The 288,358-nt window shown below is 38.1% G+C and overlaps 1 protein-coding gene across 1 annotated transcript; it reads right to left on the reverse strand.

Moving 5' to 3' along the window:
• Nucleotides 1-28,335: 28,335 nt before the first annotated feature.
• Nucleotides 28,336-224,441, reverse strand: RORB (RAR related orphan receptor B). Its single transcript, XM_025423306.3, has 10 exons — nt 223,727-224,441; nt 87,522-87,607; nt 82,732-82,873; nt 74,900-75,301; nt 57,659-57,780; nt 56,092-56,224; nt 52,515-52,622; nt 50,873-50,983; nt 47,359-47,471; nt 28,336-35,118 (listed from the first exon to the last, which is right to left on the reverse strand). Exons 1-10 carry the CDS (start codon nt 223,731-223,733, stop codon nt 34,963-34,965), a joined length of 1,380 nt encoding a protein of 459 aa, XP_025279091.1. The 5' UTR covers nt 223,734-224,441; the 3' UTR covers nt 28,336-34,962.
• Nucleotides 224,442-288,358: the final 63,917 nt, after the last annotated feature.

Below are 288,358 nucleotides of genomic sequence, written 5' to 3' on the forward strand. Positions count from 1 at the left end.
CTTTCATTTAAGCCACCCAGTCTGTTACTTTGTTGTTATGGCAGCCCTAGAGAACTGTTATGATGTGTTGCCGTATTTTGGAATTCCCTACTTACTTTTGAAATTTTGTAGATAGGGGCTTGGGGATCAGAGACGCTGGTATCAACAAAGAAGAGGAGGAGGAGAAATGATTGTGGGATGCATGCATCTGCTGGGGGTGAGGATAGAGTACCACGGGTGGTGGTAGGACTAGTGAATTGCTTTATTGAGAGAGTAGAGGATGGTGTGTTCTGAAAGATCACATGAATGTTGCAGATGAAAACAAGCATGGGCTGAGCTTCATGAGATTGGATATTTGCTTACTGTTAAAGGGCTTCTGGGGATATCTTAGGGGATAGGGTGGGAATAGAGGTGCAATCCCTAGTTTTATACTACTGTTCAGTACACATCCTATTCAAGAAATATTTATGGAGGCTTACCATGTCTTATCCCTTACACTAAGGTTAGACTTATTAGATAAGACCCATTTCTGTCCTCAAAGGTCAAATAAGGACCATTGTCCTCCAGGACAAATAAGGAATTCACAGTATGCTGATCATCATTGCCCAGCAGTAATAACAATTAGAATGGTAACTTTTTAATGTTATTATTATAGGCAACATGTATTGAGCACTCATTATGTGTTAGGCATTGTACTAAATGTACATTACACGTCATTTCATTTATCTGAACACCAATCTGATGGCTATGCTCATTATAAAGATTTGGAAATGCTGGTTAAAAGTTAAGTAACTTGATTAAATCAGTACCCAAGAGGGACCTAGGAGTTAAAGCTAGATCAAATCAGTAACATAGAAAGCTAGGTAATACGAGCCAGCACATTTAGTATGCTTTAAAACTGTAAAAACACTTATGAAGGAAATTAAAGATGACACAAAGAAATGGAAAAACATTCCATACTCATGGATTGGAAGAACTAATATTGTTAAAATGTCTATACTACACAAAGCAATCTACACATTTAATGCAGTCCCTATCAAAAACACCAGCATTTTTCACAGCGCTCTGGAACACACAATCCTAAAATTTGTACGGAACCACAAAAGACCCTAAATAGCCAAAGCAGTCTTAAAAAAGGAAAGCAGAGCGGAACATCACAATTCCAGACTTCAAATTTTATTACAAAGCTGTAGTGATCAAGATAGTATGGTACTGGCATGAAAACAGACACATAGGGCATTGGAACAGAATAGAAAACCCAGAAATGGACCCATAACTAAATGGTCAACTAGTCTTCAACAAAGCAGGAAAGAATATCCAATGGGAAAAAGATAGTCTCTTCACCAAATCGTGTTGGGAAAACTGGACAGCCACTTACAGAGTGAAAATGGACTACTTTCTCACACCATACACAAAATAAATTCAAAATGGGTGAAAGACCTAAACATGAGACAGGAAACCAACAAAATCCTAGAGGAAAACACAGGCAGCAATGTCTTTGACCTCAGCCATAGCTAATTATTACTAGATATATACAAATGTCTAACCAACACATGAAAAGATGTTCAACATTACTCATCAGGGAAATACAAATCAAAGCTACAACGAGATAGCATCTCATACTTATCAGAATGGCTAAAATTAACAACACAGGAAACAATAGATATTGATAAAGATGGGGAACAAGGGGAACCAACCCTCTTACACTGTTGGTGGAAATGCAAACTGGTGCAGCTACTCTGGTGAATAGTATGGAAGTCCTCAGAAAGTTAAAAATAGAAGTACCATATGAACCAGCATGGCACTACTAGGAATTTACCTAAAGGATACAAAAACACAGATTCATTTTTTACAGATTTTATCCATTTATTCATGAGAGACACAGAATACAGGCAGAGAGAGAAGCAGGCTCCATGCAGGGAACCTGATGTGGGACTCAATCCCAGGACCTCGGGATCATGCCCTGAGCCAAAGACAGACGCTTCACTGCTGAGCCACCCAGGCATTAAAATAAAACTGATTTGAAGGAGTACATGTGCCCTGATGTTTATAGCAACATTATTGACAATAGCCAAACTATGGAATGAGCCCAAATGTCCATCAATTGATGAATGGATAAAGATGTGATATATATAACTACATATATAACTGTATATATAACTATGTTTATAAATATATATATGTAATGGAATATTACGCATCCATAACAAACAAAATCTTGCCATTTACAGCAACATGGACAGCACTGGATAGCATTATGTTAAGTGAAATAAGCCAGAGAAAGACAAATACTATTTGATTTAATTCATATGTGGAATTTAAGAAACAAAACAATTGAACATAGTGGGGGGGGGGAGAGAATCTTAACAAAAGAATAAACTGAAGGTTATTGGAGGGGAGATGGGTGAGGAGAATGGGTTAAATGGGTGATGGGTATTAAGGAGGGCATTTGTAGTGATGAGCACTAGGTGTTGTATATAAGTGATGAATCACTAAATTCTATACCTGAGATTTAAAAGAAAAAGAAGGAGAAGGAGAAGAAAGAGAAAAGAAGAAGAAGAAGAAGAAGAAGAAGAAGAAGAAGAAGAAGAAGAAGAAGAAGAAGAAAGAGAAGGAGAAGAAGAAGAAGAAGTTGTTGTTCTAGAGCATGCATTCTGGAACAGATTGAATTGCAGATTTGAAAGTCAGGGCCTAATTTAGGTCATCAGATGAGAAAATCCAAACTGGCATCTGTGGAATGTTACCTTGTGTCCTCTGCATCTGTCAATATCAAGGAAATCTTTCCTGCACCTCAATGGCCACTTATAGACTGTGTAAGTCCATGGTAAAGCCATCCCCTTTTGACATCACACAAGGTAAGTGCAAGATGATGAGTGGGTTCTCTTGAGTCCAGCATTGTGTATGCCAGTGAAATTTTCTGCCTCTACTGTACTATTATTTATTTATTTATTTATTTATTTATTTATTTATTTATTTATTGTTTTCCTAGACAATTAGTTTTTTTGGTCAATACAACAACTATTGGATAACATCTAGTGACATTCCAGTTTATCAAATATAGTGAAAAGTAGAATCTATGCAAACTACAAAAACTTAATCAGCCTGACCATCACACTGTGTCCCTGAAGGACTTGGCAGATGAATTATCATCAGAGTGTTGCTTGAAGTGCATGGAGTCAGAACAAAGAGAGTTAGATAAATCAAGTACTTAATGGTTCTGGGCTAAGACATTCTGTTTCATCCCATCTTCTCCAGAGGGATGGGCCTGCTGGTGGGAGTGGAATACCAAAGCCTACAAAACTCCAGACTAATTCCAAAGGATGCAACAGAATTTCAGTTGATTCTCATTATGTTACATCTTTTTTACACTATATTGACTGCAAATGTGGACCAAGAAACATTAATTTTACAAGTGAGATACCAATTTTTTCAGAAATGTAGAATTAGAAAATGTGAGAACTACAAAGACAGATGAAAGTAACGAGAGCCAAAGAGATTATGCTTCACTCAAAGTTAATATAACTATTGTCAGAGGAGGGACTAGAACTCAGACCTTCTGAAGTTACCATCATTTATATTAATAGTGATCGAATTTGTGTTAAGGCAAATGATGTTCTGTTGTATTAAAACCTTTCTCTGTCTTCTTGGGAAATATTCAGATATTTCTGTGACTAAGTTCTGAACTTGGAAATCTTTATATGGCTGTCATTAAGATGAGTCAAATGAGATTTAATTGTTTATGCTTCTCAATAAGATTACTACATTAGATAGGTGACTTCAGAATTCTAGTTGCAGGGATCCCTGGGTGGCGCAGCGGTTTGGCGCCTGCCTTTGGCCTAGGGCGCGATCCTGGAGACCCGGGATCGAATCCCACATCGGGCTCCCAGTGCGTGGAGCCTGCTTCTCCCTCTGCCTGTGTCTCTGCCTCTCTCTCTCTCTCTCTGTGACTATCATAAATAAATAAATAAAAAAATAAAAAAAAAGAATTCTAGTTGCAAACTGATACTGCAAATTAATGATTTTAACAATTCTTTAATTTTATGTGTGTATGTGTGCTTGTATAAGTGGAAAGTAGCTATTTGAATACCAGGCTTGGGTAACCATTGAAGATATGTAGTGAAAAGATTGTATAAGACCTGGATTTCAATGAATCTGTCAAATATTCATTTATTGAGGATGATTTATTTCCTATTACCATAAAAAGTCTCTTAGACCTGCGGTATGCCTTGAGTTTTCCTAGGATGGGTTAATGGGAATGGTAGAAAATTCTCTAGACTTTGGAGCTAGTGGACTTAGGTTTGAATTAAATCTTTACCACTAAAAAATTTGTGATCTTGGGCAACTTGTTAAACCTCTCTGAACCCATTTTATCATCTGAATATGGCAGGATAATCTGATAATATACTGACCTGTGTTTCTTCTTGCTATTTTCTGTCCCAAGAAGGTAAGTGGATGCACTTGCCTCAAGGCATGGCTTACTACAGAAGTTGCAAAGCCCCAACATGACAACCTCTCACTAAGATTTCTGGAAAATTGATAGGGGCTAGAATGCAGAGTTGATGAGGCAGAGGAAGTCTACCCTAGGAAAAAGAAGAGGGATTCATTCCTGTAGATAGGAAAGATGGCAGTGTTTTCAGTGAGGGGTTTAGGGCTTGTGAAAGGGCTAGTTCACGGATATCAGGAGGACTAAGAACTATGGCCTGAGAAGTCACAGGGAGCATTACATGTCCATGCTAGTCATGGATCAAATGGAACCTCTTGCCTCTCAATGAATCATGTAGGCTGCGATCAGGGGCCTGATGTCCTGAAGGTTAGAAGGCCTTCCCTGTTTTCCAACAAATTACCTTTGTTTTTACTTGTTTTATAATTGGAAAGTATGACTGAGATTGACTCTTATCATTTTACAGAGAGGAAACTTCTTTCTAGATTTAGAAAAATAAAGAAAGGTGCCATTTCTTGTACCTGAGCATTATAGAGAACATTATCTCTGCAACCTAATCTCTACCAAGCAGGATAATTTTGAGAATTAGAAATAACGTACATAGAGCACTTAGGGCAGTGTCTGGCACAAAATAGACTTATTGAGAAATTATTAATAATCATTATTTGAGACATTTTTATTTCATCATCAAGACAGCATCCAACTCAAGATTGGTGGAGCTAGAGCTTCTTTCTCTCTTTTAAAAAATAGACTTTATTTTTTTAGAACAATTTTTGGTTCACAGAAAAGTTGAAAAAAAGGTACAGAGATTTCCAGTATACTCCTTACCCCAACATATGCATAGTCTCCCCCATCTGCTTCTCTTTTCAAACAGAAGACTAATATGATAGTTCATAGGATTGATCCTAGAATGCCAAAACTAAGAGAGTCCTATATTAGGGAAAACTAGGCAATAACAGTAAACACCAAAATGTGGTGACTTAACACAATAGACATTTATTTCTTTCTTACTTAATATTCCAGGGCCCAGGCTGACAGTGATTCTTCCATTTTTAACAGATGGATCCCATGATTGCCCTTGTTGCATATCCACAGCCCTGGGTCCAGAAGGGGTTCCAAAAGGGTTCCATGGAGGAGACACATGGGAGGTTTTATGGGCCATCCTTAGAAGTGAAACATCCTTTTTTTCATAACACTGGCTACAACTAAATCACAAGGTCATGCCTACTTGCAAAAAGGCAAGTGCAGTCTAGCAATATATCTAAGAAAAAGAGAAATAGGAATGTGATGAATAGCTAGAAATCTCTACCAAATTAGGAATTATCTAGTCTGATCTAATTCCTCATTTGAGTGAGTGTGGCTCTGAAAGTGGAGTGTTTTTTGGTAAGGCTTTGGAGAGGATTTTTTTTTTCTTACTTTCTTCAGAAATCTTTAATAAGTTCTCCTTATTTAGGACAGGACACATTTTTGACTAACTCTCCATATCTTGCACCAGCCATCTTCAAAATATCATCATATATATTCCCTATTGCTTTCCCATAATTCATTTATAATGGCAAAAACTATTGGATACAAGGAGTAAAATCTACTTAGAATGAGAGTAGGCTTTACTGAGCACTATTAATTTGGTGACAACTATAAAATATGTCCATTGTAACTTTCCTTCCGCTGCTTGAACCCCACCCATTTTCCGCCTTATCATCCCTTTAAGCAACATCATGTGAAATCAAACATATCTTGCCCTCATTTCTAAATTGCATACAATCAGCTAGCAGGCATAGAAGCAGTGAGGTAAGAGTAGAAATTTACATAAGAAGCCTATTAATATACTATACAAATGAGGGTCCTGTGGAGAATGTTAATTCATTTCTTACACTGAATGGCCATGATCACTGTAAATTTTCATCACGGCAAGAGCTAAGATGGAGGTGGAAAACTTGGATGTACATAAGAGATGGGAATTGACTACATTTTATGAAGAGAGTTATCACGTACCTTTTCCACAAAGTAGAAGACCTGAAAGGGTGCTTTGACTTTAAAGCTTACATGCCAGGGATCCCTGGGTGGCGCAGCGGTTTAGCGCCTGCCTTTGGCCCAGGGTGTGATCCTGGAGACCCGGGATTGAATCCCACGTCGGGCTCCCGGTGCATGGAGCCTGCTTCTCCCTCTGCCTGTGTCTCTGCCTCTCTCTTTATCTCTGTGACTATCATAAAAAAAAATATATATATATATATGTTTAAAATATATATATATATATGTTTTAAAAAAAAGCTTACATGCCGAAAAAAATTAAAAATAAAAAAAAAATAAAGCTTAGGTGCCTAAGCTTGAAAATAATTTTCAAGAGTCATCTTGGATCATTTCTTGAAGGGCAGTGGGTGGGGAATTGAAACATTTAAATAAAATATTTCAATTTATCATTTTTTAAAAGGAAAGCCATTTCTAGAGTAATTTTGTGAAAATTTATTGTCTCTTTTTTAAGCTGCCCAAGGACCATGGATGATAGAGCGCATGTAGACTAGACTAGATGTGATCTTTTTGTAACCCCCGCCCCCAGTGGCTCCTCAATTACTTTATTGGTTGAGTCGTTAATTCATTGATTTAACTAAGATTCATTAAGTGTCTAGCATTTGCCAGCCACTATGCCAAGATCACCAAGGTGGGTGCTCACAGGTCCATGGTAAGACAGAAGTGTTTAGAAACCTTCCTGTACCACAAGTCACAATTGAGACATTTGCAAAATGCTCTTGGGAGTCAAGTGAAGGAAGGGCTCCCTCCATCGAGAAGGAAGCGAAAGCTTCACAGAGAATGATAAGAATTTACCTGGAGAAGGGAATGGTAGCCAGCAGAGATGGTTGGGGACCGATGAGTCCATGGGTGGTTATTCCTAGAGCACATTATGGAATAAGATGGAAGGTGGCAAGACAAAAATGTGAGAAGAGTGGGGGAAATTTGTTAAAAGCCTTTCATGTAATTATAAGGAATTAAGTTTTACCACGCAGGCTGGAGAAATAAGGAACTGCTCTCAACACAGTCGATACTGGGTTAATGAATTAAGTAACCAACCACTGAGTATAAACTGCTTGGCCTTAGTAGTACAACACTGAGAATAATGTAGACTCTGCCCATAAGCAACTTTCAGTTTGGTGAGCAGTTACAACCAATAGAGATGGCTCTAGGGGTTTTTTGGGAAGGGCTTTAACTGTTCACACCATCAACTCCTTCCAAATTCACTTCATATCACCATTATACATGGCTGATGGAAGTTTTCCTAATCTTATGTCAAATCCATTTTTTGGAAAATACTGCTATTCTATTGATCTACAACATAAAACCTGTATAAAAACAATGTCCTCAATGGACAAGCAAGAAAAGATCCCTAGTCTGCTCTTTCAATCAGATTGTTCCCTCTCTGTAGCTGCCCCGTACAGGAAGTCTGGAGCAGCCAACAAGGACAGGTTTTACTGTATACAAGGTACTCTACTAGGTGTGTTCTAGAGGGACACAAAGACCCAAATCAGTTGTTACAGCACAGGGCAGAGAGAGCGAGCAGGTACACGCAAGAGCGTGGCATGGGGAGACTTCCTGGAGGGGCCCAAACTTGTCCTGAGTCCTAGGGAATGAGAAGACTGGGGAAGAGCATGTTCAACAGAGGGCATGCCAGGGAGCAGGAACATCAGTGTTTTGGACCAATTGCTGTGGTTTTTTTTGGGGTGGAGAGATTGGAGGTTGAGGGTGGGAGAATGACGCAGTCACCTTGACAAATGAAAGGTTTCGAAGAAAGTGTCCAGACTCATTTGATCAAGATCTGTTCCTTGACAACTATACAATAATTTAAGTGAGATATGCAAGGACGGGGGAAGGAAGCCCACTCTTATTGACTCAGCATCACTGTCCCATTAATTCATTCCCTTGCTCCAAGAAATCTCATAAGACAAACATCAGGGCGACTGGGTGGTGCACTCAGTTGAGTGTTGGACTCGGTTTTGGCTCAGGTAGTAATTTCATGGTCAGAAGATGGGTCCCCAAGTCTAGCTCTAAATTCAGCCCAGAGTCTGCTTGAGATTCTCTCTCCCTCTCCTGCCCCTCCTGCTCCTGCGTTCTCTCTCTCCCAAATAAATAAATAAATCTTTAAAAGCAAAAAAACTCAAAAACAATGAATATCATGGCCCCAGCATAAACTGCCAAAGATTTCTTGGCCATAGTCTGCTTTGCAAGATTGTTGGCATGTCTTTCCTGACCTGTGTGTCTGGGTCTGAGAAGTTGGGTGTTGCATGTTTGAGCCTGGTTGGTATTCCTCAGACTAAGAGGAACAACTGGTTTAGTAAGAGACTGATTTCATTGTACCTCCTAACTTGGGGACTCAGGAGAAGCTTCCTGAGAAAAACATAAAAACCTGTAGATACCTGTGATTTTAAACAATAGAAACTGGCTTTGCCCCATTCCATTTTTAGAGAAAGCATGTAAACTGAGGATTAAAACCTCTGGCAGGGAAGTAACATTGCACTTAACCAGATGGGGTTTCTTAAAATGCCAGGGACCATGGGTCCTCTTCATTGAGGCCATCAGCTACACATACTCTAGGAGGAGTGGGAGGCCTCTCCTGATACATGCTCTGGTCACAGTCTGGTTTAAGCTTTCTCTACCAAGGCAAGACAAGACCAGGAGTTTCCCAAAAGGAATAAAAAGAGATGCAGGGAACTGTTCTTAGCTTTAGCATAAACTTTCCAAACTGTAGCCATTTCAAAATGCCCTAATCTGGCACTGCTTTCCAGTAGTTTCTCTTTTCCTACCAGTATAAACTGACTTTTTCTCCTAGTATAGACTGATTGACTATATCAAACACCTTGTGCCTGGGCCTTGTGTCTCTTGTGCTGCCCCCGTTGAAAGCAGTTCTTATGTCAAGAGTAAAATTTTAAGTTGTGTATCTCTGACATACCTTTGACTTCTGCAGAGGAAGTATTTCATTAGATTTTGGAGAATTAGCCGAAAACTCCACTGGCCTCTGGGCAAGGGAGGATTCTACTGCTCAGGTGTCCCCTTCACAGACAGACACATGCCCTCTGGGAAGGCTACTTTGACCCTCTTTTCTGGAAGGAAAGGGGCCAGATAAATCAACAATACCAACAGCTCTGGTCCCTCTCTTCTGACACAGAGAACACCCCAGCCTTCTCATCTTATTTTTGGCCTCACTGAGGTACGGTTACATCCCGCACATCCAGCCCGATCAAGACACTCACCCCAGCCTCCATAACTGAATCTTCCAGCCCCAGCAAGGACTTGAACTCGTGGTCCCAAGAGCAGGATGGATTAGCGCTCAGGGCTCCCACGCTGACTCTATCAAAGCTTTCCTCCGCACATCTCCATTATGTGAACAGCTCTGTTAACCAAACCTATTATCTTTCCCCCTTGGTTTCAAGTTGAGAAAGGGAAAGCAACTTCTTTAATGGCCCACAGATTGATGATTAACATTTTACATGTCCCTGCTGCTAAGTAAAAGAACTGCTTTGTGGACAGTGAAAATGCCTAGGAGAAGGAAGCGGGAGTCAGCTTGGTTTATTAAGTTGTGCTGCTTCATTAATCACAATCTTTTTTTATGGCAGTACTTAAAGGCCCATCCATTGTACTTCTCGGGAATGGGGTAGATCAAAAACAAGTGCTTTTAGTGCACCTTTGACATCTGGCATAGCAGCCGGCTATCTGCGATATTGCTCTCCAGCAGTGTGGGGAGCTGCATTTACTGTGACCGTGCTGGCCCTTCTGATTTAAGCTACTGCAGAGGGCAATGAATTACCTTAAAGGAGCTCCGCTGCCGAACTCCCAAGTTTTATGCCGGACCCCTGCCAGCTTCCCCACTTTATGAGTATGAACAATCAGACAATTGAACTGATTTGACTTTGCCACTCCCGGAGTTTCATTGCCGCGAACCTGGGGATGTTATGATGGCAATGCCACGCTAAGTGCTGCTCTGACTAGCAGCAGCGCCCGCTGCCCGTTCAAGTAGGGCACCCATTCTTGTTAGCTGAAAAACTCTTCTGATTTGCAGCAAGGGGGAAAATAGATCCCATGCAATCAGATTAATTCAACTCTGAATGTTATTTTCATTTAACACTGTGGAGCTAGGCAGTGTCCCAATTTTTTTTTTTTTAATGGTAAACTCATTAAAAGGCAGGGTTCTTTAGCAAGGAGTCTTGTAGCACTGGTGCGGAAGGCACCTGCCAAGTCCTGATGCAGATTTGCACACACACACAGAAATTTACGTACATAACACATATACACCTACCTACTCCACAGGCTGGCTTAGGCTTAATATTGTCAATAAAGGGCATCTGGTCTAGTCATAATCTGAAAAGGGGTAATTTACAGTGTTTGAAACTGATGTCAGTACATACTCATTCTGGTTCTTTATGTAAACTGAAGACATGTGCTAAGGTTTAGTTATTGTACACCTTCTGCATCAGAGAATGTATTTACTTTCAAGGTTTATTACATGTAAATTTCTATTATCTTTTGAAAGTAGTGTTATTGTATATGAAAGAACAATCTAATGTTCGTTGTAGGAAAAATTCAAGCAGTGCAGCAAAGAACCCGAAAAGGACGTGCAAGTCACCCACTATCTTACCACCTACAGATTCCGATTATTAAAACTTTATCCAGATTTCTCTGCCAATGTACACTGATTGATTGCTTCATTCATTCATTTTGCAACCCATCTTTCCCTAAACCCACACTCCCTACCTCCTCACAGATGCATATTTAAGGCACTCAGTTGACTTCCCAATGGCCTATCTTAATCTCCCACATTGTTACCAGATTGACTTACCAATATGAAAATCTGGCAATATTATTAATGTCATTCTTCTAGCCCAGCAGAGGGGTTCTACTGCACTTATAATAATGTCCAAACTCAATGTGGCACGTGAGTCCCCTTTACCTCTCTGGATGCAGGTCACAGCCTTGTACTTCCTCCTTCTTGCCTTTGTTATGTTGTCCCTTCTGCCTGGAGTCTTCTTTCTCCATCTTCTCTTTGATGGCTAAGTCTTAGCCTGTAAAAATCCCAATATTTATTTATTGATATATAGTCAAATATAGAAATCTTAAGCATACAGACTAGTGAATTTTGATAAATTATTTATATAACCATCATCTAGATCAATAATAGAGGATAATGCCATTATCTCAGAAAATTTTTTTCATGTGTCATTCCAGTCAATTCCCAGCCCCTACCTTGGTACTGATTTTTATTACTATAGATCATTTTTTCCTGGATCTTGAACTTTTTATAAATGGAATCACAAGGTATATACCCTTTTGTGTCTGACTTGTTCTGCTTAACATGTTTTTGGGATTTTTCTCACGTGACTGTATGTATAAGGACTTTGTTTCTGTTTTGCTTTGGTTTTTTGTTTTTTTGTTAGACTTGAATATTTATGTAGTAGTATCTCATAGTTTTAATTTGTACTTTCCTGCTATCTAGCAATATTGAGTATCTTTTCCTATGCATACTGGCTTGTTCCTCCTTTAAACCAATGTTTTACAAACTACAGGTTTAGTCCAATGGTAAGTCATGAAATCAATTTAGTTGATTGTAAGCCACATTTAAAAGAAAAAAAGAAAGAGATAAGGCAAATTATCATAGAATGCATCAGAGAGATTCATACATGGTAAGGTTATGCATTGTTTTGTGAAAATTTTTCAGTTTTTGGGAAGAGAGTGTGTGTGTGTGTGTGTGTATGTGTCCTGATAGCAATTACATTTGTGAAAAGAATTTAAAATGGCTTAAAAGCAATGAATTAAATTTAAATTAATGGAGATACTCATTGGGCACAGTGAAGGATGGAGAATGAATTGGGGTGATGAGCAAGCAGGAAACAAGTATCATAACTTTTTTTTTTAAAGATTTAATTTATTTATTCATCACACACACACATACACACACACACACACACACACACACACACACAGAGAAAGAGAGAGAGAAGCACAGACACAGTCAGAGGGAAAAGCAGGCTCCATTCCATGCAGGGAACCTGACGTGGGACTCAATCCCAGGTCTCCAGGATCACACCCTGGGCTGAAGGCAGCGCTAAACCGCTGAGCCACCCGGGCTGCCCATATCATAACTTTTTAAGGAGGCTTTACCTGCTTCCCAAATAAGTTTGAATTAGATGCCTCATATCTGATTCTATTTAGCTAATGTTTTGTCATTATTGAATTTTGACTCATGATGGTGCTTATTTTTGTTTCTCTGAAATATCTACTTCCATTTTTCTTCTATTTCTTTTTTTAAGGTTTATTTTAATCACCTGGTGTTCAGTTGTTTATTTATTTAAATTCCAGTATAACTAACATGCAGTGTTAAATTAGTTTCAGGTGTACAATCGAGTGATTCAACAACTCTATACATTACTCAGTGCTCATCACAATAAGTGTACTCTTAACCTCCTTCGCCTATTTTACCCATCCCCCTTTGGGAACCATCAGTTTGTTCTCTATAGCTAAGAGTTTTTCTTTTTTTTTTTTTTTTTGTATTTTTAGGTTTATTTATTTTAGAGAGAGCATGAGTGGGAGAAGCAGAGGGAGAGGGAGAGAGAATCTGAGGCCGACTCCATGATGAGCATGCAGCCCAACTCAGGGCTTGATTGATCGATCCCATGATACTGAGATCACGAACTGAACTGAAACCAAGAATCAGATACTTTAACTGACTGTACCACCCAGGTGCTACAAGAGTCTGTGTTTTGGTTTGCCTCTCTCTCTCTGTCTCTCTCTCTCTTCCCCTTTGGCTGTTTGTTTTGTTTCTTAAATTCCACATATGAGTGAAATCCTTGGTATTTGTCTTTCTCTGACTGACTTATTTTGCTTAGTATAATACTCTCTAATGCCATCTATGTCATTACACATGGCAAGATTTTATTCTATTTTTTATGTCTGAATAATATTATATATATATATATGGCACATCTTTATCCTTTCATCAGTCAATGGACACTTGGGCTGCTTCCATATCTTGGTTATTGTAAATAATGCTTCTATAAACATTGGGATGCATGTATCCCTTTGAATTAGTGTTTGTGTATTCTTTGGGTAAATACCTAATAGTACAATTGCTAGATCCTAGGGTAGTTCTATTTTTAACTTTTTTAAGGAACTTCCATACTGTTTTCCAGAGTGGCTGTACCAGTTTGCATTCCCACCAACAGTGTAAGAGGGATCCCCTTTCTTCCCCCTTCTCACCAACACCTTTTGTTTCTTGTATTGTTGATTTTAGCCATCTTGACAGGTGTGAGATGATATCTCATTGTCGTTTTGATTTGCATTTCCCTGAGGATGAGTGATGATGAACATCTTTTCATGTGTCTGTTGGCCATCTGTGTGTCTTCTTTGGAAAAAATTGTCTATTCGTGTCTTCTCATTTTTAATTGGACTATTCATTTTTTGAATGTTGAGTTTTATAAGTTCTTGATAGATTTTGGATACTAACCCTTTATCAGATGTGTCATCTGTAAATATCTTCTCCCATTCTGAAGGTTGCTTTTTAGTTTTGTTGATTGTTTCCTTTACTGTGCAGATGCTTTTTATTTTGACAAAGTCCCAGTATGTTTTGAATCATAGCTAGACATTCTTTTAAATACTTTATGAGAGATTACATCAAAGCTTTTTAAAAAGAGAATTCTTTTTTTTTAATTTTTTTAAGTTTATTTATTTATTTAGGTAATCTCTACCCATAACATGGGACCTGAGCTCATGGCCTCAAGATCAAGAGTCACACACTGCTCTGACCGAGCCAGCCATCTTTGTTTTAAAGATGTGTTCTCCACTTTTTAATCTTCATTAATTTTCCCTGGGACTCTGCATTGTGTTCTGTACATTCAAATAATTGCATCATTTGAAACAAAAACTCTTTTTTTAGTGTTTAGCTTTGCAATAAGTGAAGTAAATATTCAGATTCATCAATTAACTTTCGTGATTATGTTTACAGGTTTATTAAAGGCAGTAAAGATGGGCAGCCCCGGGTGGCTCAGCGGTTTAGTGCCGCCTTCAGCCCAGGGTCTGATCCTGAAGTCTTGGGATCAAGTCCGATGTCAGGCTCCCCCCATGGAGCCTGCTTCTCTCTCTCCCTTGCCTCTGCCTCTCTCTCTCTCTCTCTCTGTGTGTGTCTCTCATGAATAAATACATAAAATCTTTTTTAAAAAAAGGCAGTAAGGTATAAGGTCTGCAAGTTTGAAACTCAAATCCAGAATGCTGAGGTTCAAATCCTGGTACCACTTCTTATTGACTGTATGATTTTGAGTAGCCTTTCTATGTTTCATCCTCCTCACTGGAAATGGGGAATAATAGTAGTAGCTACCTCATTGGTTTGCACAAAAAGGCTCATTGAATTATTATAAGCACCCGGGAGAGTGCCTAGCATATAGCAAGCGCTATTAGCTATTATTATTTTCTCTTTTTTTTGTGTTTGGCTCATCCTCTAGTGTTTTGGTAAATGTCTTTGAAAGTGACTTCTTCTTTATCCAGAAAAAGTATTTAATTATGATTATTCTGCAATCTTGCATATTTGAATATGATTTTTTTTTGCATCCTCACATAGGAGCAAGAAATTGATGGAGTAGGAATCTTGGATAATAATTTTTTCCCCCTGAAAGCTAGTAAATAGCGTTTTATTGTCTTCCAGTGTTTATTGTTGCAAAAGTCAATGCAATTTTTGTCCCTTGAAGGTGAACTGTTTTATCTTCTTGGATTAATTAATCAGTTCAATAAATATTTATTATGCTGTTTCTATGTATAAGATATGGTTATATGCTTTAGGTATACAACAGTGAACCAAACCTTTTGAAGCTGACAACCTCTTTGGGGTATGGGGCGGGAGGAAGACAATAACCCAATTACCCAGAGTTAGCTAAAATCCAAGGTCTGAGGGAACAGTTCCCACAAGACTGCTCTCACTTCTGACACCAATTATAAATTTAGGGTATTCACAAAACCACCTTCAGATTTGATAATTCACTAGAAGATCTCACAGAATTTTCTAAAAGCAATTGTACTTATGGATTCAGTTTGCTACAGGGGAAAAGATACAAATTAGAACCAACCAGAGGAAGAGACACATAGGGAAGATTCTTAGAGGGGTACAAACTTCTGGTTGTCCTCTCTTCATGGAGTCATGGTGGCATTACCTCCTCCTGACCACAATGGGTGACAGTTTGCAGAGAGTATTGGCAACCTAGGAGACTCACTTGAGCCTCTGGGATCCAGGGATTTTACTGGGCTCAATCACATATGCAGCTTGCCCTGTTGTCTTTTAGGCTCTAACCCTCCTGAGGTTGGGCTACTACCTTTAATCTTCTATCCCTCTAGATGTTGGAACAGATGCGGCATAGCCCAAAGTCCCCTGTGTAAATCACGTTTTTACACATTCCAGTGCCCCAAACCTCCAGACAACGACATTCTTATTATGACATTCCAGGGCCCTGCAGTTCACCTCCCTGTAGCGACGGGCAAAATCAAACCTTTTAGGTGAGGTTAATTCTTCATTGCACACTAATATGTATACAACAAATGCACCGAAGAATAATAAAGTATGGGAAGGGGGATAGAGAGGGACGTGAAGGTACTTCTTCCTGTAGATGCATTGGCAAGAGAGGCCTCTCTTGAAGTCTGTCTTAAGCTTTTTCCAGGGTCAACTCTTTGTTTTCTTTTCCTTTTTTTTTTTTAACTCTTTGTTTTCTTGATCAACTCTCCTTAATTTTGATTAATTTCTGCTTTTGTCTGCATTATTTCTTTCTCTTAACTTTGTGTGTTATTTTATTCTAATTTCTTGAGCTGAAAGCTTAGTTTTATTTCTTAAAACATATGAATATATATTCATATATATATATATATATATATATATATAATCCCATAAGTATTGGTATTTAGAGCTTAGATTACTTTTATTTCTAAATCATTTGTAATTTAAGTTTTGATTTCCTCTTTATCCAGGAATTACATAGAAGTTTATTTTTAAATTTCTAGGTTCGTTTTCTTTCTTTCTTTCTTTCTTTCTTTCTTTCTTTCTTTCTTTCTTTCTTCTTTCTTTTCTTTCTTTCTTCTTTCTTTCTTTCTTTCTTTCTTTCTTTCTTTCTTTCTTTCTTTCTTTCTTCTTCTTCTTTCTTGTAATGGTGTTGTCTATTTGTTGTTTAACTTCTAGTTCTTTCCATTGTGGGGTGTACTTTCATCTTTTTGGAATTTATTGAGAGTTTCTTTGTGACTCAATACATAGTCCATTTTTATGAATGTTCCATGTTTTTGAAAATAATATGCATTCTCTGTTTATTGGGTACAGAGTTAAATATTTATCTCTTAGATCAAAGTTGTTAACTGTGGTATTAAAATCTCTAAATTTTCTTGATAAAAATTGATCTAGGATCTGAGGTCTGTGTGATTTTTGTTCACTGTAGCTTTTTCAAGTTCTGCTGGGAACTCTAATAAATTTTGATGTATATATATTTCAAAACTACAGTGATAGGTACATTAAAAAATAGATGACTATTGAATCTTCTAGGTGGATTTGTAATTTTAAAAAAAGCTAACTAGTCCATACTATAATGTCCTTGAGGTCTGTTTTGTCTGACTACTATTTCTACATCCTTAGGTCATTTTTTGTTACCATTATTAGGGTATCTTTTAAAGTTTCTTTATTTGCAACATTCCTGTATCAATTTGTTTTAAAGCTCTCTTAAAAACACGATCTATTTAAATTTTTTACAAAAACCTGATTTGTGCCTCTACCTTTAGAAAGGTAAATTAACACATTTCTCATAAATTATTGCTACCATAAACTTTTCTGAGTCATTTTATTATGTTTTCTACATACTATGTTTTTTTTTTTTTTCTTCTACATACTATGTTTTTGTTGTTTCTTTTCTCATTCTTCATTTAGGAATGCTGTGTGATGAGTCTCTCTGCCTTATTGAGAAAGTTTGTAATTTTGTTCATATAAGTTCTGTAGTTTTACTGTCAATTTATTCACTGAATTTTATAGTATTTATTACTGTAGCAAATGAGACTTTTTTCACTTCATTTTTACTGATATAGTAATTTAAAATTTAGGTTTTTGCATATTTATCATCCATGAAGCTAATGAAATTATCTTTTTACTTTGAATAGATTTTTGAAAAGTAGTCTTTTGGCTTTTCTAGATATTGTGTAGACTATAAGAATGCTTTTTCATTTCACAGCTGAATTTTGCAAGTCCTGGCTACAAATATTGATGATCTTCTGTAACACCTGTTTTTCCCATAGTGGGCTTGTTTTGATGCTCAAGTGAAGAATATATGTTAAAAGCATTTTAGGATACGAAGAACTCTGCCATGGTTGGTCACTATTATTAGAGTGGATACTCAGTCAGTATGTGCTGATTCAATTTGATACCTATTTTGGCCACTTTTACCACATATTTCCTTTTTCAATTATCTGTGTCCTTTTCAAAAGGCATATGAAACCCTGTGCCCAGGGACACAGTAGATCATGGGAATTTTTATTTAGAAATGAATTACAATATAAAACTTTTAAAGTCAGACATTAGGGTCTTTTTTTCCCTTTTTTTCTGTTGATTCTGATAACACATCTGTGGATACATGCATCCCTGTGGTCATTTTGGTCAAACACAAAGCTGAGCAGATGCTTGCTTGAGCCCCAACCACCTGGCAGGCCTTTGTTATCTCGGCAAGAGTCTCCAGACTGGGAAATCTAAGGGACACATTTCATTGCAGCTGAAGGCAGGATTATGAGCTGATGATTTACTGTGAGACCAAAGCTTTACTGTAGGCACCATTTGGAATGGAAAGCACAGGGATTTGCATCCATCAGGCAAAAGGATCAGAAGCCAGGAGGTGAATTATGGACCAAAGCTGTTTCACCAGCTGGTGAGACTGCGATTCGGGTCCACACAGGTAGGGTTGTGCTCATTAACAAAGCGCAATCAGGCAAGCTGGCATCAACCTTGCCTATGAGGGCGAGGGTATTTGCCTAAAAGAACACTATCTTCCCGTGAGACAAATGGAGACTTGGAGAAAATATTCTCTGGCTTCTCCTGGGTTGAGTTCCATGAACCATTTCCCAACCAGAGAACTGGAGAGCCTCAGAAAGTCTTCTCTTGCTTCATGCTCATCAAGTGTATTCAGGTGTCAGAGCTGCTGGGACCCGTGTTGCTCCTTACAGAAAAAAATCATACATTAATGGGATGCCTGGGTGGCTCAGTCGGTTGAGCATCTGCCTTCAGCTCAGGTCATGATCCCAGGTTGCTGGGATCAAGCTCTGCATCAGGCTCCCTGCTCAGTGCAGAGACTGCTTCTTCCTCTCCCTCTGCCACTACCCCCAGTTCATGCTCTCTCTCTGGCTCTGCTGTCTCTGTCTCTCTCTCAAATAAATAGATAAATAAAATCTTAAAAAAATAATACATTATTATCAAATATTAAGATTAGTCATAAGATAATTTAATATGTAATTTTGTTTTAAATATTATTTCACCAGTGATTAAGTTCTACTCTAAACTTAAAATTGGCCAGAGCTTTCATTTTCCACGATCTAGCTTAAAGCACACCAATTCTACATCTCCATCTAATATCTAATTGAAGAAGTCTAAACATCTTCTAAAGATTTCTGTGAGTATCTGCATATCTAAATCCTCAAGGCTACATAGCATTTTGAGGTTGACATTATTAAAAATCAGAAGCCACATCAATGGGAGGTGTATGTCCCACATGGGGGTGTATGTCCCATGTGGTCCTTGAGCAACAAATAACCTGAAACCATACATTTACCATCCCTGCTTTATTTATTTTTTAAAATAAATGCCCTTTTAATTTTATTTATGTATTTATTTGACAGAGAGAGGGAGCACAAGTAGGTAGAGTAGCAGGCAGAGGAAGGGGAAGAAGCAGGCTCCCTGCTGAGCAGGGAGCGCGACCTGAGACTTGAACCCAGGACCTCGGGACCTGAGCCAAAGGCAGATGATAAATGGACTGAGTCACCCAGGTGCCCCACCATCCTTGCTTTAAAACTCCTTTGGGACATTCCGACACTGACAGTTTCTCATTGATCCTTTGGCCCATCAGTGCCCAAGCTTCAGGGTCTCGCTGACTCCTTTCTTGGTGTCTTTTTCCTCTTTCCTCATGTACTTCCTTTGCCTTGGGAACTCTGTATTCTCCAAAACTTGTAAATCCAAAACCCTCAATGAAACTGAGGGTTTTCTATTTACCAAAAACTGTCTCCCTGAGCAAGTAGTTGTGGTTATGAATAACAGATATTTTTTTTTGAATACACCAGCATAGAAGAGTGGCAACCAATCCCAATACTTAAAAAAAAAAAAGATTGATAAGAAAATAACAGATCGGGTATTTGATCCAACTTATGAGTGACCAGTTCTGTAAGGCACAGTCATAGAAACACTGAACTACAGAAGCTTCTCGGGTAGGCATTCCAGAGCCATTGTAGCAAGGCTACTTTGACTTCTCTCCACTGATCTTCTGTCATCGCTCCCCATGAACGCAATTGTTGAAGGAACCAGACAGGTTAGGAAAAGAGTAAAGAGCAGAACTAGAGAAAACATGTCTTATCTAAAAGCAACAGTTTTTCCAGCTGGGAATATGTGCACAATGTTGCTAGATCTTCTATTTTTTATAAAAGCATCTGGAGGGACACCTGGGTGGCTCAGCGGTTGAGCATCTGCCTTCGGCTCAGGGTGTGATCCCAGGGTTCTGGGGTCAAGTCCTGCATCGGGCTCCCCGCAGGGAGCCTCCCTCTGCCTCTCTCTTTGTGTCTCTCCTGAATATATAAATAAAATCTTAAAAAAAAAAAAGCATCTGGAGATTCCAATTTCGTACAGAATTAATGTAATTAAGTATAACACAGGCAAAACATGTCTGGGGGTTATTCAGAATGCAGCTCCAGTGCTCCATGTTCTAGATTTCTCGCTTTCTGTTGGCTCGGGCTTCTTCCCCAGCTGGAAATACTCCTTCTGATAAACATCTTGTCACCCTCAGGGCTCAGTTCAAATGGCCCTATTTCTCTAGATCTCCCCCATTTTCTCCTACAGCGATTCCCAAATAGATATAATGACTCCTTCTTTACAGTGATCAGAACCCTCTCTATAAATACTGCTTTTGAAATGTGTGGCTGCTCTTGCTCGCGGCTCTGCCTGCTTTGCCACACTATGAAAACCTCAAGGACAGGGACCAGGTTAACCATCCTTTTATCCTCGGATCTGCTATGATGCTTAGCCCAGAGCAAGCACTCACTCAGTGTTTGTTGGATGGCTGAGGGAAATGGACAGGACTCTGGGGGTGGGGCCTGAGCTCAGCTTTCTTTTGTGCTTACCTTTCAGATGGGGTTTTTTTTGGGGGGGGGTTGTTTATTTATTTTTTTATATATTTATTTAATTATTATTATTATTATTTTTTACATTTGCTCACAATGCCTTGCCTTTTGGCAGTTGTTATTCCTGACCTCCAGGGACACGCAGAAAAATAACTAATACAATCTCTGTGAAAAGCTAGCAGGGGAAAAACAATTTACTGGCCATTTTGAGCCAATATCTGGGCTCTTTCACTGAAGAGTTTATTTTTAAAAAGTATTTCACTGCACAGTCCATTGAGGGCAATTGGACAAGGCATTTGTTCTCGTAGGGTGAAGGAGAAGGCGGGCGTGAGTGAGGCAAAAGCGGGACGTGAGACAGAACTGTCTAGATGGCACCTGGGAGTCCTCTCTGAAACATGAATTAGAAAGCAATCTGACTGCTACCTTGAATTTGTCTGGAGACGAGATTTAAATTCTAAGAAGTAGATGAGTATTTCCCATAGCACGATGCCATTTAACCATCTGAGGGATAAGTCTCCACACATTCCTATAACATTACTTTTAGGAATTTAATTCTTAATCTTTTGGGGAAGAGGGCTATGGTGTTTTGGAAGAGAGAATTTAGAGTGAGAGAACTTAAATCCCCTACCCTCTCACGAACCTGGAATAATTAGTTTTAATTTTAAAGATCAATGATGATGAAGATTTTTTGGTTTTTAGATGGATGATGTAGAATTAAGACATACACCAAGGGATTTTTTTTTTCAGGGGCCTGTTATTTTAACACCTAAAATATTCTGACTTTTTCTTCCAAGACTAGAAACATCTTAGGATTCCATGGCTTTAAGCACAAAACAAACAAACAAAACAAGTTTTCACCGGTGTCATGTTTCTATCTTGTCTGGTGTATGCAGAGGGAGTTTCAAGGCTTCCTGAACAAGAATTCCCTGACCAACAATGTGGGTGAGAGGTTTGCAGAGGGAAAGCTCCTGTGGATTGAGGGTTGAGTTTAGAGTTACTATTTATTTTGGCAAAATCTTTCCTGACTTTGCCTCCCCTGCTTACCTATCCCCAACCCTTAGTAAAATGGCATTTTACCCAGGTTTGTTAGGAAACTTCAGGACTTTAGGTTTGTAAAGTGTGGTGATGATGGAGAGTATCGAGGACGAGGTTGTTAACACATTCTAGATGATACTAAGTAGTATCTGTATAGAACATAGCGCCCGTAAAACTTCCCTACTTGGCAGATCCCTTCTACTGCTACGTGGAGCTGTAAAGGGATTGTTAATTCCATTTTCTGCCTTCCTGGTTAAACATTTCTAGCTGGCTGTGAGAAACTATAAATTCTCAGTTCCTGTTTGAAAAGAGAGGTGGGGCCTTTGGTCTGTGGGAAAAGCTCACAGAAGGATGATTGGAAGGTTTGGGATTGGCTGGCCATGTTGGAATCTCTGAATTCCCACTCAATTCACTTACCTCTTAAATGCCTCTTATAGCATCCTTTAAACAACTTTCTCTCTTCCCTCTGCCCTGTTATTTTCTAAGGCTGCTTTGGCCTCTTTCCTTTGCCTTATGAACGAGTTGTGTGACGTGTGTATTGTTGGTTCATACAAATGTTCAAGAAAAACCTTTATTTTCTTGAGATCAAATTTGAGTGTCATCTCATTGGACAGGTGGAACTTACAAAATGTCAGTGGAATGCATGCTGTGTGAGAGGAAGGAACTTGTGTGCTTGTTCATTATTTTTTTCCCCTACTTTTCATGAGCTGAATTGTGTCCCTTAAAAAAAAGGACATGTTGGTGTCTTAACTCCTTATTCCTCAGAGTGTGATCTTATTTAGAGATAGGGAGTTTACAGCAGTAATCAAGTTAAAATGAGTTTATTAGGGTGGGCCCCAACCAATAGGATTTATAAAAGGGAGAAATTTGGACACAGATACACACACACAGGGAGCATGCCAGGTACAGATGAAGGCAGAGATCGGGATGCTATTTCTATCAGCGGAGGAGCATGAACGATTTCCACAAAACCCGAGAGGTTAGGTAAGAGGCACAGAACAGGTTCTTTTTCACAGCCCTTAGAGGGATCCAAGCCTGCCAACATGTTGATCATGGACTTCTAGCCCCCGGAACTATGAGACAATAAATTTCTGTCATTAAACCACCCAGTTTGTGGCACTTTATCACAGCAGCCCTAGCAAACTATTATTGTAATGATCCACACTCTGCCTGGCCAGTAGTAGGGTGCTTAATAAATCATGGTGCCCCCCCTCACTAGGGAGGTCTCTGTCCTGCCTAGAAATTGGGATAAAGTGTCTTTGTTCCAGTCAGCACAATCACTGCATATTTCTTCATGATCCAAACCTTGAAGATGAAAGATCTCTTCTTTGGTGCTCTAGGTGATAGAATGATCTTTGCTGGGACAGGCTCAGGAGCCTGGGACTCAGCTCTCTGCCTTGTAAAAATCCTTGGAGTAAGGAATTACCAAGAGCCTAAGGTGTGAGCCTGCCTGAACCAGAGGAAAAAAAATGTAAAATGTAAAAACACAGATGATTATCTCAAAAAATATCTTCCCATGAAAGAGAGAAATTGTTCTGTTCTTCACATATAAGACTTGAGATTGGGTGTTTTCCCCTGTGGGTCAATATGTACAAATCAATTTGTATTTACCCTTTTTTTTTATTGTGATGCTTTTACATGTGGGGTTGTGCTGACCCTGCAAAGACGAAAGACTCCTCACCCCCACCAGGGCTGACAGGTTCCCAGGATAGGAAATGATGCTCCTGAGTGGCCTCTTTGAAATGCATAGTGACCAATTCAGAGTCCCTGCCTCAACTGCTTCTCTAATTGGGCTCTCACACTCTGCTCACTGTCTCCCCACCTTAATCACCCCAGGCCTAGATACAGAGGAAGATTGGAGACAGTTCCTAAACCCCAGAGCCTGCTGAAATGATCCAAGTCCAATTATCCAGATCGGCCAATCCTAAACCTCTTTACCTTGTCTCATCAGTTCCTTGCCTTAGAAACCACGAGGAAAGCTCTTTCCTGGGTTTCTGCCTCCTGACCAAGCTGGTGCTTCCCCACGTGGTCTTATATGGCTTGAAACGGATGCCCCCTTCTCTTGGAAACTGTTGGCAGCAAACTCTTTTCAATGGTACTCATCTCCTGATCTGTTGGCCTCATGGTACCTGAATAATAACAAAACCTATGTTTTAAAACACAAGTATGTGTAAAAACCATGTTCTAAATGCATAGATGACTAATACCATTGATACAGATCGAATCCCTAAGTGCCCCTCATGTCATTGATCTGTTTTACTGGTTGTTCTGAAGAGGTTCTTCAAAATGAGCAGATTACGTTGTCAGAGATGTTTGAAATACTTGAGAATTTTTAGTATACGAAAAGGAAGACTGGGAGTCAGGAGTGAAAAGTGTATTTTTATTTAAGGTGTTGATATGACCAAGAGGTTTGGACACACACTTGTTCTGCTGAATTTCAATGAGTGGAACCAGCTATAATCAGGGGTAAAAAAAAAAGGAAGATTTTGTTTCAGTATTAAGAAATTAATAATTAATTACTTTTTTTTTAACCAGAATGGGCAATGGTGAGTGAATGATGAGTGATAATGAGTTCAAGAGTAGAGTTAGAGAAAAAAATGACCATCTGTAAGAGCATTTTTTATTTTTATTTTTTTTAGTTAGTGTGGTGGTTGTAATAAAATTTATCTTTTATAGTTATTTATGTCTTTGTCCTCTTGTATATCAACCGTTCTTGAACCATAAGAGCATAATCTTCATCTGTCATATTTCATGATTTGTGTACCTAGTGAACAATGCCTGGCATATTGTAGTAGAAGTAAATATTTGTTGAATAAATGTCTGTTACAGTACCTGATAGGAAATTAGAGACTTTCCTGGATTCTTTTCACATTTGTGTCAGGACTGCTGAGTGTTTCCAACCTGCTTTCTTTTCCCTGTGGGCACACAAGTGGACTACATCTCCCATAACTTTACTGTTATGTGGCACCACTGGATCAATTCTGATTGGTGGAATGTGGATAAGCCTACCTCATCCAAACCTACTATGTAATCTTGCATGTTCTCTCTTGCTTGCCTCATCTTCTGGCCACATGCAAATGTCCAGTGACTAAGGTGACATGTAAGATGGCATCTGGCTTACCATTTTGACTGCATGAGGAATTCATATGACAAGCATATAATGTCCCTCTCTTAAAAAGCAGTAGCTTCTCTAAATTTTCTTATTTGTCCAGTGAAATAGCACAAGAAATGATCAGTTCTCTGGATTCTCCTTCATCTTGACTGAGATTTTGTGACTTAATCAGACTGGATGAGGGGATTTGAGAGGGATATGCCAAATCCAGGCTTTTAGATCCAATTTGTTTTAACAAAATGGGCTCTCTGGTTTCTCTATTTTTTATTTCCTGCCTGGCTGAGTAGTTGTGAAAATCTAGGAAGTCATGTTCAACCTCTAACAGCCACTCAGGCTCCTTCTCTCATTGCTTTTGGTTAAATCTTTGGAGAAAAGAAGGGAAAGAGTTTTTCCAGTGCTTTTGCCAAGGGGCTGCTATTTCTCCTCCTGCTGCTTATGGTAAAAAACCAAAAACAACACCAAAAACATGTCTAAATCTGGTGTCTCTTCAAGAGGGTCATTTGTTCAAGGGTAAAACCAGTGAAACGACAGAAAATAGTTGGGAAGCTAAAATGACCAAAGGAGAATGGACCTCAATACATGTAGTTGACACATTATTGAGTACTTATACAAGCCATGCCCTGCTTCATGAACTTGAGAGATTTAAAGATCTGTGAGATACAGCTATAAAGAACTTTATAGCATCTTATTTTATAGTAATATTTATTCATCCAGTTAAACTTAGCAAGTTCAAGTTCAGAAAACAGTGAGAGAAAACTTGTATAGCATGATGGCTTGGCCATGGAAGACACCCCCGCCACCCCACCAAGATGGTGTGGTGGGATCTGCTTCACTTGTACCTCTTCTCTAACTGGGTCAAGAAGCCATTTGCCATGTGGAGTATGGGGCCAAATGGTGGCTACTCCCGCGAGATCTGAAATGTCTTGTGGACACCAGCTTGGTATGATTATGGGAACATGTTGCCAGTTCTTACTCTTAAATAGAGAAGAGGATCTAGGAATGGAGCAATGCTTTGTGCACAAAACTGGCTTCATTCATAATTTATGATAATGCTATCAAAGGTTAATAACTGGGGGACCCGGGTGGCTCAGTGGTTGAGCGTCTGCCTTTGGCTCAGATCATGATTCCAGGGTCCTGGAATCGAGTCCCACATTGGGCTCCCTGCAGGGAGCCTGCTTCTCCCTCTGCCTATGTCTCTGCCTCTCTGTGTCTCTCATGAATAAATAAATAAAATCTTTTTTGTAAAAAAAGGTTAATATCTGTCATCTTATATGGTCCAACCAGAGTTTAAAAGTAGTTTTGCCTTTTGTGTTTCAATGCTGCCTAGATCTAGATTTCTGAAAAAAAAAATTTGATAATTTTTCAATAACGAGTTTTGTGATCAATTGTTGGTGGCAATTGACACAAGCCTGGGATAGATGGAGATTGTGAATTGGCTGTCTCTGACCAGTTATTTGAAGACCTGATTAGAAACCATGGGGCACAAGTGGTGCCCCAACAGAAAGATGGGTGCAGTTCTATTTCTGTGTCCTCTCTTCAGGGCCACATGGGGTCTGGATGTCTGGAATAGAGACGTTGCTTGAAACATACTGCATGGGTTACCACTGGTTCCAAAAACTGAAGTCAAGAGGAACTTTATATAAGGCTCATCTTGTGTGGATCAATGCTTTTAGTTTTAAAATCTGTTAAATTTTGCTTTAAACAACTAGTGGAGCACTTCAGCTCTAGGACGCCAACCTGAAACAACCTCCAAGCACCTGGAAAATCACCAGCTTCTCTTAGAATTGCCTTTTTTTTTTTTAAGCATCTCTGTGAGTCTATGATTATCCTCAATTACTTTCTACTACATCTTCACATAGAACTCAGAGTATTTATATGTTGGTGAGCATTGATTTTTTTTTAAAAGATTTTATTTATTTATTCTCGAGAGAGAGAGAGAGAGAGAGGCAGAGACCCAGGTAGAGGGAGAAGCAGGCTCCATGCAAGGGGCCTGATATGGGACTTGATCCCAGGACTCCAGGATCAGGCCCTGAGCCGAAGGCAGGCCCTAAATTGCTGAACCACCCAGGGATCCCCGGTGGGCATTGATTTTGATGGTGGAGCAGCTTGGTGCTGTTTTGTTAAAAATAAAAATCAGATCTCGAGACTTAATCATCAATTATTTGTGATCTGAAAGTTTTCATCAGATGTAGGGATTGTCACATCTATTGCAAACCTGCTGCAACTTGTTCTAACAAAGTGGGAAGGAGCTGCTTACAGCTCCGCTAGCTGCTAGAGCCTCCTTTTACAAAAATTCTGGAAAAAGGAGAGCTGCTGTTCCTATTTTAATTGCAACTTGGTGAGTTATTTGGCTATAGTGAAGTGTGGGTCTTTTCTCAGTGAGCACTTCTAACTCAGGCTAGGTCCATGAGGATGCAAGAATTTCCAGAAAAAAAGTTATTCATTATTTCCTGGGAAAAGGGCAATTCTGTAAGGTAAGAGCCCAGGGGATAATGTTTTCAAAGGCAAATCTATCTCCTTCATCCCCTCCTTGTTCCCTGTTGGGGGAAAGAAAAGAATTAGGCAAGACTTTTTTCTTTTTCTTCTTTTAATTTTGTTCAGCATTAAAGGAGGGAACTTCATAAACATTGATTGTCATTTACAGAAAACATTCAGAAATCATGTGTGCATTATCTGGGAATGCTAACAGTATCAACTAATAATTTACAGGACATAAAATAAGGACAAAAATCTATTACATTCTAAAGTAATATAAAACTCTTTTTTTTTTAATTGTTAGGGAGTGCTGTTTTATTCTAGTATATTTATAATAATAATAAAAAAACAACTCAATGCTTACTTCCTAAATGACTCAGGCTGCAGTTTTACTCACATACACAGAAATGAGGGCTTATATATTAAACAAGGAGAGAGAGAGATCAGAAAATTGTAGATTTTAAAACTATATGTCACCGGGTTTATTTGCAGTTTGCCTTCGGCCTCTATAGGCCAATAATAATACAAGGTAATAATGTAATTAAGCTCCAGAAAAATCAATGGTGACTATAGGAGGCATTATGCTTTTTAAAAAAGTATAATTATTATGCGTCTTAGAGTGAATACTTTAATTTTACATGTGTTTGGCAATGCAGCCTTTGTGCATCGCCAGCAGTGGTGTGCATGCTGTATCAACTGCACCTCACAGCTGCCCCTTCAAGGTGTCATCTTGGTTGGAAGGTACAGTTAAGCCCCCCAACAGCCCTGGTTCCAACCGCTGGAGGACTTGGAGTGGTTCTTCACTTTACACGCGTAGGCTGGAGCTAACGTAAAAAGTAAATCTCTGAATGTTGGAAGTAGATGAAAATCATTTCTCTCAATCCTAAAAGCAGGGAAGCGTTGTCAGGGATTTAAAAAATATTGGAAAGTCTCATTTAAATCTAAATATCTTTTTTTATTATAAATCGATCATCATAAAATACTAGCCTTTAAAGTCATATCTGGGATGCAGGAAAAGCATCAGGTTCATCAGACTTGCTCCTGCCTGTGTTGTTACAGCTCGTGACACCTTCAATCTTCCTTTCTCTTGGTGTCTCCCAACCCTCCCTCAGGTTCTTGACAACATTTATTTGGTGAAGGTCAGTTATGGCTTCAGCGAATGAGTGATCTGACCTCAGGTTACTCATAAGAAATAAACGTGTACAAAAATATTTTGTTCATCGGAAAGCAGAGTTTGTGTTCCTTAAGCTAGTCCATGCAGAAAGGATTTGGACAAAGCCACACTTGCTACAAGGAAAGATGACTTAACTCAGGCAACCTTTTTTTTTTTTTTTTTTTAAGCTTTCTTTTCTCACATTGTCTAGTTCAGATAGCGTTTGCAGGTCTTAGGCCAATCTTCCATACAAATTCTTTGGAGCAGATTTAATTGACAGCCCTGTCCCTTTCTCAGCTGTATTACAAAAAGAAGCGTACACTTAACACCAATGACCCGTCAAGATGCTTAAACTGTTAACAACCAGTTTCTGAGAAGTACGTAACACGCACAACACGCAGAAAGGAAGCAAGTACATATTTGCTCTTTGTTGGTTTTTCCCCCTCTAAAAAAATTGTTACAAAGTCTTAAGCTTAAACAGAGACATAGAAAAATCAGTGTATCCACTGTCTCCAGTTATTTACAGCAAAAATTACAGAGACAGCATACATTGTATTAGACCTTCCACAAGCATATATTAAAAGTAATTACATTTGAAAAAATATTTTTATTTTTCCTCTACATTTCTACAATACATATGCAGTTTTCTGTGGGTGTAGTTTGCACTCGTGTGTGTGTGTGTGTGTGTGTGTGTGTGTTCCTTAGATGAAGCAGACAGTACTGTGCTTGGATGTGCGATCTGGAGCTTTTCAGACATACCTTATGTGTGTCTGTGTGTGGTCGCGATGGAGGCATGGAGATGCCCCCCTCCAGCCACCGCCAGAGGAGTCTGGTTTTAATAGAAGGATCGTGCCGCCCAGCTGGGGGTGGACACTCTGCGCCTCCCTCAACTGGGTCTATTCAATGCCGGTCACCTTGTGCTTTAGTTTTGGCCATGAGAACAATCACTGAGCTGCTTTTTCTGATCCACTGGAGGTCGTGCTTACAGTCATGCAGGAGGCAAAGATCACTATGGCCAATTCACTTCGGAGGATTTTCAGCAGCTTAGGCAAAAAGTGCACAAACACACAACCTCCATCTGCTGCATAGGAATCCCAGGTCCCGCACTTGAGAACGTGGAGGACTATGTGATCATGACTACGGAATAGGTTCTGCAGATACTGCTAAGGGAAAATCAAAACTTGTCACAGATATCGAAGCCACCACACATTTAAAGAGACGCATCAGGGACTCAAAAGTGTAAAAATTGTGTGTTTGGTGTTTAGAAAAAAAAAAGTGGCCAGAAAGCCAGCCACCTGGCTCTATGAGGCTAGGAATTTGGGCAAGACAAATAGAAGCGTCTCTTCTAAGCCATCGTTAAATTGAATCGCTTGCATTTTTAGACTGCTGGTTATTTTTCAACCCAACTCTTGCTATGTCCTCTGGCAGTGATGGTCAGGTAAGGAAAAGAAATGCAGGATCAGTGGGCAAGAGCTTGGCCCCCACCCGCGCCCCACTCTGACTCATGCGGAGTCCTGTCTGGCCACACTTGCTCCAGGAAACGGGCCCCTACATTCAACTCTGCCTGAAACCAGAGGTTGCAAACTGCAGACCCTCTTCTGCTCGGAGACGTGTTGGTTGGGTCGGCCCTGAGCTCTGAATCAACGGACATCACTTAAACTAGAGAGATGTTGTAAGATTCAGAAGCTTGAGCAAAACTTGTGCTTTAGTTCACTCTCGGAAGTCCCTTTACCCATGGGGCATTTCCTTGCCAGCTGGCCACTGGGCTGCTTTCCCTCATTTGCATCAACTCCCTGGCTCTTTAGGCTTTTCACTTTTTAGCTCCTGCTTTAAATGAACACGTACCTCTGGTCCTGAGCCCTGTGCCCTCCCCTGCCCTGCCCCCAGCTGCCCCTCCAAAGACAGGTTGGCAACTCCATCTAAAGACCCACATGGTTTCCTATACCAGGCTGCTGCTTTTATTAGCAGTTGGAAAGAAAAATATTAAATGCCACTTTATCTAAAGCAGATAGTGGACTTTTCGTCTTCTTTATACAGGGGACTTTGTGCAAAGTTTCACTACAGATGCATACTTTCAAGTTATTGCTGTGCTATTGAAAGGTGGCTCTGTCAGGACACAGGCATCCTTGCCTGAGTTTACTGCCAACTGTAGTGACTTCATGGGAAGCAAAAGTTTACAGAGAAAAAGAGAGTCAGAAATTCTTCTAATTTCCAATAGCAGTAGAATTTGTCCTTGCCTCTGTAATAAATGGAAACAACGTGCAACAAAACTGACATCATTTACATCTGACTGATGTTTTTTGGGGAAAAAAAAGGCTGGTTAAGTTTTAGGTTGTCCTTGGGACAGAAGAATTGCTTTTGCATTCAAGCCTGGTACACATGGGATTGTAGAGAGTGAGCGTGAGTTGACTAGCCATGTGCATGGCTTTCTACAAACAATTTAACTTGACTGCTGTGACGTTATGTGTCGAACAAGGCAGCTACGATAGGAAATGGACTATTGTCTCCCTGGCACCTCTTGCTAATGTCCAGAGTTCACTGTGATTTAAGGTGTCACAGATTCTGCCCAAGAAGTCAAATTATCCAAGAGACCACTAGATTCACTGTTTATACCTACACAGTGGTCCTTATTCCAGAGCGCTGAAGACTATATTCAAACAAGGCAAATCCAGAAAAGGTATGTTTGTAGAGTACATCTCTACCCTGGACTTTCAGGCTCTGGAGAAAAAAAAGAGCCACAAAATAAAGGATACAAAGATGACCCAGATCATGGACGGTAGTATGTGTGGCATCTTAAGCCAGATTTAGAATTCCTTCTTCTCCTATATTCCCTCCAAAATTTGCCTTCCCTTTTTATAGATCATAGAAACACTGGAATTTGAATTCACGCAGCTTTACCTAAGTTGTCAGATTCAGCTAACACCACTTAGATTTCTGTATTTTCCTTGTTCAGGACTTGTATAGGAAGCTTGGGTTTGCTCGGGAGACACATATTCCTATTAATAGGGCAGCTGGATTATTTGGCTCTTAGCAGCTTTTAGAAAATGAGACTAACTTGTCCTTATTCGTGTGCAACTTTCTAGCAGGTCCACACAGTTAACAACAGGAAGTTACTGCTTATTGTTCTGAAAGCCTTGTCAGAGAGGTTCTCTCATTGGCATATTTAATTTATGCCATTTACATTTTGTTGTCATTTTCCTGTTTTATTTTCCCTCCTTCTTGATGTACTTTTTTTTTTTTTTTTAAATGAAACATCCCTGAGTGGCTACAGTGCAACATCTGCATCAAGCAGTGATTGTCATTTACGAAGCATGAAGTGAAGAGTACAGATCATGGGTTCTTTCATCCAGTGCCTGAAGGTGTTGTGGATACTTGTGAGTCTTCGTAGGGAAGGGACAAAGATTGTGTGTGGTAAAGAAAGTTGTTCTCAACCAAATTTCAAAATACCTTGGGATGTAGTCACAGAAGATGTTCAAAAGGCAGCTTTTAAAGGCATTTGTTACCACTGAAAATATGACCTGGTTCTCTTTTCAGGGACAGATTTGGCAACTGGGGCGCAAAATGGAAATCTCTCTTCTCAACTGAAGCGGGCTGAGCATGTACTGGTTTTCCACTGTTTTGTTCTGGTTCAATCGCTAGCTGTTTCCTGTCCCCTCGCTTCAAAAGGTTCACGCCGTCCCAGTGAAATGCTTGCACTAGTGGAAACGACAAACAAATTCAAATCCAGTACCTCTTGAGGCAAATGCGGGGAACAATCCTTTTCCTACATCACCCATGGGACAAGGGAGGAAAAAATTCTCAGCCACTTCATCAATTGAGCCAATTTAAATCCTCTAAGGTAAATTGGAGGAAACGAATGATTCCCTTTGCAACGGAGCAGGAATTACAGGCCGACAATGGAAAACACTAGGCCAACGGAACAATGAAAACAAAGTTTGACATAAGTTCAAAGCTCAAAGGGAAACCCCAAGTAGACACATTAAGCATTGCCTATCACAAGCCAATCATAAAACATACATTGCATTTGGAAACGGCTTGGTTTAATTGAGCGCCTTCCATTACCCTGTTTTCCTAGCAATCAGTAAAGTAATCTTTCCATTAGAAGGAAATATGACTCTTGGAATTAATTCTTTATACAAAGAGCTAGCAGGAGTGACATTTACACCAGAAACAACCAAGTCCCTGCAGCAGCATAATATGCAGTCTGCAGCTGTCTTCTTAGACACCAAAGGTAATTTGGTTCAATGTAGTTAAATTAATTGAATATAACAGTAGTTGAGAAGGAGAGTCATTATTTTAAAGCCTTTTTGTTTTTCCCCACTGGCTTGGAATTCATCAATCATGAGGTGGGCAAAGGCCCTGCTTTCTAGAAAAAAAGACTATCACTAACGACTGATCATCAAGGAGGGGTTCTGTGGCCTCTCAGAGATGGCTCTCAAGACCATGTAACTTCAGGAGAGCATCAAAGATGAAAGGGAAATCAAAATTTCCCCTGATGGAAACTTCACGAAGCAGGTGTGCACACCTGCGTGTGTGTCTGTGTGTGTGTGTGTTTGCTAAGGAGGAAAGGGCAGCACCTCGTGAGCTGGTGGCTGGGCTGTGCCTACAGGAGATGGTGAATTCCACTGTCTTTTGCACAAAACTCAGCTCTAGCTTCCTTTTTAAAAGCTCTCGTCTGGGATCAGCTAAGATCAAAGGCATAGGGCCTCCAGACTGTAGGCAGAACAGGCTGCTTGGGGTTTATGCTTTCCCAGTACTCTGTTTGCTTGGAGAGCAGGGGGAGAGAGGAGACTTGTCCTAGGAAGTCAGAATTCAGTAAGCCTCACCTTGCCTCCTGCATTCTGTACTTTGTACAAGTTGCTTAAAAAAAAAAAAAAAAAAAAAAAAAAAAAAAAAAAGCCCAGGCTAGACGGATGATGCAGATGCAGTTTTAAACTGCATAGGAAATAGTTTTGGCTTTGAGGTGTATTAGTTCTACAGAATAACTCAGATGTGTTTTTGTTATCTGTGGAGTTCTGTGTTTACAGTACAGCATTTTGGAGTTGAGAGAAATTAGAGGCCCCACATTAGAAGGACATATAAAATCCTGCCTCCCCCTTTATTGCTGCTTTTTCTAACAAACTTAGCAAAGAAAATGCATATAAAGAACAACTTCTTTACTTTGTATGTGTTCTTTCTACCTCTCCTTTGCCAAAAACAAAATAAAACCCTAACAGCAACAACAACAACAACAAACAACAACAACAAACCAAGAAGCCCCTCCACAACCCAAACCAAACCAAAACAGGTTAGAGAGAACACATTTACATGAAATGGCATCCGGACCCTGGGTTCCGAGTTCCTCTGTGACTCTAATTTTATTAGAAAAAATTGCTGGTGGTCAGACCTATAGTCTGTATTTCTCTGCGGAGCACCAAAATCAGTTTCTTTCCCAGCCTGAAAGCCAAAAAAAAAAAAAAAAAGTATTTTGCCTGTCTAGGTGAAAAATAGGAAACAGTGATTGCTGGTTAAAAAAAAAAAAAAAAGTCCTGGACTTCAAATATTATCTGTGGCCTAATTCTTAAAACAGGAAAATGGCTCCAAATCCTTCCCCGCCCCCACCCCCCAATATTTACCATCCTGACAAGGCTTTGTTGTCACTGATAGAGATAGAGTTCTTATACAGAGGCCGTGCATTATATATACTCCTTTATAGACTTATCTCTGAATTGGTACCATCCTGCTGTACACGATAGTTGTAAAGTCTGGCTGGGAACACAAAATCCTGATTGTCTAACGTAAAGGTAACATATAACACAGAAGGGAAATAATATAAGAGAGCCTGACTGAACCTCCTTCGCTAGTGGGTATGGTATTTTAAGCCACAGTGCATGTGCAGGTATACGTAATAGTCATATATAATATTCTCAGATATTATATACTTATTACATACATGCACAGTGCTTTCCAAGACAGCTACAAATTTACACATGCATCAACTATCTAAAAACATAGAAATAGGTAAGCCTATCAAGTGGGATTTTCTTAAATTATATTTGAACAATTAACAGGAGAAAGTAATCATGTAAAGTACCGCTCTGTTCTCGTATATATCTACAATAAAATTCTATAAACAGTTGTCTCCCAAAACATACCCGAATAAAATAAAATTAAAAAAAAAGATAACACCCAGTGTCCTCTATTTGTATATTTATGGTCATTTCAAAAACAAACAAACAAATAAAAGAGCCCCACTCAGGTGCATATTTACATTCTTCAAACTGTAGCGGTGAAAAATAATTCTATTAAGTGCAGGACATTCCTAATGTTGCAGTAGACATTTTTTTTTTTCTTAAGTCTTCATGAACACATTGCTTTTGTCTTAACGGTGATGCCTTTCCCGACTAGGAGACAGTCCTCTGGTCGCCTTCATTTGCAGACGGTGGCACAGTCGGGATTAAAGAGTTCCTTGTATAATGGAGGAAAGAGTGTATTCACTATGTCTGGATGTGATTGTTTGAATACCTGCAGCTTCTCCCCATGCAAGTTGCAGACCGCCGTGATGGTGGGGATCTTGGCTATTAACTGCAGAGTGGGGAGAGACAGGAGGGAGTGGGGAGGGGGGGCACAGAGGGGGAAGGAAGCTCATTAGTGCTCTGTCTTCTGAATCCGTGTCCTTCCTGGCCTCGGATGAAGGAAAGTGGCTTTGGGAAAAAAAAGATGTTCAGAAAGAAAGGAAAGCTCACTTTGGGCTGCTTCTCCTTTCCGACAAAACAAAACAAAGCGCCCCTCCCACCCCGACCCCCCCATCCTCTAAAGGGAAAACAGAGAAAGCAAGCGAGCGGGGGCCAAGCTTCCTGATTCACTGCTCTTAAATAAAGTGTGTATGGGAGGTAGTCGAGTTTAATCGTTAGGAGTGGGTGCTTTGCACAGCCAGGCCGACTGACTCAGAATCCTGATCCCAAAATAGCCAGATGGCTGTATGGCCGTGATACATTCTGTCTCGGTTTTCCTGTTTGTAAAATGGGCCCACTCATACAGTTCCTACCTCTTGGGTTGTTGTGTGGACCGATGTAATTCACAGAATAGTGCTAAGAGTAGTGTAGGCATGGAACCCGATTGGGAGCTAATATTATCTATCATTTCCCACAGATTTTTATGATATGAACGTGAGATTTCCAGTTTTGGAAGGCGACCATGCGAGGAAGGTGTAATCTAAACTGTACGAGGCGTGATCCATAATTCTTGGGACTGCTTTGCTCACTAGCCTGCCTGGATCTTTCTCGTTCTTTTCCACTGTAATGCATAAAATGAAACCTATATTTAATCAAGAGAGAATTTGGGAGGTCACTGGCTCTTGTTTCCTCAGGGAGGCATTTAAAAAAAAAACTCGTGGGGGAATATCCACTTATAATTGCTAGATTTTGGTACATATGTATCATGTGGGATGTGATTTTTTTTTTTTTTGAGTTCAAATACTCAGAAGATAGTGTTTTATAAAAACTTAAAATGTCCACAGTTTGCTAAATGCTACATAGGTCTTAGGAGATGAACAATTCTCGCTTTTAACATATTTATAATATTTTATAATCATCATTTTATGTCAAAATCAGCTAATGTCATTGTGATCAAACTACTGTTGGAATAAGATGTGTTCTCATGTGGAGAACACTCTCACAAAAGATAATCCTGATAGTTCATATAGCTGACCAAAGGTACACTGGAAAGTGATGATAAAATATAAAATTAAATAAACCCCATCTAATCACCAATTAGGCTCGCTGTGCTCCCTACCCCATTCAATAATAAGAAACCATATCAGCCTTTGAAGTAAAAGAGGAAATAGATAATTAGTTACTTTGTGGCTCTTCAAAATCAGAAATTTCCACTTTCATTAACTTTCCTTTTAACAACTAATGACTATATAACCACACCAGGAGCAATTCAAAAATAGCATCAGGATTAGAGCTGTTGACATATTCATTAAAGAGATCTAGAACACATAAAGAAGTTTGGGGTTCAGACTATCCATTTCCATGGCTGTTTGACGATAGAGGTAGAAATAAAAAATGTGAAATCTCTGTTTATAGAATGGATGTTAAATTCTAGACTGAGAATTAAGGCTGTCTTTCCAACATGAGGTCACTTACATTGTAGCAGGTACTCTGTTGGACACTAAAGTGCCCAAGACATGGGTTCTTGCTTATAAGAACCTGCTTGTGAAGACAGATGTGAGTCATGGTATCACACAGTCAGAGGCAGACTGAAAAACTGTGGTGGGTGCCATGCAGGAATTGGCTAGAAGTGGAAGGTAACAGAATGTTCTGACTCCGGTCAGGCCAAGGAAAGCTTCCATGAGGAAGGACCCTTAAGCTGAGCTCTGAAGGGAGAGTGAGAGCTGGCTAGAGGCTGGGGTACATGACAGGCACTGGGGGGCCATGGGTAAAGATGCTGTGGTACGTGGCACACCAGGAGATCAGAGCAGTGAGTGAGCACATTGGAGGGAAAAGATGGAGAGATGGGCCTGGCCAGTATATGCAAGTCTACATAAGGGCTCTTTGGGAGGGTTTTCAGCAAACAAGACGATCAGAATCGCATTCTGAAAGAGTTACTTTGGATCCGGGGTGGAAAACGGTGTCTTTTCTATATTTTCATAGGTAAAGAGTATACCAGGTCCACGTAACTGAGGTCTCTTGGGAAATTATCCAAGCTCTCCCGACCAGCTGGTTCACACAGACGGAGGCTACAACAATTTGGAACACTTCTTACACATTACAATCTCCCTGAAATAGCAGTTGGATGCAGAGAGGCTTTGGAAGCTTTCTATAATCATCTACAGTTGAACTGATGATATGCAGAGCTCCCGAAACTTCCAGATGTGATTCTATAATGACTGTCAACCTTTACTCTGTGTAAGAATCACTGGGGTGCTTCCTAAAAATGCAGATTCCTGGGATGTATTCTTAGGGACTCTGTTGCAGTAAGTCTAGGTGGAGCTCAGCCTCCCTATTTGAAACAAACATTTCCAGGATACTGTTGGGCTGTGTCCATCGACTGGACATCAGAAAACACTGTTACAGAGGTTCAAATCTCATACATTTACAGCTGATTTTCACAGTTGAAAAGTAAACTCTTTATCATATTTGAAACAGTCCTGGGAGCTGAGTGAAAAGTTAGCTCCTTTTCAGGAGGCAGAGATAGAATTTATCATCCTCAGAGAGGGGAGGTTTCATTTGCTTAGCTCCATTAGTTTGGTGGAGGATAAGTAATGGAATTCTGGAATTCCCGATGGCATGCAAATACAACACAGAGAGGATTAGACTAATGATTAAAAACAAAAACTATGGGTTTTAAAGCCAACTGCTTGGGGGTACTTAGGTGGCTCAGTTGGTTAAACATCTGCCTTCAGCTCAGGTCATGATCCTGGGGTCCTGGGATCAAGTCCCACATCGGGTTTCCTGCTTAGCGAGAGTCTGCTTCTCCCTGTCCCCACTTGTGCTTTTTCTCTTGTTCTTTCTCTCTTTCTCTCTCAGATAAATAAAATTAGAAAAAAATTAAAGCCTGACTGCTTGGGTTTGAGTACTGCACCTGCTATTATAGCTGTGTGATCTTGGGCAAGTCACTTATTTCTCAGCTTTGTTATCCATCAATTGGTCCCTACCTCAGAGGGTTGTAAGGGTGAACCGAGTCAACACAAACTGTCTAGAGCAGTGCCCAGCACGTGGTGGCGATATATGCATTAGGTGTTATGCTTCCACTCTCACATAATGCTTCCTTCAAGGAGATGAACAGTCAAGGCCATGCTTGTTCAGCCAAAAGATACAGAGGGCAAGAACCCCACTTAAACTTTAACCAACTACTGAAAATCGAGTCATGTGTTAATGCATGGGGGAAATCAGCCATTCACTTTGTTGAAACGAAAAAGCAAAGTCATACTGTTTTTCATTTTCTCGTAGCAATTAGTCACTTGCTCATTTAATAAACTGTTATTCATAAAGTGGAATCCTATATACTACAATTCTTCAAGCTTGTTTCTGCTTCTTTAATGAAGGGGAGGAACTGTCCTCTTAGCTAAGCATTAATTTCTCATTAAATGCCTAAGAGGACCACCCTTCTTTAGTCGCTCACCTGCATTGGAAATACTTAACTTAGTGTCTTCGGTTTTGAAAAGTGAATGTGGACTCCTGCTTCTTTCCTGCCCCCAACCTGGGGTTTAAGGAACGTCTGGTTCAGGACCTACTTATGGGATTTGGATCTTGTCCCTGCTTCTCATTTGTATAATGGGCCCGATGATGAGAATTTGCTTTTTTGTGACGAGCACGGGGGCTGCTCGAGCAAGAGCACTAAGGAAGGCAAAGAGCTTCCCTAACCTGTGTGCTCTTGGAGGAGGCCAGTTTAGAGGCATCTATTCAGCTGTGGAGCTAGACATGGGGCCGGGGACGTGCTTCACTCCGGAGGCATGAAGGGCCAGGAGGGCACGAAGAGGCAGTGGCAGTGTTAGAGCCCAGAAGGGCCTGGTGGAGGGAGCAGCAGGCAGTCACTTACTGCTCATTAATATTATGTACTGCAGCTGGGGGAACCTCCATTTCAAAGGGAGCTTAAAGGAGCCTCAGTGGCAGTTAATGGCTAAACAACTTTTTAAACAGGTAGGGAAGTGATCCACAAGCATTTGGAGATGGAGGGGGTAGTTGATTTCAAATAATCGTGAAATTATTTTCATGTTTCAATAATCCCCCGAGCAGGGGGAGACACTGGGTCTAGTAAAAGGCACTGTCGCATTCATATCTCTCTCTCATGACAAGCATTTCTTATAAGAAGGAAGCTTTGGCTTATACCCACAGGGTCTACGAGAAGAAAAAGCAGCTGTTGGAGGAGGGATCATAATCCTATGCTTCTTTTCAAGAGGGTAGTTTTATGAGAAAATCCACCATTTTATAACTAGTACGTTTATAACTAGTACATTTGGAAAACTAGTGATCTTGTCCATAGGGGCTTCCAGGCCATCAGGATGCCCTCCAGCCTGAAGCAGGGAGCAGACACTGATTTGACACCAATAGAAGAAACTCCAGAAGCACTGATAAAAACCGGGCATGTCAAGGGAGGTTAAATACATCGATTTCGCATGCCCATTCACTTTTGTTTTTCTGGGTGTTTGCTTAGCTAAACCTGGATGTGTGGATCAGAATTGTAATACTGAACTTGAGATACCTGTCAGGATGTAAGCCCTCCTGGGCCCTCCTTTCCCCATCCTTGGCCTCCATGCTGAGTGGACTGACTAAAGTGAGAGCGGACACCCACTCAGTTGGGGCTGGAGTCTGGAATCAGACTGAGAACCAGCAAGTTACTTTCTAAATGTAGCAGAACCTACAAGTAATTGAAGAAGCTAAGAGCTACCCTATTTCACCATGTGGACCAGGGAAGGAGAATTAGCTGGTGTTCAGGGAGGGAGAAGAATGAAGGAGATGCCTAAAGAGAGATAAACACGTGGGATGGAGAATTATGAAGGCTTCCCAACTCCCTGTTCTAGTGCCTTCCTGAATGGTGGCTGTGTTTCATCCTTAGGTTCCATGAGCGATCTCTCCATTCTTCTATTTTGCTTAAACTAGTGTGAGTTGGTTCCTATTACTTGTTACCAAAGAATTCTAATGAATACATCAACTTGGCAACTTGATGTGTGAGGAATCACATCAAGACCTCTCTTCTTACTCACAGACCATTAGTCTGATGGAGAAACCCTGGCATTTCTGGGTGGTGGACATGCAGCATATGCCAGCAAACTTGGAACAGCTAAAATGGACCAAAGCAATCTGGTCTTTCACAGGAACTCTGCAAGGAGACTGCCCAAGGCCAAGGCCATGTGTGATCCCCATTTTCTGCCTTGCATCTGGCACAGAGTACACACTCATCATAAACATGTGCTGAAGTAGAAAACTGCCCCAGGACAAAGCTATGCTCCTTGAGTATGGATTTGGAATTTAAAAACTTGGGTAACATGCTGAATTGTTTTCTATAGTTTTGCCTATCCTTGGGTTATTTTAAAGCATAAATACCCTCATGAGGAAGCCTGAGAAGCCTGAGCGGGGCTCCCGGGGTGCCCGGTTTCACCTGGGCAGTGGTTATGTGGGTATGTTAACTTTGTGATCATTCACTGAGCTATCTATATGGACTTATGATTTAAAAACTTATCAGCATGTGCTATACTTTTAAAAAGCATAGAAAATACTTGAATTATGAGACAAGTTCCTAGCCAAATAGAAAGAGGAATGGGGAGGCTCATCACCTGGGTAGGGCCTCCTCAAGTGCTCAAGATTAAATTGATCCCAAGTCCTGAGAGCCACCTACTAAGAATTCCAGTGTAACATCTAGTGTCTTGCAAGAAGAAAACAGGTTTTAGATCTAAACATTCCATTATTAATCAGGGCATAGCCTATTTTGACCTCATTGAGAAAGCAATGAATGTCAGTGTAAATGACCCTGTGCAGTTTTCATGGATCTCTAGTCAGTATTTGCTTCATAGGCTCTATCTGTGAATCAACATGTTTTTTTTTTTTTTTTCTAAATTTGTATCAAAAGAGTACCATTCCTATGACAATGACCAGGAATGATTTCTTTATGGTAAAATTTCAACTTATGAACATGTGAAATAGGACTGTCTAAGCCTTTCATCTTGTCAGCTTTTATTTAGTAACTTGGTTCTATAATACCAGGAGAAACTTCCCTCTCCATGTTGATGATACGGTTGTGCTACAGTTACGCCAGAAACAGACTGAGGAATTAAGAAGTTAGTGTATCTGTTGGCTTGTACTTGTCTCAGCCTAACCCATCACAGTTCTCCCTGGGAAGGCTGGAACCTTCCAGATGATCGGAGAAGGAGATGAACATCAAAGAACCAGATTTATCACCACCTGGTACAGCCATTCTAGTCCAGGGCAGTCTCTTTCCACAGTTGACCTGAGCTCTCCACTCTGTTTTCATTAATATGGTACAATCTTAGACTAATATCCTATGGATGAAGGGATGTGGCGGGACATCTTCCCAGGCAGCAAAGGCTTAGAAAGAATAATGGGAAGAATAGTTAAAATTAACAAGTCAGGAAACAACAGATGTTGGCGAGGATGTGGAGAAACGGGAACCCTTTTGCACTGCTGGTGGGAATACAAACTGGGTACAGCCACTCTGGAAAACTGTGTGGAGGGTCCCCAGAAAGTTAAAAATAGAGCTACTCTATGACCCAGCAATGGTACTACTAGGTATTTATCCAAAGGATACAAACATAATGATTCAAAGGGTCACATACAACCCAGTGTTTATAGCAGCAATGTCCACAATAGCCAAGCTATGGAAGGAGCCCAGAAGTCCATTGATAGATGAGTGGATAAAGAAGATACATCATATGATTTCACTCATATGTGGAATTTAAGAAAAAACAAAACAAAACAAAACCTAGAGGATCATAGGGGAAGGGAAGGAAAAATAAAATAAGCTGAAAACACAGAGAGAGGCAAACCATCAGGGACTCTTAACTATAAGGAACAATCTGAGGGTTGCTGGAGGGGAGGAGAGGAGTGGAGGGGACGGGATAACAGGGTGATGGGCATTAAGGAGGGAACTTCATGTAATGAGCACTGGGTGTTGTATGCAACTGATGAATCACTAAACTCTACTTCTGAACCTAATAATACAGTATATGTTAATTAAATTGAATTCAAAGAAAAAAAAAAAAAGAGTGATCAGAAGAGAGTCACAGGGGACAGGTAATAACTTCCTGGCCATCCAGGAAAAGGAAGGAAGAGAAGTCTGATGGAGAGTCTGAGCTTCAGCATCATCACTAGACTCCTCCACATCTAGAAGAATTAGAAGTTCCACTAGCACAGAACTGTGAGTCTAAAAATACCCAGAAGGGTGGTGTGGCCCATCTATATGGCACATGGCCAGGCACAAGCAATTGAACACTGTTTGGAGAAATGGACTGCAGGCCCTGACAGAAATGTTCGAGCTGTGGTGAAACAGAAACCAGCGCTCTCCTCTGCATATGGCGGAGCGAGGGTGCTTGGCAGTCCGACTCACACTGGACTCACACTCCATGCCTTCCTGCTGGATATGTGTCATTATGGAGTATGCTACTTTTAAACTTCTCGGTAAAGCTTTGGGCAAGAACCCAGGAGCATTGGGACTCCTGGGTGGCTGAGTGGTTGGGCATCTCTGCCTTTGGCTCAGGCCTTGACCCCCCAGGGGTCCTGGGATCAAGTCCTGAATTGGGTTCCCCAAAGGGAGCCTGCTTCCCCCTCTGCCTGTGTCTCTGCCTCTCTCTCTGCATCTCTCATGAATCAATAAATAAAATCCTAAAAACAAAAATCAACAAAAAAGAACCCAGGAGTGTTGCATATTGGCAGGAGCGCTAGGAACCAATAAATACACTACCGAACAGTATTTCACGACTCATTATCCAGGAGATGCAACAGGAGGATGGTCTGGAGAAGACTTGTTCAAACAAGCCTCCAGCTATGGCCCCGACCCAGCGGCTGCACGTAGGGAAGGGCTGGGATGTGAGCAAGGTGTCCAGATCCGGGCTTCGCCCTCGGCCGTGAGGACGCTGCCACAACCCGGCCAGAGCTAGATTGACTCCTTTTTCTCCTTTGCCCTCCGTCCTCTGGCCAGAGCAGGAGGAATGGCAGATTCTTGTGACCTGTCATAAAGGAAGCCCATAGGGCAGAGAACCGGATTGTCGCCAGCCTCTGGCAGGCAGTTCAAACGTTCACTCACCCCGGCCGTGCTCACGCCGGTCCCAGCTGAGAGGAGAAAGAGCACCACAGGTTCAGACTGAGTCACATCAGCACCCAAAGCGCAGGGTGACGGAGCCCCAGCTGACGGCCCAACGGGACTGCTGACCTTGGGACGCCGGCTTCATAGACACTGCATGCTTTGCGGCTTTGGGCCTAGAAGAGCAGCCTATGCTAGGTCACCGGAGTGCACGAAGTATGAATTTGAATCTTCAAGACTTGGTGAAATCAGTCTATTTCTTTACTTACTGTAATGGTAAAGCTTTTTTTTTTTTTTTTCTTTTTTAGGATTTTATTTATTTATTCATGAGAGATACAGAGAAAGGCAGAGACATAAGCAGAGACACAGGCAGAGGGAGAAGCAGGCTTCCTGCAGGGAGCCCAATGGGAGACTCCATCCAGGACCCTGGGATCACACCTCGAGCTGAAGGCTACCCAGGTGCTCCACTGTAATGGTAAGACTTCTAGAGGGTCCCTAACATGACTGCACCATGCCGAGCACTGGGGGATGGAAGAAGAAAGAGGTCAGGAGCAAGTTTTGTTTTTCTCTTTTGGAGTCCAAGAAACATTGTACAGAAGGAACCTTAATGACCATCCAGTCCAACCTACTCCTTTCCCAGACAGGAAAAGTGAAGCTCAGAGAACAGATGAGGCTTAAGAATATATATATTGTGATTTTCTTTTCTTTTCTTTTCTTTTCTTTTCTTTTCTTTTCTTTTCTTTTTCTTTTCTTTTCTTTTCTTTTTCTTTTTTTTCTTTTCTTTCTCTTTCTTTCTTTCTTTCTTTCTTTCTTTCTTTCTTTCTTTCTTTCTTTCTTTCTTTCTAAATGAGCTTAATTAAAGTGACTAGTGTCATCCCATTTCCTGGCTTTTCAAATCCAGGACCTAGCCAAATCTAATTATTATTCATAGCTTGAATATACCTTAAACTTTCTTACCTCTTATCACTTCCCCCATCACTTGAAAGGCCATATTCCACCTCCTCAACCCTCTAATGTCCTTTTCTGAAATAGTTGTCTTCCGCTAGTGATTAACTCAAATATACCACCTTTTGGATAAAAGCTTCCCTGCCAAAACAGCATTCCTTTTGTCCACAACAATGATAGCACTTACCTACTAGACCTATAATTATGGAGTGTGCACCTTGCTTATATTTGCTGTGATATAACCAGATAACCTCAACATTGTCTTTAGTTACACTTTACTAATGAGGAAACTGAAGCACAGAGAGGTTAAGTGACTTTTCCAGGGTCCCTCAGCTAGGAAGGGTTCTAATGATTTATTATAAATGTGCTATATACTATCATAAAGTTGATGAGGAAAGAAAACTAGATTCTTTAATAACGTTTTAAAAATAAATCAATAAACTGATTAATACATTAGGATTGAAATCTTCTAGTTAATGGATACAGAATTCCTAATTTTCACACCTTCCCTGTATCCAAGTTTGGTCAAAAGTGTAAGGTACTGCTACTTGAACTTTAATTTCAGGAAGTGGGCACGGCTGTGTATTCTCTCAGGATGAAGTCCAATGACTGTGTCGGAGCCCTGCCCCTCTCACCTGATGTCCATCACTCATTCAGGGTCAACCTGGTCGGCACTACAGTCTTTACGCCTTACACAGAAGGCAGATCTACCCTACTTACTGTGGTTTACCTGAGTCCTTGGACTTGAATGAAACCTATCCCTAGAAGTATGTGCACACACGAGATAGGTTTCATGATATCTGCCAGATTCTTTAACATGTCTATAAATTACAAATATTAAGAATGGTTGCCACTATTTGAGAGGCCTTATGGAGGCAGAAGAGTTCCATGACTACGGGGGCAGAAGGAACATTTCTGAAAAGATGAGAATCTGTGATGGTATAGAATAGTTTTTACTAGCTACAAATAAAATGATTCCTTTTAGGGAGTACTTGCTTGATGAGAGGGTGTGCCTATGCGTGGGTGGTACCACTGTCCTTTCAGTGTTAAAGTGGTCGGGAACTTGAGACACTTGCCCATTCCTTCCTGCCCCTAACCCCCAGCACTTGACAGTTGAGGAATCTAAGACTAAGACAAATAGAGAGACTCTTCTAAAGCCACACAGTTCAGGGCTGGGATCAACCAGAGTCCAGTGGTCATTCTGGTTCATGGTCCCTCCCCCTTACTTCACAAAGCATCCTATTAAAATGTTGGCTTACAAGCAAAGGTCCACATAAAAACCCTATATGCACACATGCCCCGTGGAAGCCATGCTTTGTCGTCTGGCTTTGGTGAATTTGATACAAGAAACAATCCTCTTCTTTTTTTTTTTTTTTTTGAAACAATCCTCTTCTAATGCTTTCTCTGGTCCCCAGTTTTACAGCATTCTATAAGAAGAGGGCTGAACTGTGTACTTTGCCCACTAACGATAGAGAATAGAAAGTCGAGGTGACCTACAGTCAGTGTTTTGTTTTTGTTTTTTGTTGCCACTAAATATCTTTCATTCTTCAATTTCTCTGTTTCCTTTCTACCCCAAATACCTCCTATTGCTGCCCTCAGGACACCAGGAGGTAGAAGATGGTGTAAGCATGAGGATTTATACATATCTCATTTGAACCTCAAGACATCTGTACAGAAGCAAAAAAAAAAAAAAAGATAATTCTCATTATCCTCATATCAAGACCTTAATTTTAGGATGGTAGATATGGGGACCAAGGTCTTTGGGAGATCCAAAACATGGGAAACATCTCCCTCCATTAATTGACCAGATGAATTTATGGTATCTTCTGTGGGGTAATTTTAGAGACAGATGTGTATATAATCATCTCTTCTGCCCGGTGTATCTGAAAACATGCAGAAGCTTTGCTCTTGACAGGGAGAAAACTGAGGTGCAGAAAGCAGGTGACTTGTTCTTGCCTACATAAAAAGTAAGATCTCTACCAAAGAGAACTATCACTCTATAGTGTAAAAATGTTTCTCCTAGGGAGGTGTTTATCTTAACCAAACATTACTGTAATGAAACAGCATATTTAATTCATAATTCATGGACTTTTTAATAGGAGTTTCTCTATGTGCTAAGTAATATCTGATAATATCTCTGAAAGAATCTTTCCCCTTTTAAAAAAATAAAGACCTTTAAAGAGCTGTGGGAGGGTTTTAATGATTATAAATAGAGACCAGGATTCCTAGCATCCTCAACACAAAATATGCTCCATTTCCTAGTTGCTTGCCCTCTAAAAAAAAAAAAATCCCAGTTCTTAAGAAATCAAAGATGCTTTAAGATCTAAAATAATGCTGAATATCAATCATTAGAAAATTACTTTTTCCTCTTATGAGAATTTTACTCTGATAAACATCTCTTCTCAGAACTCTTCTTAAAGATCACTATTCTTAATTAAGCTGAATCAAGAAATTGGTGGCAGGTTGCATGCATTTTGCCCCTGGGATACCTCACCATTTTGCAGGAACCCTAGGGCAAATCTTGTATGAAAAGATCAGAATTGAAGGAAAATTTACAAGTCATCAGTCTAACCTTCTACTCTGAGAGGACTCTGATTTACAACACACCTGACAGGAGACCAAGCAGTATCTACTAGAATATGACCAAAGCCAGGGAGCTCACTACCTCACAATGGTTAGCCTAATCCTTTGTTCAGCAATTCTTAGCATTTTATAGTTGTTTCTTATTTTGCATACAAATCTCCTTACTCTTAACTTTGGCCCTCACTTGGCTTCTGAAGTGACACAGTCTTTTCCTTCATTGCATGTCAATTTTGAGGACTTGATTCATTGCTTCAAGATTTTGTTCCTCATATAAAGCACCTTTAGTTTCTAGCCTTTGTCTTCGTATGCCTGGGGTTGAGAGCCATCAATATCATCCTTCCCAAAGAAAGTCATTCTCCTCTCAATCTACTATAATTTACTAGTCTCCTTTTAAAATGGGCACCTCAACACGTATGCATCTTTGGTAACTTCCAGAAACTGTTGCTGCTGAGAGATAACCCTTGCTTTATAACTAGCCCTTTTCTCGTCACTGTGCTTTCTTTTGGTGATCGTAGGTCTGTGATCTTGAGGACCTACCTTTGCCAAGGTCTCATCATCCAGGTGATTCTTCTGAATCACATGTTGAAGTGCAAAATAGATTTTTTCCTGAAGCTTCTGGACCTTCCTTGGTTCTATCAGCCAGGCTCGGTCTGATAAAGGCAAAGAATTAGGTAAGAAGGTGGTGGGGAATGTGAGCTTTCACCTGCATATATAAGGTGGTGGGTTTCAGACCTATTTCAATCACTTAATTCTAGTTTGCTTCTGAAGACATGTAGTTATTAAGATAAATACAGATATTTTACAAGAAATACCCTGATGCCAGTAATGCCAGATACGCTGACTCAGGAAAGGAGGATGGAGGGAAGGACCCAATGGCTCTAATTTAAACACCAGCATGTTTCTTATTACCTGTGACAATTTACATCTCTCATTCTTTTTGTTTGTTTGTTTTTTCGGACATGTAGTTAGATTCTTTCAAAGTAAAAGTTAATGACTTGTGAAGAAAATTAATTACAGAAGTAAGAAAATCTATTGCACAGGAATATTTTTGGTATTTAGGATCCCCCTTCCCTTTTATAAGCTATGCTACAATGCAAAGCATAAACCATGAATTAATTTCAAAAATTTAGTCCTGTATGCCCGTTTGCCACATGGAATTTTTAAATGGTGGATAGAATAATCCCTCCTTTCCTCTCTCCCATCCTACATTCTTCTCTTTTTTCCTTCCTAAATCGTCTTCTTCCCTCCTTTCTTCCTAGAAGCTTGATACACCATGGTGACAAAATTCAGCCCGGCATCAATGCCTCGGGTTGGAGCTTCACTGAAGAGACATCAAGAGTCTCCAAATGCTGAACAAATACTCATGGAAAAGAACCTGGAAACAATCCACCTGAACACGGTTCAGGTCAGGTGAGAAACTCAATTCTGTAATCCTAGCCAGGGTAAAGACAAGTCTGGCCACCAGTTAAGCAAACCTTACGTAAGTGGGTACAAAAGCCTTCAGTGACAATTGTCAATCAGAATAAATTAAGTTCCCCTCCCTCTCCCTTCCCTAAACTATCTGGAGCTGAGCAGAGAGTGGCTATTATGACAAGAAATGGGGGAAGGGTGGAGTCTGGCACGAATAGAGACTGCCTTGGTTGAACATCTGTCTTTCCTCTCTTTTTGAATATGGCACTAGGCCATGGTGGCAAACGAGGTATTTGGAGCTTCAGAAGCCTCTGAGTGTGGGTCTGCTACCAGGGCTGGAAGAGTCTTCACAAGGTAGAGTAAGCCAAATGGTATGCTTCCAAACTCAGTAGCATTTGATGACTAGGGTACGTTCTTTTCGGAAAAAGGCTCATAGGTCAGCTGATTTCTGATCCATAAACAATAGGCTTACCGTATGTCTGGGGCAGTTACCTTCATGGATTGCTTAGGTTGGATATGCCATGTCCCAAGAATTTGCTGCTAGGAATTTACTGACTTACCAGAGATATTCCTAACAAAGACAGTAAATTTTGCAGCATTTTCTTTGACGGAACAGGAACCAGAATGAAGAAACTACCTCCCTCATCACAGACCCACAGGCTTAGAATGAGTCTTATATTTAACTATATTCCATGAAAACGGTCAAATGCAATGAGAAACTGGAGGAAAATTATTTGGCATGTACTTGCTCTCAGAAATAACTATTTCTTGTCATTTCTCCCATTGATCTTTATGCTTCCAGGCCTGGAAACCTTTGTAGGATTCAAAACAAACAACAAAAACCACCCCCCAAATCCAACAACAAAAAAAGCCTAAAGGCACAACTTGATTTTAGCCAGAGCCACAGAAGAAACAGTTAGTAGTAGCATGCCAAGTGATAATTTCCATTTTTGATAACGTGGTTAAATAAAAACAGAAACAACTTTAAAAATCTTCATAAAATTTAAAAATAATTAGATACAGCCTCACTGACAAAAAGTGTAGAGGCTGTGGGGCACTTGGGTGGCTCAGTCGGTTAAGCATCCAACTCCTGATTTCAATGTGGACTGTGATCTCAAGGTCTTAAGATCAAGCCCCATATCAGGCTCTGTGCTGGGCATGGAGCCTGCCTAAGATTCTCTCTCTTCCTCTGCCCCTTCCCTTACCCCTGCTCTGTGTCTGTCTCTGTCTCTCTCACTCTCTCTCTCAAATGAATAGAATAGAATAGAATAGAATAGAATAGAATAGAATAGAATAGTGTAGAAACTGGTATTGGAATGACATGTTGGTATGTGCAAACACAGGTAAGATTAATTTCTTCCAGCCCCACTGAAAACTCTGTCAGTGTATAAGAAGAGATCTAGTCTCTAAGGTAAATTTTGTGGAAAGAATGTGTCTCTTGGCCATAAAAATTATTAGGAATATGTTCCAATAAAGAACCGTAAATGGCACTGGTATCTCTTTACCCAAAATCTAACTGAGCAGACAGCTGAGCGACTCTGAGTTCTCATTCTAGTTGAAGAAGGAGCCATGTACTTTTTGGGATTCTAGATATTTTTGAGCTGGCATATACTTTTAAATAGCATTTCAATTGCTGTGGTTCTACTTGATCTATAAATACCACATATTACCTTCTTTAAAAATTTTGGTATTTTTTATTGGATTTTAGAGCTAGACATGATCTTTATTTTTTTTCTAAGATTTATTTATTTATTTGAGAGAGAGAGAGAGAGAACACATGGGGGGAGGTAGGGAAAGGGCAGAGGGAGAAGGAGAGAACCTAAGTAAACTCAGAGCTGAAGGCAGAGCCCCACATGGGACTCAGTCTCAGGACCTGAAGATCATGACCTAAGCTGAATCAAGAGTCAGATGCTTAACTGGCTGAGCCACTCAGATGCTCCATGATCTTTACTATAATGAAGTCCAAACCTATTACTTTATAGATGAAGAGACTGAGTCTCTGTCTGGGGGGCAACTGTTTAAGGTCACAGAGATAAATGACGTCAGATCTCTGTGCAGGAATGTCTGCGGCCACATCAGAGATTCTTTCTTTTCCAGTCTTCAATTAGAGTAATTTTTCCCTCTGCTGTCCTCACTTCCTTTCAAAGCCTCTAATATTGCTAATTTGGGTGGAAAAGCCAACAAAAGAGTTATTTAAAGAAGAGAAGGTGTACATTTTATTTACTTTTGTCTTCATGCCGGATCTTTCACTTAAATATATTTCTACTAAGTTTCACCTTGCTGGACATTTGTTTTCTGTGTCCTTTATTCTTAAAATCAAAGTAGAATTTAACCATAACTTAGGCCGTCATTCATCCTCATTAATCTGTTAAGGAAACCTTTTGTTTATCTGGATCTGGAGTGACCCTTACTACTTACCCTACTTTTGCTTGTGGGACAAAATGAGTCATTTTAATTAACTTAAGGCTACTTTCCTTTGAATTGTCCATAAATATCACAAGCTTGCTCAAGAAAATTTAAATTACTTCTGAGTATGTAGGATTGGGTAGGTGTAATACTTGTTAAAGACAGAAAAACTTTTTTTTAATTTTTTTTATTTTTTAAAAATTTTTCTTAAGGACAGGACCTCAGACCTCCTTACCTGGAGATATCAGAACAGCAGATGAGAACAAAGCAATCTCCTCCTCAGTCAGCTGCAAGGAACACAAATTCTTTGCAAAGTCAAATGCTTCATTCACTAGGTCATCGGAACCTATAAAAGAAGGCAAATTAAATGAGAATACTTGAAAGGGATGGGGCAATAGAAAGAAAAGCCCCATAATCAGAAGGGTATTCAAGGATTGGCACACGAGGCAAAGATATTTCCAAGTTCCTAATAATTACAGGATGAGGAAACTGGGCAACATCTCCATCTAGTACTGAAAGTTAACATTACCAGTGAGGGGCTGATGGGAATGGTGTGTGCCCACTGTAATACTCAACTGGGATTATATAAATTAAACCTAATTTTGTACGTTTGAAATTAGTTCCAACTAAAAAAAATTTAAGTAAGTGGTTTGGGAATTCTTCAGTAGAGAGAGCATTCGGAGAAAACTGAAAACAGGATGTAAAAGGGGCCAGGGACTGTCAGTTTTCGTGATGCTGGAACTTGGCAATGTAGAATGTCCAGAGGCCTCAAGCTGAGATGTTATAAACTCCTTTTAGAATGAAGAGGAGGTAGCTTTTGAGTTGGTAACTTCCCTGAAAATCTCACTGAGGGGCAGGCATTCATTTATTTTTACCTTCTGATGGATGCCTCGTAGGTCAGTTGCTTAGCAATTGTGAATTTTGGCAAAATAATGCTTCATCCCTACACTGATCCTTGGTAAATGTTTATTTTATGAGGCTGGAAATATACCCAAGTTGCTTGCCAAGGCTTTTCCTCCTTTCTTGAAAATCTAGCCTTGTAGATGACATGGATGTATATCAACTGTAGAAGGGAAACATTGCCAGCCAGACAGACTTGCTGTTGGCTACCCTATCAACTGACAGCACAGAAGGTGAAAGGGCACCAGCCTTCTGCGATGTCCATGGGCCAGATATGGAACAAATGGAACTGTCAATTGTTAAAACCTTTCCTGGCATCGGCCCAACTTTGCTAATGTTCTTATCTGCACTGTGTACTGATGCCTACATGTGGATGATACCCAACACTCCCAGAGACTGACCCTGTGCATGCCCACCCACAGGAATGGTCTGGGGATCATTGGGGCAGCTTGACACCCACTCTACCTGTGCTCCCAGAACTTCATGAATTAACAGGTAGAAAGTCACTGCTGTGGGTAAGAAGCAAGTGAAGGAGCTCTTCTTTTAATTAAATATCTTAACTAATGATTATGAATTTACAGAAGACACTTAAGAGATCACCCGTGGACCACCAGTGGTCTGCCTAATATACTCTGTGAGGCAGTAAGATAGAAGGGAAAATAAAAGTTGAACCTACAAAGAATAATCTAGAATGCATCTCAGCTCTTTCAGAACTGGTCTTCGTTGATTTCTGGATGAGGTATGGTTGATTTTGACAGTGTCCACTGTCCTCTCCTGCCCCTCATAATAGGATGCATAACTGGGATCTAAGATCTAAGGGGTTAGAAAAAACATTGGAGGCTCACCTAGTCCAGCCTTTATCCAATGAGATGCTAGTTCACATTCAGAAATCAAGGCATTTCACTTCCCACCTTCGATCCAAGTGGAGACACTGACCACAGCTAAGAAAATTATGTCACCATCAAAGGTAAACTCACCTAAGGCCTTGAACATCTGCATTCCTCCATATTTTCCTTCAAACAGAACAGTGTTGTTTAATGGGTTGAAGGCACGGCACATTCTCACTAAAACCACTTCCAAGCAACCTATGAATAAGAAAATAAAGAAAATATGTATATATGTGTGATAATAAAGAAGTTATTATTGTATATAGGCCAAGAGACTTTAAAAAAGCTTGAAAACACACACACACACACACACACACACACACACACGCAGACACAGACGCACACGTTCAGAAATACCTCAAGAATCCTTCCCAAGTAAAAAAATAAAGCTTTCTTCAAGTTTATGTCTGGAATTAAAGATAAAATACACCTTACAGGTGGCTAAAATGGAGGGCAACAACATGTGTGGGAAGCATACACATTTTTCTTTTAAAAACTTTTTTATTTAAATTCAATTATTAACACATAATGTATTATTGGTTCCAGGGGTAGAGTTCAATGATTCAGCAGTCTTGTATTAACACCCAATGCTCATCACATCTTGTGCCCTCCTTAATGTCCATCACCCAGTTACTCCATCCTCCCAATGCCCCCCCTTCAGCAACCCTAAGTTCGTTTCTTATGATTAAGAGTCTCTCATGGTTTGTTTCTCTCTCTGATTTTGTCTTGAGCATACATATTTTTCTCTCTTTTTTTGACTAATATTAAAGGTAGTTTCAACTTCTGAATTCACAAGGAGCTCTGCAGCAGAAAAGTCTGTCTCTTAACTTTGTAGAAGTTTTGTTATTGGCCAAACTTGCTCCCTGCTTCAGTTTTGACAACACTCCATGTATACTTCAGCACAGGATGACTTTACATAGGGACTCCTTCATGGTGTTTCTTGGGAGCACCATTTACATCTGGTGTGTTTGAAATGAAGTTTTCTTGGGCAAATGAGTTTTGGCAAAATGCTGAATATCATGTCACTTTGGAGAGTTATAATCAGCATTCACAGATCAAAGACTGGGGGAAGTCTCCACACGAAGGAATTTGTTCAACCTTGATGCTAGCATTCCTCTGAGTTCACTGTTAGCCCAAACAGAACAGGACCCTTGTCAGCAGCCATAGGTGATGGTGGTGATTTTACTTACTATTATATCACTGGGGTCTAGAAAAGGTCCTGGCATATAGAAGGTATTATTTTATTATTTTTTAAAGATTTATTTGTTTATTTGGGTGAGAGGAAGAGGTTGTGTGACTGGGGGGAGGGGCAGAGGGAAAGAATCTTCAAGCAGACTTCCTGCTGAGGATGGGCCCACTTGGGGCTCAATCTCACAACCCATGAGATCATGACCTGAGCTAAAACCAAGAGTCAGACACTTAACTGATTGAGCCATCCAGGTGCTCCTACGTATTTATTGAATGAATCAGTTTGCTGCCTTTGTTTTGCCCTTTCAACATTTACTGATGTTCTATACTGGTGATTTGGCTACACCCATGGTGGCTCAAGGGTGTCCATGGTGCCTTTCTTATGCTGCCACTTAATATTTATGTCTGGGCCTTATTTTCTTTGATCTGCTGATTTCTCTTTGCTTTCCCTTATATGTCACCTGGCACAGGGGCTAACACATAGAAGGGGATTTATAAATCTTAATTAAAAGACAGTGCTTTTCTGACAAAAACAATAATAGGTACCGTTTATTGTGTATTTATAAGGTGGAAGGCACTTTCCTGGATCCTGACATTCCTTATTTTATTTGCTCCATACAATGCCATTTCAGGTGAGTTTTATTAGCCCTTTTTTATGGGTGAGTTACAGGAGGCCTAAGGAGACTAAGTGCCTTTTATACTAGAGTCAACATTTTTAAGCAGCCAGAGATGTTGCAAGATTATATGATGCAGTGGTTCTCCAGTGTCCATCTTTGTCACCGGTTATATCTGACACTTATAAATACAGTGAACTGGGTTCCCTTCTAGGAGATTCAGATCCGTGGGCCTCAGATGATGCCTAGAACGGTCAATAAGCTCCTCTAATGCTGCTGATGCAATTATAAGTTTGGAATTCATTATTTCTAGTCCATCTCTTTATTTTGAAAGGAGGAAACTACCATCTAGAGAGGTTCGCTCAAGGTCACATATCAAATGTGGCAGATTTTTTTTTCCTCAAAGAGTCACAAAAATATCTTCCAATCCACATGCTCTTCAAGAGCCTTAGCACTCCCCCATCAGGAAGAAGGATCCATGTCTCCTACCCTTGAGTCCAGGTGGGCCATCATGGCTGCCTTGACGAATAGGGTGGAATGGAAAATAACACTGCATGACTTTTAAAGCTAAGCCAGAAAAATGCTATGTACTTTGGCCTTGTTCTCTTGGCGTGCTAGCTTTTGAAACCTAGCAACTATGCTCTAAGAAAGTCCACGCCGTCTGTGGAGAGGCTGACATGCCTGGATAGGAACTGGGGCCTGCAGCCCCGGAGCCTTGGCTGAACTCTAGACTCCACTAACAAATACCGCCAACTCTGTGAGTGGATCCTCCCACCCTCAATCAAGCTGCCTTAGTGAACACCACATGGAGCAGAGACAAGCCATCCCTTGCTGAGCCCTGCTCACACTGGGGTTTTGGGAATGAAATCACTGATCACTGTCATTTGAACTAGGTTTTGGGGTCATTTGTACCCAACAATAGATAACTGATAGATCAAGGTCATGTTTGAGTCAAGGTTTGTATTGACTTTCATCATGTGGTGAAGCAGCAGCAGCAACTTATAATTATTCTGTCTTGCCCGGGTTCAGCGTATGACCAGCTTTGCCATCTATTGGCTTTGTGATATTGAATGCAGCCTTCACTTCTCTGAATCTTCCCCTCCTCCTATAAGATGGAAATAATACCTATGTCATCAGACTAAATGAGACGTCATGGGTAAACATGAACATATATGTGTGTTATCAAACACACACATGTATATATGTTATGATTATTACTATGGCCCAGGTCCATGGAGGTTAAAAAACACCAGGATGATTCTTATTTTATATTTTCAAAGAAGGGTCAAGAAGGAAAATTTGTTTGCTGTTTGGGTAATACCATCTGCAAAGTCAGTCATATACAGAGTTTCTTGAGCTACCTCCTAAGTGACTGTGCGAGTGTCAGAGAGCATGTGTGAGAGAAAGGGAGGGAAAGATTAGAACTCAGGGAGTTTCTCCGGGTATATACTGGCTGCAGGCTATCCTCATTAAAATGATTGGAAATGACCACAGAGGCAGAGCTCTGCTAGCCTGGATTTTTTTCCCCCCAACAGAAGGCAAGTAGTGCGTTTTAGAGCTAGCTCAGCAATTCAGCCACCTTGACACGCTAATTACTTGCACTGCCTGTCAGGCTGGGTATCTCAACCTCCGCAATTAATAGCTCTACTTTCAATAAGCAAAATTGTATTTGACTTCAAAAGGGAACTGAATGAGTATCAGGGCATTTTTATTACCGAGAGTTTCCTTTGGGAGTTGGCTGACAGTGTGGGTGGTAAAAATGAACCACATATCGGAAGGGAGATTTTTCCAGAACCAACACTGATGGAAGGGTTGACGACGTCCTGGTCTAAAACAGGCCCTCCATGGATCTTCTCCTTGCTTACCTGACTTCAGAAGCAGAATTTGATCATTCTGACAGAGCTCCATGAAGCCCGTTATCCGCTTTGCGAACTCGACCACATACTGGATGGCGTGAGTGATCTGGATGGCACATTGCTGCCATAGTGCTTCCCTGGACTTCAAGAGAGAAAACACAGAATGTATACAGAGCAAGGAACATCTTGGAAAGTCAGTGAAATAATCAGTTTCCCTATCAGTGCTTCTCTTAGGGCCCAAGGCCGGAATTTACCCAATTCCTTTAAAAGAGGTAGACAATATTTTCCAACATATTGTTCTGACATGTTTGAACCTTGATATGCCACAGTTGTCAATGTGCTGAGACTAGAATAATGAAAACATTGTAATAATATGTAAGGATAGATATTTAGAGTCTCTTTACTCTTTATCCCAAACAAACTTTGTCCATTTTGTGAAAACAAACTCTTGCATCGAGGAAGAGTGATTTTGTTCCCAGGCTTCTAGATGGTTATTTTCATGTGCACCTAACACTAGTACGATTTTTGCATTGTATCCAGAACTTATGGAGATGGCTTTTTGGTATAAAAAGAATTTTACAAGGTAAAGTCTTCAAGTCAAATCACTCTCTGAAGTAATTTAAAATCTCAGAAATGTCTCTTGATCCTTAGGTTATTTTCTTTGGAATGGGAAGCATAAATCCATGTGTATGAATTCTGCCTTTTACTGACCATCGTAATATCTATGCTTTTGTCTCCTTATTTATATAGAAGTGGTAAGATTTAATTATTCCATTGGAGAAAAATCAGTATGTTGTAATCATATATTTATTAATTTATATATCTTTTAAGATTTTATTTTAAAGTAATCTCTACACCTGATGTGGGACTCGAACTCATGATTTCAAGATCAAGAGTTGCATGCTCTACTGATGGACCAAGCCGGATGCCCCTCATATATTTAGATATAGACACATTTATATTTTTTATTTAAAATTTCATTTGCTAGTAGTTCTTATAATTGTGGCTCTCAATCCCAAAGGAAAGTAATATGACTATATAACAGCAAATTCTCTTAAAAACTTCTTTAATGGACACAAAGTAATAATAGAAATAATAATAATGACTTATCTTTTTTCTCTTTGGTCCTTTTTAACATGTAGGGCAAGAAAAAACATTTAAGATGCTTTACTGCTTATCTCTGTAGCACAAATTTGCAACTATTATTACTGCTATAATTTCTCAACTGTTTCTCTTACTTGGCTGGCCCCAGGAAGCCACCATGAAAAAAAAGTCCTAAAGTCATTTGATGTGGGCATAGGCTCCCTGGTCCCTCAAATAGGGCACTATTTTTTAATTGGGGTGGTTTTGCCTCCCAGGGAACATTTGGCAATATCTGATTGTCACAACAGTGTACAAGGGGTTGCTACTGGCATCTCATGGGGAGAGACTAGGAATGATGCTAAGCATCCTACAGTGTACGGGACAGTCCCCACACAAAGAATTATCCAGCCCCAAATGTCAGTAACACTGAGGTTTGAGAAAGCCAGAAATAGAGAAATCCCAGGGAAAACATTTTCCTACTTTCCCAAAGTACCTTGCTTTGATACGCTTTAATTTCTTCATAGGTGTGTGTCTGCCATGCCAGCTGGTGTAGCTCCTCCATGGTGTACTGACATGTCTCCAGATGGGACTTAATGATGTTCTGTGCAATTCGATCTGTGAGAAGGAATATCAGTTTGAGGGGTTGTGAATAAATTCTCACTCTGCAAAGACACTAGCTGCGAATGTTTACTACAGGAATCCCTTTGGAGACACTCCAATTGCATGAGTGTCTTTAACACTACTATCTATTTATCTATTATCTATCTATCTATCTATCTATCTATCTATCCCCTATTGTCTTTTTATTTTATTTTATTTTATTTTTATTTATTTATGATAGTCACAGAGAGAGAGAGAGAGAGAGAGAGAGAGAGGCAGAGACACAGACAGAGGGAGAAGCAGGCTCCATGCACCAGGAGCCCAATGTGGGATTCGATCCCGGGTCTCCAGGATCGCGCCCTGGGCCAAAGGCAGGCACCAAACCGCTGCGCCACCCAGGGATCCCCCCCTATTGTCTTTTTTAAAAAAATATTTTATTTACTTATTTGAGACAGAGTGGGAGAGAGTGCACAAGTGGGGGGTGGGGTGGGCAGAGGGAGAGGGAGAAGTAGATTCCTGCTGAGCAGGGAGCCAGACTCCGGTGAGATCTCAGGACTCCAAGATCACGACCTGAGTGGAAGGTAGATGCTTAATCAACTGAGCCACCCATATGCCCTTCAATTTTAAGTCTTTTAATCAAAATTTACCACCTTTTCCTCCCCCTTGAGTCAGAAACCTGAGGCCTTAAAAGTTGTAAAGTGTTCAAATGATTGTTTTTAAAATAAATACTAATGACAATATTTCCTGCTTTTCAGCCTAGAAGTCCACTAACAGTCTTGACATTTATAACCCAAAGACTTTAAAGTATTTTGAAAATCACTAGAGTCCCACTGTTTATCCCAGAAAAAGGGAATTTAAATATAACTTCAATGGCTTATATTTTTAAAGAGAAGATAAAACAATCTAAAAAGATAAATTTTCTATAAAGGAAAGAGAAGAGAGTAGAAGGCCAGAGGCTAGACACTCTGATATTTTTGTAGATTGGACTTTGGAACCATATCTTATATGACAAATAATGGGAGAGGGGATATAAATGAAATAGTATTGACTCATGAGGTGATAATTATTGAAGTTGGGTCATGGTGACCATTATATTCTCCTTTCTAATTTCTTATAAGATGAAATTTTTCTTTAAAAATGTTAAAGATGAGAAAATGATTACATTCATAAAAAAGTAGGAACAAACAAAGTCAGTCTTTTGGGCCATTCATCTCAAATGAGTTGTATTTGGCAATGTTTCTTAAAACTGAACATTCTGGTTTTGGAAGTATAGAAGTTGAACCAGACACAACAGCTCTCCTTAAAAACCTGCAACGGGTCCCCTACAGTTAGACAGAGCTGGTAGGAGGTTTTCTTCAAATCCCCTCTGCTTTTTGAGCATATCAAGAGCGTGAGATCTTGGGAACCAAAGTACACAGGAATTCTAATATGGGCAGGATGAGTAGAATGAAGAAGACCAAATTTTCTGCCTGATAACTATTCTTGGCTCATACAGAAATAGAATTTTTCTAGTGTTTCAGGTTATGCCATTTCAAATGCAATTTCTGTTCTTTCTCAATAGACATATTTCATTCCTTCAGGATAACTCCCAAAGCAGTGTTGAGATAACTTTTTCTTTTTTTATTTTTTTAAAATATTTTCTTTATTTGAGAGAGAGAGAGAGAGTATAAGCAGGGGGAGGGGTAGAAGGAGAGGGAGAAGCAGGCTCTCCACTGAGCAGAGAGCACGATGTGGGGCTCAATCCCAGGACCTTGAGGTCATGACCTGAGTGGAAGGCAGATGCTTAACCAACTGAGCCTCCTAGGCACCCCAAGGTACCTTCTTTTTACCTTGCTAAGCTTCTGGTATATGTGGCATAAAGTATGTTGAGTTTTGGTGATGTAGGGAATAAAAACATGTAAGCTTGTGCCTCTAATGAGCTTTCCAAATAAAAAATCTTATATAGCCCATTGCCTGGTATATCAGAAACACTGAATAAATGGTAGCCACAGTGATCATTATTAGGATGTACTATAGAATTTCTCATTAGAGAAGCAATGGGATGACTCCAATTGACACAAAACAGAGATGTTTAATTTTGGAATCAGTGCTACTGGAGGAAGATATTTCAATATTTATCAGGGTTTTTCAATCAGAACCATTAAGTGCTAGATATAGAAGATCCTACAGAATGCTAAATTATGATTATAGGATGTATTGGATTCAGCATTGAGCTGAATGAATTTCTAGACTTTCATTGCTTATCATTCTAAAATCTCTTCTTAAAAAAATCCTATATTCAAAATTTTATTGAATATCCTCCTATGTTGTAAAAAAAGAGGACAGGAATTACTTTATACATCATATTAAAATAGATTGGTATGTCATGGTTCATCATTTTTCAATTTCACTTGGGCAGTCTAATTACTTAGAATCTCAAAAAAAAAAAAACCCATATCTATTCCTCAGTAAGTATATAATGAAAACATAAGATTTCTGTGGCTTTCTAGCTTTCAAACCTTTATCTTCTTGGTGTAGTCTGTTTTCATCTTCAAAGATATGCTGATTTGTCAGTAATTTACAGGCTTCAGGGTTTATAAGCAAAACTACAACTGCCACTCAAAATTGTATGAAAAACTCTTTATCTATTCCTTTATGACATCTCCTGGGGGCTACTGGCCAAAATTCAAAAAATCTCTAGCCTTCTGACACCAAAGTTTGGGGTCCTATGGGGTACAAGGAGAAGTTGGGCATAATAAATACATGGACAGGTTAAGCAAAATTGGAAGTAAAATCCACACACATGCTTTAGGACTCAGCTCAGACATGCACTCCCTGTGAAGATTTCCCTGCTTCCCTGTGTCCTCAGGTAGAGGGGTAAGTTTCTGTTATACTTGATTCTCATCTGACTGGGTCTTTATTCCACTCACACTTGCATTGTGGTTATTTGTGTGGATTTGTTTGTCCCATATCCTTCAAGATCATGTGTGCTTTTCAAGAACTGGGTTGCCAAGCCCAGCATAATGCCTTCACATACTCATTCAGCAAACATTTTTAAAAAATGATTATATACCAGGTTAAGTTACAGATTTTTTTAAAAAGGACATTGTCTTTTTTTAAGGGTCTTACAATATCATGTATCATATATCATATCATATATCTTATAATGCTGTAATAAATGCCCTTGAGTTATTGTGGGAGCCCAAAGAACAATGTATCTAACTCAGTCTAGGGGAAGCAGAAAAATAAGATGCCTGTTGGTCTGGTCTGAGTGGGGGTTTGGCACGTGGAATAGACACAGGCATGGATAGAAAGCTAGTTAGGAGCTAGATAATTTCTGCTGTTTATAATCCTTACCTTTTACAACCAATTTCCCTTTTACTGAGGGAAAGAGTGAGTGACTCTAGACCCATTTTTATAGAGCTAGCAAATGGTGATTTGAAATCAGATCTGTCTTTTCTGGCAAGAACTCTGTAGTGCTTGCAGCATAGAGCTTGAGAGAGATGGGAGAAATGAGCCCGGGGAAGGAAACTGGCACCTAGGACCCAACAGCTGAGTAAGCCAGGCTGAGGAAGATGGATGTTATCTTTAGGAAACTGGGAGCTGGGACACCTGGGTGGCTCACTGGTTGAGCATCTGCCTTAGGCTCAGGTCGTGATCCTGGGATCGAGTCCTGCTGCTTCTCCCTCTGCCTAGGTGTCTGCCTCTGTGTGTGTGTCTCTCCTGAATAAATAAATAAAATCTAAAAAAAAAAAAAAAAAGAGAAAAGAAAAAGAAAGGAAAGTGGGAGGTAGTGGGAGCTGTGAAGCAGGAGGGTGATATGGTCAGGTTTCTGTTTTACAAAGGTGATCTTAGCCAAGACAAAGAAGATGAAGTGGCATGAGCGAGTACTCGAGATTAATCAGTCTGTGGTGAGAAGTCATGCAAGAGACGAGCCTCCGGATTCAGGACAGTTCTGAACCAGGATACGCAGGACTAGCAGGTGGCAGTGAGAGAGAGAGCCGCATTCACCAACGTTGAGTTAGGACAGGTAATATTGAAAATGTCCATCCACCCACCCTTTCTTCCATTTTCTGCTTTGTTTCACAAAGGATTTGAGAGAGCGTGTCCTGTCCTGTGTCAGACGATCTTCAAGCCTAAGCGCTCACAAGGGCTTGGTGGTCACACATGGAGCGCTGCCTACTATTTCCCACACCCCGTGGCGAGAAATAAAAGGCAAATCTCTGTTCGATGTAAGGGTTATTATGAATATCAAGGCCCGGGAAGGCACGGGGGTGCCGCGGTCCCCGGGAGCCAGAGCCGGCTGCAAACCCGCCCAGGCCCCCGCAAGGCTCAGGTCCCTAAAGCACGGGGTAAAGCGAGCCTCGGTCCCCTGGGAGCAGGGCCTGAGGCCGCCTTCTGTCCCCTGGAAAGATGCTCGGCCGTCAGAGGAGATGGTTTCCCGGGACTGAGAGGCTGCGGTTGTGAAAAGGGGAGAAAGGATTTGAGAGGAAGGGACAAAGGGAGCCACAAAGAATACAGTATGCAAAGTTCCTGCTAGAAGCCAAAGGAACTTGCAAGAGTCCTTGCCTGGAAAAATAGAAAAGGTAATAATAGTAAACGCGGCCCTCTCCAGGGAGCGACCACATGAGAAGTCCGGACAAAGAGACTGAGCTCAAAGAGCGGAGGATATGGAATCTTTCTGGGCAATCGCACACCCTTCATCCGTTTCCCGGACTTGGGTTGCAGACGCTGGTCAGAGCCTAGTTTTCCTCGGATTCCTTCACCAGCTTGGGCTGCGGAGTGCGCATGTTAAAGGGGGAGGGCGCCCCACTGTTCTGGGGTAAGGGTTTCTGGGGAGTATGGCCCAGATGACTGCCAAAGGGGATAGTCTCCCACCTGCAGAGGCAGTGAATGTCCATGAACTCTGCCCTGTTCTCCCCGGGATCAGGGATGATGTGGAAATGAAGAGTTAGCTACCTTTTCTCAGGAGTTAAGATTCTGTGCATGTTCAGTGAGATAGAGGTTTGTCCAATTCACTCCAAGTACGCAGGCTGCTTCGATGGTTCATACGATGATGTCAAGGAATGAGAAAAACAATCTGATATGCTCCATCTAGTCATTTCTTTTCAATCACCGGTGAGGTGAAATGCAAACACGGATGCCGCCAGGAAAAACGGTGTGTTCATGTCAAGTCTGTGAATCTTGTTTTTTATTTTTTAATTCCACGAACAATGCTTTGCTCTCACTTTCTGTCCACAGCCCTCTCCCCTAATAAAGTTGCTGTTTTGTTTTTGGAACTTTGATCCTGATACTTTTCTCGAAGGAAGGTTGGTTGGAACTCAAGGCATAACTGACTAGCAAAATTCGTAACTCCAAGTATTAAGTAACTTTCTTTATGAGACAGAAACAGCGTCCGATTCAAATGTAAGAATAATCCTTAAAATAACTGATACAGGGATACATTTATGGCACAGATTGCGGCATACTTATCTCCAAACTCACTAAGTTGTATATTTAATTATATGCAGCTTTTTGTACACCAATCATACCCCAATAAAGCGGCTTAGAAAACTGATATAAGCAAATATACTCACTCGATCATTTTTGATGAAAAAAACACTAAAAAAAAATACTGTTAAAATTGTCACACTTCCCTGGAACTCTTAGGGGTAATCTTAAATCCACTTATGATGTGAGCAATAAGAAGAGAAAGATTAAATTTTTGAAGGGAACGCTAGAATAAAATTGATGGTGATTCTCAACAGTATGTACAAAAATTATAGAACCCTGGGGCTGGAACTAACCTCTTTCCTTTTCCAAATGGACTGTATCTAAATAATTCCGGAAGTGAATTGGCTCCCTAGTCTCTGAGACTTAAAGGATTTCCACATTCCTCCCCCATCCTCATTAGTCTTCATTGTGATCTGTTGAATAAATCTAAGGGGGTAGGAAGGAAGTCCTTCCTGAAGGTGTTTAGAGATGGTGGAGATGTATGATAAAGCTCACAAAGGTAAATGGAGTTTTAAAGATCAAGCATATCACAATGTAAAAATAATATTTTGAAGTAATGCTTAAAGACATACATGAAAAATAATTTTGCATACGAACTCATCTGCATAGTAAAGCAAAGTTTGGCAACAAGTCATCTAAATTACCTAATTCTAGGTAGAAAAAAGGCTATGTGTGTGTATTTCGGTGAGAAATAAGTAAACTGACAAGTAAGGTGACAATTTCTTGTTTATAACTCTAATGCTATAAAATGAGGACCAGCTTGCAGCTTCTAAAATAGCAAGTGACCTTCTGCAGCTCTGATTTCAACCACTCAGCGGGTTTTTTTCCACCAAAGGGGCTTATTTTAGCTCTCACTAGACATTTCAGCAAATGGTGCTCTCCAAAGGCTGTAGCATCTCTGACACGGATTACACAGGTGGTTTCATTAGAATCCCACATCCTGGGAGCTGGGAAAGTTGAGTATATCTTTAAAAACTGCTGCTTTCAGTGTTATTACCAAGAGCACCCGTGGTCCAACCGTACCAAGGCGAGAAAGCTGAGACTCCACGCTATATATAGCACTAGAGGGGGTTGCATCTGAACTTCTTAATTCTTTCTCCTCCCCCTCCTTTTTTTTTTTTTTTTTCATGAGAAAGGATGGTTTCTTCTTGGTGAACTATACCCTCTATTCATTTTCCTCCACAAGGGATTTCTTTTAAACTTGGAAATATTCTCCCCAAAATACTATATCCCAGCCTCAATCAAAATGATTAATGAATTTTTAATTTATCACTTGCCTTAAGGATCCAGAGAACCACTCAATTCTCTGTTTCGTTTGTACTACTATTGTGAAAGTAGAATTCTTAGGGGATTCACTTTGAATTAATGCCAGGATATCTCTACGGACTTGCTCAAGGCAAGGTTTAAGTGCCTGTGTTAGGTTTTCAGAGTATCAAGATTCCTTGGAATCCACGCTCTGAGGCAGTAATGATAATATATGAGAACAACTGGTTGAGAGGTGAAACATTTAACCAATGTGTGTTTTGGCTTTTTGACCACGGACTACTGGTTTTGTAAGTTTTCTGTCATTAAATAGAACAAGCGTACTGGTTGAGGTGTCACAGGCGACAGTGTCGGAGACGATAATGTCAATTTCGGACCTTTCTGATTTTTTCTAATCTCCATTTAGAAATCGTTCTTTTTTCAGCATAAATAGAATTGGGTTGTTAGCATAAAGACATCAGTAACATTTAAGCTTAAAGCAGCCGTCTATTAGTGATGTGTAGCCTCAATTAAGACAGTTGTATATTTTTAGCATTTAAGTTTCTCAAATTCTTTAAAGAAGGGATTGGAGGCATAAATAACCTCTAACTCCTTTGTCGGCTCAGTTTCCATGGTCTAACCACTCATTACTCCCTCACCAGTGAATTAAGATAGCATCTGGTCTCCTTTTCACACAAATTCTATTGCTGATAATCATAACAAAAAATGGTCTAACAGATTTTTACTTCATGTAGACCTGAACCAAAATGTTTTTGGAATTTTCCAGATGTATTAACAAAATATGAGATTATGTAATGTGAAAAACAATGAAAATTTAGATTACCATTACTACAAGTAATAATAGTATCTGGGCAAAGACTGAATGAATGGATGGTTAATAAAATGGCTATTATTTTCTCAAATTTTGAGAAGCTCGGGTAACAGCACTTTTAATAGAAGGTAAGAAAATAGAATGTAAAGCAGAAAGAAAAACTGGAAGAATCTATATAGCATTTGTGTCTAAGCAGACTATAAGCCAAACAAAACAGCATCTTAAACAGTAAAACAAATTAACCATTTAAAAGAGTGCTTTCTTAATAATTTTATAAGGGAAAGCTGTTTGGGATCACAGGTGTTTTTGTTTTATTGCAATAGTGTATGTCTAACTTTTGGGAAAATACAGTTCCTTTTCTTCAAACTAGTTAATAAAATTAAGAAGGAATCTTTTATGAAAATGTTACATTTCAAAATTAACTTTCTTTTTTTTAAGCTCTTATTTATTTATTCATGAGAGACATGGAGAAAGAGGTAGAGGGAGAAGCAGGGTCCTTGCGGGGAGCCCGATGCCAGACTCGATCCCAGGACCCTGGGATCACGACCTGAGCCAAAGGCAGATGCTTAACCACTGAGCCACCCAGGCGCCCCTCAAAGTTAACTTTCATAGTGAAAGACCTCCTTCACAGAACAATCAGCAAACCCCAGCTTACTTCAATGTCCTGGAATTGACGAGTTCTAAGGGAGGAAGCCACTATGGACCCCTCCAGACTTCCACTTTGTGACCTTTGGGAAGTCACTTAACAGCTGAATATCCTGGTGTCTTTGGGTTTGATTTTCTCTCTACAGAAGGATCTGGCAGGAGAGACATCTCCTAAGAGCATGGCGACTAGAGTCTGAGGGGCTGCATGGGAATTTCTCTTTGTTTTGACTCATGAGGGAGATGTCTTGCAGAGTTACAGAGGGTGAGAGTTCGGCTCACGGTCTTAAAAGCACTTGAAGAGTCTCAGATGGAACAAACAAGAACAACGGAACCCAGAGTCCATTAAAATCTCTCCCTACTCTCTTCAAAAGGCTGCACCTCCACATGCAACCCGAAGGACAATTAGCAGGTCACAAATCATGAAAATCTAATTATGAATATTGCTCAGGGCATCATCAGGATTGACTTTTACTATCTGGATTTTGTGGACATAGGGATTAACTGTGAATTTAAACAGAAGACATCACCACTCCCTTTTGGAAATTAAGTCAATGTACTTCTGACCTAAGCTAATTCAGAGGAAACCTGAGGTAACCGTTACATTTTCAAACATTTAATCTGAATTTTTAAAAGTAACTTGATCACTTAAATAACACCATTAATAGGCTAATGTTTTAAAATAAGTGTTTCCTGAGTAGTCTAACACCAAGTCAGCCTACAACAAACCTGTCTGAAAACAAGAGAGCCATTCCACAATAGACCTTACAAATATGGCCCAAATTTAAATGGTACATTTTTTTCTTCTTAGTGTTGAAAGTATTTTTGCCACAGGAGAGTTTAGATCCTAAAATAAAATCAAAATGATAAAATGAAAATAAAACAAACAAAGACAAAAGTCTTTCCAAGCCAGGCATATTTCCAACAGGTCTCTCCACATCCGGAAGCATCATGGAAGTAAATCCTGAACCTGTTGACAGGGGAGGCTCTCAAAGTGGTTGTATACTATTCCAATAACACCAAGGTGTATTAACCTCCAGTGACCTGGCCGTTAAATGACATTTCTGTGTTCCATGCAGCCCATGTGGTACTTTAACCCTAATGAGCTCTTCCCAAAATAGGTGCTCAGAAGTATGGCTAAAGCAGTACCTATCCATCCTGACCTGTGGAAACGCAATTCAGGGCTCTTTCCAAGAGCCAGTGTCTAAGCATGCAATGCCTTGAAATGCCGCTCGACAGTGGAGGTGGTTTTAGAGATTATCTTATGAGCATAAACATTTCCCTCCTCGACAAAGGCAGAACCTCTGGAAATCCCCTTTCCTCTTCCTTACTGCAGAATATTTCATATCTACTATGGCTTTTGAAATTGAGTGTATAAAGTGGAATTGGTTTTCTGACAGCTTCTCAATAGCATTTTTTTTTTTTTTTTTGGTTGGTGGATTTTGGAGTTTTCTTATGAAGTTTTGGATTCGGAGTCAAAAATTAATCCCAAACTAGTATCTCTAGGAAAAGTCCACTGATGAAGATCAATTTTGCACAACTGCAACTCAAAATGGAAATAGTGAGTTAGAATATTCACCTAAAGTAGTGAATGCTAGCACATTAGGAAAGCTGTATTAATAGGGGTAAAGCATATAGTGACTAATATGCATACATGTACAAGTACTTGAATTGAATACATATCTCTGTATTGCTTATAATGTAAATCATCTTTATATTTGTTTAGAGGAGCCTTGCAGGTCACGAAGTATATTTGTATATATTATGCCATTTATTCCAGTAAATGCACAGGGCTAGATACTAGAGTGACTACAACATATCACTAGGTGATTTTAGATCTTTGTGAAGCTATTAAAGGTATCTAGAAAGATATGGATTTGAATGACCCTAGCAAAGAACTGTAGTTCTTTGTCCCAGGACATTCTAGAATAATGCACGGCCATGGACTGGTTAATATAATAGTGTGGCCGTGGTAGAGATCCCAGAAATGTGACAAATGGAGTTGATTAGTCCAGTCCCCATATTTGGGAAATTTCTCTTGAGACAGAAAGCAGGATTCTAGAAATAGCAGCCTCTTCTGTAGGTGGCAAAGAACAAGGGGATGTTAAAATTTTCAGAGGAGTGAAGTAAGACTCTCTCCAGTGACTAACGTGACCTGGTAGGCCTGGGGCTAAGGCTAAGGCCCCTTAGCAGTCAAAAACTTATATCTTCACTTTATAGTCTCCCCTTTTCTCACAAGAGAGGCTCAGGGAGGCAGTCAGGTTGGAATGAACCGGTGAGGACAGGTGGGTTTATCCTGACGATGTATCTGTACAGCATCTCATCCTTCACATTGAATGTACATGAACCCAGGGTATTTGGAGGTTGCTTGCCACTCTCTTCTTGAGCTGCCTCTGGTTATCCTTGATGCTCATTTTAATCTGATTTCTTGTTTTTGTTTTGTTTTGTTTTCAGGAGGGTGGAGGGAGAGAAGAGGCTGGTGCATAGTTCTGGTTTGATTATGACTATTAATTGTATCAGAGTCATCTCACCCCATGGGTTCTCCTGCCTATGAGGGAGGTGTGGCTGGCTACAGGCAAGGGCTTGAGCATCTTGAAGGACGGCCTAGTTGCCTGAAAGTCCCTCCTCTCTACCACTCTATACTTCTCTTTGGGAAGTGGCTATAACAGAGGGACTATCTGTATAGAGGGCTAAAGCTCTCACCAGGAGGTGGGAGAACCATAATCCTTCAAAGTCATTTAATCCAACCCACCTCATTTTTCTGATGAAGAGATCTGAGCCTCAGAAAGCAGAACTGATTTTGAACAAGTTCACAAGGCAAGCACATGGAATGAGGACTCTCCATTTCAATATACTATCCCTAATGTGCCTGTGGGATCCCTAAAGTGCAAGGGGCCTGTGGTTGGGGGAGGAGCAAGAGGTATTGGAAGACAGTGAAGTTCTCAAGATGTCTTCCCTCAACACAAGAAAGGGAGAACGAAAGACACAATCTGGATTCTCCTTTCCCCACACTGTTTGAAGGACTTTTCTCACTGATTTGGCCTATTTTTATTTATCTCAATGACTTCTTAGACAATTGCTCCTGAATTGCATGTCTATCTGTGTTTGCTACCCGTGCCATTGCGGGAAGAAGGAAATATGTAGCTAGAGTTAAATTCTATTCTCTTTACCACTTCTGAATGAGTCATTAATTATGCATAGAGAAATGTATGTTTATGAAATATACATGTGAAAATGCATAGATAGATTTAAGCAGTTATAAAAGATTTATCTGTAGAAGCATATGTCATTAAAGGTGCCGCCTTAGACCATAGCACCTGCTTGGGGTTCTTAATAAGTAACAGTTGAAACATCAATGTTGATAGAATTCCCCCAAACAAAATGCACTAGTAAGATCTTCTATGTTTCTATATAGACTTAGTAGAATTAAGTAGTAGTAAAAGGGACTAGACACTCTCAGATCAATATCTTTGTAATCTCCTCTAACTATTAATACACAGCTTCTGGAATAGGTAGCTTTTTTTGTTTTTCAAAAAGAGGTTTATTGTCTAGTTTTTATGCTTAAAATTCCAGGCTCCATAAATAGGACACACAAGAAATAGGAAACTAAACCTATATTTAAGATTATATAGGAGAGACCAAGGAATTCGTATTTCTTTGTCTTTATCTTGAGAGAAAATTACTAAAAGCAACAGGAAATTCAGGCAATGTGTGTAAAAGGTAATTTATCCCCTTAGCCTCACAGCTAATTTGATGGATCCCCCCCCACCTCCACCGTTTTTAAAAGCATATTGCTTGGTTATTTGAAATGTTTTGTTGCCTAGTACCTCACAGACACACTGTCAATCGTTTTTGAGATTAAATGAGCTTTCGTTAAGAGTATTGGTCCTATAGAATCCCCCCACTGATAAGAGCTACAGTGAGGAGCACCTACAAGAGCCTCCCCGTCCTTTTTTGCTTGCTCATGGGGCATCCGTTAGCCAGCGTCCTCTCCCTGCCACCAACCACTGCAAAATTTTATCCCCGAAGATATAACACATCCTCACGCCAGCTTGAAGTAAAGTTCCAGCTAAAACCAGTTAATACTCCTGCCTAAATATTAATTTGCAGCTTACTTTTGTCCTTGTCTTATTCCATGGCTTTTTCTCCTAGGGATTTTGAGAAGCCCAAGGATATAATTCTTGGAATGTTTCAGATTTTTCTGTTTGCTTACTCACATTTTGTTTTCTATTTCCAAGACCATGAGAATAAACCATTCCTGTTAAGAGATATGGCTGAGAGTAAGCAATAGCCCCCGTCTCCCTCACCTCTTGGAGAGACCATGGTACCATCACGCCCAGGACTTACAGTATATGACCCACTGAATTGCAATTGTTTGTGTTCATGACTGACTCTTAGCTGGTGAGGGCAGGAGCCGTGGTGTTCTGGTCTTGAAAACCTGGCACATTTCAAAAATATGTTTTTGAAAGAATGCCTGGCGATCTAGGGTAGTAGAGTGATGTGCATTAGAATTTAAGCTCTGTCACCTAACTAACTCTGTGTTCTAGGAAAATCCCTTAATCTCTTCATCTACAAAATGGGATGATTTCTCTCACCTGAACTCATTAGTGTGAGGCTCAAGATGGCTAACATGCATTTTCTATACTTCTTTCCATACATCAAATATTATTATCATGTCCTTAGCCTAAGAAGTTTGTAGTTTCTTTGGTACATTTTTTTATTTTTATTTTACTTTATTTATTTATTTATTTATTTATTTATTTATTTTCTTTTGGTACATTGTTTTAGAAAGACAAGCTTGGATTTTCTGGGGAATATTCCTGACTTTCACGACAGTCCTTTAACTCACATTTTTGGGACCTGCATATTGTTGCTTATACAGTTGCTTTATGGTTCTTAAATATGTGGTTTTATTAAATGAACTCCAGGCTGTAAGACCATATTCCATATGAGCTATTCCAAAAACTGGCTTAAGAAACAGGTGCTTTTATGATAAATTCAATATCAGAATAATGTCCTGGTTGTACACAGTTCATTATTCCTTCAGAAACCAGGGGAAGCAGATCAGGGCTTCTAATAGCCAAGAATGATGTTCAAAAATTCTTTAGTGTCATATCGCCTTCAGATCACCCAGTGAGAATGTAGCTGAAATCAGATTTTCTATTTTGTCTGCACAGAGTTCTTTCTGTGACAGCTTGCCACCACCAGATTAGTGTAGATGCTCATTAATCAAGTCAGAGCAAAATGTCAGTTTTCTCACTCTGTGTGCTCCTCTGTGTAGCACCTAGAAGGACGGCAGGCAGGCAGCAAACGTTAAGCATGTTCTGCTCAGTGGGAATGTCAATTAACTTATGAGGGGCTCCCTTTGGTGGGAAGACATACATTATCATAATTCGAAGAATGGCTTTTGATGTTACTCAGACCTGAGCTCACATGCTTATTTTGCTTTTTACAAGTTTTGTGACTTCTGAGCCTTTCTTTTTTCATCTGTAAAATGGACATACACATACCTCCATAATAGGCATAATAACAATTGTTCTGAGAATTAAATGTAGGACATTGCTTAGCACAATGCAGGTGCTCAATAAAAGGTAATTACATTACTTGTAATAACCAGTAATGTCATTAATCATAAAGATATAAATAACATTGCAATACCAATTACATTAATAATAATAATAGCAATAAAGTTTATGCTTGATAGGTTCTATCCTAAGAACTTATGAATATTAACTCCTTCAACCAACACCCTTTGTTGGGACTATTATTGTTCTAGGTTTACAGTTGAGACCCAAAGAGATTAGGTAAAGTGCTCACGGGAAAGGGCACACTAAGTTTTGAACTCAGGCAATTCAGCTTTAGAATCAGAGTTCGTAACCACCATCCATATCACTGACGTTCTTCTGTCCAATGATTCTGCTGTGGATGTGGTGTTTTAGTGAAATGAATGACAGTTTTTTGGATGGTGCAAGAAAGAATAGTGTACCACGTTACTGTGGCTTGTCACCGGCACCTATGTTGGACACCCATACCAGGAGTTTGTGTCCACTAGATGGCATTGTTGTTTTAACGAAATGTGAACCAAGTCACTACGGTTTAGGAGCCTAAATTTGAGAACACTGTCAGCACAAGCCAGTTGTATTCCTGAAAGTCAGATGGAAGAAACCCCCAAACTTTGCAGCATAGCTACCGATCTCTAAAGACTAATGGTATCGAGAAATAGGAAAAATATGTACTAGTTTTTTCAGGGTGTTGATATCTGTAGAAAATCTGGATGAGTTTTGAAATCATCTAGTCCAAATGCATCAGTTCATAAATCTATTTATGATGGGCCAGAGAGGAAAAGTTACTGGGAGGTGGGTACCCAGATTTGATGGCTTTGGCTGTAGTTCTCTTTCGCTAATACTTCTAACAGATTCTAAATCACAAAGAAACTATGGTTTCTGAATTCTTAGAAGACCTTCCTTTGGGATATGGGGCAGAAGATTGCCCAACGATTATGAGTTTTTGCCTCATTTTGCTTTATACATATGTTCAAAATCAATACCAGACTCACATACTTAGATATGAAGGAGGATAAAAGCCAAAAATGGTGTCTATTTCTTTTTCTTTTTAATATGTCTCCTTGGAAAGATTGAGTGACTCTGGTTTATTCATTTATTTAAAAACTTTTTGGTGGGGGGGCACCTGGGTGGCTCAGCGATTGGGTGTCTGCCTTCAGCTCAGGTTGTGATCCTGGGGTCCTGGGATCGAGTCCTGCATCAGGCTCCCTGCAGGGAGCCTGCTTCTCCCTTTGCCTACGTCTCTGCCTCTCTCTGTGTGTCTCTCCTGAATAAATAAATAAAATATTAAAGATTTTTTTTACATAAAGAGAAGGGGAGGGGCAGAAGGACAGGGAGACAGCGAATCTTAAGCAGGCTCCATCCATGCCCAGCATGGAGCCCAACATGGGGCTCAGTCCCACAATCCGGAGATCATGACCCAAGCCGTAATCAAGAGTGCTTAACTGACTGAGCCATCCAGGCACCTGGAGTGACTCCACTTTAAAAGACTGCCAAAACAAACAAACAAACAAACAAACAAACAAACAAACAAACAAAAAACCAAACTGTGCCTATTGGCTGACAATGCAGCTAGTGTATATTAAACACAGAGCAAGTAGCAGGGCAATGGCTAAGACAAAGGACTGGGATCAGATGGCTTGGGTGGAACCAAAGGACCCTTGGAAGGCCATGAGACACCTCTATGCCTCTGTTTCCACATCTGTAAAATTGGAATCATATTTTTACTCATAAGGTGTTTGTGAAAATTAAATGCATGTGAAGTGCCTATGTCTAGTTATAGAAACAAGGCTAAGAGTAGCAATAAAAATAGACTTTTTTTTTTTTTTTGTTCTGCTAGCTGATGTTTAGTTTTCTGTGTCTCTCAGCTGTGAATGTCATTGTAGGTGCTCTGTCAACAACTTCTTTACTCACTGTCACATGTTACATTGCTAAAAAGGAGAAATAACGTTTCAGGTTTTATAACTGTGTAACATCACTTCTTCTTCAACCAGATGGTAGAAGTAGCCAAGATACATATGGCATGTACTTCATTATGTGTTCACGTCAACTTTATTTAAAACACTCGTAGGCTTTGGGCTCCTACTCACAGTTTAGACAGAGAAGGTGACTGGCATACAAATAATAACCATTGAACACTTGCTGAGTGACAAACATTGCTCTGTTTTGCAAGGATGAACTCATATAATTCTTACTACAACCGTGGGATCTAGGAACTAATACCTCTCCCTTTTTAAAGATAAGCAAACTGGGATCTGAAAACTTGCTCCAGCTTAAATAATAAGCCAGAGTCAGCGTGTGGACTCGGGTGGCCTGATTCTCAGTGACCCTGTACTGCCACCGCTCAGGGCAGGATGTGAGGAGGCGTTTCCTCCAAAGGTCCCTAAGACCTGGCTTGCTTCCACCCCCAACCCCATACCAAATACTACAGTGAAGCCTGATAGAGCCACTGTTTGCGTAGCTTTTCTAGGATCGTTAACATGCGACTTCATGACCCAGGAGGCTAATGTGTTAAACCTACATCAATATTTTTATGGCAGTTAGTTAATGAGATCAACTGGATAAACATTTAATAGACTTCTGAGCTTAAAACAAAGTTGTAACAGGGTCAGAAGACAGCATGCCTAGGATAGCGCACTCTTGAGGACCACTTCTTAAAGGGATCAAAGTTCACTGCAGCCAAAAGAGGATCGGGTTGCTGGTGTGATCATGCCTGTGACTAGCCCTGTTCACAGTAATGTATTTGTTGCTCATATGTTCTGTAACATTCCAGACTACCCTCTCTTCACTGCCAGTAATTTAGATGCTACCCCCATGTAGAATTCTTGGATTCAGATTCACAAGAGACGTAGCTGTCTTCTGGTCTACCTCTCTGCCCTTAAAGGGAAGGAAACTGAGGTACCGTTTGCTTCTGGTTTGTCCCAAGTTATCCTAGAGGAAGAGTTTGAGCCTTATTTCATTCAGGTATTACATACTGCTCTATATCCCTTAGCTATTTTATTTCAAATATTATCACTCTGAATACTTGCTGCAATTCTCTGGTTTCTACCAATAACATTTTTCCTTCAGTGATGACCCCAGATTCAAGAGAGCATCCCTTCTTTATAGATAGCATCTTTCTATCTATAGTGATAATTTCTTCTTCCTTCCTTTGCTTGCCATGAACTTGCACAGGGCTGGGGGAACAATGACATTTATCGCCCCCCTCCAAAAAAAAAAAAAAAAAAAACAACAAAAAACTTTTAAATCATATCGTTTTCTTCAGGAGAAGCTATGCATGCAAGTCATGGAACCTAGCCCCACGGCAACGACCATCCCCAGCAGGGCCCAGGAAGCTTCAAAGCAGAATTGCCAGAAAGGAGCTGGGAGGCGATGTCCCACTTACCGATCTCACCCATCGTTATCCCGGGCGCTAGCTGCCCGTTGTTGAAAGAGCTATAGGTAAACAAGTTGGGGACGGATGTGAGGTCATAGATAGGTTCTTGCTTTATCTGTTTGATTCCAGTCATGTCAAGTCCTGACTGATCAGGGGACGGTTGGCCGGAATCCACGTTGTAATAACCCTCGGACTTGGGCAGGTCGATGACGTGTCCGTTGGCATAGGTGCCTCCGGCCTCGCCGTGGAGGCCGCCGAGGCCGTTGCTGATGCCGCCGCCGTACACCCTGGCCAGCGCCTCGGCCTCCCCGCTCTGCTGCTGCCGCTGCTCCTGCAGCCGCTGCTGGTGCTTCTGCACCTCAGCATACAGGCTGTCCCTCTGCTTCTTGGACATCCTCCCGAACTTCACAGCTGGGGTGGAGGGTGGAGAGAAAAAGCAGAAGAGAACACTTGGGGTTATCACTTCCAGCACGTCCAATGGATCACAGAGAGCTGTCCCCTGGATAGCAGGTGCCCTCAGATCTTAGCACCACAAGCCCAAGGGGGTGTTCGCCGGCACCCCCCGTTTGGGGAAAGGTGTGTCTGTACTGGTTTATGTGCATTGTGAGCAATAAATCAAAGCTACAAAGAAATGTCAAAATTTAGCTATGTATTTCTTATGGCCATGGAATTAAAAGGCATATTTCCTGGTTCTTTCTTACGTGTGTGGGGGAAAAAATAATCCACAAACCCCAAATTACCAAATAGTACCTGCTGTTAAAACGTCCATCAGCATTCATTCTTAGCTTTCTCCAGTAAGCATCAGGGTTGCTGGATTCTTGGATGGGACCCTATTATTTCACATTTTCTAAACGGCATGTTGGGTAAGACCAAGGATGTGGGAGCAGGGTGATAAACAGCATTTTAAGGAAGCATTTGTCTTCATTTGGCTTTTGGGACCAAATTCAAAGAATCTTTGGAAAGTAGCAATTTCGTATATCCAGTGCTCAGCAAGTCAGCCCACAGTTACCCCTCCTTTCTCCTTCTACCGCCCCCAGGTTTTATATTGCCCAACTCTTCTGGAAAAATCCTCAGCCATTATAAGGAAAAAGGAGGAAGACGCTCTGTAAGTGATCACAGAGTGCTCTGAAGATGCTTTGATCTGAATTCATTGTTTCTTAACTAGGAGAGCTGAACCTCCTGACCCATTATGGATATTGACATTTTCCCTCACAAACTGTCAACTCTCAGTTTAGGCTGTGAATATTTTAAGCCAAGGGTCCACCTCGTCTGAATCATCAAACGCTACGTCGTTCAGCCCATGTTAACAGTGCAGACTATGACAAGTTCGCACTTGGAGATTCCTCTCTGAGTTTCCATTTCTTTTCTTTTGTGACAGTGTTCCCATCACCTTTGAAAAAAGATTTTATTTAGTAATTTATTTTAGAGTGTGTGTGTGTGTGGGGGGGGGGAGCAGAGCAAAAGGGGGAGAGACAAACAGACTCCCTGATGATTGCCAGGCCCAAAGTGCCCAGACTCGGGGCTTGACCTCGTAACCCTGAGATCAAGACCTGAGCTGAAACTAAGAGTCGAATGTTTAACCGACTGAGCCACCCAGGCACACCCCATCACCTTTTGGTATTGAGAGCCCAGGGAATATAGAGAGAACAAAGTGGAGGGTAGAAGCAGGTCCAATTCTTGGATTCATTCACTAGTGTTGGTGACAACAATTTCTGAGAAAAACTAAACGGTGAAGTGCTTAAGGACGTTCCAGCACAGGGGGTCTGTGGAAGAGATGTCCTTTCACAATGCCCTCCCCTTCGCCCGGTTCCATTAATGTTCATTTTCTCCTTCTGTGGGTTACAAGGCTACCAAATTTTATCTAAGCATGGGCTGTTCAGAATGGAGACCACATTTCCCAGCCTCCCTCACTGGCAGGTGCATCTGTGTGACTAAGCTCTGGGTAGCAGGAAGTAAATGAAAGTGCTCCATATGCTCCTGCGAGTTGGGGCACACTGCTTTCCTCTTTCTTGCCTGATGGGTTGTGGATATGAGGGCTCAATTGAGAGCAGCCCAAACTTCCTGTTTCTTCTTAATCCTCCTAAAAGACTATGTTCTGGTGCTGCCTAAACAGAAAAACAAAGGAGCAATTATCCAGTAAGTTTTCTGAACGAAGATAATTCATATGTTTAATTCACAGCAAACTCCCCTTTCCACCTCAACTGTCATTTTTATAGAGTCCCAAGTCATTTAGATCACTGTGTTTCACTTTGTTAATAGAGACCATGGTCTTTATTACATTCTGTTTCTCATATACACACCTATTTGCTTACTAATTGCACTGACACTTCCAGTTTGTCTGTGGCCCAAATTCTAAAGATAATTTTAGGGAAAGTATTCTTTCTACCTTTGTATCTTTACAAATTATATATATACATATATAAAATTATATATGTATTATAATTATATATATAAAATAACATAATTTCATAAGTAAATAAGCTTATATGCGTTATATATGTGGATATGTATATATCTATAATCTTTTGGGGAAAAAAAACTTTTGTGTAAGAAAAAATAAACTAACTTTCGATTCAGGAAGAACCCCCCCCCCAAGAAATTAACTTGACACGCTTCTTTATTTGCTAACCTATTCTTTGCATCCATGTACGTTCAGAACAGCAATTTATTACAGAGCTATGCAGGTGGATACAGAATTTCTATTGTTGTAGATTGAAATTTTATTTTGGCTGGAGCAGATCTACCTTCTGAGTTACTTTAGTAGAATAGTTTTGTGTTTCTTTAAAATCTATAGAGAAAAAAATATTGAGGAGAAAGTCTTCTATCACAGACACATAAATGTGATGTTTCTTTTTAAAATCCTTTCCATGTAACGCTTGCTTTAGATTTCCATACACTCTATACTTAGGTGAAATATACAGTGCGGTGGATTGATTGCATTGATGACCTGATTCCTCTTACCTATTCCCTGAGTAAATAGTAACACCCTTTCATTCTTGGCAGGCACCCTATTCTCACCCCCCCCACCCCCACCCTCCACCCACCATCCCCCCCCACCGCCCTTGCCTCAGGGTCATGTGACCCACTTTGGGCCAATGGGACATTGCTATGAGTGACACAAACAGAAGTTTTTCAAAAGTGCTTGTGTGATTGAATATCTCACCAAGAAAAGGACGTGCCTAAACTAGCTTTCTGGAGGATAAGGTATGTGAAGCAGAGCCGAGTCACCTTGGTCTTTCCAGACAAGGCCATCTACCTTCAGCAGAGGCACAGACTGGCCTAAAGCTGGTGGCAGATGAATGAATGAATCCAGTTAAGACCCTCCATGTAATAATTTTAGGTCTGGAAATCTGCTGTTAACCACAGGTCTCATAACCAAAGCAAACGATGTCAAATACATATGCTGTCAAGACCTCTGCCCTGGTAAACATCTGAAAATCCAATCTTGAGTCGTTATGCTTTTTCCAAGGTCCTAACTTACAGGTCACTGAACAAACTGAAATATTTTCAGAGACAACTTAAAGCTCTCCTGTATTTTGGAATTATCCAGCTTCCTCCTAAACCAAGAACTTTGCTATTACTATAATAGTATTGTAGAATATATTTGCCATTTGCTTCCGATGAGCCAGTGTTTCAGTTGTGTGTCCCTTCTGGTAACAAAAGTAATGACATACTTGGGGAAAATCATTCCAGTACATGGAATAATAAATCTGAGAACTTTCCTGAAATAGATATATAATTCCTTTTCACTATAGGTAAAAACATTTGTTGTATTCATAGGCCTGTTTTTAACAAACGCTGTATTACTATTATATTTTCAAGTATTAGGGTTCTTCTTACCACTACTCATCAATCAGAATGGCACATATTTTAAGTGTTTGCCCCTCTCAGACTTGATATTCTGTTAATGATTTTCACTTGAGTATAGAGGCAGCCACTTATTAAATTGTTAGCTCTCAAACTCATATGATTCTGTATACATCGCAAGTGCTTTATAAATATTCAGTGATGATGGTATTTGTTCATGATCTGCTCTTATCACTTACTTTAATCCCACACTAGCAAAGAACAATTTTATGCAAAATCATCAGGAATCTTTTCATATTTATTTGGATTGTGGGATTCTAAACAGAATGGAAGATTTTGGAGTAACTATAAAACAAAGTCATTGGTTCTTTGAAGATTTCTACTTACTAACACATGACAACTAGATAAACGCTTTTCGCTTCAAGAGAACCGACTTATAAAACTATCATCTGTGACTTTCCATAGTCGTTTTGAAAATTATTTTGTTACAATCTTTTGGTTGTAAAGTTTTCTATGCTTACATCTTGCTGCTTACCAAGGAAACCGGTCTTAATTTAACTTTTTTCAATTTCAAGGATGTGCCTTTTTTATAGTGCTCTAAGCTTAGTAGAAAAGATCAGATTCCATCTACCCAACCCTATTCATAATTTAAAAATATTCTTTCTCCTCCCTCTCCTTTCCCAGCAGAACTTCCTGTGATGATCGAATGTTCTTTGTGCCTTCCAATATGATAACCACAAGCCACATGTGGCTGTTGAGCACTTGAAATACAGCTACTGGGAGTGAAGAAGTGAATTTTAATTTTAACTAATTTTAACTAGTTTAAAATTTAACTTTAACTAATTTTAACTAATTTAATTTTAACAAATTTAAATTTAAATAGTGACATGTGAATACCATTCTGGATATTGGACAATGCTGTTCTAGAGAAGTAGAAGGCTGATCTGTGAAACCTGCCCTTGTAGGGCAGCTACTGCTTTTTCATAGATGCATGTCATTTAGGATGACACACACTCAATTATTGTAAGGTGAATATCATGCTTTCTCCTTGAGCCCAATAGCTTTCTACTGACACCAATTTTTTTTTTTTTTTTATGGTTGGTTGGTTGGTTTGTAGTAATCCAGCTGGAATAGTTCATCCTTATTCCTCCAACTAACATTTGTGAAGGGTCCATTAAAAAGAAAAATAAATAAAATGGTGGAGAAGATTTGGTGGGCATATACAGGCTATACACTCTCCCACATATATACATGCATGCCTTCACCTTTGTACACACATAAACACATGTGTATGCATCTCAAGTGGATTTGATTTTTCATGTTCCATCTAAATGAAATTAGAAAAAATTTGTTATTGTAGAGTTTTTTGCCTACTTATATACGTGCTGTGGCTAATAAACCACTATAGAAGTGGAAATTCAGGATATAACGAAAGTTCAGTGATATCTAGCTATCTACAAGTGAAATAAACATCCTTGGTGCCATGCATAACCGACAGAAGGCAAATGCTGATATCAAAATGAAGATGTCACTTTATGTCTGAAGGAACATGGGTAAGGTGAATGTGGAAAGAAGTTAGTGTGAGGGCATCTTACTTTGGCTACTGGTACTCCACTAAAGCACTTTGAAAATACTTGCTTAATCAGTAGAAGGTAAGTATAATCAATTAGTGGCAGAGGAAGTACCACCTCTCATTCTTGAGTCCTTACTAGACATAGGTAATCAACCATAACTCCAGGGCTTTTAAAATCATTGACACCACAAATGAGCCACTACGTATCAACAAGAGATTAAACCTATTCAGCTACCCTGGTATTAATATAATTTATTTGCTATAAAGTGCCCTATATAATCAAGGCTCGGATGAAACTTCCTCTATATAACAGAGTAAAAAAGAATTATTTTCTCTTAGGAAGAATCATTTTTTTCTTCTGCTGGAGCCTCTTATCCTAATTCCCAAGCACCACCCCCACCCCTGAGCATTTCTCCTCATTAGTTTGACATACGACATATTCAGGATTATCTCTGGACCTAAAATTAAGATGGATCATTACCTTTAATCCCTAGTATCCTTAGACACTGCATTGCTTTTACTTGCAAATTTAAGTGCTGTGGTAAATTTCTTCCTCCTTGAGAGTAGATTGTGGCTCTATTAAATAATCCTCCCACTCCCCAACACATTTCTTTTATGCCATGGGATTCAAGCAATTTTCTAGATTTTGAGGACATTGGACTATATATATGCCTGTCTCTTGCCCATGATTCTTTTTACCAGCACAGACTCCCAAGATCTACCCTTCAAAAGAGACACTTTCTTTTATTGTATAAAGGAAGAAGTAACAAAGACAAATAACCAATGGCTTATCCTTTTTGTGCAATTATTAATATATACTGCCATTTATATACTGTCAATTAATATTGGAAATGAAGTATAAAATCATCAACTTAAGTTCCCATACAATTTCACTAAATAAATCCTTAACCACTAAATCCCCACCCTCCACCTTCTTCACTTTAGTTATGTGGAAGTACACAGTGCCATAAATTTACCCTAGGAATAATTTTACACAGTTAGAAAGTTTAGAGAAACAAACAAAAAGTCAGTTAATAGAAAAGTTTTGGAAACATACCGCTGCAAATTTAAAAGCTACCTATAAACTGAAAGGGACAAGATCAGGTTCTTTCTTTCTTTCTTTCTTTCTTTCTTTCTTTCTTTCTTTCTTTCTTTTTGGTCAATTGTGTCTCCTAGTGATACTTTTATGCAAGGCAAGTTTAGATAGGTTGGGAAGTAGAAAAAAGGTAAACACAAGTTTATAATATAAGTATTTGGAGAATGCAAGCTAAGGAGTAAGTAGTTTATATGTTTAGATATCAAGACTTTTGCAGAACTGATTTCATCCAAATGAGTAAAAGCCTCATAGTAATTTAATAACTCAAAAAATCCCTTTACATCATGCCATTTATCCATATTTCTTTAAAATCTAGAAGCCTGGCTGCCTGCCTTCCTTCCTTCCCTTTCTTTCTTCCTTCCTTTCTTCCTTTCATCCATACTACCTTGAACTTCATTAGAAGGAGTGTGACCAGAGGTAGAGAATCCACAATGATCCACATAAAAAGAATAAGTACCAGGGGAACTGTCTTTGTCTCAGAATCTAGGTAAAAGAGAATTCCATGGTCCATTCAACAAACATTTAGGTGCCTGCTTTTAACCAGACCCTGAGGATACAGTGAGAACAAGACAGAAATGCCTCCAGGACTCAGGGTTGCTCACAACCTGACACAGGAGTGCTGTAGTCAATGTCAGTGGGGAAATAATTAGTTTAGATAAGTGCTTAAAAATAGAAGCAATACTAGATGAAATTCTTTGTGTGAGTTTATTTGTCTTCTTTCATTAATCTAAGAAATTCAGTTGGGAATGCACCTCACCCTTTGGGGCCGTATTACGAGAAGGACACCACCCACACCATCCTTTTAAGACTTGGACTTCTGATTGCCTTTTTAATTTTCGTAATGCTTCAGAAAAGTCCATGTCTGCTAGTAGAACTTCTGGGCTTCCTACAGAAGTGCATTCTATTCCTTAACATCTCCACATACCAAGCAACTTGTGTACCAGTCAGAGGGACCCATGACCAAATGGTCCTGGTTTGCCTGAAACTGTCCCTGGTTTTGGCTCTAAAAATCTCACACCCAAGGGAACAGCTCATGCACAGGCAAACCTAGATAAGTGGTTGCTTTTCAGCCTAGGCCTGTGTGACTTTCACTTAACCTTGTCAGCACAGATTGCTCCATGAGCTACAGTAAAGTCTTTCCTTGCTTCCTATTTCATAGACAATACAATGTATGTGTGTGTGTGTGTGTGTGTGTGTGTTTTAATATGATCTTGCTTTTCCTCTTCATGTACTACCAGCACATGGTTTTCTTTTCTTTTTATCCCCCGTTCCCTTTGTCTAGAATCCTTCCAGTAGCTAAATAGACTCCAGCAAAACGTCCAATGTGAAAGCCTTTGAGTAAGAAATAGGAAGGCAGTTCCTTACCATCTCTTGACATTCCTAGGGCAAGACACTTCTGCAGTCGGCAGTGTTGGCAACGGTTTCTGTTGGTTCTATCAATTAAACAGTTTCTCTGCCTTGGGCAGGAGTAAGAGGCATTGTTTTGCTGGCTCCTCCTAAAGAATCCCTAGAAGCAAAAAGAGAATGTGAGGGAGATAGATTTCCAGGAAGGAAAATGGAGACAATTAACATATACCTTTGCTACATTTTCCACAGTGAATGTAATTGAGTTTAATTAAAAAGATTTTTTTTTTTTTTGTACTTCTCCTTGGATAGCTTACAGATGTTTCTACTGGGGAAAATATGTACTATCTACAGAGAGGTGAAGGTATCTTTCATTCATTCATTTAATCAATGTTTACCGAAGACATTTGTGAGCTGTGTTATTCTATGCAAAGAAACACATAACAGAGTTCCTGCCCTCACAGAGCAGTGAGAGAGGAGTGGCAAAGGACAGTGTCACAGCTAAGCCCAATATGACTCGATGGGGACAATAACACAATCTTACATCAAGAGTTTTAGGGGTGAGAAACTCGGGGTACTGGTCATCATAGCCATACCGAGGAGAGTGGGCGCAGTCTGTACCCCTATCTTCCTGGTTTCTAAAATGCATTTTTACCCATTTAAAAATTTTTAAATTTGGCCAGCATGCATCTGGAAGCACTGGTTGCTTTTTAAACCAGTGATATGCCTTATAATTAACCTCATCCTTAAATAAAGGAAACATGGCATATAAACTCTTCAATAAAAATAAGCAATAAATAAAAGCTGAACAGATGCTCTTTGCTTGGCTTCAGGCTATGGAGATGTAGAGGGTTTTCATGCAAGTAGGTTAGGGTCTTCCTGGTATAAACTTAACTGCCATGGACCATATACTACCCTCCTAAATAAATCCATAGCTGTGTTAATCATTTAAAAAAATGCTTTGGATTTTTTTTTCATATGATTAGTTATATAAAACTGCCTTAGTTATAGAAAACTCGACATAGGAAAATCTGGGTTTCCTTAATTATAACAGGAGGATAGAGCAGGACTGGAATGATAGCGTAGCAGCTAGTGAGGCACCCACCTTGGCCACAAAATTTAAGTACAGGCCAAAAACCCTCTTAATTGGAATAAGTATTATTTTAACACAATATATTAAGAATCAACATTGATGTAAAACACCCTGAAAAGTTTAAAGAGGATCAAGATTATCGATTTTTCTTTAGTTTTGGGCTCTCATATGATATGGTCAGGCACATGAAGAGAAGTTGGCCACTCTTGTGAAGAACTTTAGAAATGGATGAGTGACCTGGTATCTTTTTAGAGAGGAATAAATGACTATTGGTTTTGTGTTGTAAGCCCCAAGCCATTCAAAACAAGGACTAGTCTGGTGTCCACAGGTCCACATGTATTACTTATATCATGGACCAGAGGTGGCAGAATGAGATATCCATTTGTCCAGTTCATATGAATTCATGGGGCCCTTTAAAAGAGAGTTCACATCTAAGCCCCCAGGGATTGAAATGATGTACTCCCCATGTAAATGGTCCCCGACATATAATGATTCAATTTACGATTTTTTGACTTTACAGATGGTTCGAAAGCAATATGCATTCAGTAGAAACCATACTTTGAATTTTGATTTTGGATCTCTTCCCAGGCTAGTGAGAGGCAGTATGGTGCTCTCTTGTGATGCTGGGCAGGGCAGCGGCCCCAGCTCCCCGTCAGCCCCATGAGCACGAGGGTCAACAACCCATACACTCACAGCCATTCTGGTTTTCACTTTTAGTGCAGTATTCAACAAATTACATAAGATATTCAACACTTTATTATAAAATGGGTTTTGTGTTAGATGATTTTTGCCCAACTACAAGCAAATTTAAGTATTCTGAGCACATTTAAGGCAGGCTGGGTTAAGCCACGATGTTTGGTAGGTTAAGTGTATTAAATGCATTTTTGACTTAAGATATTTTCAACTCACAGTGAGTCTGTGGGGACATAACCCCATGCACATCAAGGAAAATCTGTACCATCAAAGCTGTCAGAAGCCATAAATTTGGCCCATCAGTCTTGATAAAAGATGACTTGGAATTTACATTCTAAGAAAGAATTGGTGAGTTTTTTTTTTTTTTTTTTTTTTTTAAATCTTTGGATACTCCAGTGCCACTTAGCAAAAGAGCTGACAGAGAAGACTTTTGAAGTCACAGCTACAGGCCTAATTTAAGGCCAAATTGACATTAATTACGAGGCATTTCTTGCTTATCTGTTGCTCATTATTGCAAATGAGGTCTTTGGCATGAAAAAGAGATTCTGTTTCAAATTTTATTGAACGAGGAGGAATTTGAATAAGTGCGCAAGCTGAATTGATGTTATTTGAAACGGGTTGTTTATGTTGACTCAAGAATGGTTTTATGAAAATTCAGAGGTTGATACTCAACACGCTGATACTGACATCTTATTCTGAACAGAGTTTCTTGAGTTTTCTATTTGGAGAAAAATGCAGCATATTTACACATGTGGGTTTTCCCATGAAATAAAAAACAGTAGTGTCGTGTACAATGTCATTTCGGCTACAACTTCAGAGTATGCCTCTGAATAGCAGTGTAATTTCTAGGATTGTCTCTTCTTCCTTTAAGTAGAAAAGATGCCATGGACCTACACACTTGTTTCTGGCTATTGACCTTGTGGAATATATTTGTTCTGTGGTTAAACCTTGTAGAAATTACTGTTTAAAATGCTTTGCTTTTGGGACGCCTGGGTGGTTCAGCAATTGAGTGTCTGCCTTCAGCTCAGGTTTTGATCCCAGTGTCCTGGGATCGAGTCCCACATCAGGCTCCCCATAGGGAGCCTGCTTCATCCCTCCGCCTTTGTCTCTGCCTCTCTCTGTGTGTCTCTCATGAATAAATAAATAAAATCTTTAAAAAATAAAATAAAATGTTTTGCTTTTTAATATGAATGCAGGCTCCTATTTTGAAATCAGTCATTTTCCAAATAGAGCTTATACAATGAGACACAAAACATCTACACTTTGACACTGATCTAAAAAAATATATTTGGTGGATACTTTGTAAACTAGACCAGAGGCCTTAAAATTGCAAAATAAACCAGCACAGTGGTGGAAATGTTTTTCTTGGTGGCCCTGGATTCCAAAATTATTAGCGTTTACAAAGAAAACTATTTGTCTACCTCCCAGAGATAGTAATAACTTATTCTAAGGAGAGTAAAAAATTACTGACTTGGAATTTTGCTTTATTATTATTTGCTTTTTTCTTCTGATGAGTTGAAAAAATTGCATTAAGGTGGATAACATACAGTCCTCAATTGTAGGTCTGCAGAGGAACAGAACGCAAGGCATGTCTCATGATATTCAAATATGGATTATCACTAATCACCTTTAAAGCAGGTCAGGATGTCGATGGGTTAGTTATATTCATTTTATTCTCCCCTTTCCGGATCCTTTTCCCACTTTGTTTTCATTTCTTTCTTTCTTTCTTTCTTTTGCTGAAGTTTCAATTTCAGGAATCATACTTTTTTGAGACTATTTTGCCAGCATTACCACGTGACAGCTATGGTATGTTTTATTTCACGTATATTTGAGTCTATTAGGATTAAGGGTGCTTCTTAGAATCTATGATCATGCTACATCTCCTTAAGTCTACTGATTTAAAACAATTTTTTAAAAATTTTTAAGTAATTTGTCCATCCAACATAGGGCTCAAACTCAAAACCTCAAGATCAAGAGTTGCATGCTCTACCAACTGAGCCAGCCAGGTGCCCTTAGTCTACTGATCTTAAATGAATGATTTGTTCTGTTTCCATATTTGATCAAAAATGCAACTTTGCCAACATAACACTTTTCACTCGCAGAGCATAGCTGCATTTTGTTTGTTCTGGTGACATACTGCCCTTTGAAATTAGGTGTGGAATTGTTTTTTATTTCCCTTATAGTATTTAGTTTCTCACTCTTGTTTTTTTCCCTTCTAAGGAAGGATTTTAAAAACATACTGTGAAGTTTCAAGTTTCTCTTATTTCAGGTTAACTGTATGTTAACTGCTATTTTCAACTTTATATTTTAAGAGCGACTTGTTCATTGGAATTAGGTTGTCTTTGGAAGGGTTGGTTGGATCTGTCCTTGGAGAGACACACGGGGTGGAGAATGAAAAATCCTGTGTTTTCGGCCATTCTTTTTCACTAACTAGATCAGTGATGCTGGCCAAATGACATGGTCTTGTTTATGCTTCCTTATCTCATTGAAAAATGAGCAGGTTGGGGCAGATGATTCTTGATTAATTTAGATATTATTTGGTATACTTTTGACATTCCACGCTTCTACTTTTATTTTTCTGGGATATAAGAATAAAGGATGACCATATGCATATTGCAACTGTTGCCTGTGACTTCTTTCTCAAGCAGATAAATAAATGTAGCCCATCTGCTTATAACTTTAAACTTTGTTTCCCCTTGTAATAAATGCCCCTGAGTTGACTGAAGATAGTACTGTTAAAACAGCAAGAAGCAGTATTTCTCTCTCTGTAAATGTGAATAATTCAAGATTTAAGTAACAATCCATTTGTAAGTAGCTGCTGACCAGGTGGGCAATCACAAAAAGCTGAAAGGCCCAAGGACAGAACACCAACCCACCCACACACCAAGTAGAAATTCCCGAATGTCAGCAGCAGCCACAAGCATCCTTCAGTGGGCTCCTTCTTGAAAAAGCTGTCACCACGTGCAGGGTGATGTGCCTGAGGCAAACACGATGCTGTCGGCGGTGCTGTGTTAAAGTCCCCTACCTTGCAGCCTTCACACGTGATGACTCCGTAGTGGATCCCGGAGGACTTATCGCCACAAATTTTGCATGGTATCACTTCAATTTGTGCTGAAAGGGGAAAAGAGACATTCTGAGCTTCTTCCTTTTGCTCTCCTATCTCCCTCCCCCCCCTCCCCCCCCCCTCCCCCCCCCCCCCCCCCCCCCCGCATGACCTCAGTGTCCGAAGACCCTGAGGCTTAGGGTCACCCGCCACTGTTTGCATGGCTTCTCTAAGCTGCCTCTAACTAAAAGGGCATCCAACTACCAGCACTTGCTTTGTTATTCCAAAACTAAAAAATATATAACCAGGGACCAGAAGTTTTCTAAATTCTTAGTTCACTGCTTTCTCCTTTTTAAACTTGATCTGGTAATTAAATTGACTCAAAAATCCCTTGAACCTGTGGCTTTGGTTTTCTTATTTTGCATTTCAAACATGAAGTCACTGAGAGCTATCACACTGCCTTTTTTCAACAGCATTTTAAATAAGTAAATAAAGCAAAACTGGAAGGGGTGGCGGTGGCTTTATGCATTATGTGGCTGGATGTTTGCTTGTGAAAATGTCAATGGTGACAATACTTACTGAGTATACTCTGTATGTCCACGAAAATAATAAAAGTTGTTGACACAAGATAGGCTATATTGACAGAAATAATTTCGCTAATAAAACAAAATTAATACATGGAGAAATCAGGGGAAAAATGATACAACATGTGGCTACTTTGATGTCAATACCAACAAAATAATTTCGTGGAGATGAGGACATTTGGGCTGATGTTGAAGATTGCTTACAATGAGATTATGCTGACGTGAAAGGCAAAGGGCCCAGCAGAATGGAGTGGAAGAGGTCTGGAATGACAGTGACTCGTGATCATTGGGATAGACAGCTCAGCTCTATAGGAAACGTGGGCCATATGGTTGGATAAAGGGAGTGATATGATAATGGAGCTCCTGGGAGTTACATAGAGGAGTTTTCTGGCCATAATGATTCAAGGAAGGGAACAGGGTGAAGACATGATAGAAGCATGGTTTGGGTCCCTTAGAAAGGTGGGTTCAGCAAGCTAACCAGAAATAAGCAGAAGACCAACTAAAAGACTATTCCAAATCTGGTGCTAGGAGATGAAATTGTGGATTACATCAATAACAGGATAAATAAAGAGGAAGAAGGAAATAGAAAGACAGTTCAATCGGAATAATAAATGAAAGAAAAAATCCAGAGGTAGAAACTGATGGAGAATCAAAGGTGACTTCCAGCTTCACCCTGGAGGGTGAGGTTCAATAACAGGTTTGACACAAATGGGATTGTTGGTAAGGCAACTCGTATGTGTGCACGGGGAGGCACCTGTATGTTGAACCTTTTGGAAAGATGAGTTTAAGTCATCAGTATCGAGATTATGGATGAATTCGTGAGATAAACTTTATTTAGAATGTAGTAATTCCTATGTCCCTGGTAGTATTCTAAGTGTTGTTAAAATTGTACACACCAGGAAGAGCTGCTATTCCTGTTCCAAATTTAAAATAATTATGCAAAATATGCCTCAAAATGCTTTGTACATCAATCTGCCATTTGGATGCTTTTCTACAGTTTCCCACCCTGGAATATACAAAACAGATAAATGCAAGACATAACCTGTTTTTTTTTCTTATTGTTTTACATTTTTGAAAAAGATAATCCTTAGCTTTAGGAGAGCATATTCAATTTTTTGAAATTAAATATTTTACAGTAAGTTCAAGTCATCTTTATAAGCAAAAAATTCAGTGTTATGGGGCTATTTTTCATATGAGAAAACTGAGGATCCAAGACATTAATGATACCCTTGAGTTGATTTGGGAGATGGCAACCAGAAATTATCCAGTTTTCCCAATACTTTGTTTAGTAACCCTTTCTCTTCCTATCACAGAGATACGATATGAATACAATTTTGAATTCCTATATTATCCCAACAGCACCAGCTAAAGAGATAATGATAAAAACATGAGAAGATGAGACAATAACTAAAATAGTTATTAGCGTAAGTATTTATATTGCTTCTGTTTCTTCAACTTTCAGAATTCATGAACTGGTATTTGTTTTCAAGGTTTAGTGATATGGGGAAAAAAATGTGAGATTTGACGTAATTTTCTTCTGTTTTCCTGGATTCCTGTTCCTAATCTGTTAATGGTTGGGTCCATGGCTAAGATAAAATTCTTATATTGTTATCTGGTTTATAGAGTTTAGCTGACAAACGACAATGATTTGTGAGGATTAAATGAGATATTTCATGAAGAAGTGCCTGGCAAACAGTAAAGAGCTACAAAATGTCAGTCTTTATCAGCATTAGAATTATTGTTAGCTGGTATTTCTAATGCTATTGGACAAGAATTATGATACATCATGTTATTATTCCTTTATTAAAAATCTTATTTAAAAAACTCAAATGAATGACACTATACATTATTTGTATTTTTTTTTTTTAGTAATAACCTTTCAAACAGTGGATTCTTTATAATGATTACAAAATTGACTAAAAATACCAGGTATCTACTGTACAGTTAGTTGTTAGGCTTATATGATTTTAAGTCAGAGGCACTCTTTGCATAAATTACTCCCCAGGGAGTAACTTACACGTGGGGAGAATCTGCTTCAATAACTTCTTAATTATAAAATGATCTAACTCTAAAGGAAATGAAAATAGAGGTAATTTGCCCCCTAGGGTGTGAGAAGATGTTTTTGAAAGCCACAAAGGTTATCTTATACAACTCGGAAAATACAAATGGGATAAGGAATGATTCGATAGAGCATCTGCATATTTATACATATTTATTATCCTAGCTCAACATGTAATCCTGAAGAACTATAAACATTTTAACAGTATTTTTAAAGAGAAAGAAGTCACTTTATAAAAAGTCACATATAAAAAGTTTATATGTGTTTTGCTATGTGTGGGAAGGGATTATCGACTTGGAAAACCTATGACCGTTCTTACCTATTATGGTGGAACAGGTCATTTGAGGTTCATTAGAGAAGATAAACTTAAATAATTTAAAGGACTAATTCTGTTCCTTTGCTCTCGTTTAAAATAAATAGTTGCTAAGCTACAACATCATAGCTCATACTAGGTATTTTATAAAGCATGTCTTCAAGGCAGAGTATTTCAGACACTGATTAGGACAATACATGGCATTTTTGCTCCAATATAATAAACACTTCTAGTTGTCTTGCCATTAGTCCAGCCACCAGTCCACAGTTATCTTGCAGTGGACGCAGATCTGCGACATGCTATTTATCATGGTTTCAAGCTGAACATCTAGGGAGGATTTGGTGGCTTGGATCACACCAGCTGTGAGAGTGAAAGCACCATAAGGAAACTGAGGGAGGAGCTCAACTTTCCTACTCTCGTGTGACTCATGGATTAATTCAACAACAGTGTTCTCTGAAAGATGAGCATAAAGGAGCCAGAATGCCCTGAGAGATGGCTTGAGATGTGCTCATTTCTCAGTTTTTCCATTTCTTATATCTTCTGCTCACTTACATTTTTTCTATCGATAGTCCTCTGTGGAGACTAGAGTGAAAATTTTATTTACCCATTCATTTTTGTGTGTGTATAAAAGTAATCATATATAGTATTTTGGAAGTGATCTTTGTATGTCAAAGAATAATCATAAAAGATTTAACATAATTTGATGTTTTACCTTATATAAAATCACTTCATGAAGTACAATTAATTTAATACCCCATGATCTGGCAGGCAGGTCCTATTCAACAATTATAAACTAGTCACAGTTTGTCTCTTCTTTGAAGATGACAGTTCTCTCCTCTCCCCGCAGGACCTCCTGAAGGCTCTTCCTTGCTTAGCGCCCCTTCCTACAACACTGCAAAAAACCACTGTGTGTTCAGTTCTTCCTGATGATCAAAATGTACATGTCTTTTTGTTCTGCTCCCTCAGAACCCCCTGCTGGTGAAGGCAGGTGTTAAGTTAGATTAACTAATCCAGGCTAATGCATTCACTAGAAAATGCATCACTTTGATGCATCGAAATACCTTAATTCTTAAAAGAACCCATCAGGAATGGTAGTAAGAGTGGACTGTTAAGGTACTTTCTAGTTGAAGGAAACATTTTTACTGCTTGTGTTCTTGTGGCTCTCAATTCCCTATTCCATCTCCTATACTTCAGCCCAGCCATTTTTATAGTCTGGGCATTTTAAGTATAATTGTGGAAAGGGTCTAGGTAGTATTTTACTTTTTTTTTTTTAATTTTCTATCAAGACCAAAAGAGAATTTGTATAACTCTTAAAAAAGCAATAGTCCTAATTTTCTTTCTTTCAGTACAACCGAGAGTCAATATATTCCCTTTTGTAAAAAAGGCTTTAAACCATACTGATTTCCCATATTTGGGGTGAGAAGAAGTAATCAGAATCTTGTAACTAGGGTGGATATATATTTTGGAATAGGTCCCCAAATGATTCTGGTACAATAAGGTTCCTATTGAGGATTAAATGAATCAAGTTATGAACTAGGAATTCTTGGTAGCAGGTAAATTGCCTGCAAAAGAAATAAAACCCAGTGACAAGCCTATGATCTGAAAATTCTAAGGAATGACCAGGAATTCCCTATTTTCCTGACCTTTGGTTTGGGCTATACTTTTAGCATCTTTTTTTTTTTAATAATAAATTTATTTTTTATTGGTGTTCATCTTTTGTTTTCTGTCTTTCTTTCTTTCTTTTTTTATTTATGAGAGAGAGAGAGAGAGAGAGAGAGAGAACAAGCATGAGCAGGGGAAGGGACAGGGAGAGAATCTCAAGAAGATGTCCCACTGAGGGTGGAGCCAGATGCGGGGCTTGACTGCAGGACTCTGAGATCATAATCTGAGCCAAAATCAAGACTTGATGTCCAATTGACTGAGCCACCCAGGCACTCCCCTTTCTCTTTTCCTGAAGGGAAATAAGGAGTATCTGCCCCATCTACAATAACTTCCATTCCTGGATACTGGGTTTGCGCCCGAGTGTCTGTTTCCCAGAATTTTACAGCTATGCTAAAAGTGGGCAGTGCAAGAAAAACTTCTAATGTCTGAGTGAAGAACAGTTTGCACATACAAAACTTCCAATAAGGATGACTATTTTGGTTAAAATTTCCTTTACACATGGTCTCAGTAGCCCAATTTGTAGCTTACCTATCATTTGTGGCAAGTGGAAATTAAAATCCATTTGTAGTTTTTCCCTCTCTCACTGGCTGACTGATAAGTTTATACCCCTATTTGGCATACAATCTTCTGATGTCACATAAGAGCAAACCTATAGGAGCAAGTATTTCTAAGATCTGGTTCCACTGTAACTTTGATTTATCAGAAAAGAGCCCCAAGAATGAAGTATGGAAAAATGAGACCCTCAGGAAAAAAACAAAAGTCTTTGAGCTTTATATCATGCTACGTGGTGACTCTAAAAGATTCCTGACATTGGGATCAGGTAAGTGTTCATATATGTTTCATCAGGGCACACAGCATCCTAATCCCAGCTTTCTGCTTAAATGCCAAATACAGTGCACGTGATTCAGTGCACTCTCTTTCCTACTAGAATTCCTCTAATTCCTCTATCAATATTTGGGATATCCCTATCTTCTTAAATTCTCCTCTGTAATATTCTGAGTGGTAGTCTGTGTGAGCCTTTGGTTCCATTCAGTTTAGATAGATAGCTATTGAGTGACCTACAGATAACATTTATTTTTATATTATTCTATCTGTTAATGACATGTCATTGGAAGCCAGAGCAAGAATAAATTACTATCATATGAGAATGGCAAAATATGAATTTTTCAAAGTCATGATTTATAGGATTATCATACATATGAACAGTCCGCCCTGAAGAGTTGCTTGCCTACTCTCACTCCTCAAAAGCCTGAAACAACAGAGAATGAGACCAACAAAGGACAGTGGCAGCAATTAGTGTTATCATTAATAGCAATTACTGATAATAAGTTAAATATCCCCCTTGGAAGTTGTAGTGGTTTTAAACTCAACAATTTATGAATTAATTTCCATTAACTACATCTTGTCTTATAAAGGTTTTTATTTTAACAAGATAATATGTGTGTAGGAGCTGACATCATTCAGGATGAAAGCAGTAATGTGTCCTGTGACCACCTACGGTGTGGTCTGCAGACCAGGGGCATTGGCATGACCTAGAGGCATGTTAGAAATGCAGGTGATCTAGACTTAGCCAAGACCAATTGAATCAGAATTTGCTTTTTAACAAGTTCCCTAGGACAGCATTCAAGGTTGAGAAGAACTGCTCTATGATGTCCAGGTAATTAGAGTTTTTGCTACTCTGAGAACTAATGGAATTTTTAATTTCTTTGGCATTAAGGGAAATGAAAAACTTTTTAAGATTCAGGAACAGCAGTTTCTGCTGTTGTCTGTTAAGTATTTCTCTTTTGTTCAAAAGGCAGTAGGATACTTGGAGGGTTGGTTACAAAAAAAACCTGGTCATTAATTGACAAGGGATGAGAAAAAGAAGCCAGTGTATTTCCAGAAACATCTTGCATTACTGTAATTAACACCCAGTGTACTGGGTTTCCTTTATAGATTTTAACGATTGTCAGCTGTGGTGACGACATCTTCATATTGTAACACTGTGTGGTAGTATGTCCTCCCTCTTTTGTGGACCTACTCTTGAGGTTTGGCCACTAGCTCACTTTCTGGATGTTCTGCAAAAAAAACTCTCCAGAAGATTTTAGAAAGTAGTTTTTCTATTTTAAAATTTTAATTGCACAAAGTTTACTTCTTTTGGTGGAGATAAGGAGGTCAAACAGTATTTGAAACAGAGATGATCTCATTTCAGCTCTCCATGGTAATTCTGAAGATGATACATTTGGAAAGCTGCCCCAAATGTGGAGTCATATTAGTTAACAGAGCTCAGTAGACATGATGGCTACTCATCGCATCCCTCCCACCTATCATCACGCTGTCCTGAACCGTACTTCTCAAAGTGTGGTCCCTGATCAGCAGTACTGCATTACCTGGGTGCTTGCTAGAAATTCGGGTATTAATTTCTACATTAGACCCATATAATCAGAATCCGCATTGTAACAATATCTCTGCAATTCATGGGCATGGTGAAATTTGAGAAATTCTGGAAGAAAGAAAGGGAAGATGTTCTACAATTTAACTCTCCAAGTGTCTACCCCCTAAACCACAGCTCCATGTGAGGAGAACTTCATCTTAAAAAAAGAAGACATGGAGCACCTGGCTGGCTTAGTCAGAAGAGCACGTGACTCTTGATATCAGGGTCATGAGTTCGTTTCCCACATGGAGTGTAGAGATTACTTAAATACATTTTAAAAACTTAAAAGAAAGATGACATGTATTCTTGATAACTAATTTTTTCAGTTATAAAAAGAAAACAGCGATTTTTTTGCTTCAGCGAAAAACCTGTTTCTCTGTAGTTCTCTCTTTTGTTTCTGAGCCTTTCTCTAGTCTTCATTTAGCAGAAATCTTCTACAGAAAGCTTATATTTACGTGGCACCCCCTGGCGTTCTCCAGGAATGGAGAACTCCACACACCAGGTCACACAGATGACTCAGAGCGAATAAGCAGACTTTATTCCCTGGATAAAAATATAATAAGATAAAAAACCCCTCTTTCTGAAAGATGAACAAATACAGCTTTTCTATGTTAAAAATCAAATTGCATTAAGAGAATGAACAGGTAAATTATGGACAGAATGAAAATATTGTAAAACATATATCTGACAGAGGACTTTTATCCAAAATATTCAGAATTTTCAAAATTCAAAAAAATGAGCAAAAGCCCAGAACAGACATCTCAGCAAAGAAGGTGTATGAATGGCAAACAAGCATATGAAAAGCTGCTCACATCATAGGTCATTAGGGAATTACAAATTAAAACAACGTGATGCCACTATACACTTATCAAAATGACTAAAATCTAAAGAAAAAACCTGACAAAACCAAACGCTAGCAAGGATTCAGAGCTAAAGGAATGCTTATTTGTTGCTGGTGTGAATGCAAAGTGGGACAGTCACTTTGGAAGGCAGTCTGGCAGTTTCTTAGAAAACTACATGGTCTTACCATATGACCGAGCAACTGAATTGGAAACTCTTATCCACATAGAAGCTTTTGCATTAATGTTTATGGCAACTTTATTCATACTTGCCTCATAAATGATATATCCTTTAATACATGAGTGGATAAACCAACTATAGTACATCCAGACAAGGAATATTATAAAAAGAAGTAAACTATTAAGCCATGAAAAGACATGGAAAAGTCATATGTACATATTGTTAAGTGAAAGAAGGCAGTGTAATTCCAACTATATGACATCTTGGAAAGGGCAAAATAGAGACAATAAAAAAATCAGTGGTTGTCACAGATTCAAGGGATGGAGGGAACATAAATAGGTGAAACATAGAGAATTGTTAGGGTAGTGAAATTATTCTGAAGGATATAATGGTGGATACATGTCTGTTCATTTGTTGAAACCTATAGGATGACACAACACAAAGAGTGAACTTTAATGTACAGACTATAGTTAATAATGTATCTGTACTGGCCGCAGTAACTTCTTACTAGACACGTCTCTAGAGGCAAGGGACACAAAAGCAAAAATGAATTATTGGGACTTCATCAAGATAAAAAGCTTCTGAACAGCCAAGGAAACAATCAATAAAACTAAAAGGCAACCTATAGAATGGGAGGATATTTGCAAATGATACATCAGATAAAGGGCTAGTATCCAAAATCTGTGAAGAACTTCTCAAAAAAAAAAAAAAAGAAAAAAAAGAATTTCTTAAACTCAATACCCAAAGAACAGAAAATCCAGTCTAGAAATAGCCAGAAGACATGAACAGACATTTCTCCAAAGAAGACATACACATGAAAAAAAAAAAAAGAGAGACATTATAAATGGCTAATAAACACATGAAAGAATGTGAAATATCCTCATCATCAGGGAAATACAAATCAAATCACAATGAAATACCAACTCACACTGGTCAGAATGGCTAAAATTAACAAGTCAGAAAATGACAGATGTTGGAGAGGATGCAGAGAAAGGGGAACCCTTTTGCACTATTGGTGGGAATGCAAACTGGTTCAGCCACTGTGGAAAACAGTATTGGGATTCCTCAGAAAGTTAAAAATAGAGCTACCCTACGACCCAGCAATGGCACTAGTAGATATTTATCCAAAGGATATAAACATAGTGATTCATAGGGGCAAATGCACCCCAATATTTATAGTAATGCCTACAATAGCCAAACTATGGAAAGAGCCCAGATGCCCAACAACAGATGATTAGAAAAAGAAGATGTGATATATGTATGCAATGGGATATTACTCAGTCATCAAAAAGAATGAAATCTGGCCATTTGCAATGATATGGCTGAAACTAGAGGGTATTATGCTAAGCAAAATAAGTCAGTCAGAGAAAGATACCATATGCTTTCACTCATGTGGAATTTAAGAAACAAAACTGATGGAAGGGAAAAAATAAGATAAAAACAGAGGGACACAAACCAAAAGAGACACTTAATTCTAGAAAACAATCTGAGGGTTACTGGCGGGAAGGGGGTTGGGGGAACAGGGTAACTGGGTGATGGGCATTAAGGAGGGCACATAGAGCTCATGTAATGAGCACTGGGTGTTATATACAACTGATGAATCACTAAATTCTACCCAGAAAATAGTTAACTAACTTGAATATAAATAAAATCTAAAATAGTAAAAGAGAGAGAGAGAGAGAAAAGAAAAAAAAATAATGTATCAGTATTGGCTCATCAATTGTAACAAATATATCACACTCATGCAAAGTATTAATAATAAAGGAAATTGTATGTGTGGGGTGAGTAGATATATGGAACTCTATTCAACTGTTCTATAAATCTAAAAAGGCACTAAAAATTCTATTAATTATTTAAAATAATTGAATTACAGAAAACCATTTCTCTTGATGGAGGTAGTGAGAATCATCTGAAACAGCCCAACAAAGACAAATCAGGAATACTTTAAAAAACATTTAATTCAGCAAGCAAGTGTTCATTTTAGGCCACAAATAAAAGTAAATCCAAGTTTCTATTTTCAAAATGAATACAGTGATTGTACAGCCCTACACAGGTCTAAATCATTTTTTGAATGCAAGGCAGACTGGGATAGTGCTAGATGAGCATGGAGTAGAAGACACTGATTTCAAGTAGGGGGAAGCTCGAAGATTTGGTTGACGAGGTGGTTTTGGGCCAGGTCCTAGACAGTGAGCAGCACTTCAGGTGGTCAATATATAGGAAAGTGGCAAAGTTGAAATTGGTGACTAAAGATTGAAAGAGGAAAATCCAATTATGAGAGTAAAGTTCTAGACAAGATATTTAAACTTATTTTGGGGGCCTAGTTATTGGGGTTAAAAGATCAGTAAATAGTAGCAGAAAGCTTTTAGAACTATCATACTAATATGCTTTCTATCTCTAGTCACATACACCAGGTTGAACTACATGAAATTACCACTTTTTTTCTGCAGGAAAGCACTCAGTATTGGCAATTTCATATGGCTCAATGCAGTATTACTGTTTACTATGCTCTAAGAAATGGTTCATATACTACTTTCTTTTTAAGAATACTTGGAAAAACAGTCAACAGGGACATATATGACAAATATGAAAATAAAGACATTATATTATATAATGAAGATAGAAAATTTAAAAGTTGGAAGAGGAACATTAATTACACACACACACACACACACACACACCCCAAGAAAATCCCGAGGAACTGAGATTTGGGATGGAAAGCATACAATACGACTTCTCATTTTCTTTATTGATACAAGCTGTAGAGACCATTCCTCAAGTTCTTAGCACTTGTTCAGAGAGTTCAAAAATAAGAAAAAATATGTCTTTCTCTGCTTGGTGGCAAAGAAAGGCTAAATCTCTTGAAGTATGTTAAAAAAGAGACAAAGCAGGACCACAGGGAGAAGAACTAGGTTATATTCTAAAAGGCAGTGATCAGAATTCAATTTCAATGCCTTTGCTCTGGAAAAGAGAAACCTTATAATATAAAAATGGTATATCATCCTCTTGTAAGGTATTTGGGTGGATTATTGTCCTGCAAGAAGACAGTGTCCACATAAGATCAGAATGTTAGCACCATATTAACATTTTTCCCCCCGATGTCATATGTTAATTTAACTGGCTCATTATGTCCTGTAATTTGCTTGGATGACCAAAAACTGAACAGTGGTATTAAGTGTCATGCTTTCATATTTACAAACTTAATCTGTTTTTTAATATGTGCTTAGCCATTGATGCAGCAAATTAATTACATAAACAACTTTAGAACATATATGAGGTATTTGCATCTGTTTTATGTGTCAGAGAGAGACGGTGAAAGAGACAATGGAATGGAAAATGAACAGTCACTACAAAGACTTCCTTTGCCATCAGAGGGTTGATTTAGGGAAAAATTTGCATGAAGAGACATTCCAACATGACATAGGGAGTTTTCACTTATGGGAAAACACTTCGGACATATAATGGCATCAGCGACTATTTCATAAGAACTCAGATTTTAGGCACTCATTTTTTTGGATTATCTGCAAGAGCTTTGATTTTGTTTTTAACAGATAATGCTACAATAGCAAAATCTATTGCAAGCTTCTGCATTGAGAATTAGACTATCATATCATTTATGTTCTCTCAAAGGCATGTATGGGTTCATCCTTACATAAATAGCCTTTACAAAAAAAGGAGATATGTAAATTTTAAAGGAAGGTGTTCTCATCTTCACACAGCACCAGAAATTATTTTAGGGGTGAAATGATAATTCCGGAAGTCACTTTTGAAGCTAGGTTTTATAATTCCCCCCCCATGCTAAACATCACAAAGGCACTCTATCAATGTAGGCAAAGGCTTAGCCACTCAACAAATGGAGAATTATGAGTGCCCAGCTCCCTCGAAGACTGAGTGCCTGTTCTGCTGATACTGCACACTTTCCCTAAAGAGATTACCAGCATAATCCTAAATATTATAGGACCCAAGCTATCTTATTTTTGAGCTCATCAGATCCAGTATGCTGCACATAATCCGTCACAGCTTTATTCAGTGTTTATGTAAGCTGGTGCAAGAGTTGTAGGAACATTGGTGACCAAAGTACCAAGAACAAATATCGTGATATTCAAATTTCACTTTAACAAGTTTCCTTTATTTTTTTCCCTATAAGTGGAAAATTCACAATCATTATTTGATAGTTTTTGATAACATCTGCATGGAGACATTTATGGTTGACTTATTTGTTAGCTCTGTTTCTTATATATTAATTTCTATCAGAGGCCTTTTGAGGCTACCAGTGAACTGAACTGGTAGGAAAAAGAGAAGTTTTTTTTTTTTTTCTTTTTTTCTGTCATTTCTTTAGAGGTTTGAGTTACCTCAAAGCAGCAGAGATATTTCTTTGGGGGGAAAATAATAGAGGAAAAAAATTGGTGAAAACTAGAAATTGCTGAGCACAGTACTAAGTATTTTACTGTAGTAGCTTTTTAAAAGGCTGCAGGCTTAAATTTGGATATTCCTTTTAATTCCACTAAAATTTAAAAGGAAAGTAAAATATTTGTTTCTCTTTGCAAAATGATAAACACACATTTGCTCATATAATTCATTTTAAAAATGCGGCGTGTGCATGTGTGTGCGTAAACACACACACACAAGCTTAAAATCAAGCATTGTGTTTTATGAATTTTACAACAGCAGGAAAAATTCCTGTTTCTTTTTCTCACCAAATCAGGGTAGAGAGGAAAACTTATGTTCACCTGTCAGCCTCTGCTAATTGTAATTCAGACTCAAAGAGGATTAAGTGCATAGACGTTAATACGTCCAGTGTTATTAATTTCTAAACAACAATAGCAACAATATCCCGAGTAAATCTGTCAGTAGTAAGGATAAATAGTCGTTTAAAGACTCCATTGATGTCAGAACTGCAATCTGCTGGTAATGGCTTATTTCTCCAATACAGTCTTTAAATACATACATTTTGAAATCAGTGAATAATTTCATTGAAATATCCATACCAGGAAGCTGTAAGTGTGCAAAGATGTAATCTGAGTTTACATAATATCTGAAGGACTTTAGTTTGATTAGTAACTTTTTTGAACAACTGCAAGGTTTGTATTATTTGAAACAATTATGTTAATTTACATTTTAATATTTCCCAACTGTTTGTTCCTTGCTACCTAGTAATAGCAAAAAAGTGGCAACACATCATGCATCACATTGCCCTGATATATTTTTAAAACAAATGCTCAAAACCGGTCTCAAAACATTATGAGATAATGTGCATTTGGGGAACCAGCTACTAACTTGTAAAAAATTATGGAGAAATATTCAAATATGATTCACCTTATTGTTAATAATCCCTCAACCATATAGATTTCCTTTTTGGAGACTAGGTTTCTTACCTATGAGAAACTGTCTGGCATAATAATAATAATGTGAATTTTTAAAAAATCAGAAAAGTAAAATGATAGTAATAATAGGAACGCCAATGACTAAAATCACAGCTACAAAACTGTGACAAGGATATTCATAGAGTTAACTTCATGCTAGTGTAATGTGGCAGGTGACTACCTGAATTCATTCTCAAAACTTATGCATTTGATACTTCACTGCAGGATATGATAATACTTATGCATAAATATGTTCTCCAGTGTAAAATAAAGCCTGAGTGACTTATTTATTATAGACATTCTCAAGTCAGAAAATATTTTATTGTGCTCACACCTAGCCATCAATTCATTTTGCTGAGCGCTTACACATGCTTCCTGTTTTGCCTGAAGAATAGTTTGTACAGCTAAGCATCAGAAGAGAGAAGAAAATGCAAAACTCACCAGTGGCGTCAGCTTTGGTTTTGAGCTCGTTCTCACACATTTTGACGTATCAATTAAGAGTCTAACTGAAAAATATTGCACTTCTCACTGGAGGGCTGATGACCGCCCCAATGTTACTCCACAACTAGAATCCCAACAGACTGCATTAATGAGATTAAATGAAGGAGGGAGTTAAAGGCATCAACTGTTCCATTTCATTAAGGAAGGGTGAAGGGCTGCCCAGGCAAGGAAGGCAAGAGGGAGAATATTGGTTTTTCCTTTTGATACTACTTATTCACGGAAGAAGGCAGTGCTTGCAAAATCACAATCAGCACTTTATTTATTTATTTTTAAATATTTTATTTATTTATTCATGAGAGACATAGACTGAGAGAGAGAGGCAGAGAGACACAGGCAGAGGGAGAAGCAGGCTCCACGGAGGGAGCCCGATGTGGGACTTGATCCCGAGACTCCAGGATCACACCCTGGACCGAAGGCAGGCACTAAACCATTGAGCCATCCAGGGATCCCCACCATCAGCAGTTTAAAAACATTATCCACCCCCTACCCAGAACTGTATGGAAATGTATTATTTCTGCACTGAAATTCTTCTTTGTTCTCAGCCCTTTGGAAGTAGATCCAATGGGCCTATGCCATGTGACACGGGTCATCTCTATGATTATAGGAGTATAAATTTCCTTCAGAATTTCTTTGCTCCCATGATTTTAGACCTTCTGTTGAGGTCCAGGGATGAAGGATGGTGTAAAGGTATTACCATGCTCCTGTTCTTCCAAATGCTGGATCTCAGTTGTCTCTGGAGCACACAGGTATTTTACAGTAGAAGAAAAAACACATGCCTTATAACATGTGGTTGACCATAGAGCCTGGGAACCAGTCTGAGAACTCAGCATCAAATGTGTCACCTGACTTCAACGCTGGAGTCTAAAGTGACTTCATTCTTCCTGCATGCCTCGGTGCTCCCACTTGCAAAATAAGAACAACAGAGACACATGGACAGAGATTTCTGATCCTCAGCCCTTGCCAGTAGGAAGGATAAATATATAACTGCAAAAATTGCTTTAACTTCCATAGAAAAGAGCATGATCGTTATGTGAGAGCAAAATGCTCATGAGGGGCAGCTTTATTTAAGCTTCTCTTAGAGTTACCAAATTGATTCAGTGATGAATCTCAATCCTCTCTCTTTACCGTCACCTTACCTCTGGGACAGCTCTTACTTTCTTTTCACTAATCACTTGTCAAAAATGGTTTCCTGATTTCCTTCCCTTCTCTTCCTTTCTTCTCTTAAACACCTTTTTTTTTTTTTTTTCCTGGCCCACATTGTAGTAGAAACTGCTTTTCAATAGGAAGAAAGGCAAGAAGTGGGGCAGGTGGATAGAGAAGACTGTGCGAACCCACAATATCATTGTCAGCATGGTGGAGCTGAGACCAGTAGTTTTTAGCTTTGGATGCCCATTGGAATAATCTGGAATACTTGAAAATATCGATGTCCATCGATTTCTCTCTTACCTCCCATTGATTTTTTTTTTGTGTGTGGGGCCAAGGCATCTGGAATTTTTAAACATTTCCAAAGTGATTCTAACGGGCAGTCAGGACTGAGGACCCCTTGAAATGTTCCTCAGAATCACCAGAGACACATGTAAAATGTATAGATTCCTGACCCCCATCAACTATTGAGTCAGAATCACCTGAGGAGGAGCCTGGGAAGCTATGCTAATAAGCACTCATGCACTTGCAATGCTTAGGTAAGTTTGAGGAAAACCCTGGACTTTGAATTAGAACATCTGGTTTTGAATTTTTGAGGGAGTTCTTAATTTTTTTCTGTGCTTCAGCTTTCATAGCTCTAAAATAAGATCACAACTCCTGCCTGCTAGATCATTGACCACTCCATCCACCGTGATCACCCCCGGGATCCTATTTCTCCACCACTCATTGGTACTGGTGTTCTTCATTAATCCTTTTTAGATGCTTACATTTCACCTTGACTATAAGCTCCTTAGGGATAAGCGCTCTCTGTGTGTTTCCCAGTGTCTAGCATAGAGATTCAATAAAATGTATGGAGCCCATCAGTGCTGAGTATACACCTACTGATTGCAGAAAGGGGGGGCCATACATGAGTCTCACTGTCTAGTCCCACCATTCCCTTTACCTCATGTTTCACTTTTCTGGCTCATCTTTGGGGTATATTGGCTTATTTTCTTGCTGTTCCTTAGTGGAAATGAGAGAAGGTTAAGAAAAAAAGAGCTTTTTTTTTTGCCTCTTTTTTAAATTCCTTAATCATAATTGGTTGTTAGCATAGGAACATGGAGTTTGGAATAAATAACTTCTCTTGATTTCTTCTTTTCCCTTAATCTACTACTTTCCCCTTCATCCCCTTTGTCATTGCCTCCTTGGACTATAGTCCCATTGGTTTACATCTTCCTTCCATCCTATTGGTGGATCTCTTTTTCTCTCCTTAGAAATATTATCATTAGTTGACCTCTCCTGCTGGATGGGTCTTCCTTGAACTCACTCCACTGTAGGCAGAGGCTATTCTACACTTGTCACACCAACGTGGCACTTGGACTGTCCCTGGTATCCCAAGACATTTCTAGTGGGATGGAAAATTTCTTAAAAAACACACAAACACAACTCCCACAATTCAGGGAGGAAATGAGATGAAGCTTTTTAAATGAAAGAAATGTTGTAAGAGGTAAATAGCTTGATTTCATAGGAAACTGTTCGCCTTTGGCATTGTGGTTCTCAAAGTACAGTTCCCCAGATCAGCAGGATCGGCAGTAGCACCTGGGAGCTTGTCAGAAATACAAAGTCTGGGGCTCTGTCCAGGTCTACTGAATCAGAAACTCTGGTGTGTGTCGGGGAGAGGGGTGTCCAGCATTCCATGTTTTCACAACCCTCCAGGTGGTTCTTGTGCACACTCCAGTTTTGGATACTCTGGTTTACAGCATGGGTTTTCCGATCAGAAGAAGTGAGAGGTAATTCTCACCACCATCACAAACTGGTGTGTGGTTTGGACAAGTTGTAAAGTCTTCTGACTCCTCAGTTGCATCATCTGTAAAATGGCCATTAGTACACCTACCTAATGGGAGTGCTGAAGAATTTAAAGTGCAATGAGATGATTCCTGTATTCAGCACAGTCCCAAGCCCAGAATAAGCACTCCGTGACTGTGCACCATTACTCTGATATTACCTTAGTGGATAATAGAATCTTGTACTTTAAAAAAGCTCCACTCTTTGTTTTTACAAATGTCTCAAAACTTAACTGCACATTGGAATCACTTGGGGGATTTAAAACAAAAAAATTATCCTATTCCCAAGAGACTCACTGCAGACTAATTCACTAAGAAGTTTTTGAAGTGAGATCTGGCATTTTCATTTTTATTTACAGAAGATACCCAGGTGATTCTGATATACACTGTAATACTGGTATGTAATACAAACTGGTATGTATTAAACTCAATATTGCCATGAAAAAGAGGTGTGAGATGAAATGATTCATTATTTCTATGATTTTTCCCCAATTCAAAGGCAGAAAAGTATAGAGAAATGCTTAATGTAGGATCTAGAGCAGAGTTTCCCACCTTGCCATCGCTGACATTTTTAGGCTGGATAATTCTTTTTTTTTTTTTTCTGGAGAGCTTTTCTGTGAATTGTAAACATCCTTGGCCTTTATCTATCTGCTAGATGCTAGTATTGTCCTGCAGTTGTGACAACTGAAAAGGCTTCCAAATATTGCCAAATATCCCCTGGGGGACGAAATAGCCCCCAGTTGATGACTCCAGTTGTTCTTGAGTTTCAGTGTCTGTACACAAATCCAGGCTTTAATATTTAACAGCTATATGATTATAACAAGCTACAAGCCCTCTGTGCCTCAGTTTCCACTCTCATGAAATGGAGATAATAATAATAACCACCTCATGGAGTTCCGTTATGCTGTTTGAAAGACAGAAGAGAAAATGTATCTTAGGCACTGAAAATGGTATCTAGAGCAAGGTAGATATTATAGACTGAATGTGTATGCCCTCCCAAATTCAGATGCTGAGATCCTAACTCCCAGCATGATGGTAGCAAGAGGTGAGGCCTTTGGGAGGTGAGGCCATGAGGTAGAGCCTCATGAATGGGATTAGTGCCCTTCTCAAAGGACGCCAGAGAATTCTCTTGTTCTCTCTTCACATTGTGAGGATTATAATGAGAAGTCAGCAGTCTGCAGCCTGAATGAGAGCTCTCATCAGACCCAACCATGCTGGCACCCTGATTTCAGACTTTCAGTCTCCAGAACTGAGAGAAATTCACTGTTTGTAAGCCACCCAGTCTATGGCACTTTGCTGTAGTAGCCTGAATAGACTAAGATAGCACATATTCAGTAAATGTCAGCCATCATTTATGCATATGTGTGTGTAGATGTTAGTTATAGATGTATGTATATATATAGCATGTGTATGTGTTATGATATATATATATATATATATATACGCACACACACACATATCAATAGTCTTATTTTGATTCCAAAAAAACTGGGGAAACTCTTTCCTGAAGTCTTTATGTATAAGTTGTATATCCATTCATCAATTTATCCTCTGAGTAATGACTCAGAATGACTAAATACTTGTATACATCTTAAAGTCTATAGCTGGTGTAGGAGACAGAGAAAATGAAAAGCATGTCAGAAATGGAGCAGGGCTGTTTCTACCCTTTTGTAGCTATGCTTTTCTAAGAAGTGACTTAACCTTTTGGACTCACTGTTTTGTCCTTGTAAGGAAAATAACGTAAGGGAAAAATGACTTTCATGTTATTTGTTTTAACAATGTGAAAGCATATGCGTCAATATCCTGGTATACAGAAGGCACACAATAAACATTTAATTGTGTAATGTAGGAATCATATTAGTGAGGAAACAACATGGCCATTATTTCTGTCTTCATGGAAGTCATGGACTTCAAGTGGCATCATTTCATCTAAATTGACAGGTAAGCAGTGAAAAGTTTCTCCAGCCATGAAAACCATTTTGTTCTGTCAAAATTGCATTTGCAAAATGAGGTTTCTGAACAATACTTAGTAAAATTAAACATATACTTAAAAATAAATACACTTTAGTGTAGTTAAAACTATACATTCTCCAGAAGGCTAAAAGAACGGATTATCCTGATGGTTTTATAAATGCAATATTTACGTGATTGCTCAATAGCAAACTTGTAAACATCTTTGGCCTCTGTCCACTAGATGTCAATATCACCCTCTAGCTGTGACAACCAAAAATGTTTCCAAATCTTCCCAAAAATCCCCTGAGAGACGCTTATCTTGTGCGACCTATTTAAGACAGTTCAACATTATACTTTTTGAGACACTGTACAGTAGTAATTATTGCTTTAATCAGTAGCTAAATTATTCTGGTGACAGAGCTTGTAAATATTTAACTTTGATTCAAACCTGTATATAAAAATATTTACATTTCCAAGCATTTTCTCTACAGTGCTTCCATTTATTTTCCATTCAAGGGCAAGTTATATAGACAACAGAATCAAAAACAAAGAGACTAGCAATATGCTTACTGGATGATGACATTGGTACTAGAACCCAAAATTAAAATGGCAGAAATCCTGAGCTTTGGTGGTTCATATACCAACACATTCCTAAGTTTCCTTCCAAAATATCATGTTTTAAACTTTAAGAAAATGAATGGGAATAACTTTCCAGTTTTCTGGAAAACTCTAGATTCCTTTCATTATTTGACTTATTAGATTGATAAAATATACAGATTTTGGAGAATAAGTAATCTTTTATTTGCATAAAAAATACTATTTTAAAAGACCAAAGTCTTTTAGACTTCTTTAGAGCAGTTTTAGATTTAAAATAAAGTTAAAAGATAGAAATTTTCCACACACCTATTGCTCACACACACGCAAAACGCCCCCCATTATCAACATCCCTTGCCATAATGATACATTTTTTTTAAACAAGGATGAACCTACACTGACACATCATAATCACCCAAAGTCCATAATTTACGTTAGGGTTCACTCCTGATGTTGTACATTCTAGAGGTTTGCACAAATGCATCATGATGTGTATCTATAATATCATACAGAATATTTTTGCTGTCCTAACTAAAGTCCTCTGGGCTCTGCCTATCAACCTTCCCCCCTCACTTCCCCAAACTGCCTCTGATCTTTTTATTATTTCCATTGCTTTGCTTTTAATATTTCTGATATTAAGCAAACACTATCTAATTCAGTAGAAATCCAAGCCTTAGGAGCTGACATCTGAATATTAGGATCTGGCTGAAATCTAACTTCTTGAATTCTGACATTTGTTCATTCAGCAAACACTTGTGTGTTGAATGCATCCAATACGCTGGCAACTGAGTGAAATACCTTCCCTTATGAATTCCCAGTAGGTAAGCCTATGGTGCAGGAGAGCCAAGAGATTTCCCTGGTTCTCATGTGGCATCTGTTTGATTATGTTCAACGATGGGAAGTTCAGCACTTTGCAAGACAGCCAATTTCACTATTGCAGAAGAACTGCTGATCAATCAATTATGATTTCCTAAAGCCCACATGTTGTAGTATGAGCACAAGGCTTGCATAAATAAAAATAGGATGTCCCTGTTGTTCTGTTGGTCTTATCAGTATTATAAACACTATCAAGGGATGCCTGGGTGGCTCAGTGGTTGAGCCTCTGCCTTCTGCTCAGGGTGTGATCCTGGAGTTCTGGGATTGAGTCCCACATTGGGCTCCTTGCATGGAGCCTGCTTCTTCCTCTATGTCTTGGCCTCTCTCTTTCTGTGGCTCTCTGAATAAATAAATAAAATCTTAAAAAAAAAAAACACTATCAAAAAGTGCTTTGGGGGAATCCCTGGGTGGCTTAGCGATTTAGCGCCTGCCTTTGGCCTAGGGCATGATCCTGGAGTCCTGGGATCAAGTCCCGCATCAGGCTCCCTGCATGGAACCTGCTTCTCCCTCTGCCTGTGTCACTCCCTGACTCTCTCTCTCTCTCTCTCATGAAAAAGTAAATACAATCTTTTTTTTTTAAAGTGCTTTGTGGGGCAGCCCGGGTGGCTCAGCAGTTTAGCGCCGCCTTCAGCCCAGGGCCTAATCCTGGAGACCCGGGATCGAGTCCCACATCGGGCTCCCTGCATGGAGCCTGCTTCTCCCTCTGCCTGTGTCTCTGCACCCCCTCCCCCCATGAATAAATAAAATCTTAAAAAAAGGGCTTTGGGTTAGTTTGTCACTACTTCATTTTTGGCATCTCAAGATGAGTGCTGGTGATACAGTTTTAACTCCCTAGTCCTGTAGCTCTGGTCTGTAATTTGTTCTAAGGTCTTGCTATTGAGGGTCCTTAGTGCATATGTGTATATATGCATATATATGTATCACATAATACATATCCATATCTGTATACATAAACTTATATGGCATAAATACTTGCCTATATGTAATTCATCTTTCTCTGCCTATTTCTGGATATGGGGCATTTGAGTTATTTCTAATATTTTGGAAGCTTTTTAGTTTGCCAGGAACCTCAAAGATTATTACTAAAGAAGAATCTGTAATTTCCAATATAGCATTCATCTAGAGACTTGTCTTCACTTAAAGTGGCAAATTTCACTCTCAAAAGCCACTATTCACTGGTGAACTTCAACACTGCCTTAATGACCCTTGTACCTCCTTCCAGTCTGAAAGTCATCCTCCTGAGTGGAGGAGACACCATTCTTAAAAATACGCAAACAGATTAAAACCATAAGAACATTTGCCAAGGTATCTTAACTTGGAGGTTGAGTTCAGATAAGCTTCTTCATAAGCCTGTATGTGATGGAGACTACTATTATCTGGTGCATGAGAGACAGCAGTAATTTTGCATGTTGCTCAACATGCAACATCAGAGGATGAGCTTTGATTGTTCTAATCTAGGGCATGTGGCTACAATTTGCTGCACCTGGGGCCTGCATTATTCTAATACTCTTGCATGGGCTTCATCCATACCAGCTCAGAATTTTCTAGCAAAACCATTCTTACTTCTTAAGAGCATGGTCTTCTTTCATTGTGGTCATCAAGAAAAGTAATTTTGTTAACATCAGTGATTTTTAACTCTAGATCTCTAGGCTCTGTCACATATTGCTATTGCTTAGATTTTATTATTATTTTTTCTTTCTGTACAAAGGCACCAACAACATAATTTACTTGAATTCAGATACAGTCATTAGTGGTAAGCCAATTCAGTTTTGCTTCAATACCGCAAAGGAGTTGTGTATCTCATCTTGTATCTTCTAGGGAGCATATTCACCAAGAGACAACTTAACAACCAGATACAGTAAATTTACTTAAAAATGTAGAAAGTCTAAGAATGGTAGCATTATCTCTGTGTGTGTAGTCCAAGTTTCTATTAGTAGAAAGAAATATGTCCCTAAAGTATCCTATAAGATAAAACTGTTTCCCTTCACTCATCCTGGGACACCTTACACATTTTACAGCCAACCAAAATGACTATTTCACCGAACAGAATAAGAAACAAATGGAGAGTGTAAAACCACATAAACAAGTCACATGTTGGTTAATTTTTTAAAAAAGATTTATTTATGTATTTATTTATTCATGAGAGAGAGAGAGAGAGAGAGGCAGAGACACAGGCAGAGGGAGAAGCAGGCTCCATGCAGGGAGCCCAACGTGGGACTCGATCCCTGGTCTCCAGGATCAGGTCCTGGGCTGAAGGCGGCGCTAAACCGCTGAGCCACCCGGGCTGCCCCATGTTGGTTAATTAAATGTAAATTTAACATCCTCAAAAAACAAAATCTTCCCTTTCTAACTCAAAAGTGAAAACAAGAGTTTAGTGTGATCTGAAGTCAAAAGCAGAAAATCCAGAGGAGTGATCAAAGGCAAATATATGGGGAACGCCTGGCTGGCTCAGTCAGTAGAGCATGTCACTCTTGATCTCAGGGTTGTGAGTTTGAGCCCCACATTGGGTATATACTTAAAAATAAAATCTTAAAAAAAAGGCAAATATATGAAACCATTCACTGTTTCCTCTTTTCTTTCTTTCTTCTTTCTTTCTTTCTTTCTTTCTTTCTTTCTTTCTTTCTTTCTTTCTTTCTTTCTTTCTTTTCTTTCTTTCTTTCTTTCCTTTTCTTTTCCTTCCTTCCTTCCTTCTTCCTTCCTTCCTTCCTTCCTTCCTTCCCCTCTTCTTCTTTCTTTCTTTCTTTCTTTCTTTCTTTCTTTCTTTCTTTCTTTCTTTCTTTCTTTCTCTTTTTTTCAGATTCCATTTATCCATTCATGAGAGACACACAGAGGCAGAGACATAGGCAGAGAGAGAAGTAGGCTCCCTGTGGGGAACTCGATGTGGGATTTGATCACAGGGCCCTGGGATCATGACCTGAGCCAAAGGCAGATACTCAACCGCTGAGACACCCAAGTGCCCCATTCACTGTTTTCATTTGTCGAATCCCTTCCAGGGCCCACAGAAGTAACGAGTAGTAGCATCTAGCTATTACTGAGAACTTAATACGTGGTAGGCATGTGTTAAAAGCTTTAATTGCATTCTTATCTATTGTTCCAACAACTCTGGGAGGTAAGTATGAGTACTCTCAAGTTGCCTGTGAAGAGTATGAGGCACAGTGGGGCTAGGACATAGAACTTTTCAGTGGTGTTCTCAAATGAGGTCCAAAGATGAGTAGCCCGTGTTATCTATCACCCATTCCTCTGTACCTGTTAAAGATGCACATTCTTCGGCCCACCTTGGATCTACTGAGGGGTGGTCCAAAGACTCCAGGGATGAACATTAGACCAATCTGTATTTTAAGAAACCCTCTAGCTGATATTAATGACTGCTAAAATCTGAGGACTGTGGCTTCTAATACACCCTTAATAATAGTGGATCCATTTCTGTTCTGATATTTAACCCTATGTTCTAAATCACAAGCTATAGACTTGTTCACAAAGATGAGTGATATTTAAGAGCATTACGATTAAGACATACTTTTTACTATTAAGTATTAAGCATTGCATGTTTCTTCGATTCAAGGAAGCCCTAAAGGCCTGTTTTCCAGCCTTGGTAGTTTCTGGAGGACTAGATAATTCCAGCAAACAAGGACAAGCTGCATATTATGCAAGCTTTTCCTCTCTTTATTTTTAAGGAGCAGACTGACACTGGGTGATCTCCCTGCTGGGGGCAAATTAGTGACTGCCATGCTGGAGACAGTATCCATACTGTGAAAGATGGAGCATGTCATCGTTGCTGGGATTAAGATGCCACAAAATGTTTCTCTTGGGGATACTGCTGGTCCATGGGAGGTTTTAATAACCAATAACACCATGAGTTTTTGGTCTTAGAGTTGACCTAGGATCCTCTTAGCCCTCATGAAATTTGATTACCTATCAATCTGTGTGTCTGAGTGAGAAAATATTTGTGATTTATTTTCTCTTTTGAGAAAAATAATCTTTTTTTAAAAAAAGATTTTATTTATTTATTCATGAGACACACACACACACACACACACACACACACACACAGAGGCAGAGACATAAGCAGAGGGAGAAGCAGGCTCCCTGCAGGTAGCCCCGATGTGGGACTTGATCCCAGGACCCCAGGAACACAACCTGAGCCAAAGGCAGATGATCAACCACTGAGCCACCCAGATGCCCCTCTTTTGACATTTTTAATCATATTAGGCTGGGGTGGCATTTTGTCACCAATATTTTTGCTTAGTATCATTAGTACTTTTACTACCCTTCATGTGGAGCATTACTTTGGGACTGAGAGATTTAAACTTCAGTCTTCCTGAAGAAAGGAGAACAAAAAGCAGTACATGCTTGTGATGATCTCTCCATTTGCTTCCTAGGATTAAAGGGTTATTATATACAATTTGGAGACTTATTCTGTTTTGCCAGAACAAAAGGTAAAATAATGCATGGAGATACAATTTAGTGAATGCAGCAGCATCTGCCCTTCCATTTTATTTGTATTTTGTTTTTTTTTTTTGTCCTTAATACTTATTAGGTGTTCAAGTAGCTGTCTTAAGCACTATTAAGTGGCAAATTAAAGTTATTTTTAAACTGCTTGAAAAGCATTATCAAAATATTGCTGTTTGGGAGGTCAACAAAGCCTGGGGAATTTTTAGTGATAAATGTTATATCAAAGACTTAAAAGACTTCTTTTCTTACCCTCTTTAGGCATTTTTTTTTCCTGGGCTGAGATAAAATCACCAAGTAGAAATAATTGCTATTTAACACCACCACATTTACTAACAAATAATAACTGGATGGTCTAGAGGAATAAACAGTGAATTATTGTCTTATGGTTGAAAATTAAAGACTCTCCCTCGTTGGCTAAGGACTTTTTCAGATGAGTAGGGCACAAATGCTGCAGGGATTTTTCAATAAATAAAGGACAATACATATCTTCAACTTTGTGACAGAAATGCTCATAGAGTGAATAACCCAATTTACCAATGCTCTTGCAGCTAATGGGCTCAAAAATAGTTAATGCTTGGAACCTAAAAATTATCTTTTGTTTGCTAAAGGCAGTTGATGGGTGATGTGTTGGAGAAGCAGCCACTTTAGGTATGTTTCAGAAAAGTGCTTATTTTGATTTTCTGAAAAAAGACTAAATGGCCTCACCGAAGAGTTTATGTTGCTTAGGGTATGGAGAAGAGGGAATTGTTAGAATACCTTAAAACAAGAAAGGATTCAAACATTTACTCAAAAAAACCCTATCTATTGTGAGACATAAGACAGAGCTAATCAATATTGAATGCATCCTGTCTTATTTGAGATTCTAGATCATTCGTTCTGAAAATAACAATGGGACTTTTTTTTTTTTTTTTTTACACAGGATCTTATCCTATATAAATGATAGGGATATACGAATAACAATGTTTTACTCTTCACCTCACATTCCACATGTAGGAAAATAATACCAGTATGCTCTGTTCTGTTCATATGTAATAGAATAAACTCTTCACAAAGACTGAACATTTGTGTCTCCCCAAAATTCACATGTTGAAATCTTAACCTCCAATGTGGTAGTATTAGTGGGTGGGGCTTATAATGAGGGCACGGAGAGAGCCCTCGTGAATGGGATTAGTGTCCTGAGAGGCTAGAGAGCTAGCTAGCATTCTTTTCCTACCATGTGAGGATACAAGAAACCTACAATCCAGAAGAAGGCCCTCACCAGAATTTGACTATGCTGACAACTTGGTCCCAGACTTTCAGCCTCTAGAACCAGGAAAAAAAAATCCTATTGTTTCTAAGCTAGCAAACTCGATGATACTTTGTTGTAGCAGCCCAAATGGACTGACACTCCTCTTTCTCTTTCCATGTCAGCATTAATGGTTAGGACAGTGGTACTGAGCTATTTTCAGTTGGGGCACACTTAGGCAAGGCCACTACCTCAGTGCTTCCACACCATGCCATTCTCTCCCACCTTCCAGTAGATTTCCATTCATCTATGTACTTCCAAAGGTAAAGCAGCAGCTTTATGATGTGATCTGCTAGTCTGAATTTCTCATAGAATAATAACTTAGAGCCATCTATAAGTACTTTAATCACATGTTAATTTTAGTTTCTGAATATCAGCATTTTAAAAACTCCTTGTAATCCACTGAGTTACTAGTATTACATAAACATGAAACTCTATGGACTTGTCATTTGCCTATTACAAAAACTGAAAATAAGAAGGGCTTGTAATATTTAATTAGAGATTGGCCTTGAGGAAATGCATGGCCCTCCCAGTGAGTTGAGGATCACACTTTGAAACACTGGTTTTCAGGATGGGCCCTGACCTGTGCTCATGTCCTAATCCACTCAAAAGATGTATACTTTGTCAGGATGATCAATCCCTCTGCATCGAGGTTTCCCCATCTATCAAACTGGTTTGATGACTCCAACCTCATAGGGTTGCTGGAGGAATAACGATATCCTGTGGTAAGGTAATTGGTCCATGCTTGGCACACAGAAAATGGTCAGCATATGGTAGTATTTATTACTAAGCATGAAAACTGCCCATCCCATAGCTGAGCTTGCTTCCCAAATACCAGAAGAGAGCGCCAACTCAAGGTATGCTAGGTACCAGCAATTTCCTTGCTACTGGAGAGTCCTCCAGAGAACCACTCCTAGGGACACATATGTTTTGGGGTTGAATACCTGAAACTCCTATGACCTGGCACATCATATGTCAAGAAGAGCTGTTCCACAGACCATGCATTCCTCCTCTGGAGGGGACCTCACCTCCCAAGCTAGTTCTTGCTCTCCATAATCACACGACAGGAAAAATTACACCTACTGATTAATTCAGCAATAAATTCTTATCAAATGCATACTAACTGCCTAGGCCAGTACTCATTTACACTCTCTAGTTATGCAGCTAACAAGTTGCCTGTTATTTTGGGAGAACATTATAAGCACTATCATTCTTACACTAATTATAACAGCAATAATAGTTACCATAAATAACAATACTTTATATGGCACATTTTTATGTACATTTCTACGTGCATTTTAAAATTTGAAAATGTTCACCATTTATAAATGAAACCAATTTACATAGTGAAGAATTTCTTGGCAAAACAGAAGGAAAGGTATTAAATAACCAGATATGGAGAAAGGAATTGCTGTCTAAACAGTGGAGTTGTTCAGACACACACAGAAAGGTGCTCTGTGATTCTGGGATTGTCCATGTTTACTCCTCTGAATGGATGGCTCAGTTCAGACGAAACAGTTGATGGCCACAACAGCCTGTTAATAAGGTCAGCTGCAAAGAGTGGACTGAAACTTGTCGCCATGTTGTGTATCCTGTCATCATTAGGGCTTTAGAATCATGCTATAGCAAATCTTTCTCAGGCACAACTCAACAGATTATTTTCTTGCCACCAAAACTTCCACCCACGCTGTTTTTACTAACATAATATACAGTACCAAAAGGCATCATGCATACATCTTTGAAACAATACAAGATTCATTCATTTGGGCACCTCTGAAAAATTATTGAATGCTTATTTGTGCTGGGCTTGGGAATTCAACCAACCGTTTACATAACAAATTCTACATCTTATGATTTTAATCTGAGGAAAAAGCACGAAGTCTCAGCAAAAAAAGCCACCATAGAAGCTATTTTATTCTGCCTGGAAAAACACTGGGTAGGGTGCTCTCTAGGGTTGGCGGTTTCCTGTAAGCATAGTGAGGGTGGTGGCATTGATGGACGGTCAGGCTGGGAATCAGATCTACTGTGATGATGGAGCTGGACTCCTGGTCAGCGGGATGTAGAGCAGGAATAGTTGGTGCTGAGTGGCCAGCATCCTGCTGACCATGGGCTAAGCTAAGTTCAAGGTCTAGTGTTGCTTCTAAGGGGAGAATGTGGTTCTTTCTTATTACTATAGCTTGTGCCAAGATTAGGGGGTTACTTTGCTTATTCTGCATGTTTATTCTAAAAGTATAGTCTTCTGGTGGCTATAGACTAAAGCTTGGAGAAAAGAAAACTCCTCTACCTTCATTCCCCCACCAAACTATAATAAGTTGTTGGGAGGCTAGAGGGAAAGTACCTGCAGGAATACAGTTCCTTATTTCTTTTGCTCTTGATCACAGGTCTCTATAGAGATGTGAGTAAATAGGATTTCTAGCAGTGTCACATGGTATTAAGTCCTTCTACAACGAAACTTTGGAAATCTCATAGGAAGCTTTATAGCAAGAATCGAGATACTTAGAGTTGAGTAGTAATCTCTTTTAAAGCTACAAATTTAATATAAGTGTCCTCAGGGAAAAATAAACATTTTATTGATACTTGTTAGAACTTGTATATGCATAAAATATCTCTGATATGATAAATGAGAAACTAGTAATACTGTTTGTTTCTGGGAATATGGTTAGGGATGGGGGGGCATTTAATGGAATACCTTTTGAACCATTAAAACACTGTGTATATATTACTCAAAATATTTCCTATGCAAAATTCAATTCAATTAAAATTTAAAATAAAATCCCAAAAGTTGTTAAAATATTCTCAAATAAACATTACTTTTAGTAAATATATAGTACTTCACATGGTTTGCGTTAATTCATTGAATTTTATTGTAAGTAGGTATTTAAATTGTTTCTAAGGCTTTTTTCCCTATAATAAAATGCATATTTCTGTTTTTCTTTCTTAGATTCTCATCAAAGGAATAGCTAGAAAAAAGGGGATAATTATTTTAAAGTTCTTTGAAACACTGAGCATGTTATGAACATGCCTATCTCATTATACTCTTTCTGATACTGTTATTAAAATTTTAAAACAGTAATTGCTGACAAAATAGATGAAAAATGGCCTCTTCATATCTCAAAGTTGTAATACAATAACGTATTTACTCCAGATTGACTTCTAACTACCATTTAATATGAAATTTTGGTTCATGTATGTTTTGTATCTGAGGAATGCAAATTACCAAAAGCATTAGTCTAAGAAAATTATAATTTTATTTTTATATGATTTTATTTTTTAAAGAAGATTATAATTTTTTTTTAATTTTTTTTTTATTCATTTGTGATAGTCACAGAGAGAGAGAGAGAGAGAGGCAGAGACACAGGCAGAGGGAGAAGCAGGCTCCATGCACTGGGAGCCCGACGTGGGATTCGATCCCGGGTCTCCAGGATCGCGCCTTGGGCCAAAGGCAGGCGCCAAACCGCTGCGCCACCCAGGGATCCCAGAAGATTATAATTTTAAAGGGAAATCTGGTCAACCCTAGGTAAAAAGTCTTTAGGTTTCGCATGATTTTGGTAAAGTTTGCACTATTTTAGTTCTTCACAGATAAACAATGCAGAAGATATTGTACTATACAATAGGATTATACTTCAATAAAAGATTTTTATGTATTGATGTTTCTACCTCTGACATTCATCTTTGGAATCTTTTACTATCTTAATATCTGAATCTATCTTAGTAATAAAACTATACCAAAGCCAACAGGAGATCTTCGAATTGGTTCAGTTCATGTTGCACCAAATGACAGGTTTGGGACCAACTGTGGTTCAGAGGATGATGTGAAATGACCATAAATGATAGGCCTCGTGGTCCATTAGTGATCTCAGGGACACCAAGTGCCCTCAGGAGGGACTTTGTGAAGGTCTGCATCTTGACTAACTTCAGGGAAGATGGCCATAGCATCTCAGTGGTGAACAGGGAGATTTACTTTAATTGACTTTGAATACAACCTTCACCTATAGATAGACAATTCTCATAATTTGCATAAGGACACAAAAAAAGTCTGAAAATATCTCATTTCTGGTTTCTCCTATATCTGAAATTTCCCATTTGATTATTTATTCATTTGTTGAAGACATTGCTATCTCTAAGGTATTACTTTTAAGAATAAAATCATCTCTATAGGTCACTGGTATTGTGAACTAATTGTTTAGGGGTCAGGAGCTCAGCAAAGCTCTAAGTGAAGAACACCCAGGATGGGTAGGTTTTAATAGAGAAGGGATCAGGGATATGTCTAGAGCTTCCCTGAGTGCCATAATTGAAAAGTAGTCTTTATGAAGTAGTGGCAAAGTTTGGCTATCTCACGAGATAACATGAGACCAGCCAGGAGATGGCAAGATAAGAAGGGAAATTAGGAATTTGTTAAAGAAAAAACTCAACCCCTCCACAATTTGTCTAGGGCTGGTCCTTGTCTTTAATTGGTCTGGGGAAGTTCCATACCAGTAGTTTCTAAAGCAGCTTGGGTTTCTGGGGTGTTTGAAGTTTGCTTGGCATAGTCTGGCTCAGACATGATCATGAGGCAGCTATTAAGACCCCAGATGCTCAGAAAGGATGAATACCTACCATTTGCTTTGACATGGATGGAACTGGAGGGTATTATGCTGAGTGAAATAAGCCAACCAGAGAAAGACAATCATCATATAGTTTCACTCATATGTGCAATATAAGAAATAGTGAAGGACACTATAAGGGAAAGGAGGGAAAACTGAGTCGGGAAAAATTAGAGAGGAAGACAAACCATGAGAGACCCTTAACTGGGAAACAAACAAAGGGTTGCAGAAGGGGAGGAGGATGGGGAGATGGGTAACTGGGTGATGGGCACTAAGTAGGGCACATGATGGGAGAGCACTGAGTTTTATATTATATGTTGGCAAATTGAATTTAAATAAAATATTTTTTTTAAAAAAGGATCACAGATGAAAGTCAGATATGGTGTAGATAAAAGGCAGAGTCCTGGCCCTGCCACAAGTCACTCATACGACCATGTCACTGAATCTTAATTTTCAATGTAGCTATAGTACTTACAACACACTTAGGGTATTTGGAAACTACCACTTTTTCTGTTTCTATAAATTTGATAACTCTAGGTCCTTTATCTTAGTGGAATCAAGTACCATCTGTCCTTTAATGGCAGGCTTATTTCACTTAACTCAAGGTCTTCAAGAGCCATCCAAACTGAGAATTTCCTTCCTTTTAAAGATTGAATAATATTCCCTTAAGTGTATATACTACACTTTGTTTATCCATTCATCTATAGATGAATGTTTGGGTTACTTCTACCTTTTGACTATTGTGAATCATGCTGTTATGAACATGGTATATCAATTTCATTTTTAAAAATTTAATGTATTTGTGGTAGAAGTAAATTCCATATTTTTTACCTTGGAGGCCAATGAATAATAGCTGGCATTTCAATTCATGGGATTTTTGTGCCTTATGGAAAGAATTTTTGGAGTTGGGAGCCCAGTGTCTAGCTATATACAGTCCAATAGAACTTTCTGCACTATACACGAGCCCATTCTATTTAGTTAGAAGTGCAGTCCAGGTAGAAAAAGAATCCATTACTGGTACCGTGGGCCTGTCATCTAGTCCTCTGTGGCTTAAGGAGATTCAATCATCTCTTTCTCTGAAGTGTAGATGGACAGGGGGCTGTCATGGCCTTGAAAGGGAAATATTTGGCAGGTTTGCACAGTTTTTGGAGGAAAAGCAGGGTAGAAAGATGATCTCTTGGCAGTTCATCTTGTAGGCATTACAGACTTTTAGAGCATTATAGGGCCTTTGGAGATCACTAATCTACTCATGCCCTCCAACCTATGACTACAAGTAATTGATATGCAACTTATTGTCCAAGAGAGTGATTAAGTTTTATATCAGCACAGTCCAATGGAACTGTAACACAAACCACATATATAATTTAAAATTTTTCTAGTAGCCATATTAAAAAGTAAAAAGAACCTGGTGAAACTAATTTCAGTATGTTTTATTTCATCTAATACATACCAAATGTTATCATTTCAGCATCAATGTACAAATTATTATTGAGATATTTTATCTTCTTTTTCCATATGAAATCTTCAACATCTGATATGCATTTTACATATACATCTCAATTTGGATATTAAGTTTTCAATGGTTTAATTTAAATATGGTTCTGCCAAAACAATATAGCTGAAATAAATAGAAAAATATTTTATACTGTTTTAATATTTAGATTATAATTAATTAAAGTTAAATAGCATTACAATTTTAATTTTTAGGTGCATATTTCTGGTGCTCACTAGCCACAGGTGGCTAGTGACTGCTATTTTGGATAGTGCAGCTCTAGATAATACTTCTTTTCAGTAACAGAATTGAGGCTTGACATTTGTAGCTGTGTACTTATGCTGGTATTACTTCTACTTTCATATAGAGCATGGTTCTCAAAGTGTACTCTAGTGAATGGCAGCATCTGCATCACCTAGGAACTTGTTGGAAATGCAAGTCTGAGGGACCCTTCCTAGACCTATAGCATGCCAGCTAGGTGATTCTGATTCATGTTAAAGCTTGAAAACTACCGCCATAGGTTTAAAGGTTTTCCTTGGAGTAGGAGATGCCAAGACAACAAGAGCTTCTAATTTATTTGCAGTGCTGTCCAATAGAACTTTCTGCACTGTCCAATATGGTAGCCACTAGCCACATGGCCACTGACCACTTGAAACATGGCAAGTGCAAATAAGGAACTAGGTTTTAAATTCTATTTAATTTTAATTACCTTAAATTTAAATTTAGTTAACCACATGTGGCTAGTGGTTATCTAATGAGCCTGTCTTACAGACAGGCATGGGGTTCAGTAACTGTGTAGGATCATTGATCCAAACCTGGAGTGAGTTCAGGGTTAACTCAGGTAGAATCTGATTAGGCAACAGCCCTGCCTTTTCCAGGGCTACTCCCTTAAAACAGAGATGAAGTGGATTCACTGAACCGGTGTGTGTTCTAAACCCAGGATTACTGTAATCAAAACAACCCATAGCCCACTGCTTCATGAAGACCAAGAGACTTACTTTTCCAGGTCAGAGGTAGAACCACAAATTCTGACAAGGAGGCCATGGCACAATAATCTCATTTTGTAATTAATGATTGCACAAGCTGTTCTCTTCCTTTGGCCCTTGAGTTATTGTAACTGACAGTCTATTAATTTTTTAATGGTACAGGCAATCTCTCCGTGCTTATGGTGACCTTTCTTATTTGTTAATTCTCTTTTCTAAAAAATGCTTCCTGGAGCTAACAAACATCCCTACCTTTATCCTGGACCCTTTCTCCTTCCACAGTTCTTGAGCAATTACTATGGTTTCCTTGCACTTCCAAAATACAAGCATTTTCCATAATGACAGAGAGAAAAAGAAAATGACTGTGTTTTCAGGTACTAAGATGGAAAAACCTTGGTGCTATGGCTCTTATTACCTAAAATGAGAGTGGATGAGAAGAAAAGTGGCTTGATTTTTTTTTTTTTTTTTTTTGTTCAGATCAGCACACCTTCCTTAAACCAACCTAAATCTCATGTTTCCCTGGACATGAGTCATGTTTGATCATATGGCTAATATGGGTCTATGAAATTAGGATGTGGTTTCTGATGAACTGTACCTGGCAAAAGAGAGGAATAGCCCAGCTCACTGACACCACTGGGGCCCAATGCAATATGCTTTGTAATGTAGGTACACCCATCGGGGCAGGACCTCCTCAAAACAACTCCAGCTTCTGAACCTAATCCCCATCTGCTTATTCTTCCTATCGACAGGAGACTTAATTTGTACCTAGTTGTAAATGCTAGAATTTGTATGATGACCATGCCATTTTTATTTGTAAGTAGAACAACAACAACAACAAAAAACACACCATATAATGCACAGAGGGTATTGTATAAACTGATAAACTTGCAAAATAATTCTGTCTTTGGCCAAAGGAAAGTGATACAAAGCTGTTGTTTTTAATATGGCTACCTGAAACCTTCCCAAACAATGGTCTACCTCATCCATCTAACGCTTTAATTGGCAGACAGTAAAGTCTGATGGGAAAATAATGAGCTCTTAAATACCTGAGAATGAAAAGCAAATTAAGTTAGCACAGTGTAAAAGGCAAGTAATTACATAATGTCAATCCCATTTTATACTGTTTAGTCTTAAACAGCATACAAAGAAATGGCATGTTTAGGAGAGAAAAAATAAAACTACCTCTTTAGATGAGTTATACTCTGCTTACTTGGCTGAGCAATGAGTCTACCCAATGAGAGGTTGCCTGTACCCAAAGTCTTCTCATTCTCCAACCTGTCCTAATATGCGTCAACCCATGACAGGGTGACCATCATTTTGAGGCAAGGATTGTTTTTTGGTTCATAGATGTGTTTCTGAATAGGAAGATAACCAGACTGCATATGGGGCAAGAAGAGAGCATCACAGAGAGCCTTGTGTGGCTGGGAGAGAGATTCAACTGAGGGAGGGTCCCTGATCTTTGTCTGTACCCAAGTCTGGCTTTGTGACTTCAAGTTGGTTTTTATCATCTACCCAAAAGGGACATTCTCAGGGACTGGGTGTGCAGAATGATATGTTGTGATGACAGGGAAGCTCCATACACTCAAAAGGGCAGGTCATCCGAGAATGAAGAAGGATGAAGGGAAGGTGACTGGCTTAGTGGATTCAGGAGATCAATGAACCAACTTGCTCACTCTCCCAATGCTCTTTTTCCCATTTCTCCCTCCCTCCCTTCCATTCTTCTTCTTTCCCTCCCTTTCTTTCTTCCTTTCCTTCCAAGTGGAAATACTGGTAATTTATATATATGTAGGTGTGAGTGCATGTGTGTAGGTGTGCGTTTTCTCTGAAAAAATTTCACAAAATTCAGAGATCTAAAGAAGAAAGGAGATGCAACTAATCTTATTTCCCAGAGAAAAACCACTGTTAAAGAGTTTCCAGTGTATTTTTTGTGAACTTTTTCCTGGCATATTCTCATCTCTCTCTCTCTTTTTCTCTCTCTCATATGTGTGTGATAATATAATGTAAAATAAACTCTATCAACATACAAGCTATATATAAATTGTACATAAAATTTCCATGATCCTTTATACTCAGATATTCCTATTTCTGCGTGTTTCCTAACAGACAAATAAGAGTCAAGGTTCTTTTGTTCAAAGTTGAATTGAAATGATCCTCAAGAACCTGTAAATGGGGCTTCAAATATGAGGAGGTGTGCTGATAGCTCTGGGTCCTCAGATGTGTCACAGGCAAATGTTAGGCCATGTTCATAAATGTACACCTGGTACTAAAGCTTCATTCATGCAAAAGGCATAGAGAATAAATTAGGGTCCATCCAAGAGAGTGTTCCCTATTTCAATTTGTTGATCTCCTACCAAGTAAGTTTTAATCTCTTCAAAAACATACTAAAGCCTCACATATCCAGAATTTTATAGGTTGAGCCTTTGCAAATTCCCCTAAAATGTGTGGTTGTTGCTCTTTCAAGCATTATGATTTTTCCACGGGAGCCATTTTTCATGAAGAGCTTTCTAAAATATGTTACATAAGTTTTATTTTTCTTTAAACTAGTATTCTGAACAGGATTCAACTTTTTTTTGTGAAGGTTCAGCTCCCTTTTAAGGATCCAGTGCACTGATGGAACAACACACCATGGCCCAGATCTTGCAAGGTATGTGGAAATGTTGGTCTCTACACAAAAATGGCTTCAGATGGCTGTGCTTTCTGAGCTCTCGTCTTCTATTTGCAGATCTCTGTCTCTTTATTTATGGACAGTCTATTGCCCTTCTGGCTGAATCAGTGCATTTTCCTGGAACAACAGCATTAACCCTTTCTCTCCATCTTCTACGGAGGACTTGGAAACCATATAACTGAGCTTGCTGGAAATGTGTGTAAAGCAGAATAAAATAGGTAAGTAAAAATAGACTCAGAATTAGGTTTATCCTGATTCTTCATGGAAGAATGAGTTACGTGAGGTTAAGAAAAGAGCTTTGTTGCCTGTTTTGGTTATTCGGAGGGTTTCTTTTTTGAATTAAAAAAACTTTTTAATTAAAAAAATCAAGTCCTGAGTATGGCATCCAGTATATGCAATCAATACAGATTTGTCAAATTGAATGAAACTAACTTTCCCATGTGTATTGGGGGAAATGACATCACCAGATAGTTGAGTTACAGGTGGATGAAGGGCTATACTTGGACGCTGTAAGAATCTGTGTGGGCCCTAGGGTAGAAAGCTGCTGTGATTGTCACCAGCTTGAGAAACAGTCTAAACAAGGAAGACCTTCACAGGCCTGTTACTGATAGCATTCCCCAGTTCCCTATCACCCTTCACCACTGAATAATGGCTTCTAGAACATCCTTGGCAGGCTCACACTGCCTCCTGTTGATTTTGAAACATGTTACTGACCACGACTAGCTAGCCTGGGTCTGACTTCTTGCATTACATGCAGACAGTATCTGCTGTTCCCTCTTGAGATCCTCCACTTTCTACACTTCGCTGGCCCCTAAGTCACCTATTCCTAGAAAATTTGCCCAACAGTGAATGATGAAAGAATCACATTTTCTCGAAAGAATCACACTTCACCCTTGGCTATTTCTTACTCTCCAATTCTACAAATTGTACAGTAATGTCATGGCATATGTTTAAAAATCTGGGGGGTTGGAGGTAGACAGAAATATGGGAGACCTCCCTGGGCAGTGCTTCCTAAACCCTAAAGTACGCACTAACATTTTAAAATGCGGATCCTAGTTCAGCAGTTCTGGTATGGGCTTGAGAATTTGGATTTCTGATACATCCTCCTAACTCTGGAAACTACATTTTCTCTAACAAGACAGCAAACTCTTGTCGTTTCTGAAGTTCTGCATTTCCACCATTTATTTTTCCATAAAGCTGGAAGCAGAAGATTGAGAGTTCCTGGGAAAGTACGTATGACTGGCTATGGTCAGTTTCTGAACTATCAAATTCTGAGCCACTCTATAGAGTAATCCACTTCCCATTTTGTTAGACCAAACAGAAAACAAACATAAATAATCATACACTGTCAAAACAATAACAAAAAAATCGACCATCATCTCATTTCACAAACATACACACAGGTATACACACACACAATCTCTCAGTAATGTTCTAGGCATTAGAAATGATGAGAAACATATTTGGCTAAGTGTAGGAGTTAGGACCTCTTCCACTTGTTGTACATTACTAAATGAAATGTAGTTTATCTACTGGAATCCCTATGATGTAAACAATTTAATGTGAATACATTTGGCTTCCAGCTGTCAGTGAATTTAGGTAAATCCAGCCTTGAGAAAAACATGCTTTATGCAAAAAACAATTTCAAATTCCATGAAAGCACCTATTTATTATCTTAACCATATCTCTCTAGAATAGTTAAATGAATAATCAGACCAGTCACGAGGACTTTATGATCTATGTCCACTTAGTACCAACTACCCACCTTAAATTAGAATGTTTACGACTGTCTTATTATTTGCTATGAATCTGAAGTTTTCTTTTCGTTGTAACTAGCGGCTGTGTAACTTTTGTGTTCTCCTAAAACAGTTTGAAAACTAAGAGACTTCATCTTAAAAAGAGAATTAATGAGAAGATCATGATGTTTTGTTTCTGGATAGACACTGATTCCCACCATGGAAAGCCATTCATTCACATGCATAGGCTATCATGGTCCCAGTTCAAGACTGGGGTCACTTAAAGGCAATATAAGGTTAGTTAAACTGTAGAGTTCAGTCATATTAAAATTCATTTCACAAGAACTCAATTTAGCTAGAAATTTCAGGGCTTTCTAGTATTTGGTTGAAGAAGTCTCCATCTTTCCCCCTTTTTGCTACCATACGATTGGCTCTGAAAATTTCCTTTAAAATAGCCAAATGCTAAAATTAGGAAGCTTTCCAAAGTGAAAATAGAAATAACTCCTAACGAGCAATAATGTACTGCCACAAAGTACCATTTGGTGCCTTGTGAGGGACAAGCTGAATGGATGAGAGCTCTCACTCAAAGTGACAGCAAATCATAGAAAGAGCTTTACGCTGTGTAAGTCAGTGTGCATAATATTTTATATATTTTTTCTTATTTAATCCTCCTGACAATTCCCATTTACAGATGAGGAAATACAAGATTATAGAGGGTACATAAGTTTCCCAAAGCTAAGTATAGAGTCAAGGTATAGACTACACTACAACTTTTAGACTATAATCCAGACTGTTAGTAAATATTGTTATTATATGATTGATAATTTATATTACATTTTAGGACTCATAATTGATCCATAATTGATCAACAAACATATCTGAGTGCCTCCTATGGCCCAGACACAAACCTAGGCCCTGATCTCAGCTGTCAACAAGAGTGCATTTCATTCCAGAAGGGGACGCTGCTACTCCTAGTACATTTAGTAGATCTAGTGCTAGGATCAGTAACTAGTGCTACTACTTCTACTACTATCACTGCTATTGCAACTTAAAGCTTGCTATGTGCCAGGCAGGATTTTAAATGTTCTCTAGGATTTCCTTAAGATAGGTAATATTGTTAGCTTCATGGTACAGATGAGGAAACTGAGGCACAGGAGTATTAAGTAACTTACCCAAGGTGACACAGGTAGTAGGTGAAGGAGGTAGAATTAGAATGGAGGCATCCTGACCCCAAAGTCCACGTCCTTAGTCACCACAGAAAGCTAACCATTTAAATTATTAAATTCAGTAACAGCATTAATATTTAATGCTCTATAAGGAATTAAAAGCAAGTGTGCAAATTACAGCACAGAAGAATAAGATGTACATAATAACTGGACATCCAACATCATCTCTGGGTTTGCAAATAATTCTCTGAGGAAGACCAGAGGCTTGCAGTTTTGGGGTAGAGTGCAGAGAGGGTCAGCTCAACCAATCCTGGAGAGGGGAGAGAATGGGATATGCAGACGGGCAGGTGAGAACCTCTAGGATGCTCTCATTTTATGGTTTTTCTTTACCTTTTAAATTTAGTTTCATGGATGTGGAGATGAGGAAGGAAAAGTGTGAAAAAGAAAACTAATAAAAAAAAAAGAAAACTAATATTTATAGAGGTAGGGTACTTTGCTAAATGCATCCCATACAATAAATAAATAAATAATTCTTATACATGTCCTATGAGAGAGGTCTTGACATCACTTAAAGAATGCAAAAACGTAGGCTTCCAAAGTGACTTGCCCAGGAGTCCCACAGCAAGTAGGTGACAAAGTCAAGTTTTGAATACAGGCCAGTCCTGGGCTCTTATCACTGAACCATCAGGACCCTATTTGAAAAGAAAACTCTAAGTCATGGAGTGGGGGCAAGGACCTGTGTAGTCTTTTCTTTTCTTTCTTTCCCCACTTCCTTCATTTCACTTCCTGCCCATCCTATTTGCAAAATTACTGAATCCTTAGATTAAATCTAACTGTGGGAAAATTATTCCAAAAAATATTATGAACCTCAAACATGGATATGTTTTTGAAAGGAATGTTTTTAAAATGCTCTGTAATAAGATGTCCAACCTATACCACTCTCTCGATGTTAACGTGGTATTTCATTTTAAAGAAAAATTATAGTTAGAATCATTCTTTTGCCAAGCATGCATGTAAAGTCTTTGCTTCTTTCTGGGTTTCTTGTTTTTAAAAAATCTCATCTAATGGTCAGAGCCAAATCCAAAGGAAAACAAGAAGAAATAAGAAACGTTAACAGTGAAAGCAGGCCAGAGAAATATACAACTGTTTTCCTCAGAGGATTAAAAGATATCTTGCTTTGAATCACTCTGTACCCATACAACAAGGTAATACATGTACTTTAGCTGACTAAAACAAGATTCCATTGATAGCCTAAAAGCTCCGAGTGTTCTTATGTAATGAATATACTATTTCATGTACTAATGGCCCAAAAAGAAGGAGAAATGGTTTTTATCTTTCCTTCAGAAGAAAAGTTAACTGAATGATGAATTAAGAATATAATTCCCTTGTTCTAAATCAAAGAATACCCAACCATAACAAATGATGATCTATAATAATCTTACATTGTATATAATGCATTTATTAGGATGAGAGGAAAACTCATTTCCATCAATAGCTTTGGCTCTTGAAAGCATTATTTTATGTGGAGATAAAAAAAAAGGGGGGTATTGATTTTTTTTTTTAAGACAAACTCAAAATTTATTGACTCTAGTTTGCCAAGGTCAATATTTTCCTCATAGAGCAGTATGTCCATATGTTTACTGAAGCACACAATCAAGTTTTATACTGTTACACATATTCTGGAGATCCTATGTTGTAGACTGAGAATCAGAAGGAGGCTTATCCCAAATCTCCCATTTTTTATGTGAAGAGACTGATTCTCACTGAAAGGGAGCTCTAATCGATTCAAACCCAAATCACAAAACCATCAAACCATCCATACAGAGCACTGTGGGTCAAATAGGCTGGATTTCTTTAATTATTTTATCTTTATTAATTCCTAAGTGTTCCTATAATTTAATCACATCACTGTCCATTTAGATGAAGTGGTTAATTTTTATTTATAGAGAAAGTGAAGCCCAAATTTAAACAATCTGTTTTGCAAGGAATTTCTTATTTATTTATTTTTTTAAATTTTTATTTATTTATGATAGTCACAGAGAGAGAGAGAGAGAGAGAGAGAGGCAGAGACATAGGCAGAGGGAGAAGCAGGCTCCATGCACCGGGAGCCCGATGTGGGATTCGATCCCGGTCTCCAGGATCGCGCCCTGGGCCAAAGGCAGGTGCCAAACCGCTGCGCCACCCAGGGATCCCCTGCAAGGAATTTCCAGCTAATATTGGTACTAAGAAAATACACACATTGGTTAGGAGCCCACTGGATATCAGACATGACTTTTAATATGGAGCATTAGATATAGAAACTGAAAAATGCATTTGCATTGACATAGGCAGGAGAGGGTTATGCTGTTAATTTTATGATTAAACCAAAGTTAAAAATTGTGCTCAGTCTGACCCATCTCCTGTGTGATGCTAGCACACGTTACTAGCATTTCTTCTACAATCTCTTCTCTACTCTAAACTCAAGAACATGGCAAAATGCAAATAAAAACATTTGCCAGACTCCCAGAAAAGATCCAACTTTGTCCATGTGGAGTCGTATGACACAGAAGCAAAAAAAAGAATTCCAAAAATAAAATGCTCTGAAAACACACACATAACACACACACACACACACACACACACACACTCATACATACACACTTTTATTTTTCCTGAATCAATAAATACAAATAAAAATAAGTGAAATAGATTTCTTTAAAAAAAAAGATTTTATTTATTTCTTTGAGAGAAAGACAGAGAGCTCAAACACGGGGAGCAGCAAGTAGAGAGAGAGGGTGAAGCAGGCTTCCCAGTGAGCAGGGAGCCCGACATGGGGCTCCGACCTCCGACCCCAGGATCATGACCTGAGCTGAAGGCAGATGCCTAACTGACTGAGCCACCCAGGTGCCCCCCAAATATATTTCCTTACAATATAAGCTATCTGTTAGTTTTAGAATGCATATGCCATTGGCATCTATGAACTGTTAGCACTTTGGGAAATTATAGACATTTTCTTGCTGTATCTTCTGTGAAAAAGTGCTGTGGGTGGGGCTGGTGAGGAAGGGTGAACAGCTAGAGCACCGAGGATTTTTAGGGCAGGGAAATACCTCATATGCTATTATAATAATGGGCACATGTCATTATACATTTATCCACACCTATAGAATGTACAGCACCAGGAGTGAACCCTAAGGGAAACTGTGGACTTTGTGTGCTTATGACGTGTCCATGTAGATTCATTTGTTAAATAATGCATCGTTCTGTGAGTGATGCTGATGATGGGGGAAGCTGTGTGTGTGTGTGTGGAGAGGGGGGCCAGGGATATTTGGGAAGTTGCTTTACCTTCCTCTCAGTTTTACTGTAAACCTAAAACTGCTCTAAACAAATTCTAAAAAGTAATGTCTTAAAAAAACTGCGGTGTAGATTTTTTAGAGTATATTTATTAATTTTTTAAAAAAGATTTTACTTATTTATTCATGAGAGACACAGAGAGAGAAAGAGAGAGAGAGGCAGAGACACAGGCAGAGAGAGAGAAGCAGGCTCCTTGCAGGGAGCCCGACGTGGGACTAGATCCCGTGACTCCAGGATCACGGCCGGCCAAAGGCAATGCTAAACCGCTGAGCCACCTGGGCTGCCCTAGAAGTATATTTAAATGTTCATAAACCTACATCGGATGAGAACTAAGTGATCATATACACAAGCCTAAAAGTGTTAGTTGAAAGCTAAATATGACTAGGTTCTTATGGGGGAGAAACAAGGCACCAATTGACAGGGCACAGTAGCCCCCTCCCCCACCGTGAGGAATGTGCTCAGAGACCTCCGATACCACAAACTGTGGGCAGTCCGAACCTTATGTATACTATGGTTATTTTTAAATATACATGCATACCTATAATAGTTTAATTTATAAATTAGGTACAGTAAGAGATTAATAACAATAACTAATATAAGGTAAAATTATAACAACATGCTGTAATAAAAGTTAAGTGCATGTGGCCTCTCTCAAGCTATCTTATTGTACCATATTCACCCTTCTTCTGTGGTGATGTGAGATGATAAAATGCCTACGTCATGAGGTGAAGTGAAATGAATGGCGTAGGCATTGTGAGGTAACATTAGACAGCTGTTGATCTGCCAATACTTCAGAAGGATGATCAGTTGACCACAGGCAACTGATACTGTGGAAAATCAAAGCTTTGGATAAAGCAGGGTACCAGAATGCCAATGAAGTTATTCTTTATCATAACCTAGAGGTTAGGACAAACAAAAGGTAGAGTGTGGCTGTCATCTGCATTCCCTCTAACATTAAAAATTCAGTGAGAGAGGAAGAGGACTTACTAAGATTGCTGAAAAGCAACAGATCTTTAGTTTGACAAACCTTGAATAATTTATGATCTGGTTGAAAAATCTGGTAGCCGACACTTGCTTATATTGTTTACAACTAAACTCCATATAGAATATGGTCATTTAACCTTTGGAGAACTCCATTAACTTTTGCATTTTCACACATTCCTCTTTTGGTCCCTGATATTTTTTGAAATTAGGCTAAGGAGAGTGGCTTCTAAAATTGGGAATAAAAAGACGTACTTAAGGTAGGCAGATCTTCAGATCCATCCTAACTTATAAGAATCTGTTGATGGGAGGATCTCTGGGTGGCTCAGTGGTTTAGCGCATGCCTTTGGCCTGGGGCATGATCCTGGGGTCCCGGGATCGGGTCCCGCATTGGGCTCCCTTCGTGGGGCCTGCTTCTCCTTCTGCCTGTGTCTCTGCCTCTCTCTCTCTCTCTCTTTGTGTGTGTGTGTGTCTCATGAATAAATAAATAAAATCTAAAAAAAAAGAAAAAGAATCTGTTGATGGGGAAGAGTCAAAGTTATAAAATGTTACCAATGCCCTCAGTAAAGCATCTGCTTTTGAAAAATGGTCACAACTATCTGTACGAGATAACATTTTTTAGCCTCAGGCAACACTTTGTGCACATATATAGACTGGGTGGTTCTGCCATTATTCTGAGGGTCTCTGGTGGGACCACTGCATTGGTTTTGAGACTGAAAAGGAGAATGGAGGCCCCGTCCACCAGAGATGATATATCAGATGGTATCTGAATGATACACCAAAGCCCTGGGTATATCATCCCATTGCCTTATATCATGAATGGTTGTTTTATATGTGACAACACAACTTTACATCCATTGACAACCAGTCCCAATGCCAGAAGCTTTACATCATTTAACTGGTGATCTCACTTTGAAGGCAGCCTCCAGATTCATTCCATTTCTACTTCCCTTTTCTGCTTCCCTTTTGCTTTTAACTCCTTTAGTCTAAGGGTCTGCAACAATAGCCACTGAAGAGAGAATCTCGACTGTTGGCAGAGTATGTGTCTCCATTACCAACGAACAATGAGTTTAAATGGAATTAACTCATGTCTAGCTAAATATGTTCTTAATGGATTTTGTCCTCTGTGATATGGAGCTGGAGCTGATATGACGAACAGTAGACTCTCGCATAAACAGATAACCTTTCCAATGCAATGAACAGCACTGCTCTGAAAGCCTAGCATACTGCACTACCGGGAAGAACAATAAGAAATCAACATTTAAATAAGTGCTTGCTACGTGCCAATCATTATGGTAAGTCTAATTTCATAGACTATCTCATTTAATTCTCACAACCACCCCATAGGTGGTTATATTACCATAATACTCATTTTATGCAAGGAAACTGAGGCATAGAGAAGATAAATATTTTGCCCAAGGTCATGCAGCCAGTACAACCCCAGACAGATCGGCTCCAAAGGACGTCTCCACCACTTCATTATACTGTCTACAGACCTGCAGAAATGATAAACTGTATTTAAAAAAAAAAAAAGAAAAAGACAAAACTCATATAATTGGTAAGATTAAATAGGGATGAGAATAAAATTCTGTATGATTTGCTACACAGAGTCTACCAAAAATAGCCTTTTTAATGATATCAGTAGTCTTTAATTTCTAATCTGGCCAGTCAGAGTCTCAAAGTTGGGGAGAATGTTTATTATCAGGACTAGCACACAGACGGACGACACAAGTTAAATCCTCTCAAATGTTTTCTCGCCATTGTAGAAGTCCTCGTGGAAAAGTTTCCATTTGTACCAGCTCCACACATAGATAACATTTGCATAAACTTGAGCAAAGCCAACAAAATTCTGAGCCTGTTTCTTAGTGAATTTATTTTCTGGCTGGGCAAATGCTGAGTTCTGCCTTATAGAGAGAAGAGGCATCTTTAACTCGTAGACTGCCCATCAGAACTAACACATACTTGGATTCAGCCATCAGCGTCCCCCAAATTTGAGAGGTTCAGAGCTAAGTAGTATTTACTCCTTAGATGCTATATCTCAACCATAAGCCAATGCCCTCATGTTAGGAAGAATGAAGCTGATTTACAGTCTGAATTGTTTGTCTTCCATAACTGACAGACCATCAGCCTAGGGACAACTTCTGGAAATCTATTTGACAAGACAAAATAATTATTTGGCAAATAAATAATTACCTGTAGAATTACTAAACCAAATAAAACACAGATCATAAATATTTGGAAATACAAATAACCCTGAAAAGGGAGGAAAAAGGGCATCTGTTTTGCAGAATTGCATTTCCTGTACAGGAAATGGATCAGTGGATCCATAGTGATTGTCTGGATGTTCAGGGAAGATTCTTGGGGCATGTGAAACTTTGAGAACTGCCTTCTGTGTCTATGCGAGTTCTTCTGTAGTCCATAAACTGCTTTATAAACCATCTACTTAGGCAATAGTAAATTTCTAAAGAGAAACATTTACATAAACCATAGACTCAGAAAGGAGGTTTGTGTCAGTTCTTAAAGTGCTAAGCCTTGCAGACTTTTGGGGAAAGAGAATGGGTAGAGGAAGCTAGGTATGCATTCTCTACACCTTCCATGTTTACACATCAGGGCCCAGTCCATATGCCGTATAGCTGCCTTACACGTCAATACAACCCTTAGGACATACAATCCCAAGCAGAGATCTGAGCAAGTAGTATAAGTTCTTGAGTCTTGAAGATACAGCAACTTACACCTTACTATCCTTTTGAAGCAGGTTTTGATATCTACCAAAGAGTAGATCTTTTTCCCCCAAAAGATCAATGACTGTGATTTATCTTATGTGTATATAGGCTTCAGGAGGTTGCAAGCTCAAGTACCCTCTCAGGCTTGGATAGGTAACATACGTGGCTAAAGGGAGTTGAGTGCAAGACAATAGGGCATGGTGGGGACTGTGGTAAACTAGTAGGCACTTGCTCTGTCCACAGGGGCAGCTGCTGCTCAGATCCAGCTGACTATTGCTAAGCAAGAATCTAGACACAAGAAGCACCCCTAATTTTTTGTGACAGCTTCTAATTTTTTTAAAAGATTTTATTTATTTATTCATGAGAGACACACACACACAGAGGTAGAGACACAGGCAGAGGGAAAAGCAGGCTCCATGCAGGGAGCCTGATGCAAGACTTGATCCCGGGTCTCCAGGATCAGGCCCTGGGCTGAAGGCGGCACTAAACTGCTGAGCTACCCAGGCTGCCCAGCTTCGAATTTTTTAACATTGGTAACTGATTTGGGTGTTTTTAAAGACTGTTGGGGTCGAACAAAAGAATATTGTTGAAGGTATTTTGCAAACAGACTTCCAATTTGTAACCTTTGTTGGATTTTTTTCAATTTAATAATTTGTTCACATTATTAAGTGACACTTGCATTCCTCACCTGCCATTCCTAGGCCATGGGCTCTGAGCCATTTTTCTAACATTGGTGGCAACTTCCACTGGTCTACTTACCCTCTTGGCTAAGTTCTTTGTTGTACACATAGTAAAAGCCAACCAGAATTTGATAACAGAAAGTAGGGAGTAAATTACCACAGAATGGGCTAACAAGCTCATAATTTCAAGCCTAAACTTTTGTCTTATTAAAATCATGGCCTAATAAACTAAGTAAACCAGTCATAAACATTTTCGATATAATATAACAGAATGCAATATTTCTTTCATCCATGCTGGAATTTCAAGAAGAGATACACATAGACACTGGACAGGCAATAGAATATTTATATTGTCACCAGAAATCCAAGGAATCTGACTTTTCTTTAAACTGATTGATATGGGTGAGAATTCTTTATTTCACTTCATGAGTATAAACTTAAGAACTCAATGCTATTTTTAAAAATGTAAAATAATCTACACATTTATAAAGTGTGTAGCAGGTGTCTGAGTTTCCAGAGCTCTGGAGAAATAGTAGCACAAAATATATTATCAAATAATCTACCAGAGGAATGTCCCATGCGCTAATACCTACTAGTAGTCATGAATTCAACACCAAATAATGTTGGCTCTTGGGAGGATCGTTTTATCAAGAGAGAATTTCACTGAAGATAAAACAGACTGGGGCCTTTGAATAAACTGATGCAGAGAGATCTGTAGGGAGAGTGGGATATTTGAAGAGGGGGATGTAGGCTCACATTTTATCATTAATGCCTCTTGCTCCTCTGCATTCTGGTTTGAGGTCTACATACTTTTCCCTCTAAAGCAAATTGAGGTATTTCCTATCAATTCATTGCTGGCAAACCTTGCTTGCTAATGGAAGTCTGCTTTGGTCTTAAGTTCCTGGGATAAGAGATGAAAAAAACAAACAAACAAACCTGGTCTCCATAGTAAATGATCTCTTCCCATCTCTATCCCGAAACTAGTCTGAGTTTTATTCATCAGCTGATGTAGGAGTGAGGACATAGAAAATGTCTGTGTATAACTCAAGAAAAGGAGACCTTCCAGATCCTATTTCATTCCCCCACCTTTGATCATAACCAGTTTTCTATGGAATGGTAACATTTTTGGTGCCTGAGATGCATAAGTCTGTTCTGTAGGGCTCTGGATCTTTAAGAAGGTATGAGCTGGGGTTCTCAAGATGAATTTTTATAAGGGAAGAGAGAAATACCTTCTTACTTCCACTCTGGGACTCAAAGGAGTTATGTAGGGTTTCTTGGGTTCTCTGCTACCAATGTCAGGACTTGAATATTTAAGGTAGAACAAAGGAGTTAGTCCCTTTTCCCATCTGAACTTCTGGCTTTATTCCACAGGCTTCATCTGCATCTGGAGATTCAACGGAGTATTTGATTCTAAAAGAGCCCATGACTTTCCATTACTGATTTTGGGACTTACTAAAGAATTTTTCCTCACTACTACTTCTGCTGTTATAGAAATTCCCATTTTGTAGTCAGAATAACTGAGGCATGGTTTATTTCAGTGACAGTCCCAAGGTAAGGTGATATCATTATAAATCATCGGCACCTAGAGTGTTCTTGCCACTAAACTGGATTGATTTCTGTGAATTATTTGGGACCAGCAGCTTCCTTGGGTCCCCAGAGGGAGCTAAAACTAGCTATTTGATCTACCATCCCTTATGAATGAATTTTAGTGGCCTTAATGCCTTCCTTGGAAAAAACAGTATATTCCTTAAAAATCATTGTAGAATTGTTCTAAAGGAGCTGCACTAACAGGTAAGAGCAGTGACATTTTCTCTCTAAGCTTTCCATAGCCACCATTACTTAGTATACCAAAAAGACTTCAGTGTCTTACACTGTCTTGCTGGCAATAATTCTTGGAAAGATGATTTTGGATCCCAATCAAGGGGCAAGATCAGAGAACTAAGTCAGAGAACAGCAAATATTGTGTGGTCTCACTTATATGTGGGATCTAAAAAAAGCTGAACTCATAGAAGCAGAGAGCAGAATGGAAGTTACCAGGGGCTGATGGGAGTGGGAAATGGGGAGATGTTGATGAAATGACACAAAATTCCAGTTATAAGATGAATAAGTTGTGGGGAATCTAATGTACACCACGGTGACTAGAGTTAACCATATCATATTGTATATCTACGAGTTGCTAAGAAAAACCTTAACCATTCTTTTTATAACAAAAACAACAACATGGTAATTACCTGGGGTGAAGGATGTGTTCACTAACCTTATTGGGGTAATCATTTTGCAATACAAATGTGTATGAAATCATCACATTTTATGCCTCAAACTTGCCCAATGTTATGTGTCACTTGCATCTCAGCAAAACTAGGGCTGGAAAGTGAGCAAAACCAGAAAACTAATTTCACTTTTTTTGAACATTCATGAGAATCTTGGCAAGAGGTAACACTGGCTTACCAAATTACATAGAACATAGAACATCTAAGTGTATTTCATGCATAGTTTGGAGACTGTGCTACAGGGGAATTCCTGTTAAATTGTCTGATGACTTCCTCATCCCTCCAGTGATGCTCTTGTTGAGGCTTATTACACCTGTGTCATTTCCAAATGTCACCTCCTCCTAAATAAAAGTCTTTTAACGCTATTCTGAAATGTCTTCCAATGTTCTTTGGAGAAATATGTCTCTCCAAAGGAACACAAACTAGCCACTGACAGAAGGGAGCCAAGGTTGACTAATACATGTTGAAATAAAAATCTTGTATTTTCCAATTCTTACTGTGGATGTTTTATAAGATACTCCCATTGTGGTGATGTGACATGGTAGGAAAAGTGCTTCTCAAGCTCAGGAATGCAGTTTACATTTCTTAGGCAAATAAAAGTTCTTTTCCATCTCTCATTTATCTACCAATTTATTTGCCATAAACACTTGTAACTCTTGTGCATGACAACATCATAGCTTTTAATAAGAAAAAGCATGGCTCACCCCTAGAGTTTAGTTAGCCCTGAGGTGACTCAGGAAGGAAAGTTTTGGGAATTCAGCCCTTTGATGATGCTAAAAGATGCTGCCAGGGGTGCCTGGGTGGCTCAGTCAGTTAAGTAGCCAATTCTTGATTTTGGCTCAGGTCATGATATCAGGGTAGTGAGACTGAGCCCTGAATCTAGCCTTACATGAGTGTGGAGCTTACTTAAGATTCTCTCTCTCTGCCTCTCCCCAACCCCACCCCACTGACACTCTCTCCCTCTCTAAAAGAAAAAAAAAAAAATGCTGCCAGAACTTAAAATAAACAAAAGAGAGAAACATAAACAGAAAAAATGAAAGTATGCATCTGCAATATGTAAACTATTGTTAATGTATAAATAATAAATAGTAATTTTGCTATTACTCAATACTTAATATCGAGCTAATTTTAAGTTCCATGTCCATATGCTGGACTTGCTGAAGGTCAAAACTGAAAATGTCTGAAAGAGCTAAAATATTATGTACTAAATGTAAATTATTATTTTTGATGAGGCAATAATGGAATAAGCATTAGAAAAATCATGAAAAGATAAGAACCTAATGATCAGATAAAATTTTATATTTATACGTAAAATGACTACAGAATATAAACCAGCTTGCTTGGAAGAGATACTCATCTACAAATATATATAAATATATAAAATCAAGATTAGCAGGTGCTCTTTTTTCACATGCAGACAATTACTAACTGCTGAGCTGAAGTAAGGCAGAAGGAAAGGGATACGGACATGCAGAAACACATCAACTGGCAGAGGGCTTGATTGGCAATTGAAACTTGTGCAAATGAGTTAGGTGGCCTTCAGAGGAAAGATGGAGCCCAGTGGTGATTTTAAGCATAAGAGCCTTCACTTGAAAAGACTAGGGGCCTGTACCCTTTCAGCTAAGTCACTGGTACCCAGCATTGATTAGGTATCTTTAAAAGAATCTTTAAGTCAACTTCTAATATTCAAAATAAAATCTTTTTCACTGCATTTTTATGGCACAATTTTAAGAATCCATTTGCAAGACACCTGTATTGCCTGGTTGTCATAACTGACTTTTGAGAGTCCTTCAGGCCCTGCCTAAACACACTCCACTAAACCAAATAAAAGGTAAAAGGACCATCCCCAAAGAATATGTTGTTTGCTTCTTAATCACACTGTCACTGTTCTCTCTCACATAAGTATTCTAAGGCCTAATATAACCTATACTTCCCTGACCTTCCTAGAACCCATAAAGATTTTTATCTTATGATCTTGGTGGTCTTTAGAAACAAGGCTAAAAATTTAGAAATAAGATTGCTCTTGGCTGACCCCTACTGGCCTAAGACTTTCAATACAGAAAAAACAAAACCAAAACAACAAAAAAGGCATCAAGAGAAATAAAAAATGCCCAGAAGGTGGAGAAGTGTTTAGTTCCAATTTTAGTTCGGTATCATTGCCCCCCATTGTACAGCGTTGGGAACTGAGGATCAGAGAGACTAAATAACTGGAAAGTAAGAGAGCTGCGACTTAAGCTCAGGTTTGTCTTGTTTCTGAGTCTGTTCAACTTCACTTTGCACCCAGACATGGTGTCACCCTCTCTACTTCCTCTGAGGAAGTGTTTTTCTCTTGATTTTGAAGATGATCTAACACTCGCCTCATAGTCTGGAGCACCAGTTTCTCTCAAATGGAAATATACTAACTACTTTGCCTATTAACTAGTATGTTCCACGTGAAGATGCATGTCCAGTGACACCTATGATCACTCTCTAGAGCAAATGTAGGATGAGGTGAATGAAAGTAGGTAGATTCCCAAAGAAGACTTAAGACTTATGGTCGCTCAGTATTTAAGCTCCTGATTCTAATTTATGGCAGTGATAACCTAGAAGGCAGAGGGAAAAACCACCAAATCCATTCTCAAAAGGTGGATGGGACTCTTCTACAGAATCATTTTGACATAGTGAAGAAATGAAATCTGATTGATAGAATGAATTTCAGAAAGAAAATGAAGAACATAAAGAGAAAGAAAACAGCAAAAGTCAATTGCTTCCATGCATAAGATACATAGATCATGTAAACACACACACATACACACACACACACAGAGGCAGCCTTTCTCATACCCTGTGAATACTGGAAACCCTGCTGCACTAGCCTGGGAGGTATAGTGTGGTGGATATGAGCATGGATTCTGCAACCAGTCTACTTGGATGCAGAAACTGACTTTTCCCATTACAGGCTGTGTGTCTGGAGACAAATTAAATAGCATAAGTGTGCCTCAGTTTCCCCATGGTTTCATTACAAGTATTGCAATACATAGAGCACTGGCCTGTACGTGGCATGTTGTAAGCACAAGTTAAATGCTAGCCATTATTATTATATCAGAATGTTCTTAATAAAAGGCTTTTGGAACCCTACTGGCATGAAACTAAAAAAAAAGGGGGGGCGGGGGCTTTCAAAATACCATTTTCTTAGTCTATCAATCGCTTCCATGGGCAGTATAAAAAAAAATAGACGCTGATGAAAATTTTCAGTTTAACATGAAGCTATTACAGACTGATGGGATAGTTTTCCAAATGAAATCCAGAGGTTTCCCTGCTAGTCTTAAAAAAAAAAAAGATATGTTTGCATTATAATCATGGTGACATGTACAAGGACAATTCTATTTTCTCCCTCCTACTGAGCCGTCTTTTGTCCACGATGAAATCTTGAATTCCCTTGAAGTCCCTTTCTCCCTGAGCCTAGCTAATGCTCTGGTCTGCCACTGGTGCCCTTATGCTCACTTCTGTGATGTTTCCATACTTCAAGGCGGGCCACAGAATGGCTGGCGTACAACTGGGAATTCCTGCAAGGCTCGCCAAGTGAACGGTGATTAGCTGCTACAGACAGGAGCCAGGATCAGGGTACATGGTCCCAAACAATGGAGACTAACATTCATCCACAAAAGCTTTCATCTCGAGAACATAACCTCTTGTGAGATATAACCGGAAGTCTCAAGGGTAATTGCATTTTACTGGAATCAAATCTAACAAGTATTTTATAATTAAAGATCATGCTGGTTTCCTTTACCATCACCTGCAACTTAATCATGTACTTGAAGCTTCCCACAAATAGCAAGGCTGTTTAATATTTATTGAACATCCACAATTACTCCACATTTTGTTTCTCTGGAAACACACTCCTTTGGTCTGACTTTTAGAGACCTTGAAGAAGACCATTATTTCATTAAGAAGGGAGGCAGAGAAATCCTGGGTGATAATATCATTAACAACACAAGCTTACATTTCACAGCGACTTTTCATCTGCAAAGTGCGACCACATGCCTTCTCTCATTTGATCTTCACAAAGTTCTGTGTCTGATTTGTCCTTCCTACTCTGTGGAATGTAATATTCCTTGTATCATTCAGTAAGGAGACTGCTCTTTATCCCTCCCCCTTCAAAATTTCAGGAGGCAAATCCCTAACTTGTAGACAGGAGAGTGGGAGTTTTTTTTTTCTGGTGCCAGTCAGAGCTTTATTTTTTTTTTTAATTTTTATTTTTTTTCAGTCAGAGCTTTAAAAACTGGGCTTTTTGGAATACTTAGCCTATTCCTGGGTGAATGTCCAGGCATGTACAATGATTTTGGAAGCCTGTAATAGTGAAGAAAGTTACCATTGGTGGAACATTCTGCAAGCAGTCTATAAGAGCACAGGCTTTGATGTCAGGCAGGCAGACACAAATCATCCTGGCCCTGCCACTATTGGGTAGATTTTGAGAAAGTTTTTCACCTTTTCTGGTTAAGAGAGTAGCAGTGCTAAGCTGCCTGAATGAACAATCAATTTAACTGAGAAGAGAGTTGACAGCCAAGCAAATGCAGCCCTCTCCCTTTCTCCATGAACCACCTCGTTTTGTTTTGTTTTGTTAAGATTTTATTTATTTGACAGAGAGAGAGAGAGAGAAAGTGCACAAGGAGGGGGACCAGTAGGCAGAAGGAGAGGGAGAGGGAGAGGGAGAAACAGGTTCCCCACGGAGCAGGGCACCTGATGCAGGGTCCTGGGAATACGACCTGAGCTGAAGGCAGACCCTTAACCAGCTGAGCCACCCAGGTGTTCCCATGGACATTGCCATTGAGAATTTCTAGAGACACCACTGAGGCTGAGCCTCAGTTTCCTTGTTTGTAAAGTAAGGAGAAGAATACCTATTTTTTTTCAGGGTAATTTTGAAGAGTAAACAAGGTGATTCTTTTTGAGTAGAAGCATAAAAGGAGAAATTTTGCAGCTGCTGTTATAAAAAGAGCGAGGTATACTTCCTGCCCTTTCTGTACAGTCCAGATATTTGAGGTGTCCAGACTCATTTTACATGTGGCTCAATCAACTTTTAAAGGAATCTGGACATATTTAGAGTAGTTGGGATTTTGTTTTGTTTTGTTTTGGTTTAGTTTTTTTTTTTTTAAAGATTTTATCTATTTATTTATTTGACAGAGAGATAGAGAGAGCCAGAGAACACAAGTGGGGGGGGGGGGGAAGGAGGGAGAAGGAGAAGCAGCCTCCCCACTGAGCAGGGAGCCCAAGAGAGGGCTCGATCCCAGGACCCCGGGATCATGACCTGAACCGAAGGCAGACGCTTAACCAACTGCGTCACCCAGGCACCCCATGATTGGAATTCCTTGTAATTCTTTACTTCCGTATTTTTCCTGAACAAATGCTCCTTTGCCCCTGACCAGTGCCAGGCTTTTCAGTCCCAGACAAGCTTAGCACGGAGCAGCGTGACTGGCACTGGCTCTCCCTGACAGAGGACTCCTTTCTGGAGCATAGCGCCCTATCTTTTTTTCTCGTTTATAATCTCAGCAGTCACTAGAATTAAAAGATTTCCCCCTTTCCTGCTAATGTCAAAATCACCTCCCTGTAGGCTTGGATTCTCCACCGTATCGCTAGTTTGGGGCTTCTCCGTGGTCTTTCCAGGTTCCAGTTGCACGCGATGGACTTCTCTATCAGTTCCAGCAGGTCCAGGAAGGCTGACGTAGTTTGCACAATTCCGACTGGAAGCCTCTGTCCCTTTACCATCATCTGGCTGCACTACAACGTGGACGAAGTCATGTGTGTGGAGACCAAACAAATCTGCGTGTTCTCCCCGGATGCCCTGCTTTGTTTCAGAGCTCCTCACCCCCCCCCCCCCCTTCCTGCAGTGGTTTATTAAGGGCATATTTAAACGAATAGAGGAAAGAGGTAGGAAGGGAAGGTGTCTATGAGGCGAGGAGGAGAAGGTTAATTTGAAGATAAACATTCAAGGAAACCAGCTTGAGATATTAAAGTGACACAACAAGGTGGCAGGATATTGGCTCTTTCTCTCGTAACCCTTTTCTCTAAATTAAGATCGTGCTTTTTTATTTACTCAATATTGTGTTTGCACAGGACTCCTGAAAGTGACTCAGCGCGGGCGCTGTTTGCTGACAGCACAGTGGGAGGCAGGGATGTGCACAAGCTGTCCTTGCCCCTCTGGGGGAAGGGGGTGGGATGAGGACAGCGCCGCGATCAGGCAAGCGACAACGGGGAGGCGGTCCATCCAGGCTGCGGCTATCTGGAATGGACATCGTCTTCGTCCTGCTGGGGTGGTGCGGGTATCATAATGGCTCTTCTGTTCCTTTAAAATGCTGCTCAGATAATGGCCCGGCCTCCCACGCCTTCGGAGAGGGTGCCTCTAGCTTTACGGAAACCCAATCCCCACCACAGACCTTATTTCCCCTTGCAGCTTTGATACCCTGTCCAGCCAAGCTACCCTCTAGGGACGCAGTAGCTGTTTCTTTGGATGCGCTCCGCGGTGCTTCTGGAAATTGCTTCAAGAGCACCTGAGGACAGAGGTACCCCTGCCCTCCCTGCCCCTTCCCTCTCGCGGCACACTGATCTCGTCGAGGGTTTCATTAGTGAAGTCCTCTAACATTCATCTACGGAGACAAGCTGGCAGTTCGCTATCGCATTGAAAAGCGACCAAAAGGAGCTGGAAACCAGACTGTAACCGGGAGAATTTTTGCCAAGTGCTTTGTCCTTGCCACTTTTTGAAGCAGGGTAAGTCATTAGCGAGCCCATGCTAATTGAATTTGATTTAATGTCAACACTGTCACAGTCACATAGAGGACACCAATAAAATCCCAGCCCTGTTTGCGGCAATCATTAGGCCCAGTTTTTCTGACAACAAAAGTTCAGTCTTTGGTTGAAGGTTGTCCCATCGAGCTTCGAGAACACAGTGCTTTCCTGGCCTTCCATGGAAGAAATTCAAGCGCTGAAGTCATCATTTAGAGTGGAACCAAAATTGAATGGGAAAAATCCACTTGTACAAATGACACAAGTGGCTGATTGGCCCCTGGTCAGTATCTGATGTGTAGCCCCTTCAAAACAGTTACAGATCACACTTGAATTTTTTTTTTTTTTTTTTTTTTACAAGATGTACCAGCTAATTAAATGTCCAAAATGGCACCCGGTACACTGTTCAAAATGAAGACTGATGGGAGTTAAGATGTGGAAAAAGCACACTTGAAAACTTGCCAGTCTTTCAGTAATCGAAATCCATGCGGAGCCTTTGTCACTTCTACCTCAAGTTATATATTTTATAGGTTGGGAGAGCGGGCCTCCTGATGAATGACCAAAATAATTTAATACCAAAAAAAGGTGACATCTTAGTAATCTACAGTCAAAAGATTCTGAAGGGTGAAAATTACCCATTGAAATTCAGATATAATTTGCTGATTCTTAAACAGTCATTCGATAAGCAATTTCCTCACAGTCTAGAAATTCTCATCCTTTGTGCCACGTACATGAGAGGAAAATTGGGGCTATATTTTAGGAAGTGGCACTGGGATTTATTTGAATGTAACATTGTCCTGTTACACCCGGATGAGAATGTAGGAAGTAATGAAGTGAATCCTGCTGAGGAAAAAGGAGATTTCAGCTGATTTTAGCTAACTAGTCTCAAAACTGGCCCCAAGCAAAGAAGGAAGAATATTCCAAGGGGTTTTCCTTACCGGTTTTAATTTAGCTCCAGGCCATTGGCAGTGTGGTTCTGCTGGTTTTGTATCTCGTTGCCCTCACAATCACCCTGGTTTTTTTTTTTTTTTTTCCTCCTGTGACCTGCACTTAACCGATGATACCATCACCTCATCAATTGCCAATGCCACCAGTTCAATAACCGGATATCACTGTGGGACATCTCTCTCAATGAGAAACAACTACAGGTCTTGGCTTTCTCCAAAAATAGCCTGCACCGCCATGCCAGGTGCATCCCAGATTTCTCAGTCATCCAAGCTCAGGTAAGGGACTTTTCATCCCTGCCCTTTCTCTGAGATGCTTTCGTGGTCAATGAAAGATTGTTTCCTGTGACTGTGGTCTTGAGACATAATTGACAAGAATGTTTTCTCCAACGCCGGTACCCATGACTCCCATCTTTCTTTAAAACCAGTGACAATCACCTATATGAACAAATGTTACCTGTGCTCCCCTTTCCTGTTCAGTTTAGTGGCTTGAATTTTAAAAGAGAGGGAGAGAGAAAAAGAGAGAGAGAGAGAGAGAGGTTTTCATTTCACATCACATGGCACAATAAGAGTTCCTCTAGGGAACCTGCTTTCACTAAACCCTGGCAAAAGTTGCAAATTGATAGCTCAGGTAGAGATATGGTACAATTTGGAAGCCCTTCTCAGGCAGGGAGAGAAGATTCCCAGAGGGCTCTGTATTGTGCAACATAATGTAAGGGGGGAACAGGCAAGAGCTGTAGTTGGGAGGGAGAGGGATGGAGATGGGGTCAACCTGGAATGTTGGCTGAAGGAATGGTCCCCTCTCTACCCTGCTGGGGGGAGATGGTTTGTGACCCTCACTGCACCTGCACTGGCCACCCTGTACTTCTGCCTCACCTTTCCTCCAGGAGGATAGAGGGCTACAGTAAAGCCTACAACCCCCTATTCCATCAAACAACAGGAGCAGGACATAGTAGGGATGAAAGTTATGTTAGACACCAGCACTCTCATTTAAGGACCTTTTCAGTTCAAAGTTTACAAGAAAAATCACTTTTCTTTCTACCATGAGCTGGAAAGGGAATTATGACAAAACACTCCCAAACTTTTGGTGATGAGAGCTGCTCCCAAGAAACGGCTATGTTTGATTAAATACCATCGTAGGTTATGGAAGTGAAAAAACAGGATAAAATTTAGTTTTAAAAATGTTTTTGATACTGGTATATTTTTTAAGAAAAGAGGTAAGATGGGGAATAGAGAATTCTACATTCTTTTGAGAAAAACAACTACTGTCCAACTCTAGTAATTAAAAATGTTAGCTTTTTAAAATGGACAGGAGCAAATGCTGTGGTAAAAAATACTCCCCTTGCCTACTGTGCACGCAGTACTTTAACTCCTCAATTCTCACAAGCGGCTGCAATACTCCATTACTCTAAAAGAAGTAAATAATTTAAGGGACAAATGATTAGTCATGATATAAGTGAAGTACTTTGTTTCTAATGTAATTTGGACAATATATATTTAAACTCTCTTTTTTCTGAACAGTAATTTTGTCCAACTTTACAATGATGAATAAAATTATAAGATATTTATAGTGTACATGGTGATGACTTGATAGACCTCTACATTGTGAAGGGCTTCCACTTGTGGAGTTAATTAACACATTCGTCACCTCACATATTTACCTTTTGTGCGTGTGGGTGTGGGGGGCATGTGAGAACATTTAAGTTAAATCATAGAGTTAGAAAAGTGGTTGCCAGGGTCTGAGATAAATAAGATCTGGTTATCTAATGTATGACTTGGTGGCTACAGTTGATAACATTGTATTGTAGACTTCAAATTTGCTAATAAGAGCAATTTAACTGTTTTTAGGAAACTCTGACTGCTGTAGATACCAACATCGACCACACGATGTCACCAATAACTACAATACGAAAAAAGAGCTCTGGGGAAGAACTTTAATGCGTGCATTTCCCCATAGTTTAAATGATTTTCTATTTTGTTCATGAACCTTCTTTTTATTCATGAAACTACAAACACTTAATATCCATCTATTATTATATTATTATTTATTAATTTACAAACATAGTGTAATTCTCAGGATGTATACCTTTCTAAATTTAAGATATTAATAATGACATTTTAAAATTAGCTTTTCAAAAGATCTATTTGCTTATTAGCTTTCACATAGGTAACAATGATATAATTCAGGAGTGAGGAAGAATTAATCAAAGACTATGTATTAAATATTATTTATCAAGCCCTTTGGTGAGTTTTAGAAATAGACATAACACACACAGCTGTATTATACTGTAGTCTCAGTCAATACTGCCTTCTGGTATTCTTATGTGAAAGTTGGGAAGGACAGGGAAACCTTACCCCTTGAAATTGTACCAATCATGTTTAATATTTATTACATAATTATACTTTTTGGCATAAGATAAGCTTAATTAAAATAATATTTCACTACTCTTCATGAAGCAAAGCCAATCTTTTCTACCTCCAATTGTTTTCACAGATGTATTCTGAATATACAAAGTTAAAAAAAGTACACACATTGGGATGGTAAAACCCACTTTTTTCTTTGAAATGGTTTATCATAATATTATGCTTAATTACGCAAATATGCTGGAGGATTTTTTTATGGGCACAACAACCAAATTCAAATACATTAAAGATAACAAATACATATTCATTCACACATTCAGCACATATATGCCTGTATGCAAGTTTCCATTAACTTAACAAATAATGGCATGTAACGATACATTAAAAAGTGAGAAAGTGTGGAAGAAAGCTATTTGTCAAACCTATATGGAAATCCCCTTTACTAAAAATAACTCTAAGTTCTAAGGAATAACAGTTTTTTATAGTTGTCAGTTATTCTCTATGTCATTCCCAAAAAGAGTTCAGAGGAAGAAAGAACTTTAATGTTATAAGATTGATACAGTTTCATGAGCCCTAAAAAATACCAAGTGAAGTTTTCAATTATTAGAATGTATATGCTTTTCCTCTTTAAGGCATACAGGAGAGGGACAGAGAATAAACAGCATGACCTTAATAAAACACTTTAATAAGATCTGAAAAAAATGGAATAAAAATTTAAAATGTTCAAAATATTTGGCAGACAAAACATGTAAGTGAATTTTTTATTGACTGTGCTGGATGTTTGGCTTTATTTATATACAGCCAAAGAAAGAGAAATTTGCATTTGAATTATAGTTGTCAAAGAGTCATATTTGCAAAAAATTTAATATATGGTTTCTCTATAATTTCCCTGAGGTATTTTTAACTTTTTTATAAACAAAAATATCAAAATTTAAAAATTTTTAGATAATTTTTGAGGCCTCCAGGTTATTTCAAGAATGAATTGGGGCTCAAAAAAATTGCACACATTTTACCTTTGAAGCAAAGTATCTGTGACTGGTCTTTACATATTTCAAGGCAATACATCAAATTTATGAAATAATCTTACCCCCAGAGACACCATAAAGTACAATATAAATAGTTATTACCCTTTTTTGTATGTAATAAACATGCTTGAATTGGCTTCACATTTTTAAAAAACTTTTATTTAAATTTAATTAAATATAATGTATTATTGGTTTCAGAGGTTGAGTTCAATGAATCCTCAGTCTTATATAACACCAGTGCTCCTTACATCACGTGCCCTCTTTAATGTCCATCACTCACTTACCCCATCTCCCCTCCCTCCAGTGACCTTCACTTTGTTTCCTATGATTAAGAGTCTCCTATGGTTTGTCTTCCTCTCTGATTTCATCTTTTTCTATTTTTTCTTCTCTTCCCTAATGATCCTCTGTTTTGTTTCTTAAATTCCACATTTAAGAAAGAGTGAGATCATTAAAATTGTCTTTCTCTGATTGACTTACTTCACTTAGCCTGATACCCCCTAGTTCCATCCATGTAATTGCAAATGGAAAGATTTCTCTTTTTTATGGCTGAGTAGTATTCCACTGTGTGTGTGTGTGTGTGTGTGTGTGTGTGTGTGTGTGTGTATCACATCTTCTTTATCCACTCACCTATCGATGGACATCTGGGCTCTTTCCATAGTTTGGCTATTGTGGACATTGCTGCTATAAACATTGGGGTGCAGGTGCTCTTTTGGATCACTACATTTGTATCTTTGGGGTAAATACCCAGTAGTGCAATTGCTGGGTCAAAGGGGTAGCTCTATTTTCAACTTTTTGAGGGACTTCCATACTGTTTTCCAGGGTGGCTGCACCAGCTTGCATTTCTACCAACAGTATAAAAGCATTCCCCTTTCTTGGCCTCATTTTTTAAGCTGTCATCATAATGAACTTTAGTAAAAAACAGCATTGACATTTTCTTTTTTAAAGTAGGCTGCACACCCAGCATGGAGCTCAACATAGGGCTTGAACTCACAACCCTGAGATCAAAACCTAAGCTGAGATCAAGAGTCACATGCTTAACCAACTGAGTTACCCAGGTTCACCAGCATTGATATTTCTAATAAACTTTGACTATGGCCACGCTACATAATTTAGTATGTATACACTTAATATTACACATTTCTATAGGTGTATGTGTACACTCCTTATTCCTTTGAATACATTCCTTTTTACAGTCCCTTATCAACAAAAAATTAAAAGATGACTCTCACATATTTATAAAAACTAAAAAAAAATATGAACTTTCTAAGCTAAAGCTTGAAGTAATGGCAAATAGGTCATTGTATTCATAAATAAAATCAAGAAAATTTGGACTATATCAACAATTTCCTTTTATTGAGGTCCATTAAAATTTTTTCCCATCTGTGTGTTGTGATTGAAGTCGATTGATATATGCTTTATTCATATGGTAACATCTCAATAGTGTATATTCATTCCAGGAACAAAAACTCTTCAATTAACAGAAACCTTAATATTGGGACATTTACTGTAATTTCTCTAGCAGGGGAATATCTCTTATATGTTCTTTGAAGAATATTTCTTGTAATGGGAACATTTTTGATGTTTACGATTTTTAATATTTGGTAAAATTATGATGAGAGATTTTCTAGATGCAGAATTGTAACACTGTAAATATTCTGCAGAAACTATAAATATTTTAATATATATTTGTACTTAAAATATAATCTTAGATTTAGATTTTAACTGTTCATCCAATCTAGATGAAAATGCTGATTCAAATCAATCTAACATGTTTAGGCAAATTTCTAGATTTTGGGTTGGAGGGAGAAGAAATAATTACTAATCTCATAGTCATTTTTTTTTTTTTTGCTAATTTTAATCATTACCAGGCGACCTTTCTTTATCGCCAATATAATGACCTAAAAAAAATCACAGTAATTTTGCTAGATTTCTATTTTCAGAAAATTTACATAAATATTTGCTGCAGGCCAATATGGAAACAGAATACTTTTCACCTGAACCAAGCAGCTTTGTGGAGTGCTGTCCAGTGCTGAATTTTGTTTTGTTCGGCAAAACTGCACTTTTAACATGAGAAAGATGTTATAAATGTGTGAAATATTTGGATCTATTTGGAGTATTGAGAGCAGGAAGAAATGGAAAATATGAATAGAAATGATATGTTTGATTATTAAGCAGGAGAATTTGTGTGTTTAAATTACAGAGTTATGATTAGTGAACATATAGAAAGCGTCTGAGTTGTTAAAACTCTGGGTTGTAAAAATAAAATGACACTAGGCTTAAAAGCTCTGTGACAAGTCATCTGACAGTTCTTGGTGTTTGCTCTGTAATTGGTAAAAATGTGTTTTCTTTCATGGCACTCTATTGCAAAGGAAGCACAGATATTTTCAATATATTTGAATAAAAGTACCTGCTCACTCAAGGAAAGAGATATGCTGTTTCAGAGTATTGAAAATAAGACTGCTGAGTCTTTATATTCATAAGAGGTATCGTTTTCTTTAAGATTAGCAGACAAGTTTCAGAAAGAGGGGAGGTTATAGTGCTGAATTACATTTGATATGTGTCATTGCTTTGGAAAAGATGGTACCCATCAAAACTATGGTTTCTTTGTAGATTCTGATTGTCATCCCCCAACCCACCCCGCCCCATGGTTATCATGTTCTTATTCCTGAGAGCCATAACACTGGAGAATCTACTTTTCATTCCTTGCTATTGCCTTTCTCTTCTTCCTCTTTTCCCTATTTTAGTTATGTGAGCTTAATTACCAAGAAGAATATGTGAATGTCCAATTCAATTGCGTCTCAGATGAATCTTGATTCATCTCCTTTGGAATTCACTCAGCTCTTCTACAACTAGAGGGTTTCGTCAAATATGTGGCACCCCTGCCCCAAATGAGGCAGGTAAGCAACAGCTTTTGGAAAACCAAAACCCACAGATCAAACTCCTTTTTAGCAGAAGTTTCTGAGTTATTTTAGGTTCCCGCATAGGCAGATAATTCATATCAAGTGACGACATCAATATGGTTCCATATTGATGAAATACTGATGATTTCTCTGAAATACTGATGATTTCTCTGAATTAATTGGAACTATTAGCCTTACATCTTACTGCACTTCTCACAGCTAACTGAGGAAGAGGTCATCAGAAGCCTCAGAGAGTTATAAAAGATGAAGATTTAGGGGGAGCATAAAGAACCACTGTAGAAATACAAACCTATTGTTAATAGTATAGAAAAGATAATAAAATGAACACTAATAAAATAATGGAAAACAGCAAAAATAACATGTTCTTAAAACATTACAAGAAATGCATATGTAGTATACCATGACTTTCCAACAGCTGTATGAAGCAGGATTATTTTTGAGATTCTAACTTAAAAAGTTTAGATTTCATAAAGCTGGGAATAGTTGGAGACGTAAAGGCATTAATGGAAAGAGTATATTGAATAATACATTTCTGGTCTTGAATTTTAATCATTTACTCACTATTCCTTTTAACATTTTAAGTGATAGGACTTGGTAAAGGACAGAAGAGGGAGCAGATTTACCCCTGGGTAGGATACTGTTCCATCAACCTCAAGAGATAACAAGTACATAGATGATTATGGTCTTTTTCACTAAGACTTTGTCAGTGCTTGAAAGCAAGACTATGATGCATGAAGTATTTCTATAGAACCTTTTAACGGGGAGTTTTAGGATTGGAGATCATCAGATCATCTTATTCAAAGAGCACTTGCCATTAATCAGGGCCATTTCATTTGAATTAGACAATTTTGACATGAACATAAGAGAATGTCCTGAAGGGGATATGACTTATGCCTAAGTATAAAGAATAAAACTAGGAGATCTCACTGACAGGAAGGCCATGGGTCAACCCCATATAATCAGAAAGAGAAACAGTTTGCTAACACACAAGCAGAAAAGCTTAAACAAAAATGAATGAAAAAGATGCTTTTTAAGGAAAGGCATATTTTAAGATATTAAGACAAGTTTTTATATTGTACTTTTTGAAGAAATGCAAAGATAAATACTCTTTATCTTCACTTGACTTCAGTCTCTAAATTGGACTGCTTACAAGTCATGTGAGTGCCCACAAAGTGAAGTGTCTTTTAAAATAAACAAAATAACATTGATCTGTAAGATACAGAGTGCTTATGATAAAGTTTGACACTAATATTAGCCAGCTAAACAAAAGCTAGGCAGTAAACAGTAACCAAATTCATCTTTTGTGTGATTTTAATCAACGTTCTGATTTTGATATGGATACGCCTCAACAATTCACTCTTCTCCTACCAAGGTCACTAAGTGTTAAGCTAAAGAAGGAATTGTTAAGAGTATCCCAATGGTTCTCTCTAGCAATTCTCAAACAGTAAATTTATTTGTGTAAATTTGTGAATAAATGGATTTTGCTGGGGAAGCTCTCTTCTGAGTGCATATATTGTGGTGTGTGTTTGCAAAGGGTGAGTGCCAAGTATTATCCTGATATCTAGTATTTATGTCATTAGATCCAAAGTACCAGATTCAAATAGCACAAATTGGAACCACCACCGAAAGAGATTTAACAATAAAATAGGAAATTTTAAAAAGATGCCTTATTTTCTTTTCACATATCTGACAAGTGCCGTTTGCATTAAAAATATATTCTTTGTAAGACTCACCACTGCTTGAAGATGCCAGTGAATCAATATTTACTCAACCCACACTGAGAAGATGTAAGTAGAAAGATGTTCGGATGTTTGCTGCCAATCAAAAAGCCACAGTTTCTCTATGTCACCAATCTAAGCCTAAGCTCCTGGCATCTTTACATCCTTAAGAAAAGGCACTAGAACTGAGATATAGATCCTTTAAATCTCCACCTATCAGTGCTTTGTCTCTTATTTTTAAAAATCCTCTTTTCATTTCTAAGTCCTTTTGAATCCTGGTGGATGCTATTTAAGAAAATACATAAAAACCGTGTTTACATTCATTCTATTTACCTTCCACCAACTGGATATTTACTGACTATTGAAAGAATCATGGTCACCTATACAAAGTAATGAATACAAAAATTCAAAAGGGCAAGAAAAAGAGAAAACAAGAGATAAAGCAGTAAAAATAAGTTCAGTTCTTTTCAGTGATATCCTCAAATGAAGAAAATGGTGGGTTTGCAAGTTAACGCTATTTATAATTTATGCAATCAATTCACAGGGAAGTAGGAATATAGTAGATGCAAGGAAGGCACACTACATGAGAAAATAGTTTTCTTGGAAAACAATTCTAATAAAGAGGCATAGCTGTCTTCACCTTGAACATGAGGCATAGGCACAAATTATTATGCTTCATTTACTCTTTCTCTAAGATAACGAATTGTGGCTAACTTCATAGCCCTACACCTATTATATAGCACAATGATAATCTCTGTAACTACACCATGAAGGAGAAGGACTGATGTTAGGATGCTGACTTTACAGACTTAGAAGGCTTAGCGTCTGGTCTAAGGTGACATGGACAGGAGGTAATGCTAGCTAGCAACTGAACTCAGGTTTTCTGATGCATAGTTTAGAATCCTTGATATTTTCTGGTACAGAACATTACATATTGGACATTGATGGTTAGTGTTTAGAAGATGAATGTGAAGTGTGAATCTTAAATTCTCCAGTGGCTGTTCTCTTTTTGCCTACTGGGTCCATTCTCTGCTCCTTTGTTTTGTTTTGGGCCACAGGTGGCTGACATTCATGAGTGAATGTCAGTCACAACACTGGTCTTTTTTGCATTCTGGCTTCTTATTGTATTCAGCCATTGGGAAGCACCCACTGTCACACCCACTTGCTTTGGCACAACGCTGGCAGTGATGACCTCCCTCATCCCCACTAGGTTCTAGCTCTAGCTCATAACAGACTAGCCCAGGAGCATGACTTCCTCTTTTGCTAATTTAAGTGCTCTGCTTCCCTTGCTGGTTTCCTCATTCTGCCCATACCTGTGAACACTGTCCCTTCTTTATGAGTGTCTTCAAGACACATCGCTGTCAAAAATGCACAATTTCAATGTAATCATGAGGAAATATCAGACAAAAACCCAATCAAGGGACCTTACTGGCCTTTACACTTCAAAATGTCATTGCCATGAAAAAAAAAAACCACACACACACACTGAAGACATACTACAGATTGAAAAACACTAAAAAGACACAACACCTAACTAAATGCAATATGCAATGTGTGATCTTGGATTGGACTCCAGACAAGATTTAAAATTTTTGCTATAAAGAACATTATTAGGAAAACAAGTGAAATGTAAATAAGGCCTGTGCATTAGGTAATGGTAATGGTAATGTATCATTTTTTAATTTCTTGATTTTGGTGATTGTAGTGTGGTTATATGAGATAATGTCCTCATGTCTTTTAACCTTTATGTAAATCAGAACTTTTTCAAAATAAAATATTTTTAAAAAATTTTTTAAAAAGAGTTTTCAAGAATTCTAGCTAAGTGAGCTGTTTCATACCAGGACCTTCACTGATAAGGATTCTAATCTCCGTGTTAACTGCTGCCTACAAAAAAGGATAATCTCAGCATTCAACCCTTTCATTGCTTCACAGCCACATGAGCCACCATGGTGAAGTTCTGGGGAGAAGCAAAGATGGCCACCTAGCTCATCAGGTCTAAGAAGGGGTAAACCAACAGAAGACTAAGGTGCCTCCCAAAGCATTCAGAGCCCTTGCTTTGCTCTCAGTTGGTATTCACAAATGAATGCATATTTATAAATTTTTTGGTAGTCGAGATAAAATGTATCGATTAATGTCATGTATAACATATATAAAAATTTATTCACATCACACACGCATGCAGAGATTGCAGAGATCAAATACATAATAAAGTCTTCCACTTTAATTTTGCTTCTTTGGATCTAACTCCAAATTACCAAAAGTAATATTTTAGCATACTCATATAGGAAAGATATGGAGTCACACCTAACATAACTGGATTAAATAGGATATTAGATTTGATATGCAGCACATTTGGGCATAGAACATTCCCTGGCTCTAGGGTAGTGGAGTCAAGATTTCTAGTGATTTGGAAGATACCATCTTAGCCAAATGACCCAGGTAAACACCATCAGCAATATAAGATACTGGCATCACACACCAGCCCTTGATATAATGTACTGAAGAGGACACAACATCACTTCTATGATATTTTGGCTAAAAATGGATATTCAATTTATTCATGAGAAAACATCAGATAAGCACAAACTGAGTTAAGTGAGATTCTACATAATATCCAACCAAGTAGTTATCAAAAGTGTTAAGGCCACAAAAAACAAAAAAGACTAAGAGATTCTCACGGATTAGAGAGGTACATTAATTAAACAAAATGTAGAATTCTGGATTGGAGCCTGGAAGAGAAGAAAAACACTGGTGGAAAAACTGGAGAAATTGTTAATATTAGGGGAAGCTGACTACAGGGCATATGTGAACTCTGTACTATTTTTGCACCTTTCTGTAGATCTCTAAGATTATTTCAAAGTAGAAAATAAAACATTGACAGAGATTCATTCTTCTTAATGAAACTATTAAAATTCTATCTTTAATGTTTTCAGTTTTGTGCATAAATGTAGCACATTAAGTCCTAAAATGTTATTTTATAGGAGACATAAAAGGTTTGACATTTTAAACTCATATTTATTTAGTTGGCTTTTATAGGGAGACATCAAAACATGATTCTATATGATAAGAGGATTTATGCAAAAATAAGATATTTACTTTGAGTATCTTTCAAGAGAATGTGGTACTTTATTCACTACTTCCTCTGGTAGTCAATTTTACTTTTGATTGACACTTAGGACAAGATCTAGAGAAACATACAGTGCTGGGAGGGATAACTTGATCAGTTCAAATTCCTCTCATCTCTGGAAAAGTCTCAACAAGACATCCCAAGGAGAAGGAGATTCCCACTACGGCAATTTGGTGCTAATATTTCTTCTTCTGGTTCCATCCATTGGGATTATGTAGAAAAGCAGGATGATTTTCTTACACAAAAGTGAAAGAAAAGTTGTATCTACTGGAGGCAACATGATCTTTAATTTGATTCAAGGGCAGAGAGGGGCAGCAGCTTCATATCTACTCCATAGATTGAAAGCCAAGGCCACTGAATTATGCTAGATTTCAGGCCTAATCTTCATGACAGATGTACATTCAGATAGCATCATGGCAAATGGTACACATTTCAATAGTTCTTAGAGGATCATGTAAGACAAACTTAAGCCCTCCTGATTGTAGTAAAGAATTATGTATTCACCTTACTTTTTATTTTTAGTGGGGAAATTGATTTTGAAATTCTAGGAGGTAGTAACCATTTATACCCACTGTATCAATCCTGAAGATGTTTGAGTTAAAATCACATAGTATTAGATTTCAAAAGGATGACCAAGGCCTTTTGATTCTTCTTTAAGATTTATCCAACAATCTTCATTCAGTCTCTTTTTTTGGTAAAATCTCAAATGTTTTTTACCAAAGCTAAAATCTTATGAGAATATATATATCTTTGATTAAAATATAATTAACAGATAATATTCTATTAGTTTCAAGTGTAGATCATAGTGATCTGATATTTTTATACATTACAAAATGATCCCCATGGTAAGTCTAGTTTCCATCTGTTACCATATGAAGTATTATAATATTGTTGAGTATACTCCGTCTGCTGTACATTACATCCCCATGACTTATTTATTTTCTGGATGGAAGTTTGTACCTCTTAATACCCTCTATTACGTAGAAGAATAATAAGTAACCCTACCTATTTGGTCTGCCCCCCAACTCTGGTCCCTTTGGTAACCAACTTGATCCAAAAGTCTATTTTAGTTTTGTTTTATTTGTTTGTTATTTGTCTCTTTATTTGATTTATTTCACTTAGGATAATACACTGTAGGTCCATCCATGTTGTTGCAAATGGCAAGATTGTGTATTTTCTTAAATCTATGAATAACCAACCCTACTCATACTTCTCTCCCTGATATTTTCAATTCAATAAGCTGCTTTAGAGTTTGAGGTGATCAGAGCACAGCAATTGTTTATACATGGAGCCACAGTGCTCTTTGACTCGCTTTACATAAGATAACATTCTTGTGTTTTTGGAGAATTTAAGAGATTGTGATATAATGTGCCTTACACTCTACCTTGGATTCTGAGTGCTTTCATTACACCACACTCACGAGCATATGATAGATTAAAAATATCTTGCACTTGAAGTTGTGGGCTACAATTTGAACTTTGTAAACTTAGCCTATAAGGAAAATAGCCAAAGGATGCTTCCATAGATAGATCCTTACTCTTAAGTGACACGTTGTTTGAGAACTATGAGGTTTTAACATGTCACTGAAGAAGAGTGAATAGAAATGAGTCAATCATAGAGGAAACAAATGCTCCAATTCTCTTAACATTTTCTCAGCACCTTCATTATAGTTTTTTTGAGATATGTGAATTTCAAGCAGGATTCACACCACATGATTATTCGATATTAATACATTCAAATGAGATTTTATAAATGGTTTGCAGTGTGGTTGTGTAACATTTACATGGAATTCTTAAGTTTTTGCCCAGTGTCCCTGCTCTAAAGACCCTGAGAGTACCAACTGAACCACTTTCTATACGACCTTGAACAATGTCTTTTAAAGAAGCAGGTCTTGTTTTCCTTATAAACAAGGAAGGATAACAGTATTACATCTACTTTATGGAAATGTGATAAATATTTCAATATTGCTATCAAGGTATATTCATCTCCTTGGTGGGAAGATGTGAAAGAAAACCAGAATATTACTATTATTATCATATCTAGCCTGAATGAACATTAAAGCCCAAAGGTCCTGCCTTTGTGTATAAAACTCCAGTATGAAAGATCTAAATTTGTTTTTAAATTTCATCAACTTTCTAGCTCTATCAATAATGTGCAAAGTCAAAGGTGAAACTCTGGCTATATTAAAAAGAAAAAAAAATCTCACAGAGAGAAAAACAGGCAAGGAAAGATGGTGGCCGAGGATATTGGGAAATGGGTTTCAAGGGCCATCAGCGGGATGGGGGGTGGTGGTCCCCAGGAACTCCACAGGAAATCGGCCTCATTTTCCCATTCTGGCAGAAGAAGCTCTGAAATGTCTGCCTTCCATTAATTATTGCACCTTGGATCTAGGGAGGCAATGTCTAAAGACTCACTCTATCCCTTTTAGGGTTTTAGAATCTACTAGTTGGCATTCTGATGAAGAAGGTAAATAAAACAGCTTGTTCAAAAGATGCAAATATGCAAGGAAATATGGCTTACAGAGATCCTATGCCTTGGATTTTTCAACCAAATAGCCAATGCCATATATTCTACCCCACTAGTCCATCACGGTTATGAAATACTGTCTCCTGAGTTTTGAAAATACAGGTACCAAATATGGCATTTTAAAATTGATAACTATGCTCTAATTCAAGAGATTGAAGTCTTAATTAAATGGGTCAGTCACACTCTCCGTAGAATTTTCTTTTCATAATTGTTGCTAACAATGACCACTTACATGTGTCTGCTTTATAATGAACCTCTCCAAGGAGAACTTTTAGCAGACAAGCTCTCATATCCTTTCAAGAGCTTAAGTCCCAGGACAACTGGCAAGTAACCAGTATTAAGGCTTACATAAAACTATGTTACAACACAAATTTGAACATCTCCTGAAGAGAAGTGGAGCAGATTCTCGTTATTTCTCCTTCTATTTCTTCTCAGCACTATGCTCTACCTTTCTCACATTGTATTGTCATGATATTTTTACAGTCTGTCTTTCCCCAGAAGAGTAGGAACCCTGACGGTTGAATAATTTGATCCATTTGTTCCATATTAGGGTGTGCTGAATTGGTGAATGAATGCAGTTTATCACAAAAAGTGAATCTTCTGTTCATCAGAGTTCTAACATCTACATATGTGTCTGTTTAAATATAATCTTAAAGTGGGAATGAGAGCTAATATAAGGTAGAAAAAGAGAGAAAACTGAGAGAGGTGATGGGCACATGTCCAAGAGGTGCCAATCCCAGGACAGTAGATTTCCAATGCTGCATAATAGCATTCCCCAACTCTTGACAGTGGCCCCCTCCTACTTAAGTTCAATTGAATATCCTCTCCATCCATAGGCACACCAACTGGATGGAACTACCCGAGGAAAAGTCACAAAAGAAAGGTAGTTTTTCCTCCTTTATCGAATATTAGTTGACCATAAAGTTCAGAGTCCATTTCTGGGTTCTCTATTCTGTTCCACTGATCTATGTGTCTGTTTTTGTGCCAGTACCACACTGTCTTGATGACCACAGCTTTGTAGTACAACCTGAAATCTGGCATTGTGATGCCCCCAGATATGGATTTCTTTTTTAAAATTCCCCTGGCTATTCGGGGTCTTCTGATTCCACACAAATCTTAAAATAATTTGTTCTAACTCTCTGAAGAAAGTCCATGGTATTTTGATAGGGATTGCATTAAACGTGTATATTGCCCTGGGTAACATTGACATTTTCACAATATTAATTCTTCCAATCCATGAGCATGGAATATTTTTCCATCTCTTTGTGTCTTCCTCAATTTCTTTCAGAAGTGTTCTATAGTTTTGAGGGTATAGATCCTTTACATCTTTGGTTAGGTTTATTCCTAGGTTATCTTATGCTTTTGGGTGCAATTATAAATGGGATTGACTCCTTAATTTCTCTCTCTTCAGTCTCATTGTTAGTGTATAGAAATGCCACTGATTTCTGGGCATTGATTTTGTATCCTGCCACGCTACCAAATTGCTGTATGAGTTCTAGCAATCTTGGGGTGGAGACTTTTGGGTTTTCTATGTAGAGTATCATGTCATCGGCGAAGAGGGAGAGTTTGACTTCTTCTTTGCCAATTTGAATGCCTTTAATGTCTTTTGTTGTCTGATTGCTGAGGCTAGGACTTCCAGTACTATGTTGAAGAAAGACAGTCTCTTCAATAAATGGTGCTGGGAAAATTGGACATCCACATGCAGAAGAATGAAACTAGACCACTCTCTTTCACCATACACAAAGATAAACTCAAAATGGATGAAAGATCTAAATGTGAGACAAGATTCCATCAAAATCCTAGAGAAGAACACAGGCAACACCCTTTTTGAACTCGGCCACAGTAACTTCTTGCAAGATACATCCACGAAGGCAAAAGAAACAAAAGCAAAAATGAACTATTGGGACTTCATCAAGATAAGAAGCTTTTGCACAGCAAAGGATACAGTCAACAAAACTAAAAGACAACCTACAGAATGGGAGAAGATATTTGCAAATGACATATCAGATAAAGGGCTAGTTTCCAAGATCTATAAAGAACTTCTTAAACTCAACACCAAAGAAACAAACAATCCAATCATGAAATGGGCAAAAGACATGAAGAGAAATCTCACAGAGGAAGACATAGACATGGCCAACATGCATATGAGAAAATGCTCTGCATCACTTGCCATCAGGGAAATACAAATCAAAACCACAATGAGATACCACCTCACACCAGTGAGAATGGGGCAAATTAACAAGGCAGGAAACAACAAATGTTGGAGAGGATGCGGAGAAAAGGGAACCCTCTTACACTGTTGGTGGGAATGTGAACTGGTGCAGCCACTCTGGAAAACTGTGTGGAGGTTCCTCAAACAGTTAAAAATAGACCTGCCCTACGACTCAGCAATTGCACTGTTGGGGATTTACCCCAAAGATACAGATGCAGTGAAACGCCGGGACACCTGCACCCCGATGTTTATAGCAGCAATGGCCACGATAGCCAAACTGTGGAAGAAGCCTCGGTGTCCAACGAAAGATGAATGGATAAAGAAGATGTGGTTTATGTATACAATGGAATATTACTCAGCTATTAGAAATGACAAATACCCACCATTTGCTTCCACGTGGATGGAATTGGAGGGTATTATGCTGAGTGAGGTAAGTCAGTCGGAGAAGGACAAACATTATATGTTCTCATTCATTTGGGGAATATAAATAATAGTGAAAGGGAATAGAAGGGAAGGGAGAAGAAATGTGTGGGAAATATCAGAAAGGGAGACAGAACGTAAAGACTACTAACTCTGGGAAACGAACTAGGGGTGGTGGAAGGGGAGGAGGGCGGGGGGTGGGAGTGAATGGGTGACGGGCACTGGGGGTTATTCTGTATGTTAGTAAATTGAACACCAATAAAAAATAAACTAAAAAAAATAAAGAGAAGCTAAAGAAAAAAAAAAGAAAGGTAGTTTTGTGGAGTGTTATAATTCAAATGGAATATAGCAATCAAGATGTCCACATCACATGAAAAATAAAATACATAAAAATAGCATTTTTTATAAATATTAAGGAAAAAATACATACTGCTTCACAAGAGAGTTAATGCATACGTGATCATCTGCTGGTAATTATTTGCTACTGAGGACAGGACTAGAATAGGTCATTTTCATTTCGTCTTATTTTAGTATTTTAAAATTTTTACATAATAATTGATAATCACACCTTGAGTTCTAGAAATTTAAAGTTAATAGGAAAATACAACATGAACCAATAAATGCTCCTAATATGAGCAACGTGAAGGAAATCAAACGTGGTATTTTATCCTCGTTAAAAAATCAGAACCAAAACTAAAATCAAAGGACAAGACTGAATTCCCATCTCCATGCTTCTGATTGTTGCAATTTGTATACGAGGTCACCTGAGTTGTGAGGGATATCACAAAGAGTCCCTTGCCATTACTATAATTCAAGATCAAGTTCTGGATGGCTGTCTTAATGATAGTGGGATTGTCTGTCAAAGCACAATCCCTCCCTGAGTCCAGATCACATATTTGGGTAATATTTACATATCTTGAATACACTGCTGTGTGTTGGATGGGATGTTTTCCACTGAGAGTCACGGAAGTTGTGACTTAAATTGGCTGAAATAATTAAGAAATTTAAGTCCTTTAAAGCATCCAGAGGCAGGGGATGCCTGGGTGACTCAGCGGTTGAGTGTCTGTCTTTGGCTCAGGGCGTGATCCTGGAGTTCCAGGATCGAGTCCCATATCGGGCTCCCTGCATGGAACCTGCTTCTCCCTCTAGTCTCTGCCTCCCTCTCTGTGTCTCTCATAAATAAATAAATAAAATCTTAAAAAAAAAAAGCATCCAGAGGCAGGACAAAATCAAGGCCCAATAGTCTTAGCATTCTGGCACTGCCATCTCTAAGGGTTGTTCTTCCAGTTGGCTTTTCCCATGGTTTCAAGATGGCTGCCAGCCACACCTTCAGTTACCTGCTTCCTTACTTAGGACTCTAGAAGGGCACCAGCACCTCCCCCTGATCCCTGCCCTAAGTATGGGATGAAAGTCCTTTCCATCAGTTTACTTGGGCCAATAATGATGTTAGAGAAAGCCCTGTGGTGATTGGCTTAAGCATCTTTTCCAGAACCAATCCCAGGCAACAGAGGGTGGTTATTTTGGCCGATTTAGACTCCTGATAGGAATAGGATCTACAGTGTCTGAGTCTTATGCACTACCTGGGAAAAGAGTTTGTCCCTGGGGTTACATAAAAAAGTCAGGGAGTTGGGTGGTGTGGAGTTCTAGTAAATAGAAGAAAAGGGGCCAATAAATACTGAGTGGACAAGGAATAGTATCTACTACATGGTAGTATAGTGGGGAAAAAATCATCGAGCTATGAATCAGGGCACCCAGAATCTCTTCCAGGGGCTGGTCTTAACAAATCATTTGACTGTGAGGAAAGTCATAAAACTGCTGGGTTTCTGCTATCGCAACAATAGCAAACTGGTGTAAAAATAATTCTATGGCCCCATTCAGCTCCATTATCAGATTGTTACTCATTCCCTCCCTCCCCCACCCTGGCTGTCTGCTCCCCAGAACACAAAGCACCCACTGCAGCATATAGGTAAATACTTTTAAAGGAGTGACTTTCCTGGTGAACTTTGTTTTTCTTTTCCTCTTTCTTTTCTTTCTTTTCTTTTCTTTTCTTTCTTTCCTTTCTTTCTTTCTTTCTTTCTTTCTTTCTTTCTTTCTTTCTTTCTTTCTCTCTTTCTTTTTCTTTTCTTTCTCTTTTCCCCCCCATTTATCTCATGGCTGATCAGCCAATTGCTATGACCCAGCAAAGCAAAACAGTGTGTGGTGCAATTATCTGGGAAATATAAGACCATCTCTGCCATCAGATAATGCAGGGAAGGGTGGGCTTTGTTTCCTGAACAACCTGCCTGGTCACTGTGGATGGTCCCCAAATCCGCAGATAAATGGACAGCCCTCCACTTTTCTTTGGCTGCGTAACTCCCGCTCTTTGTGAACCAGGATCAAACTCCTTGCTGTAGAGATAAGATCATTTATGCCACATTTTAAAAGCAAGGGTTCCTTTTGAAAGGCTCATTTTCCTCTTTTAGTATCATATAACACTCTTTCACTATCCCAGAGGGTCCTAAGACCTACAGCAAAGGCGCTTATGTTTCTACAATAGCATATATCAATAATAAGTATAAGATATAAATGAATTGAATTTATATAAAGCCTCTGTCTTCCCACAAATAGTTTCAGAAACTTACAGAAATCATTTCAACAAAAGCCTTCCCATTGATGGCTATACATACATGCTGAAATTTCTGAGAATAATTATTTTTTATTGGTATCAAAATTACGAAGCAGAAAATAATAGGGCCACGAATTTGTAAAAAACTTGGTCTCAATGAAAGTAATTTAAAACTTGCAAATACATGCAAATAAAGAACCATTGATAGTTTATGACTCAACTAATAAAAAGAAATCACCAAATACATTTTTTAAAATGCAAACACTGCTTAAATTGTGGAATCAACTGTAAGAGCTTGAGAGGTGACTTCTCTGAGAAATTTCTGCTGGGCTTACAGATGCTAATACCTTTTTATTTTCCCACGCTGACATCATATGCAAACTACCATGTCAAGAACGCATTTGCAGAATACATAAGTAGCGGAATGAAACATTATTAGTTCTTATTTGCAGCTGCTGCCAACCCCTGAGCCCAAGCTCTAATTGGAATTACAGTGAATTTAAAAGCTATGGACACTCCAGGACCTGAATAACATACACGGAGCTGCCATCCAAGACCTACATTCTTTCAAAATGCATACTTCTGAAAACTCAAAGTTAAATAAACCCCCAGGCCTCATGACTTTGACAAATGCAGAGTTTTAAAGATACTTTAATAGGTGTGAGTTCAAATCTTTGCTATGTGTGGATCTTTTTCAGCAATCATAGATTTAAAACGGAAACATGCCCTAGACTTATATTTACTCAGCTTCTCTTTTTCTTTGATTAAAAGTAATTTTTAAAAAGCTGTTGGTTTCTGGATTCTTCTCCATCGCAATGAGCAAGCTCCCACTCTAAATGTTTCCTGATTACTGGCTGCTTCTCAGGCTAATAAAAGCTGCTAAATCACTGCTAGGACAAAGGTCCCCAGTGTGGCGCATGAAAAAGAAGATTTACAGTCATATGCTATGCTGAACCGCCTTGTCAGGCCAACACAGGGCCCTGAGTCTGTGACAGGCTAAAACAAACCACACGCCAGATCTTACATAAGAGGCAGTGGGGCTCCAGCCTCAGTGTTTAGGAGAATAAACTGGAGTGAGAAGGAGGCAGAAGGGAAGATGAGTGGGGGCCAGGCTGTGCAATTAGCATGTGACTCATTTTAGTGACCGATTTCCTCAGATAGCTGATTTTCGGTGTTGATTTGCTTCTTTGCTTATTTTTTCTAACTCCTCCTCTATTCACCTCTTAGGCACACAGGCACACTTACAATCACACCTGCCAGAAACAACACCCAACCATTGGGGTAACTGTATCGTATTTGGCCATATTAACTACTATAGAAAGGAGATGCCAGGTGAAGTTCTAGGATGACAAGATCTCTTTTGAGCAGGGACTGAATTCGTAATACCATCTTACCAGCAAAGAAAGGAGGGGGTACACTGCTATGGCCTGGTGCTACCAAAGAGTCACTGGTCATCTGAATTTTCAGGCTAGTATTTCAACTATCTGTCTACTTCTACTGGGACCTTTGTATTAATTCATTCCTCAACAAACAAACAAACAGAAAGCTTGTATTGAAGCTATGATCAGATAAATGCTTGTGAAAATAGATAGTGGACCTCTATTCTCCTCTTTTTTTTAAGTTATTCAAATTGCATCTGGAAGAGGCTGGACTTCAGGTAGTTCTACACTCCCTTCTAAGGTTTAGCTGTAGTTAAGCAAGGCTGGCTATGCCTGCTCATTATTTATGCAGCTTCCAAACAACAAACTCCTGCAACTGTCCAAAAAGAAACGAAAGAGCCCAGTGCTTGGGTGAAGCATACCTTTCCCTGAAGCAGGGTAGGAGTTCGCAGATAAAAAGCAATGATGATTGGGCCCAACCTGGGCTTCTCAGGTTGCTATTGCAGAAAAAGGAAGGAAGTCCAGTTCAAGATGCAAATAAACCACACCAGGTGTCAGAGGCACAATTCTAGTCCTAGTTGTGATACTAACCAGGGTAATCTCAAGCAAATCACTTTACTCTTCTGGTTCTGCTGCCTCATTTGTGTAATAAAGTGTGATCTCAATCAAATCACTTTACTCTTCTGGTTCTGTTGCCTCACTTGTGTAATAAAGTGTGATCCAATCAGTAGTTCTCCAATTTAAGCATAGGTCAAGATGGATCACCTATATAGATCTTGTGAAAGCACAAACTGTCGGGCCTGGGCTCTAAGGGTTTTGATTCAGCAGTTCTGGGATGGGGCCCTGGAATTTGCATTTCTAACAATTTCCCAGGTGATGCTGATGATGTGGGTCAGGGAACTACTCACTGGGAACTACTGGCCTAGATGATCCAACAGATCTGTAGGTTCTAGGGTGCTGCATGTCATTTCATGTGAACTAGACTTTCTTTTGTATGTTGTTTATGCCAGTCAGGAGAATTGAGGAGTTGTCATAACTCAGCCTCCAGTGGTTTTAGTAGAATATCACAAGACTCCAGTTTTCTTTGAAGTCATTCATTTGATAATTAAAACAGAAAGTGATGACCAGTGTCTACTTGAAAGTGCAAGATGATTTCTTTTATTTTTTTTATTTTTCTTATTTTTTAAAGATTTTATTTATTTATTCACGAGAGACACACACACAGAGAGGCAGAGACATAGGCAGAGGGAAAAGCAGGTTCCATTCAGGGAGCCCAATGTGGGACTCGATCCCGGGACTCCAGGATCACGCCCTCTGAAGGCAGGCGCTAAACCGCTGAGCCACCCAGGGATCCCCAAGAGGATTTCTTAAATTGGCAATCTATCAGTCAATATCTATAAAAATTGACCTGCAAAGATATAGTTGGAAATTCATTTGTTGATAAATTCCTGTTCAAAGACTGTGTTCTCTCTTTGTATCTTTCTTTTTTACATTTAAAATCATGTTTGTTACATACATTTCAGCATACTGATTATAGTTAATAATGCTGCATTATATACTTGAAAGTCACTAAGAGAGTAGATCTTAAATGTTCTCACTATAAAAAAGACATAGTAATTAGGTGATGTGATGCAGGTGTTAGCTAATTTTGCAATGTAGAAGTGTATCAAATCAACACATTGTGCTCTTTAGACTTGCACAGTGTTCCTGTCAATTATATATCAATAAAGCTGGAAAAATTTAAAAAATAAAAAATATTAAAAAAATGAAATCACATTTGTTATATAAATACACCTGATTGTTGAATATGACTCTAGTTCTTGGTAAATAAGTGTTGGTCCGTGCAGTCACAGGTGAATCACGTGATGTTAATTCTGATTCTAGTTCTGTTATTAGCAAAATATAACCATAGAGAAGTTATTTCACCACTCTGGGTCTCAAAAATCCTATCTATAAAATGAGAGTATTCTTGACTTGAATCAACAGTATTTGTTTATGGTTTTGGATTTCCAAAATGTGAGTATATAAGATGTAGATCTGTTTTAGAATATATATATATATATATATATATATATAGAGAGAGAGAGAGAGAGAGAGAGAGAGAGAGAGACAGAAAGACAGACTAGATAAGTCCCATCTGGTAGCTCTAGATTCAGGGTTAGATCATTGTTTAAAGAATTTTCTCTTACCAGAACTAAATTTGGTTTCCCTGCTTTGCTTCTGCTCCCTACCCTTCTGTGTAAAATCCTCCAATGGGGATCCCTGGGTGGCGCAGCGGTTTGGCGCCTGCCTTTGGCCCAGGGCGCGATCCTGGAGACCCGGGATCGAATCCCACGTCGGGCTCCCGGTGCATGGAGCCTGCTTCTCCCTCTGCCTCTCTCTCTCTCTCTCTCTCTCTGTGACTATCATAAATAAATTAAAAAAAAAAATTAAAAAAAAAAAAACACAGGCAAGGCGACAATTTTGGGATCCCTGGATGGCGCAGCGGTTTGGCGCCTGCCTTTGGCCCAGGGCGCGATCCTGGAGACCCGGGATCGAATCCCACATCAGGCTCCGGTGCATGGAGCCTGCTTCTCCCTCTGCCTGTGTCTCTGCTTCTCTCTCTCTCTCTCTCTCTCTGTGACTATCATAAATAAATTTAAAAAAAAAAATAAAATAAAATCCTCCAATGGCTTCTCATCATTCTCAGAATAAAATTCAAATTCTCTAGTAAGGTTTCCTCTATCCCATTTGATCTAGATAGTCTTCTCATAGCTTCCTAAATACTACAGTGACCTTCTTTCTGATCCTTGAACATGGCCACTTGGTTTCCTTCTCAGGGCCTTTGTTTCAGTACCTTATGCCTGAAACGCTCTCTGGGCTGAGTCTTTCCTTTGGTTCCCATATTCGAAGAGATCTTTCATGACTTTCCAATCACTTTCCATCACTTAATCCTATGTCAGCTGCATAGCACTTGATACTGTCTGTTTTTCTTGTTGGGTAATTACATCTTTATCATCTGTGTCTGTATGCATTTCTTCTTGAAAATATAAGTCCTGTGATAGCATGAATCCTTTCTCTATTGGTCCCCCGTTCTTAGAGCCTAGCGAAGTACATAGTGCATTATTATGGTCAATACATTCATGTTGAATGAATGAATGATACTATAACCATGATGTGGGAGAAATCCTTTTGCTCTGTATAGAAACATAAGCCCACATTAAACTAGCTAAACACTTATATTGTGCATTGTATGCTGGGCATTTTTTCAAGTGCTTTATTTATTAGTATATTAACATTTTCTTAACATCTTAACTACATCTTAAGATGTAGTACCATCATCATATTTCACATTTTACAAATGAGGAAATGGAAGACCAGAGAAATTAATGGACTTACTAAAAGTCAGAAAGCCTATAAGTACATGGTCAAGATTCAAATCCAGGTTGTCTGTTTTCAGAATATGTGTTCCTAACCATTATGTAATGGATGCTAAGAAGAGGCTTTTAAGATAAGTACCCCCTCCAAAAAAAAATCCATACCAAATTATTACCTCATTTATGCTTATTCAGTTCTATTGATGAGACCCTCACCACTTCAGACTCAGCCCATTTCATTTATTGAATGCTCTGATAAGTTCTCCCTTATACTGTGACCCCAAATTTCTCCCAATATTTCCTCTACCTCTGGTCCTACTTTTATTCCTTGAGGCTGACAGAACAAATTTCATCTCTCTTCTACAAGAAGACTCTTTAAAATTTTGGAAGCTATTTAGCATTGCCTACAAAAATCTTCTCTTCTCTATTCTGACCATCCCTTATCCTTCTGATGGCCTCTTGCTTAGTAATACTTTAGCCCTCTTACTATACTGGTTGCTCTTTTAGTCTATATCCTCAAAGAATTTGGTCCCAGCATTGAATACAATATTTCTCCTATGATCTGATCAACACAAAAGAATGAACAAATTTTCTCCATTCTTATTGATAATACAATTCTGTTAATGAATGTTATTAATAGAATTTATAGATGGGGATTAACAGAAAAAAATAATGGCTTCATTGATAGCCAAAGCGCCTACAGATTCCAACTTTTGTTTGAAAATTTTAATTCGCTTGCAATTTCTATTTTGCAGTGCAGCAAAATTCTCTTCTCTTTAATTGCACAGCTTTGTGTTAAAATTACACTTTAGCTTTTATTTTTATTTTACTTATTTATTTATTTTTTTAAAGATTTAATTTATTTATTCATGACAGACACAGAGAGAGAGAGGCAGAGACACAGGCAGAGGGAGAAGCAGGCTCCATGCAAGGAGTCCAATGTGGGACTTGATCCCGGGACTCTAGGATCATACCTCAGGTCAAGGGCAGGTGCCAAACCGCTGAGCCACTCAGGAATCCCGTACTTTAGCTTTTAAATAAAATAGTATCTTAAGCAAGTTAATCAGTTGAAAAATAGCACCTGTATCTGAAACTCTTAAATCTTTTTCAGACTTCTTTTTCTACAATAATGTTATCTCAAAGTGTGGGCCACTGTCTATCCGTGGGCTGTAAAATCTTTTTAGTGGATCACATATTTCTTCTCCTTAAGTTAAAGAAAAAAAATACTGTGGAAAATGTGAAACATTCAGAAAAGTGGAAAAAATAATATAATGAACTGACAGGTGTATGTCATCCAGCTTCAATAATTATAGTATTATGGCCGATCTCGTCTCAACTATACCTCACCTACTCTCTCTCCTCCTGAATTATTGTGAAACAAATTCCATGTGTCATATCATTTCATCTAAAAACAAGAAAATATAAGCACTTTTTATTTAGGTAACTACCAAATGATTATCACATCTAAAATAAGTTCCTTAACACCATTACATATTCAGTCAATATTCAAATTTCCCATATTCTTACAAATAAACTGTACAACCAACATTTTAAAAACTGAAAATAACTGCATGTTACACTATATGTTGGCAAATGGAATTTAAAATTTAAAAAACTGAAAATAAGAGAGTACAGCACATGTAGTAAGGGTAAGCATGATTTTATGGTGCTTTAGTTAATTCATGTGCAGTGTGTGTGCATACTGGGTCATGAGGAAAAATTTCAACAGCGGGTCCTAGTCAAAAAGTTTAAAAAAACAGCTCTGGGTGTATAGCAGCATTATTTACCAATATAGAGTTCTGATACATATTTTCCTTTCTTCTGGTGGAGTTGACAAAACGAGCTCTAGACTCATCCATTCACTCACTTTGTTATTGGACAAACCTCTGTACATCCCTAGGCCCTCATTTAGAAAGTAAGTGGGAGGAACTAACTCAAGTTTTCTAAATTGTGATGCTCAGAGCAGTGGATCCACTGGGTGGAGAATGAAGGCTTAGAAAATGCCATATACCACATCACCAACTTGAAGATTCATGATGTATATTAATAGCATTTAAGAAGACTCAGAAAGAACAAAATTGCTTCTAATATCTAACCTCCCTTTTTATTCCCCAGGAGTTTTCTTTCATAATATTAATCAACATCCCTGGATGATCTCAGAAAAGCCCCTTCCAGTCCTAATGTTCCATATACTGTAATTCTGTGGTCTAACATTATGTGATACTGAAGAGTTAATGTTTTTATATTGGAAAGGCACTGTTTTGTTTTATTAGAGAAAGATAATCTGTGAAGAATATCAGAAGTACAGCCCTGAAGTTAGTGGTGAGATTTATACCTCAAAAAGACAATTGTCAGGCACCTGGGTGGCTCAACTGGTTAAGCATCTGCCTTTGGCTCAGATCATGATCTCAGGGTCCTGGGATCCAGCCCACATTGCTCCCCGCTTAGCAGGAAGCCTGCCTCTCTCTGTCTCTCTCTCTCCCTGCAGCTGCCCCTGCTTATGCATGCTCTCTCTCTCTCTCTCTCTTGCTCTCTCTGTCAAATAAATAAAACCTTAAAAAACAGAGAGAGAGAGAGAGAGAGAGAGACAACTGCTTCCTTCTAGAGTTGCACCATGGGTTATCCTGTGGATTGAGACAGTAATCAGAGTTTGGAGACATCCCTCTGACCGTGATTGGTGCGTGTGCCCTGCAGATAGCCTGCCCACGCTGCCATGTTGACGCTCTTTCCAGAATTCGCTGCTAACCCTGATTGTCCTGCTTCGCCTGGAGTTTGTTTTGTAACAACTCTCTCCAGTTTGTCGCATCCAGGCTGCCTTACTGGCTTGTTCTGGATTCCCAGAGATTTCATTTTGGAAACAGTACTTTGTTATGCCCTTAACAGTATTCTATCCTCCTGGGCTACCGCTGGCTGGGCCACCCTTTGGCCACTCTGTGTGACCAAAAGCAAAAAAGAAATAAAGCCCTATTTTAAATGTATTTGAATAACAACTAGTTCTGTGCTCTAAAAAATCTTTGGCAGTTCTATCAAATCAATTAAAAATATTCATGTTGTGAAAAGCACTCCATCGTAAACTTTTGAAAATCAAACAATGATAACCACTATCATTTTTCCAGGACAAACTTCTCGAGCTGCAATTAACTCTGAGAAATTTTTATATGTATTATGAATACGCCTAGGATTAAGCAAAACTAAATTATCTAAGTCTGTAATTATATTGTATAAATTTAGATGCCTAAATTTCCAATAACGTGAGAATAACTTTAATTTGCTTCAGTGGGCATGCTTTATCTCTAGATCAGCGCTGCCCATAGAGTGTAATGCAAGCCTCATGTGTAATGTTGAATTTTCTAGAAGCCACATTCAAAAAAATGGAAAAAGAAACAAGTAAAATTTTAATAATATTTTTAGTTAACCCAGTATATCCAAAATATCATTGTTTTAACATGTAAGCAATATGAAAATCAACAATGGAATATTTTGCTGCTTATTTTATTTTATTTTATTTTATTTTTTATTTTATTTTATTTTATTTTATTTTATTTTATTTTATTTTAGTAATCCTCGAAGTCTCCTGTGCACTTTATTCTTGTAGAACTTGTCAGTTTCAACTAGCCATATTTCGCTACTCAACAGCCACATGTGGCTAGTGGCTGTCGGAGTGAACAATGTAGCTCCAAATGTTCCATATATTTGTTCTTAGGCTGCCCTTTAGATTTTGCTGTTTATGACCAGCATATAGGACTGATCCAACAATTGCTTTCTTCCAGAATAGTTGTATAAAAAGGAACGAGAAAACTGTTCGAAGTGACATCCTTTTCTGTCAAATGGACTGTCAAGTGGTAATTGAAAGGTGGAAGGACCTAAAAGTTAGCATTGTCCAATTAAGACGAAGCTGCAGAAAGCTAGAAATAAAAGCTACCTTTCTTTCACTGGAAACTAATAGAAAAGTAGTTCTCAACCTGGCTAGGCTAAAAGACCACTTGTGGAGCTTTCAAAACTTATAGTTACCCAAGCACCACCCTTGCTCTGCTAAATGAAAATTTCCAGAGATGGAGTTCAGGTCTAATCTGCAGTCAAAGTTAAGAACCACTTATCAGTGGGGGAAGAAGGGGGGAAGAACCACTTATCAGTGGTTCAGTTAATCAGTGGTTATTAGATCAGTTAGGGGTAGAAAGGGTGAGAACTCACTCAAAAGGGTGAGTTCTGTTCTTCACTGTCATCTAGAATGTATTTGGAAGTGACTTTTCTCTCATCATATTTTAAAAGCATAGATTGGTTCTTTTCTACTTTAATTAAAAAAATACCTGAGTTTAAAACAAATTCCACGTTTAAAACATCAAATGAATTAACAGTGGAAAGATACAAAATACGCCAAAATACTTGAGAAAATATCTAACTATATTTTTTTCATTGGTATTTATCTAATAAATTGATGAAATTACTTACTGTGGCCAGAAGAAAGGGAATTAGAAATAGCACACTACCCGTAAAGTGGTAGAATGAGAGAAGTAGTCTCAAAGAATATGAATGGGAATGTAAACATGTACAACTTTCACAAAAAATAATTTAAACAGTAGATTAAAAGTCTCTAAATACTGGTGTAATTTGGTCCATATTCACTTTTTGATGTGGTCAAAGACTTAAAGGGTTTGAAATTTAAATAAAGGAGGGGAATAGCATTATTTGTAATATGTTCTATTTGAAATATCATTAATATCCAATAATGGCATAATTATTAAATATATATGATGTTCTCATCATATTATAGATATGAAAAATGAAAAATAACTAAGATCATGGAAAAATCCTTAGAATACTTTAAATGGAAAAGTGGGATAGTAAGTAGGATACTAAACTTGTTTAAAGGATAATCTCAAATTTGGAAAACAAAAGTATATACATACACCTAGAAAAGGAGGCTGGAAGAAAATATACTGATATACTTTAAAGTGCCCACTAAGTTTGTTAAGTTTTCCTTTATGTGTTTCTGCATTGTCCACAATGACTAGTTAGCACTATTGAAAGAATATGTAGTATATTTATATACACAATGGAGTACTACTCAGCCATCAAAAAATGAAGTCTTGCCATTTTCAATGACGTGGATGGAACTAGAGGGCATTATGCTGAGCAAAATATGTCAATCAGAGAAAGACAAATACCATTTGATCTCATTCATATGTGGAATTTAAGAAACAAAACAGAGGATCATAGGGGGAAGGAGGGAAAAAATAAAACAAGACAAAATCAGAGAGGGAGATAAACCATAGGAGACTGAATCATAGGAAAGAAACTGAGGGTTGATCGAGGGCAGGGGGTTGAGGGGATGGGTTAACTGGGTGATGGGCATTAAGGAGGGCACGTGATGTAGTGAGCATTGGGTATTATATAAGATTGATGAATCACTGAACTCTACCTCTGAAACTAATATTAGATGTTAATTAATTGAATTTAAATTTAAAAAATTTTAAATGAAGTTGGAGAAGAAAAAAAAAACGAAAAGAAACAGCTACTGTTTTCAGGGTAGCTGTCTTGTGCAGGGAGCAGGAGGCCACCACATACATACTGGTGATTCCTAAAATTGTGCAGTGCACTGTTTGTGTAGCTGTGGGCAGCAGCTGAGATTATGTTGTAAATCCACTTATTTAAAAAAATAATAAATTGCAAAATAAGAAACACTATAAAGAATTAATCTGGACAAAAAATACTGAATTCCATGGGATAAAGGAATCTTTTCTAACCAGAAAGCTCATTTTCGGTATATGGTTTGTTCCTGTGTTTCCATGGGATAAAGGAAATCTTTCCTAACAAGAAAGCTCCTTTCTAGTAAATGGTCTGTCCCTGTGCTATCTCTGAATTATATATTTTTTACACTTCTCAGCCAATAGCTGTTTCAGAGAAGCTGAAGTTATGAAAATATATTTTAAATATAAAAAACAAAAAGAACCTCTTACCTCAACAAAGGTAATACCAATTTAATGCAAAAAGTAATGTCTGCGAGCAGAGAATAGGCAAAGGCACAATAACAGCCAACTCACACACATTAGCTCATCTGCCTCCTTCTCCCGCCCTGTCCACCAAGGTCATCCCATTATTGGTGATGTTACTGCCCGAAGGGCTCATGCTTAAAAAAAAACCCAGGGATTCATCCTTGCCTGATCTCTCATACCCTACACTCAATCCATCAGCAATTCTCTTGATTCTTTCATTACAAAGTATATTAAAAACTCAATATAAAAATAAAAGCCACAAAACATTTTCAGAGCCACATTTTTCATCCAAGTCACTACTTTGCAGCCTGGATTATTTTAGTAGCCTGCTAGCAGGTCGCCCTGATTCCATTCTTTCATCCTTTCAGCCTATTCTCAGCAAAGAGATCTCTTTAGAATGTAAGCCAGACCATGTCACCTCTATGCTTCACCTTTAAATGGGTTCCCATCTTATGTAAGATAAAACTAAATCCCTTACAATGATGTACAAGATCCTATGCAATCATGGATCATAGTAATCACATGCCACTCTGCCCCCTTTTACTCTCTGACCTTATCTCCTTGCATGTTGGGGTTCATTTAACACATCAGGTGCTCTCCTACCTCAGGCCCTTTGTACTTGCTCTTCTCTCTGCTTCGGATGCTTCTCCTCAGCAGATATCCACATCCTTTACTCCCTCACCAACTTGAGAGCTAGGCACAGATCTCACCATTTCAGTGAGGTGTCCCTGACCATCCTATTTAGAATCATGCCTCTTGAGTCTACTATTAGAATTTCCCAGATCAGCTGTAACAAACCTCCAATTTTGGTTCCTTTATGTTAATGCAGTCCCTTACACTTTCAGCTGACCTTTTGTCCTTTGTTAACAAAGGTTTGTGTTAAAAAAATGATTAAAGAAGACAATTTAGGTGATACAAACAAACTTTATTTGACACTGTATAAAGTGGACAATCTCCATTTGGAGAACTGCAAAATGGGGCAGAAGGCAAGATGCTTTTAGGGGATAAAGAAAAAAAGAATAAAGAACAAGGAAGAGAAAATTTAAAAAAAAAATCTGACCAGTGGGGACCACAGAGTTAACGTTGTTTAGGATGAGGAAGGATAGGGAAGTCAGTAGAGAGCTCAAAGTTGGCTTAGTGTTTGGGGACTGACTGACTGAATACATGCTGTGTTTTTGTCAAAGGGAGCATTTTTTAGGGACTTGACAGTCATCTAAGATTTGGTTTGCTGGTGTGGTACCCCAGGCAGGAGTGGCTCCATCTTGGGTCTAGAAATCTATTTCGACATTGATAATCATTAAAGCTGCCTTTCCTATCTTCCCACCTTTAAACTTTAATATACCTCACCACCCGTCCTCCTTCTAGCCTTCTTCCTTCCAAGGAAGATCAAAACTTATTTAAAGCTGTGCTCTGTACTCATGCTCAGATCCCATTTTTCTTCTGGTTCCCACCCTCTCTACTGACCTATACACATACTCAAATCTCTCCTCTTAAGACAAAATGAACTGTAAGAGACTCTTAATCATAGGAAACAAACTGAGGGTCGCTCCAGGGGTGGGGGTGGGGGATGCCGGTAAATGGATGATGAACATTAGGGAGGACATGTGATTTAATGAGCACTGGGTATTATATAAGATTGATGAATCACTGACCTCTACCTTTGAAACCAATAATAGTACATTATATGTTAATCAATTTAATTCAAATACAATTTTTAAAAAATGAACCAAAACAACCCAACAGATTTTGATCCTGACACTCCTCACTTCTCATTCTCACTGTCAAAATTCTCAGGACATAGCTCTTTCCTCTACTTTTATCACCACTAATTCATTTACAAGTGACCTAAGGTAACTGAATCTGAACCTCCAGGTGTGGGTTCTGATTATATGCATTATGCAAAAAGAACAGAATAACACCAGCACCAAATTCACAGGTGATTTCAAATGCACAACGGGCTGAGAACCAGTGAGAACTGCCCCATCTCCTGCCAGGCTGTTTGCTACCTCAAAATTTTTCTAAGCTTGTCAGTGGTTAACCTTCCAATGATCAAAGTCAGTGGCTTTTTCTTCTCTCTGCCTCTTGAAACTCTTATCAGTTTATGCTGCCACTGATTATGTCTTCCTTCTCAAGCCCACCTCTTCCCCCCACTGGCTTCTGTGACCGTGACCTCCACAGGTTCTTCTCTTTCTTGTTGCATCCTTGTTAGCACCTCTTTCTCCTGCCTCCTGAATGCAGACAATCCCTCAAGGTTCTTCCCTCAGCCCTCACCTCTTATCTCACTATGTTCTTGAAATAGCAGCTGTTTTAGCAATTTCAACAGTGACCTTTCTGAAGAGGATTCCTCAAGCTCTGGCATAGCTCTCCTTTCTTGGTGTAGACCCAAATTTCTACCGTTTGCTCACCGTAGCCTCAAGTCTACCATATCTAAAATCAAACCCATTATTGTTCCCAGTAACCACAGTTTGAAACCTCCAAGTCCTTTTTAGATTATTTTACCTAGATCGTCCCCAATAATCAAACAGAAGCCAAAGCCCTTCAGTCATGTCTATGTCTGTCTTTTTTTCACAACCAGGAAAACTCTCACTACTACCACAACCACCTGCAAATATCTTTCTACTGATAGTTTTCCTCTTTTTATTTTTATGTATTTGTATTTCATTAGATGCATATGCCTGAAATAAAATATTGACTTTGACATCTCCCTGATTTAAGAAGCTCTACTGTGATCTATTTAACAGTGGTTCATGTACATGTCCCCTGAAAAAATTTTCAGGTAAAATAAGAATCACTAAACTAATTTCCATATTTCAGATTATTATTCTCATGCTCATTATAAATCTATAAGAAGGATGTATGAGCTGTTGGCAAACTTAATTGACCCCAAGATTTTTTCCCCATCAGAGGAACTGTCCTATCATACCGAGACTGTTTTTCTATTTCTACTATTTTCTACAACTTCTCTCCAACTTCCTCATCTCTCTCTCTCCATTTACACTGGCTTGTTCCTCTTCTGGGGGGTAGTTTACTGCTTTCTGTGATTTTCAAAGGCCTTTCTAAGACATTATCTCTTTTACACAACTTCTCCTAATCACCTAAAGTGGAGAATTGGCTTTGTCCATCTACTGGAACAGAGAGTGACTAAGCCATGGTATTGTTAGATATATTTACTATAAAAATAGACTTGGGTCACTTCAGAGAGTCTAGTGTGTTAAATTTCTTTTTTGCATAAATAACAAAATACAAAAAAACTATATTTTTGTATATTTTTGTATACAACAAGTCACTACATTATTACTCCCACTGGAATGACCAATGGTGACAGAAATCTCCATGATTTACCCAAGCTTTTGGGTTATAACAGGGCATCCAAAAGGTGCTCTTTGAAACACAAAATAAGTGGAGATTAGTTTTAAGCAAATTAAACCATGAGCTCCCCACAACCTACCACTAATTATCACTTTGAAAAGCAAAAGGAAGGACCCCAAAATAAGTGCTGTAAGAAATCCTTGTGACAATGGAAGTAGAAGAGAAGAACAGTTCACATTTCTTTTTTTTTTCTTTTTTTTTTTAGTTCACATTTCTATAGCAAGCATGTTAACATTTCCAAAGAGCTTTCAGATACATTGCCACATTTAAGAGCCACAATATCCTGTATAGTGAATCGCAATTTAAAGACGAAGTAAGCAAGCTTCTGAGGAGTTAAATGCCTACCTAGTCTTTTCGCCATTGCACACAACTAGTTAGTGGCCATGCTGACTGCAAATTCTAAAGATCCGCTTTCAAGGTTTCTGTTTATTCCTCCAGATGATGGGGAGCGGGCTGTGATCTCTGTCATCCTTCTGCAGGCTGGGGTTGATTCCACTGATGGAGCTGGAGAGCTGGGGGAAGGCTTCCTCTCTCAGATCTCTGTGCAATTGGAGGAGAGAGGACCCTGTACGATTTCTGCCAGGATATGTGTGGTAAACACACACACACACACACACACACACACACACACACACACACAACCCAAAGGAGAGCTGGTGGTGATGGGGACCCAGAATCAAGGCTCCCATGAGCTGTAGAGTATTGCATGAGAGCTGAGTAAGGCAGGGGAATAGAGGGCAAAGCAAACCCGGAGGGAAGAGGGAGAAGAGAGGAGGCTCTGAAGGTAAATGATAGCACAGAGCTAGCCCTCTAAATCAGGAGCACATCCCCCCGTGTTCGTGTGCATTTCTTCATTTCGACCCACCGTGTGCAAATTAGAAAAGTATAAAGCAATCACTGGAGCACATCGCTTCCCCCATCTTTGGTTTTCACAATTTACAGGAGGGAATTGTGCAATTGTACACAGATGTCCCGTGGCTGCTGGCAACTAAAGAACAGTCTTTCCGTGTGTGAGTGAAGAAAAGAGGGCCTGCTGTACCGGTGTGGGCCTTTTCAGCCTCCCTCACGTGGCCAGATAGCAATCAACATGAATAGCTGTGTCCTCAAATCAGAAGGAAAATGATAGAGAATGGAGCAAACAGGGGCGCCGAGGCAAACGGCAAGCCCCAGAGTGCTTGGAGGAGGCGGGGGCGGAGGGCAAGTAATGAAGACAAAATAAGAAAGTGAAAAGGTATTGTGTCTGCTGACAGTACATTTTGCGGGGCTCTTCTCCACCAAAGAGAGTCACTGGCACAATATTCTGAAAGATTCCATCCAATTTAAGCCCCAGGTCAAGGGATTGGAAACAAAATCCTCCGGCAGTTTGAGTCTCGCTGGCTTCAAGGTGTTCTACTTAATTGCAAGCCCGCATCACATCCTGGTTTACACAGATAGAAGAAACTAGGCTTCGTATAACGTGCATTTAGCTGAGACTGTGTTTCTCAGGAATTTCTTTTCATGCTCAGATGAAGTGATACTAACCTCCTTTGCATTACTACAAAGGAAAACATTTCCCAACTCTCTTTTAAAGATCATTGATGAAGGATTGTATTAGCTTTGGATCCTAGCGATTAGGCATGTATTATTTACTTCAGTTTGGTTGTATTTGAACACATCTGCTTCGGTTTGACAATTCCAACTCTTTCTTTCTCTTCCATCTGGCTGAGGTTTTTATTTTTCACTCCAAATTGCTTGGACTTCTGAATCAATATGTTTTTCTTTCTTCTCTGTATCACTTTTTATTTTCTGAAACATCATAACCACATTTTTGAGTTTTCTAATCCCAACATCGGAAGTCTTTGCGAGTCTAGTATTTCTGTCTAGTGTTTCTGCCAGAATGCTTTGTTTCCTTTAGCATTTTGGTCATTTTTGATTGCTAACTTAATGTTCCTTACAAAGTTCTGGTGGATTCTTTGAGATCTGGATTGAAGTGTCATTTTTCCAGAAAAGATTACATTTGTTTTCGTTAGGTATCAGAAGGTACTGGTAATTATTTAAAATATATATTTTTAAATGGGATTAGGCTGCCCCCCCCCCAACACATACACATATGTAACATAAAGTTGTGGGCTGCAAATCCACAAAAGAACTACTTTATGGTGATTAATTCCAAGAGAGATGTGTTTTTCCTCTAATGTTAAGGGATTAATGGCCCTTCCCAGTTTTATGTGGGGGTCTCTCATTAGAATCCCCATTTTGGGAAGTTTCTAAGAGTTAGTTTATCATTTTAAACTTTCCTTTAAATATAATAGTATAGTAGTAGACTCTACTTCTTTTTCTTTTTCCATTTTGCTTTCACTGTGTGTGTGTGTGTTTGTTTCTCGAAGTCTTTCCTTTTTTGACTCCATGTACTCTTGTTTTTCGTTTTCATAGATTGCTGGTCGAGGTAGAACATGGTACAACCAGTACAGAGAGATATTTGGGAATATTTAGTAAAATAACAATTGCATTGAAATTGGTCCTATAGATGTACCTGCATGCCTACAAAATGATATATTTATGAAGTTGTTCACTGAAGCATTGTTTGTAAAAACAAAAGACAAAAAACATCCTAAATGATCATCAATGGAGAAATCATTAAACCAAATATAGTACATTTACTCAGTGTAATACTATGCAGCTCAGAAAAAGAATAAAGTTCTCTGAACTAATAGTGACACATTTTAAGATATATTAAGTGAAAAAAGTCAAATTATAAAATAGAGTACATTGTATATTATACTTTTGGACAATGAAAGAGAGAATTACCAGTATAGTTGCTGTATGTATTGATTTGCTTAATGAATATGTACCTAATACTTTTCTTCTGCCAGGAGCTCTTCTGTCTATTTTTTATGACTGTCAACCCAGTTCATCCTCATTTAAGATACTTTAGGTAGATTGTCCTCATTTTTACAGATGAAGAAACTGAAAACAGGTTAAGTAATACATTGCTAGAAGTAGTAGGATACACAATAAACTAATAAAAATGATAATCTGCTGGTTACAGCACAGTGCAGTAAATGGGGCAGGCAGAGGTAGAAACAAGAGATCTCCATGTATATTTTTCAAAAAATGTTTTATTTATTTATTCATGAGAGACACAGAGAGAGAGGCAGAGTCACAGGCAGAGGGAGAAGCAGGCTCCCTGTGGGGAGCCTGATGCAGGACTCGATCCCAGGACCCCAGGATCATGAGCTGAGTCAAAGGGAAATGCTCAACCACTGAGCCACCCAGGTGCCCCATGTATACTTTGTTTCTATCATCTATCTATCTATCTATCTATCTATCTATCTATCTATCTATCATCTATCTATCTACATAAAATCCAGCATTTTTACTTTTCAGTGCAAGTTACTTATTTCACCATATTGCTAAAAAAGGAAGTTGCAAAGAGCAGTCTGTAAATCCTGTTTATTCTAGCCCTTCTTTTCTGTTGCACTGATGAAAAACATCTTTTCATACAAATAAAATACTTTTTTCTTGATCGTTTTCAATTAGAAAATGCTGATTGCCTTTGTGTCTGGGAGAGATTCAAGGACTGAAGGAAGAAACAAAGTTGCTTTTTCTCTAGAAACTTTTTCTTTTGAGGGGTTGGGTGGGTTAGGCGATCTGGTAATTTAATTATAAAACTTAAGGTTGTTCTAGAATTGTGCTTGAAAATCATGTTTTACTTTTGCCCACACATGGAAATCATAATAATAAGCGGCCCCATCTCACTGCCTCTGTTTCCTACCACCCTTTATTATCTGCTTTATTTTAGTTCAGGGTGTTTACCAATAATCACCAGGTGTATATTTTGGTTGTCACATTTATTTGTTCATGATTTGTCTCTCTTACTGAAATAATGAATAAAATGCTTTATGAGGGCAAGCCTTGTCTGGTTTATTGATGCTATAGTCCAGAATATTTTCAATAAATATTTACTGAAATTACTAATAGAAAGTCCCAACTTAATCTCTCTCTATAAATATATACATTCAAAGTGAGCAGTTTTTTACATAATTTTCTGCTTCTTTTATTTGTTCTCATCCAAATGGCAATCAACCTTTGAATGTTGTACATTCATTTTCATGTTCTTAGGGAATTAGTTTCTCTAAAGACATTGCATTTCAAGGGGTGTTACAAAGAGAAACCAGTAACTTCTCAGTGAAATCCAGCACAAAACATACCAAGAACTTTAAGAATACAGGCATGTGGTTCTCTTTGATGTCTGCTTCAAATTTTCTGTTGTGGTTCTTAATTTATTGCTTATTTTCACAGGTATTGATCAACATATGAAACATATTAATGAACTCTATTCTACAGAATTTGTTTTATAATTTAACTTGATGTTTCCAACCTCATAGAAAAATGAACTTTCCAGCATTTGTTTTCATATTTCTATATGATCATGAGTAGAGCAAAGGATGTCGCAATGAATTTTGTTTTTGTGTTTAATCCCAAGAGAGTCCATTGGTAAAGACATTTCAGGAATAAAGACAAAAACAGCCACCATGTTCTCTCCATTGAGATGGCCATTATTATCTCTTTTAGATTAAGGAGCTGGGGATCAGGGAGGTTGTTTAAATTGTCCAAAGTCAAACAGCTACTTATCAGCCCAGTTGGGATTCAAACCCAGTTTTATCTGACTCCAAAGTCCATGCTCTTAATCACAATTGGACCACTTCCCTTTTATTATTTAGCTCTTCTTTTTAACCTTGTTTATTTATTTATTATTTGCATCTTTGTCTTTTATTGTAAACTACTCAAAATTATCTTAACGAAGTAGATCATGCATAATAAATACAAATATATAAATAAATGTCTCTCAAAGTTCTGATTTTATTTGTATACTAATTGAAATTAATAATTATTAATACATAATGGAAATAATAATTGAAGTACAGAGTATTTATATTGCTACCGCTGGAGCAAAACACTAACAGAGAAAGTACTTTCATAGTAAATTATGCTAAATAGATGCCCTCTTGGAAATGTTTTTCTACTTTTCAAATCCTCTAATTTTGTTTTCTTTTACTCATCTTTAATTTTTTTTTTACTGAAGGGGTGAATAGTAAGCAAATGCAGATACATTTCTCCAGCGGTACCATTTCTTTTCATTATTTTAAAATTACTCAAGTGTTCTTCTTGAGAACGAGAATATTGTGTGTTTTATCAGTTAACAAAAATCTTTCTATTATTTCTCTGTCTGTGCTGCTAAAACTCATCAAATGACATTTAAAACTTCAAATGGCATGAAACTAGTCAGCAATGAAGCTCTTTGAAAATGTTTCATTTTTAAACTAATGAATAAAATGCTTACTTTTGAAGCAGAATGAATAAAGTTAAAATGTCATTCTTGTTTTTAAGAAAACAAACACCTGCTTGAGGATTTCTCATATTTAACCATAGTTGAGGGTTTCATGTGGAGGAAACAAATTAGCCTTTTCAAGTTTCAGGAGGCGCTATGGGGACTTTCTTTTGAGTAGACAAAAGTAAGAGAAGAAAATAAACCTCTTAATAACTAGAAAGCCATGTGCAGGAAAATGTCTTTGCTTTCAGATGTTTAAAATATTAATGTCTCACTCACCTCTGCTTACTACATAAGTAAGAGAATGTATGGTCTTTATTCTTCAAATTCCCCAAGCAAAAACAGATTTTTGTGCCAGAAAGCATGTGGAAGAGATAATGATGAAGGAAGCATTACGATGTCCTAAAAATATTAGATTAGGAGAATAAAAGTTTCCATTCTACTTCCAGCTCTGTTCTTAACTGGTTTGATAACCTGAAATGAGTCATTTAGGCTCTTGGGGCTCAGTTTCCTTATTTGTAAAATGGGTTTTATATCTGCCTAATAGATATATCACTGAATACTGGGGGAATCAATTCAAATAAGTGAACTGCAAGTGCAAAGAATAAAAGTTCAATATCAATATAAGAGAGAATTCTTCCTTATGTGGGTCATGAGCATGTTCACACATTGGAGGAAAGCTTAAAAATTCTTCCTTTTCTATGCACGTTAAAAGCTTTTTGAATGGCAGGTATTAAACTTCTGTTTTTATCCTGTCTCACCAGGTGACCTTGGGCGAGTCAGCTGATATTTCTTCTTTGTAGTTTTTACATCTTCAGGATTTCAGGGTCCCCCCTCCTTTTTCATGCAATGGGAACAATTTAATAAATGACTTCAGCTACACAATCCATTTTTGGAACCTTGAAGTTACTGACTTGGTCTTATTACTGCAGGACAGTCAGAGTGAGCAACCGATTTAAAGTAATATAGCCAGTGGGTTTCCTTCAGAAAGTAAGAGGAAGGGAGAATTTGAATTGTGTATAAACTTTAACTAATTAATGGTGCTTTAATGTTCCCAAAAGAGGTGAAGAATTTCAATGAATGTGTATTTCCAAGGACTTGTATCAACTCAAAAAACTAGTTGGCTGACATAGTATATCTTCTCTATATCATGGTACAAGATTAAGTCAGAGTTAATGCAATTTTCCCAATCTCCTCTTCCTTTTCTACTTCCTCTTACCTTTCCACTCCTTCCCTATCATCATCATCATCATCATCATTAAATATTGAATTCCTATTCAATTTTAATGTAGTGCCTCAGCTCCTTTTAAGCACAGTAAATATAACTGCTGATTCCTCCCTTTTTTAAAACCTAAAAATAGATGTTATTTTAACTACTTAAACCTGGATTTTCACTAACTAAATCTGGATTTAATTCTAACTATCTAAACTACAGGCTAAATAAGGTCTTGTCTTTTCTAAGTTGGAAGTAAATTTAATGGAAAAATTTAATACTTTGTGTAAGCAGAGCAATTTGTGATATGTGATGAGACTTTATTTTTTATATATGATTACGTTGCTTCCATTTGGGCATTATCTGTTGAGTCAATGCCCTGAGATTGTCCTAAGACCATGATTCATTATTTCTTATATCTGTAACTTACAGATAATCAACAACAACAATCCTAAAATGCTACATTATTTTATTATTGAGTCACTGGTCTTTAGATTTAGTTCCTTACACACAGAAAATATTAAATAGACTTAATTTGTACACCTCTAATTTATGAATCCCAACACACATTATTAATAGGTTTCTTTTATTAGCCAGTTACTGCCTTCTTCCAAATTTGGATAGCTCTTGGGAATGATTTTCACATTATACCTTGAAATACTTCTGAAGCAGTCAGGCATTTTTTTCCCCTTTTATTGTAAATATGCTTACCGTGAAACAACAAAGGGAGTTTCTCTAAAATCTGTGCAAATACCAAAACCATTTCTCAACTGTTCTTGAATCAAGAGATAAAAGTGGGAGGTTTTGATTTCATGAGGGTAAAAAGAAGCCTCCTGAGGGTATATTTCAATAGAAATAGGAGAAGAAACTCTGGAAAATTTACCCCAACATTTTTTCATCTGTCATCCTAAGCATAGCACTACAATCCCAGAGATATGGACGCATATTCTCATTAGGCAGAGGCTCCCTTGATTTAGCCACTCTAAGTAACTTAGAAGCAGGTGGGAAAAGAAAACCGGGTAGTTTTTATCTGATGAACAATGTAAATCCCTCTCCTGCGATACAACCATTTGTTTTTTATCTCCTTTCTCTATGTATTTTACTAAAGTGAACAGAACAGTATGTCTCTTTTTGTAAAAGGTAGACACACACACACACACACACACACACACACACACACACACACACGACCAATGTTGCTTTGGGAAAGACTGCAGTTTTCATGTAAAAGAACTGCATGTTTCACCTTGTTCTCCAGGGCTCCAAAATGCCAATCTTGTGATGCGCTGTCACAACTTATGCGTGACTGACTGGTTACAGTGCCCGCTGATCTATATGGAGAGGTGAGAATTTGTCACTGTGCATAAGCAGAAAGATCAGTCAGATACAGTGATAGATCTGTTCTTTGCCTGGATTCGTCTGCTGCTATATTAGGGTAGCTCGGCAGCTGCCAAATCCAATTGTGAGACTGGTTTTGTGGTTGAGAAAACAGGAAAAGAAGAAATGATGTCCTGACATAGCCACTTTGGGGTATAGTAGCTGCGGAGCGAAAATATTATTGTAATAATTACATCAAAATATTCTATATGTACCATAGGGGGGACAGCAGCTGCTTCAGCATCTTGTCTCAGGCACTGCAAAAAGAGTTCACATATTTGGCTTTGGGGTTCAAGTTAGCATCTGGGGTGTAAGTGGATGGACAGGGTCACACAGAACTCAATCTGACTTTTCCAGGCCTGCTAATTAGAATTAGCATTTATAATTAAAAATTAAGCTATCATGCTGGTGCCAGGGGCAAAATATGGTCAAATGACCCTTAAACAAGATGCAGTAGTTTTCTATGAACATATTACAGATTTTGCAAAACTCATTAATGATGCTAAAGACAATGTGCTCATTAGATTGGAGGGTATGAAATGTGCACAGTAGCTTATCTGCTTTTGTGTTCATTCACTCAGCTGTGTTCATTACTATTCATGTGGATTAAAGAGGGAAAAAATAAGATCAAAGAAATAATATAAAGCCATTATCAATCATATTTAACTGGTGCCCTTTGACAATCAACCTTCATTCAGCATTCCATACCTGAGAGGAACTTCTTGCTCACAACGCTCTTTGCTCCCTAAGGGGGTGCTAAAAGGCATTTTGTTTATTCTTTATTTCTTAATGAACCTGGACATTTTAATAATAGCAAAGAAGCAGGGAACACAGAGAAGAGATACTTATGAACTAGCAGGAGAAACGTCATCAGAAAAGTTATATTTGGACTCAGTCTGGTGGAGAATACTCAGTGGAGACATGAATACTTTTTGTCAACAGATCAGTTATCCAGATGCCACAGTGGCCATTCACTATTCGGATGGAGTATTTTTGCCATCACTACATGACTAAATTAATGAGTCAATGGTAAAATGCCCACCTTTAAAGGGCCCTCTACCAAATCCATTTGCAAGGTTTTTTTTTTCTTTTCCAAAAATGTGACCAACTTATACTTTTTCAGTAAGAGAACAAAATCAGTATTCTTAAGTGTCTGAAATTTCAGCAGCAATGCATACATTAAAAGAGAATTAAAAACGTTTCTCTAGGTTCCTTCTAATTAAGGAATCATAACTACTGTAGTTCATGGATATAATAACAAAGCCAAACTTGTAAGAACTGGTGCCATTATCTCCTTGGACTGACATTCAGTCCTGCAATCAATTTAAATAAGCTTGACAGGCCCATCCATATTAAATGAATTTTTAAAAAGTTAGGGGGTAGATTGAAAAAAGAACAACAACAAAACCAAAAGCATGAGAGCTTATTAACTCTTAGAGAACTGCACTGTGATTAAACACAAAGATGTGGAAGACATTCTGCTGCTGTCTTATTGCCATTAGCATTATTATCGGTAAGAATGTTGTTGTCACTGACACTGTTCGTAATTTTTCAGGACATTTTACAGAACGTTTCACAAATGCGGATCTCATCATATTCCTGGGGTGGGAGCAGCCAAATGAGGACTCCTGTAGAACTATAAAGAAAAGTCCTGCAATATTTTGCATAAATATGAGGAAAGCCACAGGAACAACATTTTGACACTGACTGGATCCTATCAGAGGAAAGCATCTATCACTTTGCTTCAAGGGGAAATTGCATTTGTGAGATAATTCCATAAAATGGATTAGAAAGCCTTTGAACAATGTTTGTGCAGAGCAGAGGTAGCAAACTCAAAGGGCTAGGCAGGTAGTTCAATGAGTGAAACAAGCCCAGTAGGCTCTAGGAATAGAGAACGCATGCCCAGCTAAAGAGGGAAGCCACTTCTCGGTTGCAGTTGTTGCTCTGTAAGAATAGAAGCCCAAAGGTCATGACTTTTTTTTCAAAGAGAAACTGGAAATAGGATTTCTGTGACGTTTCCTGCTTTGAAAATGAGCCCAAGCCATAAACTAACCAACCAAAAAACCAACAGACAAAACAAAACAAAAAGTGCTGTTGGGATTCATCACACCAGCTGCCATTTGCAATTTACAGAGCATGTTGTCACATTATCCATGTTTATTGAGAGTCTCCAGAATATGAAATTCACTACTGATGCTCTGAAGGAGACTGTATCAGTTGAAGACGAGGATTTTAATCTCAAAGAATATGATGCATATTTGGAGAACCAAACCAAGTAAAGAAAGCAACTCTCTGACAATACTGCGTAAGTATGACACAGCATTGCACTCCTCCTTCTAATTAGTGATAATATGAATAGATCAGACTTTTTGAGGAATAAAGACCAGAAGGAGTGAATGAAACTGTAGAGAGAAAATAAAAACTAATCTTGGAGTCGTACTTTGGGGTAAATATTAGACCTGGTCACTGAGAAAAAGGGAAGAAGTTGAGTAGGCCAAAGGACCCGTTACATTTTAAATGGTCTTCACAGACATACATTTCTAGGCAATGTGACTGCTGTTGAAATAGGATTGAATTTACACTGGGTCATTTCCGTGATGTATAGAATAGCTCGGTCAAGAATTATAGAAATATTCAGGTTTTGATTCTTAGAAACTCATATTGACTGCAGAGATCATGGATAGCTGATCAAGGAGAGGTAAGCTTGAAAGAAAATTTCTGATTGCAAACAATTCCACAGCATTATATGTTCTTTTACTTTTATTCACAGTGACAGTGTGTCAGCTTAGATGAAAAGAAACACTGAAGGTTTTTCATGGGCTTCAAACATCACATAGTATTAATTCCGATGAAAAAATTTCAAGACATGACATTAAATGGCAATAATTTTGACACTGAATTTCAAGACTAGGAATTTATCACTCCCTCCATATAAATGGCACCCCATCTGCACGAAGACTTAGCAGTCTTTATAAAAGATGATCATCCAAGATTTAGTGTGTTTAGACTCAAATTTTACTAGTAAGAATGGAGAGAGAAAAGCTAATCTTAGTTGACTTATATTTATTTTTCTTTCAAAAGAAGATATAAAAATGTAGAGCTTATTTTTTTCTTTTGTATATTAAAGAAGCCAAATAATAATACAATTCTATTGCCATCTTATTTAAAGAAGGCAAATAAATAGTGGTTATACATATCTGAAGCTCAGATGTCTGAACTTAGTATGTCTAAAACCTATAAACTGATCTCCTAATGAAACTGCATTTTACAAGGGGATAAAATGTCATAAAACAACTAGCTTGATATTTGTGAAATGGGAATGTCATTCTCTCAGGGAGGGAAATCCAGCCTCCTCAGTACTTCCAGATCTTCACTCTATGCTTGGACGTAATACGTAGACAACTGGGAGCTTTGGAGACACTTGATTTGGCTGAGTATTGCACTCATTGTAACTGGACAGCTTTGGGGTTATGGCTGCACCTTAAAGAGCAGGACTTGAAACTAGCATTTTACCTTGATCAGTTATTGTCACTTTGATACAGTAACCAGTAAAATTCCAGTATTTAGGTTGTCAGTTTACATCCTTAACCAGGTAGACCCTAATCATGCTGACTGACCAATCTCTTTCAGAGTAAACTGCCTCCCCAGCAAAGTGCTCCCATACACCCAGAGTCTCCTCATGAGATAGTTAGTGTCTTTGGGGGAAGCATTATCGTTATGTTGCAGGAGAAATGTTGAGTTTAAGGGCATAATAGTCTAGTACCTCATGAAACAACAAAGAAAAGGGAAGGGTTATAAATAAATCGATTTCTGGGATGAACACTACATTTAATAAATGAGAATTGTAAGAAGGAAGATATTTAAAAAAATGAGCAAACAAAAAAATAGAATAATAAAATAAATTTTAAAAAATGAGCAAAAATTTGCCCACATTAGAAATGGAATCACCTTGGGCAGCCCGGGTGGCTCAGAGGTTTGGCGCCGCCTTCAGCCCAGGGCGTGATCCTGGAGACCTGGATGGAGTCCCACATCAGGCTCCCTGCATGGGGCCTGCTCCTCCCTCTGCCTGTGTCTCTGCCTCTCTCTCTCTCTCTCTGTGTCTCTCATGAATAAATAAATAAAATCTTAAAAAAAAAAAAAAAGAAATGGAACCACCTTGAGGCCGGGGTACAAGAACTACTGTCTTTAATTTCCACCTAAAGGAAATAATAAAATAAATAAAGGAAAATGAATACTTTCAGGCCATAAGCCACCAGTTTTTCTGATTGGTTGATGAATGCCTTTTGGTCACCAGCATAAATGGTGAGGTTTGACAATTTCTCCCTGCTTCATTCAATGTCCATAGATCTACCTGACAAGAAAGACCAAATTTCCTCTTCATATGGCTGTATGACCAATTTCACTTGCAGAAAACTTTGTGAAGATTTCACAGCAGCATCCACAACTTGGCTGGTGTTATCCTTTAAGATAGGGGTTTCACTTTAATTGTTGGGACTTTATTTAATTCAGGGCATACCAAATATGATAGTTTTGATTTTGCTAAACCCCCCCAAAAAAGATAGAGAATTTATAGCCATTTCTCAAAAGGAGTGCATAGAACTGTTTTCTTCCTTAGCCACTAAAACCTAATAGGGAGCAAAATGTTTTTTTTTTTTTTTTTTTGGAAAACATTTTGGTTATGTGTATCATCTTTCATCATACTTGGGCTGGACTTTGGATTTATCTCAGAGGTCTGTAGAAAGAAAGGGAAGATCAGTTTTTTTTTTAAAATTTTTATTTATTTATGATAGTCACACAGGGAGAGGGAGAGAGAGAGGCAGAGACACAGGCAGAGGGAGAAGCAGGCTCCATGCACCGGGAGCCCGACGTGGGATTCGATCCCGGGTCTCCAGGATCGCGCCCTGGGCCAAAGGCAGGTGCCAAACCGCTGCGCCACCCAGGGATCCCTGGAAGATCAGTTTAGAATAAAACATGAATGCTTGTATGTTTGGGGTGAGAAAGAGAGTACACCACACCTTCGCCTAGACATGACATCAGTCTGATAAACTTCCATGTGATACTGCTCTGGAGTGTTGCTAAATTAGTTAATCTACCAGTTTAATGACAAATCCACACATTTAGGACAGACACTAATTTTTATTCCCCTAGATATCATACATATGCTCTTTTACATATAGATATGTAATAATGAAACTTACACTCTTCTATATTTATTCTTTACTGTGTATTAGGCACTGTTGAAAACACTTTTAAAATATTGCATATTAGCTCTTTTAAATGCACTTACTATTTTATTTCTCACAATAGGGCACTCAGCTTTCAAAGACCTAAAAAGCCTCAACTTTCAAAGACCTAAATATCGAAAAAATATGCAGTAATTCTACAAGAAGCAGAGACTATGGAGAGGTTTTATTTTATGGTTAACAACTAATTCAGTAAATCTGATCTTAGTGTTGTATTTTTCCTAGTATTCTCAGCTTATTGGTTCCTTATTTATCTTCTTTATTCTTCTGTTCAATCTTCTTGCCATACAAACTATCCTTCTTTCCTTTCTTCCTCATTTTCCCAATACCAAGTCAACCTTCCGAAGTCTTGGGTTTGAATATCCCCTACATTCACGAAGAAAATAAAAATTCTTGTCTAAAAGTCTGTGCTTCTAAATTCTCTGACAGCATGAGGAATTATTTTTGAAATTATGAAACATTTGATACTTGCAAAAATACTTTGTTCATTCCTCAACCATCTTCATGGAGGGAAAATACGGCACCCCTCTCTGAAAAGAAATGATCAAATAAAGAGAATATAGTCAACATTTTGCTGAAAGAAGCTTCATAAGTTTGAATCCTGCTGGTCTGCAACCCTAGCTCCAACACTCACTACATAGGTAACTTTGAAGATGTTATTTAATCTCTCTTAATCTTGTATTCTTATCTAAAACATGACAGTAATAACAGTATCCACTTCCTTGGTCTGTTGTGAAGATGGAATATGGTCACGAGTGTAAATCTCTTAGCACAGTGTCTGGGATACCGTAGGCACACAAGAAATGTCAGTTACTCCTCTCACCAGTGCAACAAAACCTAAAACCACACACATGGAACTAGCACCTGCTATCTCTTCAATAAATGCTGGTGCAACACTGCCAACAAAGAGGAAAATAATTTCAGTAATAATACAAAAAATAGAACACATTACATTCAGAAGAATTAATTTTCAGTTTGGCCCCAAAAGCTATTGAAAATCCAATTATATCCAGAGTTAGAGCATAAAGGCTGCTTTAGGTATATCCATAGTCTGTCTATCTATCTTTCTCTTGTTTGTTTGCACTTCACAGGTACAAGGGGTAAGAAGACACTTGCCTGGCACACTAAATCCTGGATTGAAACATCTAGGGCTGTTGCCTTTCCCACTGCCAGACACACATCTGTGAGAGGCGAGATTAGGGGAACTTAAGACAGTGATGCCTGAGGCTTGCATTACTAACCATAATAAACAGTTTTCTTTTTTCAGTAAAGCAAATATGAAGGGAGCAGCTGTACTAGAATAGTATTTTCACAGTTACTTCTAGTAATAACTGCACTTTAAAAGTGTTTTCAACACTTGGACTATAAGAATCCTCTACTCCCTTTATGTAGATTACAGTTTTTACTGAAGTAGGGTCATTTCCTGCTCAGTTTCCCCTTCAAGATCTCCCTGGTCCTTGCCCCAATAGAAAAAAGATCTCTCCTTTTGTGTCACTTAAGTTTTAGGGAAAAGGAAGTGACAGATTTGGAGTGTCTTTTAAAAGCAGATAGTTTAAAAATAAAGTATGGCAAACTACATTTATGGTCATCTGTTGATAGTCTACATAGATCTCAGTCTTGGAAGAGTTGCTCTGAAACTCCATTTGGAAATCATGTGCAATTACGTCATCACTCACAACATGGTGTTAACAGCCACCTATCTTCAAGTGCATGGAGTCGCCTGCCTAACCTATAAACATGCTGCTGAGAGATATACACACAGAGAAATATTTTGGAAGAATGAAAATATTCTTAGTCAAAGTCTGGCCTCATTTGCAGTGACAAAATGGATTTGAAGGAAAATTTCTAAACTCATAAGAAACCCACATGGAGAGCAATAGTAGCGCTTGAACTCGGGCCTTGGGAATCTCAGTCAAAACACTAATTGCTATGGGCTCTGTTCTCTCTTCTGTAAGACCAAGGGGTGAATTAAATGCCACTGAGTTTATGAACTCTAAAATCATTCTTCTCAGTAATAAACATGGCTGTCTTCTTATGGTATAGTCAGAAAAAAACAATAATTCCCTGAAACTCTTTTTTTAACGATTTATTTATTTATTTATTCAAGGCAGACACACACACAGAGGCAGAGACACAGGCAGAAGGAAAAGCAAGCTCTCTGCAGGGAATCCGATGTGGGACTCAACGTGGGACTTGATCCTGGATCCCAGGATCATGCCCTGAGCCAAAGGCAGACGCTCAACCACTGACTCACCCATGCATCCCAATTCCCTGAAATTTCTCATCATGCTATCCCTCTTCCTTGCTTTATTTTATTTTGTAGAAATTATTACCATCACAACACTATATATTTTACTTTATCATCATCATCATTATTGTTGTCCTTCTCTCCCTTCTGGAATGTAGGTTTCATTAGAGCAGGGATTTCAGGTCTTTTCTGTGTACTGCTGTGTTCCCAGATCCTGGAATAGTGACTGGCACATGATAGGTGCTTAGTAAATACTTATAGAATGAATGAGTCTTATAATTGTTCATAATTTAGCTTACTGTTCCCATTGTAGAGACTGTAATTAAAACTTCTTGCATCCTATCTAAAAAAATAATGCTTGAGAATAAATTTCTAATTTAAATTTGAATAATAATCAAAGTCCTTTCACGCTGAAAGATGTATTACTAGTAACAGATAATGGTCGACTGCTCAGGCTAATGGTTTCTAGGTCCAAATTCTCATGGGTTTTCTGGCTGGCTTTAATTAATTAGGATGTCTTTTCTCAAACTGTCTTTTGTGAATAGCTATAAATATATCAACATATAATATTAGCATTGGAAAGGAATTTAGGTCTTTAAACCCAATCTTCCACTCTGTGAGGTTTATGTTTGTAAATAGCCCTGAAAGTCAACCATTCCAAGCTCTGCTTAAGCACGTCAATGATTGAGTCCAACACTGCTCTCTTGGACAATTATTCCTTTTTATGAATGGAAATCTGCTTTCTAGTCACTTCAACTCATAAGGCCTGGTTCTACTAGTGTCATAGAATGTCTCTCTCTCTCACACATTAAATCTTCATTGTCTTTGTTTTTTTGTGGGGAGGGTATAGGGCTTGGTTGATATTTGTCATTGTTATTTATTGTCTTGTTTGTTTTTAGGGTTTTAAAGCATATATTTCTGAAAAGTATAATCATCTGCTTTTTCTTCTGATCAGTCATGAGCCTTCCATCTCTACCTTAGGTATCTCTTTTATATTATTACAGATATATATTTTTTGTTTAAAGATTTACTTACTTGAGAGAGAGATTGTGTGAGTGAGAGAAGGGGCAGAGGGAGAGAGAATATCAAGCAGACTCCCAGCTGAGTGGGGAGCCCAATGTGGGGTTCTATCCAAGGACCCCGAGATCATGACCTGAGCCAAAATCAAGAGTCAGATGCCCAACCGACTGAGCCACCCAGGTGTATATTTTAAAGTTAATTTTAATTACATAAATTAAGAAAATGGAGGGATGCCTGGGTGGCTCAGCAGTTGAGGGGCTGGCTTTGGCTCAGGGCATGATCCCAAGGTCCTGGGATCGAGTCCCACATCAGGCTCTCTGCAAGGAGCCTGCTCCTCCCTCTGCCTGTGTCTCTGCCTCTCTCTCTATGTCTCTCATGAATAAATAAATAAAATCTTAAAAAAATATTTAAGAAAATGGAAATCATGATAGTAAGATCACAAGTCATGGCTGACACTGCACTGCACACCTAAGAAAATATACTGTTTCCAAATTTCCGGCACAAACCTTAATTTTTGGTAGTTGACAGGAGGCTTATATTGGATGTCTTACATATGCATCCCCAGTAGTATGAAAAGGTCATGAGAAATTCTGAGAAACAAGTGTTTGAAGAAAACAGACCCACAAGACTGTGGCAGCCTTGGTCTGCAGAAGTGAGAAAGGACAAGCAAGTACTACGAAGAAAAAATAAAAACTGGATCACCCCGACTGGATATCTAGATAAGTCTCAGGAAATCTTTGGGTTTTTTTTCTCACTGAAAAGTGTGTTTGTAAACTAGAGTAATGCATCTCAAGCTGCCACATAGAATCATTTGGATATCTTTGCTAAAGTGGATGTTCGTTAAATTATTGGGCCCCCTCAGTTAGAGACTCTGATCCAGTAATGTGCCTTTTAAATAAATTCCCTGGTAGTTCTGATGCAAGCCAAGAGCTGACCACATCTTGAGTGGTTCCAAATTAGGCAACTCTGAGAGTCCATTTTGGTTTTCTTACTGTGAAAATAAGTATGTGTGAAAAAGCTATAAATTAGACGGGAGCATACTTTACTTTTTCTTAAAGTTACTGTATTACGTCTTATATTTTTCTAACCAGTGTTTTTACAATTTTGTTTTCCTTTCCTTTTGAAAATTCAACCACAGTTTTGTTTGCATTTGTCTTCTCAGTCAGGGTCTCTCAGTCTTGGCTCTGTGTTGGAATTACCTGAGGTACTTTTGGTAAGAGATTCAAATTTAGTTGCAGATTTCAGCAAACAAAGGGAAACATTCATCAGGCTGCTGCTAGAATGGGGATGGAAAGCAAAAACTGTAGAATTCTCTGTTATAAAAATTGAACACGGAGTATTCTTTAATTCGCTCATCTTCCACCAAGAACGTCTGAACTAAAAGGAGGTTTCCCACATACCTGCTCCCTTGCTGTGTTGATAATTCTAATTTGAATTCTAGTGGAAATTCTAATATGTGGTGCAGTATCTTCTTGTCTTTTTTAAGAGGGACCCAGGAATAAACTCCCGCCTGGTTTAATAATATGTGAAATGCAAGATGGGAAACTGATGATCATTTGACCAATTATAAAGATAAATCTCTAGCTCTCTCTAAGAAAGAATAAAAATAAAGTTCCATCACTCTACTGCCTGACTTTATTAACTAGTTTATACAATGGTTTGGTTTCCTGCTGATTTCTAAAAAAAGATCTCGGAAATGACTTCTCCCTGCCTTGATGTTAGAAATCCATTTTATATGGTATGTAAGCCTTTAGCCAGTAATGAAAAATCAATATAACCTCCAACTCTTTATAACTTCTACATTTTACTTACAAAGGATTTAATCAATCACAGTAGGAATTATGGCATATAAGTACTCTCCTCTTTCTCCATTCAGTTGACAAAATGAGATATTGCTTGTTTTCTGAAAATTGTAGTTTAACATCATCATTCTTGTTCTAGAGATGATATAGTTAGAGTTAATCCTTTATGTTTATTTACCAGCATTAGGGATGTAGATCATTGAGTGAACTCAGCATTAAATAAAATTAAATATAACTTAGTAATTTTTGAATACTGTGTTTGCCCTGAGCTTTGTGCTAAAGCCAATCCAAGGTGAAACATAATAATTTCCCTTTCTGAAAGTCCTCCTTATTATATATCATTAGTATCTAAGATCTATCCTCCAAAAAATAAAAATTAAAAAATCAGTAGGTTTCCAGATGTTATCTTTGCAGGTACATAATACTGTTTTTCTCCCTTTCCCATTGTTTGAATATAAAATGAAGACAAATAATATATAATTTTTTGAATTTGCCTTTTCATATTTGAGCTATGACGGTTGATCTAAGTTTTGATTACCAGACAAGGGAAGAATCAAGAGTGGTTAGAGAAAAAAAAAAAGTATTTACATTATGCAAATATAGACGAGACCACAGAGGTAGTTTGAGTGAACAATAGAATAAATATTTAAACATCATCTTCTATAAATTAGTTAAACCTTTTCATGCATGTATTTAAATCATCAGCTCATCTTATGGGAAGGAAATGAAAAGGTCAGCAGAAAATAAAGTTAATTAGCTTCTCAGCAGAAGTCAAGACCTTTGGATTTCTTTCAAGATCTCTTAAGACTTAGTGTCTATGAGATGATGATGATATAGTTGTGGTATCAATTATCTATAGCGAGTTTCCCCCCAATTTCATTACCCATCACATTTAGTAAAATTGAATGCCTTTTTGGACATTGCTCTGATTTGGGTTGATCTTAATTGTTCCTTTCTCTGAAGCAATCCCACCTTTCTTTAGGTCTTTCCAGTTCCAAGACAGATTAATTCCCCTTTCCTATGACCTTATAGCTCTGTAGGTAAAACCTCACCTGGTAAATCACACTGCCCTGTAATTGCAGTGTAGGTCTTATCTCTGGCTCTCTGTATGGGATATGACCTTTACTTTATTTCTCTTTCCTCCTTCGGAATCTAGCACAGGCCCTGGCACATAATATTTGTTTTTTTTAAAAAAAGTGGTTAACTCAATTGAATGTAGCCATGGCAATAATTTCCACGCTGCAATTCTGGTGTGTAGTACCATTGAGTTCTTCTCAAGAGTTTTTCATAGTCAGGAATTAAAGACTACATATAACCCTGAACAGCTTCAGCTGCATAATCAATTCATCAACATTGTCTAGCCACACTTATTACTAATTGTAGAAGAAAGATTCAACAGGAAACAAACAAAAAAAGGATTGTTTATTGTTATTAAACTAATTAAATTTAAGAAGTGTTTGGTTTAATAGTCTTCTAGAAAAAAAGAGTCCAGCTGGAAAGCTAGTCAGCATAACAAGTTTTTCTTTCTTTTTTTTTTTTTTTTAATCTTAACATTTGATTATGGGGCACTAACAATAAGGACAAAGATTTTATTTGGAAAGTGCTGGCTAGAGTGAAATGTTCATATATGTAAAACAACATCGAAGTGGGACAAACATACTTTTAAATCAGATCCTTGGCCTGTAAGTATGAATTTGTGCTTTGCATCTAACCCAGTGTTCAAAGGTACAAGAAGGAGATCTGGAGATCTTTTCTTCTTTTATCCCACGGCACTTCTAATGAACTTTTGTCAAAGGTAGAGGTGTTTACTTATTTATTTAAATTTTGTTAGTCAACATACAGTGTAATATTGGTTTCTGGAGTAGATTTCAGTGATTTATCACTTACATACAACTCCCCAGTACTCATCATAGCAAGCATCCTTCTTAATGCCCATCACCTATCTACTCATCCTCTGCCCACCAAAGGTAGAGGTGCTTAAAAGAGAGAATGAAAATGGGCAGATTAAGGAAATGGGGAGGAGCATTTCGGTCAAGTAAATTCTTTTAAGAAATGGGGGGGAAAATTAAAAGAACTGAGATAAAGTGAATGGAGAATATAAAAAAAAGAAGAAAAGATGGAAAGAATTATAACAAAAGAAGAGGGAAAAGGAACCCATCCCAAGGGGGAGACATGATTCAAAAACAAAAACAAAAATAAAAGTGAAAAAAAAAAAAAAAACAGGAAACCAGACATGATAGAGAAAAAAGGATATATTCTTATGGAAGATAATAGAAGTTGAAAACATAAGACTAAAGATAATACAGGCTTTATAGACCATATATAAATTAAGCCTATTGTATAGAAGAAAATTTGAGAAAATCAAAGCAAACAACTTGAGTCAAACATCAAGAAATATCAACTGAATGCTTACTGCTTGTTCAGTACCTAAAATCAAACAGCACCCTCCCTATCCTATAAATCAGTGTGCTGTTCTAGGTGAATAGGATTAGAAACAGAGCTGGAAGCCAGAAAAAGATACTCACATGCATTTTACGTTTTCCTTCCCTTTTTTTTTAGGTTAATAGTGATTTGCAGTGACGCCCCTATTCATCAAAACATTTCCTTCCATTCTTTAGTTTATTATCTGGGTACAGTAGAAAGCCAAACAATGACTTTAGCTTATAGGCTGTTACTTGTGAAGAATAACCTACACAGATTCTGATTTATGCTGTTTCTCTTTTTGGTAACCAGTTTAAAGAACTGAATACCACCACCGTCCTCTAGGGAAACAAGTCACACACAATGCACTGCATTAAATGATTTATCTTAGCAAAATCAAAGAAGTAGGCTTTCTCCTTTTTGAGGTAAACAACCATCCACTGCTGAATTACCAATCTGTGATCAGTGCTTGGTTAATAATATGAACTCAATTTCTCGGCCTTTATTTGACCTACATACGGATAACTTAGAAAATAATGCAAAAGAAAACACTATATAAAATAATTTCGGTCAGTATTTCCTGGAGAAGAGGAGATCTCTATCATCTATTTTCCTAATGCTTGTGAAATTTTGATGTCAGGTACTCTGGATCTAAAAATGCTTGATCTCAATTATTATATTAATGATGTATCAAGTAATGGCCACTTTCAACATGCTCGGTGGAAATCAATAAGTTTAGCACAGTGCAATTCTCCAAAGATGATCAATTTTTCAGAGAGCTGGAAATGTAAAAATGAAATTGAAGGTGTGCTGCTAAAATTCAACAACTATAAATATTCTTTGAAAAGAAAGTTTGTCCATCCATCCATCTATCCATCCATCCATCTCTGCTTTGTTGCAAAAAAGGTCTTAAGTGATTGCTCAATAAATTTTTACTGAATGTATCAGTAATGTGACAATAGAAAACAAAAGCCAGACAGGAACAGAACCAAGGCCTGTTGGCAGCAGTGGCAGGAGACAGAGGAGGTAATACGTAACAGCACATTTATGAAAAATTGGAATATTACAGCAATGTTGCATTACCAGTCCTTGTAATTTCATAGTAAACTATCCAAAGGTGCAGCACTATACTTTCATATCATTATAGATAGAAAATAAGGTGTGGTTCAATTTTCTGGGTGCATTCATTCAACATTTGTGTCAGGTACTATATTTTTCAATAGGGATAACAGGGTGAAAAATCCGTTTTGTGACAATCCAAGATTAGGGAAAGAATGTAGAAACCTGATTCTTTTGGTTTGCCCGTATTACTAACTCAATAATCAGATGACATCACCATGAAGTTTCAGGAGATTCCTATGGAAAAGTTCTAAAATAGATTACTGAAAGCTCTGCTATTTAGTGTAGCATCCTAAAGCTGTGCCGGTCCTTTAGTAAAGACATTATCCATTGTTGAAACTTTTATTTGCTGTGAAGATTCCTTTTAAAGTTTCTGCAAAGGCTCACTTTTGCATGTGTTTGGAATTTATTTTTATCAGATTTTAAAATCTGAATTTAATTTTACACAGCAGAGTAAATTATGGCCCACTGATTTACCCAATGAAAGACCATGGGCTAATCCTTTCGGATTATGGTGAAAGAAAAGGAACACTTTAGTTAATTATAGAATGAGTTTGCATGATTTATCATCCCCAGATCTGTTATGGAAAACTTTCAAGGGATTCAATATACATGTGGTTATTTTTCTAGATGATACTGTTGTTGTTACAGCTGGACTTCACCATCTGAATCATCTTGGGTTTATGATTAGACCCCTAAGTGAAACATTATTTTGAATAAATCATCTTCCCAGAATAAAAACAAGAGTTTCGGCTCAAACTTGGTGATTAATGAAGTGGTACAATCAACTTTTAGTTAATGGCAGGATTTAGAAGCTGGGAAGTTGTTATGCTGATGTATTTTTCTAGCTGATAGAGAATGCTAGTTAGCATCCAGCTAACCAATAAACTGGATATAAGTCACATGAAGATCTTTGCTCCAATACATCTTGACCTGATTAGTTAATCTGCTAAATTACAGAATTTGACCCTTTATTTTGTATTCATACCCATCAGGCCTAAATGGTTGTGAAGCTGTAGATAGTAAATAAATGAAAGGATGTGAAAGACTCTAAGGTTAGTTAGTGCTAAGCTTTAGCTATTCCCAGACAAGATGCAAGATCAACATAACCACAGGCAGGTTCATAGGATGCAGAAAAGCAAGCCAGCTCTAAAAATATGAGCAGCATATTAAATGCATTGCAGCTACATAAGGCCAACTTTTTAAAGTGCAGACATTATATTTGATTGCTCCCTATCAGATAATAATAATATTGCTAGTTAAGTTCCTGCTACATTTGGTATTTATTGCCTCATTTAATTCTTGTACCTCTCCAGTGAGGAAACAGGGGGTAGGACTCAGACAGGAAGGAGGGCAGAATGACTCTTAATTTCAAAGCTCAATCTTTTTGATTTTTTTTTCCTTTTCTAAGCCAGTATGTCTTCCACTACTACACTCCTATAGCCATCCACAAAAGTAATTTGGGCTCTTTGCACTAACAACTTTATATTTGTGTGGTAAAATTGCTTGTGAGCGACAATTTATTAGACTCTGCGGCCGCAATAGATGAGAGAAGGAATAAGAATGTCTGGGTTCTGGTCTTATCCGCCCACTGATTGCCTGGTTAAGCCGCTGACTTTTTTTTTTTTTTTTTCCCCTGCAGCATTGGAAAAAATGTCTTTCTTCATCTTCTATGAAATCCTTAAGGGAAGGCTATTTTTCCCCCTCTTTCTCTTTCTAAGTCTTTATGTGTTACCTACCTGTGGCAGTTAGTAAAAGTGGGCCTTTCACTGCTGCAGAAGGATAATAAATAGTACGCTCTTGTACCTGCCTCTCGGAGGTATTTTAATTGATATGTAGTTAACAAAGAATGTGGTGATATTCCTGGAAATTGCTGTGAAATGTGAATAAAAAATGATCAACGGGACCAACAGGCACAGCTTGTCAGGCATGTTTTTAATTTGCATTTATGTAACTTTCCTATTTCTGGGCATCCGTGTGAGGACACATCTAAGAAATTAAGCGGGGAAATTTATTTTTCCAAAATGTTTGCTGACCTTCACAGTACAAAAACCAATGAACCCGAACTTCCGAGACGACAGACTGTCGGGAATTGTAAAGATGACTCGGGCAGTGCATTGTTCCTGCGGGAGGAGCTCAGGCCTTCCTCTAACAAAAAAGTCTAAGTCAGCATTTACTTAGAAAATTTCTTTTAAAAGAGTTACAGAGGCAGTCCAGAAGTATCAATATTCCCTGTACAAACTCATATCTTTGTTCTGTTCTCTTGCTCTTGTGCCGTCTCTCTCTTTTTGAATTTCCTATAAAAGCTAAATTAGGTCTCAAGGGTTCTGCACCACTAAGCAAGGATCTCTTCTAGTCCATTGTGATGGAAGTAAATGTACTCAGGAGGGAGATGTACTTGAAGGAAAGGCTAAAGTATCTCCCTTCATTGAATTCTCTTATCTCCCACACAAGCTACCCACCCTGACTTCTCTAAATACTTGCCGCCAGTGCGCACGCGCACATGCACTCCAACCAGCCCTCTGCAAAATAGTGCAGTAGGTAGGCTATTTATCTTAAATCGGCACAACCTTTCTGTGCTTGCCCCGTCTCAACTCTGCCTGGAGAAGATGGAAAGAGCTTTCAAGTTTACAGGCCCTCGAGGTCTCTTTGGAGACCCTACGAAAATGCGTTCTTGGGAAAGGCTTTGGTAAACTCATTTACTGGGGTATAAATGATTCTGAAGCTGAATTTCTCCATGGTATATGCCTTACAATAGAATTCAGGAGCAATCAGACTCTTCTTGTGATATCTGTGACCCTTACTATATTGTTCTAATGAGTCTTGTGTTGCTGGTGTATTGTAAAATATGGGACTAAGGTTCTAATAAAGTTGGAGACACCAGGCACAGAGTAGGGGACAGATCTATTCAATTTTAGAATCACCAAGGATATTCCAGGTCAGGATTCTGGAATCACATGGTCTTGAGGTAGAATCCCAGTGTGTACATCTTACGCCTGTTTGGTTTTGGACAGGTTCCTTAATCTGTACAAAACTCCGATCCCTTTATAATCAAAACAACATAAAAACAATACTGGTAATAAAGTATTATCCTTAAAGGCATGAATCCATGGACTTGGAAATTTGGAAGTACCCTGGAGACAATCTGATTTACAGATGAGGAGGTCAGCCCAAGAGGTGACCTAGGATGCATAGTCAATTAAAGGTAGCAAAATGCCTCTTGATTTAAATTCTAGAACTCTTTCCACTAAGTCCCCAGAAACCAGTCTGGATTTTGTAAGACAACAAATTATCATTGTGTCGGATACTGCTGGCACTTGTGTGTGAGCCACATATTCTCAAATTAAGACACGCTGCCTCAGAGCCAGGTGCAGTGTATGGTCATTGGTGGCAATTTTTTTTTTTTTTAATGAATGTTTATAATAGAAAGGCATGCTTTCAAGTGATTTCGAATGATCATCTTCTCATCCCAGATGTTCAATTAGTGGCAATGAGACAGGACATTTTAATATTGTGTGTGACACAAAGAGAAAGTGAACCAGAGCGTTTTTTCCCAGGCCACTCACCTAGCTTTGGCCTGGCCAGTGTCAGGCAGGCATCTGTTGGTCAGGCACCCCTGCAAGGGCCTCTGAGACAGGGAAGGGAGATTAACAGTAGGATCTCAGCTTGCAGCATCCTCTGGCTGTAAGCGAGTGATAGGGAGAGGAGAGAGCATAGCTGTTCAAACCCTGCATTCAAATCCCAGCTCCTTTAGGTGCTACCTGGGTGACCTTGAACAAGTTAGTTAACCTCTCTGTGATTCTGATGATTAATTGAAGTAATTAATATAAAGTGCTCACAAAAGTGCCTAGAACATAGTAAGTGATCAATAAGAATTCTCTGTGATGTTGAAGAAATCTAGATTCATGCTAGGGGAATGTGGACCTTATAACACATTTATATTTATATAACATTATTTCACCCCATCAGTTATCTTGTAGTGGCATTTAAAAAAAATACGCATTTTTACATTTTTTTGGGAATTGGACCCTAAATAGTAAGATAACGGTTTTTGAAAGTAGCCACTGTTTGCAAGAATACTGGGTTAGCTTTTTAATCTTTTTAATTATAAATGTCCAGTAAGAAAATATATATTTTTTTCTGGATTCAAAAAAAGTTCATCAAATGCTTTTCAAACATTACAGCATTTATCTATATAAAACTTAGCATTCAGAAATAGGTTCTGCCTGAGAAAGCAGGTTTTGGACTGCTAACAAGGTGCTAATATCTGCACCACAACGCTGTACTTTTCTGCCAACTGACTCGGTTTGTATTTAATTAGACCATAAGATGCTGGGCTGAGTATAGTGCAAGTTACATAAGTCTCGCAATTTAGATCTCCCGATGTCAGTACCTTCCGTTACAGCACAAAACACCACTGAAATTATCACATTCCTGATGGGGAATCTTAGAAATGAAATGATAAATACAAACATTCATTTGTTTTAAGATCAAATAGTGAAGAATTTGAATTTTTAAAAGTTGCAATGCATTTTACAGGTGTGCATTTGAAAGAAGATTCACATGATATTTTTGAGGAGTTTTTCCTAATGGAAAGTATAATTTTTAGCAAGGAGAAGAGGAAAGATTCAACTATTTTAGATCCTTTGTGAGATCTTTATAGGTCGTGGTAAAGTTTGATAGAATAAAATACTGAGGAACTCCTGTTTTAAATGTGGCAAGTTCCTTCAACACTGCAAAAGAACAGAACAACCCTCCATAGCTATGGGGAAAAAAAACCATGATGGATATAATCATATTTAGTGAAATGGTATATGGGGAAACATTGCAATTTATATCTGGTAAATGTTGTTTCTCTAAGCCTTTTCAACTGATCGCGCTAAACAAACATACATAAATATAAGGAAGAAAAGCACCAAACTATCATAACAGTCTTAAACTTCTTCTCTGTAATTGGATGCAATGTTATACAAAGTCAGTGTTTTGAGATCATGTTCACCAGGTAGGTTAGGACCCACTAGATGACAATAAGGACACTTACTAGGGAAAAGTTTTAGGGGGCCAACTGATATATCAGCTAAGCCTGGTGACAGTGGCATGAGCCACACCAAGCCTCCAGACCTCCTCTTTTTTATCTAGTGACCCCCAAATTGTTAAGAGGCAAATTTTAAATGCAGAAGCAGTCAACAGTCACATATTTCAGTTTTTTAAATAACTGGTATGACATAAGACTGATAAATCACTGACCTCTACCTCGGAAACCAATAATACATTATATGTTCATTCAATTAATTGAATTTAAATTTTTAAAAAGTGATAAATAAATAAATAAATAAATAAATAAAAGTTCAAACACCAGGCCCCCAACCTCAATTCATCTTAGAACGACAAAACTCTTAACTTGGAACTCCAGCAGCTCTCAGCTCTTATCTCAGTCTAACCAAATTTCTACTTCCCAATGAGATCTCTCTGGGAAAATTATGCATATGCTATAATTGGTCTGAGATTCTCTGAGCCTCAGTTTTCTCATCTGTCATATAGAGATAACAGTATTGCACATCTTTTAGTGACAAAAATTCAAAGACACTCCATGAAGATTGAATAGGAGGGCACTATGCTAAGAATTTTACAATGTTCTCTCATGTAATTTAGCCCTAGCAATGACTCTGTGATGCAATTGTTATCTTTATTTTACAAAAAAAAAAAAAAAATTGAGGCCCCAGAGAAGTTAAATAATTTGCCCAAGGCCACCCAGTACTTATGGGAAATTGGGTTGGAACCTCTCTCACTTGAATGCCTGAGATTGTAAATAGCTCCCGAAGAGGTCAAGGACCACCTGTAGTAGCTGACACATAGTAAGGGTGGAGTAGATGTTAGTTTCTTCTCTTACATTTTGATTCATGGGAGGTGGTGTACACATATGATTTTTGCCTTATAATTGTGCCCTCAAACTTGTCCATTCTGTCCTTCCACCTGAGAAGTTTCTCTGTGATTCCTTGCTAATAAAAATCTACACAATCTGAAGGTTTTAGTTCAAGTGACCATCCATAAAATTCATTCTAATCACTGTAACATTGACTTTCTCACTTCTGAACTCATCTAGCCTTTACCTGTGAAGGAATTCTTGGGCAATGTGGTGTGCTATTAGTTAACAATTTACATCCATCCTGTTGAGACCCCAGGGTTTCACTTCTCAACTCTCAAGAAAAGTGACAGCATTTTCCTTTGGTTAAGAACACAGATTAAAACAAAAACAAAAACAAAAACAAAAACAAAAGAACACGGACTCAGGTGGCAGCCTGCTCAGGCCTGAAAATCCCAGTTTTGCCATTTATTAGATGTGTGACTTTGGACGAGTTACTTAACCTCTTTGTATCTCCATTCTTTTACCTATCAAATGGACCTAATAATAAACACTATTTTTTCATAAGTTTACTGTGAGAATTACCTGAGTTAATATTTGGTAGGAATTAGACCTGAACACGATACATTGTAAGTGGTATAAGATACTTATTTTTTTTAATAAACAAATTTTATTCTTTGGATATTTTCTGACAACTACATAATACTTAAAACATACAAGATATACCAAATATTTGTTCATCAGTTAGCTAATTGGCCAATTTTTGAGTTTTCTCATCCATAATTAATTTGAAGTTTCAATGACCTATTATGCACGATTAAGGTAAAGAATTGGGAGTTGGGGATTCCAAGTTGTGTGACCTCAAGTGGCTCAAAATATAGAGAAGATAAACGTGAGAAGTTATACTGGGATATTAATTAATCACTCACTATGGGAATGTGTATAAATAATGTACTGCAGACTCATTCTATTAATTGTGGCCAAGCTGCCTGTCACTTCTCAGATATATGTCTCCTTGGCTAATGTCTAAACTCCATGAGGTTTAACAATTCTTTTTTATTCTCTTCTATAGTGCATTGTATTTCGACATATCTTTAATATAGTATGATTCCTTTAATGCTTGAAAACGTTCACTCTTTCAACATTCATTGGGTGTCAGTTTTTGTGCTGGATGATGGGAATACAAAGTTCAATAAGGCATGGATCCTTTCCTCGGGGACTTGAGAATTTAGCGTTGGGGTCAGCAAACTATTGCCCACCCCAATCTAGCCTGACACCTGTTTTTGTAAATAAAGTTTATTGGGATACAGCCATTATCATTCATTTACATGTGGACTATGGCTGCTTTCATACTACGTCAGAGTTGAGCAGTTGTAGCAGAGGACACATACGCCATAAGGTCTAAAATATTAACTAATGGGGGCTTTATGGAAAATGTTTGCTGACCCCTGGTCTGGTGGAATGTACTGAAGTGCCTCTTTTTTGAGAGGGATATTGTTTCTATCTCAGGTTTGTTGATTCTGAGGTTGGTGGTCATCCAGAACTTCTACAGAGATCTGGTATTTTAGAAACCTGAGTGAAATGAACAGTTGATTATGGTCCAAAGCCTCCCAGAAATAACTGTGCCTCGTTATCTATGAAAAGTTAATAGAGAACAGCATATCATTCTTGGTTCTTTTTAGAGTTTGAGATAGTTATTGCCTAGGTACCCAATCCAATGTAGTTCCTAAGCTATTAGGGTATCAGGTTCACATGGACTGGAAAAAATATGATGGACCACCACGGAAGAGGAATCACAGGTCCTGGAGCATTCCCTTCAACTAAAACTTTTGTAAAAGCACACTGTATAGTATATACTATATAACTGCAAAAGATACAATTTCTGAGGCATTTTAGATTTTATAGCTTTAAATAAAAGTTATGAATTTCTCCTTAAATGTATTAATGAAATCTAAATCTCAAAATGTTTTGGTATCTGTATCATACGTTTGAAAGGAAAATGCATAAATAAGCTCTTCTCTAACAGGGATTTTATAATGTATATTTTTCTTCTTCTTAAATTCGGACTTCCATTTTACCTCATCTCTCCAGAATTTTATTCTAATGTTAACATTTTCATGTCTGAAAGTCTTTTTATTTATTTTTTTTTTTTATTTTTTTTTTTATTTTATTTTTTTTTTTTTTAAAGATTTATTTATTTATTCATGATAGACATAGAGAGAGAAAGAGGCAGAGACACAGGAGGAGGGAGAAGCAGGCTCCATGCACCGGGAGCCTGACGTGGGATTCGATCCCGGGTCTCCAGGATCGCGCCCTGGGCCAAAGGCAGGCGCCAAACCGCTGCGCCACCCAGGGATCCCTGAAAGTCTTTTTAAATCACCAGGTTATACTTCTCAGAGAGAAAAACATATTTATATATTTAAATTTAGCATTCCTCTCTCAACAAAACACCCCTGTCTTGGATGTGGGTTCTAAGCGGTAACATTTCCTCTGGATTGATTTTTTACTAGAGCTTACCAATACAACACAATTGATACAAATTACACAAAGATATAACAAATTTTATATTTATCAAACATAAGAATAAATCTTTGAAGGATATTCATCCCTTAGTAAGTCAGATAGGGCTTTTTGTCCTTCCACTTAAATCTGGTACCTATGCTTGTCTCTTGTTTACTACTAGAATATAATAAATAGAGCTTAGCATGACTTCTCTTCCTCTTTCTGTTTTTAGAAATGTAGGTGTTGAAAAATGTATTCACATAAATACGTAGATAGAAGTAAAACTAATTTTGCCATAGCAATTGAGTTCACTTCTTTAAACTCCTTCTGAAATATACCTTAAATCACGCAGCATTCTATTATCAAAAACTATTTTTAATGGCTTAAACTAACTGATAATTTGGTTAAATCTTCTTCCAGTTTTGTTGAAAGTCAGGAAATGGAAACTACCTGACTTGTAAAAGGACATTTTGCCCCTTCATTAGAATCATTCACTTTCTCAGCCTCAAAATCAGTACTTCAAGTTGTGTCTTTGTTTTAGAGCGATGGCAATTTTTCCGTCTTGGGAACCACAGATAACACATAATAAGATTTGAAAAGAATGAGTTTGGTCTTTTGTAAAGTGGAAGTGGGGTTATTGTGTAAGGGGAGGTAGAAAAGAGGAGCCAGCTTTCTCAGGGAATACATATGAAAACTGAGGACCTGTGAAGGAATACTTTTTAGAAATCCTTCATGTACTCCTAGGGAAGGATTTCTCAATCTCAGCACTGCGGACATTTGAGACAGAATGATCTTTGTTTTGGCAGCTATCCTGTATATTGTAGAACGTTTATTGCCATTCCTGACCTTTACCGACTGGATGCCAGTAGTGTCTCCCCAGTTGTGGCAACCAAAACTTCTTTCAGACACGGCCAAATATCTCCTGAGAGACAAAACCACTGTCTGTTTTGAACCACGGCCCTAGGAGTCTAAGCACCCATGGATGAAGCCTACCCCAGCAGTGAACATCATACTGGAATTCTGTCCTACTGGATACCAATGAGTTTCCAACAGGCTCAAGGGCAAATTGGGATTCCTTATCTACCTCAGAGTATAGGAATATTTGCAAATTTCCCACAACCTCACCAATAGGAATTGGTTCTCTAGTTGCTTATATTTTGAGACTTGAGTGTGTCTGTGTTGGTGTTCTTTAACATCTTCAGGAATTGTAAAGCCCCACAGTATTATCAGGAAATACATATGGACTAGTTTATTGGAGGTAAAATGAAGGCAAGTCAATTAATTTTTCTATATAAGCATCCTAACCTTTCCTCCAATATTTGAAATAATATATGTCTTGAATTAATATGAGCCTTCAGAGACAAAAAGGGCAATATGCATCCCCATCCCCTTTTTAAGAGACGTAGCTCAGGAGAGTGTCAGGAGAGAGAGAGAGAGAGAATCTTAAGTATGCTCCATGTCCCAACGTGGAGCCTGACGCGGGGCTCGATCTCACAACCCTGAGATCATGACCTAAGCCAAAATCAAAAGTCGGAGCTAACCTGACTGAGTCACCCAGGTGCCCCAAGTCATTCTTAATGAGAACTTAGATAGAACCTTTCCTTTCTCAATGACGGAGAAAGCTTTTTTAAACTGGATATTATTATTATTTACATTATTGTTATTTCTATTACTTCTTGTGAATTATAGCATATGGCTTTCAAAAGTAGACTGCAAGCTCTTCAGAGGATGGGAGTGAATCCTATCACCTCTGTATCTTCAACACCTAGGATGGTGCCGAATGCATAAGAGGTCCTTGATAAATATTTTGTTATGAATGAGGGAATAGTTGTGCAAATATCAAATAAGTTAAATGTCTTAATGAGTCATTGAATTTTCACCTTACCCCTATTATTGTACTAGCTGAACTCGGCTAAAACACAACTAAAACACAATGAGTTAAAAAAGATAAGGTACAGCCTTTCTTACAGTGCCAAAGAAACGAAGCATTCACCTTGACACTTAGGATTAATCTAAAAAGAATATGTGAGAAATTTTGAATGGACAGAGAAGGTAATGACAAACTAATTATCTGATATCTTAAAATCTATAGGTGACTTTTAATATTTTGTATGTTTTTTGACAGTTTTCTTTTTTATGCATGTTATATAACTTAGATCACATAATACATTACCATTTTGTATTTCAGCTTTTTTAAAAAAAAATATGAAACTTTAGGTTTAGTGAGGTCAGGCATGATGTCCTTCTTGCTCACCATCTTATCCCTAGGACCTGACACAATTGTCAGGTATGTATAAACACTTAATACTATTAAGTATTGCAGAATATTGAACATATGGTAAATACATACTAGTATAACAGTGAATATATACTATGAAAATATCTCATAAAAAAGCATTACAACAGATTTTCCCTGTGTTGAACACATCATGATGAGAGTACTGTAAGTCTTTAGGCACAAGTCTTTAGGTGTAGAATCTTATTGATACTTTATTTCCTCTGCCAAAAGGTGAATTACTAGACCAAAGAGTATGATCATTTTTAAGGCTCTAGGCTCAACGATGGTATCAATATGAACACCTACAATAGAATATGAGGGTGTCCAGGTCATCACATACCTGCTGTAATTTGACAGGTAAAGATGCCTTCAAACTGTATTCATTCTTTAATAAGTGAGGCTGAGCTCTTTCTCACCAAATGTTTATTAGTCATTCACATTTCCTCTTTTTGGAAAGTAGTTGTTTATGTTTTTATTAGGGACAATATCTTAAGGCATTGAAATCATATCCTTTTTTTTTAATACTTTATTTATTTATTCATGAGGGACACACAGAGAGAGGTAGAGACACAGGCAGAGGGAAAAGCAGGCTCCCTATGGGGAGCCCAATGCAGGACTCAATCCCAGACCCTGGGATCACGACCTGAGGCAAAGGCAGATGCTCAACCACTGAGCCACCCAGGTGCCCCGAAATCATATTCTTAACGTGTTAAAAAGGGCCCTGTTTAGTTTATATTTGGGGATTTCCTTTTGCCCAGCTACCTATTTGGACCTGTCCTGCATGTCTGTACAAATGCTATGTGGCTCATCCAGGTGGTGTCTATAGAAGCTCACTGAAAACTACAGAGCACTAAACATGGGCCAGAAATTACTATAAATTTTACCTGCTATTACATTTGTAAAGAGATGAGACTGCATCTGTCAGCTCCTCTCAGGTTTACATAGTTCCTTTTTTAATGTTTTCAGAATTATCCTTAAGAGCAGCTACAGTGCAAAGACTGACAGAATTAATGAGTATTAGGAAACAGCCCTATTTCTAAAAGACAGAGTAAGCGAAGCAGATATTTTACATGAGGTAAAACAGAGAATCACCTGAGATAAGCCTACAATTTTTCTCAACATGACATTAGTAAACACACTAGGTACTAAATATAAGATGAAGACAACCCAATGTGGATTCTGGTGCAGTCCATTTTCTTTCTAATAGTATCTGTAGTCAAATTTAGTCTAGTGTGGGAGTCAGGACCATTATATAATAAGATCAATTCGAGTCCTAGAGAATAAACAACAGGATAAGGATGGTGTTTCGAGCTATGTGTTAAGGCACAGCTTACTGAAGAGGCCTGAAAAATCAATAAGAGTGGACTAATAATTGTGCTTTTAAAGAAATATGAATGGAGTTCACTTGAAAAAATAAAAATTAACCATATAAATGGTAGCTCGATGTAGGAAATATTGTGTTTCAGCCAAAATGCAAAACACATTATATTCCAGTATTGTTAAGGCATAGCAGAAGTCTGTATTTATATAGAATTAATGCCAAATTTAATTTTTTTCTTTAAATGTCTGGGCACAATTAGACCTGGCTCCTTCTTAGGTTTTCAAGGTTCTTTTCTTAAGAAGATATTTTATGCTTGGACAAGACATTATTGGATAGGATGATAATAGGCCTTTGATACAAATGATGTGCTGATGAGACTTTCAATCCTGGTCAATCACAAAACTAATTAAACTCAGGTAGGTGGTATGCTTGGCTCTTCAACCCATTCCTTTGCTGAAGTGCTTATGGTCAAAGATAGATAATTCTTCTGAGAAATATAAACATTGTAAGAGAAAACCAATGAGCTGAGGGACAAATGAGTAGATGAACATTACAAACTGTAGTGTAAGTGCATGTTGGTTACTGAATGAAGAGGAATTTCATATTTAAAAATCAACAGTCTTTATTGCTACTTTCCATAAAGTTGTTTCCTTCTTTGAAGTAGATTCAGAAAAGGTTAGGATCTTAGTAAAGGAAAGGTCTGTAAATAAACAATTTTACTCAAAATTTAAAATCTCTGTAAAAGAAGATATTTGAGTTTATGAAATTAAATTTTAGAATCTTCGAGAAAATTTTACTCTTTATAGTTTGAATTCGCTATTATTTTTTAGTGGATAGTTTCTGTTTAGAATCTGTAGATATGTCCATAATACTTATTTGAATTTTTCCTGAGACTGGTAAATGTCATTATCATTACTTCAGGAATAAAAACAGCAGACAAGTGTTGTTTGCTCAAGGGGATCTTGTGATTGAGTAAAAAACAACTTTATTCTTAGCTATTCTTTATGTGACAAAAACACCCATGAGAATTCTCGTAAAATTTTTATCTTTAGGGCCAATGCTAGTCAAATGGTAGTAGAGGTGCATCGCACTTACCAAGTATAAATATGATAATTGCTTAGTCTGCTATGTAATCGATGTCTGCTATGGGTGCAGCAGTTGGCAAAAAAAAAAAAAAAAATGTTCAGCCTAAGAAAGAAAACACAGAGTAACGAAAATAGAACTGGACTTAGAGTCAAAAGCCCTCAACTGAAGTCAAATTCTAGTCTCAACCTCTTTAACAAATAATTATGGACAAGCCATCTATTTTTCTCATTTAGGAAAAAAGGATGTAATCAACACTGGACATCTGAGAAATTCAAGTGAAACAAAAATTATCCAAGGAACTCTTAAGGAATTTTATAGGAAAATAACTTTCCTTGAGACGATCATCTTAGAAGGCATTGCCTATTATCTATTGTAAGTACTCAGTAATCTAGATTCGAAGAATCGCATGTAAGCATGATCCACCACTGAGGGCCAGCTATAATGTTGTCATATGTTCATTTTTATTTTTTGCTCATTGCACTATGATAAAAGAGTCTTTGTTTGACCTAAATCAACATTCATGTCAACCATGTTAGATAACCTTTCAAAAGTCATTAATGAAATTGCAGTGGAAAGAAATTCAGAATCAATTTATTTCATTACAAAAGAACACTTTCTACAATAAATAAAATAAATTCTAACTAACTCTGACATGGGTGGCAGCCAGAAGTGACCTTCAGTAATACTGGTAAACAGAACAAAATAAAAACACAACTGGAAAGGTGTTAATGCTACCTTATTAGCATTCCTATCATTGATATTTCTGAACTGTCTTGGGAAAGATGCTCCTTTCCTTTGTTCCTTTGGTACTTAACTTTTTTTCTTTAATTACAAGAATGAGAAAATATATGTGCAAGGGTGGAAGTGGAATTAAGCCTTTTGAAAGGTAGTCAGCATTAAAAAAAAAAAGAATATTAGACTGTTTATTCTAAACTTAATTTTAGAGCAAACTGACAAATAGGTTAGGAACCTAAAAATTTCAAGATGAATTTATCTAAACTATTTGGTTAAAAAAAAGATTATTACCAAGAAGCACTGTACCTCAATGATACGATGTGTTTTTCCTGAACAAATGTTCCTCTATTTAAGCAGACTGTGTGGCATTTGCTCATATTCAATAACTGTGGAAATTTGGAACAAGGTTTCTTCTTTTTATTTTATTTTTTTTTTAAGAAAAAGTGTTTAATTCCTTTGCTATGTGCCAGGCACAACTTATGCACGAGTTAATAGGAAATGTTCTGTGTAATGAATTTATTATTTGACCTGACAATAATAATGATAGCCAATTATTCACTAGCAACTCAACATGTCTAAGTTATTTCAACTTGTGTATTATTGTTTGATTCTGAGATCTGGAGCCAACAGCTGCTGGATGGTAAAATATGACTTGCATGTTCATTCCAGCTCAAGCAAGCGATAAACTGAAATTTTTACTTGGGAAATTTAGAAGAAGGGTCTAATTCATGTTAATGCAGTGTTATGAAACACATAGGAAGTACTTTAATGGCTCATGCCTTGGGCAGGTGAAATTAAACATATTTTAAACGTGGCCCGATAAATAACTAGTTACAATTATTTTCATTACACTATTTAGACAAATAAAAATAGCACTACTGTCTGAATTTCCCAGTCTCAGAATTAATTACAGGCAACAACACATTCTGATCCCATTTAACAAGATTGTCTTTAAATAGTGTTTTTAATGGAAAGATCAAAATAGTGGTTTAATGTTTACTAAGTACTAGGCATATTTCCATAACAGCCAGAGTGAAAATCTAGACTCATCTTACATATGTCACTTCAAGTAAAGCCACTGTTCTCCACAAAAATTCAGTCTACATTCACCACCCAGAAAAGCACATCGGCCCACGCATAACATGAAGTGGATCTGTGTGTCCATTGTCGAGTAACATACCAGCACCCTGAGAGCACAGTAAGAGGTGAGGGAAGAGGTGTCCGAAAAACAGCTGCCTGATTAAATAACTCTTCGATCCAAGCTTCTAAAAGTTAGAGGGGTCTTTGTGTGCTCTCTCTTCCAATCTCTCACCACTTTAGAAAAGCCCCAAGGAATGGGGTCATTAAGCCACTTCTTGAATTCTTCGAGGTCCAAGAAATAAACAGATCAAGAACAACAGCCATTCTATTATCAGGATATGTTACAAGAGAAGAGCACCATTCCCAGTCTAATACATTCCAAATAAAAACCAGGATCTAAATAAATATACGTAGTTTTCAAGATAGAAAACTTATGCTAACCATGTAAAAATTTGAAGGCGAGGTTCGTGCTAATGCAGAGGGTTATGACCATGAGCGAATTTGGCCGCCTGGAAGTCTCAGATGGTGAATTCACTTTGTGCGTTCCCCCCAACCCACGGTCTGGCTTTCAGCTTTGTAGCCTCAGAAACTTGATCTCACCCGTGTTTCAGAGTGGATTAGATCTTTGCATGAGAATTCAAGTGAACTAAGCTCACAAGAGCTAATGTAATAAGACCAGAATGCCAAATTATCACTTCAAAATGAAGAGCTTGTTGAGGACCTGCCTGGATACTTGTTTTCAGTTTGATCAGGGATTTATCTTAGAGATAGTGCTGGGATGGGCATGACCAATAGTTGCTTCATACAGTTACATTTTTATTACCATGTAGGAGGCCAAGAATATTCCTTTTTTTACATAAGCTTAAGAGGAAGAATAGCTCAAAAGTCAGCAAAACCATTATGTGCTGATTTGATAGTTTAATGTTCGGAGTTCAATCTTATATCCAAGTTCTTAGAACGGAAGAATTTGAGGAATATCGCTGCGGCCCTCAGATCCTGCCTGCATAGTCTATTACTTCAGCAGAGTTTCTTCTCTCTGATATCTGGTAATCTAAGGTATTTTGCAGAGCAGATATGGCTACTTTCTGGTATTATCTTAAAGGTTAAAAAAGTGACACTCTGTAGGTATCAGCCCATCTCCTTATTTTATAAAAATAAGAATTTCTCTTATAAAAACAATGTCTCAGGACACTGTAAAGTGTTCCCTCTCCCCTTTGTTTCCCCGGTGGTACTATTATTATTTTTTAAAAATTTTTTTAAAAATGTATTTATGATAGTCACAGAGAGAGAGAGAGAGGCAGAGACACAGGCAGAGGGAGAAGCAGGCTCCATGCACCGGGAGCCCGACGTGGGATTCGATCCCAGGTCTCCGGGATCGCGCCCTGGGCCAAAGGCAGGCGCCAAACCGCTGCGCCACCCAGGGATCCCTATTATTATTTTTTTTTACAAGCCATACTCTTAAAAAATATTTGTCTCCTTCAGTACATTTTCTTTTTGTAATTCAAAATTGCCTTAGAGGTTTCTTTGAATTGTCACTCGCAAATCATTTACCTAGTAAAAGTTTTAAATAAGAACAATACTACTATTTGTTCTACATCAGGATATGCTCTTTTTGGAAGAGTTCTAGTGTGATAAACTAACTTTCACATAGTACCAACTAAAAAGACAGCTGGGAAATACAACAAACAATGAACTAATAAATTTCATTTATGATGAGCAAATTAACCAAATTTGGACTTCTGCTCATCTTTAGGGACCTATTGCAAATATCCCTTCCCCTGGGATAGCTGTTCTGATTATGTCCCCACTGCATTCCGTTCTGCTCTTGCTTTGACCATAGCTTTTACTCGCCATTTGTTTACCAAATTGGACATTCTTTTTATTAATTTTTAAATATTTTATTTATTTGAGAGAGAGCATGTAAGTGAGAAAGAGCATGTGTGTGTGTGTGTGTGTGTGTGAGAGAGAGAGAGAGAGAGAGAGAGAGAGCACGCATACATGGAGGGTGGAGATAGAGGGAGAAGCAGGCTCCCTGCTGAGCAGGGAACCAGAGGCAGGGCTCCATCCCAAGATCCCAGGACCCTGGGATCAGGACCTGAGCCGAAGGCAGCCACTCAAAACGACTGAGCCACCCAGTGCCCACCAACTTGGGCATTCTTGAAGTTCAGCTCTGTGCACTGCTTTGAGTAGATGCTCAATAAATCCTGAATAAATCACATACACTTCTATTTGTGTGTGTGTGTGTGTGTGTGTGTGTATCTGCAAAAGATGAAAACTTAGAGCCTCTCCTTTTTAAAATTAAAACTGAAAACTGAAACACTTGGAAAGATAATCTTAGTCTTACACTAGAAAGTGCACCTTATTTTGCAGTCCGAGAAATGAGCTGATCCATGATTTTGACAAGGTTTTTAGAATGGGGGAGGATGAAACTTAGCTGGTTCCAAATAAGGAAAGAAATTTGTATTTGAAAGTGATATTTAAAAAACAGAAGATTAAAATAAAATATTTTATATTTTTTTTGTGGCCAGTAATACTTATTTATTCCATGCCAAGTGAGGACTATAAATGCCAAGGCCTTTTAAAAAAGCTTTTGCTGTTTTCTTTTTAAGGATGATTTTGTGCCCAAATTAAGAGAATACCTTTTGCACTTCTGATTAAATATTAAAATATTGTATATCTGCTGTTGTCACATGATCACAATATAATTCTAATGAAATTCAGGTGATGGATGTAACAGTCTTTAAAGAAGGGTGCTTTACTGAATAGTCATAAGAAAAATTTTTAAAAATATTATTTAAACTGACTTCTTGTAATATTCACCAGAAAAAATGCTTTCCTTTTATTTCTTAAAGATTTTATTTATTTATTCATGAGAGACAAAGAGAGAGAGAGGCGGAGACACAGGCAGAGGGAGAAGCAGGATGCATGCAGGGAGCCTAATGTGGGACTGGATCCCGGGACTCCAGGATCACACCCTCGGCCGAAGTCAGGCGCTAGACCGCTGAGCCACCCAGGGATTCCCAAAAAAATGCTTTCCTATGTGATAAAATCCATGTAATAGTTTTCTTTAAGCAACCCAAATCTTTCATATACACCACGGTACCAGGATAGTGGGCTCACATGAGTACAAAGTGATGACTAGTAACAAAAAATATAATTCAGTAAACAATCAGATTAATTTTCCCTTCTTTGCTGATGTCTATAATTCCTCTGAATTAGAGAAATATAACCCAGGACCACATGGTATGGTAACTAATCACACACAAAAATGACATCAACAAATACAGTTTGTAGCAAAGTAATTTACAAACTCAGCATACCCAGCCAGTTAATAAAACATTCATGCAGAGGTGAACATGCTTAAGTCAAAGAAATTACTTTTGCTCTTTTATAAGAGCATGTTTCTGGATAAGTTTTTAGCCTCATGTTTTGGAAAAGGTGACATTTTCATTTTGGCCTTAAGAACCTGCCTAAAGGGATCCCTGGGTGGCGCAGCGGTTTGGCGCCTGCCTTTGGCCCAGGGCGCGATCCTGGAGACCTGGGATCGAATCCCACATCGGGCTCCCGGTGCATGGAGCCTGCTTCTCCCTCTGCCTGTGTCTCTGCCTCTCTCGCCTCTCTCTCTCTCTCTCTCTGTGACTATCATAAATTAAAAAAAAAAAAAAAAAAAAAAAAAAAAAAAAAAAAAACCTGCCTAAGCCAAGAACATCCCAATTTAATTTTAAAATAAAATTTATCATATAATTATAATCATTACTACAAAGTTATATTCTATTTCCAATATTTAAGAAATAAGCACTAACCAAGAAAAATGCATGTTAGATTAAGTATAAAAAGGTATATTTCTACATGTTATTTTTAAATATTTTCAACGCTTTACGACGCAACATATAAAGCAATGTAGGTGAAATGTAGTGAATAACATTTTTAACTCCTCAGATAAGCATGACTAGAACTGTACTTATTAAGGGGAAAACAATCTAGGACTTGAAATACTGATGGCCAAAGAGATGTATTTTGAAAGTGAACAGAGCGAGCCAAAATTCTAAGTGGCTTGCAATGCATAATAATTTTGTGACACTCTGATCACACTATTTCTTTTCATAAGAACCCACCCCTTCAATGCCATTAGTTAACCACATGGTTATTATATTTAGCTTGATTCACTATAAATGCCGTTATAACACCTGTGGTTTCCCTCATTAAGAACTGAATGGATGGGGTCAGGGGTTGAAAGGGCAGCATATGTGCTATGAAAGAACTAGTTAACATAGCCTATTATATTGGTGCACTGGTAAATCTCATTTCTATTCATCAGATGATTAGTTCAATCAATATTTATTCCTCTATGCTCCCTTTGTCTTGTGCTACAAAGGAGGCATCCTTCAATTCATGGCATAAGCCTTGTTATCTATGAATTTGTAGCTTAATTTGAGAGGGAATATTTTATTTATTTGGCAGTCCTGAATTCTTTGATTCCTTTCCTCTCTAATTATCATTAGGTAGTATAATGGAGTTTTGTGTAGATTATTTATAAATAGATGCTATTAACAGTTTCTTTTTATGCGACTCAAGTACCACATGTATTCATTTCTTCCTTTTGAATGCTCTGGAAAGTTGTGTCTGTTTCTCTAAATATGTTTGAATTTGGAAGTCTGGATTGTGAAAGCAAAGATAAGAATGATTTTCTCTCTCAAATATTCATTCTTCTTGTCTGAGTGGGTGGTTATAGGCACATACATATACATATTGTGTATCAGTGTGTATCAACAGACGCCTCCAAAGACTGCTATTATCTGCTAGGGATTCTGTTAAGTCAGAGATTCTATTCAAAGTAAGATAAATATTTGCAAGAAGCTGTAATTGGAAGATGATTACAAAATTACAGGAATAATACTTTATGTGTACAGTGCTCATTTTATCAAAGGTCATTATTCATTATATTACAAAAGATTTATTTCATTTGTCTACTTAATTTCTATCCTTTAGATAAGAATGGATCGAACAGTAAAACTACATTGAGACAAAATATTAATTATCAAGCACAATGTCCACTCCTTATATTTACTTTTTTGTATATTTTAACATCACAATAAAATGTTTCATTACATTAAATTTGTGGCAGTATAATTTAAAACTTCTATGTTGTGTTGCCTTTATAGAATAGATACAAAAATGACAGTTTTAAAAAATTCTTTTCTCAGTAATAGAACAAGAAAAAAATATGTATGTACTAAGTCACCTCAATCACTAACAACTTCTGCACGAATAATACACATGCTCATCATCTTTGATATGCTACAATCTGGACAGAATTTGGTGGTTTTAACTTTGGAATTAATTCTCCTATTTCCTCATATAATTATCTGTAAGGCTTAAATTTCACCAAAGTACAGTAACAATAATGTTATTGTTCACAATTTAGAACCTCACTTTATTTACAAATTTACAAAACACCAGCAGACCTACCTATGTAGAATTTTTTAACTTGATAATTTACTAGAATAATTTTAAACTCTATATTAATTGAATCCTATACTAAGTCCTTCAAGTTAAAGGTATATTATTCATTGCAGTGGAAAAAATCTAGTTAATGTGCTGTGATTCACATTTCTATTTTTTTAGGACTGTTGTTAGTAAAAAGTATAAAAACTACAATGGTCACATTACTTTTCTAAAAGGTGGATACACGTTTATAAAATGTGATATAATAGCTGAAAAGAAAGTTTCACTTGCCTTTTTTTATCTAGAAAAACTTGAATCATGTTAAAATCCTGGTGCCAATTCTATCTATATATGCTAACTTCAGGGAAAAAGTAGGTATTATGACACAGTTCCAGCATCATTTTCATGAAGACCAACCCTAAAAGTTAATATTTTCTTGGTATTGTAAAAGTCCTTGGTGCTGTAAAATTAGGTTTCATGATTCTGTAACATTTAAATTTGAAATACAGTGTATTTGCATTACATTCACACCAGATAACTGCTTTTAAGGCTGCTAATAGTTTAGTATTTAACAAATTGTTACCAAAATAAGTAAATGTTAACATTTGTATTTGACTAAGAGTATAAAATACTCGTTATTTACATTTAAGCAAAGCTTCACATAAACCACTTTAATAATGATTCTAGAAACCATCTTCCAAGGGTTTTCTAAACAGTATAGCAAAAGCTATACTGCTGTTGATGTAAAATCCAGGACTTCTAAGTTTTAAATGAATTCTAACAAAGGAGTTTTAATCTTGTAGTCCTCATGTTTATAAGGCCTGCTGTTCAGAATTTCTCCCTTTATGTTTCCATTCTGGTTTCCCAGTTCCTGATTATCTGAAGATCTAGAAAAGTAAAAAGCCTTGGTGCTACTAATACATATCCCAAAAGCTGAGAATGTCAAACACGTCTGTGCCATAGTAGCTGTAAATTCACTCAGGATGATGGGGATGGGGGGAGGAGAGAGTCCCAGGATGTAACCACCTAAGAAAATATTTTATTTTTCTGGCTTAATATTTTTTTCCAAAAATACTTGACATAGAGATTTAGAATTTTTCTTTAAGCTGTTTAAACATTCACTTTTCAGTAAGACAGCTTACTGGATTACTTAATGAACAATTATTAATGGACTATTGACAGAGATGTCCTTCCAGCAATTTTTTTTATTATTTGTGGATGGTGGGATCTTGGATAGAAATATTTAATTGGAATTTGTGGGAGAAATTAAGATAGGAATTCTGGTTAGCAATATTTAACTGGAATTTGTGAAAAAAATTAAGATAGAGAATTCGTTTAGGAAATCTAAAGGCCTGGCCGGCAGGACATTCAGAGCTCCAGACTTCCAAAGGGCTACCATACCCTTGAGAGCAAGCTGCTGCTTTTCTAAAGTTAGCAGTTAATAAAAATTAACTACCTGAAAATAATAGATGAAAACTGGGCTTTACAAAAGCCAAGCCCTATCCTTGTTTACAGCAAGCATAAAACCAGATTTCTAATCCGTAGGAGCCACAATCACCTATTGATTGCGACGACATCTGTGCCCCTGTTTTGGGAAGCAGGGTTTTCTGTGGAGGCAGGGCTGAAAAATCCGACCATTTCTGTGCGCCTGTGTAATAAACAGCTGACAGACAGGCCTCTTAGGAAGGAGTCTTGAAACCCGTACTTGGGCTCACTCATTTCTCACCTATGGATCGACCCAATTAAAAGTCTTTCCTTCCATCTTCAGAAGTTATTCTTTTTCAATAATGTAATCTGTGAAGTAGCATCACTAGAACTCAAGTGGTACCCTCTAGCAGACAAAGAGTGAAATGCTTTGTGTGCCACCAAATACAACCTCCTTCGCCCCAGGCCAGCCCTGAGTAAGCCGAAATCAGTTCAGCAGTGGGCAGGACAATGACCTCAAAGATCAGAGCTTCTTAACCCCTTTCTTACCCTAGAGCTTCCCTCAGGATAAAGTCTCTTAACTGCCATAGACCTACCAGGGGCAGAAGGAGATGGAGGGTGGGTTTGCTGGATTGGTCCCGAAGCGACCACTGAATCCTGAACCAAGTTTAGGTCACACAAAGAGGCCTGACTTGGGAGAGCTGCCAAATGTAAGCCGTGAAGCCGAGGCCAAAATCCCAGTCACTGGATCACCTTGGGATGGGGAGTGTGTGTGTGTGTGTGTGTGTGTGTGTGTGTTGGGGGGAGTATGGGGGAAATGGAGTGGATACACTGTAAAGCAGAGTTCAAAACCGTCCCCTCCCCCTGATGTAAGGCTGATTAGTAGCCCAGGCACAAGAGAAAGCTGATTCGTTTCCGCTCTCACTTCTCAAGTTCACACTCAAGTTCAACCCCTGACTCCCACAAGACGTCTGAGTAGCCCAGACCTTTTGTCAACTTATCCTTAAGGAACAGCCCCTGATGCTGCGGGAGGGCATAGCCTGTAGGAAGTGCACAGGGGTCAGGAAAGGAGAGCCTGGGAGGTGGAGAAAAAGACTCTGCCACCTTGTAAGCTTCCTTTTCTTCCAGGGCGAGCACCCCCCACCCCCTTCCCCCTCGCCGGAGAGCCGCTTTAAGTTAGGACTTGTAAACTCTTCTGGGCAGCTTGGCGAGGGTGACAGCCTTCTGGAAAGCGAGTGAGTGTGGGCTGTCGACTGGTTTCTGAAGGTGAGCACTAGGCGAGCGCCTGGCTTTCAAGCCTTCAGGCTGCTGGAGCCCGAGGCGATCCGGACTGCCTGGCATAGTGCTGCTTCAGGAGCAGCGCGATCAAGCTACAACCCACTCCTGCCCCGCACCGCCGCTTTCTTTAATTTAAGGGGGAGAGCGAGCGGCTTTTGCGCCGCAGGTCCTAGTGCCGGGTGGGAGCCGACACGACGCGTGGTTTCCGACCATCAGAACGTGGTCCTGCCGTGGGAGGAATGTTGGAAGGGGAGAAGTAAGGGAAGGGCGACCCGGCGGCCCCAGACCCGAGCAGGGGAAGCCGAAAGGAGGGGGATGGTGGTGAGACGGGGCAGAAACAGCAAAACAAAGACTGGGGTGGGGGCGTCTTTCCCTTACAGGTTCTATACTCGCCAGTTGCCCGAGTACAATTTTCTGAGAGAATCTGGACGATGCCGCATGTGACCAAACCCCCAACTGGGACACTCAACCGGAACCGGCTCGCAAGCCCCGGAGCTCCCACTCCGAGTTCGCGGGGTCCATCACCCCACCTGGATGGCTAGCTCCCTCCCACTCACTTCCCTGGACAACCTCTCTGTTCTTCCCCCTCCTTCCCTTTCCTGCCACGTCCCAGCGCCCAGCCAGTCCCTGCCCCGGCGTCCAAGCTCCAAGCTCCGGGGTTCACTTTGTGCGGAGCACGAGAGCAAGCCCGCTGCGCCCCGCCCCCCAGGGCCCTCCTAGAGAGGTAGGTGCTGGCGGGGGAGGGGGCGGGGGGCGGGGGGCGGGGGCGAGTGGGAGAGGTGCACTGCCGGCTAGAAGACGAGGAGCGTTTGCAGTCCGACCTTCCCTAGCTCTACCTGCCTAGTCCACCTGTCGCCGGGTCAGGGACGTAGGGAGGCCCGGGGCTGGCCTCTCCAACTTTCTGTTTGTTGCCAGGCCCCGGAGGGCGTGCGACGGGTAGCGGAGAGCCCCACAAAGAGCCGTAGAGTGGCCAGGAAGAAAAAACGGGGCGAGGCAGGTGCCCGGAGACTTGCACACGTCCCCACGGCAAGCTGGCTCTCGGCCCGCTCTTCAAGAAAAGAGTAAAGTTGTGGCCAAGCAGAAAGTGGGGGGGAGCGGGTCCAAGCACAGCGCGCTGGAGACCCGAAGGTCCCGGCACTGCCGGGGAGGAGACCGACGTAGTGGCTCCGTCCAGCCGGCCGGGCCGTCCACTGGGCAGCGCCGAGGGGACCCAGGGGAAGCCTCTCTCGCCCGCCCCCGGCGCGCCGCCCCGCGGCTGCCAGCTCGCCCCAGGGACCCGCCGCCGCCGCCGCCGCCGCTGGGGGTCTCGGCTCCGGGGCTCACCCAGCGGCCCCTTGACAAAAAGAGCATCCTCGGCCGCGGGGGGCGCCGGCTTCTCAGTCCTCTGGAACTTTCTCTGCGCAACTTTTTCGGGGCGGCGCTCGTCCGTGGACCGCGCGGGCTCCAGCACGCGGACCTGGCCAGGGCGGAGCGCCGGCGCAAGGGACGGGCGCGGGGGCCGATGCAGCGTCCGCGTCGGGTCCCGCGCCCGCGCCCGCGCCCCCCTGCCCACCGCTGCCGCGAGGCAGGGCCGGGCCAGCCCGAGTCCGTGAGTCCGTGCGCCCGCGCCCCCGCGCCCCCGCGCCCCCGCGCCCCGCCGCCTGCCCGTGCGCCCCGCGCGCCCCAGCCCCGCAGGCCACCGCCGCGCGCCGGGGGCTCCCAGCCGCCTCGTGGGGCCGCAGCCCGCGCCGGCTCCCGCTCCCCCCGGCGTCCGCGGCCGCAGCCGAGAGCGACGAGCACAAACGGTTCGGCGAAACTCCTGGCCCGGGAGGAAGCAACTAGCGCCGCTCCTCTCTCCAAAAAGCGCCCTCCTGCGTCCCTCCAGAACTCCCGAGAGGCATCCACACCTTCCCACAACTTTGCACGCCCGAGGCCATCGGCAGCCCACCTGCGAGCGCGGACCCCAGCCCCGCGCCCCGAGAGCCCCTTCCCGTGTGCGGGGTGCGCTCCCCTCCCCCCTCCGCAGGGGCCGGCGGTGGCCGGACCGGGGACCCTCTCGCTGTCCGCGGGCTCGCTTACCTCGCATGGTGTGGCCGCTCTCCCGCTCCGCGTAGTCATGAAGCTGCTCCCAGCCCGAACCCCGGAGAGCCCAAAAATCCTGCTCAGCACGAGTGAAGAAGGTGGTCGGCAAAGAGCTGCTCCGCCGAGAAAACCATCCCTTTAGGCGGACGCCTTGGCCGGAGGGTGACGTTTGCCGCCGCCGCCGCCGCCGCCGCTATGTTAACAGTTTTGATGATGGTGGTGATGACTGTTTTGATGGTTGTTTGGTTGTTTGTTTTCAGGAAGGGTGGGAAAAAAAAAAAAAAAAAAAAAAAAAAAAAGGTGCTGTCTGGCTGGTGCCCGGGTTTTGTTTTGCTTTTGTTTTTCTTTTTTCTTTCTCTCTAATGTGCTTGCTTTTTAAAAATGCCACCGCCTCCGGCTTAGAAGATTTCTTTTGTGATCACTTGGACTGAGGAGGAGGAGGAAGGGCAGAAGCAGCAGCAGGAGGAGGAGTTGGTGGTGGTTTTGTTAGTTACAAAGAAGAAGGAGAAGGAGCAAGGGGTGGGGGGGGGGAAAGGAAACAGAAAAGGAAGAAAGGCGGTGTGGATGGCAGAGCATGTGCGTTTTCACATGACATCTGTGCCTGTTAGCGGATCCAGTGAATTTTCACTGTTCAGTTACAGGGAGGAAGGGAGCGAGAGAGAAAGAGAGGAGAGAGATGGAGAGAGAGAGAGCCGAGAAGGGGCTTATACGCGAGGGCGGGTTTGGCCGGGACTCCCAGGCCCCGCCCGCTGTCAGCGCCGCCGCCTATCAGCGCCCGGCAGCGCTCGGAGGGGCCGGGGCCGGGGCCGCGGGGGAGGGGCCGCGCTTCCCGGAGGCGGGCGGGGGTGCGGGACGCGGCGGCCCGCGGCCGGCCCGAGCTGACACTGGCCGGGGAGACCGTCCGAGCTGGGCAAAGGAGCGGGCCCGGCCCGCGAGGGGCGCCGACCCGCAGGGGACACTCACGTCCGACCCCGGAGGCGGGGGAAGGCGCTGCCCAGTCCTTTCGGAGGCGACGGCCGTGCGGCTGCCCGGGTCCCCCGTTGCGTCCGTCTCTCGCAGCCGCCGCCTGCCCCGAGAGTGAGTTCTGAGTGCCTGGCAGCGCTCTGCAGAGTCCTCTTTCGGTAAACTCCGAATTTCTGGCGGGGCTTTTCGTGGCAGCAAAACGCCAATCAATTTCCATCACGTTGAGCGTGACCAAACTGCAGTCCCGTGCAAGGGCCATCCGCTTCCTTGAAAACCATCTTTCAGATGCTTCCCGCCCCGAATCCTAAAAACAGGAAGCACGACACACTTAAGATTTCTTCAGGGTGGTTTTTATTTTTTTTTTTTTAATTATTTTTTAAAAATGTTGTAATACTTTCTTTCGTCAAGGAAATTTTTATTAGCATTTGCAAAATCTCCTGGCATTGCGCTACCTCTATTCAAGGGTAAGAGCCCCAACTGTGGCTACCTCAGTGGTGCCAGGGAGATGGCTGAGGCCAGAGGGATGACTGTGTAAGTGCTGTTTATTTGACAAACGTGTAGGGCTCTAGGAGGGAGGACTCTTAAGCCCCTGGCTTTGAGAAGACACTTCTCTATTTATTGGAGACTGACAATTAAACGTGAGTATTTTGTATTCCTTAGGTGAAAACTGTCATCTATGACCATTTATTTGTATTTTGATAAAAATCCAGTGCATATGTCAAACCTGTTCATTTGCAAGTTTTCCTCTCTCAGTGGGCACAGTAAACACATAGTGATCACATCTACTCCCCGCCCCCATCCCCACCATAGTAGGTTAATTGGTCCCCTACAAAGCAGAGAGGGGAGAAATTTGCTTCTCTTACTCAGTCTTAAGCCATTGAGGCTTCTACTCATTAGCGTACCTGTTGGCAGAGCAGGCCTCATCATCATTCACCTGCCCAAATAATTTGATTTTTTGCTCTATTCATATTATGTCATGTGACAAAAAAAAATGCAATGCAAAATTGGCGATTATTTAGTTAATTACTGCACTCTACACGGCCAAGTAGTTTGTCCCTCCCTGTTTAAATAAGAAAATGGATTACTTGCTGAATCCTCCCTAGTGCTAAATTGACTTAGCCCTGCTATATGCCCTTCCATTTGCAAGCCAATGTGTAATTTAGGAAAATTTTAGTATTAAGAGTGAAAGTTGATTGAGTCTTTAATTAAATGAAATGAACAGAAGGAAGTCACTGTTCAGAATAGTTATTCTCTTATAAATACCTTTCCCCTAGATTTGTAATTGACACAGTAGTTAATCTTTTAAGATAATATTTAAGGCTCCCTGGTTTTATCATTTTTAATCAAGTAAAATATATTCATTATAACCACATTAAAGCTGCACTAAGTTATGCCTAATTTAGTTGCTTCATTAAAAATTACTGAATATAAAATAGTCAAGAAACAAATTGTGACTACAACATTTTAATTTTATGTGCTTCAAGCGGAGACACAGGAGTGTTGAAAGTTCCAAAGCCTTTGTAAACACTATAATTATTACTGTTGTGATTATTTTAGATTTCTATTTCTGATTAAGGAGAAATTTTGAAATTCAAGAATTTTAACTCTTTTCTTCTAGTCTTAAGTTCCTGAACATTTACTGAATTCTTAAATTTCTTTTACTGCTGGCTGCAATATCTGTAATTCTTAAAAAAGATAGTCAACATATATATGACAAGTGCCTTTCTCCCTTCCTTAGCAGTTTTCTATGTCCTTTGCTTTGTAGGTTCGACAATGCATGATTTTGCTTAGAGCTGTATCAAATAGTTTTTAATCTCTTCTGAAAACTTCTGAAAAAAATTATTATTTTTTTTTAAATTTTTATTTATTTATGATAGTCACACAGAGAGAGAGAGAGAGAGAGAGAGAGAGGCAGAGACACAGGCAGAGGGAGAAGCAGGCTCCATGCACTGGGAGCCCGACGTGGGATTCGATCCCGGGTCTCCAGGATCGTGCCCTGGGCCAAAGGCAGGCGCCAAACCGCTGCGCCACCCAGGGATCCCTGAAAAAAATTATTAATTAGAAGTAAAGACTTAAATTATATCATTTTTCAAAACTGTATTATATCATATATCGTGGTACAAAAGTATTTCTTTTTTAGAGTGGAATAAATGTTGATCATTGGTTATATTGTGGTGATCTGGGACATTTTGGATCTTCCTAAAAATTAAAAAAAACTGAGTTCTTGAGCTTTCCTAATAAGTTGCAAATTATGTCAACTGAATGGAACCCACTTGTTGTAAAATAAATCTTCAGGACTTAAAGAAATCAGCATTTTCCAAAAAGTCATAAAATACTTATGTATAATCGGATTTTTTTATAACCTGTCTGCCAGCAACTATCCATATTTTGATTAGCACAATAAGAATATATTGATATAATGTCCTTGCTCACATGAAGTGCAGTGTGAATTAATTAAGTAAATTGGCATTTACTTAAATGATTATGAAAGTATTTGATTTCCTATAATCTTGAAGCTCTGCTTTTGTCTCTGGGTCTGATGTTCTAAGGTGATATCTAAATTTTGGTAATTTTAAATAAAAGTCAGTAGATTACATAGCACTGTACTTAATCTCAAGAACTGATATAATTTCACTTATGTTCCTGCTAACCTGCTTTCTGGACATATCCCCACTCCTCGAGTTTAGCTACAAGGCCACAGTGTAATAATGACAAGAAGTATCCTGCCAGAGGCAAGGGTTTATTATGAGCCAACTAGGTAGGTTGAACATGGCACTTGGGATTATTTCAACTCAAAAGTGTTTGAACCAAAATAGGAAGTAATGGTTCACCATATGCTGAGCTGGGCAGTCTGTAGAGACTGTATTAAAGAACTATGAATCTTGGAGGAACATTGGCAATATTGATAATAGTATTACATTTGGAGTGACTAAAGGATTGGGTGTATAGGGGTGCTATGTGGCTGTGAAAGTTAAGAAAGATATATAAGGCTACCTTAAATATTGGGAAAATGAGGAAAAAATAAGAACCTCAAATATTTAAACCTATTAAATATGGAAATGGTGAAGTACTGAGCTCACTGTTGTTGGAGGCATCCAAGAAAGATTGAATGAAAAGCTTTGGTAAAATGCTCTAACATACAGATTTCTCTAGTGGTCTGAAAATTGTTTAGATTAGCTCCAATATCTCCTGCAAGTGTAAGTGTATTCACACAGAGGCAATTACGACAGCCCCAGCAGCTGCAACAGAGCTTTGCTTCCTAAGTCAGAGTGGAAGCTCCCTGAGAGCAGGGGCCAGGATTTCCTTAGAGTTTGGAACAGCTCTTGGTACTTTATAGGCACTTGACAATTATTGGTTGAATGGATGCTTTCCACCGTTTTGTCCACTGGATATGAACCAGAAATACATCAAAGACCTGAATAAGATCTCTTCTTAGTTTCTTTCTTTCTTTAAGATTTATTTATTCATGAGACACACACACACACACACACACACACACACACAGAGAGAGAGAGAGAGAAAGGCAGAGACACAGGCAGAGGGAGAAGCCAGGCTCCATGCAGGGAGCCCGATGTGGGACTGGATCCTGGTCTCCAGGATCAAGTCCTGGGCTGAAGGCAGGTGCTAAACTGCTGAACGTCCCCTCTTAGTTTCTAATGAATGGGAGGTGGAGCCAAGGGGAAGGAAACAGGGAAAGAGAAGAGTTTTTTTGGGTTTTGTTTTCCATTTTAAACTCTCCTAATTTGGGGAAGAAAGAAAAATGGTGTTTAGGTTTGGTTACATAATTATAAAAGAAAGCAAAATCTAGTAATTTTCATATTTATTACTATTCTCAGTTTTATCCTCAGTTGGAGAGTCTTCATAAACTTTTAGTACTTTTAAGTTCTGCTTCATTTTTAAGTGATGGATGCAAATTCAACAAATTTTCAGAATGAAAAAAAGAGAAAATTTGCTAAAAATGTATAGCTGGTGCTTTATGTAAGAAATTCGGAAGACTGTGTGTGGGCCAAAATAAAATGAATCCCAAGATGTGGAATAAGAGGTAAGGTAAGCTTTGAGAAAATGACAAAATAAACAGATTAAGGGGGGGGAAGAAAAGCTAACATTTATTGGATGAACTACACTATCTATCAGCCTATCTGATTTCTATTTCCTTAAAAAGCCTACATGGTGTGTATTATTTCTCACTCTCCTAACCCCTGCCTTCTTTTAAGATAAAGAAACACAGGCTCAAGTAGCTTGCTTAAGATCACAAATCCAAAAATGTTGGGACCGTGAATCAAACCCAGATGTAGCCGCTAAAAATCTAAGTTCCATAAGTACAGGAACCTTCCTGATTTTTTTTTTTTTCCGTGCTGAATCCCCAGAATCTAGCATCTTACTTGACAAATAGTAGATGCTCAAAATACACTTGCAGATGAATAATGGATATTTGAACTCTTGTCCTCTGCAGAGTATGGCATGTCCACACACTCTATGACTGAAAGTAGTTATTTGCTAACTGCCATTAAATAAAAAAAATGGTGAATTTTGACTTTGAAGATAAAAGGATACTGTGAAAAGTTTATTTAATAATTATCTAATGACTGATTCAGGTCCATCATAGAGTCTAGGAAATACCTTTGTAATAAATATTTCAGGTCGTAGATAATGTGGGCCTGAATTAAAATGACATCAGTAAAAATGAAAGAAAAAAAGAGGAAAGGTTGGGTATATTTTGACAGGCAAAAGCTACAAAGTCTAATTCATGATGATATGGTGGTGCTGGTGGTCAGTGTGCTGGTTAAGGTGAGGGAGAAGTCAAACTAAATCTTCATGAGTAGGAAGCTGGTAGAATGAATATATCATTAGTAGAACTAAGGAAGGAAGAGTAGGTTCTTGAATAAGTAGAGGAAAATGCTGAGATTAATTTTCAGTTTTGGTGTGTATTGGTGACAATGTCCAACAGATGGTTGGGTATGTACAACTGGAGATTTGGAAATTGTAAAGAGGTGAAAATAAAAGATTTTTAAGACACTCAGAAACATTAAGGAGAAGCAAAATAATATGAGAAGAAACCAAATGTCTCTTTTTAATGGGTAGGATGAAGGATAAGCCAGTGAGTAAGAGGATGAACGAGTGATGCTGGACTATGTTGATACTGTATTAGAGAAGTCAAAGTAGGGAAGAGTTTCAAGAAAAAGGGAATGATCAACAATGTCAGATAGGCAGAGAACTCAAAAGCCATCAAGTATGTTGATGAGAAAGTTATTGGTGATTCTTAGGAAACTTTCAGGCCTGAAGAGGGAAGAGCTATTAAGACATGGATGGGGCAGCCTGGGTGGCTCAGAGGTTTAGCGCCACCTTCAGCCCAGGGCTGAAGATCCTGGAGACCCGGGATCAAGTCTCTTGTCAGGCTCCCCACATGGAGCCTGCTTCTCCCTCTTCCTGTGTCTCTGCCCCCCTCTCTCTTTGTGTGTCTCTTATGAATAAATAAATAAAATCTTAAAAAAAAGACATGGATGGATGCAAGGAAGTGTTTGGATTATCCTTTCAAGTTGTTTGGTGCATGGGAGAGGGGGTGGACCTTTAGTTTTAAAAGATGGTAGATGAAGTTTTCTTTCTCTTTCTACACACACACACACACACACACACACACACACCAGATTTCTTTCCTTCTATATAAATTTGGGACTGAACAAAATGGGTAATTTTAAATATAAAAACAGAGTCTGAAGAAATGAGATCAGAGGTCATGGGTTAGCTTTGGTAAGGGAAGGGAACCTTTTATTCTGAGGCTAAAATCAAGGAACAGAATAGATAAATACAGAGCAACTTTGCAGAGTTACCAAGGTTTGAAGGCACATGTAGAGGGAAAATATTGATGTCTGGAGCTCAGTTAGCAATAAATTTACCCGTAGAATCCCATGCAAGTCATATTATTTCTGTATCCTATTTTTCTCATTATACAGTGAGTATCTTCTTTTTTTAAAGTTGTTATTTAAATTTCAGGGTTTTTTTTTTTTTTAAAGATGAGAGACAGAGAGGCAGAGACACAGACAGAGGAAGAAGCAGGCTCCTTGCAGGAAGCCCGATGTGGGACTCAATCCTGGGACTCCAGGATTACACCCTGAGCCAAAGGCAGATGCTCAACCACTGAGCCACCCAGGCATCCTGAAATTTTAGTTGTTAACATAGAGTGTAATATAAGTTTCAGGCATACAATATAATGATTCAACACTTCCATACATCACCCAGTGTTCATCATGAGTGCAGTGAGCATCTTAAGGATAACGAGTCTGTCATTTTCAGTTTCATATCCAGCAACTGGTGTTCTAAACTGCTTGTTTAATGATTTGTTCAATCTGAGAGTTAGATCATTAGTGAAACTTTTGTCTCACTTTAGTACTTGTCTTGTTATCATATTTTGGTAACTCCCTTCCAATTTTTTTATCATGATCCTTAAAGACTTAAATATAACAAATCCCCATATATAAGCTAGATTGGGTGGATCTCTTTTTGTTGCAATCATACAAGCTCTATCAAAATAGGCTGATTCAAAAAAACATCAAAGGAACTAAGTATTGGGCTGCCAGTGTGTCTCAGATACTAAATAGTAAGAGATGAGTTATGCTGTATTTTATGGACCTATATTGAGACATTTTGAGTTCTTTAGAAAAAATGCCTGTGAATAGCTAATGGGATTACTTTTAAAAATAAGGTTAGTCCAGAATGAATTTAAATGTATAAAAATGCTTAGCCAAAAAAAACAGAAAGTACACTAACATTTTAATAGAGAATAACTAAAGGAACTAGAGGGATAGTGAAGATTATAATGTTTCATGCTATGTATCTTGTACTGTTTGATTGTTTGATTTATTTACAAGAAGTGGATATTCCTAGTGTGTATGTGCATACATGATAAAAAAGTTTTTTTTTTTTTTCAAGAAGACCAAAGTAGAAAAAAAGGAGATTAGTACAGGGGACTTCACTTACCAAAACTTACTCTACAGTCATTCCAATAAAATTAAGATATATTGTCACAAAAGTAGATAAGTATTAGAGCATACAGGAATTGAGCTAAGACTATGAGAACTTTATATAAAAATCAAAATGGAATTTAGGTTCAGATTAGAAAATATGATACGTTTTCATATTATGGGTAATGCTAGATTTCTATTTCATATCGCATACAAAAGTACATTTCAGAGGATTAGCGATTTAAATAAAATATATAAGTACAAACCTAAAATAATAAAATTACATTTCTGTGTATATTTGTATAAAATTTTGGGTAGGGGGAAACTTTTCCAAATTAATAAGCCCAGCTCCTATAAACTCAGGAGCATCCAAGAATTTAGATGTATTTTCCTGTGTAAAAATTAAAAAATGAATATTTAAATGGCAAGAGGCCCCAAAATAAAGTAAAAATACACAATAGACTGGAGAGAATATTGCCACACAAATAATAAAGCTTCTATAAAAATGCATACAAACCTGAAAATTGTAAGAATTAGACAAAAAAAAAAAAACCCTCAAAACTGGGGTTGGTAGAGAAAAAAGGGGAACTGCTTAATGGAGATTTTTTTTTTCCTGACGGTTTTTGCTACAGGTGAGCAGTTTCTTCTTTGTGTTTGTATCTCTGTCAATGCTCCTGAAAAGCCCCTTTCTAAATCACCTGACAAAACTTTACGATCATTTCTTGTGTTTATTAAAATATGAATTAGAATGCAAATGGAAGATTTTATATAATTTCATCTTAGCTGTTGATCCACTGCAAAGTTTATCCTAAATTGACTACTTTTCTCTATATTCCCGCCTCTCAATTCAAGCTAATGTCCTTCACCTCCCCAGCTGGATACCATGTTCTCAGAGTTTTTCTCTCTACCTTTACTTTTGCTTCTTAACCAATATATTTTCCACCTGGCAGCTAGAGAGAACTTTTAAAAAAATTAAGTCAAACAATAAATAACCTCTTGCTAAAACATCTTAGTGTCTTTCCATTACATTTAGGAATAACCCATACTGCTTACCATGGCTTAGAAGGAGGGCAGAAACATTCTGGTGTGAACTGACACCCAGAATAATTACTAGAAGTGCCCCCTTTCATTCTCAAAAGTGTTCCAGTCTGAGCAATACATGATATAGTTGCCCTAATTATAAAGCTCTGCTGCCTTAAAGGTTATGTTTTCACAAAAAATAGTCCCTCGTCATACCACCTAAAAGAGCACTCATTTACAATTCTTTTTCAGAGCATGTCTTTGTGGTCTTTATAGCACAGATCATAATTTATGATTATTTTTTTGCCTTTTCTTGTTATTATCTAATGGAGGAAATTAAATTAATTTATAATTAATATTATTATTTGCCCCATGAGGCAAGGACCACATCTCTGTTGTTTTGTATTATATCATCAAGGCCTGGTATGATTCCTGATACCTAGACTGCTTCATAGGAGTTTGTTCAGTAATCAACCATTTGGACTAATTTTTAAAATTTAAGCGATGTAAGTAATAATTTTTGTTTTCCTTTTGAAAATTTGATCCAGGGCAGCCCCGTAGCTTATCGGTTTAGCGCTGCCTTTGGCTCGGGGCCTGATCCTGGAGACCTGGGATCGAGTCCCATGTCAGGCTCCCTGCATGGAGCCTGCCTCTCCCTCTGCCTGTCTCTCTCTCCCTGTCACTCTCTCTCTCTCTCTCTCTGTGTCTCTAGTAAATAAAAAAAAATTTTTTGACAATTTGATCCATACATTTGCTTAGATGTCTTCATGTCTCATTATGGGCATGTTTTAAAAAAAAAGTGGGATATTCAGTTTTCTTTTTAAGATAACTGGTATGTATCAGGATGATTAAGTGTATCAGTTCTGGAGTAAAATGAAACAAAACAACAACAAAAAACAAAAGTTGTTTTTCTGTTCTAGATCTGTTACTTTCTTTTCTTTTTAAAGATTTTATTTATTTATTCATGAGAGACACACAGAGAGAAGCAGAGACTTAGGCAGAGGGAGAAGCAGGCTCCCTGCAGGGAGCCCGATGTGGGACTCAATCCCAGGACCCTGGGATCACACCCTAAGCCAGAGTCAGATGGTCAACTGCTGAGCCACCCAGCCATCCCCAGATCTGTTATTTTCAATGTAAGCTGGTAGTTAACCTAAAATGCAATTAAAAGAATAAGTAAAATGGGACTTACAAACTCAAAAGGATAAAATGAGATATACTAACATAATGCTTGGCACATCATAACCATACAAAAATCATCAACTATTTATAATTTTATTACTTGCTTGTGGAAAATCTGTTTAATGAATTAGCAACAGCAAATTTTTCAATTCAGGTCAATTAGACATTGTTGCCCATCTTACTTCCCAGCTACTTCTATGCGAATGCACAGGATATAAACTAATTTATAATTTACCACATTATTAGTTGTTTTCAATTTGATTTTTCCCAATTGCTCTATGACTCTGTTTTTTTTTTGTTGTTGTTGTTTTTTTTACTTTTTTCTATCTTTGAATTAATCAGTTTTGGATTACTCCATTTATTTTTCTTCTATTGGCATGCTGGTTACACATCCTTTATTATTTTTTTTGGTATTCTCCTAGAGATTCAACATATGTCTTTTCGATTATGAGAACAAATATAAATTAGTACTCTTATTACATTCCAGTCAATGCTAAGATTAGAACACTGAATGTGTGAAGCTTCCCCAACCCTCTGAGTGACATTAGTGTTATTATTAGGTATTTAGGTTCTACCTATATTTTAAATGCTGTAAAATATTATTAATATTGTTATTACTATTCTGTATCATCAGCATTCATTCAGATTTGCCCAAATTTAGCCATATAATTTTTTTTTTCCTGCATTTTTGTGTTTCTCTTTGGGATCATTTTCCTTCTGCTTGAAGAACTACTTTTAGCATTCCTTTTCATGTTGGCTGCTGCTGAAAATGCTTGGTCTTTGGTTATCTAGTAATGCCTATGTTGCTTCATTTTTGAAAGATGGTTTCACTGGTTGCCATATTTTTTTTTCTTTTTTTCTTTTTTTCACACCCTCCTCATGTCATTCCATTGTCTTCTGTCTGACATCTTTTCTGTTCAGGAGTCAGTTCTCAAATGTTGTGGCTGTTCCTTTGAAAATAATGTATCTTCCCTTTTGGTCCTTTTGGGATTTTTCTCTTTGTCTTCAGTTGTCTTACTGTGATGTGCATAGATGTGGTTTCCTTTTCAATTGCCCAGTCTGGAATTTGAAACACCCTTTGAATCTATGGCTTGGTTTCTTTCATCAGTTGGAAAGTTCTTGACATTTACTGTTAAATATTGTCCTTTCCACATTCCCTCTGTCTTCTCCTTCTGGAGGGAGATGGCATTACATGTATGTTCTAGGTATGGCATATATGTCTGTATGTGTGTGTATGTTTTGACTTTATCCCATCTGTTCTTTTCACTCTTACTACATAGTTTCCATCCTTTTTGCTCTCCAGGCTTCCACCAGGATAATTCATTTTTACCTAACTTCTAGCTCACTAATGCTTTCCTCAGCTGTATCTTCCAGTTTATTGTTAAACCTATTTGTTCTTCATTTCAATTATTTTATTTTTTAGTCCTAGAATTTGGTTCTTTTTTTTTTTAAATATAGGTTTCTGTTATCTGGTAAAATGCTCCATCTTGTCATCTTTTTTTTAAAAGTTTAATTTCCATATAGTTAACACAGAGTGTTATATTAATATCAGGTGTACAATATGATGATTCGAGAGTTCTATACATTACTCAATGCTCATCATAATAAGCGTGTTCTTAATTCCTTTCACCTATTTCATTTATTTTGTTGAACATGTGACTACATTACTATTTTTAAATCCATGCTGACAATTTCAATATCATGGTTGTTTCTTAATTTTTGTTTATTCACCAGAATTTTTTGTTGAAATTCTGGACACAGTCTATTATCACAGAGCCTAGTGGTCTAACTGGCAGTTGAAATGCTACTTTTCACCCTAGCATTTATCTTTCTCTGTATCGGTGTAAACTGAAATGGACAAAGAAAACAGAGGTGAAGACAATTCTGAAGATCTGAATTTGAAAAAAAATGTTGAAAGACAAGCATGTAGACTGAATGATCCAGGGATTTTCCATTAAGATTAAAGAACTTCCTGTATGTTTCCGGTTCTCAAATATCAAAATTGTTATTGGCTATTGCTGCATGTTCATGATATCACTAAAAACACTACTCTCGTCTCAACTCATTCACCAAAGTCAGATCATTTCTCAATACATAATGTTTTCATCATTTCTATTGGGAAAATGGGAAATAGATGGGAATCTGCATTTTGCTTAAGATGTTCTGAGATTTCATCCTTGGTACTTACTACCACATTTCTTTCCTTAAAATAAAGAATATACAGCCAACCTCAGCTACTTCAGGGACCAAGATTATAATCACCATGCAACATCCCTTAGAATGAATTCACATACATGCCATGGGATCGCCCAGTTTGAATGCTTGGCAGACCTAGGGCTGACGGCATTTTGATAAATGATGCACATACATAATTTGAAAATCTGAAATGCATTGGCAGAGATCAGGAGATGTTTGTGTTAATGAAAGCACGATTTTCCGGATCAAAGCAGACAAGGGAGGCCCAATTCTCTCAGATGAGGAAGGCTGCAAAATCTGTTTAGTGAATGAAAAGAGAGGTTGTTGGGAGATGAGCTCTTTAAGTAAGGGCAAAATACGTTATCAATCCAAGCCAATTTCAAATAGTCCATCCTCTCTGGAGGACACTGCCAGGAAAGGGATGAACTCAGCATGCTTTTTAAAAACTCTAAGCAAGTATATCAGACCTCTCTAGTGGGACACTTAAAATCACAGTCAGCTGGTATGAAAATCTGGAGAAAGAATGTTATGTTTTATTTGAATGTAAATTCTGTTCAACTCCACAGCCAGGACTTAGAAGAGGGACAGAGAAAAGTATGACCATGAGCTTGGGGGTGGGAATAAATAAGAGAGAAGGATGAGAATTCAGTGATTTCAAAAGCCTTGAGAGGAATGGGAAAGGAATATGATGTCTTTCATAGAGTGATAACTAATGTGTATTGTATATTTAGTGGGACATGTTTTAGATCAGTCATTCTGTGATGAATGAGGAAACACTGGGCTAGGGCATAAAATGGAAAGGAGCAAAGGAAGAAGGGATAAAGAAAAAAGGGAAGAGGGTGAGAGAGCAGTGGAAGCTTTCTTTGTTTGGATCCACTTACTGGTTTCTACTAAGGGTAGTTGATTACTGTGGAGAGTTGATTGGTTTCCTGAGTAGTGCCTGAAGGCTTATTTATTTGTTTGTTTGTTTTTTAAGATTTTATTTATTCATGAGAAACACAGTGAGAGAGGCAGAGACACAGGCAGAGAAGCAGGCTCCCTGCAGGAGCCTGCGGGACTCAATCCCAGGATCCTGGGGATCACACCCTGAGCTGAAGGCAGATGCTCAACCACTGAGTCACCCAGACATCCCTTTGTATTTTTGGCAATTCAGTCCGAAGCTACCAGTGCCTATCTTCAATCACTATGATCTACATGGGGAAGAAAGAGTGATAGGCTTTTATGCTTACATTTATCTACAACACATAAATCTGTAACCAATAACACAGGACTTTTAAAATTCACAATCTCCAGATAAAGTTTCAGAAAAAGGACTTTGTTTTTCTTTACTGCAAAGGAAACACATAGCTATTTATTAACTAAGCTGTTTTATGGTTTTCTAAAAATTTTGGGTAAAGTTAGTATCGTTCATTTGGAAATATACTTGAGCTTAAAAAAATTAGTGCTATGAGACAGCTATTAACTTAAAAAAGGGCAAACAAATTCCTTCCACGTGCCAGTGAATTGACAAGAGGTATAATACATTCAAGTGAATCATTTTTCCCCGCATTGGATAGGTTTGTTACAGTCAAAGTACAGGAGAAATGGGAACAAAGAATGTTTCTAAAGAAATTATTTTTGCTGGTCTCAAGTCTCAAAGAGTTATGTAATCAAAGCAGAAAAGTATGGCTTTGAAAATAATTTGTCATGTCATACTTTAACACACGTGCAAGTGTGTCCCCAGAGAAGGCTTGTACAGCTCATGTGTTTAAACTCAAGTTAAGTTGATAAACAGTTGTAGAGTCTTGCTCAGATCTTGTATTCGCTATCTTTGATTCTGAAGATATTGGCCGAATGTAAATGAAATATGTAAGAGGAGGGGTTTAAGGCAACCAGCAGGCATGTTTTTCTGCCCCACTCCAAGGGGTGGGTGGCATTCATTTCCTGCCCTCACAGATTTGAGAAGGAAGAAAAGTATCCAGCAGAGGGCACAGTGCTGGAGTTAGCCTTGGTTTAACCACCACCTTAAATCTACTGGCTAAAGGGAGCTGAAGCACCGGACCACAAAGAAGTGATGGTTAAAAGGGGCTAGCACCTTCCCATGCTTAGGGAGCCAAATTAATATTTTATTTTCAAGTCCATTGAGCCCAAAATTAAGTATACAAAACCGACCATATTCACCTGCCTTATTAGCTGTTACTTATTTTTTTAAATTAGAGACTATATCAAGGAGGAGCTATCAGGAAAATATCAAAAAATGATTAATTTCTCATAAGTGCCTTCAATCCAGAATAGTTTATTACAGTATGTCTTATCTTTCTCATAGAAATATAATCAACTGTGCAGTCAATTATTTTCTTTGTCTTCTTTTTAAAAAATATTTTATTTATTTATTCATGAGAGACACAGAGAGAGAGAGGCAGAGGTAGAAGCAGGTTCCTTGCAGGGGACTGGATCTCAGGACCCCGGATCATGACCTGAGCCAAAGGCAGATGCTCAATCACTGAGCCACCCAGGTGCTCTGTTTGTTTGTTTTCTGGCTTACTCTATGTTTATTCCATTTAAATATTGAAATACTAGATCTTCAACAACATAGCTACACATCAGTCTTCTTTTGTCATGGGGCTACCTCTTCAGAGCAGTAAGAGCTCCTTACATTAGCTCTATGGGAATATTAGAAAGTCTAAGGAAAAGGCAAGCAGGCTTTGATCCTGTGGGCAAACACAGTGCCTGCAAGGACTCTGGATGTGATAGGAAGATGTGGCTGATACAGTTCAAACAACTGGGATGAAACTCAAGAAAGGAAAAAATGAATTATTTTTTAAAAGCAGACATCATAAAGCCATTACTATGTTTACAGGCAGGTTTTTCATTCGTTTAAAAATTCAATGAATACAGATTTAAGTAAAGTCTGACATTTCAATCACCAATACATTTCAACAGAGTTCAGACCTTGAGTAAATTGTTGTAAAGACAATGGAAATGGTTAAAAGTCCAATACTTACTGAATTAGGAATGCTTCTATAAACTATTCTAAGATATACATAAGCCTGAATCTTTTGCTTTAAAATTTATGTGGAAAATTTTTAAGAATTTTACAAATGAAAGGAAATAATCCGTAGCCAAAAGTTAAGCAAACTCAGTAAAAAACAAATCTACAATTTACTAATACGACGATCTTGTGAACCATATTCAAATGATTATTTTTAATACCTTATTTTTTTCTAGCAGTTTAGGTTTACAGAAAAATTGAACAGAAAGAAGAATTCCCATATACCCCCACACTCCACTCCTAGAACAGTTTCTCATTTTAATAACCTCTTATATTACTGTGATAGTTTTTTTCTGTTTTACAATTAATGAACCAATATTAATACATTATTATTAACTAAAGTCCATCCTTTACATTAGGGTTCACTCTTTGTGGTGTACACTCTAGGGGTTGTGACAGAGTTCTTTAACTGCTCTAAAAATCCCCTGTGGGCCACCTATTCATCTCTCCATCCTTCTCCCCACCCTGAATCCCTGGCAACCAGTGATCTTTTTACTCTCTCCATAGTTTTGTATTTTCCAGAATGCCATGAAGTTGAAATCACACAGTATGTAGCCTTTTTGGATTGGCTTCTTTCACTGAGCCATATGCATTGAAGTTTCCTCTATGTCTTTTCGTGGTTTGATCACTTTTTTTTTAAAGTAGTGAATAATATTTCACTGTCTGGATATAAAACAGTTGATTTATCCCTTTACTCCCTGGAGGATATTTCCCTGAATTTCCCCTTGGAGCTCTATAGAGGTAAGAATGGAGTTTGTGAATCACAGGACCAGTTTATTTATTTATTTTATTTTTTAAATTATTATAATTTTTTTTACAGGACCAGTTTAATTTGGATGAATTAAATAGGGAGTTTTGTTTCTTTTTTTCCTTTTTTTTTTTTTAAGATTTTATTCATTTATTCATGACAGACACAGAGAGAGAGAGGCAGAGACAGGCAGAGGGAGAAGCAGGCTCCATGAAGGGAGCCCAATGTGGGACTTGATCCCCCGTCTCCAGGATCACACCCTGGGCTGAAGGCGGCTCTAAACCGCTGAGCCACTGGGGTTGCCCGGGAGTTTTGTTTCTGTTTCAATTTTGTTTTACAGGATAAGAAGCCACAGGTAGATAGGTCAGTGTGATGTCTTGGTGATGCCATCAGGGACACAGGTGCCTGCTATCTTTTCCTCAGACCCTTATAGGATATGGCTTTTGTCCTCATACTTTTCCCTGAAGATCTCAAGATATTTTCTCTACCTCCTGCATGATGTCAGGAACAAGGGGAAGGCAGAGGGCAAAAGGTGCATGCCAACTAATGGTCTTCCCTGAGAGAGAGAAAAGTGGCCCTTGGCAGCACGGAACTGGCCTGGCACTATCAACAGGCCTTGGTGTTGCTAGGAGCTGGCTTGGCACCTACAGCCAGGCCTTGACAACTAAAGAGACAGTACTAGAGATACCAGAATTATTCAGACGGTTGAAGAGAAAAGATGTGAAAAAAAAAAAAAAAAAAACTTTGACTATTCACAACTTGAGCTAGATCTCACCTTACTCCACAGTACACTACCCAAATGACCACTGTAAATATGGCCAAGAAGTTAAATTCACTCTCAGTTTGGATTATTTAAATAGTTTCAGGAAAAAAACAAACTGAGAGAGCAAATGGAAAACTGTGAAATAGTTATATTTGCAAATAGAAGAACCTCATTTTGACATTTTCTTAAATAACCAAAATTTATTCTTAAAACATTAAATAACACAAGTGATACATAAACACATATGCATTATAAAAGATTCAAATAATAAATGTAAAAATGACAATCCTCTTTCCCTTCCTTCACTAGCAAGAACAACCACTAAAATATTAGTGCATTTATTAGAAGACATTTCACTTTACATTCATACTCATAATTTTAGTTTTTCTTTTGCATATATGTGTCATAACTCATGTGACATAAATGTGTCTCTGTGTGTATATATACACGCACATAATATATATGTAAAATATTCTACAAATTGCTCTTTTTTTTCCCATAGCAAATAGAGCTGCTAGGTCTAAGTGTTTAACATTTAACGTTTTGGTAGATATGGCCACCCCGAAAATGTCTGTTTCCAATTTTGATCTCACAATGGTGTATAATGCATTCATCTTCTATCTGCCCTCACCAACCCAGAATCATTCTCCCATTTAGCACTTTGTATCCATTGCTGTTTTATTTTGCATTTCCCTGATCACCACTGATGGTGATGATCTTTCCATATGTTGATGGGCCTTTAGAAATTGTTGTATCTATTATCTTTATCATTCTCTTGCTGATTTGTAGGGATTGTTTTATATGGTGTGAATAGTAATCCTTGGTGATAAACATGTACGTTGCAAACATTTCTGTCTGCATGCAGCTTATCTTCTAACCTATTTATGATGTCTTTTTTCTCTCAGTTTTTCTTCTAAGGGATTTTATATAATGACTTAAAAATATTTTCTTTTCAAGTTCTGGGTTTTGTGTTTGTTTTAAAGATTTTATTTATTTATTCTAGAGAGAGAGAGGGGGGAGAGGGGCATAGAGAGACACCATTCAAAGCAGACTCCCTGAAGAGCACAGAGCCCAACATAGGGCTCTATCTCACGACCCCAAGATCATGACTTGAGCCAAAATTAAGAGTTAATTTCTTAACTGACTGAGCTACCCAGGTGCCTTATGTTTTTTTTTTAATGAAAATTTTTCTCACCTAATCCCCTGATTATAAAAATATTTTGCCCTATTTTATTTAAATATTTTATAGTTTGGCTTTAGGTTTATTGGAGAATCTGAGCTCTCTTTTTTGGTGTGCTGTAAGTAGGAATCTAACTTATCTTTAACTACTTGGTGTAATGGGGTCAGAATGCTTAAGTCTGTTTTCCAGCTCTGCTATTTGCTTGTAGTTCTGAATTACTTGACTCTCTGGGCCTCAGTTTTAGCATTACAAAATGTGTATAATACTTTTACTTACCTTTTAAGATTGTGGGATGGATGGCATGAGTTATTACATGAAAAACACTTAAAATGGTTTCTGGAATAGTATAAACCCTTCTTCATTTATATTTAGTTCTGCCCCATACCCCTAAAAACTCAAAATCTGAAATAAAAAAGCAACAAAACAAATCCAATCCTTTCTCTAGTGAATTGATACACGATATTTAATTTATATTACATAAATGGATCTTTTTTTTATTCTATTCTGTTTCATTGAGCTTTCTGTCAATTCCCTCTGTTTTAATTGCTATAACTTTAAGATATATTTGCTCTCTGGAAGGGCATAAGCCTCTCACTGTTCTTCTTTTTTTTTAATTTTTTAAAATTTATTTATGATAGTCACAGAGAGAGAGAGAGAGAGAGGCAGAGACATAGGCAGAGGGAGAAACAGGCTCCATGCACTGGAGCCCGACGTGGGATTTGATCCCGGGTCTCCAGGATCGCGCCCTGGGCCAAAGGCAGGTGCCAAACCGCTGCGCCACCCAGCGATCCCCTTCTTTTTTTTTTAATTGGCATTCTTGTGTATGTTTTTTTGTACAGATGAGTTTTAGAATTATCTTGTTAAGTTCCATAGGCAATATCTTGTTGAGTTCAATAAGAAATCTTAAGTTCCATTTAAATTTGGTTTAAGATTCCATTACATTTATAAATTACTTCAGGGAGAATTGATATCTTCATGATATTAAGTTTTCCTGTGAAAATGGGAACATGGTATGTTGCTCTGAAAATTTAAGTCTTCTTTTTCTGTGCTCCGGTAAAATGTTATCATTTTCTTTATATCTTATCTTTCTGATTATAAACTGGCTGCAGTATTCCAGAAGTTGTTACTGTTAAGAGTCAAATCCAAAGGGACAATGTGAGAGTCTCATTGTATCTCAATAATTTTGACTTGGACAAGTTCTCATCTTTGAACTAATCACTATAACCAGAAGAATGTGATATACGACTGGCTTAAGTTTAGCTCATGTACCCCACTGGGAACTCCCGGGTGACAGGAAAATTATCCAAGAGAGTAGGATGTATGTAACATCAATTATTCTAATTTGGATGCATATTAATATTTGATCTGATTTAGTTTTTTTTTTTTTTTTTTTTTTTACTAGTTTCTTCAGTATTTTCCTCAGGAGGGACTTCTAGATTATATGCTTTCTGAGTCCCTGTGTGTCTGAAACTGTCTCTTCTTTCTTATTTATATGAGTTATAAAATGTTTAAAATGTCATTCCATTGTCTTATTTTTCTCTAGTAAATGAGAAATTTGAAGCCTGCCTGATTTTCTTTACTTTCTAAATAACCAACCCTCTCTCTAAAAGAAGCATGTAATATTTTCCTTTATCCTTGGAGTTAAAGGTTTCATCAAGAGGGATAGGTTTAATATGATTTTTGATATATGAATCTTAAGTATTTAGCTTAGCTGCTTCTAGTAGCTCTGTGATTCTTGCTTTTGTTCCCTCCTCTTTCTGGAATTTCTATTATGTGTATTATAACTAGATTTATCTTCCATTAACTTTTCTTTTTTTTTTTTTTAAAGATTTTATTTATTTATTCATGAGAGACACAGATAGAGAGGCAGAGATGCAGGCAGAGGGAGAAGCAGGCTCCATGCAGGGAGCCTGATGTGGGACTGGATCTCGGGACTCCAGGATCATGTCCTGGGCCGAAGGCAGGTGCTAAACCACTGAGCCACCCAGGGATCCCCTTTTATTTTCATTCATGATTTTCACTGTATATGTGTATATATATATATATATATATAAAATCAAATACATAGTTAAAAATACATAATCAAATATATAATGGAATGCATGTGTAGGCATATGTGTGTATACATGTACAACCACTCCTTCCTCTGGTGTTTGGTGTCATTAATTGGTGGTTGTTCTATTATTTGATTCCTCCATAGAGGGTTTAACAATGGAACTCATGTCTATTTTATTTCCAAAATTTTGTTTGTTTTATTGACTTTCTCTCCCTTCCCCTTTCCCTTTCACCTACCTTCCTTCCTTCCTTCCTTCCTTCCTTCCTTCCTTCCTTCCTTCCTTCCTTCCTTCCTTTCTTCCTTCCTTCCTTCCTCCTTCACACCATCCATCTTTCCTTCCATTAAGATAACTAGTTTCTTTAGAGTCTACTCAGTTTTTCTTAATAGGAGCTTCTGTTCTGGTTGCTAGCTTGGTCTCTTTTCTTGAAATAGCCAAGGCTCATTAAATATTTTGTGTTTTGTTTTTCTTTGTCAACCTATGCAAGTTGAGGGTGAGAGTATCTTGGGAAGTACTATACTGGCAGTGAGTGGAGACAAAGGAAGTAGTTCATTTCCCAATTAGCTGATGGGTATTTTTTCAGTAGTCTTTTTCTAGGACTGAGAAACAAGATGGCAGGGATATTTTTCTCATGAACTCAGTGGATCCTCTTACCAATCTGTTGTGACATACATTTATTTATTTATTTATTTATTTATTTATTTTTTATTTATTTATTTATTTTTTATGATAGTCACAGAGAGAGAGAGAGAGAGAGAGAGAGAGAGAGAGGCAGAGACCTAGGCAGAGGGAGAAGCAGGCTCCATGCACCGGGAGCCCGATGTGGGATTCGATCCCAGGTCTCCAGGATCGCGCCCTGGGCCAAAGGCAGGCACTAAACCGCTGCGCCACCCAGGGTTCCCTGTTGTGACCTTTAAAGAGATTCAGGATTGAAGTTCTCTGCCCCATACTTTGCTAGAGAGGCCACTTCCTCTCAGTCAGGTTCTTATTGTCTTGTGGAATGCGAGAACCTCCTACAGGTCTCCTGGGTGCTACTGAAACTGGATCCTCAAAGGTTTATTGGGTCTCCTTCAGGCTTTAGAAATAGGCCACGTTTCTCTCACCTTCTTCCCACTTCCCTACACACCTATTACTTCTTGAGTCATTTTAGCTGTAAGTTTTCTGAGAAAGGAAGCAAAGTGATTGCATTAAAACTACCATCTTCTGAGAATTACCTCTGATTTATCTTTTGATAGGAATATACTCAAGAGGATCTGAGACTACTGTAAATCCATTCCTTTCTAGCAAATGCAAGATGCATTATCTATTTTAGTATATTATCTGCCTTTTGAAAATTATATATATTCCCAAATAATTTATTTCTCTTTGTTCAAATTAATGCTAGGCATCCAGAGCCTAACATATATAATTATGCTATTCATTAACCTTGCTTAGGTGCAGATTTCTTCCAAATCATCTATTTATTTGACCAAAAGTTTTTAATGCCTTCTTTTTGCCTGTCACTGCATTCAATCCTTAAATGTCATTCAATCCTCACCTCTCATTAAGTAGCATAGACATCCTGGGGAGAGGACTATCATGTGAGCTTGTCTGTTCTGTTGCTTAATACAGTTTTCATTTGTCAACTTACAGAATGTTTTGTAACCTTTGTAAAAGATTGAAAACATGGCCAGAATCCTCACTAATTCCACACCCCAAACCTTTACAATGCAACCTTGCAGTTCCTCCTATCAGAATGTGGAGTCTATTTCCCCATTCTTTGAATCTGGACTGGCCTTGTCACTTACTTTGGCTAAAACATGTGGCAAAGTGACATGTACTGGTTTTGAGCTTAGGCCACTTCAGGTCTGGCAGGCTTCAGCTTTCTTCCTTAGATCCGTGGTCACTATGGGAGACAGTTGGGTTGGCTGACCTGCTGGAGTAGAGATGAGGCATTTGGGCTGGGACCAGCTGAACCACCCAGCTAAGCTCAGCCCAACTTGCCAACTTGCAGAATTGTGAACGAAATGAATGATTGTTTTAAGCCATTATGTTCTGGGATGTTTTTTAAGCAGAAAAAGATTACTGGTACAATACTGAAGTGCCATTGGTAATTTCATTGTATTCACTCCTAATAGGACCTCTGTTAAGATACAGGAAATTGGTTTCAAAGTAACTATGGGCATTTTGTTTTCCTTACTTCTATTTTCATTGAATCTATATCGTCATTTATATCTATTTATAATATATGTATGCATGTATCATCTATATCTAAATATATTTGAATCTTTATATTGGGAGGGCAAGCTCAGTCTAAACTAGAATTCAGACTAATAAATCCAATGAACAGCTGAGCTGCATGTTATCACAAATGTACATTTGGATGACTTAATTTGCATTAGAATGAAAAGAGGTTACAATGAGGACATTTTGGAAAGAGCACCTCAAGAGAGAGATGTTCTATTCTCAAGCCCAGCATCATGGACTTTTGAGCCCAATGGGCATTCTTCTCATTTTTGTGGAACATAATTTTGTTTTGGTGCATTGATGATTAAAAGGAATATACCCTTGTCTTGACAACTTGAGGTTCATATGTCAGGAGGCTGTAACTTAATGGAGGGCATCAACAGAGTGGCAACAGAAAGGTGTGATTTTAAAATGGAGTTACAAGTGATGGAAGAAGGAGTGTGCGGAGGGGGCCTTGAGAGGACTCTGTGAGCCAAGTGTACCACAAAGAGTGACAAAAATAATTGTCGGGGTCTTGGTTGGGAGAAGTTGATAAATAGTGAAATCAGTTTTAAGACTTACATAAATTTCTTGCTTTTAGGTCACTGTAATAACCAATCATTTACTATGAATGCTCCTTTCAATTTTCTCTTAACTGCATGCTGGAAGTTAAATATAAAATAAAAATAAGCTGTTAGAAGTAAGATGTTACTAAAAAATGATTCGTCTAATGCCAAATGATAAAAATAAATCTTTAAAAGTGAAGAAAGTCTGAAGCCAAAATATACAGACAGAAGTAAAAGCAGTCAGATAGCAAGTAAAAAGTACTTATTTGTCATAAACGATATAGAGAACAGATTAGTAAGGGAAAGCAATGTATTATCTGGAAGTGTTGTGTTCTTTTTATAACATATGTCATGATTTAATCTAGTTTCTCTTGAAGATTTTTAGTTCATCATTGTAGTACTATTTATGACTACTGAAACTCAACATACCTTATGGAGTCAGACGTTTTATGGTGAACTTCCCATGCTGGGAACAAAAAGCTATCTCAGAATATAATAATTATTATGTTCAAGAAAAATTCCAAAGGCATTATTTCTGGAAAAAAAAGGCTTTACCCCAATTACAAGTTCTAATTAAAATAAAATAGTCAAAGATGGGGGTGCCTGGGTGGCTCAGTCAATTAAGCAGTTAAGTGTCTGCTTTTGGCTTAGGTCATGATGCCAGGGTCCTGGGATTGAGCCAAGTCTGGCTCCCAATTCAGTGGGGAGCCTGCTCCTTTCTCCTACCTGTGCTCTTGCTTGCTATCTCTCTTTCTCCCAAATAAATAAATAAAATCTTTTAAAAAAATAGTCAAAAATGAAGGAAAACTGCATCATTTGAATGGAGCTCTCTCATCTTTCAGATGGCACCAAATTCTTTCGGTTTTCCTCCTACTTCATTAACTACTCCTTTTTGGTGCTTAACTACCCCTTAGATACAAATATAAAAGCTCTCCAAGGATCAATCCTTACCTCTCTTCTTTTCTCTCACTTTTCCATGATAAATTTCATCTAATTTAATCGTATGACAATGCAAATGACTCTGTTTGTTTGTTCCTTCCCTCCTCTGTCCCTCCCTCCCTTCCCTTCTTTTTAGGTTAGTTCCAGGTATAGAACATACTGATTCAACGATTCTGTACATTACTCAGTGCTTACCAATATAAATGTAGTCACCGTCACTGTACATTATCACAATATTATTGACTATACTGTGCTTTTCAACTTTGTGAATTATTTATTTTATAACTGGAAGTTCATATCTCTTAATCCTCTTTATCTATTTCATACCTCTTCCAACCAACCTCTGCTCTAGCAACCACCAGTTTGTTCTCTGTATTTGTCTGTTTTTTGTTTGTTCATTTGGTTTTTTTGTGTGTGTGTGTTCCACACACAAGTGAAATCCTATTCTTTACTCCACTTTTATCCCTTCTCTGAGTGCTTCCAATTCCAATGTTGTTCACAATTCAGTTCTCATATCCTGCAGTATCTCAAACACCATTCATCCAATCTGAATTAATCAACTCAGTATCTCTTTCTTTAACTTGCTGTCTTTTCTTTTTATTATTATTTTGAGAGAGAGAGTGTGTGTGCATGTGAGTGCAGGGGAGAGGGGCAGAGGGAGAGCTGGGAGACAAGGGAGGGGGAGAGAGAATCTCAAGCAGGCTCCACACTCAGCATGGAGCCTGATGTGGGGCTCGATCTCATGACCCTGAGATCATGACCTGAGCCAAAATCAAGGGTCAGATGCTCAACTGACTGAGCCATCCAGGTGCCCCAACTTGCTATCTTTTGATGTCATTGAATGCTAACTATCAACTATCTTCAAAGTCACAGACTTTGACTTCTTCCTTTTTCTTGTATACCCCAACCAAAAGGTGGCCAAGTTCTGAGACATCTAGAGTCTATGACTACTTGCAGCTGTTTCTTCTCTTCTATTTCTTCTGCAACTGCTCTAGTTTAGATATCACTATGTCTTACCTGGACCATGGTACTAGCCATCTCAATTGTCACTGCTTTTATTTACTTCTATTTTTTAATTCGTTTGTCCTCTAATTACTTTGATCACAATATGTATGTCTTTATTTAAAACTTCAGAATGTTTCCTACTGTCCCTGAATAAAGCCCAAAACATATTATCAGTCATTTAAACCTCTTCATCAAGACAGACCATTCCAAACCTATTTCCAGTTTAATTTCTTTGGGTACCAAAAGATCTATTCAAACTCTTCTATACATCCTTCCCTGTGTATGTATAATGATTTCCTACCTTTGTTCCTTTTTTTTCAGTGTTTCTTGAAGTACTGGGTATTTTTTCTTTCCATGTAAAAATATCCATATTATTCTTATCCATAAAATTCTGTTCTAATATAATCTCTATTGAATTCAGCTAAAATACACCAAGCATTTATGCTAGATTCTATGCTAAGTATATTATCTCATTTACTTTCATAAAAAGATACTACTATCTTATATTCTTATTACACATTAATATTTTTATTATATATTGCTACAAAGATGTCTTATAAAACAGTGGCATAAATTGTATTTAATTCATCTTGGCATTTCTCAAAGTTCTTGGGGAAGGGTAGATGTCCAATCAATATGTATGCACAAGTGAAATATATTAATAATGTTTTCAGTGGTTCTACTACATTTATTCCTATTCTGCATTGTCAAGGATTTAAGAGAGCTTAAATCTTTTCAATGAGATTTTTAAAAGGAAATAGAGTAAAGAAAGGAAAAATAAAATGAAGTCAGATGTAAGATTGGTTCACAGTAACTGTGAAGTATGGTTTAGCATAATTTGTCAGAGTTGCGTCACAGATTTGGTGATTAGCCAAGGCAAAAAGATCATTTATTTACAGCATAACCAATTTTCATGAGATGAAAATAAGTAAGTTACTGATAAGAAGCTCAATTCTTAAGGAAGATTGTTTGATGTAGTGAATTACGTCTTCAACACTATACTTAAAGTACAAGGGATATAAGCTACCTTAAAAACCAAACTTCTCAGTGTTACTTTCTCAAGAATGATAGGTAAGTTACCACAGAATAGACAAAATGGACTTATTTCAAGAGTGGTAGACAGGGTCATACATTATTCAGGTGACAACTGTATTGAGCTGTTTCAGTAAATTGTAGAGGGCATGATGATATGCTTCTTCCTGTACTCTTTCTTCTTTCTCCTCTTGTTTTTAACAGAAAAGAAAAGAACAGTTCAGTGTTGTGATGGGTTTCTTAAGATACTTGGAAGTTATTAGCTACATGGGGGGGGTCCTTGTTATAGCCTTTCCACACAATGGAAGGAATGACAAATACTATCGCAGTATGATTATACATGTTTATGTTCTCAAAACCATAATCACAGATATGGTGGTTAGAAGTGATGGTAGACAGTAGGAATAGTATGCATACATGTATGTGTTCATACATGTGCACATGTATGCTCACACATATATATTTCAATATATATTGACTGTTACTTCACAAAATAGTCTATGACCAGCTATTTAAACTCAGCTTTTTTCTTTTTCAAGGTCTAATCCTTGTTGTCTCATAATTGTCGCTCACAATGACTATTTTGCTTTTGAATGATTAGACATATTTCATTACTACAAATAAAGAAACTTCTTAACAAATTACTCCTTAAGAGTAAATAAGAAATTACGTGTACTGGCTTCAAAAAATCCTTGAATTTCCTACCTGGTGTTTATGGTCAAAAAGCACAATAGGCTTTCAAACAGGTTCTCATAAGGAAAAATTCTGTTTGTTTTGTCACACTTTTTCCATTAATTTAAAAACCAGTGAAAGCCTGAAAACCCTGGGAAGTGTGACAATAACCCCTAATTTTGAGTTTTCAAAATCTCTTGGGAAGCACATTTTGTGGATAATTGCAAGTGCTTTGTGAAAGAGCTTCAGAACGGCATGAGCTTCTGGATTAAGTATATACTATTTTGGAGAACAAAAATATCTTTCTTATGTTGTCTCACATCCTCTGTTTAATGAATCTCATCAATTTATGCCAGTGATGAAACTGACTGGTTCAGACAAACAGCTCTATAATGCTTACTGTTAAGTATCTCCTAAAAATCATGAAAATTAATCAAACATCTAAAAGCCCAAAAACTAGCCCAAGCAAACAAACAAACAAAAATGATAATGCCTCATGTAAGTGTGGTTTTTGTGAAACTTGTCTGCTTATGCATTGCTGGTGGCATTGTGGATTGACACAACCCATCTGGAAAGCATTGTGATATCTGATTACACCCACAGACGAGTTTTATGGCACACAGGATATCATTTCTCTTCAGTACAACAATCTCATTTTTGATGACCAGCCTTTGTTAGATGATAAATCTAAACCTCTGCTTATATTTCTCTTATGACCAAGTGCTAATTTCTCTCCTGAGACTTTGGGCTAAGTGTGTGTGTATATGTGTATATGAGTACATTGGTCTTTTGGATAATGACTGTCATTATTCAGTAATTATTATTTTTATCAAACACTGTGGTATGTACTTTACATGTGTTATCTCTTTTAATTTTTATAATAATCCCATTTAATAAATATTATTATACTAATTTTAGAGATGACAAAACTTGACCTTAAAAAGATTAGTTAACCTAGCCACATCACCAGCTCATCTGACAAAATGTTGTTTAAAACATATGCAACTGACACTAAGGCATATTAACCTTAACTACTAAACCCTCAATTATTACTTAATATTTTTTTTAAGCTGAGCAGTATTTGAGTTACTTGTGCCCAAATCTTACTTCCCCAGATGTGGATTAAAGAATGTTTAGAGTTGTCATGTGCTCTCTGAATCACATTCAAAGGAAGCTGCTGAAACCTCATATATGAACCTTTTGTGTGTCTCTCCTTTTCCAGCTGTCTGTTTCCAAGAGTTTTTCGTGCTTCCTTTTCTAGGACTCTGGGATAGGAAGCATGTCATGTGGACATGGTGTGTCCCACACTGAAACTTTTCTTTGGTACCCTTGCTCTATACTTTTGTACCTATTCAATGGGATGAATCATTCTTTTACTGGTAAGTCTGTAGTTCCCAAGCAACTGCCCTTTGATTGATCCTGGACTATAGATCCTACCTCAGAGCTGTCCCATAGTCAGTGTTCATGGGGTTCCTTGTCCCTTTCTGAGGCCACCTTTGTTTAAGGCCTGCAGATCAGAAGGGGCATCAGATAGATGCAAAGTCAGCATCAAAAAGAAACATTTCGCTAAAGATGTAAAGAAATGAGACCAAGATATACTTGTACAGTGAAGTGCAGTTGGAAAGTTAGGATACTTAAAGTGTAAATAACAGGTATTTCATCAGAATAATCTCAATTAATCTTCACACTACCCCTATTGTTTAGCTGTTTCACACAGTATTTGCCATGTTTTGGTGTGTTAACTTGCTCATTTCCTTTGTTGTATAGTATTCCATTAAATGAATATTCAGAAATTTATATGGCTTTTCTCTTGTTGATAGGGATTAGGTTTGCTTCCCATTTGGGACTACTACAAATTATGCAGCTATGAAACTCTTGTACACTTGTGTTCCTGGAATATACATGTGTTTTTATGGGTATTAGTTAGGAGTGGAATTGCTGGGTCATTAGATATGCTTACATCTAACCTTAGCATATAATGCCAAACAATTTTCCTAGTGGTTTTGCCAATTTACACCCTGCTAGCCTTTTATAATAGTTCCCAGTGCTTCTCTTTCTCAGCAACACTTGGCATTGTCAGTCTTCTTACTTTTTTTAAGATTTTTTAATTTATATATTCATGAGAGAGAGAGAGAGAGAGAGGCAGAGACACAGGCAGAGGGAGAAGTAGGCTCCATGCCAGGAGCCCCATGCAGGACTCGATCCAGGACTCCAGGACCACGCCCTGGCCCAAAGGCAGGTGCTAAACCGCTAAGCCACCCAGGGATCCCCTAGTCTTCTTATTTTTAGTTCTTCTGGTGGGTGTGTACTATCATCTTTTTGTAGCTTTAATTTGTACTTCTGTAATGACTACAAAAGTTAAGCATTCTTGCAAATGTTTATAGGACATGTTTATATCTTCTTTCCTGAAGTGCCTCTTCAAGTCTTTTGCTTATTTCTGGTGGTTTGTCTTTTACTGAAGGATTTGTAGTTCTTTCTATATTGTGGATACAAGCATTTTCTTGATTATATGTGTTGTAATATCTTCTCCCACTCTGTGGCCTGCCTATTCACTATTTTGTGACTAACCAGTTCATAATCTTAATGTGGTCCAATTTTTCAACATTATTTTATATACAATAATATTTGTGTCATTTTAGAAGAATCATTGCCTACCCCAAGATCATGAAGCTATCCTAATAGGATTCATTTGTCAATTTCCATTTGTTTTATTCTGTATTAACCTTTTGAAATAATGTTTTATAATTTTGTTAAAGGTATTGACATGTTTGCTAGATTTTTTCTCAGATAATGAATATTTTTGATGCTTTTATAAGCAGTATAATCATAAAGTTTAATTTTCAAATGTTTTGGTTGATATGTAGGAATACAACTATTTTATATTGGTCTTGCATCCTAGAGCCTTGTGAAACTCTTGCAGTAATTTTTTTAAAAAAGATTTTATATATGTATTTGAGAGAGAGAATAAGAGAGCATGAGCAGGGGAAGGGCAGAGGGAGGCGGAGAAGTAGACTCCCTGTGAGTAGAAAGCCTGACATGATATGGGGGGGCATCAATCCCAGGACCCTGGGATCATGACCTGAGCAGAAGGCAAATATATAACCAACTAAGCCACCCAGGTGCCCCTCTTGCAGTGATTCTTATGATTTTTTTCTATAGATGCTTTACAATATTCTACATAAATCCTCAAACCATTTGCAAATACCACAAATCTTCATTTCCAATCTCTTCATCATTTATGTATGTATGTATTTGCCTTATTTCACCAGCTAAGACCTTCAGTTAATGTTAAATAGAAGTGATGATAGTGGTCATCTTTGTGTTATGCCCAGTCTCAAAGAGGAAGCTTTTACCACTTCACCATTAAATGTTTGATTTTTTTCTTTTTGGTAATATTCTATAAGATTAGGCAAGTCTCCTTCCTTTACTAGTTTTCTAAGTTTATTTTTTTACCATGAAGTAATATTAATATTTATAAAATCTTTGAGCATACTTTTCTGTTTATTCTGTTAATATGGTGAAAATATGTTTTTTCCTTTCTTTCTGTTAATGTAGTGAAATATACTGATTAGTTTTCTAATATTAAACCAGCCTTATATTTTTGGATTCTTGGAATAAATTATACTTGTTTTCTCTGTATTATGACATACACACACACATGCAAACTCCACACCCATATTTAGTATTAACACATTGAATCCTGTGAGATGTAGATGTTCATTCAGTATGCTAATGTTTTTGTTAATATTTATTTTAATTAGGGTATGAAAAGAAATCACATATTATGGAAAATTATATGCTAGACATTTATCCATTTTCTTATTCAATCCTTCAGCCTTATCATCAAACTTTCTGTACATAAGAAAATTAAAACTCAAATCATTGATTTAATTTTCTAAGCCATGAAGATAACCTATTTAATTTTAAGTTTCCTGTTTCAACACCAGTGGATGCCCTGTGCAATGCACTTCAACATGCTGGGAAGTCTGATGTTCTAGAATAATACTGAAATGTGGTAAGAGTACAAGACATCTGCAGTCAGAGAAGCTTGGGGACAAGGCCCAGCTTTATAACTCACTCTGAGACTTTGGATAAGTGGCTTAAGCTCTTTAAACTTCTGTTTCTTCACCTATAAAATGGTGAGAATAGTAACCACTTCATCAACTTGGGATAGGGATTAAATAAAATAAACAGAGCTTTAATAGACATAGGATTATTCAAATTTTCTATTTTCGGGGGATCGGTTTTGGTGTGTTGTTTTTTTCTAGAAATTTGACCTTATTATTTAACTTTTCTTTTCTTTTCTTTTTTAAGATTATTTAAGAGAGTCCTCCCATCTGCTGTGAGTGGGAATAGGGTTGCAGAAGAAGAGGGAGAGAAGAAGCAGACTTTCCACTGAGCGAGGAGCCCAACAGGATTGCGGGTGTGCTATGATTCCAGGGATCATAACCTGAGCTGAAGGCAGCAGCTTCAGCCCCAACTTGAAGCTCAATCTCATGATCCTGAGATCATAACCTGAGCTGAAACCAAGAGTCTGACACTTAACTGACTGAGACACCTAGGAGCCCTTGACTTTATTATTTGAATTTTCAAATATATTGGCATAGAACTATTACAGTCCTCTTATCATCTTTGTAATACATTTAAGAGCTATAGCTTTGCATTTTATTCATTCTTTGCCTCCTCTCTTTTTTCTCAATATTTCTTTTTAGAAATTTATTTTATATTCTTTTCAATAAGCCAATTTTTATTTAGTTGATCATTTCTCTCTTAGGTTTTCTTTCTTTCTCTTTACTGTCTGCTCTTTATTTTCCCTTTCCTTCTACTTACTTTGGATATAGTTACTGATCGTTAAAAACTTCTTGAGATAGATGCTCAAGTCATTGATTTTCAGCCTTTCTTCTTGAGCTAGGGCACAATGAAAAGACCATAAGGCATTTTAACTAGTTATCTCCCTCCTGACTGTATATATGCTATTGCTTTATATAATACATATATATGTTGTTGTGCATGTATATATATATATGTGATATATATATTCATAAAGGAATTACAAAAACAGGAAGCATAGTATTTTTTTATTATATGTTTATATCTATATCTCTCTATATTTATCTCCCCCCCGACTTCTTATATGCTGTTGTTGTGTATTGTGTGTGTGTGTATATATGTGTGTACGCACATATATATAGTATAATACACAGTACATATATATTTAGTATAAACATACATATATTTTATATATATTTATAATACATACAGTAAATACTGTGTTTTTTGTTCTTGTAATTCCCTTTAATCTGAGCCATGCCTATAATTTGCTCTAGTTTTTTTTTTTTTTAAGATTCTATTTATTTGGGGGAGGGGCACAAGGAGGGGTGAGGGGCAGAGGGAGAGGGAGAAGCAGACTCCCTGCTGAGCAGGTACCCTGATGTGATGGGGAGGTGCTTGATCCCAGGACCTCAGGATCATGACCTGAGCTGAAGGCGGCAGCTTCACCGACTGAACCACCCAGGTGCTCCCCTATAACTTGCTTTGACTAATAGAATACAACACCATGATATTGTGTGACATCCAAGGCTGGATTTAAGAGATTTGTTAATTTCTGCTATGAGCCCAAGCTGTGTGGAGGAACTAAGTGGAGGAGAACAGAGGCACTTCAGTCAAAAGCCACATCTGATCTTTCACTTTATCACCAGAATTTCTTGCCAGTCATATGTATGGGTCATCTTCTGCATAGCCCAGTTGAGCATGATGACAATACCCCCAGCTGATACCTTGTAAGACAGAGAACGATCCAACCTAGTTCAGTTCACATTGCAGAATTGTGAGACATAATAAAAGGTTGCTTTGATTTAAGTCACAAAGGTTTATCAACCAGCAGCTGGCATCAAGAATTGAGGGATTGCCATTTGAGCCATACCACACCAAAGGGAGGAAATCACATTATTTCCTGTGGATTGGCTACCAAATCCTAATCTTGAAATGTCAATATTAAATGTTGTTGTTCTAAAGGAGCAACATAGGTCAGTGAGGAGGTTGACATTGCTCATGTTACACTGTATGTGAACTAAATGGAATTTAAATTAAAACTTTAAAAAATTTTAAAAAACCCCAAAACCCAAACAAACAAACAAACAAACAATAATTGAGTGAATTTGTGCACTGCTAGTTGGAATGTAAATTGGTATGGCCACTGGGGAAAACAGTATGAAGAATCCTCAAAAAATTAAAAATAGAAATACCATATGATCCAGTGATTCCCCTACTATTTACTCAAAGAAAACAAAAATACTAATTTGAAAAGATATGTGCACCCCTAAGTTTTTTGCAGCATTATTTACAATATGCTTCCAACTGGAAGCAACTGAAGTTGCTTCCAGTTGGAAGCAACTGAAGTGTCCATCGATAAATGAATGAATAAAGAGGAAATGGTAGATATTATATCGAATGAATAAAGAGACACATATATATGTTACTCAGCCATAAAATAATGAGATCAGTTTGTGACAACATATATAGAGCTAGAAGGTAGTAAGCTAAGTGAAGTAAGTCAGACAGTAGAAAACAAATACCATATGATTTCACTTATATGTGGAACCTAAAAAAGAAAACAAATTAACAAACATAAAGCAGGAACAGACCCCAAAGTACAGAGAACAAACTGATGGTTATCAGAGGAAAAGGGGGTGGGAGAATGGGCAAAGTAAGTGAAGAGATGTGGGAGTGAGGATAGAGGCTTCCAGTTATCAAATGAAGAAGTCAAGGGATGACAGGTACAGCATAGGGAATTCAGTCAATGGAACTGTAATAGTGTTGTATGGAGTCAGTTATAGCCACACTTGTGGTGAGCCAGCATAACACATAGACTTCTTGAATCACCATGTTATATACCTGCAAGTAACGTAACACTGTATGTCAACCATGCTTCAATTAAAGAAAAAAGAGAGAAAAGGAATTGAGTGAATTAATACATGAACTTTCTTTTTTAAGTTGTTTTTTTTTTTTTAATAATGATGAGATGTAATGGTGATTACGTGGGTAAATTTCTGTTAATTCTTCATTAAATGAAGAAGAAAAAAGTCAAATGTAGATTAATTAAAGAAACAGTGGATGAAAATTAGCTGGATTGCAGCAAAAGAACTAGAAATTCTTGGAAAAAAATTAAGCTCTTTTATGCAACTATGTACTTCTCTGGATATTGGGGTCATCATGTAAATATGGACTTATAACAAGCATCTTTGTTATTTCCAATTAGAAAGTATTATTACTGAATTGGTCTATGTATTTGGCACATGATATAAAATCAGAAGTGAGCACAGGTGGACATTGTGTTTTATGAAGTTTAGCTATAATTTTAAGTCCCTATTTATTGAATTTCTCAAAAACAAAACACCTCTATATCTTTAAGAAACACGTCAGTATCTTAATACTTATTAATTGCCATATATTTGTAGATTTTCAAAGCAAAGTACAAAACTATTTAGTTATAATTATATGCTCCATATTTCATAAATACATGCCCAGACAATCTATACAAGATGATCATTACATTTATCTTCAAGAAGAGAAACTTCTCAGATTTTGCAGTGAATCTAACAGCTAGTTCTTTAAACATAGTCTAAACCTCTTCAACTATTTAACTCCTTTTCCTCTTGCTTATTTTACCATGTAAGTAGAAAACATTTCTTATAAATCACAATGAAGATTTTCAGTAATTATTGCTTAAAGAAGTAAGTGCTAAAAAATAATTTTTAATTTTTAGAGGAAAGGGAAAAATAAAAATATTAAAAAGTGAAGTGAGGAGGGGGAGAAAGCTAGGTATTCAGCATTTAAAAAATACATTTTTATTGTATGTCCCATGTGTCTTCACTGCCAGAACTGCCTTTTGCATAAAGAAATATGATTTCTGTTGAGGAGGCTACAAACAGATTCTTCCAATTTTCATTTTCTCTATGGTGTGAAAGCAGTGCACTTTTTAACAGTGACAGACCTTTCATACTTTATACAGTTTTCATTTTAAAGAAGAAGAAAAATTCAAGGAACCAAAGGAATATCAATAGTTATTTGACATCATAAAAGACTGAAACTTTCAAGAAATAAACATCAAAGCCTTTATTATTTCTGATGGAATAGCACTATCTCACTTCCTAAGAGTAAGCCAGTACGAGGACACATGGGATTTTTAGCATTTAAATACACACTGATATATTTCAGCATGTATTGTCTAGGAACAAGGACATTCTCCCCCATAAACAAAATACAGTTATTAAACTGGGTAAATTTAGCATTGACAATTCTATTATCTTCCACAGAGTTCATATGCAAATTTCCCCAATTGTCTCAATGGTATCTTTTATAACTTCTTGTTGTTTTATTTGATTCAAGATCCAAGAATCATGTGTTAATATTTCATTTGTCATGTCTCTTTAGTCTCCCTAATCTAATCCCAGTCTTTTTGTGTCTTTCATGATATTGACATTTTCAAAAACATTCAGCTATTTGTGTTGAAAAATGCCCTTGTTTGGATTCTTTCTTCATGATTAAATCCAAGTGACTGAAACACTATATAGATGATATTGTGATATTGTGATTTCTGTGGCTCAGATTGCTACACTTGATTATTTTGGTTAAGGTGGTATCTACCAGACTTTTCCACTGTAATTGATATGTGGGATACTTTGACACAGTAAATATCTTGTTCCTAATATTTCTACACCCACTAGTTTTTTATTTCTGTTTTTAAAAAATTATTTATTTCAGACAGAAGGAGAGAAAGAACATGAGTGGAGAGAGGGGCAGAGGGAGAAGGAGAAGCAGACTCCTTGCTGAGCAGGGAGCCCGATGTAGGGCTCAATCCCAGGACCTTGGGATCATGACCTGAGCTGAAGGCATATGCTAAACTGCTTAACTGACTGAGCCACCCAGGTGCCCTACCCATTAGTTTTCTTGACTAAGTCAATGATTATCTTGGTGGATGCACTACAGCAATTTTCTCTTTCTATTTCCTGAGCGATTTTGCCACTGTTTCTGTTAAGGTAATGCATGTGTTTTGTTATCTAATACCTTTACTCCTTCCTCACCATATCCCAAATCTCCCTTCTCAAATTCAAATTCAATTTCAAATTTCCACTCTCCTTTTCTCCTCCATGAGATTTGGAGTTCCTCCTCAGCTCTGAAGGTGTGCCTAAATGACAGTCTAATCTCACCTCTCTGACCATGATGAGTGCTTCAGGAATACGTATCATTCCAAGCCACCAAGGAGATCAGTGACTACATTTGGCTGACACTTACATAAACATGAAGCTTTCTCTTTCACAGGAAGTATCAGAGGTAGCCATGACTCTCCCCCAGAAACCTCATACTGTGTACCTAAATTACTCAGCTGACTACTCAACAAGTACTATTGTTATGGGCTAAATTATGTCCCCCATCCTTCTCCCCCTCCAATTCATAATTGAAGTCTTAACCCCTAGTAGTGGTAACTCAGAATGTGACTGTATTTGGAGATAGGGCCTTTAAAGAGGTGATTAAGGTAAAATGAGGTCATATGGGTAGGCCCTAATCCAACAGAGCTGGTATCCTTATAAAGGAGAAGATTAAGACACATACATACAGAGTAAAAGGCCATGTGAAGATAAAGGAAAAAGATGGCCATACACAAGCAAAGGAGAGAGCCCTCAGAAGAAACACTTTGATCTCAGACTTCCAGCTTACAGAACTGTGAGGAAATAAATTTCTGTTGTTTAAGCCGTCCTGTCTGTGGTACCTTATGATGGCAGCTCTAGCAGAATAATACAGCCATCTTGATGGGACATGATGGTGAGACTCCGGGCTATGGAAATAGTCTATGGAATCAGGATGGAATCAAAGTCACAGAATGCAGAGCAGAGAGATACAGAGAAGCAGCTCTCAAATCTACATTAACAGAAGCCAACCATCCTGCAAAAAATATTGCGTTAAGTGAACCAGTAAATTTTCTTAATTGCTCAAACCAATTTAAAAACAATTTTTTTTCCTTAAAATTCCCACACATCCTAGAAATATAATATCCACACATCCTAGACCCGGAGGTCTAGCCCTTTCCTGCCTAGCCTAGAATTGCTTACCAGCTTCACATTATCTAGGTCATGTGATGTAGAGGCAAGCTCTGAGGAAGAATCAGAGGCATAGCTCGAGTTTCCAAGAGAAAGGAGGAACTAATCTGGTAACCACTGGGGGCAGGGGATAGGGAGCTGGTAAGGCTTCATGTAATGGGTGTGGTCTTCCTTGGAGACAAGATAGGGCAGAAGTTCTGCCTAGAAGAGTGATGAGGTTTATCAAAGTGCAGTGAATAGAAAGTGAAGCAGAAAAGTGTAGAGTTGGGCTTTGCCCTTGTTCAGTGATGGCTCTGCTATCCTTTTCCCAATTTCTCTATCACATTGTGACTCCTGTCCTTATAATCAGTCATCATGCTTATCTCTATTTCAATGGCAAGGTGTGAGCATGAAGTGAACAATTTTTAGGCCATTTAAATTATTTTAGAGAAATATGCTTGACCTCTAGATACAGGTTCTGACCTGAATGTTTATTATTTCATGCATCTGTGATGGTACTTTAAAGAAAAGCAACTTGATGAATTTAAGACATAATGTAAAGATTCACTGATAATTTATGTGTTTGTTTTAGCTCCCCATGTTAATTAAAAATAAGTGTATGTGGGACACTGGGGTGGCTCAGTAAGTTGGGCATCAGACTCTTGGTTTTGTTTCAGGTCATGGTCTCAGGGTCCTGGGATTGAGTCCCACCTCAAGCACTCAACAGGGAGTCTGCTCAAAGATTCTCTCTCTACCCTCCCCCTGCTCACACTCATGAACTTTCTCTCTCTCAAATAAATAAATAAAAATCAGTCTTAGGGGATCATATATGAAAATAATTTCTCCCAATTATGCTAATATTGCATACACTTAAGAATAACTACATAAAATCTAATAAAATTCCTAGATTCAACTTCTAAGTACATGGAGAACTTCCATTTACTTATGACTTAAGCATTATTTTGACTTCAAAAAGAGGTATAGTTTCTTTGGTTTTATAAATCAAAACTTGCCATGTTAAAAATAATTTTTTATTTTTATTGCCAAAAAAAATAAACATGACACCTTATCAAGTCTACCAAGAATCAAACAATGGGTCCATCAATCTTACATACATTTTGAGTTTAATGAGATGCATCTAGAGCCAGTACCCAGTGGAATACGTAGCAAATATGAAAGATATCAGGGTCATCTCAGTTCCTAGATGTTTCATGTCAACTTCTTCATCTTGAGGTCTCTTCGGTATCTTTAGGGAAAAGCAACATATGTACTATATAGGTTCTAGGAGGCTCTGTGATTGATAACATAATTGCTGGGATAGTTAAGGTTATTCATTTTTGCTTTATTTAGAAGTGAAATCCTAATTAGCAAAATGCTTTTGGGATCTAGATTACCTATATAACATTGTACCTAGGTAAATTTGTAGCAGGATAAATTCCAAAAGGTTAGATTGTTAGTCAACAAGCGTTATTTTAAGCAAATTCAAAATGTGAAAACAAATTTTTCTCCAAAGTTTTTAAATGTGTAAGACTTAACAAGATACTCACAATGGAATGCCACCATCTCCATGGGTGTAACTTTGGTATCCATGGCTAATTGTCATCTGGATAATTCAGTAGCCCTCTAAAGCCATTCTTCTTCTTTATCCCCCTTGTCCCCACCACAATCATGTTCCTCACTATGGTCAAGATATCTTTGTGAAATACATGTTGTCTGCCAAGGAAGAAAAAGGTGTTCTGTAAAAGGGTCTTACTGCTAAGTGGTGAAACAAACAAGGAAGGTTTCAGCCAGTCCTTCACTTGAACTTCAAGTGATGCAGTCAAACTTAAATAGAGTCACAGAAATTTAAGATAGGGCTTCATTATTCTCTCTGACTTTTCCTTAAGACAGGTGCCTAGGCTTATGACTTTCAACTTTTATTCCCTGAGGACATCCTGTGGTGGTTTGCTGAGAACAACCTTCCTATAGTTTCTTCCTGCCTCACTCTCTTTCTCCCTTGTCATTTGGTTTCAAACAACCATGGGTTGGTTGGGTCCTCCCATGACCCTTCCAACCATCTCTGGCATGGAGACTTTTCTTACTTTAGATTTCCTTGAAATGTGGCATAGGAATAGAGTTTAGTCCTTAGGATCCCAAGAAAGAAAGGGAGTGTGCATGGACCCTCACCATTTGGGGGGGGGGGGTGTCTCATGTTGAGTCACTAAAACAAGCCTTTACCTTTACCCTTTGAAGATCTTTACTTTTCCTATTTTTTATTGCACTAGAAAAATAGTTTTGTTTCAAGGAGACTAAGGAGACTTAGCCATGAATTACATGACGCTACTTAAGTCATGCCATTTCTAAACTTACCAGTTCTTCTGAATTGGTTTATGGAATCCTATATAACCAGGTCCCTGCCACCCCATCCCTTCTGTTTTTCTCTCAGCCATTCCCCTGCCATCTCTGTGCCCTAGCTTTCTTGGATTGGATTTTATTGGTGTTGGACACCAAACTACCTCAAGGCCTTCATAATCGTTTGTGCCTGAAATGATTTCTTAACACCTTACATTGTATTTCACCCTGAGTTCTTCTTTCTCTTTCTGGAATCATCTTAAGTGCTTTTCAGGAAACATCTTAATTGCTACTTTCTGCAAATCCCCTTAGAGAGGAGGCTATATTCCCCTCCTGGGTCCAGTAGCAACCTATACAACTCCTTTGCAGCAAACACTTTTATAAACAAACTTTTGTAGTTTAAGTATGTAATTTTAAACTTAGGGAAGTTGCAAGAATACTAAGTGGAACATTCTTTAATTCACCTACTTTTTTTGTTTCATTATTCACCTATTTTGTTTCATTAGCTTTATCATTTGCACCCCCCCCACCCCACCACACTCACACATAATATTTTTCTGAGCCATTTGAGTGTAAGCTGCATATGTCATAGCTCTTTATCCCTAGACACTTCAGAATATATTTGCTAAGAATGGGGATATTCTTTCATAACCACAGTAGAGTTATGAGCCTCAGTAAACTTAACATTGATATATCACTTTTACCTAATTACCACCTATATACCACTTTTTAAATTCACCCACTAGGACAGGATGTAGTATAGGCTCATCTACTTACCTCTTTAGTCTTTCTTAATTCAGGAAACTTCTACAGCTTTTCTTTTGTCTGTCAATAATCTATCTATCTATCTATCTATCTATCTATCTATCTATCTATCATCTATCATTTGTCTATCTATTTTAAGAATAGAGTCTGGTTTTTTCTTTTAAACAGAACTGATACCATTTTGGTTTTGTCTGATGTTTCATTGTAGTTAGATTTATGTTCTATTTTTTCAGGTTAGAATAATGCCTAAGTGACAATGTGTCACGTCAGGAATATCATCGATCTTTTAATTATTTCCTTATGTCTGTTCTCCTTCCTGGAGAGTAATCACCAAGAGGTCAGTCACCAACTTCATTTAATTTATTTTTTTTTAGCTCCAGAACTAACTACAGGGTTGGCACATTACAGATACTAAATAAGTAGATACTAAATCTACTTTATGACTATAGTCATAAAGTAGATTTTCACATAACTTTTCAGAGGCCTCTTGAAAGGCAAAACTGCACTGTTGTGCAGAACTGGCTTATTGCTACTAAGTTAAAATAGGTCAGGATGGAAACCCCAGGATTTTTGCATTGATCAAGAAGTAAAGCTAAGCTAGTTTTACCTCCTTCGATACCTCCTTCCTTTTATTGTTGCAAGATGCATGATCCTCAGTGATCAGCGAGCATGCCCCATCCTGAGTGGCCTTAGTGTGAGAGAATACATATTTCTCTTCTTTTTGCCAAAAACACTGAAAGCATTTTTTCCCCCTCAGACAGCAATGAATACATATTAAACCAACTGTAATTGTCTGCTAAATGTATTTCATAAACAAGCAAACTAGAGCTAGATTTTTTTAAGCCTTTAAAATACTCGGGATACTAAAAATATCCTGTCAACCTTGAGCACAAAGCTGTCAAGCCAGAAACATTAAGCTTTTCTGAAAAAGAATTCGGAGGAGGTTGGTGGTGAAACATTGAAATTCATTGTGAATCTCATTTTTTAAGAATGAGGAGGCAGCTATAACATTGATGTGTATTTATCCTAAATGAAAAGAATGAATGAATTCCACTCACATTGTGGGATGCACCATTCGGTGAGATTTTGCACATTATGAAATCTTTTCCTTTTGCTTTTCAGGAGTGTTACCTGCGGCTGGTTTTCACACAGGTGTATGTCATTAGAATGGTGAGATTAAAGCTAAGATATTTAAAAATAAGAATATATCTATATGTTTATATGCACTGAAGAAACGTTCCCAAATGTGAAAATGCCTCAAAATGTTTTGCAGAGTTTGACAAAATTTTAAAACCCTCCCATTTGAAAAGTATCTACGGTAATGAACTGTTAGAATGAAGACTGAGGAAGATTAAAAAAATAAAGGAAGAAAGGAGAGGCAGGAATGATCCTCACTGAAGAGTATTTTCCGCTGGGGAGTCTATTGGCATTCAGTTGTCTCATTTAATTATCCCTTGTGTGATTCAACCATTATTTATGAGCTTCTTCTTGTTCTTAAAGAGCTCTGGGCTCTGCTTGCCAATGTTATGGCATATGATGAGGCAGGGGTGTGCGTGTGATAATGCATCCGTCCACACTGCTGGCATGTTTTCTATCTGAACTCATCAGCTGCCAAAAGGACGCAGAACTCTCTCTTTAAAGATAAAACACTAACTGGGGTTTCAACATTGTGTGGGATTTGGCAGGCATCACATGCTCCTGCATTATTTAGGTAGAATACAGTCCCTAAAATGTGCACAGTACATGTTCAATAAAAATAATTTGCATGGGATTTACACCAGTTTCTCTCTGGTGATATATGGGCCACTTGCACTGAGGAACTGAATTCATACAAATAGGAGGATTTTAATTAATGGAGATGTTAAACATGCAAGCAATTGAAGAATTTTCACATTTTTACCTTCAACCCAAACTCCCCTTGCCCCTTCATTCCCAGTTTGAATTAAATACTCCACTGTGGATCTGCCTTGCTTTCTGCTGAGTTAGAATGTTGTGATGACAGGAAAGGCAAGAGAAACATCCCACTAGTCTCTGGATAGAAAAGATAAAAAATAAAAAGAGGCGATGATGATTAATAGGGAAAAACACTGAAAAAATTTGGTTGCTGGATGTTGCCAGCAGGATGACAGATGTTTAAAACAAAACAAAATAAACTTGTAGCATTGATTTAGAATATAATATGGAGGTAAATGGTCTTTAATGAGGTTAACAGTGATTTTTACGAGTAGCTGAACTTGGCTCCATTTCAAGCTAAGAACTCAACCCTTAATAAAGTTTTTTTTTTTCCTGAAAATTATTGCTTCAGTTAGAAGGAATTGGTACTTAATAGCTTTTAATTAAAATGCCATGTCTAGCGAGATTTTTTTTTCCCTTTTCCGTGGGAAAATTAGAACCCTAACACTGAAAAATCTCTAATTGACCAGGATACAAGGATGCCAGTAAACAAAGATTATTTAATAGAAATGACTAAGCACATTGTGGTAAACCATTGATTCTACCAGCTTGGAACAGTTCACAAAACACTATTCTCAAACTGGATTGGCATAATGAAATAGGTATAGCTATAATTGAGAAAATTAATAAGTTCTTATTCATATTTTAAAAGGAACACCAATAATTGAATATGTATTTAGTGTTACAGCAAGATCATTATTGTATTGATCTAGATTAGTTTCCTAAGATACAGCCTGCGTGGTCAGAAAGGGTTTGAATGTCTAACCCCTTTTATTTTTATTTTATTTTTATTTTTTTAAAGATTTTATTTATTTATTCATGAGAAACACAGAGAGGAGAGAGAGAGAGAGGCAGAGACAGAGGCAGAGGGAGAAGTAGACTCTATGCAGGGAGCCCGATGTGGGACTCCTGGATCAGGCCCTGGGCTGAAGGTGGCGCTAAACCTCTGAGCCACCCGAGCTGCCCGACCCTTTTTAAAGAAATATTAAATATTTTAAAGAAATATTAAAATCTTCAGTATCATTAGTAAAATTGGCAAATTTACCCATCTCTCAGAGGCTTGATTCTCTTTCCTCTCACCATCCACAACATTAAGCTAGGAATGTAACAAAGTTTTAAAACAAGAAATCCTATTTGCTATTTACACACCTGCGATGTACAGCATGCAGGTCTTCCTCTGATGGCTAAACAAAACATTTGATTTTAAGTTTGACTTATCTGCTGTCAGAGATTTCATTCAGTCAATTGGCCATTAAGATGAATAGTTTAAGGCACACCCAAACAATTGCATATTTTAGATGACTCTTTAAACTTAATCTTTGTATTACTAATGTAATCTGAAATTAGGCATTCTCTCTATGACACTTGCCACCTTCCTTTACTAACTCCATGGAACTGCTTCAAAAGAATAGTCAAAATTATTAATATTAATAATAATGGCCATATCATTTTCAATTAGTTAAATATGGTTATAAATATTTCAATAATAAAGAAACTTTATTTTTTTATTTTTTTTAAAGATTTTTTTTAAAATTTTTATTTATTTATAATAGTCACACAGAGAGAGAGAGAGAGAGGCAGAGACACAGGCAGAGGGAGAAGCAGGCTCCATGCACCGGGAGCCTGACGTGGGATTCGATCCCGGGTCTTCAGGATCGCGCCCTGGGCCAAAGGCAGGCGCCAAACCGCTGCGCCACCCAGGGATCCCAATAAAGAAACTTTAAATGAGGGCTGTTTTATTCATTTTACTTGCAATATGAACAAGATTCCATATCATCTATAATTATTTTACAAAATATAATAATCGTTGCTGTTCATAGATTAAATATAAGTTTTTGTTACATATCAGTTAAATTCCTTTTGAACATAAATGAGTAAATAATAAATTGTGATAAATTTGTTTTCTTTCAAAAAACCATTATGGATTTTTAATTATTTTTAATGATACATTTCAAATGTGGAGAAAACCATAGAGAAGGAATATAGTAAACTCATTTTTACCCACTATAAGCAAATGTTAACCTCTCCCATATCAGCTTTAGAGGTTTTTCAACCTGTCTTCAATCTAATACCCCTTTCTCCTTTCCTTTCTCCTTTAGATAACCACTACCATGAAGTTGGTATGTGTCCTTCTTGACTGTGTCTTATATTTTACAGCATGTTTGTCTGCCTATAGTACTATATTGTACTATTTTGTTTTTAAATTTTATATAATTGAGGGATCCCTGGGTGGCGCAGCAGTTTGGCGCCTGCCTTTGGCCCAGGGCGTGATCCTGGAGACCAGGGATCGAATCCCACGTCAGGCTCCCGGTGCATGGAGCCTGCTTCTCCCTCTGCCTGTGTCTCTGCCTCTCTTTCTCTCTGTGTGACTATCATAAATGAATAAAAAAATAAAAATAAATTTTATATAATTGGTATTAGACCATGGCATCATTCTGCAACTTCCTTAATCATTTTAATATTTATTCATAATGCTACAGACAGATCTAATTTTGTCATTTTGATTGCCATTTAACAGTGGTTCTCAGAATGTGGACTCAAAACCAGCAGCATCACTGGGAACTTGTTAGAAAAATGCAGATTCTCAGGTCCCATTGCAGTCCCATTGAATCAGAAACTCCAGGGGGCAGAGCCCAGCCATTTGTGTTTTTATAAGCCCTCCAGGTGGCTCTGATGTTAAAGTTTGAGAATCACTGCTACATACTCTTCCATCATATACATCTATTTTTTCACTCTTACATTCACAGATATTTAGATTATTTCCATCTTTTTCAATATTACAAGCAACGTCTGAATGAACACTCTTAGGCATACATTTTCTCTAGAAGTCAAATTTCCAGGTGTAAGAAACAGATGTAAAAGGATGCGAAAATGGAACTTTTGCTGTCTCAGTGTAGGCTGAAGTCCCAAGACAACAGATTTGCTGATGAGTAATACCATCATGAGAGGCTCTGATAAAATCACAAAACACTCATGAAAGAAAGACAGCTTTCCCTGCCTGTCCAAACTAGAACAGCATGGACGGCAACTCATGATAGTACTAGCCAAGTAAGACCAATCCTAACCCCTTCTGTGGAGCTGCAGTGGAGATCTGCTCAAATCTCTTCTCCAGAGAAAACTTGGCTGTGAGAAGTGCAGTTAGATGACAGCCTTGAGCTGCTCCATCATCAGGATTCCCCACAGCATCGAAGCCACAGTGTTGTTTTGGCCTGACCATTTCTGCCCAATGAGGAACTCATCAATGGCCAGTGTTTTTGCCAGAACATTCCACTGGGCGTGCCAAGATGTTTTTGGATTTACCCCACAGTCTGAGTCTCTTCCTTTGCAATCTTCTTTTCTGCCCTGTCTCCTTTTATAATTCTGATCAAAGTCGGCACTCATTCTCTGCCTACTCCTTCTTCCTCTCTTTATCTTTCACAGGTGTTATCCCCAATAAATCTTTTATACTTTGGGTCTGTTTCCCATAGAACCCAAACTGACACAATCTCTTCCTCCTAACCTCAACACCAGAAATCAAAAATATGTCCTAGAATTAAAAAAAATACTGTCATTTGAACGTTTGGGGAGGAAGCACAGAAGCAACATAATAAAGGGAAAAAAAGCTAAAGGATCATTTTCTTCCTTTTCCATTGCAGACTCTTCCCTTTCAATAGGCTGGAGCTAGGGGACAGATAGAAATAACTTTTAACTTTGTAGAAAGTATGCAGTATTCAAGTATTAAATACTGAAATGCAATTGTGTCTTAAAGTAACCAGAGGACTTCAGATTCACCAGGAATGTGTGGCTGAGTTATGGAACTTTTTACAGCAGAAATCTAGGTATTTTTTTATTGCATTCTGCTTGTTAAAAGTTTGAATTATACACATTTCAACCTTTACTAGACAGTGCCAAATTGCTTTCCAATGTAAGGGTTCCAATATACATTTATGCTTGCAGGAATCAAGAATTCCTGTTTTCCCAATCAACAAAACTATAAAGCAACCTACAGAATGGGAGAAGATATTCTCAAATGACATATCTGATAAAGGGCTAGTATCCAAAATATACAAAGAACTTGTACAACTCAACACCAAAAAAAGCAAACAATCCAGTTAAAAATGGGCAGAAGACATGAACAAACATTTCTCCAAAGAAGACACTGAGATAGCCAAGAGGTACACAAGATGGTGCTCATCATCACTTATCTTTAGGGAAATATGAATCAAAACTAGAGTAAGATATCACCTCACAGCAGTCAGAATGGTTAAATTCAACAACACAAGAAACAACAGGTGTTGGCAAGGATGTGGAGAAAAGGAATACTTGTGCATTGTTGGTGGGAATGCAAACTGATGAAACCACTCTGGAATACAGTATGAAGTTTCCTTGAAAATGTAAAAATAGAACTATCTTATGATCCAGTAATGGCACTATTGGGTATTTACCCAAAGAATACAAGAACACTAATTCAAAGGGATACATGCACCCCTATGTTTATTGCAGCATCATTTACAATAACCAAAATATGGAAGCAGCCAGCTATCCATCAATGATGAATGGATAAAGGTGTGTGTGTGTGTATATATATATTATTACTTTTGCATTGTTGTTTTATACAAGATTCTTATAAAAAATTTATCCAGATTAAAAAAATAAATTTCATAGTCTTTCTCCCATTTAATTAGTGAGTTTATTCCATTTAAGTACATTGAGCATACTGATGCATATTAGAATTTATTTCTACCATTTAATTTTTATAATACTGTTATTATAAGGTATAATTATATTAATTATATAACAATAACACATATATACACAACAGAATATTACTCAGCCATAAAAGGAATGAAATCTTACCATTTGCAATGATATGGATGGAGCTACAGAGTATAATGCTACATGAAGTCAGAGAAAGACAAATCCTATATGATTTCACTCATATGAGGGATATAAGAAACAAAATGAGTAAGCAAGGGGAAAGAATAAGAGAGAGAGAGAGACAAATCAAGAAACAGACTCTTAATTATACAGAATAATCTAAAGAGGGGAGAAGGGTGGGGATGGGTTAAATAGGTAATGGGGATTAAGGAGTGTGCTTGTCGTGATGAGCACAGGGTGATATATGGAAGTATTGAATTACTATATTGTACACCTGAAAGGAATATAATACTATATGTTAGTGAACTGGAGTGAAAATAAAAACTTAAAAAAGTAAAACAAAACAAAAATAAAAAACACTCTGGCCAATATTTCTTTCATTAACAAAAAGTTATATAATGCTTATAGTAGGCAGGCTCTGTTCTAAGAATCTTGATAGTATTAACTCATTTAATTATCATAACAATTCTCAGGGCTCCTGGCTGGTCTGTGGAATATGTTGTTCTTGATTTTGTGGTTGTGAGGTAAAGATTCACATTGGGAGTACTTAAACATTTTTTTAAAAAAATCTTAAATTATCATAACAATTCTCTGACACAGGTAATAGTCTCATTTTACTGATGATAAAATTAGCAGAGTGGTTAAAAGATTTTCTACAGTCAGACAACTAATGCATGGTAGATTTAGGATTCGAAACCAGACAAGATGTGTTATTCACAAATTTTTATCAATTTCTTTCCCCTCTGACAAGTGTTATCTTGCATTTTCTTAATTATTAGTGAGATTGAACATAGATTTTTATAGTTGCTGGCAATTCAAGTTCCTTTCCTATAAATTGTTTTTTGATATAGCCATTTTGATATAGCCATTTTTTCATTGAATTATTTGCTTTTTTTCTTGTTTATTTGTAGGAGTTCTTTATAGCTCTAGATACTAATCCTCTCTTGTTGATCATATGTAGTAAAAGTGTATTTTCTCTGTGGTTGGTAAGTTTTACTAATTCATCTGTTGGCTTCTGACTTGTGATGGATACCGCCTCTGTCAAATGCCAAACTTCCACAAAAGAGTACAACTCTTTATCAGTTTGTTCCACTTTCTTGTGTGGTCTGTTTCTAAAATAATTTCACCATGTTTAAAATAAAACAAAACAAAACAAAAATCACAGCCTTACAATGGTTTGGATGTCTGGTAGGGTGAATCTTCTCTTCTTTTCTTTCCCATTTCCTTTTCCTCCAGATACTTAGTTTTTTTCTTCATAATCTTCTTTTGACCCTAGGTACTAATTTGGAGTAATTTTTTAGTTTACAAAATTAGTCTCCTTTTCACTTTGCTTTGATTTTTCTGTGTTTTTTAATGAATATTTCTAGGATTGTCAGATTTGGAGAATAAAAATACAGGATGCCCAGTGAAATCTGAATTTCAGATAAACAACAAATAATTATTCAATAACTGTATCTCAAATATTGTATAGAATATGCCTATCCTAAAAATTATTTGTTGCTTATCTGAAATTCAGATTGCACTGAGTGTCCTATATTTTATCTGACAGCACACTTTGTTTTAAAATTAAAATTAAGAGAATATGATCTATATGATAGTGATTCCTTTGATGTTGTTAAGACCTACTTTATCTTTCTGTTTAGTAATTGTTTATATATGTTTGAAAACAACAAAGATACTTTTCATTTGTGGTCCACAATGTGTTATACACATGCATTAAATGAAATCCATTAATTGGGCTGTTGCAACCTTATATACCTTATTTGTTTTTTTGCTTTATCAATTTTTGGTAATGATAATATTGCATATTTATCTATTTTTCCTTAACATTATGAAATTGTATTTCAAACCAATTTGTTAGGTATACACAAATTCATAGTAGTTATGTCTTTTTTGGCAGATTATCCTCCTTAAATTAGGTACTGCCACTCTTTATCCTTATTGCTTTATTTCTTAAATTCTATTTTGTCTGAAATTCTTATTGCTACATAAATCTCCTTTGGCTGATCTTTATCTTCTATAACTTATCCTATCTCCTTATTACATTCGCATTGTTCTTTTATACAAGATTCTTATAAAAAATTTATCCAGATTAAAAAAATAAATTTCATAGTCTTCCTCCCATTTATAATTAGTGAGTTTATTCCATTTAAGTACATTGAGAATACCAATGCATATTGGAACTTATTTCTACCATTTAATTAATTTTTATAATAATGTTATTATAAGGTATAATTATATTAATTATATAACAATAATAAATGAAATACTACTATAATGATAATGTAAAAATAATAAAAATAATATATGGTAATATATATTGTGTTTATAATAATTCTTTTCTTTTATCACAGTTAAACTGGCTTGATAATTTTTTTCTTTTCATTCTTCTCCTACTTTGGAAGTAAGATATTTAATTATATTTTTATTGTTTACTCTAATTTTTTAGCATACACATTAGCTTTTAAATTTTCCATCTTTCCTAAGAACAATTTTTAGGTGTAAACATATTTGTTCCTTACAGCAAATGTTTGATTGAATTTACCAGCATATTCTTTAACAGGTTCTATGGTTATACACTGTGTTTTATTTAACTCCTTTGTGTTCATTTTTCATTTTGCTGATGAACATCCTTTATTGATTCTTTCAGAAAGTGTCTATGGATGACAAAATCTAACTTTTATGTCTATATAAAGGCAAGCATTTATTTTAATTCTTCATAAACAAATGTCCAAATTCATTTCCATTTTATCTATTATTGTCTATGATATTCATGCCAAATGTCTAGGGAGAATTAACCTGATAACTTTTACAATATTTACATGAAGCTTCTAGGTCTGTATAAAACAGAGCTGAAATGAGGTGAACAGAACTTCATATTATTTTCATTTTCTTTTAGCCATAAAGAAATAGAAGTTATAAATTATAATATTATGTTAATATTATTTTGTTTCATTACACTTAGTTATAGTTAATCATAACTTCTGAAAATGATCACATTTTCTTCTTTGAAGTTCTCTATTACCTATCTGTAAGAGTATTTCCATAACGTTGATAAAAAGAAGTGAAATAGAATTATTAAATGGAATATATATATGCAGTTTCATTTACTACAAGTATGAATGGCTCTGAAGCAATCTTGTTCTTACCCTTTTATAAGTCAAAACTCTTTGAACATGCATTTTTTCAGAGCTTGCTTTCAGCACTAGATTTTTCTCTTTGTATTCTCCAAGAAGAATTTTTAGAAAATGAAATATTATTTCTCCTTGGGAAGGTGCATCACTACTTGGCATATTATTTAAGTATCTAAAATTTGTTCTTAGAAGGATTCATTTTGTTAGATTCATATGTTTCTGTGAAGAAAAAATAAAAAAGACATGTTAATGTCTATCGTACCAGACAACACCTACTAACTGACTGGACTGGACCTTGTCAACATCCATTATTGTCTGTAAGGTTATCTTAAATTATATAGATGGGGAAGCTGGATTTCTCCTACATTGAGTATTCCCTTTTAAGGTGATGGCTTACTGTACACACACACAAAAAAGGAGCCTATATTAAGAAACCTTGGTGCAATAATAATAATGATAAAAAGCTTGCTCTTTGTAAATTCCTTTGAAAGATTTTGCTTAAAATAATTTTTTTATAAATATGATGTGACTTTTATGAAAAACTTCTTAAGTTTACTATTTTTACATTATATTAAACATTCCATCATGCTTTGTGAAATGTGTCTTCAGTCCATGTTGTCATAGAAATTGATTTTCTTTTTGGGAATGCATCAACACTGAAATGTATAATGCCATCAGAAAATATGGAAGGAACCTAAACTGATAGATTATTCCCCATAATGTAGAGTAATTCCCTCAAGTCATTCTAAGACAAGCCTCACAGAAACAAAACAAATAAAGGACCAAGAATACTCTAAATAGGCTGTATGAGCACAACTTATTCTCAGAGGTGTATAACAATGCTATCATTATGACTTAATACTCTGGTGAGTTTTTGTACTGAAGATGGGAAGTTCCATAAACATTCCAGATTTAATCAACAAAACAGAGGCACTGAAGTCTTGGAAAAATAAGAAAGTAGAATTGGAAGCTAAATATTATTTCTTCAGTCTAAAGCATAAAAGTGTTTCCTAGGGTATACATTACACCAAAATGGATGATAGATTGGGTCTGGCACACTCTCAGTTTGGACCTGGTCGAATTGGCAATGTCAGGCATGCTCATTAAAGATACTAGAAGATATGCCAGCAACCTGGAAAGAGTCAAAATGGTGAAATAGTGCTCCTTCTTTCCTCTCAGTCACCTCACTATCAACAACTTCTGAAGGGAAGAGCTGTCCATGTTTCCAAATCTCCAAACCCACCTGTTAAGTTCCTCAAAAATATATCGGGTGTCTACAATACTCCATGCATTGTGCTTGGCGCTGGAATACAAAGGATGTACATACAAGCAACAGGGCATCAGGTCTTTTCTTTTTAGCTGTTCACTGCTCTATCCCCCTTGTTTGTTAATGTCTGGAATACATTTAGGGGGATTCAATAAATATTGCTCAATAAATAAGTATAAGGGGTTCAATAAATAAAAATCCCTAAAGTAGACTAAAAATGACCATAAATTCTTTGGTGTTCTACCTGTTGAGAGATGGGAGTCTGATTTTCTTCCCCTTGAACCATAGTGACTTGCTTGAACAATACAATGAGATGGCACTTGTGCTTTGAGATTTCTGAGGTCAGATCACAAGAAGCCATGCAATTGTTCCTTGTGCCTGTTTCAACAATTACTTTGGGAGCCTTGAGATACCCTCAAAGAAGTCCTGCTACTCAGAGACCACCATGCAGAGAGGCCATTTGTAGGCATTCCAGAGGATGGTATCACCTAAGCCAAGCCTTCAAGCCATCCCCTCCAAGACACCAGACAAATGAGAGGCCAGTTTGAATGATCCAGACTAGCTTATCCACCAGCTGATACCAGCAAGACTTCAGCTGATGGCATGTAGAGCAAAAAAATTGCCCAGATGAGCCCTGTTCAAATTCTTGACACATGACATTATGAGACAATAACATGGCTATTATTTTAAGTTGCTAAATTTTGAAGTGGCATATCATATAAACGTAGATAACTGGAACAGTTCCCCAAACATTACAGTTTAGGGTGGAAGTGAATAAAGGTAGAAAATCTCAGAGATTCATGTTAATAAATAGATATTTATAATCAAAAGTATTGTTTTCTAAATCAGAGATAATAAACCAAAGTTAAGAGTCTGATTGTTTACTCCTTGAAAGAAATGAAGTCTAAGCTAATGTATCCCTTCTGAGGGAGAAATAAATGAAAATGTGACAGGCTACATAACAGTTTCTCCTTTTTGATTTAGATTAAATTTATGTCTATAAGTGGAGTAAACAATAATTGCCCCTTTTTTTTAGTTAAAAAAGTTGTATTCCTCAGAGCTTCTCTGGGGGATATTAGAAACTAGCTGTTTAACACAAGGACACAAGAAATGAAATGTAATAGTTAATTATCTAGAATTGACCTAGCTGCTGGAAATGAGGCAAATCATGTCTTATGAATTCAGTGTTTGGTATCATGGAAGCTCTAGGTAGAGGAATGGTATTTTTTACAGCATATGAGGAACACTATTTGAGGGCAACGTCTGGAGCGCTGCTTAGGCCCTTTACAAGATTGCTTTTTATTGTTCTCTTAAATGTCTCTTAAAGTAAACAATCCAATCATGAAATGGGCAAAAGACATGAACAGAAATCTCACAGAGGAAGACATAGACATGGCCAACATGCATATGAGAAAATGCTCTGCATCACTTGCCATCAGGGAAATACAAATCAAAACTACAATGAGATACCACCTCACACCAGTGAGAATGGGGAAAATTAACAAGGCAGGAAACAACAAATGTTGGAGAGGATGCGGAGAAAAGGGAACCCTCTTACACTGTTGGTGGGAATGTGAACTGGTGCAGCCACTCTGGAAAACTGTGTGGAGGTTCCTCAAACAGTTAAAAATAGACCTGCCCTACGACCCAGCAATTGCACTGTTGGGGATTTACCCCAAAGATACAGATGCAATGAAACGCCGGGACACCTGCACCCCGATGTTTCTAGCAGCAATGGCCACTATAGCCAAACTGTGGAAGGAGCCTCGGTGTCCAACGAAAGATGAATGGATAAAGAAGATGTGGTTTATGTATACAATGGAATATTACTCAGCTATTAGAAATGACAAATACCCACCATTTGCTTCAACGTGGATGGAACTGGAGGGTATTATGCTGAGTGAAGTAAGTCAGTCGGAGAAGGACAAACATTATATGTTCTCATTCATTTGGGGAATATAAATAATAGTGAAAGGGAAAATAAGGGAAGGGAGAAGAAATGTGTGGGAAATATCAGAAAGGGAGACAGAACGTAAAGACTGCTAACTCTGGGAAACGAACTAGGGGTGGTAGAAGGGGAGGAGGGCGGGGGGTGGGAGTGAATGGGTGACGGGCACTGGGTGTTATTCTGTATGTTAGTAAATTGAACACCAATAAAAAAAAAAAAAAAAAGAAAGTTCGGAGATCTCCTTTAGGGAAGATATTCAGAGTTTGTGAATGTAGAGGTAGTGTTAGTATTTGGGCAAGAACTGAAAACCTTTGAATTAGAGTTGCTGAAATATTACATATTACAAATTAAATTTGGAGGTGGTTAACTTGCTGCTTCCATTGTTGAGTGACTAGAATTTTAAACTATGATCCATGAAGTATCTTCCACTTCTTTTTTTTTTTTGGAGAGAGCATGCATGCACTCATACACCAGTGGGGGGAGGGGCAGAAGGAGAGGGAGAAGCAGGGAGCCTGACATGAGGCTGGATTGCAAGCACCATGGGATCATGACCTGAGCCAAAACCAGACTCTTAACTGACTGAGCCACTCAGGTGTCCCAAAGTATATTCCATTTCCTAATTTATGAGTCTACATGTCCCCTAAGTTTTACTTGGGCTGTTGGAATACTGTGAGGGCTCAGGCCACATCTCCATATTATTTAATGGTCCTGGGGATCTCACACTTAACTTCCAATGGAGAATAAAGGCTGCAACCCCTGGGAAACAGTGGGTGCCCTCTTGAACAGGAAATCCCTGGTGGGCTCTGTCAGGTTTCAGTGTGGTTCTTCTCTCCTGGAACTAGTACAATTGTATTATATTTGACAGTATATCTCACATCTTTTTCTAGAACTACACTTGAATGCACTAGTGCTCTCTGATGCTAAGGACTGACTGGGGATTAGCTGCTCAGTCCTTCTTAAAGTTCACACAGAATGACTGGGCTTCCCCTTTCTGTCTTGTTTAATTTTTATATTTTATTTTTAGTCAGGCTTGAACTGGAGTTAAGTGAGGAGAAATTTTCAAATAGATAAGTAAAGTAAATATCATTGTATGATTTTGAACTTGGACTAGAAATTTGATTACTAAAGAAAGCCTATTTTTAAGTTAAAAAGATTGGAGGAATTTTAGTCTAGAAGCAGTGGTAGGGGAAATAAAGTTTTTCTCCTGGGGATAAAAAAAAATGGGGCTTTCACAGATTGAGGCCATTGAACACAGAAGATAGTAGGAACCCTACCTTGGCTTTAGCTAAAGGCTAGTGTACAACAATAAAGGGAGTTTGCCTTAACTAGAAAGGGAAGTGGGAAATGTTTTGAGAAGACCTAGGATGGTGGAGTAGGAAGTTTGGAGGCTATTTCAAAGTGTTTGAGGATAATGGTGTATATTTAAGAAGGGAAGTAATGAAATTAATGCAGTATTTTAAGATTAAATCAAGAAGATATTTAACATATATTTAGCATTGAATGTATCCCAAATAGTTTTTATATGCTATCTAATGAAACATCAGTATAAAAAATATTACTCCTGTTTTATAAATGAAGAAATTTAACTTTGATGAACAAACTTGCCCAACATCACACACCTAACAAGTGGAACAGTTGAGATTTGACCCCAATTACCTAATTCCAGAGACTGTGCTCTTTCTTGCATCTGGCATGTATCTAGAAATGAATTAGTTAATTAAGGCAGAGTAGATTTAGGGGGAATGGCAGAGTGATGACAAAAGTGAGAGATACTGGGAAGTCAGATTCAAAGAGACTTGAGACTTTACAAGTGATGTGGAAGGCGACCTAGAAAAAAAAGACTGAAAGCTACAAAGTTTCTTTCCTAGGTGGCTGGAAGAATGTCATTACTAGCAAAGCTGTGAGTAGTACTTAAGATTGAGGGGAAAGATCTTCCCTAAACTCTCCTCCAATCTTCAAATCCTACCTCTCTGTATGAATCTGGATTTATGCAGTCTGATTTTACTACAGTGGTGTATATTCAGTTGGAAGTGGCAAGTGCTTAGCTGTCATACACTGGGAAGTAAATTGGGAGAGAAGTTAATTCACTATGTTTGGTATGGCTAGATTGTGCCCTGGGGCAGACTGGAGTTAGATCAGGGATCCAGCTAACAAGAGAAGTTCCCATGAAGACCATCAATGGCACAGGGCATGTTCAGAAAGATCAAGTGCTCTAATGAAGAAATGGGATAGACACAGAATTTCATACATGAACAATAGTCCCCTCAGTCAAGCACTTTCTCCTCTACCTCCCAATTCCTAACTATGGTGCCTCTGCACTGCTATTTTACAGCTTTTCATTCCAGTATTCTATCTGAAAATGTCTTTCTTCAACTGATCCTATAGTGCCCCCTCCTTTCAGCGACAATGAGGTAGAAAAAGCCCTTCTTTGACCTACATCATGTTGAAAATAATTTTCGCTGATCTTTACTATTACCTTTATGTTCCTAAAATATTTGATTTTAATTGTCCAGTGAGATAATGACCTTTTAAGGCTATAGCTCTAGCCCCATGAAGTAAGCACACTCTCATATATTTGGACTGTTATAATTCAGAGTGCCTCCCCTCTCCCCGGAAGAATATGAACCTGGTTCTCAACCAACCATTCCCCAACTAGGAAATGTTGCTATGGTTTTAGGTCAGCCAAGAGCTGGCTTTGCCCAACACCACAATACAGGCTAAATTAGAGAGTGGATACTTTCAAGGTTACTTTCTTACATAACTCTACAATCCTCATCCATTTCTTTCTTTCTTTCTTTTTTTTTTCTAATTCTAAGAAAAATGGAGAAATTAGAGACAAGATTCAAGTGGAATGTATAAATAATTATTGACTTCATTTTAAATTCCAGCTTATGGGCAAGCAGCTTAGAAGGTATAAAGAATCTTTTGGCTGCAAAACTGAGGCAAGAAGAGAAAACAAATGGAAACTGAAAGCGGTACCCAAAGTTCTTGGATGAAGCACACATCTCCCCTTGCTGTTCACTCTGATGTTGCCCACTCTTCTGGCTGATGTACTCCTGCCAAGTGCTGCTTTGAGGGTGGCTAACCTATGGTAGAGGGGATCATGTGACCTAGTTAGTCTCTTCAGGGTATATTAAAAATGTGTAGAACTGGTCTGAATTGTAAAAGGCAAGAAAATGCAAATATTATATTAAAACTTATAAATTATTTTTGTCCATTGTTCTACCTTTTTTTATGACTTATTCAAAATAGATTTCCACTGTATTCCATTGCAGCTAGTACCCTAGACACTTGTTTTCCATTTTCAGTCAAAAATCTTCCATTAATAAAAGCAAATTGAAATAGTTAGCTTATTTATCTCTTTGCCTCAGTTCCTTTATAAAAGTGAGCGTGTTCACATTAATCTCCACATAGTTTCTTCTTAGTCTGTTAATTTTTGGCTTGAGAGAAAAACAGGGAAAGGAAGACAGAGAGAATGTGTGTGTGTGTGTGTGTGTGTGTGTGTGTGTTGACAATTAGGCCCTTTCATGAGGGAAAAATATTTTTTCCTAAACATTTGGAAAAACCTAGAAACAACATTTTAATGGAATTAGTATAAATAGAGGTCATTACTTATTATTTAAATGCCTGGGTTTTCTTAAGGATTGATATATCAAACTATGTGAATTAAATTTAGGAACTTCTAAGTTAAGAATTTTCCATTAGAAAACATCCATAAAGATAACAGGAAGTCGAAATAATCCCCAATCACCTGTTTATTAGGCTCCAAATGAAAATCATAAATTGTGCATGAAAAAATAGGTGGATGAGATGTGTGGTTAAGTAGAAGACCCGGCACTTTGAAGCAGCTTCCACTTTTGGTTAGGAACTTGACATTGTATTCTTTCCTTGTTTGAATTTAGTCTTAAAGCCTCTAGCACTAATTTACACAAGAAAATGGCTGCCTCTTTACAACTTTTCTTCTGTTAAGTATATTTGCATTATAACTGAGTTCATTCTTTCAAGCTTTGTGGGTGAACCTTCACAAGACGTTTTTAAGCATCAGTCAGCAGCAGATGGAAGAGATCTTTCTGGGGAAGTAGAAAGGGGGCTCGAAGATGTCACATCCTTGCAGAAAGACTCCTGTGCCCCTCAGTGTGGCACAGTTAAGAGCTCCTGGATTGGGATGGTGATTATGTTAGTGAAAAGGTGTGGTCAGATGACTCAGAACACAATCTTTCCCTTCCTTCCAATGTCCTGGCACTGAATAAATCCCCCCAGAAAGGGATACACAATCCTGGGAACAAGAATGAAATTAAAATTTCCTGCCAGCTTTTTTGGAAGGGACCTTGGAACACAATAGAAACTGAGTTGAATTATAAATCAAAAAGAACAAAAAAAAAATGAATAAAAAAGAATGCTTTTTTTTTTTTAATTGCATGTTATACTCTTTTGGTCTGAGATTTTCTTTCCCTGTATAAGGTGCATTGTCTTCATTCAAGGGGCTTATGTTGTCAGGTATTTCAATATAATGATTTTTAGAAGAAATAAACATATTTATGTCATCACTAGAAATCCGAAGTTAAGAAATATATTTATTACATTCTTTAGCAATGACTTTCAGTATACAAATTTTCATAGGATGTATTTGTAAAAGTACACCTTTGCCATTTGACTGTGGATTGTCCTTGGCAGAAAAGGGGCTCAGGAAAATGCATACGCTTGATTTCAGTAGAAGGGAGCTCTGGTTCCAGACATACTCAAATGTGTACCTTTTGATCTTCTGATGGTATAAATACATACAGGGCACTTGGGAGCTAATTAACCTAAAATCTGGTTATGCTATTCATCAGCAGATGGGCCTTCAGTTTAACTTCACTGTAGAAAAAAAAATATGGTGATATCTCAATTATCAAATCACCTAAGAAGTAAATTGCTTTGAGTATATACCTATCCCTGTTTAATGACTTTAACTCTTTTCTGAAAAACCTGCCACTAAGTAAAAAGCTGTTAAAAGAAAAAAAATCTATTAATTCTAATAGGAAAATTTATGAAGAATTTCATCCCAAACCACAATTAAAAGCAAAAACATCATTGAAGAATGAAAACAATTTTATATAAGTAGGAAATGATCACTTAGCAAACATTGATCCTACCAAAAAAATGATGCTCATTGCACTGTACCCAGTATATCCAGACTAGAAGGGTAGAACAAAGGATAAAGGGGAATGCTGGGAGCCAGAGATGGACTATTTAATCTTCCAAATAGCCATAGCTGTTGTTTGTGGTTTACCTATTTAAGGGGCTCATTCCTACACTGGGTCAGAGGTTTGACAGTCACTGCTCAGACTCTTTCCAAAGAAAATAATTATTGATAAATTACAGTGGGATTATGAAAAAAATGGTCAATAATTTGAAAGTCAGATTGAGTAAAATTGTTACTGGGGTCTTAGGTTTTTAGATAAGTCAATAATAATGAGGTGGATTCTGATTAGGGTTTTATCATCATTCCATGTGATCAGGATGCTGGTGAGTGGTGAGATTAGAGGCACCTAAAGAACTACTGTCCCCAAATTTCTCTCCTAGTTGAGTCTACCATATTGTGTTAGGTAGACACCAACGGTCAGTTGGTAAACAATGTGAAGCTCTGTTGAAATGCAAAGTTGTTAAAAGAGATAAAACATGAAACCCATAGTTCTCAAACTGAGCACTGAAGTTACCTGGGGCCCCACCGCAAATTGAAAGAGGTCCAGGAAGATATTTTAAAATTCAGGAAAAACAGTAACATCTGTTGGACATCATGCTAGCTGAAGGTAATTTACATTTTTAACATTGATTTCTACCTTCTTTTCAGTAAGAATGGTGCAAACCACTTTGATCTCACAATTTGAGAAGTCTGTGTAGTGTTCAATAAATGCTAAGTTTTAAGGACATAAATGCATGGTAAGGTGCTTGGACCTAGGTATTTAATAAATGGGACTATAAAGTATCTCTTTTGGGCCAAAGATGCTGTGAAACACTTACTGAGACAATTAAGAATGCCATGAACCAAGCTAATATGGGACCCTCTGCACTCAGCTATTATCACTTATTAAGCATTTGACAATATTTTAACCATTTAGGTCAAATAAACATGGTACAGGTTTTTATGAAAAAAAGGGAGGCAGAAAAGCTCCTTTGCATGTGGGTGTGCAAGCCTTCAAAGAAGGCTTACTTGGAAAGCCATGAAAACTTTGGGTTCTGGAAGAGAAGAGAGAAACAAAAAAGTAGAATGTGGCTATTGAACACCTGGTCATGACCTTTGTGATTTTGTCTAAGATCAGGCTTGCTCTTACTGTGCTGACAAACCCCAGGTTTGGTGTGATCTGGAACCACATTTCTGAAGCTTAGACTGAACTGAAATGTTTTTCAACAGAGTAAGGCAAATGGCCATTTGCTCATTATATTCCACTCTTTCTTTGGCATTGATTTCCTCAAAGCCTCAAAATTAGATATAGCTTTAATAGAAAGCATTAAAGTTTAATAGACTTTTATGAAGCAGCCATTTTTCTTTATAAGACAAAGTCCAAAGCACCAAATAATATCACTGAAAGAAAATATATCACTGATATTCTAATATCCATTGAACCATGAGGAATCTTCTTTTATTTTTTTTAAAGATTTAATTTATTTATTCATGAGAAACACAGACAGAGAGGCAGAGACACAGGCAGAGGGAGAAACGGGATGGGGGAGCCCAATGCAAGGCTCAATCCCAGGACCTCACGATCACACCCTGAGCTTTGCAAAGGCAGATGCTCAACCGCTGAACCACGCAGGCATCCCTGGAATCTCCTTTTCTCCATGTAAGTGATGTCAGAAAACCATGATCAATAACTATCCAACATGCCTTAAGTATTCCAACTCACAAGACCCCATCTGAGTTACCTGTTATGATATAACTCCACTTTACTCAGACTCACAATACAAATGAATACCACTTCATGTACCAAATTTTTTAGTGTAAGCTTTCCTTGTGTTCAGGGTAACACCAGAGTAATTCGTATCCATGGCTTTACTTCAACTTTACTATTTCATCCAGAATTATTGTACAGTTTAACATTAAACAATAGGAGAACACTTGGGATTTCTTATCAACTTATCCAGACATTGATGGAAGGCATTCATAAACTGGGATTTTTTTTTTCCTGGATAGATTGAAGAAATTCTTGTGTCAAAAACTTTCCTTTAGATTATTCTCTTTTGAGTTATATCATCATTACTGGTTCATCTGCACTTTTTCTCTCCATATCTGTCAAACAACTGAAATGATTTTGTGGGATTTTTTTCTCCATGTTAAATATAGGCTTTTAAAAAAATTCATTGCAATTGAGCATGTCATTTATCCTTCTGCCCATTTTTCTTATATTAAAAGGTCTCCTGCTGGAATTTAATTTCAAGTTAAATCTTTACCCCACCCTCAGGCTGTGAGACTGAATTAAATAAATCCCACTAAAAGTAATAAACCACTCTTAGCTGTGGTCTTGTGATATCAGTTGTCAGCCTGTCAGAGCGAATCTGAGTGTTAAATTCACTGCCTCTGCTAGTGAGGAAAGAATCAGAACACCAAAAAGCCCAGGATAGCAGAACTGCTGCAGTCATTTCAGTTTTATCTCAGCAGTAGTACTTAGGCATGCAAGAAAATATCTTTGAAGATGATTTTCTTGATGACACTCTTTTAAAATTCATACTGATGGTAAAACATAAAGGCTCAGCTATGGTTACTATACTTTATTTAGTATGTTGTGAGCCTGCAAGATCTATCAACAAGGAGGTAGATTTCTTGTTTGGAAGGAGGAACAAAACAGGAATATTGTCTTGATGGAGACTGATGAATTTTAGATTTAAAGTAAGTTAGTTAGGATTTGTGCCTAAATATATGATTGAAAGGCAATCGGTTTGAAGAAGGAAAGGAAAATAATATATGTCATCAGTTTCCTCTTATGAAAATTTGCAAGGAGGACAATCCACAGAACACAGACAATCCCTCGGACTTCCAAATAAAATGCTCTCTAAAGGGGGACATGATACCTCCTTCAAAGAGCTCCCTTCAATACTGCATCTGTGATACAGGGACACTGGGAATGATCCCAGTACCAGGTTGGATTTATGGGTGTGACTAATAAAAGGTGACAGCTGGCTTCAAATCTGTTGGCTTATCATTCAGTGGACCAATTTACAAAATACTTGTTTACCCTTAAAGCACTGAGGTTGTCCAAACAGAAAGGACTTTTTTTTTTCAACATAGTTTCTCCATATTAAATTCTGAAGAGTTAAAGTTTTATAAAGAGCCAAAAATCAATATTGTCAGTGATTTGGTGTTTCTAAAGAATAGGACAACAGCTCAGCAGATTAACTTCCTCCTCTCCATGGGTAAGCACAATATTGCCTTCTGTAGAAATATAGCTGTAGGAATTCCCCGGGGGTGGGGGAGATGAACACAGACAATTCTCTGAACAAAATTTCAGTAGAGAATTCTGGCATGTAGAAGATGATAGACGTCTCCCAAAAATTATTATAGTTGCAACCCTTACCTTTCTACAGATGTAACATCTTTATCCAGTCATGTGCTGGGCATATTGTTTATACTGATGCCTAGTAATTACTCAAGCCCCTTCTCCCAGCCTTTTAAAAACTCTTCTTACTGTATGACTTGAAGGTAGAAATGGTTCTAGGAAAAGCATGTTGTAGGAAATAGTCTTTTTCCTTATTTTGAAATAAATATTGACAGTAAATGTTGTATTTGATTTCTTACACCTGAAAACATAGTACAAAGTCATATCCTTTCCAGTCCTTAGGAAGGGATTATTTTCAAAATGCAAATGTAAGGAAAATACTTTTCAAGTTCTTATAGGAAACATACAAACAATACATTACACTGATCTCTATTATAGAATTGGATTTTTAGATGGTGGAAAAATACTTCCATATCTGCAATTAGGTTGTTTAACAGTATTAATTCAAATAAAAGCCAGTTGGTTTTATGTTCCAAGGCTGAGCCATAATCTTAAATCATTAGATTATACGCTTGTTAAATTTTTTTTTTGTATTTATAAACCTGTGCTAATTTATTTTCCCTTGAATTTTATTTGTTTGTTTAGCAAGTTGTCTGAAAAAAGGAAAGACCTGGAACTAGAGAGATCTGCTTTGAAGTCCACTCATTCCATGTACCAGTGAGTGGTTTTCAGGCTACCCGTACCATTCTAAGCCTCAGTTCACTCATATGCACAATGAGAACACACTGCTTTCCTCATGGTATTGTTGTAGGGATGAATAATAACATATGAAGCTGCTATGCAAGCCCTTGCGTGTGTCAGACCATATCTTCTGATTCTGATCTATAATAGGTTTTATTGGCTATGATAACCCAAATTAATACATTTAGCTAAAAATCTTACAGCAAATGTCCTCCACAAAATTAGAGTATAGAGAATTTTTCAGTTAGGGCACATGACTGATGATGTGAATAAAAAAAGATTTTCCTATTGAAATATGTACTTGACATCATGAAACTCAATTTTGGTCTTAGATTTTCAAAAGACACATCAGTTTCACAGTTAAAAAAGTGAGTATACCACTTGCAAATCTCATTCACTTATTTACTCGCCAATGATGTACCACTAGCCCAATATGTGCTAGGATCTCGGGAAGGCCTAGGGGCCTAATAGGGAGCAAAATTACCAACGTGCTGTTAACAGAACAGTGGGAAAAGCAGATGATAGACCTGAAAAACTGCAGCACTGATAACATACGGAAGCACAGGCGCTATGTGAGCCATCAACAAACATCAACTGTAGCCCACAGGGAAGTTCCATTTCAAAACTTCTGCTCCTACCCCATTTCATACTTGTAATCATTTTATATCTTTATACCTAGGTCACAATTTATTTATGATTTAAATATTCGCCTTGAGGGAATACATGAAGAAATGAATACTTTCTGTTTTTGTGAGCTATTTGCTAATTTAACAATGGTAGACTTTACACCAAGCACCATATCAAATAAGGCTGTATGGCAGCTGTGTAGTCCAGTTGTCCAGAGATGAGCTGAATGCTAAGCTATCAGTAACGCAAAAGATCTCTTTGGCCAGTATCTGATCAAGACATGTAAAACTGCTTAATATTTTAATTTTTTTTTTCCTTCTCTGAACTTAGAGATTTCTTAAGTACTTATTTTAATTGTAAAGTGAAATCCCATTGGAAAATGTCAGTAACACTGGGAGCCCCCAGTGAAGGAGTAGACTCTTACAATCAAAACCAAAATAATTACAGTGATGATACTAGAAATTGCGAACTCAAATGTTTCTTGAGTACTTACTATGTGCTTGTCATTGTTCTAGGAGCTTATATCAACTCACTGGATAGCAGTTAGCAGACACATTAATAAAAGTTTATAGGTATTGTTCACAAGCTCCACCTTTGTGACAGGTAGGGAAATTTTGCCTAATATCAGCAAAATTAGAAGAGTACTTTGTTTGAGACCTAGAGGATAATCAGACTTGTGGACAAGCATTCTTATAACGAAGGGGGAGGAGTTGAGGGTGAGACAGCTAACAATTTCATGCTCATCTACCTGAGCCTCTGCGGTACAATGAATGCCTTTATCTCATAAACTTAAAAACACCCCTTTTCTTCATTTATGTTGCTTTTCATTTAATTCAGTATGACTAAAAAGATACAACTGGCAATTTTTTGACTCCCCCAAATCTCCTTGATTTTATTTATTTCACAGGGAAACATAGTTTTGATTTAGCATTTAAAAATCTATTGCCACTTTTCAGAGACCCAGGCACACAGTACATTAGGAGGCTGATGTATTGTTAATTTATAAACTCGATGAGACACTTCCTCTTGGATGATGACAGGTATGTGGAAGGCCTCTTTATATTTCTCAATGTCTAGTCTAGTGCCATGCACATCACTGATGTCTAACAGACATTCATTGACTGCTTGACGTGTGATTACAATATAAAGATTTTACTCCAGTTAGATGCTAAGGGGATGCCACATTCTCATTTTCCTTTTCTACAAATACTGATGTCTTCTGAAGATGAGAAAATCCTTGCCTTTTAAAAAAATTCTTTTTCTTCATATCAAATTGTGTGTTAGAATTTTTGCTTTAATGTTTTGATGGCTCTGGGAACATATTTCAGTAATTCTAAATCAAATAATCAAAGAGTATGAGAGCTGGAAGAAACTGTCCGTAGCATTGTGTCTGAGGATTACAAACTCAGATGCCTCTAAGGGTCAGGCAGTAACATAAATATATGGATCTGACCAGGCTTAAGATCATAGGGAGGAGGGAAGCAAAGCCTGTAGTGAACTAGAGACTGCATGCCTTGTCAAATTCAAATCCGATTCCATAGAAAACAGATCTGAGGGTTATGTTTGGTCCACCAGCTACCAATGATAAATATTGAAGTTAATCCTTTAATTTTAATGATTAATGCATTTAACCCTGCATGTTTCAACTTTTCAGGGAGTTGAAATGCTGTCATATAGTTTAGGGTCAGAAAGAGCCACGGAAGGCACCTAACTCGCCTAACAACCTCAAATTACATGGCTGGTATATTTTAGACTTTGTGAATTATTATCTAAATAAATATGCAGGGGCAGGGGAGAGAGCCTTAAATTTACTTCCATTTGTGCTTCTTTTATTTTTGAAATAAAGATGTAAAAATACTTGGGCAGCCCTGGTGGCTTAGTGGTTTGGCGCTGCCTTCAGCCCAGGGCATGATCCTGGAGACCCGGGATTGAGTCCCATGTCGG

Source organism: Canis lupus, chromosome 1 (assembly GCF_003254725.2).
Source record: "Canis lupus dingo isolate Sandy chromosome 1, ASM325472v2, whole genome shotgun sequence".
NCBI classification, from domain to species: Eukaryota; Metazoa; Chordata; class Mammalia; order Carnivora; family Canidae; genus Canis; species Canis lupus.

Coding starts and splice junctions, on each gene's coding strand:
- RORB (XM_025423306.3), bottom strand. Junction 82,874..87,521: donor TCACGTGTGAAGGCTGCAAG/GTAGGGGACTTT, acceptor TTTTGCTTCTAG/GGATTCTTTAGGAGGAGCCA. Junction 57,781..74,899: donor GATAACGATGGGTGAGATCG/GTAAGTGGGACA, acceptor TCCTTCTCACAG/ATCGAATTGCACAGAACATC.